Source organism: Centruroides vittatus, unplaced genomic scaffold, assembly GCF_030686945.1.
Source record: "Centruroides vittatus isolate TY-2023 unplaced genomic scaffold, ASM3068694v2 contig_452, whole genome shotgun sequence".
Taxonomy (NCBI): domain Eukaryota; kingdom Metazoa; phylum Arthropoda; class Arachnida; order Scorpiones; family Buthidae; genus Centruroides; species Centruroides vittatus.
The window spans coordinates 1,078,939-1,346,266 of record NW_027122248.1 but is presented as its reverse complement, the minus strand read 5'-3'; the positions used below and the strand labels follow the sequence as shown (position 1 = coordinate 1,346,266).

The following is a 267,328-nucleotide window of genomic DNA, read 5'->3' as shown; positions in this document are numbered from 1 at the left end:
GACTTCCACTAAGTATGAGTTTATTAAACGTTAACGAAATAGCTGGTCAAAAATATGCTTTTTCTGAAATTCGTTAAAATGTTATTTAAAAAATTAGTTTATGTTTACTTAAATAATAAAAGCAAGAATTAAGTAAAAAAGAAATTACAGTAAAACCTCTATTATCCAGACTAATTGGGGATGAAAGTAGTCCGGATAAGGAAAAATCCGGATAATCGAAAAAGTAATAATTGACAGTGCATATAGCAGACATGGGCAAATGCGGCTCTTTTTGAGTTACATGCGGCTCTTGCTGAGCGTTAATTTCTGTTTTTTATTATTGTTTTTACAATTTTATTTTTATAATTTTATGAAAAGATGTTTGTTAAAAAATTAAATATTATTTTGTTTTATATTATATTTATATTATATAATAAAATCGCGCGCCTTACCATACTATCCGCCACGACAGTACAGAACTGCGGCTCCCATGCATTTTGCAAAACCTACATTTCGGCTCCCACTGAACCCTTGCTTGCCCACCCCTGGCATATGGTATGAATAATTTTTATTTGTCTGGATTTACATATAGCTTCAATATTAAATTATTTTTTATTAAGAAATTCAACGATTTTTGTTTAAAGCTAGCTGTTCTTTTTGAAGCTGCTAAATCGCGAATACTTTTAAGACATATAAGTTGTCCTGAGTTACTCTTCTTAGCTCTCAAACCACTTCATGGCGACATCTAAGCACCGAAAAGCTTCAGAAGATGTGTAGGACCAATATCTCTTACTTCGCAAATCTCTTCGTCTTCTCGATCTTGTTTATCTGAGGCAGATATTTCTTTAATTTGCAACTTGAACACAAACTATATGGTGTATTTTCTCGGACACATGGCAAAATTTCATCACTAATTTTTCTTCAGTTGATTAGTGATTGAATTAGTGATGAAATTTGCCATGTGTCCGATAAAATACACCATATAGTTTGTGTTCAAGTTGCAGAATAAGCACCGGCACGGTTTCATAAATACTACAATTTCTTTAATTATTTTTTCATCACTCAAAATTTGGAATCCAGGATCGTTCGCATCGCAATTTAACCACTCGGTTACATCTTCTTCGTCACATTCGGCACATATTAAAATTTGTGCTATTGCTTCCGCAATGTCTCCTATACCACTTTCTACTGTTACTGGAATTTACTAATGGTCTTTTCAAAATTTTGTTTCATGCATTCCATCACGTACGTACATAAAGTGTCGCAATTTGCCAAGTGCAAATCAGCAAATTCGTACAATTTTTGTTTATGTTGAACAATCCGGATAATCGAAAATCCGGATAATAGAGGTTCGGATAATCGATGTTCTACTGTATTTTTACTTAATTTTTGCTGTATTTATTAATGTGAGATCGCAACCGAGGTAGGAAGTTTGGAAAGTACATATTAATAAATAATTATTGCAAAATTATAAATGATAGATTAAAAGAAAGGAATCCAGTTAGAAAGTTAATGACATTTAAAAAGTAACATTAATACTGATTATAAACAGCTTTGTAAATAATAAACACGTTAAATATTCTTTAGTAAAAATTGTTTTGTTTATATAATTTAAATTTTTTAATAAAACTTAACATTAAAAAATTAGAAGCACAAATTCATAATTTTTATAACACTTATTTAAATAATTATGATTGATAAAATGTTAAATTATTAAATTGAACAATATATATATATATACAATTACAGTAAAATATGATGTATTATTTAATTTAACATTACCCGTCGATAATTAACTAAATATGAAGTCATCCAAAATTGAGAATTTTTAACTTACAGCATTTCTTCAATCTAGTGATAATAGTGCAAATTTGATTTCGATGTTGAAGAAGCATTTGAAGGTATAATAGAAAAATCTGACGACATTATTATTACAGAACGGAACATGTCAATTCTGATCTACACTTTTTTTGCAGGATATGTTTTTATGCATTGATTATGAATATTCTTCAATAGAACGTTGTATAAACACACACAACACTTTTGAAAATTTTTTAAAGCGGAGGAATATTGTTTATGAAAAAAAAATGCTTACGCAACCACATAAAAAACTGGTGACCTCGGTTGAGGATATTCAATTCTATATTTAGGGGATCGTTGCTCTAAATTATACTGTGTTTGTAAATGATTCAAAAGTATAAAAACGGATACGAAAATAATCTTATATCATATTTAACAATTTTTTACCATTTCTGTACACCTTACACTAGAGCAGCGTTTCTCAAACCTGGGGGTCGCGGTGGTGATATTAAAGGGAGGTCGCGACCTCCAGCACGTACGCATCAAGTTGGAAGAAACTTGTAAATTGCTCACATATGTACAGTACACGTCATACACGCGTGTGTTTCGTACCCGTCGCTATAAAACGCAGCGACATAAAATAATAGGAATAGTTGTATTACATTTTTTATACTGTCGTTACTTTCTTAATGTATAAAATTAGTGCAATGCGATTATATAATATTTTTTAAAAATTTACATTTATAATTACAGTCAAACTTCAATTAGTAATAGGAAGGCTTACTCCTTTATTATTCCTTTGGGTGGGGGCCGCAAAATATTAATTTTATTTCATATTTACTATTTGGGGAGTCGCGGAGCTAAGAAGGTTGAGAATCGCTGCACTAGATAATTCCATCAAATTGCAAAATCACTACATTTCAATTAAAATTTTGGCTATCGTCTTTTTTGGGGGCTATTTTGGCTACGATATCAGCTCTTCGAAATTACAGATTGAGAGCTCTATATTACTCTAGAATAAATTTATAATAAAAACTTTTAAAAATCTTTTTCGTGGTACACTCGGAACATTGAGAACCATTGCTTAACATGGAGATTTTTGCAAAAGATGGCAAAATATTTTGAGTGTTGGGTTACTTACACACCTTCAATTTTTTTAAAAAACGAAATTTATCTAAATCTTAGAATTTCAAAAAATCGGTACATAAAAAATTGAAATAAATTTATATTGCTTGGGATCAAAAGAATACATTTAAAGAGAGAGAGAACTGTTTAAAAACCAAATTTTTATATACTGAAATTTAAGTGATCGTCGTATACCGTTCGGTTGCTTCCGATTATGCTTCTTTTAATTTTCTCATTATTCAAATATAAAACAAGAAAATATAATAATTATGAGTAGTCCCTGCTTTTATGCAAGACTGCATTTCTAAAAACTGCGACGAAAAGTAAACTGATTAAAAACGAGCCACTACTATTTATGAAAACGTATCATAGAACGTTTCAGTTCTATGATAAGTGTTTCAACTCTTGGAGTAATACTGAGAAATATTTCTATTTTAAAAAAAAATATACTATAACATTATAATCATAACTAGGAAGCTTCTCCTTTCCCCTCACTTCGCCCATTAATTCAAAAATTTGGTGACAATTCATTGATTTCCAGTGCCACTATTTCTATATTCTTTTTTGACGGAAAGACGTTCATAATGATTTTAAGCTAAGTATCTTATATATAGAGTGAATTTATATTATTTCATTGCAAATATGATTGTGAAAGCCTATTTTTATTTAATTTATACATCTAGATTATCTTTTTTATATGTTCGTTAAAAAAGTCACTGTATCTATTTTTTTAAGTGATCAAACTTCTGAATTTCTTGTAGGATGCACAATGGACCTTTGCTTAGGTTGAGGTGTTCGAGGCTTTTTTTCCTTCACTTATGTATATAATCCTACAGTCTACAGTTTACAATCAAGAATGGAAGACAGTAAGGCATTAGTCTACCGCTCTGGGGACCCGAACTCGAAATCGGACGTGTAGAAAACCTCTAAGAATTTTTCGAAGAATGGTCTTTCCCGAATATGTCGATCACCGCGCTTCATTACCCGTCTCATTGCGGGCCTGGCAGAACCAGTAATGGACCTGAAAAGGTCCTCTTAGTACCCAGAGAGTGAAATGAGTAAAAAAATATACAATGGAATTTTTTCTTCTTGAAAAAGTGCCTATCTTCTAAATATAATCTCAATCTGTTTACCTTTCTTTTCAACGACCGATTTACAATATGGTATCAAATAGTAGCCGAGTGAATAAAATCTCTAAACACTGGTAGTTAGTCGCGTGGAGTTTTTCGTGTTTTCTTCGGGTGTTTAACGTAGACTGGCCATAATTTATTTATACCAAAACGAGACAGAAGAACTGCAGCTGATAAATACAGGCGCTCACTTATTAAAATTTCGTCAATAAATATTATCATTAACATTTTGTTAGTATGTTACATTATTACTGATATTGATTAGTGACGTAAATAAAAAAATATTTAAATTTCTTTAAAAGATTTCATTTTCGAAAATCTAATAACAAAAAAATAAATTTTTATAAACGGTACGAAGTTCTTTTATGTATTTTCATAAAGAAAGAATTAATTGTAAATAAAACTACTGTGTAAGTAATTATTGTGACATCGTCGCAATGCCAGGCTGCAATTTTTATCAAATTTTAATAATTTTTTAATTTAAAAGATATGCTCTTCACTCAAATTTGCAGTGTCTTGCCCCTGTACATCATACTTTTCCGTTAGCAATAGAGTCATGCCGGTCATCTATCTAACTTCTCTCAGGGGAATATTTTTAATTGATATAACGTGACTTTCGGTTTGTACCAGAAGTTCGTATAAAATTAATCGGGGCCCTCCTGTCCCTAAGTTTTCTATATCTGGTCTTGATTTTTATGTATCTGACTCGTTCTCGAGATTGAGGAAGAACAGACGGACGACGGGAATTTATACATCTACAATTTTTTCAAATTGCAGCTCAATTACAATATGATAACAGATTTAATAGTTTGATTGATGTAGGCTTCCTAGAATCAAACTATCTTATAAGCATAATTTTAAGATGAATTTATTTTGTCTACGTTGCTTTGTTTAGGTGCTGATCACTCGCAGGTTTTATTATAAAACTTATCGTACTGTAAGTCGAAATTTTGCTTTATAATTAGCATTGCTTTTACGGCTTCAATATTTAATTTTAACTTTTCTTTTGACCCAGGGAATTTACGAGTGAAAATATTCTTCCTACGGAAACTGTAGTTTCCTGAAAACAAAGGACTAATTTTACCAAATTATTAAAACCTTGTAATTCAATATCCTTTTCGTACATTTCATTAAATATTTTGACCCATCTGTCAGCTACGCTGACTTTTTTTCTTCTATCAATTTCATCGAGTGTTTGGTCATAAACATATTTGAATATTGTATTCGGAATACGGGTACAGTATTCAAATATGTTTAATATACGTCTAGAGAGCTAGGATTTTTTATTGTTATTATTATTTTCGAAAAACAGGACAAAAAGTGAAAACTTTTATTAGAACGATGGGACTATCGGACAGAGTAAGGGAAAAAGTCAGCCTAGTATAACAGCTCTACAGATGACAGTTTTCTATAGAAAATCCTCCCGGAAGGTACCCTCTTGGCAGATCCCTCAAGTGTTGCTTAATCTGAAAATGTAGTTAGATAGATGAAAGTCGAGACTGAAATCCAGTTTAATCCAGATATGGAAACCTTGGGGGCAGGAGGTCCCGATTAACAATATACGGACTTCCGATTCAAACTGGAAGTTACGTTATTTCAATTCAAAAATTTTTCCCGAAAGGTGTTAGATAGATGACTGGCACGGACTCTATTGTTAAAAGAAAAGTATGATGTACAGGGGCAAGTCACTACTAATTTGAGGTGGAGAGCATATCCTAAAAAGTATTAAAAATATGATTAAAAACTGCAGCAGGGCATTGTGACGATGTCGCAATGAATAATTGCTCGTTTAAAGTTTATATTTATTTAGTCAGCCAATATTTTCGAATACTGGTGAAAGAAATATTCCTTTATTTCCTGTATAGCATGGCAGTGTTGACTTAATTTATTTTTATAGACGAATTATTTAATTTTTCGAACGAACTGATTCTTTTTGAGCCATATATGCATGATTTCTTAGAATCTGTGCTGGTATGTGTACAGTATATTCAGCAAACTTAGAGTCTTTACATTGAATTTGAATTCAGATCTCGAGATAATTAAGGTTAAAGGTTAAATTCAAATGACACCATACCTTGCGCCAGCACAAACGATTGGCATAAAATTAGATTTATTGTTTTTACATTTATCAATAATACCAACAAAAATACGATCTTTAGACCAATGTTTCGTTTCAAATATCACCAACAAATGTTTCCAAATTAAATGTTTTTAATATTATATATATTAATTATTATTAATATATTTTTAAAAATAAAAAGTTTAAAGTGTTGTTTTGTTTGTTACTTACTTATTAAAGGCAACCCAACAGTTAAGCGATCTGCTTTTTTAAGAATAACTAGCCTCTATTTAGGCGTTAAAGACGTGAAGAAAACCCGAAAAATTCCACGTGACCGGCCCGTCCCGGAGAGGCGCGAACCCATAATCCAACTACCAGTGTTCGGGGAACGGAACCGCTTGGCCGCTAGTGGGCGCATTTCTTTTTTTTAAAGTGAATTCAATTTTAAATTTCTATTCAAGTGATTTTACTGAGCTAAAAATAGTTATAATTTTTTTTTCACTTGTTGTCATTTTTTTAATAATAATAACAATAGTAATAATAAAACTGTTAAATAATATATCAAAGTACCGAAATAATTATCTTTTTTTTAAATATTAAATTCGATGTCTATGTTAAGCGAAGGTTACGTCACTAGCATTACGTCATGATCGTTATGGCGATCGGGAACAAGATAAAGAGTAACATTTCATTGTATTATTACCCGAATCCATATTTAGAATCGTTCAATCAGATTTCGGTAAGTAACAATATAGCAAAATATGACAGTATAAGGACTCCGTTGTTAATCCAACAAGCACTTTTGTTAATTTTTAATGTTATTATTTCATAAAATTCTCAAAATTAGACAAGTAATCGATTAAAGGAAAAAAGAATAAAAACTTTTTTTTTTCCTCTCTTCTTTTTGTTTACGACGTTGGGTGTTGTCTTTGTTATCTAAAGAGAAACACGTGCGCCGTAAGAGTAAACATAACATCATGGATAGGTGAGGGAATTATCATAAACATTCTCTCTGTTGGGAAAATAAACAAACATGCCAGCTATATTACGAAATTTGTTTACAATCGAACTGGTATTAGGAGAAACAATAAAACACATTAACAATAAATAGTAGCAGAGATAAGTAAATCAACACTCTTTTCAAAAATACAGTAGATTACCAAGTGTTCAATCATTAATCTTTTATGTTAAAAATGAATTAAATAGTTAGTGTAGGAGTGATCGTTTAGTACGACGTCGACCGATGCAAAATATTTGCTTCTTGTACGCACGGGTGTTTAAATCGTTGATAATTATTAATACGCTACTTTGTTAAAATCATACATCAAAGTTTTCGTCTATTTGATATAATTATTTTGCCTTTGGGGATATTTTTCGTGTAATGACTAACTTACTGCCAATCTACAATAGGGATGAATGAATTGTTTGTAAGTCTAAATCTGTTAGGTGAGTATACGTTGGTTTGCGAACGAAAATCCAAAGTATATATCTACAATAACACGTTTTAGTTTGATTTTTGTATGTTTTCGATAATGTCTGCAATTTACGGAGATTGTGTGTCGTATATTTCCAAAAGGTATTTGAATAATAATTTCTGGAAAAGTATGGAGTCAAAAGAGACGCCTGTACGTCAATTAATTCGAGAATGACTGGATGACCTTGTTATCGTGCGTAAGATCGAGTAATCGTTATTTTTCTTTTTAATATGAAGAAAAATTAAAATTGCAAGATTACGGAGTAATGTGAGAAATGTATGCATGAAATAACTCTTGTGTGACTTTAAAATATTTGAGAAATAACTTGTCTTTTATTTTTTATGACGAGCGTAATGTTGATATAGCCGACGATTTACGGTGCGTTTTCCATTATTGTCAAGAATTAAAAAATTTAATTATTACCGTATTTGACCCAAAAATTAGGTCAAGGTCAATATACTCCTAAAATTAAGTTTATTCAATGTTAAGAATTTAAAAGTGATCTGTATGCTTTTAAAAATGTAAAATAATGATAATTTATTTTTATTATCTTACACAATTATATTATTATCTTATACAGTTTATTATTTTAGATATGGATAATTTTTTATATTATTAAGTATTAATTTCTCGTAAGAATTTTAATTCATTACATTAAAGATATTTTTATATGATTTTAAAAAACACGAATAAATATAAACTATAAAGAAATTAAATATTTGTATTTGTACATTTATTAGACTGGATATATCAATTTAAGAATTTAAACTGATATATATATATATATGCATATCATTTTAAATTCTTATTTATCTATCTATATAGATATATAATTCTTACATATATACCATGGTACATTACATTTCCAATAGTATAGAATATTTTTTATTTTCTTTTCTTTGGTTAATAGAGTAAAATTTAGGATTTGATAATAATAGAGTAAAATTTTTGTATTTATCTACTGTAAATTTAATTATGGTCACAAACAAAAGATAAACTAAAATAATTTTCTTCAAATATCAAAATATTTTGTCATAGGATTTCTGTAGATTAATTGTTTAATTGCAAAGAGTAATATTTGGAATAAATGTGAATAAAATTAGTTGTAGATAAGCATTTTTATTGATATCAGATATCAGAGTATGTTTGTTAGTTGATTTTTATTGGCAGAAGAGCCATTTTGGCCAAGCTGTGCCAATATCAGACTTGTTGAAATTTTATAAATGACTTTTGTTCATAAACATGTTCATTAAGCAATTTAGAAGTATGAAAATTCTGGTGGTTAAATTTAACAGTTATGGAAAATTCATTTAAATGTGCATATATATGTATAGATATAATTTATTTGAATTTAATTCAAAATCTTCAAAACTTTTTAAATTTTATTTATAAAGGTCATAAATTGTTAATTTAGTCATCACAAATTCTAATTTAGTATATAATTTTAAATTACACAGGCACAGCAGTTCTTGTTTTTCCACTTTAGTAATTTATAATGATAAATATTTCTGATATGTTCAGTTAATATCAGTCTGAATCATCTAACAAAGTACAGTACATGAAATTTTTTAATCTGGTGATAGTTTATTAGACACTTCATTACAATGTTGGATTTTTCTTGTAATAATTACACCATTTCATCAAAAACTTTAACATTTTTATTTCATTTTACTAATTAATTATATTAGGAATAATATTACATAATTAGCAATAGCAAAGTTAAAGACAATATAGAAAGTTTTAAAAATATCATATTTTTATATTTTATCTGTGAGCATATAAAATTATATGACTATATGTGATATTTTGTGTTGAATATGTTAATTATATTTGAATTATAACATATATATATATTTGGAAAAATTATATTTTTTATTAAATTATATTTATTATTTGGAAAAAATTATTATATATATATAATTATATTATTATTATATACATAATTATTACATATACATGTATATGTAAATGTAATGTAATCATGTAATAAACATTATTATATACATATAATAATATATTATTATATATATATATATATATATATATTTGGAAAAATTACAAAATTTTCTATGTACAAACTCTAAAAATGTTCTCCTTCCTTTTTGTCCCTTAGAAGACCAGCATGAAATAACCATTCTCGAGGCAGAGTTGCCTTGGCATGTAACATTTTGCATGCTGAGGTAGGGCATAATTTAAAGGTGTATATGTATATATATATATATACACCTTTAAATTGAAATTCATAATTTCACGGATAAATTTAATTTTCTAGTAATTTCAATTTTTTTTTTTATTAAATTTTTTAAAAACATTTCTACAGATAAATAATAGCACTGTTTTAAATTATTTTCATGTTTTCTGATAAAATAAAATAATTAAATATGTCAAAATTTCTTACAGGTATTTGTGTTACCAAATTTGGTACATGTAAACAAAAGTTTAAAATTTTAAGTTTATAAACCAGACAGATAATTTTTGGTGTCTGGATGATCTTGAAAATCGGCAGTTTTGGGATGCAGAACAAAATAAAATTTTTTAAAATTATAAGTGGTTTTGAGCCATTATATGGATAGAATGTGACAAATAAACACCTTTTTGAATAGGTCACATTTTCTTAAACCTAATAGTTTTCAAGATATTGATATCAGCCAGTTTTTCTAAAATTCTGGTTTCTCTTTTTTTATGAAAGTTTCTATGTTGTGAACTAAGTTTATCAGTTTATTTATCAAAAGGCCTTAATTGGCAGAAACATGATAGTAATAATGAATGTACATTTCAAAATTTACTTAAATTAGATGCTGAAAGTGTCTATCTTCTTGGCATTTACAGGAATCTATTCTTTTAAGAAAGATATTTAATATATTTTGTAATTCACATCTAATCTTACAAAAACTTTCTGAAATTCTGATTTTCATGTTTTTAGTAGAAGGATGCTGAAAGTAAATCACTTCCTATATTTGTCCTCATAAAGATTTGCAGCCTGTGAATAAATTTAGTGATAGGCATCTAAAGCCATCAGCATATCAAAAGCTTTATTTGAATAACTCATTTTCATGAAAACAGAGGAAACAAGTAAATACACAAAAACAAAAAAGATCACTCCAAAAAAAAAAAAAAGACAATGTTTCTTTGGTAAAATATTAACAATAAAGCGCTTCCAAAATATTAAATAAACTTATATCTTGTCTGATTAGTCCATAACAGATAAATCACAAATTGCAAATATAGTTTTTATTAAATAAAATAAAATAACACCTTTATCAAACTAGCACACCAATTTAATCACTTAAAAAACGTTTATTTATTTATTTATAGTTTTTATTCTCAACAGTATAAGGTAGATGATCTAGCTTATTAAGCAAAGGATAAACTTTACACAGAACATTCAAAATTTTGTTGAACAAAGTAAAAAAGCTGCTGTTGGCTGTACAAGCAGGCAATAGTTGACCAGAAATTGAAAATTCAGGAAGAAAAAAGATCTCAAAACTAAGCATAATTTAATTAAGTTGCAGTGATACCAGAAGATTCCTCTTCTGATAGCTAAACTTTTTACTAGTTTAGTAGTGGTTCTCTTGTGTGCTAGACTGATTTGCATTCCGTAGTCTTGTATAGTTCCAAAGTTATTAGTTATCAAAATGTGTGGCTTTTGTTTTATACAATCAAGTTTTTATTCAGGCTACACTATGTCTAATGTCACATTTTTGCCCTTATCAGAGTCAGGAAGAAAATTAAAATCATATATTTCAATAAAAGGAAAGATGTTCTCTGTAATGTAGGAAAAAAGAAAAAAAAAATTAAGATACCTCCACATTTGTCTCTGAATGTTGATAAAAATTGAGTCTGAAAATTTCTTTGCATTTTTCAGTGGGCATATTTTTAAAGCTATAACAGCTATACATTTGAAATTTTACATGAGTAATTACCCTCATATACAATTTTAAAATCCAAAGTTTGGCTGTAAAAGAATGTTTTCTTCTTGAGTTACAGGCAATTGAAATATGGTTTCAGTTCCACAAGAATAAATTTTTAAAAAACTCAAACTTTGGTGAAGATTTGTAATTAGAATACATTTTGTTAGAAGCTTCTATTAGCATATCTGAATTGTCCACTTGAAACTGTCTTATCCTACCAAGTTTCATGCTGTAATTACTCTTAATCAAAGAACCATTGGACAACAAATTTGGTTGTTTAATCACTAATAGAGGTAGCATGAGATGCCTTCAGATCCACAGTAGCAGAAGCAAAAGCATGAATTTAAATAAAATGTTTTCATGGGCCATAGATTGCATAAGTGTAAGATGAAGAAATCCACCTTCAGCTGAGTTGAGCTGAGCTGAGCTGACTGTCAAAATTCTGAGTAGTTCAGATCAGTTTAGCTCATTTGGTAGATCTTTAGTCTGTATGATGATGAGTTCCTTTAGGGATTGCAACAAAAGAGGTATACCGGTGTTCTGGAATAAATCCTTCCTGAAGTATTGCAGTAAATATATGAAGATAGAAGATGCAATAGGTAAAATATCAATGCAAAATATAGCTGGAATAAAATCAGGACTATTATACACATGGGAAAGTTTTAAAATAGCTTGGTAAATATTGGAAAAATAAAATAAATGCTCATAATGGTATTATTACTAAAAAGTAAAGGATGAAAATGAATACATGATAAGATGTTAAAAAATCTATTTTTAAAATTGTTGTAAAAGTTAAAAAAGCACTCATCAGGGACAACATGGTGATGTCTATTAGATTTGGAAAAGGATGAATCCCCAGAAAATCTTAGGATCTGATGTAAACCAATTTACAATGAAAATAAAATAATTTTTATAAAATATTTTGTATTCTGCATAAAACTTTTTGCAAATTACATGTTATAAATGTAAGTATCAGAGTATAATTTGAGGACTTACAAATATATAACTTCTTTGATTTTATCATCAGTTTTTTGTAAATGATTTTTGAGTACATAAATACAACACTAGTTTGGTATGTTGCCTTGACTTACTTGATCAGCTACACTCACAAGGAAAATGTCACTATGTGCGTGTCATGTAATACTTAGCACTAACATTTATTTGATAATTAAACACAAGTTATTTACCTTCATCTTTACACCTTCACTCTGCTCATAAAATAGTTTGTGTTTTACTTTCTTACAAAAAAATAGATTTATTGACCATAGAGATGTATCCTCTTTGGTAGATAAATAACATATGCAAAATTTATTACATTGCACTGTTACAAAAAATATTTTGAAATGCCACAACTGTCATACGAAAACTAAAGATGAAAGAAATTCTGATTGTATTATTGAAATTCAGTATAAAAATTTACAAATGACAAAAAGTTGTGTTTATCAGTTTAGTGATTTAAACATCAAAATATATTTCAAACAATAAAATTTGATAATTATCTATAAAAATGAAATTAAAAGTAGATAATTATAGGAATAATCTTAACAGCTTAAATACAAAATCATAATTTTATAAAATTTATACAATTAAAAATTGATTGGTTTCTAAATTATCTTTTATATCAAAACTGAAAATTTCCATTATTTAAATTTTTTCCTCCTGCTTGTGACTGTAGTTAGATTTTCACAGATTAGATTTTACAGTTAGATTTATCTTTTCGTAATTTTTGAAGTTTTACTATCAAACACGTTTCTCATATTCAAAGCTATTGAGCATATATTAGAGGAACAGAGAGACCTTTTACAGTGGATAAAATTTTTCTTAAAAAATGTCTCTATTCTTCAAATCAGTTTTTAATTCTTAACTTCATGTTTCTTTGCTGTCTGTTCTATGAATTCCAATACCTTTTCTTATTCCAGTCTAAGGAAATTTCTGTTGTTCTAACTAATGAGTGGAATATTTCCACTTTTTATGTTTGAAAAAACCTTGAAAACAAAAAAAATTGTGATATTGCATTTATATTGATTTGAGGAAAAGTGTATAATGTTTCTTTTGAACTTTACTTGTACATAACTGTAATTGGGCTGCAATTTGAAAAAACTGAAGACCTATAAATTCCCACTGTTGTCTGTTGTCTATCCTTCCTTAATCTTGATAATGGAGTTATATAGATGAAAGTCGAGACCAGATATGGAAAGCTTAGGGTAGGAGGCCCCGATTAACTATATACGAACTTCCAATTTGGACCAGATATCGTGTTATTTCAATTAAAAAATTTTTTCCTGAAAGGAGTTAGATAGACGACTAGCACAACTCTATTGCTAGCAGGAAAGTATGATGTACAGAGGCAAGACACTACTAATTTGAGGTGGAGAGCATATTTAAATTAAATAAATTAAAAATATGATTAAAAATTGTAGCCTGGCATTGTGATGATGTCACAATAAATAATTTCTTGTTAAATATTGCAAATACTTATATTTAACTAAAGTTAGGGAAATTTAAAAACTCACGCCAAATGTTGTATAATCTCTCGATAACCAACACTGAGTTCAGCGTTAATAGAATGTATTAATGCTGAACTCAGTGCTCGTCATCAAGAGTGAAAAAGTGTGATTAGTTTGATGAAAGTATTTATAATTTTTAATTAAAGTACAGTACAGTTGTTTTAATGTTGTTTGATGCAAATTTTTGTTGAACTATTCCACAACAATTAATTTCATTTTGATATTTTAAAATGAGTAGAATTAAGGATTAATTTAGAGTATATTAGTTTGTATTAGAATAATATTTATTTCTGTTAAAAACAAGATTTTTATTATTTGAAATATCATTTAATAAATTATTGATTAATTTAGTTACTACTACAAAATTTCAAACAAATATTTGAATAAAATCAGACATATAAAACTTTGATACAAAATTACAACTTAAAGAAAATTAAGTTTAGAAACAAAAATTTCTTTTTATTAAGAAATATTTTCAGCCTTAGGTGATCAAAGATTTAGTTAATAAAGACTAAATTTTGATTTCCTGAACTTAGCAATTCATCTTTTAAGTTTCAAAATATAAATATAAATTTTTAAAATTTTATTCTTAATACTTATGTAAAATATATATATTCTTAATTATTTCTTAGTGTTATGAAAATATTTCCTCATATAAAGAATAAATTTTTTCAAGGACAAACTAACTGTAACTTGTGTCAACTGCTTATCTATAAGCACAAGGCCATAAACTCCTTAGTATGCACAGCATATTTTTAACTTCTACATCACATCTAATACAAAAAGAGTTAAACATCATCCGATTAACAGTGATAGCATCAGAGTATTGGGTCTAAATTTAAGTACGGGCGGCCCTTGATTTTCGCACATTCTACTTTTGCACAATTCGCTATTTTGCACATTTTTTAAAAGTTCAACTTTTTAAATATTTTTGTTGATAATGAAAAAATTTGCTTCCGTGCAGAACACTCATACACTACAAAGTGCGGTAGCTTGCTCTACATTTTCGGACACATTACTTTTTACAATAGTGGAATCACTGCTGTGTTGTTCCGAGCAAGAGGTCAAAACAGTTTTAGTCCTTGCATTAGGGCGTGCGTCAACATTTTGTGTGTTTTGCCAATTTATTTGTTTATGTTTAAATATGTCATCCTTATAAATTGATAAGCATGAGTGAGAAATGGAGAAACTGCAGTGTTGTTACAAACAAAAAAGAAATTAAGGACTCATAAACTTCATACGATCGAGACAAAGATAGATATAATTAAACATTCTGAAAACGATGAATCTTTTGCTTCAATTGGACGTTTGTATGATGTAAACAGATCTACGATATGGTCAATTTTGAAAAATAAGAGTAAAATTAAGGAATACGTTCAAAATTGTGGAAACATCTTCAAAGATTGTTTTCAAAAGACAGCATGTTATAGAAATCTATCAAGAAAGAAAAGAAAGAGTGGTATTCAACTAACTCTCAACAAGTTTATAAAGAAAACACTCAAAAGCACTTAAACACGCCTTGTTAACTTCATTATATATACATATTGATAAATAAATACTTTAAAACACAGTTTTTGGTGCGTATTTTTTTTAGATCCCTCTACTTTCGAACATTCAACATTCACACACACTTTCAGGAACCAATTATGTGCGAAAGTCGAGGGCCGCCTGTACATACATAGTAAGGTCTACAGATCCTTGTTTCCTTCTACTACTAGATATGAGAGACCATCCTATAGTTTTTGTCCTTTCTCCATCTCATATTGTGAGTTACTTTAAAAATCATTGCACTCTTTATGAAGCATGGATACTTTAAGATTAGTAGTTGCAAATAGTACACCCCATGAACTTTTAGAACATTTAAAATTTATGGTATTCCAATTTCCTATCCTATCTGAAGTTCTATTTGTCATTGGGGCAACTTTAAGACAAATAAAAAAGCAGTTATGTGAACACCAAGAGTCCATCAACGAAGGCCACATCAGCACTAAACTTTTCAAATATGTCAAACACATTCAAATCTTATTTATTAAAGTGGATGATTTTAATACTAAATATTGAGATTAACTTATGTTTATAATTCTAAATTTGTGTGTATATAAATATATATAATAAAACTTATTAATCAATTATATTATAAAATAAATTTACAAATAAATGTTCATTTATTTTATTTTTCAGATTGTACTTCTCTCACTTGAAAAAAATAAAATGGATTTTCTGAAGACATAAGAAAAAAGAAGTTATTTGATACATCTATAATAAAAAAGAAGAAACAGATAGGCAGCTTTCTTGTATAAAAATGGAACATTTAAATGAGAAAAAGTTCTCAAAGTAATGAAGGGTTTTAAATTAGGAACTAAGTTGATGTGCTAACGTAAATAATGGCATACTATATTCAATCATCAGATCATCCTGTTCATCTTTCAGGAATATCTGAGAATGTTAAATCACAAAATATACTGCCTTCATTTACTACATATTCTTATTCTCCCATTCAATCAACACTGCCACAGTATGGATATAAACATCCATCAACAAGCACAATTGATTCACTGCCACATAGGGAGATTACAGATCCTAATTTATCATTTTCATCAGGTTGTAGAAACAAACAGTCTGTTTTGAGAAATAATTTCTATGCAAATTCAGATTTTGTATTTTCCGTCCCTCAATCTATAAACTATAATTCAGAGAGTAACAACATTCAAACATTTCAGAATTCATCGTTGACACCATTAGCATTACATCAGGGGCAGTCTCAGCATAATGAAAATTTCCATATAAAAAATCCTTCATATCTTGATCATAACTATTGGAAAATACCGTCTAAACAAAATTATGATATGGGTCAATTAGAGCAGATTGAATATAATAAAAATAAAAGAAATTTTATTCAAGAAGAAAGTATTAATCCTACATTACATACAGTTAATACCAGTACTAATTTTATGCATCCAAATAATATGTCTTATAACAGCATTTCTCCTTATTCTACAGAAAAATGGCAAGACCATTCAAAACTAATGTATGATTATTATTCTTTTCCACATAGTTATTATGATCCTTTTAAACCAGAACAAAAAGTATCTGAATCATCTCATTTAAGTAATCAAAATTTAACTTCATTTTCTCCTCAACATTTATTGTATTCAGAATCACATAAAATGAAATTACAGCAAAGAATTCCTTTGTCCACTTCATCTGATTTTTCTTCTTCCAAGAATTTATTCCAATCTACTCAAAGTTTATTGGATCATTCAAAAAATACAGTGAAATGTATTTCTACAAATTCAAATCAAACAACTAATTCAAATTCATTATTTATGTCAAAATCAAATCAAATTCCAAATTATTCTGTTCAGTTCTCAGATACATTTAAAAAATTTTCAAATTCAGAACCAATGTGTCTAGTTTCATCATCATTAAAAAATTCAGAAACTAATACAGTTTCAGATCATTACACAAAATCTGTTACAGATGTTAAAAATGAATCGCATCTCAATCAAGATATAAAAGACAAATGTTCATCAAATGAAAATATAAATCTTCTTAAAGATACTGTGCTGAAAACTCCTCTTGAAAGTTCCTTTGAGCCCTTATCAGATTCCAAAAATGAAGCTGCAGAAAACAATACAATTGTTTCTAATTCTGGTAATTCTTTTACACCGATTGAACAAAGTTTGACATGTGAAAACGAGTCAGAACGACAAGAACGTCTAAAAAATAATATTAAGGTTGAGGTGCCTCAGTGTGGTTGTTTTGGAAATGAAGAAAGTAAGTAATTATGCAAAGAATTGATCTGTAGTAGTTTTAATTTAAATATTAAATTTTCTGTAATTATAATAATTTACATTAATATAAATATCTAAACTAATGATTATAATTTATAGGTAAAACATTTTTTGATCTACAAGTATCAAATAGCTGTAAACATTTTCATATTGTATCCAATCTATTCTATTTTATTAAAGAAATTTTAAATAAATAATAGAATTCCAAAATGTTTGAATGTAAAATGATATAGAGAAATGATTAATAAAAATTAACTTTTTATTAATCATAAATTTAAAAAGTATTGTGTGCTAATTATTACTGAAAATGTTTTCAATCAAGCATTACCTCATTATTATTCTACTTTGATCTAATCTTGGATATATTAATAATTGGAATACTGAAGATTGTCAGAATCCAGTAAAAATTACTAGTATTTTTGATTAGAATTTTTGACTAATATAAGATGGTCCAAAACCTATTTATCAAATTAATGCTTTATTACAGCTGAACAGTAAAGTATAAAAATCTACTGAAATAGCATTGAAATCAGCATTTCAAGCAATTTATATTATACATTGGTTTTATATTATTTCGTTATTAACATAAATAAAAACAGTTATTTTAACAAACACAGTAATATAATTATACAATAATGGTGAAGTTATATAATGTTGATATATTTTGACATACTGGCATAGATTTACAACATTTTTGTAATCTTAATGAAATAATTATACAGAGAATAGAGATCATTTTTATTTAGGTTATTGAGAGAATTTCTATAATCTTGGGATGAATCACTTTGGAGTATTCGAGGAATGTTGAAAGAATCACGTACATTAGAGAGATTTTGACATTTCTGAAGTAAGTGTTCAATTGAGAAGTTATCGAATTTGCACCATGGGCAATGATTGTTTGACAGGTCAATATAGAAATTATTGATATAAAGGGAATATTTATTTAGACGTAATTGTGAAATTAGCCTTTTCACGTTGAAGTTAATTGATTTTATCATATAAGGTTGTACAGAAGGTATTTGTAAAATTTTTAAGTACCAGGGATGATAGGTATTGTGATTTAGGCTATTTTGATCCATATTTATAGATTGAGCGATAGCTGATTCCATTAACATAGTATATCCAAATTTCCAGTCCTGAATATTATCTTTGAATAGAAGATCTGATACTCCAAAAGAATTTAGTATTTTATTTAGTTTAGTTTGCCAGAGTTGTATTGTAGTTGATTTTTTACTGCCTTTGATTATTTCGTGGTGCAGAAAGGTAATATTACTGTCAGATTTGAATTTTAAACGATAGTAGAATTTAATGATACGTTTTAAGAACAATGGATAAGAGCAGATACGGTTAGTTTCGTGGCGAATTGCGTAGCCTGGGACAGTTCTTTCTAAGTGAAAAAGTTTGCGGAGAAAGTAGATGTGAAATTTTTCTAATTTATATATATAATCGAGACCCCATATTGGGGATGCGTAATATATGATTGGGTTAATGATTGCGTTATACAGTTTCATATGAATAGATAAATCGGAGGTTTTTAAGTTAGAATATAAGTTTAGCAGATTATCTATAGCAAGTTTTACTTTATTGTTCAAATACGAAATATGTGCTTTGAAAGTATGATTCCAATCGAATATAACACCTAGGAAATTGACTTCATTTACCATTTGCAGAGGTTGCTTGTCTAGATATATCGTTGTTTCTTTTTTGGAGATTTTACTATTCTTACGGAATATAACGACTTTCGTTTTGGTAGGATTGATTGTTAGTTGGATTGAGTTGAGGTAAGAATTTAGTTGATTAATTTTTCTTTGTAGTGATATTTTTGTCGGAGCGAAGATTGCAAGGTCATCAGCAAATAACACATAATGAAAGGTCCTGTCACCAAGTTCTATTCCATCTGAGCAATTCTGAAATATGTGATCAATTTCGAGTAGATAAAAATTGAATAGGTATGGCGAAAGAGGGTCACCTTGGAGTATTCCACGTGTTAATGTTAGCGATGGTGAGACGGCTTTGCCCTGTTTAATTTTTGCGTTATAGGTTGAGAATAGCTTAGATATTGTGTTTGCAAATTGATTACCTGCTCCGTTAATTTTTAATTTATATACCAGTAGCGGAACAAAAACAGAGTCGAATGCTTTTTGGATATCAATGAATGCAACATATATTTTTCTTTGCTTTTTTCTCAGATGAAGTTGTATTATGGATGATAGTAGGAAAATAGCAGATTCTGTTCCTTTATTTTTGAAGAAGGCGTATTGAAATTTTGCTTCGAGGTCAGTTATTTTAGTCCAGTATTGGAATTTTGTAGCTAATAAAGATGTAAAACATTTTCTTAATGTTGACAGTAATGCTATTGGTCTATAATTAGTTGGAGAAATTTTATCACCTTTTTTATGTATCATTGATAAAATTACTGAATTCCAGGAGTCCGGGTAATTAGTTGTTTTGTACATAGAATTGAAGAGTTGTAGCAGTTTCATTCTTGCTTGATTTGACAATGTTTTTAGGAACTTAGTTGGAATGTGATCATTTCCTGGTGATGTATTAATGCGAGTTTTATTTATGGTATCATCGAGTTCCTTGATTGTAAATTTAGAATTAAGACATTCGTTGTTGGAGTTGTAGTTAGACATTAAATTAGGTATAGTTTGGGTAACAGGAAAGCGTTGATAAAATTTTTTCCAGGCTTCAAAACTTATCATTGAGTTATTGTCACATAAGTCAAATTTAAATCGAAATTTTTGTATTAGAGTCCAGAAAGTTTTGCTATCATTGCTGTTTTTTAGTAGTGTTGTTTCAAGTTTAGAAAAATAATTTTTCTTTTTTGCTTTAATTAGATTATTGTAAGTTTGCTTGAGCTTTCTGTAGTTATTGAAATTTAAATTATTTGAGTTTTCACGGAATGTTTTTAAACTTGTTTGCTTCATCTTTTTCATCTTGTAGCAATCTTTGTCAAACCATGGTTTTTTAAATTTGTTTTGAATGGTTCTTTTATCGTTTTTAATTTGGATATAATCGTTCATTATCTGAATTATTTGGTTATATATTATATCAGAATTCAAATTGGTTATTTCTGGAATATTGTTGAATCTATTTTCTATTTCATTGGAATATTTCGACATTTTATAGTAGATTCTCGTTTGTTTATTGCACTCCTTAGTTGATGAATTTTCTGAGGACAATAGGAATTTTGATATGGTTGGAAAGTGGTCCGATGTGTCTTGCGTAGTTATGGCGAAATCTAGACAACAATCTAACATGTATTCAGAACATATTGTTAAGTCTATGGTGGATTTGCCATTATGTTCAATACAAGTAAATTCGGCTGGATAATCAGGTTTGAGACGTCCGTTTAAAATGTACAGTTTATGGTCTTTTATTATTTTTATTAAGTTTATTCCTAGTTTATTAGTAGTATTATCTTTGGATCGTCTGATATTTTGTATTTGGTAATTAGGACCATTATAATATGAATCTGTCATTTCAGCGATTCTTGCATTAAAATCTCCCAGTAAAAGGATATATGGAGTTAAATGTTGCCACTGTTCGATTATTTTAAATATTTCATTGAGTTTTGTCAGACAGTTGGGTGGAATATAGGTGATCATTACTATTATTTGTCGATAATCTTTGTTGCCTAATATTGGTTTATTCATTGAAAGTAGGAGTAATATATAGTTGTCAGATTTTTTGGTTTGTTGTATTTTACAGCAATGTTTTTTTAATAAGATACACAATCCACCACTTGGGCGACCAGGTCCAGAAGGTTTATATGCTGGGACTGTAATTGTTGTATAGTTATTGAAGAAAGTAGAATTATAAAACAGATCCAGTGTAATCCATGTTTCAGTTATTCCAATTATATCAGGGTCATATTTTAATTGGAGAAGATTTAGTGATGTTATTTTATTCTTTAAGCCTTGACTATTCCAATTGATGACAGTAGTTGGGTGTATATTTTTGTTAACTTTTTCCTGATGAGATTTATTTTGTAATGTATATCAACTTGCTGATTCTGGTAAGGTAGAAAAAGGTAGAAAAGTATCCACATAAACCAGTTTTCCCGTATCGATATTAAAAGTTATTCTATCTCGGTCTATTTGTAGAATATCGTTACGTAGTTTGACTGAATGATTTTGTTTTCTTAATTCGAAATAAATCGGTAATAAGTTTTTTCTTCTTTTACGTGAGTCCTTAGTAAGGTCTGGTGCGATTTGGATGTTTCCCCAGTTTTCCAATAATTTTTGTTGTTTCTTTGATATGAAGGAATTAAAAATCTGATCACGGGTCTGTTTATTACTGAGTGATAATCTGATAACAGGATTCGTTGATTTGGTTAATTGAGTTATATCAAGAATATCTTCCTGGAGTACTTTGTGCAGGTTTAATGAAGAGTTAATAAATTTAAGAATTTCTGATTTGGAGATACTATTTGACGTGGGATAATTATATATTATTATATTATTATAGTGATGGTCGTTGATCAGGGTGTCCATTTTATACTGTATCAGTTCCTTTCCTGATTTTAAATTGTCGATTTGTAGTTTTAGATTTTCAATTTGACTGTCCATTCTTTGAAATTGTATTTTATTCTCACGTATAGTTTCATGGATTAAATTCAAATCTTCTTTTATAGATTCCATTTGGGTAGATAGTTTATTATTAGAAGTATTAATAAGTTCCGAAATTTTGTACCATAGATCTGTTGTTAGAGTGTCATTCGAATTTGTCGAAGATGATGGATGGATTATATTGGACTCACCTGGTGAATTCTGTAGTCTTTGTGGAGTTGTATCCATATGCTGGTTGTTGATTTCTAAGGCTGGTTCTTGTGATTCTTTGTCCATTAATAGATTAAAATCCATTATAAGTTTGGAGTTGGATGCACCTGGTTGAGACTTTTTACTTTCCGGTTTGGTTCTGTTAAGCGGAGGTCTACCTCGTTTAACTGGTGAACGCTGCATATTTATTAATTGTTAATATTTCTTCGAGAACGATGATTTCTATACAGTTTTAGTAATTTTGGGTTAATAAGATTAGAGAAATACAGTAGTTTCTTAACACTTGTTGAACCACAACGCAAAAGTCACCAACACCTCCCACTGTCGAGCCATGCCCCCTTTCGCAATTTATATTATTGTATGTTCAATACATTTACTCTCAGTTCAATGATTTTTGCATCATCATAAAGTACTATTGGAAAGGAATTGATTGGACTGAATATTCTTTAGATCTATATTTTTAATATTCTTTTCATAGAGATATCTCAAGGATAGAATGTACCAAATAGGACTTTCCTGTTTTTTAAAATTTTTTATTTCTGGAAAATCAGAATTCAAATTGATTCCTGCAGTGATGCACTCAGGATTTAGGGTCAATTTACACACAACAGTGACATGCCGGCACAGTGCAGTAAGCATCAATAAATATCACACATAACCAATCAGAGTTTCATGTACGACACTTGTATGATTGACAGAATACAGATCATGTGTCGTAGATGAAACTCTGATTGGCTATGTGTGATATTTATGGATGTTTATGCACCAAACGGTCACTGTGCTGGCACATCACTGTTGTGTGTAAATCGACCCTTACTCTTCGGGGGCCAAGTTGAATGAATAAGAGTTTTTAATGCATTCAATAAAATTCCCACCTTATATGATCGCTAATTCATAAGTAGTATAGAAACAGAAGACACCACAGAACATAAATAAAAAAATGAATTTTAATTAGGAAAAGATTTTTGGAAAATTTTCTACTGTTTGTTTCCCCTTTTTCTTTGAAGGGGTCAGAGGCCCTTGGCCATCCCTGGATTTGCCGCTGGGTTTCTGAGAAATTCCTGGAAACAAAGGTAAATAAGGTGACCCTGCCACAGTCTTTGTTACAAGAAGGAATTTTTAAGTTTTATCTTGAGCACAGAATGTATAGAAGTCTTGCTGTATTACATTTTGCAAGTTGTACAAATATATTATTTTCAGATTGGAAATTTAAAGTGCTGTTATTTATTAATTGTTTTTATTAAAAATTACAAAAGCTATGTAGAAAATGAATTATGCAGAATGTTAGTGTCATATGTAAATTTCAAAGTTAGTACTTTTCTCTTTGATGATCCTAGTACTATTTATTGATGTGAAAAATATAATCCTAGAGTTCTGTGTTACCTGTATACGGACACTTAACCTATACAAATACAGTAGAGCATCGATTATCCGATCCCTGATTAACCGACCGCGTTCTAGTTGGCAAATTCAAATGTCCGTTAGTGATGTGGCGCTACAATATTTGGTTATGTCTTAGCTACTTTAATATTATTTTTGTTAAATTTTTGCATGTTTTAGCTGGCAGCAGTGGCTCGACCATGAAAAGGAAGCTAGTATTTAAACCAGGCCTAATACACTATACTAATAATGTATTTTTTCATACTTTTCGGTTATCCGACTTTTCAGTTATCCGACCAACCCCAGTCCCCAATTAAGTCGGATAATCGATACTCTACTGTATTCCAAAAACTTGTTTGCATGGAGCCATGAGGAAGAAAAGAACAGAATTGTTCAAGAGCCAGTGATTTTTGCTCCAGGACAATGCCCAATTACATATTGCAACTGCACTGACTAAAATTCATGGGACTTCATTGGGACACTCTCTTTATAGCCTGGACTTAGTGCCATGTGATTTCTAATCATTCCTAATGCTGAAAAAACAACTGTGAGGAAAGTTCTTCTCAGATGATGAAGGTAAAAATATTCACGGCTGCAATGTTAAAAGATGATAATACATTCTGTTACATGTCTGAATTGTTTTTGAAATTTTGTAAAAAAAAATGTATTGAATATGAAGGATGCTATTTTGAAAAATAAAAATGTTTAGAGCCTGTGGAGTCATCCAGTTCTGAATAAAAAAGTCAGTCTCGTTATTTTTTAATCAACCCTTGTATAATACTGTCTTTAATGAAAATGTTCCAAATGAACTCAAATGTAAAAGTCCCATTGTAGAGCATTCTATACACTTAAGATTAGCATAGCTTGGTTTGCATTTTACTGTCTCATTTCCTACTAAAATTTCAATGTTTTTCTACACAATAGATTCATTAAGTCTTTTAGTTCTTGACATTGTAAAAAAGAATTAAAATTATAAAAGAATTTAATTTAGTATTGTGACCAAAGGGTCGGTACCATGTTGGAAATGCCTACGTCAGGACTGACACCACTGTGTCTTTTGGGAAGACACAGAAACCCCTACAATCCCATTACATTGTTTCTTCACGTGAGCAGTTGAGTACATAGGTGGTTGGGTTCGGGGTGAAGAGGTCTAGAGATGTGATGGAAAGAAGTTGCTCTACTATAGGTCAAATAAAACTAATACTCATTTATTTACACAAAAGATTATACATTTCTGACAAGAGTCGCGAGAAAATTTAGGACTTTAGGATGATAATAGCGAGTCATTAAGCATGACAGTTTAGAATTGATTGTGAGTTGCTAAATATCTAGGGTGGATGGTGCTCAAAAGTGGTCTGTTGTTTGTTGACTGGAGGAGGTTGACTCATTCAGGATCTTGTAGGAAAATTTCTTAATCACAGGAGGTAGTTCGAAATGCATAATGGTAGGTGAGGATGTACTCATTAGGTGAAGTATCCATTGGAGCTGGATAAAGCACATTATTAAATGGTTGGAGAAATGGGCAGTGACTGCTGGAATCTGCCATTCCTTGGTATATTAAAACAGCAAAATAAATTAGACTTACTTCTATCCCGAACCGAACAGTGCTAATATTTCTTCTCTATCTTTCTTTCCTCACTAACGTTTTCAAACCTCTGGTCTATGATACGGGATAACGTAAAGCTATACTTCCATCAACTGTACATGCGCAGAATGACGAATATGGCGCGTGTTTACGTAGAACTTTCGGAATTCGTTTTTTGAAAAATTCTTGCCATCGAATAACTTGTCTGTTCACCTGAAGAAGAACCAGAGGTTCGAAAACATTAGTGAGGAAAGAAAGATAGAGAAGAAATATTAGCACAGCAAAATACCTCAGATATGTTAAAAAGTTACAGAAAGGTGTCACTACCGACACTGAGAAAGTGTAAGTTGAAATTCTCTCAGGTCAGAAAGTCAACATACACTAGCTACTGATGAAGTCCTCCTGGAGTTGATTCCCTTTTTTATTTGGAGGTCCTCCTCCTTTATTCATATTTCCATTTTTGGTCAGTGAGTGTTGGAAAAAATATAATTGCAACATCCATGTGTGAATTTCAGAAGTTATTCTTTTATAACTTTCTTTTTGAACAAACTTTCTAAACTGACAAAATTCACACCTAAATGCTAATTCCAGCAGTAAATGAACAAGTAACTTTAATGCTCGAACTCCACCCAGTTCAGGTTCTCACAGTATAATTGCACACAAAAAGAATCCAAACCTGCTTTAATGGTTCACTGACTTACAAGTTATAACTTGTAAAGTGAACTTGGCAATTATAACTTTTCATGATGCAACTGTATTTAGAATTGATGATATAGGCATATAATGTGATTCAGTTAAACAGTAGGTGTTTAAAGCTTTATGTGTGAACTATCAAATGAAACTCAATCAAATTTGGAATACATATCTTCCTAAATATGCATTTTTGATTTTTGAAATAAAAAATTGTGGTTCAAAATGCTGTTGCCAGCAGTGTGAATTTTCTTTTTAAATTGGCATCACTGTCTCTTTAATTAGCATATGACATGTTTTCCAACAAAAGTTGGATTTATAAAGGAGTTGAGACATGTTTCTCATCAGTTTTGTAAAGCTTAAGAGTTATGATACTTTATCTGATTGCTCATTATTCATTAAACTCTATTATCAATGAAGCAGAAATGCCAATGTTGCACTTAAAGAATTTTAGCAGTTTCAAAGTTTGTAAAGAGTTCTTTTAATTATTACTAATCTTGGGAAAATGATTTTACATTTTGAGGAAACTAGAACTTTTACCATGAAAGCAGGATGGGTTGCAAATCAATTGAACATATGAAAATGAAGAAAAATGTTACTTCTATTGTGAAGCAGAATATGGAAAATTCTTAAGACAGCAATAGCACACATGCAAGATCATAGCTTTTGTTTGGCACTACACAACAATAGAGAAAGATTTGTGAAAAGGGTTGCAGTTTTTCCTAATAAGATGAACCACACATAAGAATTGGTTTCTGGTAATAATGATAAGCAGGAAACATTTGCTATGACACTCATAGCTCTGATGATAGTTGATAATGCATGGCCCTGGCAAATTCTATGCAGTGATGAAGCTCATTTTTGTAAGGTCTTGATTGAAGGCTAAAACCTCAACCCAAAAATTGTTTTAAATGGAAAAATCATCTTATATATAAAATTCTCGTGTCACAATTTTTGTTACCGTACTCCTCCGAAACGGCTTTACCGATTTTTACCAAATTTTATATGCATATTCAGTAGGTCTGAGAATCGGCTACTATCTATTTTTCATACCCCTACACCATTTCCCCCTTTCAAAAATATATTTATATATGGATTAAGGCTTTTATGTCCAACAGATGGCGCTAACTTCCGACGACCTAAGTTTGCTTTTCTGTGAGGCATTCTGCTTTTCTGTGAGAATGGACTGAAGCAGATCATTTTCTATCTATCTATATAAATAAAATATAGCATTCGTTTGTTCCTACCGATTCCTTTGAAATTTTGACACAACGTTGCATTCGAATACGCACGTGTTTTTATATAATATACATGTCGAAATTCCTCCCAGTGGGGGGAGATGGACGGGATTAAGGCTTACCATGAATAACTCGGCTTCTATTATACTATTTTACATGCGGTTTTTTGCGTTTTTAATTGCGTCAACAGAATATACACTAAAAAGGGATTTTTCGATATTCCCCAGCAGGGAAAAGTGACGGGATTAAGGCTTACTGTGAAGAACTCGGCTTTTATTATACTATTTTAGATGCGTTTTTGATTGCGTTTTAATAGGGTACGTCAAGAGAATGTACACTAAGAAGGGATTTTTTGAAATTCCTCCCACGGGGGAAGTGTTATACATTTATAATAGATACATTTTGAGCCACAACAACGTGTGGCCGGGTCAGCTAGTTTTATATAAAAGTGTCCTTAGTCAAAAAACATCATAAGAAAGGTCATTTTGTGTGAGAGAATCAAACAGGAATTTGACCTTTTCTCCTACAATTACGAAAACAGAGAAACAAAATGTTTAACACTTACCGCACTAGAAACGTAATATTACATTTAACGCATTCCTTCGCAAAATGCAAAAAGCGTAATATTACATTTGTCGATATATCCTGTAGTTTCTAGCTTCAAAATGTAGCAATACGTTTTCAGCAATGAAAATAAGATTTCTTTGTATATTTTAGTGTGTCTGTTAATAAATAGTGGGCAATAATTCAGAAATTTGAAATATCAGCGATTTTATCCAATTTCAATTATCGTCTGATTCAGAGTTTGGTGCCATATTTTGCAAGTAAATATCAAGTCGTTTTATTTTTTATATATAAGTTAAGTTTAGATATGGTGCATTAACATACTAACTAATAATTGTTTGAATTCATTAATAAAAAATCAACAAATATACTAAAGACTAGTATGTTGCTCACGCCAAGTTTACTATACATACGAAATATAACTCACTGTGTACGGCGTTATCAAATATTTTTCTTTTGTTTCGAGCGCTTTCGATGAATGTATTTCCATCGTCCTCAAGCAAATTAACAATTTTTTTATAGATATAGAATATGAACGTTCGAAACAATGGAGAACACATACAAAAATTTAAATTTAACGTTTTTTGGCGACATTCAATACAAATCTACGAATTTTGAAAAGGTACGATGATGCGAACGTGCTGTAATACGGCGCATTCATGGTGCTGTTTCTCATTAATAGTGCAAGATGTGACGTAACTCGCCGTTTAATCGCTTGTATAGGGCGATCCATACGTTGGGCAGTTCCAGCATAGGTGCATTGCACGTTTCCAATGTTGTTATGTATATTTTATTTTATTTTTTACAGCGATTAGGAGGCTGTCCATTAATGAAGTGGACTTAGCCTCATAGAAGGAAGTAGTGAAGTAAGGGATTAGTTAAGTTGTTAAGATGAAAATGCTGAGAGAAAAATAGAAAAGAGTAGTTAAAAGAGGAGGAATAAAAGAGTTAGATGAGTTGGAAAAGAAGGTGGGTGGGCCTTAGAGCGACCACATCACAATTATCAGCAAAATTCGAATTAAATTACAATCAGAACAACACAGTGTTGGAAACAGTAAAATCCCGACAATTTGTTTAATGAGGAATGAGGCCGCAAAAGACCGCTATATACAGAAATAAAGAAAAGCTTTATAAGCTTGGTAACAACATGAGTTAGCGGTGACAACGATATGGCGGACTTAAAAAGTGAATATAGGCCGACTATAACCTAGTCCGGTGCAGAATAGGGAAGAAAGTGGATACACGTGAACATAAACAAATGCCAGTCCGCGGTACAAAACTGGACAGAAATTTTAAAACCGAAATAAAGCATCGCGTGTAGAAACTGAACTGGTGCAATATTAATTAAAATGATCGCGGTAACAAAATGCAATAAGCAATGAGAGGGATCCAGGGAACAGAAGCCTGGGGAGGAACCGTACATAGAGTCGCATGTTGCAATAAAATCGGAACCGTAACCAAAAAAAAAAAAAAACTGTACATGATAGGAATTACGGATAGTAACTAGTCGTAAGTCCCTTGCAAAGGGAAAACCACAGTTGTCAATAGGAAACCAAGAGTGACAGCAAGGGGGGGATGATGTCCAGTCGCAAAGTAGTCTAATCACTTGCTGAGGTGTTCTTCTTCGGGTAGGCTGGTGTTTTGTTGTCGGTAGGAGATGAGGGCTCTGGTCCTGTTGAGGAACTTGATAAAATCCTTCCAGAGTTCTTTGTTTTGGAATAAGTTCGCTGGTCCGGGTGGCCAAGTTAGTCCTTTCTTTAGGCAGTTGGTAATTAGTCCTAGTTGTAGGTGGTCGAAGTTAGGGCAATGGAATGCTAGGTGTAACGCATCTCCGATAGATTGGGTTGAGCACGTACAGCTGCTGTTGTTAGATTTCCCGAACCGGTGAAGGTAGACGGGAAAGTTACCATGTCCTGTGAGGATTTGTGATGTGTCTGCATCTGGAGTGTAATGCTTGGCGATCTTTCTGGTGTGGATATTCGGGATGAACTTAAAACAGTTTCTTCCCGTGTTAGCAGAAGACCACTCCTGCTGCCAAAGGGCCTCGGCAAAGGCTCGAAGGCGATTCTTCAAAGTGGATTGAGGAATCTTGTTGAAAGAGTGGTGGCATGAAGATCTGCTGCCTATTTTCGCCAACTTGTCCGCTGTTTCGTTTCCCTTGATGCCACTGTGTGAAGGGATCCAACTAAATTGTAGAGTGCGAATTGTTCCAAGATCTTGTGCTGCTGACAACATTCTGGCAGCAAGCCTAGTAAGGCGGTTGTTCCTGTTGAGGGTATGAAGCACCATTCTGCTGTCCGTCAAAATAAGGATTTTCCCTTTGAATTGACGAATGTTATTGGTGATATGAGTGATGGCTTTCAGGATGGCCCACATCTCTGCTTGGGAGATGGAGCAGTGGGAGGCCAGCTTATGATAAGCCTGATAGCAAGTTCTCCCTTTAGAATTGATAATGACGAAGCCAGAACCATTGCCAGTGTCGTTGCTGGAACCATCGGTGTAGACGGTCCAATTTGCTTTAAGGTTTTGTACATTGTGGAAGTCCTAGTTGATGGTGTAGCCGAGGTCGTCAGCTGGATGGTGGCTGTGTTCGTCTCTCTTCAGAGTCCTGTCTACACCATATTTATGTATGCTGCGGACCAACGATGTATTGTCTTTAATGAGGTCAGCAAAGATGAAGTTATGGGTAGCAGTGTTATCTTGCCAGGGATAGGTACCGGGGCTAGTCAAGTGCCAGTACCAATTTAAAAGCTTTGCCTGGATGTGAATAGGGGGAAGATCTGCCATGACAAGGAGAGCATTGGAAGGAGCCGTTCTGTAGGCTTTACAGATCCTAATGGTGAATTTTCTCTGGGTGGAGGCAAGCTTGCGGTGAATATGTTGTTTGTTAAGTGCCTCTTGCCAAACCGGGACAGCGTAGAGAATGGCGGGCTCGATTGCAGTTTTGTAAATTAATCTACTATTTTTGTAGTTTAGGCCCCAACGTTTTGCCGACAGCCAGTTTAAAAGATTGGCCTTTTGTTCCGTATTCCGACAGATGTTATGGACATGGGAGTGCCAGTTGAGTTTTTCATCAAAGTAAATTCCGAGGTACTTGAGTTCTCGAGCAATCTTTATTTTTTTGCCGTTGATGTAAATCCCTGGTGGACGTTGTAACCTATTTCTCTTATTTCTTCTGGTACAAACCATAGCGATGCACTTGTCGTAGTTTAACGGTAGCTTGTTGTTATCACTCCAGTTGTAGATGTCTTTGAGGCAAGTGTTGGTAATATCGGCCAGGCGACCAGAGTTCTGGTGTGAAACCATAAGAAGGAGATCGTCAGCAAAAGCTTGGATTTTAATATCTTTGTTGGTATTGGTGGAGAACAAGAGATCGTCGAAAGTCATGTTCCAGAGTCCAGGTCCACTTCTGGATCCCTGGGGACATCCTTTGTTGATGTTTTTAGTAATAGAGAGGTTATTTCATTTAAATATAATTTTCCTGTTGCTTAGATAGTCTTTTGTCAGATGGCATATGTTTCTCGGGCAACCAGCCTCTTTGAGACGGTGTAAGATGCTCGGCCACCAAAGGTGATCGAAAGCCTTGTGGTAATCGATGCTGACGACGATGGTGTGTTTGTTCTTGGTCCAAGCCTTGTGGATCGTGTCCCTAACACAAAGTGCAGCATCAGTGGTGGATCTTCCAGGTCGGAATCCGAACTGGTATGGATGTAGTGTCCCTTTGCTGTATAAGTGCTATTGAATGCGATTTATCAGTAACCCATCAAGAAGCTTTCCCATCACAGGGAGGAGACTTATGGGTCTATAATGTTCTGGTCTGTCTGGGTTCGTCTTCTTCGGAATCAGCTTTATGTTCCCAATCTTCCAGTCATTCGGGAAGTAGCTGGAAGTGAGGCATCCATTGAAGATGTGAACAAACGCCAGGGGATTTCTTTGAAGCCCTCTTTAATCATTTCAGCAGTAATCCCATCAACTCCAGCCGATTTTTTATTTGCGAGAGACCTGATCGCTTTTCCCACCTTCCTAAAAGTGAATGGTTTGTCATTGTCTGTTTGGATATCAGAGTAGGTAGTCGAGCGGGTCTTATTGTGAGTTTCAGTGTCACCAACCTTGGTGTCTTGAGGGAAATGGTAATTTAGAATATTTTCGATATTAGTTTTTATGTCGAGTTCGGTAGTATCATTAGTGTTGTCATTCATTTTCATGAGATCAGGGAGTATTGTCCTTTTCCATTTGCTGAAAAGGAGGTGGTAAGGGAGGTCCCAAGGTCCGTTTTTGTTTGACTGTGTGCAAAAGTTTCTCCAAGAATTAGTGCGGGCCTTATTAATTTGTTTTTTGTAGATCTTCAGACAGTTCTTGTATTGGGATTTAAGGAGGACTCTCTCCTCTCCGATTATTGTTTTCATAAATTTTTTTCTAAGTCTGTTCACTTTCCTTTTACGCTTGGAAAGTTCCTCTGTCCACCAGTGGGTATTTCTCGTTTTTGTCTTCTTTATACGCAGGGCTTTCTCGCCTGCAGTCTTAAGGGCATAGGTTAGGAAATTAGCATAGTTATCCAGATCTTCGTGGGAGTTGATGGGGGGAAAGTTGTACATATGCCATATCTTACTGAATTCTTCCCTAAAGATGTCCCAGTTACGTTGTTATGTATAGCAATTCCCATATGAAGAGGAACTTCCGGTCATTGTAAGTCCTGAGTATAGCGGCTTGTGCCCATAAGGGGTTATAATTCATGTTGCGCACCCTTTTTGCGAGTTTGGTGTTGTATCTTCCTTTTGCCACATCATCCTGGTGTTCGGTCAAGCGGGTAGCCAGCATTCTTGCTGTGGCCGCGATATATCTTGTACTACTCCCCGTAACAGGATTTTCTGATGGAATCGCATAAACTCCTGACTTCTCAAAGATGGAGAACTTGTCTCGGTCATTGCAGAGGAGTCTGCGTAAGCTAGGTAACGGAGAAAGCGGCAGGAGCATACCATGCTGCCAAAACATGTGGCAGATGCGTAGCGAAAGTGGTAATGCTGGTTGTACAAATGTAACTTCCCTCCTGTTAGTTAACGCGGTGCATGGAAACAGCGCTTTCTTGACTCTGCAGAGTAGATGCATATAGTTAGCATGTGAAAAATTCGCTGCACGTATGGCTAAGTTAATGATGTTTAATTCACTGTTTATCAGCTCTTGGATTGATGGTAGCAAGAGTGCTCTTCTCAGTAGGGCGGCAATGGCAGCATCAATGTAATGTGCAGGCTGGAATGCATTTGCAGGGATGATGTACGGTAGCATGTTAAACTTGTGATGAACTGAGAAACGTTGTGCTTCCGAGGACCTTTGTATGCACAGATCTAAGAAAGTTATAGCCGCATTAGTTTCTTTTTCCCACGTAAACTTGATAGAGGGATATATATTAGATACTTGCTGCATGAAGGTACAAAAGGTTTCATCGGTGCCCTCCCAGGCTATGAGGATATCATCCACGTAACGTAAATAGAGTAGTGGGTACAGGATGGTGCTGGGGAAATCAAAAGTTCTATGTTCGATTTCTCTCATGACGAGCTCTGCTAGGATGGCAGAGAGGGGAGAGCCCATGGAAACTCCTTGTTTTTGTAAATAGATCTTTTGATTGAAACGAAAATAATTATGTTCAGTGATGAAAAGTAGCGCATCGCGTATATCCAAAATCTGCTGGGCACTAAAGCCCTTTCTAAGGAGTAGTGAGTTGACCAGCATTATAGCTTCAAACGTTGGCACCAAAGGATACTTGGCTATCACATCTAGTTTATAGAAGGTGTAGGTGCTTGTTTGCACCGTGCCAATGCTTGCTGTGATGGTAGATTTAGCAGCCAAGGATGAGGGGGTGACATACGTTGAGTCTGGAATCACCGCACGTAGAAACTTAGCGAGTGCTTTTTCTAAAAAGTACGTGGGGTGTGACTTCTTGTTGACTAGTGGACATAATGGCCAGTCTACCTTGTGTGTTTTTGGCTCAAAAGAACAAATTTCAAAAAACCGGTTATACATCTAACCGTTAGATGTATAACTGCGTTTTTGAAATTCGTTCTTTTTAAATTTGAATTTTTCGTTTGTTTCTTTGTAGAGAATAACTGAAAATCTTTTAAAGGGATCGAAAACATTTTTATAGAATTAAACGTTATGCTGGACCTGTGAAAGGTGTAGATTTATTTAAGTATATATTATACAGTTCCAGTAAGCATTTCTTTATGTATTATTTAATTCTACAGTACATAGCATTGATATCTTTAATAATGAGCTAATGACAAACATTTAAATAAAATGCATTAATATTACTTCTTTTATAGTTCAGTTTCTTAGGAACCTGTTTCAGTTAAATACAATTACTTATTCCTTAATTTGCAACTCTTCATCTAATGACCCTGAAATGGGAGAATGTAACCATGATGAAAATTGGGCTTAACTAGGTATATTTGATAAGTTTTCATATATTTTAACATAATAATTTTGGCTTAAAATAGCTGGAAGCATTAGAAATCTAAAACCTTGTGGAGGGCTAAATCTACAGAAATGTATTTTTCTTGAAATATCTTACCCTGTTTTATCTTTAATTTATGTTTTTTGGTATTTTTTATTTTGACTGTTATGTTTAAATTTTATAAATATATATTCTAATGGTTTTGAATTCTACTAATATTCTATGATTTGAAAATATTATTCCTTTTTAAATTCTGTTATGTATCATGTTTCCTCGAAAATAAGACCTAGTGCATCTTTGGGAGCAAAAATTAATATAAGACATTGTCTTATTTTCGGGGAAACAGGGTAGTTGCAGGGATGCAGAATAAATCTGATTGCATTAACAAAGTTTGGAGAAATTAAAACAATTCTGAGAAAATTTACAGTAGAAAACATAACATTACAGTAATAGCCTAAAAAATGAAGTAGTGTCTTGACTGACGTTAATTGGGGATATTTGCCAAAATGCAGTGATTTTGTGTTTTAAAAGTGAAAATGGAACATTTTTTGTTTTTACTTTGTTTCTTACCAGTTCAGTCACTTGCTACATCACTGCCTTCTTACATGGTTATCTGCTTGCAAGTAAGGATAAATCAGTCTCAGTTACAGAACAGCTTTTTGATTTTTACAAAAACTAAAAACCAAAAATTTTTATGAAAAACCTAAACGGTGTTTTAGAAATCTAAACAATGTTGTAAAAAGACACTTTATGCCAACAATCATAAAATAATTAACACAACTTAATTATGCTAATAAATTGTAATTGTAAGCCACTACACTGTTGTTAATTATTTTATTGAAAATCTGTTTTTATTTTAAATCTTTTTTCAGTATTTAATGGGTGAAATTTTGTGTTTGCTTGATTTAAGATAAAATATTCACAAGTTTCCAACACAAAAAATTTGCAAATTAATAAACTGTGTTTAAAAAGTTTTCTGAATTTTCTTGAGTAAATACCTAAATAGAAGTTTTATCATCATTTTATAAACATTGTTTTGCTTTATTTTTTATATATATTTTTTTTAGATTTGTTGTAAAATAAAAAAATATTAATGTTGAAATATATTTTAAAATATTATAAAAATATGGCTGTTTTCAAAAACATAATAATAATAATAATGAGTTGACAAAACTGTGTGAGTTGACAAAACTGCGTCAAACAGCTGGTTAGCTCAGGGATGCCTCTTTGGGGAGACGGAAGGATTCATGATTGCCATACAGAATCAGGTCATAAATACTAAAAACTACAGAAAACACATACTCAAAGATGCAACACTCACAAATGACACATGCAGAAAATGTCACATCATGCCAGAAACTATACAACACATCACCTCTGGTTGCAAGCTCTTGGCACAGACAGATTATTTACACAGACATAACCAAGTAGCAAATATAATACACCAAGAGCTTGCAAAGAAACACAAATTAGTAGACATCCACGAACCATACTACAAATACATTCCACAGACAGTATTGGAAAACAACACGCACAAAATGTACTACGACAGAGCCATAATCACAGATAAAACAATTTACCACAACAGACCAGACATCACACTCATTGACAAACACAATAAAATTACATACATTATAGACATATCCATTCCAAACACTCACAATATACAAAACGCATGCACTGAAAAAATTAGCAAGTACACAGAACTCGCCCAGGAAATAAGGCATCTGTGGAGGATGGATAGGGTGCTTATTGTACCTGTTGTCCTCTCCTCTACAGGTGTCATACCACACACACTACACAAAAGCCTGGGCACATTACAATTGAATAGAAACACATATATCACACTACAGAGGTCCGCTATATTGAATACATGTCATATTGTGAGAAAATTCCTGAATACAGACACACACACTGACACACTTCTTTAATTTCTGTTTTGGTTACTATGCCTTGACTTTGGTCCGGCATAGTACTTAGCCACCGGTGTTAACCGAGTATATCTAACTTAACCCAACATAATAATGAAAATGTCAGTTGAAAACTCCAAAAATGTTTATTGAAAGTCTGTTAATTGATGCCCTGTACTAAAAATAGGTTGTTCATGGTATTGACTTCAATTTTATTTCTATAAATCAATATATTACATCAAGTTTATATGAGGAGCATCCAGAAAATAATGTTTGGCTATAAAAAAAGGAAAAAAAAAACAGTAATGATAGAAAAAAGTTTTATTAAGTAATTAGTACAACACCAATTATTTTTCTACATAGTCACCATTATGATTTAAGCTCTTGTAGCACGGCACTAGTTTTTGGATTCCTTCTTCATAAACTTCCACCACCAGTTTTTTCACCCACTTAGTGACAGTTTTTTCACCTTATCATCCACCATCATTGTTCTAAAATGTTCCAAATCCACCCAAAAACTCTTTCATCTTGGGAAAGAGATGAAAGTTACTGGGTGTGCCAGGTTAGGGTTGTAAGTGGGTGGTAAAAAACATTATTGCACCAAATGTTTGAAGCACAGCTTGAGTATGTTTGCATGTTACCTTCCTTCGTTAAACATTAAACACCATTTTCTCACACTTGCTTTGTTTATAATATGACCACCATATAATTTTGTGACTTTTTTTTTTATGAATTTCTACAGGACAAATGTTCTTTGTGTTTAGAAAATGAATAACACTTTGCATTTGGCAGGATTTTCAATTTTTGTACACATTTTAACCCTTGACAAAACAGTAACAATTAGCCTGCCATTATCAAAACTTTACAAATGCTAAGATTACATAGCAGAGAACAAATTGACCTTGAATCAATGGTGGTCATTTTCCTGCACAGAGTGCCATTCACAAACGTTTTATATTTTCTGGATGCCCGTCGTAATTGTATGTTCTCTCTTATGATGATGGAATGTGCTTAAAGCATCCTTTTAATTTAAAAAATGTTTAAGTTAATTTATTGGTTTAATGTTGCATTGCAAATTATATGATAGGCCCATTTAATTAGTTGTATGACTTAATTTGAATTTTCCAAATTACATAGTAATAATAATTAATTGGTTTGTAAATTGTTTTATTTTGTGTGCAATAATTTTCAGGAAAATTTTGGGTTCTGAAAATATTCTGCACCTCTGTGTATTTGATGTTTGATTAAGAACAACCTGAGGAAGGCCTTTAAACATGGCTGTTTGTTCCAAATAAATTGAATTGCTGGATTTAAGGTGTAATCTTTACTGCTATTGAGATAGTATCTTCTAAATTGGATATTGATAAGTGTTATGCTTTCAGTGATCACTGTAAAGATGCAATATATATAGTGCTTTGAATATTTTTGTTCTAGCAGTTTCTGTGGGGCATACACTGCTTCAGGGTATCCATACAAAATTACAGTACATGGCAATAGTTACATAAGATCTTCAATTATTGACGTAGCTGACTTAACATTCCAGCAATGTGGAATGTTAAGTCAGCTATTGAAAATAATCAGGGATATAGTTCCTAGTATACAGTATTATAAAACTTAAATAGTCTGGCATCTGATGATACATCATTTTTGATACTCTATATAAAAATTGGCAAGTGTAATTAATAGCTTTCCTAAGAAATATATATGTTATGGACAAAGTGATAAATCGGGCATTATGAATAATGACCAAAAAGAGCACGCAGTGTGATAAATATTGATTAATTTATCAAATTGACTGGTCATTATGAATACCGCTATCTCCTAGTCGGGCAAAGTGATAACAATGGGGAGTGATCATCCAACATACACTAGCCAATTGGCACTCTGAGTTACAGATTATATCGCGTTGAGTATGTGTAGTGTTTAGTACTGAATTTTAAATTGTGCAACATTAATTAATTTGATTAAAAAAACTCCACTTATTTCATTTAGAAATATTTATTTTTTGTGAATTATTTCAAAGTATTTTAAAAAGAACATGTAATCTTTTAAAAAGGAGTACTATTAACTATATTAATTAAATGGTAAAATTTTACCTATGTGCACCATCATGGCAGTGGTGGCAACTGTTTGTGCTCCTGACAGATTCCTCCCGGAGGGGAGCCACCAGCAGGCTGCTGATTGTTTAACATCACTAGATATTGATACATACTAGTTTATTGATACGTGTGATCAAGAATTACTGTGAATAAATAACTAGTGATGTTAAACAATCAGCGGCCTGCCAGCGGTTCCCCTTTGAGAAGAATCCATTGAGAGCACAAACAGTTGCAACCGCTGCCAAATTTGGTACTAAACGCAATACACACGCGCAAGTCAGATATGAGTGCTGATTGGCTAGCGTATTTTGCAGTGGCGTGCCGTGACATTTGATGATAGGGAAGCTGTATTTCTGTAAGAAGCCGACTTACAGGGGCAATCAATTAATTGCGCGTCAGGGCCCGTTCGTATTCGTTTGTTCGATAAGCCAGTAAAAACCGTATACTTCTTTAAATGTATTTTTAATAGATTATCTGACGTACTTAATAAATAAGAAAGTTCAATATAATTACCTCCATTATTAAATTCAGTAAATTCCTTATCCCCTCTAAATGCCAATTCTCGCTTTGAGAAAAAACATCTATTAATCGTAATTATCTTGTTATAATTTTCAATATTTATTTTATATTGTCTACCAATGTTAAATTCTATTCTGCTTTGAATTCCAGATTGCTTCAATTTTACGAAAGATTCGTCATTCGTCATAAATTTTATCATCAAAATGTCGAAATTTTTTTGTCGATGTATTTATATTTAATTTAGGCATCGGTCTTTCTCTTTTAATGTTTTCTTTTTCATTATATCGTCTTGAGCCAAAACTTTTTTAAAATAAATTTTTGAATCACTAGCCACGATATAAGGGCTAAAATTAAAATCATCAGAAAAACTTACTTGGTAAAACAAAATGTGTGACGAATATACATACCTAGTACAAAAAATTCTTCAATTGTATGAATATACTTTTAAAGAAACTTATAATTAAATATAACTTTGTGAAGAAACGTACATAAAAATAACAAAATATTCTTTACTTTTTAAATCTTAAAACAATCCACTTAGTGAAATAGCTCCCTATGAGTGGCTAATGAATGGAATCAGAGACGGTCCAGGTAGGTGTGTACGTGCCAAATCCCGAGGGTGCCGATACCGGTCGATGTCAAATGCCTCTTTTTGTGGCATCACTAGTATATATCAAAGGACGCGACAGGGTTGTTGTAGATTTTAAACGTTTCTCACCATAGCTGTAAAAATCTAAATATGTTAAACTCAACAGATTGTCCGTCGTTCGTTTTCTAACTAATTCGTTTTAGGACCAAGTGTTCACGGAAATTTCCAAAATTTACAACTTTTCGGTCACTCTCATTGAACTGGAAAAATTTCTGTCTTTATAACATCTAATATTATGAAGAGATCAGACCCCACTGTACTCGGCAAGAGATTGGTTTGGTTAAGCTTCTGTTTAAGTAAAATTTCGACTCTTTCATCAGGGTTTTATTTATGTTTCTAATTCCCTAATTGCTTAACTATTTAACTACTTCTTAAATAGAAATAAGTCGAAACCTGTTACTTTGTACTTGAATATCTGTGGTCTTGGGAAAGAAGTGGAAAGAAATTTTTATGACAACCGATATATAAATCGTAAATTTAAGGAAAATAAATTCTAGAGCTTTTTTTGTACCACTGTACATCTCATTCATTAAATTTGGTTGTAAATGATGCTGCCAAAGTAACAGTTAATTTTTTAACACTGTACTAGAATTGTACAGGTTTTTTCTGCATCCTCTTACAGATGGGACATACTAAATCGTAATATCACCGGTTTAACATTGAAATCCGTAAGTAATATAAGATGGGAGAGCGGAATAAAAGCAGAATAAATATATCAAATATTTTAATGGATTTTTTTAAAACTCCTGTCAACTATACAGAACTATCATAAAAACATGCCAGTAAATTCCTATCGGTTGGGTTAAGTTATAAATCTAGTCTAGGGAGGGCAACCTTTTTTATAACATGGGCCAGAATAAATTTTACGTTTTTTCTGCGGGCCGTAGTAGTTAATTGACGCCTTCTTGTGACTCGTAATTTTTTTAGTCTGCAAATATGAAATAAATAAATAAAAAGTTAATTACTACATTTATTTCTCTTATCGTTTTTGAAAATTACGAAGAATTGGAAAAATAACTATTAATTAGTTATTTTTCCAATTTAATAATCTATTAAAGATCTTGCGGGCTGGATAGAAACTTTTCGCAAGCCATAGCTGGCCCGCCATTGATCTAGTCTGCTTGTGATTCGCATAATCGGGCGAGGGCGGCCGAATATCTAGCAGGCAGGCAGCTAACAGCCCACAACCGGTCCGGGATATAAAATTAGAAGCTTTATGTGTGAAGCATCCACGAGCTAAACCGGGTGATGTTGGTGCTTTGTAAAGCGCATGCACCAATGCCTATAATCTGGCTGCTTGGAAGTTGACGGGCAGGTGGCTAACAGCTCAGAACCAGTCCGGGATATAAAATTAGATGCTTTGTGCGTGTGTCGCTTCTACCAACTAAACCAGGTGAGGTTGGTGCTCTGTAAACCGCATGTGCCAATGCCTATATAATCTGGCTGATTGGAAGCTGACTTGGTTTTGACACGCCTTCCACCACTGAATTATTCGAATATACAATAGCAATCTTATTGTTTTTTTCACACGTAGTATAGAAATGTGTAAAAGATACATAATGCAGTTATAATAAAATATTAATTTTAATTAATGCAAAGTACGTTAAAATATGAAAATTTATATTTTATAAAATACAAGGGAAGGTCATTGGAAGGTGGAATCGGCACTTCCATCGCTTCCAATGACGGCACGCCACTGGTATTTTGGATGATCACTCGAACGTATTATTATCACTTTGCTCGACTAGATGATAGCAGTATTCATAATGTCCAGTCAATTTGATAAATTATTGAAATTTATTACAATGCCCGATTTTGTTGGTCATTATTCATAATGTTTGTATTAATCACTTTGTCCATAACATATACATACAAGAAAGATGTCGGCCGTACACAAAGTATTTAGTCGGCAGAAAAGAGGGTAAGGGAAAGGGGAGGGAAGAAGGAGGAGAGGAGATAGACAGTAGAGAAAGGTAGGATCCCTCTGAATGGCATACATGGCTACAGCACCCTCTATGTTTGATGTTGGCATGCAGTTTTTTATGCTGCAAGGCTGTTTTCAATCTTACACAAGATTTGCTTCAGGTCAACAACTGTTGACCTGAAGCAAATCTTGATTAGTGCATGTAGTTATAAAGACTAGTAACTTCTGTTGTCAAGGGTCTAAAGGGTTTAAGAAATATATAATAGTTATATTGACTGAATGAATGATACTTATACAGAATTAATCATTTTGTCATCATTATATATTTCAAGCTTTGGGTTAGATAAACACAAGTGACTGAACTTTCCAAAAGAGACAACTAATTTTTAAATATAAGAACATGAGAGGGCCTGTAATAATAGAAGTTTTAATTTTGTCAAAGTCATTTCTATTTTTAACAACTATGCAATGACCAGTAAGCAAAATTAATTTATTCAGGTTAACTATAGTTATTGAACTGTAACTAAGTACACCAATTAAAACCTTGACAATCCAGTAAATAATTTGATGTAAATTCAATAAATGTTTTCAATCTTACACAAGATCTGCTTCAGGTCACCAGTTGTTGACCTAAAGATCTTGATTAGTGTGTGTAGTTATAAAGACTAGTAACTTCTGTTGTCAATTAATGACATATTTATTTCTCATTTGCCTACAAGCTTGTATCTGCATAGATTTAGTGTTATTCTGCCACATTCTATCATTACAAAGAGAAGTGCTTTTATCACCTATATTGTTATTATGTATCTTTGTTTGAATTTGAAATATTTAATAGCTATAACTTTAAGTACTTAATCTAAATACCTAATATACTTAAAATTATGATTTTGTATATCTATAAATATATTCTATTATTTTAATATTTTAAGTAACTAGATTTTTTAAATTTTCATTTTCAGTTCCCCCTGAAAAAGCTCCTTATTATACACATCTAGGTACTGGTCCATCTGTAAGTGCTATTCGCAAGTTAATGGAAGAAAGGTTAGAAATGTTTTATATTATAAAACAGATTTGAAATACTGTATCAATCTTTAATTAATAAAAATACTTTTCACAGTTTTATGATATTCAAGTTTCAATTATACACATACAAAATTTATATATTTTACATAATCTAAAAATTTATGGAACATAAATTATAAATAATGATATGCTAAATATTAAAGGAGTCAGCAAGTTACATAAAATAAAAGGTTTTTCAAGTCTCTGTTCATCTCATCATCAGTTCTCTAATGTAAACTTTAAAACTTTAACATTAAGAAACAAAAGACAAAAATATTTCAAGTGTTATAAATTAACAAATTTAAGTATGAACTTTTAAAATATAGTAGGCATGTGAAAATTAAAATATATTGTCAGAGATCTTTTATGTTATTTAAATGTAAAACTTTTAAATTTGACAAAATTTCTAAATTACTAAAATTTATCTATGGTAAAATCAAACTATAGTGTAATATAAATGCATTATACATACAAATTCAAATCTGATATTTAAGATGTTTAACTGTATGTGTTGCCAATTCCAAGGATATAAATCAGAAGCCTTGTGCTTTTTATTCAAGGCTAAGTTACCATTAGTAACAATAAGTTTTTCAAAAGAAAATTTCTATAATCTAGCATCATTATCTGAACTTTCTCCCATTTGGCTTTTGCTTCATTTTTTTCTTTGAAGAATTTATTGATATTTTTGCTACTGTCAGTAACTTAGTCCTGAATAAAAAAACACAATGCTTCTGATTTAGATCCTTGGGTTTGGGTGCTTTTATCAGTATTACAAACAGACGAACATCTTAAGTTAAACTTGAATTTGTGTTTTACATAGTTTTTATTCTACTGAGTTAATTTTAGTTAGATGGAAATTTTGTTAAATGCATTATATTTGAAAAATTTTACACTTTTAAGTATCTTCTGTGTTAAAGTTTTTTTGCCATAAGTATTACATTTTTAAAGTTCATATTCAAATCCATTATTTGCTAACATTTAAATTAATAAATACAGTCGACTCCGCATAAGTTGACACCCCAAGGGGAAGTGGAAATGTGTCGAGTTATCCGATGTGACAACTAAAGCGAAGTTGGAAAAAAACCACAATTAGGAAAATACAGTAGTGCATTATACAGTAGTATAGGCTTACAATACATTGTGTCCTCCATTTACAGTTACTCTGTAGATGAAAAACTGAAAAATTTGTTTAGTGTTGTTTGTTTTGAGCACTTAACTGTCTCGACTTTCTTTTTCAACCATCACGAATGCCTTGAAAACATCATCTTCGCAATTGTCAATTCTTGGCAAATAACGTCTAAGGATTCTTAATGCCTCTAGTGTGAGAAAATGCAAAATTGGATTCTGGTGTGACGTTGATGTAGATTGTATATTTTCTTTTTGTTTATCTGTTATTATTTTATACATAAAAATACATAAAAAGTTAAGGCATTTTTATTAATATGTATATGTATATATTAATTATATATTAATAAATAAATCGACTCCCCCTCCTGAAAAAAATGAGTTTGCACCACATGTGCGGAGTGAATTCATTTTTTCAAGAGGGGGTGATGACTTATTGGAGTGTGGGACGGTAAAAGTATGTCGACTTATCCAGTGGTGACGAGTTAAACGGTGTCGAGTAAACCAGAGTTTTTTAACATTAATGTCTATGTAAGTCGGCCGGGACCGCAAAAAAGTGACTACTTAACCGATGGTGTCGAGTTATCCAGGTGTCGACTTATGCGGACTCGACTGTATTTGTTTGTTAATTTAAAGCTTATATGTTGGCTATCTGATGATAAACTTAGTCTTGAAAAATGTTTTATCTCATACAAGAAACTTCTAGACACACTGTAAATTAAACTTACTTCTATCCCAAACCGGACAGTGCTAATATCCTTCTCTATCTTTTTTCACTAACGTTTTCGAACCTCTGGTTCTTCTTCAGGTGAACAGACAAGTTTTCTTTTTGAAAGATTCTTAACTTGTCGGTTCACCTGAAGAAGAACCAGAGGTTCGAAAACGTTAGTGAAAAAAGATAGAGAAGGATATTAGCACTGTCCGGTTTGAGATAGAAGTATGTTTTATCTCATCTTATAAAACTTACTAATTCTTTTATTGTTTAACATATTACTTGTTTATTGTTGTTGTTGATGTAGGAGTTGTATTGTGACAAGAGTTGTATTTTATATAATTGAAATGATATTACATAATTCAATATTATATCCTAACATAGTCATAAATTCAAAATATAATTGTAATATCTAATAAATGTACTTGCCAATTTTCAATTAAAGCATGTAATTATTATTACCATCTAACGATGATTTTAATGATTAAATATTGTAATTTCCTGCAAATAAAACTTGAGTTATCTGTATTTTAAAGTCAGTTTGAAAGACAGTGAGGGTTATGCAGCACTGAAAGATTATCAATCAATTTTAAATAGTAATTATGATTTTATTCAACAGCTTTTTCTTTGTTTAAATTTAATAAGAGCATTTTAAAAAATTGCAAAAAACCCTTTACTTGCTACACATATTCATCTGCAATCTCAGTTTGCTGGAAACCATCAAAGATGCATCGCCTTTAGTTCTGTGAAATCTTACAAGTGTTCCCTATCAGCTTTTGTCACCACTGTGTTTTTTCTCTTGGAACACAAATATGTGTGAGCGGTTCATGTAGGGATGAATGTGGACAGACAGAGGAGGGAAGATAAAAGAGACAGGCAGGTCTGGAATAAAATGCACTCAATGACAAAAATTATACTAAATAAACATTAAATTTTATTTTTATGAAACTGTTGGGTTAAGTATGCCAAAGTGTTTTACGGACTTCGACTACAAGGAAACCACTTCACAACTTCGCCAACTTTGTAGCAAGAAACATTCGATCTTTGCGGACCGCTATGACTGTCTGCACATTACAATTGACGATGATGAAGACTTCCGCCATTTCATAGAGTGGCCTGATGATGATATAACTTTCATGCTCAGACGGAAGAACAGTTCTTTTGTCTCGTTGTTCTCACCAGACTTAACGAAAGCCCATGAGTCATTACGCACTTGAATTCTCCAGAAGCTTAACTCGGATGGACAAAACATTACATTCGACAACGTGATGAACGACTGTGAAGAGTTTATAGCAATGCATTCCAAAAATAAGTTGTATGAAGAAACAGAACATCTTGTTAATAACATCCGTGCCAAGACCCTGTCTAAAGAAGAAAAGACCAAGAAGGCAAATCATCCACCAAGTACTTGCAAGCGATGTGGTGAGTGGCATTGGTACAAAGACTGTGTGGACAGTCTTTGTACCAATAAGGTATGCCTAAGTAAGGCACAAATGCCAAAAGTGCAATCACATAGAACACGGGTGGGCAAGCAAGAGTTCAGTGGGAGCCGAAATGTAGGTTTTGCAAAATACATGGGAGCCGCAGTTCTTTACTTTTTTATTCTGTACCGCAGTTCTGTACTGCCATTTTATTATATAATATAAAACAAATATTGAATTTTTTAAATAAACATATTTTCACAAAATTGTGGAAATAAAATAGTAAAAATAATAATAAAAAGCAGAAATTAACACTTTTAGCAAGAGCCACATGTAATTCAAAAAGCCGCATTTGCCCATGTCTGACATAGGACATTTAGAAAAATTATGTTGACAACCACAAAAGAAAAAGCATGTGTGCTCCAATAGGGTAGGAATTATCCAAAATTTTGTGAACACCTGCCGACTGCTAAAAACGAGGATTGAGGTTAATGGACACCCATTTGACTTCTACCTTGACAATGGATCTGAAATTAACATTATTGACGAAACAGCATATGATGCCATTGAATGACCCACACTCCAGCCTTGTACGGAATGAGCCAGATGTTATGATGGAAGTACTCTTTTGCCACCATTCTTAAGGAAGGGACATACCACCTTCTGTCACAATGATGTTTGCAAAGAACCATTCTACGTAGACAAGAAAGGAGCTCTCAGAAAGGAGCTCTCCTTAGGATCAGCACTATGCACCCCTTCCAATTTTTTGCTGCTAAGGTCTATGATGTCAGCACCTGCCAGAAGTCAAACAATGAGCTTCGAGTCATTGAATCATTGCAGTGCAACTTTCCAGAAGTTTTCAAAGAAGGACTGGGACTCTGCAAGGTAACAAAAGCTTTGTTAATGTTGAAGCCAGACATCATACCTGTCAAATGCAAGTCCAGATCAGTTCTGTATGCCTTACAACCAAAAGTGGAAGAGAAACTCGATCACATGCTGAACATAGGAGTCATCAAACCCATCAACTATGTCGAATGGGCTGCTCCCATCATAGTAATTATGAAACCTAACAGTTCATCACAACTGTGCGTGGACTACTCAACAGGTCTCAACAACGCTCTCCAGCTCAATCGGCACCACTTACCACTTCTAGAAGACATCTTCTCCACGCTCAATGGTGGTCGAATATTCTCACAAATAGTCTTTTCTGATTCCTATTTGCAAATGGAACTCAAGGACACTTCCAAGAAACTCTGCAATATTGCAACACACCACAGATTCTACAAATTCCAACGTCTTCCATTTGGAGTGAAGTTGGCTCCAGGCATTTTCCAATTGATCATGGACTCCATGATCTTGGGACTGTTGTTCACTTTTGGGACTTCGATATAGTCACTGTTAGTGACAATGTGGACAATCATCACAGACATCTCCACGAAGTGTTCCGTTGCATCCACAACTATGGGTTCCGAATCCAACCGGAGAAGTACACATTCTTCAAGGATTCCATTAAGTACTTAGACTACATCGTCGATAAGGACGGATGCCGCCCAAACCCTTCTAAGGTTGACACTATCATCGATATGCTGCCGCTGACAGACCTATCCACATTTTGCTCATTTCTCAGTATGGTAAACTATTACCAAATCTTTGTCCACAACATGCGTCAAATTCACCAACCACTAGATGAATTACTCCAGAAAGACCAAAAGTGGCAGTGGTCAAACAAATGCCAATGAGCCGTTCAGTGCATCAAGGACATTCTCAAGTTGGATATACTTCTCATGCACTATGATCCCACGCTCGATATCATTGTTCCAGCTGACATGTCAAGCATAGGGCTTGACATGTCAAATGCGAGGCCATCATCCCACACCGCCTGCTCGATGGATCAATCAAGGTTATTTCTCACTCTTCTCACGTGCTCACTCCAGCCAAGAAGAACTCTAGTCAAATCGAAAAAGAAGGTCTTGCACTCAACTTCGCCATTCACAAGTTCCACAAGATGATTTACGGATGACCTTTCATGCTGCTCACGAATCACAAACCTCTCCTTGCCATTTTCGGCAACAAGAAAGATATTCCGACGCACACTGCCAACCATATGCAACCTTGGGCAACGATTCTTCTTGGATATAACTTCAATATCGAATATCGGAAAATCACCAAATTCGGACAAGCTGATGCTTTGTCACATCTCCTTTCCACTCAACCATTAAGGGAAGAAGAAATGGTCGTGGCAATCATTCAAGCCGAGGTGGACCTTACAGCCATGTCATCCCAACTTCCAGTAACCTTGGACAAACTGTACAAGCAAACAAAGAAGGATCAACTCCTTTAAACCTTCAGGCAGTATCACTTCAAGTGACTGAATGTCGACAGGCTTTGAGAGTCCTCTGACTGGGCTCAAATCCATCAATTCTATCGTTGATGCGACGGACTCAGCATTGAAAAGGGATGTCTCCTCTATAATGAATGCATTATCATCCCCACAGTACTGCAATGTAGGGGTACTCAAACTTCTACATCATAGACACCCTGGCATCTGGCACATGAAATCTCTAGCTTATAACTATGTTTATTGGCCAAATATAGACCTTGACATTGAGTCAACCGTGTGACGATGCTTTCCGTGTATCGCAGCAGCCAAACAACTGGTAACTTCCAAACTATTCTCTTGGTCGAAACCTGCGATCTCTGGGCAGCGTATCCACATCGACTATGCAGGACCTTACCAGGGCCAAAGTTTTCTTGTCATAGCAGATGCCTACTCAAAGTATCCGGAAATTATCTGCATGGACAAAGCATGTCCCTTGCATCAATCAGCATGCTGCAGAAACTCCTCATTCGTCATGGACTGCCAAAAGTTTTCGTCGGTGATAACAGAACGCAGTTCAGCTCATATAAATTTAAAAGATTATGTGACCAACATGGAATCAAACACATCTTTTTGCTGCCCTATCATCTGTCATCCAACAGACAGGTGAAACACTTTGTAGACATGCTGAAGCGAGCTCTCCTTAAGTTAAAAAGGGGAGGGAAATACACAATGTGTTTTGGACATATTTCTTGAGACTTATCGAATAACTCTGAACTCGGCTCTGACAGTAAATCTCCAGCCGAACTCTTCTTCAGACACAAGATTCAAACATCTCTCAATCTATTGTTGCCACCAAAATAACCAACAGAGTGTGAAATCAAAATGGAGAGGCAATTTAACTGCAAACAGGAAGCCCAAGAGTGAAATTTTGCAACTAAAGAGCTCATCTTTGCACAGCATCAACGCTCTCAAAATTGGCAATCAAACTCAAAACCAGAAACACTGTATACAAAGTGGAAATGACTAATGGATCGACTTGGCGATTTCACACAAATCATCTCATATGGAGACAATCTTCTCGACCGCAGTCCAAGAGTGACCCCTCACCATCATCATTGAAGCCTTCTCCATCCCACTATGTCCCACTCTGACTCCAGACTTAACCCTTTCCCGGCCAGGGTACCGATCTATCGTTACCTAATTGTTTCGCAAAACGGCCAGGGTACCGATTCATCGTTACCCTGTTAAAAATCGATTTTTATAAAATTTATCGACAACAGATGTCAGCACTTGACGGTATCGTCTTGTTTATCGTCTGTTTCACATATTTTTGTCCAGGTGGTGTTTTGTCGATGTAAAAAATTTTAATTATCGATGTTTTTTCCTTAATTTTTCATTTTCTGATAATTTTTTATTTCATTTTTAGCATATTCATGCAATAATATTACTATAATAAGTTCATTAATGCTATAATAAGTTTATTCAGCTATAATATGTTAATGCATCATAAATATTCAAGTTATGACCTTCAGTTCTGATATTTTATATATTTTTTTAATTTTTAATTATTTTTTAAATCTAAAATATCAGCAAATGTTACATCTATTGCTACTGGTAATCATATGTTTATTACGAAAATAAATAATCTTGTTTGATATAAAATGAATAAAGTATATTAGTTCATTATATTAGTTGAAAGCAGAATAAAGTTCAGATTTCAAACAAATGTTTGATATAATGTGCGATTATTTCACAACGAATAAACGTACATGCATAAATGTTATATCAAATTGTACAGAACAATATTGTACGTCGTATTGGCTCAGTGACAATAAGAATGAAGTAACCAGACAATGTTAATTTTGACAAATAGTAACAAATTTTCAAGTCTGAATGTCAGTTATCATATATATATATTTTTTTCTCATAAATTTTTCAAACAAACTTTATCGAAATATGTCGTATTTAAAACTAACTATATTGATAAATATATGTGATTTTTTTCATATGAATAAAATAATAATTTAATTTTTAGTGAATTTTTAAAATAATATTGCCTGATTCACCTATTTTGACCTTGGCCGTTTTACAAAATAAGGGGGCGTGGCAAACGGCAGGCTAAGGGTTAACACATCCAGTTGAGAGATCAGCCCAGCAGGACAATGAGTTCCCACTGTTTGAGAGACCATGTGCCGTTGAAGAAATGCCACCTGAGAAATTAGCACCACAGCCTCCGCATCGATCAGTCCTCACTCGAATCCCAACTGGTCAGCTTCAAATCAACCCTTCTTGAAAGAACTATTATGCATATAAACTGCCAATTTGTCCAATTTTTTCTTTCTTAAAAGGGGAGGTGTTGGGTCGGTTGATTTTGCACGTGTGAAAACCTAACAACCGGGGTCCAATCTGGAACCGATCAGGTTACACCTACATGTGTGGGTGCGCGATTCAGGGATGTCTTTTGTTCGGGTCAGTTACATGAGCAGGATGTGACTGGTGTCCAGTCTGATCGTTATAACCAATTCTTTGTTAGATATTAAACAGCGATTTTACGATTAGAGATCTTTACACCCTAACAGAAACATATATATAGTTGTAATTAATGTATATTAAGAACAATAATTAAATTCAAACAAAGACAAACCATTTCAAGACATAACAGACACATAACAATATAAGTGCATCCTAGATGGACCTTCAGTATTATTGAATTAGATCACTGACAGATCAGATCTGTTTCTAACCTTAAAACTCTTAAAATTTAGATGTCCTGACCTCGAGAGAAAGAGAGTTGCACTTTATCACGAGCAGATAATTACCTCATTGACTTTGTATGAAATCTTCTGAGGTCCTTTGTCAGACTCTAGAGAATTAAATGGATAACAGTCACAATTCTACAGATGGGAAATTTGATGAGGAGCTTAACAGATGACAATCAGTAACTTGAAAGATGAATGGGACAATTGACTTGTATGAGGCTCTAATTTCAAATGGGATGACTGAACTGAATGGCATACTGGAACTGGACATCTGGAGGATTGGACTATTCTTGCAAATTAGACATCTTAAATGACCTTTTGGAAATCCTTTTATAATTTTTAGTTTGTTCCTTGAGTCAGAACACTTCCAACAGTGGTAATATCAGATGAAGAGATTGTTAACGACCAATCCAAAATTTCTTTCTCTTGCTTCTTGGGAGTGAGTAACTACCTCAGGAAAGTTTTGTTAGAGAGGAAGTGTTATCTTTATCAACATCTTGTTATTTCCTTGTTTCTTTTCTAAACTTTTTCTCCTTTGTTATAATTTATTTTGAATAAATTATAAAGCTACAATTATTATTGCCTTACTGTCGTTTAGTTTCTTATTACAGTAGAGACTCGTAAATCGGAACCCCGGTAATCGGAATCGCCAGTAATCGGCACGATTTTCAGTCGGACTGTGTCGTGCTGAATCGAACGTTTTTGATACTAAATTAACTTCTAAAGTATAATTTTCATGTTTTATATTCTTCAATATATTTATTTTGTTTGTACAAAATGCAGAAATAATTTTTAACGATACGATAGCCTTGATTATTATTATAAAAATTTTCATTAGGCTTAAAATCAACGAAAATTCAACACGAAGCGACATGCAAGGGAGAAAAATTTGAACATCGGACAGGTTAATATATTTTTTTCATACATAATCCGTAATCGGAACAAATCCCTAATCTGAACAACCCCAGTCCCCAATTGATTCCGATTTTCGGTTCACTACTGTATATATTTTTCTCCTCAATTCTTGTGTAAAATCTTAAAACCAGTATAATTGTCCTATTAATAATTAATGTCCACATTGAGAAAATATATAATATAAAACTACAGCTCGGGATCTCGCAGTTATCTCCTATTTTTACTTTCCCAGCTGTTATATATAACAGAGGGAAAGTCTGGTGATCAGTCAAAAAATGACCCCTCCCAGATTTTTACATGTTTAGACTTGGAACCTTGAAACATTAAAAAATGCAAAAAATTTGGGGGTTTTTTCCCCATGTGTCGGCATGATCTTGATTCTGTCTGGCATGATTTTGTTCACCCTATTTGAAGCTTAATAACTTTTGTGCTTTTTGTCATAAATTTCTGAAATTTTGCAGTGAGGTTTGTTTATTAGGGGATTGATGCTATTATATTCTGGTGGTTAAAGGTCGATGGGATGGGGAGATAAAAGGAGTGTGTGTATTTCCGGTAGGATCAGACTTAATGATGATTTTACTTAGAGTATAATTTTTTTTATAAAATCCATTCCTACACTCAAAATTGAGAGCTTTTGCCATTTTATAATATTTTTTATTTAAGAAAACTGTTTATATTTTTAACTAACAGATGGTACCACCAAATATTGCCAGGAAAGTTAAGTACTTGTTGCTGGATTTTTTGTATCTGTCCATGTTTAAATTCATATTAGACACTGTCTTATATACCTTGTGTCTTTGTAAAGTACTATTTTAGTTTACAACGATTATCGACTCTACCGTGTCGGAAACAACCGTTAACCTACCGGGTACTTTACTCGGATTCGCGTTAGCGTGCCAGGCCTGGACTTTAAGCGTGCACCGAATTAAATAAAGACAATATTTGTCAATAGAAAAAAACCAAAGATTTAATTAGTCGTTTAGCAATAACTATGTACAATATTTAGTAAAAATCAAACAATAATTTATTCTAAGAAATTCAACAAAGTCAACCCGACAATTCTCGATTCAAATCTATGTCTAACTTAACTCTATTCCCCTTGGGAATCCGACAAAACCAAAAAGCTTAACTTATAACAATAATTCTTATAAACTAGAGATCCTAATCGTCACCTCAATATACTCGGAACCTATTTCCTCAAACTCTCAAGACTTTCTCAGACTGTCGATCCAAATTCGAATCACTTCAAATCACCTTGGAACTATTCGAGATCCTATCGGACACCTCTCTATTACTGCTGCGAAGCTCACCAAGCTCGTTGCTATCAGAATTCACCTCTCCGTCTTCACTTGAGACTCGGGATTTATAGTGTGAGGTGACGTCACAATTCTGAATGCGGTCACTCCCCTCATTTACATACTTAAATGCTAACAATAACGTTTTTCATCGTCTGGCAGCCCTTTTTCCGACAGTTTACTCACTAACCTTTTACATTATTTGTTTTTACAATTCTTTCCGGGACGTTTTTATTACTTAAGGTTTAGCGAGTTTATTTCGTGCTTGTGGGTTCTCCCCCCCCTCTTCTCGGTGCGGACCTATTCTTTGCCGCTCGGGGAGCGCAAATGTGCGTGAGTCCTATGGCGCTTTTCTTTCGTCGGTGAGTTGGGTTTTATTTCTTCTCTTTTTAAATACTTAAGGTGAATGGTGAGGAAACCTTCGTCCTAACAAAACATAAGCCCCAAACAAAAATAGAATAATAAGCAAAATAAAAGTAAAATAAAAATAACGCTCGGACTTGGTTCCTTACACCCCTTCCCCTTTAGAGTAAAGAGAAAGTTATTTCTCTTTTTACTTACTGCCAAACCTCCAACTCTTTTTTTTTTCTTTTAAGTAGTGCGCCTTATTTACAATTGCTGCCAGGTTACAAAGGAATCCGTCCCTTACAATGATTTATCATAAGCGAGAGTGACTCGTTGCTTAGTAACTTTATTCTAACGTAATGATACAATAGAGGGGAAACTGTTGACATGTGCTCATTTCGTGTTCCAAGGTTTGTTGCCATTTTCACGCTCTAATTTGGCGTGAGCAGGGTGAAACGTTAACCCAAAATTTTGTTCTAACGATTATTATCATCTTTCTTACGCTACGGACTGATTGTCGGGTTATAATTTAGCATTGTTAATGGTTTTAGTGTGTGGTTACTCCAGTCCGTCATCGTGAGAAAAACAAACAAAAAAATTTTGTTTTTTATTTTTTTTTTCTTCCCCCCCGTAGCCAAAATCCTTTCCCTTCTAGGGACCCTTGGATTACATTAATTTGGTCAAGGACCATCTGTAAAGAAAATATATATACCTCTGGTTTCCTTCTCTATCTTTGGGCTCTCGGCTTCCTGGTGAGACCGGCGAGTTGTCTGTAATCCACTCGTTGCATCGGTCGTAATCGTCGTTGGATGACTCCAGACGGTCTAGCTCTGGCGATGGACGGCGCTCGGGTTCCGTGATCCATCGACGATCCCGTAACGGAGTGTGATCCTCTAACGTTGCCCCTATTGGTTGCGAGTAGGGGTGTAGTAGTTTTCCTCTTTGGAAAAAGGGTGTATCGCTTCAGATTAGCGATATGTTGACTTCCGTGGCTGGCCCCAGTGTGGGGATCTTTTATCTCGTAGACTACTGGTGAGATAATCTTAGCGATCTCGTAAGGTCCTGACCACTTAGGTGCCAATTTAGCGCTGAAGTGTCGGCTAGAAGAAGAAATAGGGTGAGCTTTTAAAACAACTAATGAACCCACCTTGAATGTATCTGGCCGTCTTCGTGAATTGTAAGCCCTTCTCTGTTTCTGTTGTGCAGTTCGCACGTTGTCTCGGGCTTGTTTTCTTATCTGTTGTAATTCTGCCCATTTTTCTCTAATAGTCGTAGGGCGACTTGGATAAGCCGTTAGACGGTCCCACGGGAGTGCAATCTCTCTCCCGAGATGTAGTTTAGCTGGCGTATATTTCGTCGAATCCTGTTCTGAAGTTCGTAAGGCCAGCGCAAATTCCGATATGTGGGTGTCCCATTCTTTGTGGTTCCTTTCGATGTATGCCGCAATCATCCTACCCAAGGTGCGGTTCGTTCTTTCCGTAAAATTCGACTGAGGGTGATATGGCGTCGTCAGGATATGCTTAATTCCGGTGCGGTTACAAACTTCCGCTAGGAGGTGAGATATGAATTGGGGTCCGTTATCGGATACTAAGATTTTTGGCATGCCATACCTGCAAAAGTATTCTTTATACATACAATTTACCACATTTTCCGCGGTAATCTTCCGCAGGGGAAAAATCTCCACCCACTTACTGAAGTAATCCACCATAACAAGAAGATACTGATTACCTTTGTTGGACTTGGGATAGGGTCCCATAATGTCTACGCCTACCTTTTCCCCTGGTTCCGTTATCTCGGGGACTTGCATTAGTCCGGCCGTTTTCTTCTGGTCGAACTTCGTTATCTGGCATGTATGGCATCCTAGTACATATTCTTTTATGTCCTTTCTCATTCCAGGCCAATAGCAACGTTGTTGTATTTTTTTCGTAGTCTTTCGTACACCTAAGTGGCCAGCAGTGGGATGATTGTGTAGTTCTTGTAATACATCCTCCCGTAAGTTGTACGGAATTACTGGTCTGTAACCTCCAGTGTCATCTGTTTTCCGGCTATAATATAAAACATCATTTACTAGCCGGTAATGGGATGACTTACCTACTATTTCTGCTGACATGGCTGGGTCATTTGGTAAGTTCCCAGTCGCTAAGTAATCGTACAGTCCGCTCCACTGTGAATCAGTTCGTTGAGCGTCTATAAGGTCTTTCTCTCGTTCAAATGTTGTTACCGCTAACAATTTTGCGGTTATGTCTGAGTCGTTACTTAGTTGTGGATCTTCCAATGGACGTCTAGATAAAGCGTCTGGCAATTGATTGTCCTTTCCACTTCTATGTTGGATTTGGAAACTAAATTCCTGCAATCTTAATGCCCATCTCATTAACCTACCTGAGAGGGATGTAGAACTATTAAGCCATCGTAATGCAGAATGGTCCGTTACGACGGTGAATTTGGTTCCGTCTAGGTAGATTTTGAACTTCTCTGTAGCCCATACAATGGCTAGACATTCAAGCTCCGTGGCCGTATAGTTCCTTTCGGCTGCGTTTAAAGTACGGCTAGCGTATGCAATGACTTTCTCCTGGCAAAGCACTGCTCCCAGTCCTACCGTGCTAGCGTCTGTATATAACGTATAGGGCACACCTGGCCTAGGAAGCTGCAAAATAGGTGCAGTTATCAACTTACTTTTTAGCTTTTCAAAAGCTTGCCGGCATTCTTCCGTCCACTCCCATCGTTTCCTTTTCCGCCGTAATTGATACAATGGTTCGGCAATAGTTGCGTAGTTAGGTATGAATCTACAGTACCAGCTGCACATTCCTAAAAAGGTGCTAAGATCCTTCGTATTTCTGGGCGTCGGAAACTCTCGAACGGCCCTTACTTTTTCATCTTCCGTCGCAATGCCTTTATTGCTGACTTTAAATCCCAGGTACTGAACGTCTGGGCGGCAAAAGTTACTCTTAGCCAACTTAATGGTTAGTCCTGCAGCTGCCAATCGTTTGAGCACATTGGTCAAATGTTCGATGTGTTCTGTAAAAGTAGATGAGTATATAATAATGTCGTCTAAGTAAACTTGGCAATACTTCCCTTTTTCTTCCTTTAGGACTTTGTCCATTAGTCTTTGGAATGTTGCCGGGGCGTTTTTGAGCCCAAACGGCATGACCAGGAATTCATACAAGCCACTATTCGTAATAAAGCTTGTCTTCGGTCTGTCTTGTTCCTTTAATGGCACTTGCCAGTAACCAGACGATAAGTCCAAGGTAGTTATAAAGTTCGCTTCCTTAAGCGAAGTCAGTAATTCTGAAATAATCGGTAAAGGATATTTATCAGTCACTGTTACCTGATTTAGCTTTCTATAGTCGATACATAATCTCCAATCGCCCGTTTTTTTCTTGACCATGACGACCGGGGATGCCCACGGAGAATTTGATGGTTGGATGATACCATCTCTTAACATTTCCGCTATCTGGCGGTTCATTTCCTTTAACTTTACGTCAGAGTATTTATACGGACGTCCACATACTGGTGTCGCTTTGTCAGTGACGATTTCATGTTCTATCATATTAGTTAGTCCCGGCTTATCTGTAAACAGTTGCGAGTATTGCAATAATACATTTTTCAAAGTTACTAACCTTTCACCACTTAAAGTGGTTTGGAGTTCGTCCCACTTAGGTGAAATTCTCTCTTTGGGATGACTTACGTCCAAAGAAATTGTCAAATTTTTAAAGTCCATTGTTATTCTATGATTCTTGGCGAAATCACGCCCTAGTAAGCATGGCATTATAAGTCCTTTTACTACTACGCACGCCTGTCGAAGGGTAACACTTCCAATCTGGATTTTTGCCAGGAATTTTCCAATGGAGGTTCCTTTTCCTCCTTCAATGGCTAACTTAAAATTCGGCCCTGCTTGTAACCGAATATTTCTATTCTGAAAAGAAATTCTCCTCCACACTAACTCATTGATTAAAGTAAAGTCAGAACCCGTATCAATCCGGGCTGAGGTTAGTACTCCATTAATAAAAATATTTACCTCAGGCAACTTGGAGGCTTCACTCACGATTAGTCCTACGGTGGAGGTATTTGGATCCATATCGGAGACAGGATCCTCCCCTCGCTGTCTCCGGTTTAGTTTAAAGGTTTTCTTTTTCCATTACCCTTCCTTTTCCAGGTTACTTTTCGTTCGGGACTATTGGGCGTCTTGACATTTGTTTGATCATTTTGTCCTTTCCCTTTTGGACAATTCCTCGAAAAATGTCCCACCTCACCACATGAATAACAGGTCATGGGTGACTTTGCCGGTGCAAAATTTTTCGGCTCTAGCTGCTTACTTACTTTTCGACAGTCCTTAATCTGCTTTGCACTGTCAGGAGAACCTTGGTCGTTTCGTCTAAATTCGTACTCTTTCGCAGTACGTACTAACTCGTTTAATGAATAAGAACGGCGATTTTCCAGATACTCACGTAACGGAAGAGGCATCTGGGCAACTACACATTGTATAATTTCCTCATCCCGAGCTAAAGGTCTCCACGTGCGGTATAGCTGAACTGTGGTCCATATAAACTGCTCGACTCCATTGGTTCCTGTGTATTGTCGACTAAATAGTTCTTTAGCGACAGCTACTTCGTCAGCTAAAGGAGCGTAAAGATCCAGAAAAGATCGCTTAAACAACGGCCAACTGTTGCCGATTCGGTGGCGTCCTTCATTCTTCCACCACATTGCTGGGCTACCGCGAAGACAACTAGCGGCAGTATCAACCCATCTAGTGTTCGGTATTTGGTTTACCAGGAAATGCTGTTCGAGGTCCTGCAAGAAATCATTAGCAGTTAATGCTGACCTACCGTTAAATTGGATGGCTGGCGGCGGCGGTGCAGTCTGAAGCCAGACCATCGATGCATTAGATGTAGGCACTTCCTGTCTCGGAGTAGAAGTTTCGGGCCGTACAGCACTTGTAACGTTCGGTGTTGTTGGCTCTACAATTCCAGACGTGACACATGAAGTCAGATGAGTCACGGCGTTTGACAAGGATGACACTTGTTGCAACAGTACTGACAATTGTTGTTGCAACTGGTTATATTCGGCTCGGGTGACTGGTGCACTATCTTCCATTTTTTTTTCTGAGATTACGAGGTGTTATTCCTCTAAGCTAAAGTCAAGATCAACAAAGAAAGCAACAAAGTCTAATATTAACCTTTAGAGTCCCTGTTCGGGCGCCAGTTGTAAAGTACTATTTTAGTTTACAACGATTATCGACTCTACCGTGTCGGAAACAACCGTTAACCTACCGGGTACTTTACTCGGATTCGCGTTAGCGTGCCAGGCCTGGACTTTAAGCGTGCACCGAATTAAATAAAGACAATATTTGTCAATAGAAAAAAACCAAAGATTTAATTAGTCGTTTAGCAATAACTATGTACAATATTTAGTAAAAATCAAACAATAATTTATTCAAAGAAATTCAACAAAGTCAACCCGACAATTCTCAATTCAAATCTATGTCTAACTTAACTCTATTCCCCTTGGGAATCCGACAAAACCAAAAGTTTAACTTATAACAATAATTCTTATAAACTAGAGATCCTAATCGTCACCTCAATATACTCGGAACCTATTTCCTCAAACTCTCAAGACTTTCTCAGACTGTCGATCCAAATTTCGAATCACTTCAAAATCACCTTGGAACTATTCGAGATCCTATCGGACACCTCTCTATTACTGCTGCGAAGCTCACCAAGCTCGTTGCTATCCAGAATTCACCTCTCCGTCTTCACTTGAGACTCGGGATTTATAGTGTGAGGTGACGTCACAATTCTGAATGCGGTCACTCCCCTCATTTACATACTTAAATGCTAACAATAACGTGTTTCATCGTCTGGCAGCCCTTTTTCCGACAGTTTACTCACTAACCTTTTACATTATTTGTTTTTACAATTTTTTCCGGGACGTTTTTATTACTTAAGGTCTAGCGAGTTTATTTCGTGCTTGTGGGTTCTCCCCCCCCCTCTTTCTTGGTGCGGACCTATTCTTTGCCGCTCGGGGAGCGCAAATGTGCGTGAGTCCTATGGCGCTTTTCTTTCGTCGGTGAGTTGGGTTTTATTTCTTCTCTTTTTAAATACTTAAGGTGAATGGTGAGGAAACCTTCGTCCTAACAAAACATAAGCCCCAAACAAAAATAGAATAATAAGCAAAATAAAAGTAAAATAAAAATAACGCTCGGACTTGGTTCCTTACATCTTGAAAGCTGATAAATTTCAGTAATCCTTTCTTTTTTCAAAAAAAAGATTTTCAGAGAACTATTTAAAAGCCAACTGTCTATTTTTCCATACTTTCTGTGATGTATAACTTAACCAATTGACTTTAAAACTTTACCAGTGGACATTGTAGAGTTTATGTCAACTTTCTTAGTAAAATTAACAACAGTGACATCAACAGCAATTACTTTATTTAATGCTTATTTATTCTACAACTTGTCTGGAAATTATTCCCACTTGCCAAGTTGTCATTCCAGACTTGTCTCAACTGCATATCTTAATTCACTCAGTAACTTAACTCAGCAGAGTGAAGGCCAACTTTCTTTGTCAGTTTGACAATGTTCTTTTATACATTGCTAATTTGCATACTGCACATGCTTATAAGAAATAAGATGTTTCACTTAACTAATATCTGTTTAAAAAACCCTAAATAATTTTCTACTTATATTTATAAATGACCCCTCCCAGATTTTTACAGGTTTCCAGTAAGCATTTCTTATTATACATCTAGCACAAAATAAGAATAGAGTGTTCTTGTTTCAAGCCAACCAAGGATAAGAATAACCTGGAAAAATTGAAATAGCATGCTAAACAATAATAAAAGCAGATTTGTACAGTTTTACATGTGAAGATATGTATGAGGGGTGTCCAATATTAACTCCTTCAGCTTGCAAAAGTATTAAAAAACAGTATTAAAAAACAAAAACCTTAAATTTCCAGCAATAAAAAACATTTAATAATAACGTTTTCGACTGTTTTAAACAGCCATCATCAGTTAAAACGAACTTAAACAAAAGAATGCAGAAAAAAGAACTCAAGCAATACAAATATTTAAAAATTCAAAAAATTCTAAAGCAAAAACGCCGTCGTATATTAGAAACTAACAAACAGCGCATGCACTAAATATCGTAGTAAGAATAAAAATAAAAATAAAAATAAAATAACAAAAAATACTGCCGCAAAAATATTTCTATTACAAGAAAGAACGTTATGCATTTCGGTAAAACGACTTCCATGCCGTGGATAAACCGTCTGCGTCTCCGAAGGTTTTACCGAAATGCATAACGTTCTTTCTTGTAATAGAAATATTTTTGCGGCAGTATTTTTTGTTATTTTATTTTTATTTTTATTTTTATTCTTACTACGATATTTAGCGCATGCGCTGTTTGTTAGTTTCTAATATACGACGGCGTTTTTGCTTTGGAATTTTTTGAATTTTTAAATATTTGTATTGCTTGAGTTCTTTTTTCTGCATTCTTTTGTTTAAGTTCGTTTTAACTGATGATGGCTGTTTAAAACAGTCGAAAATGTTATTATTAAATGTTTTTTATTGCTGGAAATTTAAGGTTTTTGTTTTTTAATAGTTTATTTTCCAGTAGCTAGTTTACTTATTGTAACTACAGTATTAAATTAGTGAAATGCATTCAAATCTTATTAAGAAATTATGTAAATGAGACTCTAGTTGGGAAGTGTTGAGATAGCAGTTGAGATTTAACAACCGCAAACTCAAAATTACTGAAAAAATAAATAAAATAGAAAGTAATGGAAAGAACAGTGAAATTTTGTTAACCCAGCATCCAGTATACTGGCAAATTTGATAAGTTGGCATGTCTGACTCATCATTGGGGGTTATTACACTCAATGATGCGTTGGACATGCCAGCTCATCAAATGATATTGATGCACTGGGTAGGTCCAGAATTAAGATTTTCATATAAAAGTGCCCAAAAAGTGCATTTCTTGAAAAGGATTGTGGATTGTCCTTTTAGAGATAACAAATACCAAGAGGATATGATTCTGTTACCTCATGAATGATTTTTGTAAAGACTGTTCCAAAGACATTAGTGCACAGGTATGATATGAGAATTAGAAATATTTAGCATACTTGGAATCAATAATTATCATGGAAACAGCTACAGTACATTACTGTTTATGTACTTTAATAATTAGAGTACATCTGTATTAATATGCAATAAAAGTGTATCTAGCACAAATAAACTCTATTTCACGCCTTAATTTGTCCAGCATACTGTTAAAATTTTCATAAAAACGTTTTCGATCACTTTTAGCGATCTTCATCAGTTACAGATTACAAAGAACGAACAAAAATTCGAATTTAAAAAAGATCGAATGTTTCGGTGAAAAACGCAATGCGATATATGGACATGGAGAACACCCCATTCAAACGACATTGTAACAGAAATTTGAATCTGTAACTGATGAAGATTGCTAAAAGTGATCGAAAACGTTTTTATGAAAATTTTAACAGTATGCTGGACAAATTAAGGCATGAAATAGAGTTTATTCGGATATAGTTCCAGTAAGCATTTCTTATTATACATCTAGCACAAAGTAAGAATAGAGTGTTCTTGTTTCAAGCCAACCAAGGATAAGAATAACGTGGAAAAATTGAAATAGCATGCTAAACAATAATAAAAGCAGATTTGTACAGTTTTACATGTGAAGATATGTATGAGGGGTGTCCAATATTAACTCCTTCAGCTTGCAAAAATCTGATAACTCCACATACTTCACACTTCAAATACGCGATTATGCATGCCATGTTTGTTTGCTTCCCAACTCTACAACTACACACATGAACGTGGCTAGTCATGCTTATGGTGGCAATATTGCACATGGGCAATTTGTATAACTGCCACCTGAACCTTTATTATCAGATACCCCTTGTAAAATTGTCCAGGGAAACAAAAAAACTGGAAAAACTTCCACTGTCTGATAAGACAGCATATTGATAACCCAACATCATGTTGGTTTGTTCTTATGATGCCAGGCCACTGTATTATAAATCAAAAATTTTCTCATGCTATTTCACACATTCTTCAAACATTAAATATGTTAGATATTATTCATGTTAAAATTCTTTTACATTTAAATTTTTTGAGTTTATTTTAACATTTATTATTATAATTATATACAGTCTATCTAACAAAAAATGAGCTTTGCAAAATCATTTTTGATGAGTGTTAGTCTCTGACAATTAAGACACATGACTTGATAATTGTAATGTTAGAAGGCTGTAAATTTTTGCACTTTTCATTGCTGTAAAGTGACTTTCGATGGCTAAAATAATTATATATGGTTTTTAGAAAGCAGGGGTTGAAGAGAGAAGATCACGTGATTATCTGATGCGCCTTGCAAAAATTAAATGACCAACAAAAGATACGAAAGTTTCATCAAAATTTTATAATTTATATAAAGTTAAACATGTATAAAAAGTGACATAATTAAATATGTATGCTACAAAAATTTCAATTGTATGCAATCAACATGAATACAGTTGTAAAGACAATTATCTATTAATTATTATGCCTTTGTGTCCTTTTTAACTCTATTTAAAATTTATTTTGTATACTAGTACTTTCTATATATTAACAGGACTTATTATACTGGAAATTATGGATGCAGATATTTAGTCTTACAGATCAAAAATAATGTTTTTTATTTAGTTCACCTGAACACATACACTTTAAACATGTGTTTCGGACTTGTTCGTCCCTCCTCGGCAGGCCTTTAAACAACACTTTCTACAATTAACAATAAAAACATTTCTTGGTACAATTATAACTAAAATTAGTTAAAAACACTAGTTAGTTATAATTGTACCAAGAAATGTTTTTATTGTTAATTGTAGGAAGTGTCGTTTAAAGGCCTGCCGAGAAGGGACGAACAAGTCCGAAACACATGTTTAAAGTGTATGTGTTCAGGTGAACTAAATAAAGAACATTATTTTTGATCTGTAAGACTAAATATCTGCATCCATAATTTCCAGTATAATAAGTCCTGTTAATATATAGAAAGTACTAGTATACAAAATAAATTTTAAATACAATTATCTATTATTGTATATTAAATTTCACATGGTGGTTAAGCATAAGGTCAAAACTAACAAAATATGCTTACAGTTAATTTGAATCTGTATCAACCAGGACATCTTTTAATCCAGCTCCTTGGTGTAGATGGATTTCTGTCTTTGCTATTTTGGATTGTTCTTAGAAAAAAGAAAGATGTTTCTGGAAAGTGGTAAAAGTCCCCTTTTTGTCTACAAGAAACAGAGCAAGGGGGTTTTGTTGTATCTTCCCAAATCTTTTCTCATTATTTTTTGTAACATGGATACTTTCTCTCATGGTTCACAACATATGAAAAGAAAAATAACACACACACCTCTCTCTCTCTCTCAAAGTTCCACTCCTTCTCATTCAAAAATACAACTTTTTTTCTACCACAGGCCATGTGTTGCCAATCTCCTTTAGCCAAAATATATAGAAATAATTCAAATAAATGAAACATTATTGTGTCAAGAACAGATTATAAGAAGTATTCCACAGTTTAAAATTATATTCCTAGATTGACCTTGTAATATTTTATTTTATTTACACAACAGCATTGCTTTCTGCCATTTTGCTAATGTAACTGAAAGTAAAGATGACTTTATATTTATTTGTTACCTTGTTTTAAACTGTAAGTGTAGAAATCCATTTTGTATTAATTACAATAATATTTTTATGTTGTTTAAATTATTATTAAATAACTTGAATTAGAATAAAATAAAGTAAATTAAAAATAATTCTTGGTCAACAGTATTTACATATATTGTACTTTCCGGCGTATAAGACAACCATCGATTTTTACAGTTAACATACAGAGTTTGGGATATACTCGCCATATAACACTACTGTTCTTTCCGGCATATAAGACGACTGGGCGTATAAGACAACCCCCGACTTTTGAGAAAATTTTCCTGGGTTAAAAAGTCATCTTATACGCCGGAAAATACAAAATTGTCTTTGTGATCCGTTGTTACAAACACAAGAGACTTTCAAAAACAATTTTCAGTTATGGAGACAACCATAGAATACAATAATTAAATAAATGTTCATATAATGTTTTCTAAAAAGCAATTGAATGAATGAAACATAATTTTGACATTCTATTGGATGACTTGACAATTACACCTTATCAGGTCCAAATCTATCAATTTTGATATTTGGAATTGACAGATTTGATGGCCTGACAATTGCAATACATCAGGTTGAATAAAGAGTTTCATTTTTGGTTGAACAGTTATAATTAATATTTTTGACTCAATGCAGTTTAGGAGATTCTATCTGAGTTCTTTTTTTATTTTTATTTTACTGATTTTATAATTACACCTGCAATGAGTTACAGAAACAAAAACAAAAAAAAAAAGAAGAAATTGGAAGATAGAATGTTTGAGCTGCTATTTTACTAATGGAATATAAACTTTGTATAGATTAACTGATATGTTTTTAATGGCAACTTCCAAGGTGTAGGTTATGCTACATTTTTATTTTTACTGTAGCAATTTTCTACAGCTAATATACTTCTGTGGGTTATATGCAGGAAATTACAGTAATTAATTTTAGGAATATCTAGTAAAAGAATAATCATAGCTGGGTTTAAATTCACAAATTTTATTAGCATCAAGTTAATACATTTCAGTTAAAGAGAGTCACCTGTATAATTTGAGAGGACCTTTTCTGGAATGTTATTTACTAATTAAATAGGTACCATATTTCTGTGCATATAGGAGCATGCTCTTATAGATGGGGCAAAATTGGCACAATATTGTACAAAGTGCTGATAAAACTCATTACAGGAAATCCTTGTTAGTTTGAAATTCGAGGTAAAATATTCCATTATTATTAATTAATTAATAATAATAATATAAATAAACTGCAGGTAAACAGTGGCCCAAAAAGTAGTAAGTTTCTGAAATTTAGTAGCCTAGAGCTCTACAAATATTTCAATCTGCTACTTGTAGCCAAATCTTGCAATCCTAAAACCCAGCTGTATTTTATGAAATGAGAGAAAAACAGGGTCCATGTGTAAGGTGACATCCGAAAATGTATTACAGTAGAGCATCAAAAAGTGGAACCAATTGGGGACTGGGGTCCTTCCAGTTAATGATTTGTTCCAGTTTCCGACTTTGTACGAAAAAATACATTAACCTGTCAGATGTTCAAATTTTTCTCCGTTGCGTATCGCCTCCTGTTGAATTTTTCTCCGTTGCGTGTCGCTTTGTGTTGAATTTTCGTCGATTTTAAGCCTAACGAAAATTTTTATAATAATCATCGAGGCTATCGTATTGTTAAAAATTATTTCTGCATTTTGTACAAACAAAATAAATATATTAAAGAATATAAAAAACATGAAAATTATACTTTAGAAGTAAATTTAGTATCAAAAACATTCGATTCAGCACGACACAGTCCGACTGAAAATTGTTCCACTTTCCGGCCATTCCACTTATCGACGTTCCACTTATCGACGCTCTACTGTATTGTAAAAGCAAAGTCATATTGACCAGATTAGAGTAGTTTTTGGTCTATCGTTCTCTTACAGTATGTAGGCACTTTGATTTAAATGATTGAGTTAACATAAGCATTTTGCAGTTTGGGCAGAATTTTCACTTTGAATTACAAAGTAGCTGTATTTTAAACTAACCAAATTCCTTAATATGTAAGTCTATATCCCTGGCCAGGACAAAAGTACAGTTATGAATTAATGGGATTTCGAATTATTCAGATTTGAATTAATGAGGAATTCCTGTATTTTTAAAACAACTATTATAATATTAGAAGCATTTTTTTAAAATTTTTACTAATAGTTACCACAGAGACATTATTTAGTAGTTACTGTACATTTATATTTAATTTACATTGACATGGAAGCATAACCCAAAACAAGCTGACACACATAAGAATGCACTCTTATATGTGAGGTATGCTCTTATAAGCAAAGCAGGACGTGTGTTTCAAAAATGTGAGAGCAAGTGATTTTCATTTAAGAGCATGCTCTTACAGGGTGACAATAATTAACCCGTACAAGTTTTTTGTATCGTAAATTTATTAAAGAAATGAAAATTAGCAAAACAACAGCATATAACAGTGACAATACTTTACGTATTAATCAGATATTCAGCCAGTTTCAAAGTGGCCTCCTGTTGCTTTGATGCAGAGCCCCAAACACGTTTTGAAATTCTCAGCGATGGGCCGCACTCTTCTGGAGACAGTTTGTCTCACTCCCAGCGCAAGGATTGCTTCAGCGACTCCAAACTTTCATGGCACTTAGAACAGGCCCTGGCCTCCAAAATGGACCACACACTGTAGTCCATTGGGTTCAGATTCGGCGAGTACGGTGGCCATTCCGCAGACGAGATGAAATCGGGAAAATGAGCCTTGCACACTCCTGAGTCTTCTTCGCCCTGTGTGTCGGTGCCGAGTCCTGCTGAAACGTCCATTTCGCACTGCCAAAATGCTGCTGAGCCCACAAGTACCACAGCCTCGAGAATGTCACGGTGGTACACATCTTGATTGATTTTGGCCCCTTGATCGATGAAAACAAGGGGTGTCTTGCCGCTCGCACAAATTCCGCCCCAAATCATGACTGACATTGGATTTTGTGATGTTCGATGACGGCTGAGCGTCCAGGAGTCCCCGCAGACCAGTTTCTGTCGTTTTGATGGTTGTACGGAGAAAAGCTTCTCGTCTGTGAAGAGAATGCACTCCCACTGTCGACCTGCGGTCCGACGCTTGAGTTAACAGGATCTTTGGAGTCTCATGCACTTGTTTTCATCGGTGAGGAGCTGAACCTTTTGGAACTTGTAGGGTTTGAGTACGAGTTCCTTTTTCGCATTAAACGCACTGATTTGCGATTGATTCTGATCTCACGAGCAATTTTTCTCATGGAGACCTTCGCATGTCAGTCAACTCGCTTTGTGATGATCTTGCGGTTCCTAGACGTGTTGACAGTGCACTTTCTTCCATGTTCGGGACGGTCACCATTGTGGCCAAGCTCCTTGAATCACCGAACTGCATCTGAGACTGTCATTTTTGGAACACCGAGCAGACGAACAATTTCACATTGATGCTTTCCTTGCCGGAATAGCTCCAAAATTGCACAACATTTGTTCGACACCATTAAAAAAATAAAGAACTAACCCTTATTACATCAAAAGTACATCTACACGGGCAGGAAATCATGGAGAATTAAACAATAATATGTAAATTGGTGACAGTAAAAATGTTCAGGTGCAGCATTGCTACAAACTTTGTACGGGTTAATTATTGTCACCCTGTATATGTCTGGTAATACTATAAAATTAATTTATTTGGATCTCACGTTGAGCTAGAGATGAAGAATGTCATTTTAAATATATATATATATATAAGCTGTCTTTGATAACTTTTGGTTAAATAAGAAATGAAAAGGTATAGGTTTTTGAAGAATTATTTACATTTATTAGTTTGTATTGGTTCAATTTTAAAAACATAATGTAGTTATATTTATAACTTTTTTGAATAATTTATTTACAGGTCAGGAGAACATGGAAATGCTATAAGAATTGAAAAATTAAGATATACTGGCAAGGAAGGAAAAACTTCTCAAGGATGCCCTATGGCAAAGTGGATAATAAGGCGATCAGGAGTGGAAGAGAAGATTTTGACTATAATTCGGCATCGACCTGGACATAAATGTGCCACAGCATATATTATAATTGCAATTGTGGTTTGGGAAGGTGTGCCATTAAAAATGGCTAATGAGTTATATAAAACTGTTGTTTATAAAACTGTTAATTTTGGAATTCCTACACAAAGACGATGCGCTATGAATGAACAGTAAGTGTGTTTTTATTTTATTTTATCTATTTCGGTATTTAAATAAATTTAAATTATACTGTGATTTAATTATACAAGTCTTGCAACGAAATTGTCCCGCTACATGTTTACTTTTAATTGTTTTATATGTAACATTGGTTTTGGTTTCCTTTATAATATTGTATTGTTGTTGCTGTATACATTTCAATGAAGTGATATACTGTGTCTGAATGAATTTAAATAAGTATACTCAAACAGTTTTGTCTGTAGACATTGCTACACTGTATTACATAAGGGGTTTTGTTAATTCATACTCTGGGGTAGGCCTTCCTTGCCAAACAACATTGCCTTTTGTTTTGATCAAATAAATAAGTAATATTTCATTTCCCCTTGGCTATGAATCCAAATAGTTTAACTACTGATTTATGATTGGCAGAAACATGCAAATCATTGCTACTTTACAACTGTTTGTAGCCAGCTGTTCATTTTGCAAAGTGAAATCAAAAACATGGCATCTGGAAAACCCTATCAAAAGTTTGAGGAACACAATTATAACATTACATAAATGTGGCAAATCAATATACGGTCAAACCTGTTTTTTGCAGTGGATAGGGACTGCATAAAAAAAAATCGCAGGAAACTTCACGAGTGGCTATAAAAACTAGTTTTCACAACACAATATAAAAAATAGTTTTTTATGCAGTGAATAGGGACCGCATAAACAAAAGTCTCACATAGAAAATATCTCAAAACCATACGAAATAACTAGGAATTGCTTTTTTAACTCCTTGGGCCTTTTTCTGCAATCCTTAATGGGAAAAAAAATCCTCTAAGAATTTTATTTTTTATATTAATTAATTATTTCCACTTAAATATGAATCTAGCATTAAAAAGTTAAAAATAATTGTTAAAAAATGATTTTATTTGATAAATATAGCTGCAGGAAGTGTTATTTCATTTAACAAGGTGTGAAATTTCACACCTGCAGTTTAAAGCTGGATGGAGCTAACTTACTGCATATGTTCAAATATAACATAATATTTATGATTTTTATGCTATTAGAATAAGAGGGGACCAAAAAAAGTATGAGAAAAAAATTTTACTGAATAAAAAATGAAAAAACCTGCTGATGTCATAGAAAACATCCAATAGAGCTTTAAAAAATTTTACAGGAGTCAATTATGTTCCAATTTGATTGAAATTTTCATATACTGCACAAAAAAATCGCACAAATAAAAATCACACAGAAAAAAGACTGCACAAAAACAGGTTTGACTGTATTTCGTTTCCAAGAAATTGAATATACAGGCAGTTTTTGAGTTACAACAGAGATCCATTCCTATGGCTTGATGTAAGTCAGATTTCATCATAAATCAGTTCACTATGTCTAATTTCATTTCCACTTCCTTTTGTACTTTATCCTTTTCCTTCCTTATCTCACTCTTTTTGCTGACTATTTCCTCCAGATTTAACATTCTCCTCTGGTGTGGCTCTCTACTGTTGTGTTGGCCCTCTTTTCTCAAGTTGACTCTCTTTCTGGATGTTGTGTTCACTCTCTACTTTTCTCTCTCTCTTTCTGATTTCTCCCTGCTCCTCTGACTTTCTGTTTCTCTTCTTCCCTCTTTCACTACGTTTTTCGTCATTCCTTTTTGTTTTATTCTTTTGTCTCATCAATCATGATTTTATGCTGGAGAAAATTGGGGGTAATGAAGGATAAGTATGATTACTTATTCTTTAGTCCTCCTTCTCTATTATGAATTATATATGTCCATGTAATATGGATAAAGTAACATCTGTCATCTAACACTGTTGAAAAAGGGGGAAATGACAGTTATCCTCTTTGTCTTTTTTTCTGAATGTTGTGAGATTTATAACAATTAATTGATAACATTAAAGGATTTACAGATTGTAATTTAAGGAATTAAAAATTATACATTCTTACTATATTCTAAATTGATATACCAAAGGGTTATTAAATTTTATTTAATCTGAAAGTTTTGTTCAAATATTTTATATGTAACTTTGGATCTGGTTTGTAGTTGGTAATAAAAATATGTTTTATGTATGCTAATTTATTTAAAAGTGATGAAACAGTTCAACTAGATAAATTCAAATTATTTTCACAACAGTAAACCTTTTAAATCTATCAATAACTTTTTAATGAACATATATTTTCAACCTTAAATTGGTTGAACACCTTCAGATTGTATTGTTCTAGGAACTCCAATTTACAAATAACTTCAGCTATCTTTGGAATAAACATTCTGTGACATCTGGCCAGTGTTACCATATTTAACTAAAGAACCAGTTCAATTAAATAAATTTTTCGGATTTAGAAAATGAACATTTAAAATAGTCAAAAATGTTTGTTTATTAAAACATTATTGTTGGATTTAAAGGTTTTTTTTCTTTCTTTTGAATTGATTTCAATCAAGATTAATAGATAGTTAATATGACAAATATTATTTGATATATCCAATGCCAAATGAAAATCTTAATTTTTTTAATAGGAGGACATGTGCTTGTCAGGGATTAGATCCTGATGGTTGTGGTGCTTCATTTTCATTTGGTTGCTCTTGGAGTATGTATTATAATGGCTGTAAATTTGCCAGAAGCAAAATTGCAAGAAAATTTAAACTTTCTGAGCCACAAGAGGTACAATTTTTTTTAATTGAATTTTTAATAAAATAATTATTTTTTATGGTTTAAAATATAATTTTTATTAAAATAAAAATTTTATAATTCTTTTATTAAAACAATTTAATCATTAATTGTATTAAAAAAAGATAAAAGCAATTACTATTAACTCTTTTTATATATTTTTATCAAAGTTGGGTATTTAATTATTAGAATTATAATAAAAATATATAAAATTTCATAAAACTTAAACAAAATCTTAGTTATCTCTTTTGCTTTTCAACTTTTCATATGAAGTGAAATGTTAAAAAACAATAAACTGGTATTAAAAGACTTTAAAACTATTACTGTTTGTTACTTTCTTTATTTTTCTTGTATATGCATTTCGATCTTTCGATCCTCATCAGTACATTCACAGGACTAAGTTTATCCTATAAATAAATAAATATCTGAAAAAAGAAGAGCAAAAAATTACAAAAGAGAATACAATATTTTTTAAAAACTTACAATTGCCATTTTATAACATATTCTTTCAATGTCAATCAATTTCTTGTTTCTGCGACATCTACAACTGTACACCACTCTAGTGATACATTTACACCCGTATTTAAATTTAGTAAATAAACACTCTTAAAAACCTTTATACCACAGTTATTTTTTACTATTCTTCTAACTTTTTGGTTATTTTTAATAACCTTTTTCAACATTCGATTATAGTTGTTCTTGGAAAAGGTTATTGAAAATAACTGAAAACCTTAGAAGAATAGTAAAAAACGGCTGTGGTATAAAGGTTTTTAAGAGTGTTTATTTATATTTGTACATAATGCAGTCATAGAAGAATTTAAATTTAGTAAATTTACATTTTTGTTTTTTAATTTTTTTACAATATTGAAATGTTCCCTTATATTTCTCTTTTTTACTAATATTTTTAAATGATATTATTTTAATATTATTGTGGTCTATTATACATTTACATTTTTGTTGATGTTTTATCCAAGCCAACCAATGGTGTTGTAGTCTTAGCACTATTAAATGTTCTTTCACTCTAATTTTAAGTTGTCTACATGTTTCTCCTATATATTTATTATTATTATTATTACAATTACACTTTAATTCATACATTATACCCACTGAATTAATTTTGTCTTCTTTATTTTGTTTATTCTGTTTTTTTACCTGGTTACCTTGGATAGAACATCGACAAAAATGTAAATGTATAATAGACCACAATAATATTAAAATAATATCATTTGAAAAAACTAGTAAAAAAGAGAAAAATAAGGGAACATTTCAATATTGTAAAAAAATTAAAAAACAAAAATGTAAATTTACTAAATTTAAATACGGGTGTAAATGTATCACTAGAGTGGTGTACAGTTGTAGATGTCGCAGAAACAAGAAATTGATTGACATTGAAAGAATATGTTATAAAATGGCAATTGTAAGTTTTTAAAAAATATTGTATTCTCTTTTGTAATTTTTTGCTCTTCTTTTTTCGGATATTTATTTATTTATAGGATAAGCTTAGTCCTGTGAATGTACTGATGAGGATCGAAAGATCGAAATGCATATACAAGAAAAATAAAGAAAGTAACAAACAGTAATAGTTTTAAAGTCTTTTAATACCAGTTTATTGTTTTTTAACATTTCACTTAATATGAAAAGTTGAAAAGCAAAAGAGATAACTAAGATTTTGTTTAAGTTTTATGAAATTTTATATATTTTTATTATAATTCTAATAATTTAATCATTATTTATAAGTAATTGATTAATTAGATTTCCACAAACTGTATCAATTAAATAACTTTGGTAATTAAATCATGATGCAGGAAAACATTATGATAAACTTTTTCTTTATAATTTAAAATACGGACTAATTGAGTAATTTTCAATATCTGTTATTTTGATTAAAATTTTAATTACTGTTATCAGCCTTAAAAATGAATGTGTACAGACATTCTGTTTTAACATTGATAATACCAGGTAATTAAATATACAGGGTGAGTTTTTTATCTTGAGACAATGAAATAACTTAATTGGATCTCGTTATTTTGGGAAAAAAATATAGACAAAAGTTGTAGGGTTTCAAAGGGCCAATCAATTCGTGACCTTGGATGTGACCTTGACCTTCAAGGTCATTTGAGGGTCAAGTCCGTTTTTCAATGGGAACACACATTTTTGACCACAGCAATGAAAAGAGCAGGAAATTTCACAACCAGATATACTTTTGACCTTATGAGTCTAGGTCAAAGGTCAAGATTATTTTAAGGTTTAAATTATAAGCTATTTCTAATGGGAAACCATACTTTTTATTACTGGAATAGGCAGGGAGGTAAAAGTTACATTTACATGGAAACAGCGGAAAATTTCACAATCAGTCGTGACCTTGAATACCACAAATTTGACCTCTGAAGGTCATCTCAAGCATGATAATTTTAAGTGTGGCTATACAAATGCATCGAAGTGGAAGGGCATCATTTTGAACATTTGTTATAAAATTTCCCCCAAAACCAACATCTCAAGCAATGGCAAGAAGTAAAGTGATTTGCCAAAAACAAGCACCGCAATAGTGAGAGGCAAGGAGACTCACTGAAAATAAGCACCTCAAAGGGAGTAGAAAACTACTACATCCACGTCATTACTCCTGAGTAGTGCTAAAAGTAGTGAATGCATTTAAAGGTCAAAGTAATAAGGTCATGAAAAAATGTAACTTTTACCTCCCTGCCTATTCCAGTAATAAAAAGTATGGTTTCCCATTAGAAACAGCTTATAATTTCAAACCTTAAAATAATCTTGACCTTTGACCTAGACCACAAAATCAAAGGTATATCCGGTTGTGAAATTTCCCGCTCTTTCCATTGCCAGGGTCAAAAATATGTGTTCCTATTGAAAAAACAGACTTGACCCTCAAATAACCTTGAAGGTCAAGGTCAAGGCCACCAATTGATTGGCCCTTCACAACTACAACTTTTGTCTATACCTTTTTTCCCAAAATAATGAAATCCAATTAAGTTATTTCATTGTCTCAAGATAAAAAACTCACCCTGTATAAATGTAATGTACAGTACATTTATATTTATTGCGATATTTTTTTGTACATATTTAATTAGTAATTTTAAGTGGTCAGATGGCCAAGCAGTCAAGGTGCCAGCCTACCATTCTGGGCCTGTCCAAACCTGTAACGGGCTTGCTAAAAGAGGCCATCTTAGTTCCCATAGGGTAAAAAAAGTTAAAAAAAAATTAGTAATTTTAATGATATTTAGTTCAGTTATTAAAACTAGGTACAGTACCTAGATCAGCAATAATGAAAAATATTATACTAATTTAATACATTTGGATTATATTTGTGAACTATTAAAAATTTAGAATAAGGCCTGCAGCTCATCATATGTGTGATGCTAGCATTATTGAATACATAAAGAATTCAAGTATAGTACAATCTTACTACTCTGAACTAATTATTACACAAAGTTCTTCACATTAATGAAAAGTTTGGATTAGTAAAAATGCACCTAAAGAAAAGAAAGCCAAAAAGGACTACAGACAATTACATACATTTTAAAAAATTATACTACATTCATTTGGTACACATTTATGTTAAAATTTTTATTGAAAAGAAATCAAAAGAGTCTATAGCTAATTAAAAGATGATTGGTAAATTTTACAAATTTCACATGGCTCTGTATATGCCATCCTTTACAATGATTTGAAAGTGCATTACAGATGTTCGTAAGTACAGGTATTTACGAACATTCAACATATAAACTTTTATACTTGCAACAATTTGACTGTACATCTAAAATTTAAATTTTGTGTGGATTCTGAAGTTCTCTTGAAGTCTGTCTTTGGCCAGTAATAAATGTATTTAAAAGTTTCAATAAAAGTTTAGTTTACTTTTGCTTTTACCATATAGAGTCCAGTTATCTTTAATTTTCCAACTGAAACTAATACCAGTAATAAATTTTTGAGTTATTAATAAACAATTACGTTTTTGCTGAATATAAAATTTTTTCTTACAAATATTCTTATTTAAATGAGAGAATAATAATTAAATAGTGGATTGTGACTGAATTTCTATTACTGTAATTTTCTACCTATAATCTACAGGTGCAATTATTTGTTGGCAGTAAAGTTTGTCACATTATTTGTGCACATTCGTATATTGTTTATTTACTTTCTTAGTGCATCACCAATGAAATGACAGTTTGTATGTTTAATAATAAAAAATAAGTATTTGCAAATCTAAGAAAGAAATTACACAATTCATTTTAAAGTGATACAATGAAAATTTAAAATCTAGAATTATAAAAGGCAGTTAGTCCCCACTTTATGACAGCTGAAACTGGTCAAGAAAATTATTTCAAGTTCAAAGAATTGGTCACATCCACCTCCAAGAACAGAACCTATGGGATTCTTGGAGAAGCTACAAAACAGTCATCCATTTTACCAACACCTCACTAGAATTCAAGTTATATAATTTTCATATGTATGTTTGACTGCTTTTTAACATGTGTAACAAGGAGCACTGTTATTCTATTCAAAAGGGCCTGCCCACCATAGCATTAGAAACATCTGCAACCAAAAATGACATGCACAAAGAGCATACGTGAATATGTCAATGAAACAGAACTGCACTCATTGGATTCTTGAAGAAGTTAGTTAATGATTATCTAAGCTAAAACATATTTTAAACAAAGGTTAACTTTAAAATGTTTGCTGTTGGGCTGGCAGACTTAAATAATACTATAGTCAATTACAAGTAGAAATGAATGGGTTTGTTGTTTTTGCCTTTTGTAAAAGTCTGCCAAACATGTAAATTCTCCATCATATTTTATCAGGTTAAGACAACTTGTTAACAAACAATAAAATAATTTGAGAGCTATTTTTTAATGTTATGGAGAATTATTGGAATAAGCAATTATTTATTGTGACATTGTTACAATGCCTGGCTGCAATTTTTATTTTAAAACACATGCTCTCCACCTCAAATTAGTAGTATCTTGCCCCTGTACATCAGGTCTCCAGAGGTCATGCATAGGACCCCTCCTTTGGAACGTTCTTGCAGACGGCACTGAGACTTGTCATGCCAGACAATGTCCAGTTGCAGGCCTATGCAGACGACCTGTTGCTAGTAGTTGCAGGCATGAGCAGACATGATATGGAAGCCATAGAACAACTCGTTTGCTGGGTTGCATAAACTATCTTTCAGCCCTGAGAAATCAGAGGACTTAATAGTGGCCCGGGTGGGAGTATTGGCATGATGGCCAATATACAGAATCAGGGATACCCCCATCCGCAGGGTAAGTGAATACCTCAGTGTTATCATTGATTTCACACTATGCTGGACACCTCATTTAAGGTATGTTAAAGCCAGAACAAACTTTGCGATAGTGGCACTATCGAGACTTGCCAGACAGCACTATGGCTTAAGCGGTAGTGCAATTTGGTCCATCTACCAGATGGCTTTAAAGCATGTGATATGTTATGCCTGTGGTATCTAGTGGAAAGAGTCCGCCAACGTTAACCAGAGCAGGGCCCTGCTTACTATTCAAAGACCCGCTGTCCTGTGGGTAGCCCGTGCATACAGAACTGTGTCCACGGAGGTGGCCCTGGTGCTCGCCGGGTTGCTTCCTCTGGCCCTGGTAGTCAGCCAGGAGGCGGCCTTCTACAGAGCCACCGTGGAGGGTATAGAGGCAAGACACTGTAATCAGAGGTGCCTGATCACAAAACTCACATGTCAGGCAGACATATTGAGGGTCCATCCCGCACACAGGATTGGACTTGATTGGGATGTTGGTGAACCAACTAACAGCGGTGTTGAGATATATACCAATGGCTTGAAGGACAGCAGCCTAGTAGTTGCTGTGTTCTAAGTCTTTTCTGATGGAGTTCAAATGTATGAACAGTCAGTCAGACTGAACGAAGAGGCTTCCGTGTGCCTGAGGTTGGCCGATCTCCAGTAAGTTGTGATTGGTTAGTGACTCAACTGTTAACCGGTCATGGGAGGTTTCCCCACTTCAGGTCCAAGTTTGGACAAGGAGATGGTTGCTGCTTCAGTGGGTGTTCTCACGGAGACGCGAGGCACTATGTACTTGACTGCCCTCTTACGGAGGACTTCTGCAGGACAGTTGACAACGTTGACTGGTCCCAGCCACCCAAGCAAGTACTTCGAACGCTAGTAGCAAGTAAAGAAAACCTATTGAGACTAAAGGAATTGATGGTAACTGTAATAGGTTCTTTTGACCTATGAGTCCAAGTTTTCACTGGGATGGACTCCCTTCCTGGAGATGGGAGTCCCACTGATCGTTTTTTAGGCGAAGTCCCAAGTGGATGTTCAGCTGTTTGGACGTGTTGAGGTTTGCAACCCCCATCGTCCTAAATGATAACGCATAAGGTAACTTATTGTCAGTAAGAGACCTATGTGCAGGACAAACTGCATCAAAACGTATATGTCCCAAGCTAGTGGCTTGAGTCTGGCTTCCCCCAGGTTTGACATAAGAGTCCAAGACACCTAGTTGTAGCGGAGTGTCCGACCACTTCCTATGATTCAGACATAGTCTCTTTCGTATCCTGTAGTGCCACTTGGCGGAGCAGGGGCAACCTAGAGTTGTGTGTATGAGGGAGCCCTGTACATCATACCTTCCTGCTAGCAATAGAGTTGTGCTGGTCATCTATTTAACTCCTTTCAGGGGTAAATTTTTGAATTGAAATAACATGATTTCCAGTGCAAATTGGAAGTTCATATATAGTTAATCAGGGTCTCTTGCCCTTAAGCTTTCCATATCTGGTCTTGACTTTCATCTATCCAACTCTGTTCTCAAGATTAAGAAAAAACAGACAGATGGAAAACAGTGGGCATTTATAGGTTTATGGTTTTTTCCAAAATGCAGCCCAAAAACTGGTATGGATGTATGGAATGTATAGAAAATTTACTATATATATATAATCTGCACTGTGCACACATGGAACAGTTTCCCCTAATCTGTAGATTGCATGTTAAAAAACTTCCAAAGTTGTATCCACTAACATACAATTTAAGTTTTGCAATGTGTATCTTGTAAGAGATTTTTCAAGTTTAATGCTATATGGCATTCATGCATGAATATGTGGTATGAACTCCATAAAGATGAGGGAAATCATGTGAACATAAGAAGTGCTAAACCAATTTCTGGGATCTTATTTACCTTTTCTGGGCAGTAAGTTTATCAGTCAGCAGATTCCAGTTGAGACTAAGCATGAAGAAATATATCTATTGGGGTACATATAGGTTCCTGTTACATTGTCAAATTGCAAGTTTTTTACTATCACTCACACAACAAAAAATGCACTCTATTTTCACAACTGGACATTCCACTACCAGATGCATCTGGTATTGAATGTACCCATTGGTGGAATGGCTTTTGTTTATGTTGCAACAGATTTGCATTAGCATTGTACCTTTAGAAAATTAGCCATTATTAAGGGCTATATTTACATCATTAATAAATTTTCTAGATGGGTTGTGATCTTTAAAATGACATTGCCAAAGTATTATCTGAGTAAAAATACAGGGTGAGTCTCAGTCTGATGTTGAACTTGTCATGAATTTCACAAGAAAAAATCATTCATAGGTATTTACATAGATTAAAAGAAATATTTAGTTGATATAAATGACATGTTTGCCAAACTGCCACCACCAGTATCTGTAGTTCCTTCATCCTTTATGCAGTGCCAGCAACCTTTTTATTTAATATCCCTTCTGATGGTTATGCCAATGTTGGCTAATATTAAAATATTTTATTATTAGCATTTATAGCTTATGTTTTTAAGTACAAAGTGGATATTATGAATTCAAAATTTATATATTGTCAAATGACTGTAATTCTTTTGATTCTCAAGTCATTTTGTAATTATTTAAATATAACAATGATAGCTTAAACTTTTTACAAAACATGCATACTATTTGAATTTTCTTGCATGTGAAATCTTTACATCTGAAGATGGAACACCACTGTCTGATCATTTATCAGCCTGTTTCATGATTGAAAATGCCATTTTTAAAAAGTTTTTTTTTGGGAAACCCACTGTCAATACTGAAAAAAATGGTAGCTTTGAAAGTTGGGCAATGGACAGTGCTACTGCAGTGCATAATTAAATTAGTGTTCTATAATCTCAGTTCATAAATGATTGTATACCAAAAAGTGTCTGGATATGGAACAGTCTTCCTTATAGGCTGGAAATTTTGGTACTTAAATTTGTAATTTTTAATATTGTTTTCTTAAATTTTTTTACTTGATTGATATACATGTTTTAAAATAAAGAGTGAAAATAGCTAATATATTATATCTAATTTATCAAAATGAGAAAATAATTTTATTTTTAATCATTATGAAATTTGACATATTTTATTACAGGAACAGGAACTTGAAGATAAACTTCAAACTTTAGCTACTCATGTCAGTCCATTATATAAGAAAGTTGCACCAGATTCATATAATAATCAGGTATTGTATAAATTTATTAATGTCTAAACATAAATATTGTTTGAAGGAATTAAATACAAGATATCTGTAACTAAAAGACACAGATTTTAATTTTTCTTTAATCTGAACTTTGATTCTATCTTCTATGCAGATTAACTAGCTTAATCAGACCATTTACAAAAGTGAGATTTTATGAATAAAAATTATTTACAAATGTAATTTTAATTTAATTATTAATACTAATACAACTTATGATTATAGAAGTTTAAGAAATTCCTGGCAGAAACTTTTTATATAATTAAATAAACTTAAGAAAAATCAATATATATATATATATATATTGTATATTAGCAAAAATCAAATATCAATATATATATTGATATTTGATTTTTACTAAACTTCAAAATTCGATAGTCATTTTTATTTAAAGATTATTGACTTGCAAAAATACTTAATATAAATTATTATAAACTACACTACACTGGAGAACACCGGGATGTGTAAAATACTGCACTCTTAGAACCTATAACCGGTGTGATATAAAAACAAAGGATGCTTATCACCACAAACGTTTTCGAACTGCTGGGAGTTCTTCTTCAGGTGTGAGACTGAATTACTGGACAGAGCGAACTGTTAAAGGAAATTCGAGAAACAATAATAAGGTGTTACATGAGATGCATGTGTTCGTCTAGTGGATCCAACATGACCTTAAAGATCGGAGTCTATTATTGTTTCTCAAATTTCCTTTAACGGTTTGCTCTGTTCCATCAGTAATTCAGTCTCACACCTGAAGAACTCCCAGCAGTTCGAAAACGTTTGTGGTGATAAGCATCCTTTGTTTTTATATCACACCGGTTATAGGTTCTAAGAGTGCAGTATAAATTATTATCTTTTGTAAAAACTTTTATTGATACATATTTACTAATTATTGTATATTCTTATGTTAAAAGTAAGTCATAGTTTAACACGTTGACTGCCACGTGACTTTTTAGGATTCTGTTGTAAAACGCCAACTTAATTTAATTATATTATATTATTAAAAACTCTAATCAGAGTATATAGTAATAATCAAATAGCATATAGAATGTGTTTTTCTTAAAATAAAGGTATTACGAATTATCTCGTAGTTGGCTTATGTAACAGAAAGCTCTTCGCTAAAGCCAAACTACGAGTTAATTCGTGCACAGACACGATTCGTCCTGTCACTTCGCTACAGCCAATCGGAGATGTGCGTCTAAATTCATTAGTAATAAATCGGATATAGAGGCGAGCACATCACATTTACGTCTTTTTTGAGAGTGTTATTTTTTATTTATTTTTATAATCAAATTATAAATATCCCAAAATGGATAAGAAAAGACCACTGACTAAAAAACAACTTGATTACTACACTAATCTAAGTGATTCAGAATCTGACAAAATTTTTGGTGAGGATGGGGGAGTTTATTTGGCAGCGAAATGGTCCTGTTACTGTATGTAAATGGAAAGACAAACGAGAAGTCCTTACCATTTCAAACATGCACGTTGTTGAAATGGTAGAGGTGTTCAATCGCAATGGAAAATGTTCGATGAAACCGAATATAATTCGAGATTATAATCATGGAATGTCTGGCATTGACGATCAGATCAAATGCTATCGTACTACACAGCTCTAAGAAAGACTATTAGATGGCCCAAAAAGGTTGCATTACATATTATAGAAATATATATACATAATGCGCACAAACTCTTTCAAAAAGCAACTTCTTCTAAAATAAAACTTATGCTTCTCATTATGACGAATGCTTCTCTAAACTAAAAGTGTAGAGAAGCATTCGTCAAAGCGTTGATTGGAGAAGAGATTCAACCAGTTTCAAAAAAAATTAAATTGCAGAAGCTTCACTATTTACAGAGTATCCCATCTACTCAGAAAAAACAACATCCGACAAAGCCATGTCGAATTTGTACCAAAGCTAAAAAACGCCGAGAAACGCGTTATTTCTGTCCAATCTGTCTTGAGAAGCCAGCCCTTTGCGTAGAAGATTGTTTTAAAAATTATCACAAACAATAAAAATATCGTTTTGCTTTTGATTTTGAATAAACATTTTATAATATTTTCTGTTCGTTTAAATTTATATTTCTGTTTTATAAATTATCACAAACAATAAAAATATTGTTTTGCTTTCGATTTTGAATAAACTTTTTATGATTATATTTTCTGTTCATTAATTAATAAATGTTCTGTTCATGTAAGCCAAACTTGATTTTTTGTTCTTGCCCCTGAAGCTATCTATTCATATTTACACTGATATACTACGAATTACATCGTAGCTGCACAAATATGGCAAGGAAACAAACTACGATATAACTCGTAGGTGGCGTCCTAGGCAGAAACGGTAACTACGAGTCATCTCGTAGATGGCAGTCAACGTGTTAAATATAAGTTTTTATGAAAGCTTTATCTTATAAAGTACAGTGGAACCTCGGTATATGTCTGCTTTAGAATACGTCCAATTTGGAATACGTCCTGTTTGGACGAAACAAATTTTGCCCGATATATGACTTTTGTTTGGTATACAACTTAATTCAATTATATGTGCCATCTTTGAACAAGTAGCACTATCGGTGTACTAGACCAGACTAGATGTTCGCAGTGCCACGGTTTATAACTTTGTTAAATTTCTTCTAATTTTAATTTGTAAGTAAAATTTTATTGTTTTTATTAATCATGAATTGCAAAAAGGCAAATGAAAAGCAACAGAAAACTAAAAAAATGACTAGAATCACAATGGAACTGAAAAAAGAGATTGTTGAGAAATACGAAGGTGGCATGCATATCGAGATTTAACTGTTGCATACTGTATTCCGAGAACGACGATATCGACAATCGTGAAAAATAAAGATTATATTAAATCTGCTAACGTTGCGAAAGGGGTTAAATCAATTTCTAAACAGATTATTAGTATTAAGGAGAGTTTGATTTGATTTGATTTTGATTTAATGATTTAAATAATATAAGTCAATATACTGTAATAACTTTAAAAATCTATGATAAAATTTATTTTTTTATTAATGTGCTCAAACAGTGTTTAAATTATTAAATGAATACTAACAACGAATGAAATTCAAAATTACAAAAAAAGGCATTCGAATTTACAAAAACCCGCGACTGCGCATAGACGGGTCTAAGCTACAAACAGAATAAAAGAAGAAATTAATAAACGGTTTAAATTATTTTACAACCCCATTAATATACCATATCAAGAGAAGTTTTTTTTTACATGAGAACAGATTAATCATTTTTACATTACTTCTTATGGGAACGGTTGGTTTGGTATACGTCCTATTCGGTATAAGTCCAAACATTAGGAACGGATTAAGGTCGTATACCGAGGTTCCACTGTATTTCTGAAATAATATTGTATCAAGATTTCATTAGAAATTATAAGAAAAATTAGAAGTATAGTAGACTCACTCATATCTGAACTAATATGGGCAGGAGTGATCCAGATATTAAAAAAAAAAAAATACAGATAATGGAGTGTGATAATTTTTAAATAAGACTGTAATATATATATGGCTACTGTATATGTAAAAACATGTTTATTTTGACTTTGACACTTATTTTTTGACAATTACAATTAATTTTGAAAGTGTTATGTTAAAGTTGTTTGTTTTATTCATTTCGATTTGCTGACAAGTTGCTACATCATAACAATACCAATACTTTATCATTATCACATCAGTGGTGGTCAGCAGAAGTTCATAGAAGGTCACATTATGCCTTCTACAAACTTCAATGCAACCTTAATAGAAAAAAGTTACTTATTGCAATATACACACTGCAGTATGGAAAGGTAAGTATCAGCAGTAGCAGATTTAGCACTTGAGAGGCTTCAGGCACAGTTCAATTTTGAAGTCCCCTTCTAAATATTTTCACTACTCCTACACCCTACACAGTGTGCATTCTATGTGCACTTACTCTGGTAGGCACTATTTTGTTGTTGCATTCCGTTGAAAATTTTGTCTGTGCATTGGAAAACAGTCTATACACATAACAATAAATGCATTTACTTGTTTTTGAATATATCTACAACTGACAGAATTCTTTAGTGCCATTTGCTTTCACACATTAAAAATTTGATTCACAAACATTTCTATAATAGGATGTTTCCATCTTCATATTTTACTTTAAGGGTTATAATATCTCCAATATTGCAAGATTTATTTATCAAATAGTATTGAATCATTTTATCAGACAAGTTCAGTGGCCACAGTGCAATGTCATTTGTCTTTATGTTTACCATAGTCTGCTGATAATTTATTTTGTTGTTCCAATTCCACTTTGCTATTTGGTTCTTTATTGATAACATTTATATCACAAGTTGTTGATTTTTTGGTTTCAATCTGAGCTTGCTTGCCAGTTCCTTTGGCTTCACATCACATTCTGCTTCAGTTTGCTCACCTGTTCTTTCAGGTCCATTTTCTTTTTTAGCTCATTTTTCTGAAGAAATTATAAATTTATCCAGCAAATTTCTTTGCTGTTCTGCATATTCTTCTTTTTCTCTTTGACTTTTGCATTTCCAAGTTCCTGATTCAAATTTTCTTTTCACAGGCGTGGTTAAAACATTAAATAAATAAATTAGTATTGAATAAAGAATAATTTATGAGCAGTTCCAATGTTACAAAACAACAATTCCTAAAAATATTCATAATTAGAAGAAATTTATTGATTTTATAGACCTTGTATATAACTCTGACATCACCTTATGGAATAAATCAAATTTGTAACCTAATTAATATTGGTAACTATTATGTCTTGTATTTTCTGTTTATATATTTCATGTTAGGACAAAAAATTTGTTCCTTGATCTATGGTACTGGTACCCACGTATTTATACATGGAATCTAATTAATATTACTGTTGGGGGACTTGCAGATTGACTACATAAATGTTAATAATATTAGAATAATGTTTGAATAAGTTATTACATATACTTACTTGATAACAAAACAAATGTGCTATACTTCTACACTAATTAAAACACCAACATGAAATTGAATTACACCATTATTTTCTGCCAAACAGTATCAGTATGTATACTAAGATGCTTTATTCTGTTAAAAGTTTTATTCTATCAAACATGTTTGTACTGGTTTTTGAATGTGTTCGTGAGTGTGAATGTGCATGTGTTTATTCATGTAGTAGTTTGTGATCTGTACAGCATTGTCTGGGGAACAGTTAGTGCATATGGTTTAAAATATGACTGCTAGGATTGCCACCTGCAAAACATGTCATAGCTGGCATTATTCCTTTCTCAATTTAATTTGGGGAATACTGCTAAATTATTACTTATTTTTATTATGAAAAAAATGATAAATAAATACCATATTTACTCGCATATAAGACAATCTCGCATATAAGACAAGATGTGACTTTAAAGATCAAAATAAAGAAAATTAAATTTATTAATACAATTCTTACTTTATTTTGTTTAATCACAAATAAAGTATTTAATGCACATAAATGCACACATTATCCCATAAAAATTACTAGCATTTTAAACTTTAAGAAAAAATCTTGTAAAATCGACAACATAATTTGTTTGTGTAAAGTTGAACAATCGGGAAGCTTTTTTTTGCCAATTCTTAACAGTCAAATCCACTCTCTGTAGATTATTACACTTGTGAGTTTATCTGAATTCTGATTTCAGAATAATCATCTGTTTTCACATGTTAATAAATTAAAACTTTTATCAGGATCCCATGTGATTTTGGAATTCAATTCAAAAGCTTTGCTTTTCCTATTGCTATTCATCTTTACTCCTAACAATACACAAGAAGGATTCAAACAACCCAGATAAAATACTTTTGTTTTTAATTAAACACAAGAGGGTGAGCATTCGCTAAAAAAATGCGAATACACAGTTCACAAAAATTATTGCAAAAACACAAAGAATCCTTTGCTCGTGCATATAGGACGACCTAGGTTTTTGAAGCAGTGAAAATTGAATAAAAATCTCGTCTTATATGTGAGTAAATATGGTAATTGTTTTTTATTTTGAGAGCTGAATTTTGAGGCCTCAGGCATGCACCTGGTGTACCTTTGCAGAAATCCACCACCTCTCTCAGAGTAGTGTACATATTTTTAAAAATTTTTGGTTGCCTTTGATCAGTCCAGATACAGAAGAGTCAGATATGGGAGAATCTACTGTAGTAAATATTAAAAAAATCTGTCTTTGCTGAACTTACTGATGAGTATTGTATTATTGCAGTTTTAAATCAAGTAGATAATGAGTTAGTTGTCATTTTTCTATGGGACTGTCCATTAATTACATTCACTTTCTCTTGAAATTTTTACTCCCTCTCCCCCATTGTCCCAGTTTGTCCAAGTTTCCATAACTCCCTCCCTCTCCTCAGATGTCCAACAAAACTCAACTCCCCTCAAAACCTTTCTCACTTTATGAATAATAAAATCATAAACTATATAAAATTTAATGAAATAAAATGGACATCCATTGAAGTTTAACCCCTCCCCATTCCTTTCTCAACTTTGTCTGACTTGTCATAACGTTCTCCCTCCCTTCCAGTGTGGACATCATTTATTGACAGCTCCTTAAGCTGTAGCATTGATTTCTGTAAAAACTATTGAAATTTTACATTTTTATTGTGAAAACAAAAGTGATTTTTATTAATTAATAGTCATTCATTTAATTTCAGAAACCAGAATATTTTAAACATGCTAGTTTATAAAATTAAATAAATATTTCTAATTCAAAATAATAATTATAATAAAAAAATTCCACTCATTGTAATCTTATTTACTTCTCTCAATGTTACCTCTCTCAACATTATCTGTATATGCATGTCCCAAAGTGGTTATAAGTAGATTATTGTAATTAGAAATATTAAAAATGTCATAATGTAAATTATAATTTTCAGGAATGAAAACTTGAGTAGAGAAATAAAGAAATTTTCTAATTATATTTTCTATCGTTTTATTAAAAATTAAGTATGTGGAGCATTCAGAAAATAAAGAATGTTTGGCTATAAAAAAAAAAAAAGAAAAAAACAGTGGTGTTAGGAAATAAGTTTTTATTAAGTAATTAGTACAAGATCAGTTATTTTTATACATAGTTGTCATTATGATTTGAGTACTTAAAGTGTGACACTAGTTTTTGGATTCCTTTGTCATAGACTTTCACCACCAGTTTTTTTCAGCCAGTTACTAACCACTTTCACTCATAATCCATTCTAAAACATTTGCCATCCAAAAACTCTTCCAGCTTGGGAAAGAGGTGAAAGTCACTGGGAGCCTTACGAATTTCATCATAAATTTTTCATTTCAGTTCTTTAGTCTGAAGACAGTCATCCAGAATGATGTTCATTATGAACTTCTAATCTTATTTGATTAAACATTAAATCCCATTTTCTCACACTTCCTTCATTTATATGTGATTGCCGTACACTTCCGTGATTTACTTATGAATTTCTATAGGACAAACTTTCTTTGCGTTTAGAAAGCAAATAGCACTTTGCATTTGATAGGACTTTTGACTTTTGTACACATTTTAACCAAGACAAAACAGTAATAATATGCCTGCTGTTATTGAAACTCTACATGCACTAAGCTAACATATCAGAGAACAAATTGATTTTGAAAACAGAAATCATTCATCTACACAGAGTGCTAAGGTCAAATGTTCTTTATTTTCTGGACATCCGTCATAGTAATATGATTTATTGATATTGAATTCTATAAAATTTAGAAAGAGTTTTATAAAATTCTTTCTAAAAATTTTCTTTATTTTTTCTTCTTTATGAATTTCAAAATCAAAAGAGAAAAGATAGAATTTTTAAGCATATAATTTTTTTATATAAGTAGCATCATAACTATTACAGTCATCTTACTCTTGTCATTGTATTTATCTGTAAGTCTATAACTTTTAAGTGATAATTAGGATCTGCATTACCAATAAATTAGTTTACTGATTTACCAGTAATCAGTTAAAAATGCATTAGTAAATGTACCGGTGTGGCAGTACACCATATTGTCTGTTTTTGTCCTTTTGTTCTTCATACACTTTTTCCCTGCTATTTGTTTTTTCCACTTCTAGAACTGTATAATTTTATTAATTATTCTTTCTTGGAGGTGAAGGCCACTCCTAGAATTCACCAACATTGTATGCAAGGTTACCTAAGGGCATACGAAGCAAAGGAAAGTCACTGTTGGGTTTTGCTTGAAGAGAGAAGACCATGAAAGGAGAGCGATGTTACAGTGTCCAGTGGCCAAGAGATGGGTGAGGCTAGAACTTCACGCGAGAACTTTGAAATTTCCAGGTCAAAGTTATTGTGTTAGAGCCAGCATTTCAACTTGAAGAGTCTGAACATGAAACAGACTTTTAGGATAAAAAATACAAGAAAATTTTCAAGAACTGACTAAAAGGAAGATAGAAGCAAACATTTTGCATTTAAGAAACTCACACATGGTCTTCACAGTAACCAAAAGACCTGGGTGTTCTTTCCTATCCTGTCTGCCATCTTTCTACTTCTCGCCCCTATTTCAAATTTTTTTTTATTAGAGTAAGTGTAATATTAAGAGTTAGTTTTAAGAAAATTATTCTGATAATTATTCTTGTTTATAGTATTGAATTATTGTGATTACAATTTGGTGTTATGCGGCTATTTTATTTTTGTAATTGTTCCGCCGATGACCAGGTTTAGGATTGCTGCCCGAGTAACCGTTCTAGAGTTGGCATCCTTTACTGAACCTGTACATAGTTATATCATGCAAAAATAAATTGAGTTTTTAACATCTACTGCACGTGTTTCTTTTTCTTGGGTGTTTGCCTTAGTTGACTGACAAAAACCCTTTCATATCTCACACTGGTAATTTGACATTTTTTTACTGGTAGACATGTAATAATTTTTTTGAAACCAAATATTTATTTGTCCACACTTTCATGTACATTTACATTTTTATATATTAAAGACATATAAGCATCAAATATTGTTCTTTAAACCATAAAAGTAGTTTACATTATTTATTTTTTAAATTATTACTTTAAAAACTGAAATTAAAAATTATAATGCATCTTATTACTATACTGTACTGGACAGTTCACAATTTGTTTCTGTACTTGTAATGTCTATAGCATGCTAGCAATTTTATTTGAGCAACTTTTTAGTTGATAAAATGGAACACATTTATTTGAATGTGAGCCATTGCATTGGCAAATTTTAATTACGTCAACTAAAAAATTTCAGGCAAAACTGTTGCTTTTCGAAATAGAACAAATGAAATTCAATTGGACTAGTGATTGTTTAGTTGCCAAATCATCAATAAGTCAGTAATTAAACAATCATTAGTCTGCTATTTTTGGAGTCAAAATTTAAAAATTGTAGTTAATTTTCTAATATCCTGGTAATATTTTGAAAATTCACTGTATTACCAGTAATAAAAAAGTTGGTAAATTTGTAATCCCTAGTGATAATATATTAAAAATTATTTTCTAAATCTAAAATTATATAAGAAAAATACTTACAAGTTAGTATATTATCACATTATTAATTATAATATAATATAATGTATATTATTAATTTATATTTTATTTTTTATGCTATTAACTGTATGAATTTTTAATATTTTTATTTTTAGGTAGAGTTTGAATCACAAGCATATTGTTGTCGTCTTGGAAGAGAAGCTGGACGTCCGTTTTCAGGTGTAACTGCATGTGTAGATTTTTGTGCTCATGCTCATAAAGATTTGCATAATATGAATAATGGATGTACTGTGGTAAGTTGTATTTGATCATATTATTTTAATTTCTTACTCAAATTCTCATTTAAAATTTTGAACAGAACTTAGTTTTTCTGATGTCAATACAATAGTGTAAAGCACTCTGTAATACAGTGTTCCTCAACCTTTTTTGACCTTTGGCTCCTTTTGAGCTTAATGTTTTTCTGTGGCCCACATAATAGTAGCTTGTTTTGATAAATTTTCCATTACAGATAACATGGTTAACATTACATCACATAACTTTTAATCTTGAAACTCAAAACATGTTATTACCGATCAGTGATTCTTAACAGGGGGACCGCGGCCCCCTGGGGGTCCGTAAGAAGTTTGCCGGGGTCGCCAAATTATGCAAAATTTCCTTCAGAGTATAATAAAAAGAAAATTGTTGTTTAACCAAATATCGTATTGAAAAGTGAAATAAGAAAGATAAAGTTTACCTATTTAGTTTTTTTTATTTCTTCTTACATACAACTTTGTTAGTACAGAAAAAATAAATGCCAATATGCTACTTACACTGCAATATTTACTTCTTTTATTCCAAAGCAATTCTAAGAAACTATTAATGCTTGGAATTTTAAAAATAATTAGGAAAAATAGTAGGCTTAGTAGTAGGCTTTGAAACTTTTAATATTTTTGAAAAAGATATGCAAAATCTTTACGACAAGTTATGGGTGTTTTAGTTTTAGCATCAACTTTGGATCGATTTATCAACATGTTTCTTATTTTATTTTTTGTTAAAAATGAATGAGTTTTTGTGTTTAATTGTGAAGTTTGAATGTTATTTAAATAGATAATGAAATAATAAAGTTATGATTTACATTTATTATATAAAAAATAAAGCAATAATAAAAAAATCAATTTATTATAGATAATTTAACAAATATAAATTATTATTAAAAAAATCGGAGCCACAAAAAAATTATGAAATATTTGGTGGGCTGCAAGTATAAGAAGGTTAAGAACCACTGCTATATACTGTATAACACATGTTTTGAGTTTGAATATACAGGGTGAGTTTTTTTATCTTGAGACAATGAAATAACTTAATTGGATCTCATTATTTTGGGAAAAAAGGTATAGACAAAAGTTGTAGGGTTTCAACAGGTCAATCAATTGGTGACCATGGGTAGGACCTTGACCTTCAAGGTCATTTGAGGGTCAAGTCCTTTTTTCAATGGGAACACACATTTTTGATTCTGGCAATGGAAAGAGTAGGAAATTTCACAACCAGATATACCTTTGACCTTGTGGTCTAGGTCAAAGGTCAAGATTATTTTAAGGTTTAAATTATAAGCTGTTTCTAATGGGAAACCATACTTTTTATTACTGGAATAGGCAGGGAGGTAAAAGTTACATTTTTTCCTGACCTTATTACTTTGACCTTTAAAAGCATTCACTGCTTTTAGCACTACTCAGGAGTAATGATGTGGATGTAGTAGTTTTCTGCTCCCTTTGATGTGCTTATTTTCAGTGAGTCCCCTTGCCTCTCACTATTGCGGTGCTTGTTTTTGGTGAATCACTTTACTTCTTGCCATTGCTTGAGATGTTGGTTTTGGGGGAAATTTTATAACAAATGTTCAAAATGATGCCCTTCCACTTCAATGCATTTGTATAGCCACACTTAAAATTATCATGCTTGAGATGACCTTCAGAGGTCAAATTTGTGGTATTCAAGGTCACGACTGCAGTGGCGTGCCGTGACATTTAATGACAGGGAAGCTCTGTTTCTGTAAGAAGCCGACTTCCGGGGGCAATCAGTTAATTGTGCGTCAGTGATGGTCTAGGGCAGTGGTTCTTAACCTTTTTATACTCGCCGCCCACCAAATATTTCATAATTTTTTTGTGACCCCCATTTTTTAATAATAATTTATATTTGATAATTTATCTATAATAAATTGATTTTTTTATTATTGCTTTATTTTTTATAAAATAAATGTAAATCATAACTTTATTATTTCATTATCTATTTAAATAACATTCAAACTTCACAATTAAACATGAAAACTCATTAATTTTTAACAGAAAATAAAATAAGAAATATGTCGATAAATCGATCCAATGTCGATGCTAAAACTAAACTAAAACTAAAACGCCCACTTGTCGTAAGGATTTTGCATAACTTTTGCAAAAATATTTAAATTTTCAAAGCCTACTATTTTTCCTAATTATTTTTAAAATTCCAAGCATTAATAGTTTCTTAAAATTGCTTTGGAATAAAAGAAGTAAATACTGCGGTGTAAGTAGCATATTTGCATTTATTTCTTCTGTACTAACAAAGTTGTATGTAGGAAGAAATACAAAATAAATAAATAAAAACTAAATAGGAAAACTTTATCTTTCTTATTTCACTTTTCAATACGATATTCGGATTATACGTCAATTTTCTTTTTATTATATTCTGAAGGAAATTTTGCATAATTTGGCGGCCCCCGGCAAACTTCTTATGGACCCCCAGGGGCCGCGGCCCCCTGTTAAGAATCACTGGTCTAGGGTCCATTCGTATTCATTTGTTCGATAAGCCAGTAAAAACTGTAGACTTCTCTAAATGTATTTTTAATATCACAATTACATTCTGAATCGCTAGCCACGATATAAGGGCTAAAATTAAAAATAAATTATAAAAACTTACTCGGTGAAATAAAATGTGCGATGGATATACATACCTGGTACAATGTATTGTTCGATTGTATTAATATACTTTTAAAGAAAATTATAATTAAAATATAGCTTTGTAAAGAAACGTACATAAAAATAACATAAAATATTCTTTACTTTTTAAATCTTAAAGCAATCCACTTAGTCAAATATCTTGATACGAGTAGCTAATGGATGGAACTAGTGCCGGTCCAGGTAGGTGTGTAGTGAGTGTGTGCGTGCCAAATCCCGAGGGTGCCGATACCGGTCAATGTCAAATGCCTCTTTTGTCGCATCACTAGTATATCTCAAAGGACGCCACAGGGCTGTTGTAAATTTTAAACGTTTCTCACCGTAAGCTGTAAAAATCTAACTATGTTAAACTTAATAGTCATTCGTTTTAATACCAGGTGTACACAGAAATCAGTTTCCTACTGTACTGAGCGAGTGATTGGTTTTGTTAAGCTTTTGTTGAAGTAAAATTCTGGCTCTTTCAACAGGGTTTTATTTATGTCCCCATTCTCTAATCTCTTAATTATTTAGTCACTTCTTAAGTAGAAATAAGTCGAAACCAGTTATCTGTAGTCTTGGGAAAACAGTGGAAAGAGAAATTTTTATGGCAATGGATATATAAATCGTAAATTTAAAGAAAATAAATTCTAGAGCTTTTTTTTTGTACCATTGTATGTACTGTACGTCTCATTCATTAAATTTGGTTGTAAATGATGCTGCCAAAGTAACTTAATTTTTAACACTGTACTAGAATTGTACACGTTTTTTCTGCATCCCCTTACAGATGGGACATACTAAATCGTAATATCACCGGTTTAACATTGAAATCCGTAAGTAATATAAGATGGGAGAGCGGAATAAACGCAGAATAAATATATCAAATATTTTAATGGATTTTTTTAAACTCCTGTCAACTATACAGAACTATCATAAAAACATGCCAGTAAACTCCTATCGGTTGGGTTGTTATAAATCTAGTCTAGGGTGGGCAACCCTTTTTATAACATGGGCCAGAATAAATTTTACGTTTTTTTCCGCGCCGTAGTAGTTAATTGACGCCTTCTTGTGACTCTTAATTTTTTTAGTCTGCAAATATGAAATAAATAAATAAAAAGTTAATTACTACATTTATTTCTCTTATCGTTTTCGAAAATTACAAAGAATTGGAAAAATAACTATTAATTAGTTATTTTTCCAATTTAATAATCTATTAAAGATCTCGTGGGCCGGATAGAAACTTTTCGCCAGCCGTAGCTGGCCCGCGGGCCGGGGGTTGCCCGCCGTTGATCTAGTCTGCTCGTGATTCACATAATCAGGCGAGGGCGGCCAACATCTAGTAGGCAGGTGGCTAACAGCCCACAACCGCTCCGGGATATAAAGTCGCGGACTCTTTACGCGTGTGTCGCTTCTACCAGCTAAACCATGACATTGGTGCTCTGTAAAGCGCATGCGCCAATGCCTATAATCTGGCTGCTTGGAAGTTGACAGGCAGGTGGCTAACAGCCCACAACCGCTCCGGGATATAAAGCTGTACTCTTTACGAGTGTGTCGCTTCTACCAGCTAAACCGGGTGAGGTCGGTGCACTGAAAACTGCATGTGCTAATGCCTATATAATCTGGCTGATTGGAGACTGATCCGGTTTCGACATTCCTTTCGCCACCGAATTATTCGAATATACAATAGCAATCTTATTGTTTTTTTTACATGTAGTATAGAAATTTGTAAAAGATACATAATGCAGTTATAATAAAATATTAATTTTAATTAATTCAAAGTACTTTAAAATATGAAAATTTATATTTTATAAAATTCAAGGGACGGTCATTGGAAGGTGGAATCGGCGCTTCCATCGCTTCCAATGACGGCACGCCACTGCACGACTGATTGTGAAATTTCCCGCTGTTTCCATGTAAATGTAACTTTTACCTCCCTGCCTATTCCAGTAATAAAAAGTATGGTTTCCCATTAGAAACAGCTTATAATTTAAACCTTAAAATAATCTTGACCTTTGACCTAGACAAGGCCTGGCCAACCCAAATTGTTTCACAGGCCACTTTGATCACGCGTAACATTACGGTGGGCCACAATTTAGGCAAACATGTTTTTAAAAAAGTAAAACAAATACAAAATGAATAAGATTGTATTGTTATAGCAAGAGTTTGTACTTGCACTTGCACATTGTAACAATGACACATGCAAATTTTTATTTATTTAATTGTTTTGGTATACACATAACAGGAAACAAAAGTTTTAATAGATATATAATATCGCTTAGCAGGCCACACAATTTAACATGATGGGCTGCGTGTTGGCCAGGCCTGACCTAGACCATAAGGTCAAAAGTATAGCTGGTTGTGAAATTTTCCACTCTTTCCATTGCTGGGGTCGAAAATATGTGTTCCCATTGAAAAATATGTTGCCCATTGACCCTCAAATGACCTTTAAGGTCAAGGTCACCAATTGATTGGCCCTTCGAAACCCTACAACTTTTGTCTATACCTTTTTCCCAAAATAATGAGATCCAATTAAGTTATTTCATTGTCTTAAGATAAAAAACTCGCCCTGTATATAGTATATACAATATACTATATATGTGGTATTACTATATATAATTGTTATTTTTTGAAATTTTAAGTTTAGCTGCATGCTTGATTTTATGCCAATATTAGAAGCAAACAAATGGTTTCACTAAATTGAAGTTTCATGGTATTTGCACTCTATACATCTATATGCAATAGACCTATATTTTAATATTAAATATCCTTCAAGAACAAATACAACCTCTTCAACCTTCAGATTTTCGGTACAAAACGACGAAAGTTAACGAACTATTGTATTTGATCTTATATGTACCGGTAGTCATTAGTGAAGATTGTTATCCTTCAAGAAAAAAAAAATGAAAATGACATGCTTTGAGTACATGTGCAAGATTTAATGTCTGTTTACGATAAACAAATGTATATATATTGCCTGATAACAAATAAAACATTTAGGTTCAAAATTTACATACATTTCTCTAATAATTTCTTATTGAAGTTTAACCCTTTTCATATAATTTTAATATTTTGACTGTGGTCCCTAGAATTTGCTCTGGCTCCACAAAAGTTGATTTTTTAGCCTGTAACTTCCTTGAAATGTTCTGTGGCCTCCAGTTGAAAAATGCTGCTCTAATACACGATGTTGTTCTCACAGTAGTTACATTTCTGATAGAACCATCCATGTGTAAGAAGATAGAACACTGGACAATTTATTTGGGAGCAGAACTATGTGGGTATAATAATGAGACTGCTTCTAAATACAATTTTTTGAAATATGATAAAATAGCACTAATATGATATGAAAAAACTTTGTAACCACTCTAGTGGCCTTTTTCTCCCAACAAGACAGTGCAGCTTTATATGATGAGGCTCTTCTCATCAAAAAAGTCACTGACCCTACACTTACCAAATACATAGAGATCATAAGTAGATATAAACCTGGACTCCAAGGGTACATGCATAAACACTAAGGATATGGACACTTAAATAATTATCAAGTTACTGTTAATTGTGGATGTCATTGTTAATGTTTATACTTATTAAGTTTATTGTATTTTGTTATTTTTATTATTTTTTTTATTCATTACTTACATTATATTTTGGATTTTATGTATTCTTGTTCTTTAAGTTTATTTCATAACTTTCAATGTTTTCTTGTTCAAACATCTATATTCAAACATAATGATTATTAATGTATCTAAAAACATTCATTCATTAAAAAACTAGTAGGTCTGTACCACAATCACATTACTAATATAAATGTGACATATGTTATAATCTGTATTAAATTCTTTTTAAGTTGCAATATGGATCCTATTGTTTTCATTACAGTTACATACTTATGAAGATATTTAGGAATCAGTATGTGTTAATAAAACAAAGAATTATTTTAAATTGAAATTGAAAAATATGGAAAATTGATTGTAGATCTTCTAAACTGAAAATTTCACCTGGGTAATAACAAAAATTTTTCAGATTAATAAATAATATTTTTCAAATCAAATTATTTAAGAAAGTAATTGTTAAGAGCCAAAATACAGTACGATCAAAAAGTTACTTGCCAAATGGGGGTAATCACTTGCATACTGCAAGTAGGTCAATAGACATGTACGTGTGGATTGTGACTTTCTTCAGAAAGTAATGTTTGATGATGAGTCCATTTTCTTGTATGGCCACGTTTATATGCAAAATGCATGATACTAATCTCAAGAAAACCATCACTGGATTCACCAGTCTAACAATTGTGGTGTTCCAAGGGTTATGGTATGGACAGGTATTATGGGGAACACTATTGTCGGTCCATATCTATGAAAGTAATGTGAACCAACACACTTATGGGAACATGCTGAATAATACTGTGTTGGAATTCCTAGATGATCTTGCTGGATGGATCTCCTGGACAAACACAAGATGTTATTAACATTCCATACTCACACTAATCTCAACTTGACTATCACACAGACTGCATTAAATGCCATTAAAGTTGTTTACAGTGTCTTTTGTTTATAATTTGCAATATAATTTCTTTTCCAATTTGGTAAGCAACTTTTTGGCCACACTGTATAACCACATTGTAGCAGAACTGGATGAGCCACCATTATTATCACCAAGAGTAGAAATTCTTTTATCTCAAACAACTGTAAACATATTTATTAAATACTTTTCTAATTACTTTCATAACTGCTATCAAATTATGTAGAAAATATGATAAACTTTTGGAACAAAATGTGCTGTAAATATTTGAAATCTTCGATTAAATCTTTAGAGTAGCAGAATATAGATGATTATAGTTAAAATAACCTCTGAATATTTAAAATATTTCATTCCATTGCCTTATTTGGAGGACATTAAAAGGTAAAACATTCTCAAAATCCCAAAAACTTTTAAATCTTTTGATTCATCATCAGCGGAATCTTAAAAGAAATGTTAACAAGACATAATATTCAAACAAGTTTTCATAAAATTGGCATTCTAAAATTTCCTTTGGTGACAAACCAAAAGGTTTGCAAGAACTCATGATTTTGTGACTGCTTATATTTTATTGTCTTTCAATAAAGTAATGTATTAAATTGTTAAAACAAAAATTAGGCCTACTTTAATTTTGCAAACTAAAATAACATGTATGGAACTTATTTACCAAATGAAAATTTAACTATACCTTGCGATTTAATTCTGAATTTAATATAGGAAATAGTGTTTCAAAATATAATATTTTGAATAAAAAGTGTTTATGTTTACATACTGTTTAACGAACTATATAATATAAATTCACCATAACTTTTTCTCTCAAAAAGATAACCTGGTGCATTATTTGATGTGGCTGGAAAAGTACTGTATGTAACACTCTGTAACACTAAAATGTGTGTAAATATTTTCCATACAAACAATTTGAAAAATTAACAGTCATATGGTATTTATAAATGTAACTTTATCTTTTATATAAATTATAATCTCACAAAAATGTTTTAACCAACAGCCCACTTTATATTTTAAAATTGTACAAACTGACAACATTGAAGACTTCAAAAGTTTTGCTTCTTTTTTTAAGTCTTCTAAACATCCAATCAAAACATCCTTTCACAGTTTCTGGAACACAATCAACATTGGTGAAGTTGACTCTCCTTTATAGGTTCTTCCCCTCCTATATTTGTGTAAATTGTTTAAAAGTTCCATGACGTTGGATATTTTCAAAATTTTCATTGTAAAAAAAGATTTTAAACAACAAATCCAGGATGAAATATATATGTTAAAATTGTACAAATGAACAAATTTTAAACTAGAATTTTATTTACTTTTATTGGATATATAGTTTTAGCATATTTGTAATTTCTTCAGTTGACATTTGTACTAATTGTAATGTCTCTTAAAGATGCAATTTTATTATTATAATTTAGTTTATTGTTAAGCATATCAAATAGATATAAAATATCATATTCATATTAATATGAAATTATATAATAAACGTAATATATTTTAACTGTATTAAATAATAATTTATATTTGGTGCAAATGATTTGTTTTAGGTTGTTACATTGACAAAACATCAAGGCTGGCACAAACCTGACAATGAACAATTGCATGTACTTCCACTTTACATTTTAGATGAGACAGATGAATTTGGAAGTAGAGAAGGTCAGAAATTAAAAGTAAGTGCTTAATAATTCTTATAAATTTATTACAATTATTAAAAAACATTGATTTTAAATTGTAATATACTGAGCTATACACATTTTAGTATAAACTTATTTGAGATATTGTAAAAACATAGATGCCAATCACCACGGAAAATCCATTCTGCCGTGTGTAAATTACGGACTTATAGGTAGCCCTCTAAAAACTGTGGAATAATCTTTTATATTCTCAAATAAGCATGTCAATCCAACAAGAGGCAACAAGAAGTATAGGTGTTGGTTAACATTTTGTCTGCATACAATTGTTACTATGCTGAGTCTCAAAACAATCAATGCATTCATTCTATGTTATTGGTGTGTACAGGTAGTAGGCACTCCAGTTTGCAGGCTGCTAAGTAATAGTATAAAAAATTGTTCCTGTGCACAAATGAGTTGCACAGCTTGCACTACAACCTGCCCAAACATGACTTGTACTCATGTATAAAAGTGATGCTTGTTCTGACATCATGATTGAATGTGTTGGAAAGAACTATGTAATTTATGCATGGCATAGACAAAATGGCAAATTCTATCAGTTTTACAATACAAAATTTTAGAATTTTATTCTACAAATGAGAAATGTCAGTTTAAACTTATTTTAAAACTCTATTGCTTCCGATGATAATTTGAAAACAGAACTTATTTTAGAATAAAATTAAGATAGTTTATGAATATCTGTAAATTGGAGTAATGATGTCATATTGGAAGTGGGATAGATGGGAACATTTCTCCCCATTCATTCTGCTCTTCAGCTGTGACATATGATTTTGCACCACTAGTGGTCCTTTTTTCAGGTTGGCATTTCTTATAAAAAGGTTTTTAATAAAGATTAAATGTAGATCTAAAAGTCAAATTATTTTTGGATTATGATTAAGTGAATTTAAAGTTGGCTAAGTACCATGGAGAAATAGAAATATAGATATAGATATTCTCAGTTAACACCTCAACAATCATTGGTATTATTATATGATCCAAATTAATATATATCTGGAAACAAATTAAGATTGGTTGGGAAAGGATCTGAATAATATCGAGTAATGTGTGTAATGGTAATTAAGTAAGATGATGCACTATTTGTTTCTTGACACAAAAAACACATTTAACATATGAGAACAACACCGACGCAACCATCAACCACAGGGTCTACCATTTCTACCAGTCCATGGGATAGCTTCTTCTCTTCTCCTTCTCCAAAAACATCATCTTTCAGCATCTCCTGTACCGACCCAATTCCTCTTGTTCCAGGAACCATTTTGTTTTTATAAGGGGTGAAGGTGTTGGAACTTGACAATATCTGCACAGATTTGAATCATACTCAGGATCAATTTTTTTCTTCCAGAATATTGTAAACTATTTACTAATTAAAAATTAATTTTAAATTTAAGTAGTCTTAGCACAAGATGGTTGCATAATTGCTTAGCATTAAGTCAAATTCCATATATTAATTAATTTAAATTGGCTTGATTCTAGCTTGAAAATAATCCAGCTTTTAGATATATGTATGGTTGTTAAAACTGGCTTTGATTTACTCTATATTGATGATGATTTTCGGTCTGCAGCATAAAACTTGAGTTGTTGTTTTTTTTAAATTTACAATTAAAAAAGTTATTCCCAATCAAGTTTTTATTAAAAAAATCAAGTAATTATAATAACTATTCCTTTATTGAAGAAAAGTTGTAACAAGTATATTAATAATGATAAATTATGTAGCTTTAAATACTCATTTTTGTATTGTCATAATTGGATGATTTAGATATTAATGTATTTGGATACATACTACATTTAAATTTAATTTAAACATTGTTTTCTTTTTTTATTTGAATACTTATTTCTTATATTTCTCATTATAGATAAAAAATGGTGCCATAGAAGTTCTTCATAAATATCCATTGGAATTACGAATTAGAACTACACCTCTAGGACCATGCAGAAAACGCATCAGAAAATCAAAAGCTGGAGCTAATACTGCATTATATATTAGAAAAGAAATCAAACAAAAACAATATTATAGAAATTTGCAAAAAAAGAATTCTGTTTCGTTTAGATCTGGATTAACAAATAGAAAAAAATGGATCTCATTTAAAACGAGTAAGAGTTATAACAAAGTTTTTTCTTCTGGAGTAAAAACTCTTAATCAGTTTAATATACAAGCTAATAATAATTATTTGTTTGAAAATATTAAACCTGATTATGAAAATTTTAGTGATAAAATTAAAAAGGAAGATGAACAATCTTACCAAAATTGTATTGATGCATTTCCTAATACTTCTAAATTACATATAAAAAATAATATTAAAATTGAAATGGAAAATAATTTCAAACAAGAGCAGGAAGGTTCTAGTAAAATATATAGAATTAAAAATTCAGAAATTCGACCTGTAAATATATCTGACTTTAATATAGTTAGAGAGTCTTTGTCAGGTAGAAAACAGTTAGATAATAAAACTGATAGTAAGGAAGTATCATCTACACAACCATTTAATATTAGTAGTCCACATTATTTGCAGAAAACTGCCATTAATTCATCAAAATGTGATTTTAATAATTTATATTTAAATAAAAGTTTGAATCAAGATGAAATTATTCATTCTTCATCATACTTAAATTCCTCATCACTGCCATCCCATGACAGCCATTACCAAAATGGAATTCATTTGCCATTACAATCATCACAGCCAATATCATCATCATTGTCATCCTCATCAAATTGTACAGATAATTTTACAAATTATGTAACTAAAAAAGAATTACAGGAAAAAGTCTTAAAAGAATCCTCAGCATACACAGAAAAATTATTTGGCTTGCACTCAAATTATCCATTTGAATCCATTTTATCCTCCAGTCCTTCTGTTTCGTCTCAGAAAGAAATTAATTCAGTAAGACTTCAGAAAAGTTCTACAAGTAATGATGATGCTTGTAATTCAGATGTACAGAGTTATTCAAGATCAGTTATTCAAGATAATAAATCATCAACACTTCACAGTTTCAAAAAACAATCATTTGAAAATGTATCTGAATATAAAGCAGATCATAATAATATAAATCAAAATAATTCATCTTCTGTAAATATAAATAGTAATAATGAATTTATAAATAAACCAAAATATTCTGCATCAGAAAACAATACAGTATGTTTTCAAAATAATCTAAATTATTTTAATAGTAAAACCTTAGGAAATGAGAATTTTAAAGAACTGTATAACAAAAATTTATCGTGGAATAACCCATCACAATCTTTTAATGGTGATAACTGCCAGACTGGTGAAAATATGTCATCAGAAAAGCAGTTATATAACAGAAAATCTCAGTATATATCATCTTCAGTTAATGTTGCTCAATCCATAATGACACATGATAACATGACTTCTGCATCACTGCCATATAACTGTACAATTTCATCTAAGTCTGATGATAACAAGTCATATGATCTAGTCTCAAACTCTCCAGTAAATGCTAAAAGATCAGCAACACCATATTTAAAAAATCATTATGTAAATAATTGTACAGAATCATTGTCATTAGCTAATAAATGTCCATCATATGCCATATCTAATTCTGGCTTCCACTTACCATCAGATTATCCAAATCAGATAAGTCAAGGTAAAGAATATCCAGAAAATTCGCAGTGGAATGTAAAATCAATTTGTTTATCAAATGAAAAATCAGATAAAATAATTAAAATGCAGTTAGCAAAAAATGCATTGAAAGAAAAAGTGTGTAAATCACTTAAACTTTCTCAGTCATTAAAAATTGATCCTCAACAAAATAATAATTCTGATAATAATGTTCCATTAAATTTTTCTACTAAGACAAATCTCTGCCAGCAATCAACAGTTGAATATTCTAACAAAAATAAAAATATTTTTCCAGTTTGTAAATATCCTAAAAAGTCTTATTTAAGTAGTTTCTATTCAGAAATTGAACCAATAAATATGACAAAGTCAAAAACTTCTTCAGATTCACAAAGTGGTAACCATAATTCAAGTTTATCTACTAATCAGCATTGCCAAAATGCATATTTTCAATCTCAGAATTCAGATATTGATAAATCTACAGCTTTGCACTTAAAAGTTAAACAATATGATCAAAAAGCTTATTCTCCATCAAAAAATTCTGATTTTTCTGATAAATTTTCACCTTCAGTTTTAAATTACAAACATTGTCTCCAAAGTGATCATTCATCATTGAAAAACTTAAATTTTGTTGATAAACCTGTAACTTCCACTTTAAATATTAAACAACATAATCAGACAGACAGAATTTATTCTACGTCAGAAAATGTTAAATTTGATGATAAATGTGCGTCTTCAGCTTTAAATGTAAAACAGTTTTGCCAAAATGCATATTCTCCAAAAAATTTTGATTGTTTTAATAGGCCTGCATCTTCAGTTTTAAATTCCGAACTGCCACCCAGCCAAAATATATATTCTCTGTCAAAAAGTAATAATTTTATTGATAAATTTACATCTTCAGATATAAATTCTAAACAGCAATATCAAAATGTTTTTCCTTCTTCATCAAATAATACCAGTATTGTTAATGATCCTTCAGTTTATAATGTTAAACAATCAGTCAACCATAATCCCCATTCTCTCTCAGAATATGTTGATTATAATAAATCTTCAACTTCCTCTTCAAATTATGAACAATCTAATCATACTGTTTTCTCCACTTCAAGTAATCTTGATTTACCTACAACTTCAGTTTTAAGCTCTAAACAGCATTATCAGACTGCTTTTTCTTCATCAAATAATTTTAATTTATTCACATCTTCAGTTTTAAATTTAAAACAAGACAGTCAATCTATGTTCTTTCCATCAAATAATTTAGATCCATCTACTTCTTCAACTATAAATATGAAACAGCACAACCAAAGTATCCGTTCATCAAAAAATACCGAATATTCTGATAAATCTACCTCTTCTGTTCCTAATTACAAAGAACAAAGTCAAACTGTTTATTCTCCAGTTAAAAGTAATAACTTTAGAAATAAGTCCGTAATTTTAAATACTAAGTTTTGCAGTGAAAATGTTAATATTCCATCAAAAAATTCTGCCGACGAATCTGTTTTTTCGGTTTTAAGTTTAAAACAACATAATCAAAATGTTTATTCTCTAACAAAAAATATCCCTGGGGAACTGACAACTTCAGTTTCAAATTCAAACCAATTGAACCAAAGTATTTATGCTTCATCAAAACCTATTAATGATGACAGTAAATCTACATCTTGTAATTCATCTCAGGTATCACAATCACAGCATTATTCAGAAACAGTTGTTCATAATTCTGTCAATACAAGTTGCTCAAACTCAAAAAGTGAGATAAACAGTGGTCCAAATTATTTGAATGTTAACAACGTAAATTCTTATCCTATTTGTTCTTATTTACCTTCTTTTCAAAATACATTTTTGAATAACCCTGCATTATCAGAATCTAATTTAAATAAAAATAATCAAAGTGAAATAATTAATAAAGACACATATAATAATAATAATAACAATAGTATTAGTAAAGAGTTACCAATCAACTGTACTTTAAGTAGTCAACAAAATTCATCTTCAGAATCTTCCATATCTAGATGTGTGCTACCAAATATCCAAAATTCTGTACATGCAATCAATCAAGAAAAAGCTGGACCTAAGTCTTACATAAACCAGAATCAAGACTTTGAAAAAGAAAAAATTGCATCTGTTTTAAACGAGAAGACTGAAACTACTAATGTTTATCATGTTTCACAAAATTCATTTCAAGCTAACAATGAATATCAAATTTTGAAAAATGAAACACCTTCAGATTGTAAAGCAGCTCCAGAAGATACAATTTATGAAGTTCATTCAGACAGCGAATGCAATTTTCAAGACGGCGAGATTGGCGGCGTTGCCATAGCATTAACCCACGGATCAATATTGTTCGAGTGTGCTAAGCACGAACTACACGCAACAACGGCACTAAAAAATCCTAATCGTAAAAATCCAACTAGGATTAGTTTAGTATTTTATCAGCATAAAAACTTAAATTATCGCAATCACGGAGAAGCCGAATGGGAGAAAAAAATAGAAGCTAAACGATTGGAAGAAGTCGTAAACAGTTCCACAAGAGACCTATCATTACCAAATAAAAGAAGATGTGACGAAGAAGAAAAACAATTAGAAATTCCTCCAACTAAACAGTGTTTTTCTCATACAACTATGAGTTGGGCAACTGTATTTCCAATACCACCATTAATTGTTACAGGACCCTACCAGAAGTGGCTTTAGATTGTTAAATATATTGTACTATATTTGGTTTGAATTTTTACTAAGACAACAAATCTTTTAAATGTTTGTAAAAAAAAAAAAGAAAATACATTTAAACTGTATTCATAAAAATGTATATGAAATAATCTAATATACATTAAAAATACTATAAATGTTCAAAGCTGCCACAATTTTGCAAGTATAATTGCTACTGTTTTTTATGACAGTGATGTTAAATTTATATTATTAAAAAAAAAAAAAACAATAATTTAGGCTCTTTTATAAGTATATAATTTTTTACATTTTCTATTGTTTATATGATTTTTAACTATTGGAAATTTAAAATTGGTTCAATATTTGTTTGTTTAAATGACTGATTTATTATTGAAAATAATGTTTAAAATTTTAAATATTTTAAAAAAAAAGAAAAAATATATATATACATTAACTTTTTCTTATTATATTTATTGGATTATCGTTTAGATTTTATTTATTTATCAACATAAAAAATAAGATGTATATTTTGAGATTATAAATGAACATACCTTTTATACTTTGTAATTTTTAGAAGACGACTTGTCTCTAATAGTTGTGTGTAAAATATTTATGATGGAGCTGCAATGCACATTCAAGAATGTCAGCATTTTAAAACTTGATCTTATAAAGTTTATAAAAAAAAAATCTCATACATTTTACATAAAATTAATGTTAAAGTATAGGAATTAAGAGTTTTAAAAATTTTACAAAATTTCAGTTAAAAAATCACATTTTATTATTATATAACTCCAAGAAATATAATAAATGTTTTTTTTGAATTTAATTTATATTTTTCTGAATTTTAGTTAGTAATTATTCAAATAGAAATATTTTTTAAAATCTCATATTATCAGATTTTAATTTTATGTATATGAAAAACATCATGTCAAAAATTTGTTATATCACCAATTCTTATAAAAATTAAATTATGGATTGTAAAAGAATGCCACATATAATTTGACAAAAATACAAAGAGAAAAATAAGCATTAAGAAATAAACTTTTATTCCTTTTTCATTAAAATACACTGGAGATAATAATATGGATTCAAATGGATCTTTGTGCTAAAATTTAATAGTATCCATTTTGTAAAATACGTTGTGTCGATATTTGAATTTATCCATCAATTTCTTAGATAATTTGAAGTGATATTGCTCATATATTCTTTAATATTGAAGATATTTACAAATACATGGAAAAAGATAATTTGATTTTTCGTTCGGTTATACAGAACAAAATACACAAACCAAAAATGTGATCTGTGTATGTTCTACAGTATTGTTGTTGAAAATATTTGATTATAATTTACATAATTTGAATATACACATCTACAAAGTACTTTGTGTATTTTTTGAAATGTGATAAGTTAATAGTTTTGTAAACTTAATTTAATTGTTTTATAGTATTAGGTAAAAATAGATTTTAGTATTTTGTAATAATGTTTGTTGTGTTATGTTTGAAATTCTTTTTTTATATTAAAATAATATTATATATATATATATATATGTGTATGTATACTGCATGACATCTGTATATGATTTCATTAATGCATTATATTTTAATATGTTTTGTAATTTGTTTTGTTTTATGTATGACATTCTTTGATCACTGCCATTTTTCACTGTTAAAAATTTTTATGTTGTTTAATCAGTTTTAAGCCACTACAAGATTTTAAGCCACCTAATCATGTTTTACAAACAATTTATTTGAATTTTAATGCTATATTGTTGGCACGCAAAAACCTCGTAAGCGTCTACGGATTTACGTCGTAGTCGTAGAGGCCCGCGGAGCACGCATGTTAGGCAAAAATCTCGGAAATGTTTGACCGGTAGAATTGGCCATACCGTTACTCGTAATAAGCTCGTACATAATTGGGCAGTCTGCATCGTCGAGGAAATCTCGTAAACGATTAAATTTTTTTTTTCCATTGTCGAGTTTAGACAATTACGCGATTACAAGTTATAAGGAACCTTCACGCAGGAAAATCTTAAGTTATTACATGCAATATTAATACTGCCTTTTGTTACTCCCATAAAATTTAATTTTTGGCATTTACGGGGTATTTGCGTGTCGACGACGTTATATTCTTTGTAAGTTTTGTTTTCTACATCATGGTTTAAAATTTAACATGCAATAATGATGTGCATTATATTATATCAAAAAATAAATATATTTAATTTTGAATATCTTGAAATTATTTTTAACATTTTAATATTTGCATAAAAGTATGAATCTGTATTTTAAAGCATATCAAAAAAAATAAGTTTTAAGAATATTTTAGATTTTAATCGAGTCAAATATTTCTATAGTTTAGTCGAGACAGTTATTGCTCAGTAACCCTGTGGGTTGTGAAATAGTATAGTAAAAGTTTATATTTTCTATGTTTATCAGTTATATGTATATGTTATACAAGATAAATCAAAAAGTATTCATCACAATATTCTTCAAAATTAAATAATATATTAAATACAGTATATATATATATATATATATATATATGTATTCATATCTAGATGTTCATATGTATTTTATATAAGAGTTGCAATTACAGTAAAATATTTTAATTAATTATTTATTGAAGAATGTAACGAAGCTTCATATTTTTTTAACATAGCTTTAAACTTTATATTCATTTTACAAATATCAAAAACTAAAATGTAACGAAAAAAGCATAATCGAGTGTTAAAATATACAAGACGGTATCGCATAAAATTCTTTAATAATTCAAATAACCAAAGTTGGCTTAAAAGAATTAATAATGTATATTTTCATTATATGTTTATATATATTTTTGGTTGTAATTCTTAAAAATATTGTATATATGTATATTTATATAATGATATACATATATAATGTAGTATATATGTTTTGTAAATTTATTTTAAAATTCAATTAAATTTAACAAGAATGTTGTTTTAATATTTTATGAAAAATTTTGCTTTGTAAATAGTCATTTGTATTTACTGCAAGGAAAAACAAATACATATATATCTATATATAAATCTTGGGTTTGTCTTTTGGCATTCTACTTACATTATCATATTTGATTCTATTTAATAAAAATTGTAATCTTTCAATTAAAAAAAAAAAATATTAGTTTTAAATTTCATAAATATATTTATTTACCAGAATTAAATTTGATTGTAAGAAAAAAAATGCAATAATGTCAAATTAAAATCTTTAATTATTCTTTTTAATATCTTTAAATAACTTGCTGGGTATGGATTGGTTTGAATTTTTGTTTCATTTATAATGTGATGTCTTATTTGGGTTTATGTAAGAATAGCAGAGGCTTTATTGATTAAAAAGTAACCCACAGTGATTATACGTTGTACAATATTGGAAAATTAAACACCAAAAAAAATGTTATTAATTTGCTAATATTGTTTGAATACATTTTTACCGTTGACACGAAATAAAAACCATGTAAATCTTTTGTTTTTAAATACGTTTCTTTAATTTTGTATAATTGCACAACATATAACGGGTGGCCAAACCTACTGGTGTAAAATATTTGCTGTGTAGTTAGTATGTACCAAGTTTATAAAAAGGGAATTAAATAGTACAGTGTACAAAATTATAGAGCTGCATTAAAGATCTAGAAGAGAGTCATGCCAGGGTTTGGCCACCGCAGACATATAATTTAATACATATATACGATAATAGTTATTAATTTCAATAAGTAAATGAACAGTTTAAAAATTGAACTCATTTCAATATATTTTTGATTGAAAAATCAGAGATTATATTAAATAGAACAAGCAAAATCATTTACTGTAATATTAATTTGGTGCTTCATTCATTATTTGATAGTTAATAATTTGAAGATTTATTTTTTATATAAAGATTATTAAACTGCAAAATTTTTGTGTTAGAGATTTAGATCTGATTGATCTATTAAAATATAAGCAATTCAAAAGCATAAACGACCAAATTTTATTGAAAAGGTAAAAACAAGATTCTTTTTCTATTTGGAATTATTTTCCTTGAAAGATAAATCAAAAAATGTAATAACTTTGCATATCCAAATGAAATAATATACTATATTTTTGCTCACTCTTGCATAAGTACAAAAAGTGCAATGATTAGTTGGTAATTAACATAGTAAAAATGCAATTCTTATATCTAATAATAATAACAGTAATGTAAAATAGTTTAACTGTGTTATAACACTAACTAGTGTAAGCTCGCCGGCTTTTAGGGGGATCGATTAATCTCTTGTCGGGATGAACCTAAGGGATGTTCGTGCGTGGGTTGTGGCGGAGGAGACGAATGACGACGAGTGTCTTACAAAGTTAAAAAGCCGTTTATTTTGTAGTATTTATGCTTACATCAATGTTAGACAGTTCTCAAATCTCGGTGTTCCTTCGGAGTAGCGGAGAGTTTCGGACTATCGGTCGTAACCCCGGGGTGGACGAGAAGGGTTCGTCGGCGGAGTCCTATACTGTCAATGGCAACACAACACAATTTAATGAGCACGACTTTGGGCTTAATCCAGAGGAAGACGGTCCTTCGACCTTCAATTACCGATTTTTATAGTTTTTCTCCCATTATCCGTATTTGTGATTGGACCCACGTCCCATTCCTCGCTTCCCGATTCGAGGCGTCTATTCGACACCGTCCAGAGATTGTTGATAGAACGCCTTGCGCTCGTAATTTAGCCCGTTGTTTGTGATTTCTGTCGTCTTGGAACTTTAACGATCATAAGCCATTAAATCTTTCCTCTTGTCCGAAATTGTTTTCCTAGGAGCGCTCGAGTCAGAGTTCTACCTTTCTCGACCAACATTCCATCTGATCCGTTATGTCATTTGTTTCCCTCTCCTCTCTCTTACATGACTAACATAACCATTGATCCGACTCGACAATAGCGCTTTCGCTTTTAATTAATTTGAAATGAAATTTTTGTTTCAACCCTTTCCGGAACCTCACACTAGCCTATGAAAATCAGCAGCATATTGTAAATGTCTTTCTAGAAAACAGTGAGCACATTTCAAATTGTTTTATTGAAAAAAAAATCGACAATATCCTCTACTTTAGCATTTTAATACATTTTAGCTTGTGTTTCTCCCACATTTTTCATTTTATATTCGAATTTCTAGTTGTGGAATGATTTATTCCAGATATTATTTCTAATCTTATACAAAAGTGATTGGGGAACAATATATTATTTTTGTGCCCTTGAGAAAACAAAATTATTAGAACCGAATTCTGCACCATGTGGTCAATTTTCAAGCAGAATTGGAGAAGAGTTGCGTTACTGTTTTATGTAGTAAAACTACACTCGTGCACTTTGTTACAGTGGCGAATATTGCATTATTTGAATTAATATAAAATTTTATATGTTGACTTATTTTCCAATTCTGGTTTTTGAAATACGGTCGTAATTAAACTTTCCTTTGTAAGAACGTAAGCAGTTTACATTCTTACGAAGGAAAAAAATATATAAATCGGTACGTACAGAATCAAAAATGAGCATAACTTTTAATATAATTTTTATTACATTAATAGTGTAAGTATTTACAGAATAACACCTTGACGGAAAGCTCTTTCTGCAGCTAACACTCCTGCCAATGTTCGTAAATCACTTATTAAAACAGTCTTACAGCCCATTCTGCGTTACCTTCTTGAATGCAGTCATTGCAGTTTTATTACGACTCTTCAGTAGAATTTTCATTTTGGTCAAGAGATAAAACTTTGCAAAAGGAGGCTCTGGAAGTACATACAGGTATCTGGTATCTTGCCAGATAATCACTAGCTAAATGAGTGCTGGGGCATTGTTGTCATGGTGAGTCAGAGATAAGATGGTTTTCGTTTTACCGTGTCACATAGGCGACCGAAAATGTAAATGTAAGACTCCTTGTTTCTAGGTCTTCGGCTGGAAACAGACTAGTAATGAACCAATCCTTTCGCATTAAAAAAGTACAGCGATGATTTCACTCGAGGTAACGCAGAATAGCTTTAACACATTTTTACTTTTCCAGCTGTGTTATATGTAACAGAGGGTAAGTATGGCAATCGATCAAAAAATGACCCTCGAGATTGTACTCGGGGAACCTCGAAACGTCAAGAAATGCAAAAAAATTCGCGGGTGTTTTCTGTATATATGGCTGTTTGCGCGTGTATAAGGGGCACGATTTAGTTCACCCCTCTTTGAAACTTAATAACGCCCGTGCTTTTTGACAAAACTATCCGAAATTTTGCCGGGAGGTGTATGCATTAAAGGGATTGATGCTATTAAATTTTGGTGGTTAAAGGTCGAAGGGTGGGAAGATAAAGGGGGGTCGGTCTTAATGAAGATTTTACTCGTATTAGCCTTTACAATTTTTATAAAAACCCAACCCTACTCTCAAAATTAAGCTTTTAATGTTGCCGGAAAAGTCAAGCAACTCATTGCTGGATTTTTAATGAATAGTACGAACGTTGTAGCTGCAGAAGATACTTACTTCGAAGGTTGTCTTCTTTAAATAATTGTATTGGCCGAATAAAAGTTATAATAAAAGTTGGATTTATTTTTGACTCATCCACGTATTATACAATATAAAAATAAACCTTAGTTCAGAATGAAAATAAGAAATAAAGATAAGTGATGATAAAATTAGATTTTCAAGTTTTTCACCAGTTTTGTTTATTGTTAATTAATAATGGATTTTATCTTTAATTTCAATGCGTTACCAAAATATTAAGTTTTTCGTTTATAGTATGAAACAGGAATAATTTAGTAGTCGATTGCTCGCCGTTCTCTCAATTAGTTGTATGTTCTTTGGAAATTAGCATAAAGTTGCAAAGTTCTCAATATCAAACTTTATGCTAAGTTCCAAAGAACATTCACTTAATTACATTGCAGCGAGAATTTTAATATCTTCAAAATATTTACGATCGAGTGTGTGCATTATAAATAAAAATAAGATTAGATTGTGTATTTTGAATTAGACACACCTTTTTTTCCTTCGATAAATGCCTGCTGTGCAAAACAAAAAAGTGAAACTCAAATGTATCTGTTTTTAAATGCACGTCTCTGCTAATTAATTTTTAAATTTAATTATTTTGTAAAATGTACTGTACGTAAATAGAAAACTCAAAAGATTAGAGAAAGTGCATTTTGCACGCATTTTCTCTAAACTTTGAAGCTAACAATAAGGTAGTTATTTAGAAAATTTAATGCAGATAAGAATTATAAAAAAAAATATCTCCGTGGAAGAAAATAGTATAATTAAACATTATCCACTCGGACAACTTATCTTTTTCGTTATAAACACGTCACTCCGTTCACGTGATCCTAGTTCCTCCGACAGAAGGAAGTAGATCACGTGAAACACTACTATGTTTATAATAGCCAGTCGGATTTTTTTTACTCGGAGACGTGGCGGTTAGTAGCATTCGTTTTGATAAAACGATAAGTACCGCGATAGGATAAAGTAATGGATGCACCTATCTTCCGATAAGTTTTTATCTATTCGATGGCCTTATAAAGGTCCTTAAGCGAAAACACGTCGCGTTGGACCGCAACAAACGCTCGCATCTTATCGATGACTCTCCACGTCTGCAGATTGTGGCCGCGTGTTCGGCCCGCATCACTGGTAACGTCCTCGAATTTTCCCAAGAATCGTCTTATTAAAAATATTCCAATTTCTGCCGTTTGGAAAATTCCCAATCGTAATTCTTTTAGAAATTATAATTACGTTTCTGCTACGGGTTTCGTCGATTACGAACAAGAACGAAGAAAAAGAGAAATCGCTCCGGAAGACGTACCGGAGTATCTCAATTATTTTACAGACGTTATCGAATATTGGGCCAGTAAAGAAACGGTAAGTCGAATTTCTTAATTCTGCCACGGTATTCTTTTTATTGCTCGCGTATAGATAGGCCCGTTTTTCCAATATTTAGTTCCCGTCCAGTGGGTGATAACGCGCTATTAATCAAATATGTCTTAAACGTCACGTGATTAATGTCCGGTTATCTATTTTTATACTAAAATAAAATTTGATAGTTTTTTATTATATATATATATTGTTATTGTAGTTGTATTAATCGGCTCGGATTTCTTTTTAACCTCGACGTTAATTACGTAATTTAAATTTCGAAACTATTTACTTGTGTTTTTGAATAGGGGAACGAAAGGAAATCTAATCCGGCATTTTGGTACGTCGGTAAAAATGGAAGAGAAATCAAGTGGAATTTTCAAGAATTAGCCGATCGGGCCAGGAAGTGAGTTATCTCTAATTGTAGCATCATTTTATTCTTTTAAATATCGTAATTATAATCATTGTTACGCATTTGTGGTCTGTAATAAATTCTTTTATTTTTTCACAATATTTACAGCTCGAGCCAGTTTTATATATAATTTATATATATATTATCATTGAAAAGTTATTTAAAAAATGCTGCATTGACTTTTCAAAAATCCTGCGTTAATGTACAGTTGTTTTTTTTTGTTACGAAAATGTTTTTAAATGACTTAATTAACCTGTTTCGCTTCGTCGTCTATTATTCCTTTGTTGGTGAATATACGCATTATTGTATTTCCCAGTTCGTTGAAGCTAACATTTTCATATTTTATAGCATTACTAATAAGTGTCGTTCGTTAATTACGTATACAATTTGCGAAAAGGTCCCGAAGAGTACTGTACGTTGTTGCACGCGATAGAGGAACTGTTTTCAGCGATATTAATTTGTTGTTATTATGAAAATAAACAGAAGATATTTGTAGAACTTTTTAGTCATTTCTTCAATGTCGAGTTCCACCAACTATTGTACAGTACAGTACACGTAATTAATGAACACTAACTTTTGTACACGTAATTTAGATATATTAAAATATGACTCAAACTGTACACGTAAGTAATGGACGGCCCCTTAATCGAGAATAAACATTCATTTCGACAAAAACTTTTATCTTTGGTTTATTATTATAACCCTTATCTCTGTTTTCAATTATTATAAATTAGTAATACACTGATATAGATTTAGATTAAGTAAAATCTACTTTGATTTATATATTAAAATAAATTACAGACAACATTTAAGTATTTCCTGTAACGCGATGTAATAATTATATAAGAATGACGAACGTATAATTGAAAAATTTATTATGAAATAATTGAATTTGATAATATTATCTCTTAATGTGTAGATTAACAGTTATATCAAGAAACGAGAAATTTAAAAAGTTGATTAATGGCTACGATAAAAGATAATATATCTTCGCCATTAAAAACCTTTGTGAAGTTTTTTTCGTTTTTTTCCCTCACTCCATATTGTATTTCATTTACAGTTTATATTATTGCGTATGAACAAACTGATAAAAACTGTAAATACACCAGAGACATCCGGAGCTTGTATGGGAGCCGGGAGAGAGTGGGTCCTTTTTTTGAACAAATGAAAGACGTAGAACGTTTCTGTATTAATAAAAAGCAGTTTGAAGAATTTTTTATTCTTTAAAATGAATATTTTTCACTAATAGGAACAATTACGGACACCTAATTTTTCCGGGCCGGGAGAAAAAAAATCCCCTCCCTCTTTTCCAATGCCGTAGTTTCGATAGCATTGGATTTTTTTCTTGTTTTAACTAACAAGTAAGTATCTTCTGATACGGTGGTCCTACATATTTACGTAAACTGATAGCACTGAGAATAACGATAATACGGAAGTATTGATTACGGAATGAACGGAAATACATTTCAGATAGTCGATAATATTCTTTCCAACAAAACATATATTTACGCTTATCGATATGTTCGTTAATTTTACGCATCATATAGTGAATTAGTTATTAAAGCTATTTCAATTTCAACAAATAACATTGGGTGTATTGATATTTAAGCAAAAAAAAAAAGAAAACGATTTGGTTTTTCATTTGATACAGTCGTGCGGATGAAATAGTAGAACCCGGTGTGCGTGTTAGCCTACAAGTTGTAGGCTACGACCGAATGTTATAAAAATTCAGTACATTGACTAGAAAGCTGACTTTGATATAGACGACTTAATACGTAAAATGTATGGCATTTAAATGTAGCGGTTTATATTTAAATATGTGGTGTAATCCACGCTATGTTGTACCGGCCAGAAAACGGGGTTTGAGCTCAATTTAAAAAAAGTTACTTCTAAACAAAGTAATTTTTAAAAATAAAGCTCAAGCCCCTATCTGTCGAGGAAAATGAGTTGATTAAAATATCTAACAAGTTTTTGATATCCTCATAAAAATATATAATACAGTTCACGAACGTGATTTTATAAAAGGATGTAAGGTACAGTACATTCTTCAAATAAGGCCTGGTTGTAAATAGAGCCCATCTTTCTTTTTATTAAAAAAAACGCTGACATTTCCACAAGATTTTTTTATGTTTTTGAAAGAACTTGCTTTTTGGCAGCTAGATCAAAAACTACATCGCGATTCCTTCCGTGTTCGATACAATTGAAGTACAATATGATTATACAATAGAAGGGAAAAGATTGAATTCTGAATGGAAGGATAGGCCTAAGGTTTCACCTGGAACAAAGGTTAAGATGGTAGGAAGGATCAATAACCGCAGCAACTTTCATCAAATGGGTTTTTCGTTTCGAAAAATGATGTGTTTTTGTGCAAAATTTGTGTCGAATACATTTATTGTAATTTAATCAGCTCTTCTTACCTTAATTAATAAATTATTTCTTTACGTATGGGACTTATTTGGAATGGGGTTCCAAATACGGTCCATTTCATAACTTTTGGAAGACGTATTATTATAGAAAATCTTTCGAATGATGCTAATTTTTCTTTCGCATTTCCGCAAGAATATATCTTTTACAGTATGTTGCAGTACAACTTTCAGACTTTTTCCTCTAATGATGAAAATACAGAACGTCTTAAAACATTAGGTGGGCCTTATTTGGCCAATGTACACTGTAATTTTATTTTATCGTTTAATTTCATAAAATGTTTCAAATTATCACGAGGACTACTGACGGAGTCCGTGCCGAGGCTCGTTCATTGCTGCGATCCGAGTGAAAGGAGATCCAACACGATATTAGTTGGCTATCATTAACGCAGTGTTCCTTCGATATAATTACTACATTTCTCACTCCATCTACGATGTTTATAATTCGTTTATTTATATTTGACTCGATAAAGGCTACAGTAGCCTACACGTGAAGACGAAATAACTATTTTTGTTATCATTTCAATTTTTCACCAATATATTTTAACTTTTGTAGTTCAAAACTTTATACTTACGTTAAAAATTATTTTTAACCCGCGATGAATCTGGTTAAACATTTAACGAAGACACAGGGCCGTCGAGAGGAGAACAACTGGAGATTTTTCCCCAGGTCCCATAGTGATTCCTGCCCCTGTAAAATTAACGTTAAATTTTACTAACAGAAAATAAAATCTGTAGATTCGTCAATAAAGAAACATTCTGCGTATTTCATTTGTTCAAAGGAAAAGGAAGCCGTCCTGCCGACTGGATGGAAGCTCTGGTCGTCCTGCATGTACAAAATGAAAGAATACATTATCGCTTACCACACATGGTACACTTCCGATTAATAAAAGTTGATGACAATAATTGCTATTATTGTAATCTTTAATGACAAGTATATTATTTCTTATTACTAATTTGATGTATAAAAATTTCTATCGAGGTTCTTGCCATTTTTTCTCAGAATCTTATCAATGTCAATAGCAGATATGACATTTAGTTATTTACAAAGAGATAAGTTCGAAAAATTGACTTATCACAAGAAAGTTATCTTTTTCTTTTTTCCTTTTCTTTTTTACGATACTTTTTTCGTGACTTATAAAAATTTCTTAACTTTTTGATACATTCAAAACTAACTTTAAACTAACTCCGATGGTGTTTCCACCTCCTTAATACTACAGTACAGCAGTATTATCAGATTTAGGGAGTCCTATCCCTAGTTTTAGGTGGGGATACTTAAAGTAGAATCCTGGCAGTGAGGTTTTCTTTATCTTTCTGCTCTGTGGACATTAAGAGGATCTTTTACATCAAATGACTAATAGTTATTTCGGGATGTCGACGTATGTCCTTTTTACAGCCTTCCGTGATAGGTGCATCACACTCATCTATGAGAATGATAACTTTTTTCTTGAAATGAGTGCGCGAGATTTCAAACAATTTCAATCCCTTTTATACATGTCCCTTGCTCCCTATCTTGGCTATAATATTTCACAAGTGTGTCCTGACCAATTCATCCCTTATTTTTCAAACGCTTAGAAACTGCTGCTGTATTGAATTCTCTGACGACGACGAAGTGTACGGTGTTGCTCGTACCGAATTCGGCAAGATGCCGAGGCCGTCGGAAATAGCCGATACGCGGTATCTACCGAGGATTTTAAGGCAGTCTCGAGAAAATGTACCTTTCGAGACGAGAACGAGCTCGTAAAAGATTTCTTTGGATGTAAAGGGTCTGTCGTCCAGGAGTGGGTTGTATTAACGTGCAACCTATTTTAACATTAATAATATTAAACAAAAATAATGCTCTTTTTAAGTACATTCGGCTTTCGAGTTTTATATATAGGATTATCATATCCTTTTGGACGTGGTAATCTTATTTATGGTATCAAAAAGGTAGATGTGGCCTCGAAATGTTTTCATTTCCAGGCCGTGTCTCTCTATGTTCATTAAGATGCCTTTATTCGTATCCATAAGTTCGGTAGCCTGACAATAATAGTGTGTTATATAGGCCAGACAGGCGTGGCAATTACAGAAGAGCTAGTCTGGATCCAAATCATTATTCAGTGCAGCGTGTGTATACTTATCTACATCAGCTATCTGGCTCTATCAGAAGTTTGTATTTGAAATATTCATACAAAATTTTTGCTTTTAATGAGAATTACATATACAGAAACACTAAGTTACTATTTTATATGCATACATAATTTCTTGACTTTGTGTTAAAATTATTTTGTACTATACTTCCAATTTTAATTTTTCAGAGCAGCTAATGTCTTGCATTCGGTATGTGGCATAAAGAAAGGAGATAATGTTATGATTCTGTTGCCAAAAATTCCAGAATTATGGGTTGTAATTCTCTCTCTTTGTCAAATTGGTAAGTTTATACTTTAATGTATGGATACGGTAGAAGAAATTTGACGTGTCGATTCCAAAATTTTTAATATAATTCATATCATTCTATAATTTATTTAAGGTGGCATATGCAAACAAATTGCAGTATAGATTAATAAAATTATTCTAACTATAGCTATACTATAAAACGAGAGTTGCCTAATAAATAATGCAACACGTGTTTTTTCATTCAAAGTTCGTTATCTTACAATTTTAAATATATGATAGTGTCCCTAATTCATTGGATACAATAATCTATTTTTCCACATAGTATTCTTTCAAATCTGTCCCCTTACACGTCTAAGATGTGAGAGCCTGTATTCCTTTGTGTTACCACTCGGCGGGTCTATCTTTTGGTCATTTGTCTACTTCGGTTACAACTTCGTCATTCTCAAATTTCTTGCTACAGGTTTGAATCAAGTAGGACGGGTGAGGAAGGATACTTCCTCACCCGTCCTACAGCCTGGATGGAAAATCATGAAATGTTTGATTTTCCATCATAGTGCATACACACTTGCCTTGTGTATATGACTATGCCTTGCATTGGCATGTTAGCAAAGTTTACTCCTATCTTTGTGACAACAAATGCACCAGAATAATTTCTTAAACTTCTCAAATATTTTCACACAAGCTTCTAAGTTGATTGATATATTGCCTCGTGACAAACAATCGAATTAATAGAAGATTTTTTTTAGGTTTAAAAATGATGAATTGTCATTACCTATGCCAATATTGGATAAGTAAGCATTATTGGCCTCATATTGAGCAAGCAAGTCTGAACAGATGATTCTTCTTTGTTCTTTATTGTAATCAGTAAAGATTTGAAGGATCCATCTGGCACATACCTTTTGAATATTCTTAACTTTAAAAATATAAAATACATAAAAGATACAAAATGTCTTCACAAATCGGTCTTCTCGGTCATTGGTGACGCACAATCCTTTCCTACGGAAACAATCTTCTGTAATTAATATCCTTAACTGTTGGATAATGTGTCGATGCTATCCTTAGTGATATAAAGTTGAGCTGCAAGTTTTCTGGTTGTGACTTGCCAATCATTCTGAATAAAGATATTTGCATGTTCCATTATTGCAGGTGTCATAGCTATTGGTATCAGACAGATTATTTTAACCTTGTGTCCAACGATTAAATGGTTCGCTTAATGGCTTAAAGTGCTTTTACCCACTTCCGTGTCTCCATAGACATTTCTTAAGCGCGTATGAATATTCGAGTGTCTCATTTTCTCTCAAAAGAAATTTAATCGTGACTCTTCTTTGAATGATTTGACTAATATTTATAAATAAAAAATAATTTTGATAATTGTGTCAATTGATTATTTGTTCAACTATAAATGATTCTTTATTTTTGTTAATAAATATACAATAAACAAAAACTGATTTTGATAGCCAAATATTTATCCAAAATCCGGTTTATTTTCAAGCTAGAATTAAGTAAATTTTAATTAATGAAATTGTTGTAAAATTAAGCCTTAATATAAATAAAGCTACCATACACGATGCAAATGACACAAGTCAGAAAGAGAACATAGAACAAAAGTTTTCGTAGTATAACTGGTAAACGGTTACTACGATGGTGATTTATTATAAAAAGTTACTGCCGAAAGGTGTGAATTTTCTATGGAATACATTTGTATAGTAAGCAGAAGTTTTACATGTTAGTTCTATTCTACTTTGATCTTTTCTTTTAGAATATTCTAAATTATTTAATTAAATTCAAAATTAATACCAATTTTTTAATCTTAGCACGCGACGACTCCTTTAGATTAAGGTGACCGGACCCGATTTTTAACAATTTGTCCCGCATCCGGCAGCGTTTTAAAAAAGTCTCGATTTTTTGTCAATTATATGTCATAAACTTATGTCTTTATGTTTAAGATTCATAAAGATCACTTTGTATCACACATATCGGTACCAAGGTGTACACGAGCATCAGAAATAAAAAATGCTGTGCCGACAAAACCCTTTGTGTTCGTGGCAAAAACTGACAGAAAACAGTTTGGAGCACGCGGCTGCAGCAACGGAACGGTGCGTGTTCAGACGGTCCAAACGAACGAACGTTTTGTTCGTTGCACGTTACGCGGTGTAGAATATGGTGCAGAATAGTACGGAATTAAAGGCAAACGTTTTAAAAGATTAAAATTATTCCTTTCCTTCCTTTAACACAAAGAAAAAAACTCCAGTATCTGTTCATTTCTTAAACTGCTGCTTTTTCAGAGTTTTTCTCACTTTTTACTCCTAGTAATTTTACATTCCTGTGGCTCGTTATTCGGGCCATTCATAATAAATATCAAAAAATGTATTTAATAACATTAAAAATTACATTTTCAATAAACTAGTTTACATGAAAAACAGTCAAAAATGGTGCATTTGTTTAGCGTAAACTCAAAATAATTTAATAGATATAATAAATTATCTACCTTTTTATCTACTATTGAAAGTGATAAAAAAAAATACACTTAATGGTGATTAATAATCATTATGTTATTCTCTTATTTAAAAAAATTATTAAACAATTTTACTCTGATTTTGTAATGTTCTAGTTAATTTTTCATAACAGCTATTTTTATAAATAATTTTAATATTGAAATTTTTTAAGTGAGATGTAAAAAAATTATCTCCAGCATTAAACTCAAAAAATATAAATATTTAATATATGTGCATAGGTGCAGTAGCAGCTGTAGGGTCGTTTCAATTGCAACCAAGGGATATTCACTATAGGATAAATTCTTTCAAAGCAAAGTATGTCATCGCCGATGAGGAAACGGCTGAAAAAGTCGATCAGGTAATATTTTAAAAATAACAGTGAAACAAATTAATTTTGTCCATTGTAATTTATAAGTTAGAACCATAGTTAGATAAGCCATAAAAAAAGGTAGTCTAGTGAAATTTCAAGAATTTATAGAATCAAACTAACATAGTACAGTACATTATATTTATTGAAATATCCAAAATTAAGCATATATATATATTTTTCTCCTTTACTTTTTATTAGTTACTTGAGAATAAATTCTAAAATTAGGTAATTATATGTAAATAAAATAGAATAATCTCGAAATTTAAATAATTTATAAATTTTTTAATATGAAATTCAGAAACTAAATAAAGAATTAAGAGTGCCGGAAACATGTAAATAAGAAAAAAATTTAAAAAGCTGTTTTGCTATAAAGGATAATTTAAATGAACCATACCTTGCATTACATTCAATTTTTTTTTTTTCAAATGTAATTCATTAAAAAAATCTACCCAGTGGTGTCAATTTATGGGTGCTTTAGATCTTTAACATCCATAAATGCGCTGTTGGCTACGATGTATTGTCAGTGGTGATATTCGGCGGGTTCGCACAGGTTCGGCCGAACCCGTTGTTAAAATTTTCAGTTTCCCGAACCTTGTTAAACACACGGAACATTTCTCAGTGGTTTTGTTTTTTTTAAAATATATTAAAATATACGTATTATACTCTGTAACACTACTAAACTAGAGCCTTATACCCCGTTCGCACCGAGCATTTCAATGTAGATTGCGAGCAAGGTCGGGGACTACGTCTTGGTGCGATCTCTCTCGACCGTTTCGATCTCGACCAAAACGAGGTTTAATCGCGATCGATTGAAGAGAGTTGTCGAAACTAGACCCAGTCACAAGAGAGATCCCACAATCTCGCGCGCGAGATAATACAAGATGGCTGTGGAACACGTGTCGGGCTATGGACAGCGAAATAAAAAAGATTTTGTATTTCAAGTGATGATGAGATCTGTCTACCATTCGGGGTGAAAAATTTCTCAGCCTAAAAAAAAAAAGAAAACAAGGTCGAGAGCACTAATATACTATTGTTACCTGGTCTTCGCCCAGGGCCCCTTACGTTCCAAATACGCCACTGATTATTAGATATATCGCAAGAAAAGGTATTGTATTTATTTCTAGCCAAAACTTCCATTTCGTTTGTCGGTGATTGTCGGAGAAAAATTTTCTGCTAGCGAACCCTTTGTTAACTATTTCAAATATCACCACTGTGTATTGTTACAATAAGTCTGGATGTAGCAGAACAAACTGTTATATTGGTCACACTTAATGTATTACATATGATTCCAGTAGTGAATTTTCCAAAATTGCAAAGACTTAATGTGCTTAAAACTAAGATTGAAGAGACAGTCTGTCGAAAAAGGTGTCACCATTTATTCATTTTCACCGTTCTGGAATACAATTTTTGACAACCAACATTTCTTTGTAGGCTACTTGACCGTCGAATTTTTAATTGGATAATTTTTTCGTTATTTTAAAGTTTTTAAAATTTTGATGACCGAGTCAAACGACAAAGAAAGGTCGGTTGTCAAAAACTCTATTTTGGAACAGTGACGGCGAATAAATTTCGATTCCGTTTTCGACAGACCGTCTTCCATTTTAATTTTAAACTTAATTACCATCTGTTAATATTCTACAATTGAACTTAGCATGCCGTTCAAGTTATACATTTATTCTTTCTCTTGACATTTTGTATACGTGAAGTGTGATTTAGGATTAGTGATTTTTAGCAACTTTCAAAGTTTTGAAGGATGAACCGTCTTCAAACTGTCGTTATTTCGAAATACTTCTAAAACTGTTATTGGGCAGCATCAGAATTTTTAAACACATAATACTGTATAAAATGTTGCTTGATGATATATTTAAGGTTTATTATTAATACGCAGTCTTCTATCAAACCAGCATACAAAGTAATCATTCGTAAGAATTATGAAAAACTGTAACTGCTAATTTTTATTCCTTCCGTAATAATAGACAATGATGCAAAGACTTTCTTATTTTAAATGTTATTCAGATAAAAAATTAGTTTACTTTGATATTACTAACTACTGAAAAATATATTCCTTGAAGAAGAAAGCAAATACAGTAGAAGTTTCACTAATCCAGCTCTCAGAACCTCTGAAAAGTAGCCCATAATCCAGATTTCTTTCGTGATAATCTAGCATGCTAGTATTCCACGAATTGAAATATATTTGGATACTTTGTATGCTAAAGATCACAGAAAATAACATATTTTCTGAAAAACCCGCAAAAATACTAATCTTAACACATATTAGAAAGCGTGTGTACTGGTAATCAAATCAAGATACAGAAATCTGTGTTGGTACAAAATGTACAGCAATGTCTGCAATGTTCAGATTGCATATAACTTACTGAGAATTTTTGTATTTTCATAAAATTCAATAATCTAGTCCCATAGGGGTCAGATTAATGAACTTCTACTAAATTATATATTTTACTTATATTTATATTTAAATTGTGTATTTTTACTTTCTTGAATTGGATATAAAAAAGAAAAAATGCAATATGTGTTACGATTTTCTGTCTTTTAAATCAAAATCTGAATCTAATATATATTTTCTAATAGTTTTTAATATCTACTCGGTTATAGAATAATTTATATATGGCTAAAATTGGCCGAATTTAGATAAATCTATTTGAAATCGGTCGTTGCTTTAAAAAAGACGATATATAACCAAAAGATTTTTTTATTATTATTTAATTATTACTGTAAAACTGGATTAATATTACATAATTATAATATAATTGTTAAAATCTTTTTGGACTGCAATTTGAAAAACTCGTAACTTATAAATTCCCACCGTCGTTCGTACGCTTTTCCTTAATCTTAAGGAACGGAATTAGATAGACGAAATCCGAGACCAAATGTGGAAAGCTTAGGGCGGGAGGCCTCGATTAACCGTGCACGAACTTCCTACGCAAACTAGAAGTGGTGTTATTTCGATTCAAAAATTCTCCCTCAAATGGTGTTAGATGTACAGTACAGGGGCAATACACTACTAATCTGAGGTTGATAGCATATATTTTAAATAAAATAAAGAAAATATGATTAAAAATTGCAGCCTGGCATTGTGACGACGTCACAAATAAATAATTGCTCGTTAAAATTATTTTTTATTTTAATTCCGAACAGTTTATTTTTAATTTACTGTGAATAAAATTAATAACATTAATAGTTATTAATGAAAGTAGCATTTATAAATAGCAGTATATTTTATACGATATATTTTTTAAATTCTAGATTAGTGATTCTTGTCCGTCTTTAAGGAGAAAAATCATATGTTCTCAAGATCCTAAGTGAGTATTTTTGGAGTTTAAAAAATAATAATAATGTTACTAATAAAACTTAGTTCAATTTATTAGTGATTTGAATTTAGATTCACAAAATGCAATGCCATTAAAAATATATAAAATAAAACAGTACATTAATATCAAAATATAAATATAAAATGTACTGTTTAACTTAATAAATTATTAAACACATAATATAGAGAGTTGTATTAAACACTTCATAATGTATGTAAATCATTGAAAAAATTCAAAAGAATAATAATATTCCTCTATAGCATTATTATTAACATTTTAAAATATTAATATTCAATAGGCCTGGCCTGGCCAACTTACATTTGGATGTAATTAACTTTCATGAGTCAAAAGTACAGATAATCTACCATCGCATTTTTATTCTTTGATCATTTTTAATGATCTTCATCGGGTAGATGTTCCAAAAATCAAACATTTATAAATACTAATAGATGTATAGTATTTGTAAGTGTTCAGTTTTTGTACGTTTATCCCATTATCCATGTAATGCAATAAAAACATGTACATTTTACACTAAATATCTGGAATGACCAAGTTCTTGGTCTTGTATTCATCAATGACACCGTAACTAGCAACACTATCTTAATTTTCTACGTGACAGTGAATGAATGACTTTGTGATTTGTCATTGGCGCAACTACGACAGCTTTGGTACTAGCACGACGGTCATCGGTTTATCCCAGTTCTACGTTTGTTGGACTCGACCCCGCCGAATCTTTTTTTTTACGGAGGTCACTAAAAGGTATTGGTCGGTATACAATGCATACCTAGCAACGATGCAGATGTTGGTCAACCGAAGAAATGAATAAGAGAAGCTTTTAAGCTGTAACACAGGCATATTACATGCCACCTATTATGCACTTTCGACAGTCTGCACCTTTTATATTGATGCCGAAGGCAATCGCTTTGAACGTGTATTACAGCAACATAAAGCTAATCATTTTTGTATTAATTTATGAAATGTTAGTTTTTATCCTTTCATACTAAATCTTAAAATTTCTCTCTCTTGTTATCCTGTGCCTGGGAGAGAAGGAAAATTTATCTATTGCCTTGGAATTACTACTTGATTTACGTGTGTTTGTTCCTTTTTTAATGAATTTATTTACTGTAAACTTTCTAGTGGAACTAATGAATTATATGAATTAGTTCCATTAGTTGAATACTGCTAGAAAGATCTCTTTTGCATCTAGATAAGTGTTAAAGGCTGTATCTTTTATATTTTTCTGTGGAAGCTGAAAATAAATTTTGTGTTAATATACTTCAAATTTATTTTTATTAAAAAGCTCTAAAGTTTACATAAGTTTTAAGAGTTTTTCGTGTTAAAAAAAAAATCGTCTTATATCGAGATTATTTAAATTAAAGAATTCTTTTGCATTTTAAGCATATTCATCTATAATTTAAAATGTTTATATATTTAATTTGATTGTTATTATTTTTAGAAATAAAGGATGGATAGATTTTCTTACATTTTATAAAGAAGCTCAGCCTCTTAATTATGTGAGTAGAAAATTTTATAATTTCCATAAACATTTCCAAAGCTTTACTAATTGACAGATTTAAATCTATACATCTAATCTGTAGATTATCATTTACTTTATTTTATATTGCTCAGTCATAACTCAGAATTAATTGTTGCATAAGGAATGATATATTTTGTGAAAATGTTGCATTTATCTCTAGCAAAACTGATTTATATTATTATAAATGAAAATAATTATTCATAAATTTGAGATGATAATGTAAAATAATTCAAGTTATACAAATTTTGAAAAATTTTAACATTGTTTAACCACTTTTATAAAATTAGAAGCATATTCATATGCAATTTTGTGAAAGTAACTTAAATTCATTTGTATTTGTTTTCTTGACATGAAGATATTGTTACTCTTTATATTGACTAATCAAATTTAATTTTGAATTTTTGAAATATATAGAAAAATAAGTTTACTTCTAATCGAATACTTATGTATATATGCAAATACAGTAGAGCGTCGCTTATCCGAATCGATTGGGGACTGGGGTCGTTCGGATAACCGATTATGTACGAAAAAATATATTAACCTATCCCGTGTTGCGATTTTTCTCCGTTGCGTGTCGCTTCGCGTCGAATTTTCGTCGATTTTAAGCCTAACGAAAATTTTTATAATAATAATCGAGGCCGTTGCATCGTTAAAAATTATTTCTTTATTTTGTACAAACAAAATAAATTATATTGAAAAATATAAAAACAAAAAAAATTATACTTTAGAAGTTAATCTAGTATCGAAAACGTTCGATTCGGCACGACGGAAAGCTTTCGGTTGACCGGTTTTCGGATAAACGACGCTCTACTGTACTAACTTATTAAAATAAAAATACAGTAAGTTTTCATTTTATACATTTATTCTTAACAGACTGCAAAAACAAGGTACAATGATCCACTGATATTATTTTTTACAAGTGGAACTACGGGTAAACCAAAAATGGTTCGGCACAATCTCGAATGTATTAAATCGTTTCGTTCGATAGGAAAGTAAGCGATATTGGAAATTCTTATTAACGTCTCGCAATAAACGATAATAATTAAAATAATTATTGCAGTTATTGGATGGATCTAACGTCGAACGATTTAGTATTAAATATGTCGGATCCGGGATGGTCGAAAGGAATTTGGGGAGGACTTTTTGTGCCGTGGACTATGGGAGCAGGAATTTTTGCTCATCATTCCAAGCTGTTTAATACAGAAACAACATTAAAGGTAAAATTTGTTTTTTATGACTTTTTTTTTAATAAAATTGCAGAAAACCTTAAAATTTTATAGATGATACTTTTTCATATTCCTATGATATCATATTCTTTGTATGAAAACATTAGGAATTGTTTATTTGGTAAAAAGTACATTCTCAGATATTCTACAGTATATACAATGTAGATAGCCGTAAGAAGGTCGGCAAGAGTCGACTCGATCACTAAATAGTTGTACGGGTTGATCTCGGAGTAGATCACTTCTGTGTTCTGCTTTGATTAACCAAGAGAACCTCTCTAGAAGGTGTGCCATATCCTCTTTGCCCTGTTAACTCTGTTGCAATTAGTGGAAGATATGGTGAATGGAAAACTTTGTTTCTGCGGCTATCGTTCCTGCATCCCTTTGTTTGTACACAATAGGCATGGTTCTCTTAGAAAATTATAAAACTGAGAATTGAGAGAAATAGCTTATGCTACAAATACAATATATTTTCACATTGTCGCTATTAATTTCATCCAATAATAATCATATTTTACATTATAAAATTGTGTGAAATATTAAAAATCACTTTGATGAACCAAATCAGAATATAACGAATTTAATTGAAATCTGTTATCATTGGGATGCTTTTTAAGAAAAAGTAGTTTTATTTACTTACAAGTAATTTTCAGATTTTTATAAATTGCATTACATTTAAATTCTTATATAAGATGGAACTCCATTATCAAGTTTGGACTGTTATTTTGACCAACTCTTATTTCCCCCAAGAAAGGACCAAGCTTTCACACACATTTGAGGCAACGGCTAGGTGAATAGACCAAACTTGACGAGCCATAATGGAGCTCCTACCTTATAATGTAGAGAATTAAAAACTTCATATATTGAAATGCAATTTTTATTAATATTAGACTCTACAAGATTATCCAATAACTACATTTTGTGCACCACCAACTATTTTTAGAAAACTTATCAAATCAGATCTACATAAGTATAAGTTTTCTCGTTTAAGACACTGCTTAAGTGCTGGAGAACCTCTTGTAAGTATATAAATTTTCTGTAAAATATTAAAAAAATAGGAATTTAAACTAAAATAATAAATTTTTATTTATTTAAGCATGCGGCGGCAAACGAACAGTGGAGGAAAAATACGGGTATCTATATCCACGAAGGATTTGGTCAAGCAGAAACGGTATTTATCAAAAATGTTTCATTACATCAAATCTTTAGTTAAGAAAATCATCATAAGCGTTATTTAAAAAAAAAAAAAAACAATTTATTTGAGAAATCTTAAATTTGTATCGATTGCCATATTAATATTAAATTTTCAATTTATGAATATCAAATTAAAATCTTTGATAAAGTAGTAGATTATATATAGTTTCAATTGTTATTTATACCACTGATGGTATCTAGAACTTTTCCTGTAGGGTAAATTCATTAAATATATCAAAGATATTTGTAAAAATAGCAACATAAATCCTTGCAACATAAGAAAATGTTAAAATTTAGATAAACTAAACTTTAGTGTGATTTTCTTGTGAGCATCAAGGCTTTTTCTCTTAACTAAACTTTACATCTGACTGTGCTATAGAAAAAAACTCATGCTACAAAGAAAATGCAGTTAATAATAACTAAAGGTAATAAACAAATTATATTACAAACTTCAAAATTTAATGGTATGAATAATTAATAACAACGTTTGCTTGAAAAGTTTATCATTATCAATAAACAATTAATTAACAAAAATTTCTATCATATAAGATTCAAATGCTAACTCAAGTCAATTGTCTAGTTGTGCTAGGAAACTCCTCTTTAATCTGCCACTGAGCTCTCACCAAGTTATATCTGTTTGATACATTGACATTACAACTGCTGCTCACCTCATTTACATATTCATTGTGCATATATACTTTCCATTTCCCTGCTGGTAGTTACGTATCTTGTTAAGACTAGAATCAAGTTTATTTACTGACAAATAAGCTAGTTTTATAGTAATTTTGTCTTTTTGACATTATTTGACTATTCTGACGTTACTGGTCATGCAGTTTATGGTGTTTCCCTAGGAAGACAGATTAATGGTAAGATGCTTTTTGAGGTCAGGAGTCTGAAGTAGTCACCCTAAACAAAATAAATATATCTAAATAAAAATAATTAATTGATCAAGCTGATTGATGCAGCTGAGAAAACAATTGGATATAAAAAAATTGAAAAGAATAAGCCATGGATGACAAATGAAATCTTACAACTTATGGACAAAAGAAAGAAGTATAAAAATAAAAATCAGCAAATGTATATGAATATACACAGACAAATACAGAAAGAGATTGTAAGAGCAAAAGAAAACTGGCTAAAAATTAAATGCGAGGAAATGGAGTTACCGGAGAGAGACCATAACTCCAAAGACCTACATAAAAAGATTAAGGGAACTAACAGGAAAATTTCCACTAAGAACAGGATGTGTAGAAAAAAAGATGGCAAAATAACAACAGATTTAGTAGAAATGAAAAAATTATGGGAGGAATATATTCAAGCACTTTATGAAGACCAAAGGTATTTCGAAGAACCCGAGATAGATGAAGAAGGCCCAGACATTATGGTAGAAGTGAGATATGCAATTAAAAACATGAACGAAGGTAAGGCAACCGGACCAGATGGAATTCCCATTGAACTTATCAAAAATATAGGTGACGAAAGAATAGATGCATTAGCAGACATCTTGAATAACATATACAAAAAAGGGAAGGCACGAGATGAAAGGAACTATAAAACATTGTGAACACAGAACAATCAGCTTGCTAAACCATATAAGCAAAATATTACTAAAAATCATTCCAATAGAATATATGGCAAAATTGAAAGTAATTATCAATAATACTCAATTTGGATTTCGAACGGGAGTTGGCATAAGAGAAGCAATCTTTGCACTCTCTCAAATTGCTGAAAAAACAATCGATATGAATGTCCCCATTTTTGTGTGCTTCCTGGACTATGGAAAAGCATTTGATAAGATATGGCATGATAAACTACTTGAAATACTTTGTAACCTAGGACTAGACAAAAGAAACATTAAGATCATTAAAGATGCATATTGGAATCAGAAAACAAAAGTTAGATTGGGAAATGAAGAATGTGAATGGATTAAAGTGAAAAGAGGGGTTAGACAGGGCTGTGCACTTTCACCAATCCTATATAATTTGTATGCCGAGTACATAATGCAGGAGGCCCTGGAAGATAGAACAGAAGGTGTAAAGATTAACGGGATAAGCATTAACAATCTCAGATATGCAGATGACACAGTCATTCTCACTACATCAGAAAAAGAACTACAAATACTGTTAAATGAACTAGTATCAAAAAGTGAAGAAATGGGACTCTCAGTAAATACAAAGTGCATAAGTAAAGTTAAGTACACAATAAAGATGAAATACAGAGAGGAGAATCTTGAACAAGTAGATAGTTTCTGTTATTTGGGGAAAAGATTTTATTCAGACAATAATGTATCAAAGAAAATCTGAAACAGAATTGGACAAGCTAAAGACAAGTTTAACCAGATGAAAAACATTCTGTGTGAAAAGAAACTAAATCTACAATTAAGACTAAAAACGCTAAAATTCTACATTTGGTCCATTTTTCTTTATGGATGTGAGGCATGGACAGTACGAAAGATATGGAGAGGAAAATTGAGGCCTTTGAAATGTGGGCAATCAGAAGAATGTTGAAGATCAAGTGGACTAGCAGAACCACTAATGACAGGGTGTTACAGATGGCAGATACTAAAAGAGAATTAATAAAAATAATAAAGAGGAGAAAACTAGCATACTGTGGACACATACTGAGGGGAAAAAAATATGAAATCCCCAAACTCACATTAGAAGGAAAGATTGAGGGAAGAAGATGAGGCTGGATGGATGACCTTAAGGACTGGACAGGACTAGATACTGAAGAAATTATTCATAAGACTCACAATAGAGATTTGTGGTATTTGCTGGCAGCCAACCTCCCCTAGGAGAAGGCACAGGCAGAAGAGAATTGATCAAGAACACAGTGAATTCTGGTTCCTCTCACAACACAACCTATTCTTTACACTGATTTATGAAAAGATTTTGTTTTTGTGCACAAGGTATATGTTATTATTTGGGATTGCAATCCTGGAATCTCATCCAAAACATTCTAAAATCCCACGATTTTGACATTATACCATATACACTCAATTAGACCCAGAGATTTCAATTACCCCACAAGTTAAATAAAGCCACATCCTAATTGGACTGCAATTTGAAAAAATTGTAGACCTATAAATCCCTACTGTCGTCATTCTGTCTGTCTTTCCTTAATCTCATGAATGGAATTAGATAGATGAAAGACAAGACCGGATAAGGAAACCTTGGGCAGGAGGCCCCTCCTGCCGAAGGTTTCCTTATCCGATCTTGTCTTTCAGGTCAGTTAATTGTATATGAACTTACAATATAAACTTGAAGTCATGTTATTTCAATTCAAAAATTTCCTCCCAAAAGGTATTAGATAGATGACCAACACAACTCTATTGTTAAAGGAAAAGTATGATGTACAGGGGTAAGCCACTACTAATTTGAGATGGAGGGCATATATTTTAAATAAATTAAAAATATGATTAAAAATTGCAGCCTGGCTTTGTGACAATGTCACAATAAATAATTGCTTGTTGCATTTAAAAAATAAATCCACTGTGCTTGATTAAACCCGTATGTGGAGTTATTTAAATCACATTTTCTAAGTTACGGATTACTGTACACAAAATTTAATTGTGTAAATTGTCATATTTCTTGTCTTTGTTTTTTTTAACAATCTTTTTTCACTTAACACATGTTGGCATGAGTGCAGGGGTTATGTTTATTGTTTCGTAGTTACATCCAAAGTGAGCATGCGGGTACCACTTCCATGATGCATCAGCACCGATCGCCACCTGATGAACTCATTAATAATAATTTGCATTTCAAATAGAATACATACTACATTTAAAATCCAATACATATTACATCTCCCCTCTCTACACAAAGTCTTTGAAATGCGATGGCTTACGGACCATCTGACCCGATCGAGTCGTCAAGCCTGCAGATTCTTTGCCGTTTGCCTCCCGATTTTCCAAATGCTCACTCTCTGTCCCCCTTTCCTCTCTACTACTAGAGCTATTTATGTTTTCCTTTTGTTCATCTTCCATTGGTTTATCTTATAACTAGCAAGTAGGCCCGGCGTTGCTTGGGCAAAAGTAACGATAGCGAAGATTAAGATTATTACATTATAGTCACAAAAAAAGAGTAATTTCATCAACAAACTAAGTATTTCTAAAGAAAGATTGAATTTGAAAATCGAATGTTCTAATATTGTTTGATTTTCACAACGTGTTCTGATTATATCCTTCGATTTTCATTGAATGTTCTAAAGAAGAAAGGTCGAGAAAAACCGAACTAATCTGTTTAAATTTGAAAATCGAATATGTTCCAACATATTACTCTTTTTTTTCTTTCCTTTTTTTTCCAGTGCCCGTAAATCTTGCATGTCACTTTCTCTTGTTCTCCATTGTTACTCCACTTTGGAACTTATATCTGGTACCCTAACCAAATTTCAACTTTCAACTCCTAACCATTTTAGCGAATATTAAAATTATTATGTTATAGTCAACCTTACCCATTTTCACAGAATGCAAGAATTGGGTCCTCCCTTTTCCAGACTAATTACAGAATTTTTAGATAGGTCTAAAAATATGTTCAATTTCGAAAAAAACTGCATCTGCGTCTTGCACTTCGCTTTCTCTTAACACTTCCATCAACGATGGAAGTGTTAAGACTTAATCCTGTCCCTCTTCCCTGTGGGGAGGAATTTCGAAAAATTCCTTCTTAGCATGCGTTCTCGTGACATACCCTAACTGTGTACCAAATTTCAACTTTCAACTCCTAACCGTTTGGACACATCTCGATAATGTATATAGAAGCTTTAATCCCGTCCCCCCATGGGGAGGAATTTTGAAAAATCCCTTCTTAGTGTGCGTTTTTGAGACGTACCCTAACTGTGTACCAAATTTCAACTTTCAACTCCTAACTGTTTGGGCTCTGCCCTGATTATTATTATTATCATCATCATTACCATCATCATCATCAACTCATCTCGATTATATATATAGATTAATTTGAATAATTCTGTATGTTTTTAAATCTATTCACATCGAACTTCCTTAAAAATCTTCGATTACAAATGAAGTTTACAAACTGGGTATCATTACCTGAGTATACAATTTCTGGCTTGCCATATCTGAAAAATATTGATTTCATAGCTTCAACTATTCCGGAATGAGTGATGTTCTGATTCATACAATAAACTTCTGGGAATTGTGAAAATGTGTCTACTACTAGTAGTATAGTCTTTACCAAATAAATGACAGATATCAGTGGTGACAATATTCCATGGTCTTGTGGCAAGTTTTCTGTTAATAAGTGTTTCTTTCGGATTTGAATTTTGATACTTTAGGCATGCTGGACAACATCCTTACAACATCCTTACAACTCTGCATATGCCAATCGCCTTTGTTAATGATAGCTTCATATCTCGTAGTAGACATTCCTTTACCTTCAGATCACGAATACCACTCACAATTCTAGCTCTTAATAGTCAATCCTGTAAATTCCCAAACTCACAATTTATCGATAGCTTACGTAGGTCTGCTACAAAATAGTCAAAGGCTTCACTCAGTCCTTGCACACGAGTATTGAACTTGGAACTCTCAACACTTTAGTCGTATTTTATTCCGAAAAGCAACCAGAGTTTTTCTAGAATTACATTCAGTTGTTTCGCTTCTTCATTAAGTTCTAACGTCTCAAAAATTTCTAGAGCTTCTTCCCCCAAACAGTGGAACAAGGTGGCGGCTCGAGTTTCATTGTTCTTTGTCGTGAGTTTGGTCACCATCAAATAAAGTAGATAACTTTTCTTGAATTTCTTCCAATTCACTCCCAAGTCACCTTCTACCGACATCGGTTTGGGAGGAGGAAGATTTTGAAATGTAAATGGAGCAGACATGTCGAATCCAGTACGGGAGCATCTTTTGTCTTTCTCTAAACATTTGTCGAATGCACCATGTTACGTTTATTGTATCGTAGTTACATCCAAAACGAGCGCTCAGGTACTGCTCCCATGATGCATCAGCACCGATCACCACCTGGCAGACTCACTAATAATAATTTGCAGTTCAAATAGAATACATACTACATTTAAAATCCAATACACATTACAACACGTACAAAAACTAATTTCGAAAAAATAGCCACAGCCTTGAATAAAGCCACACTATAAATGGGTTTTAAAAAATAGACACACAGTGTATCTATTAAAGTTCCTACAGTAGATTGAAATAATGATATAAAAGACACTGTTTCTGTTTGAGTTGAGTCATTCTAGGCTCAAGTTTAGTTAATTCTGTGTAATCGAAGGATCTCTGGAGATGGGGCAAATGCCTTACATCCTCCCTCGGCACGTGAATTGTCATGACATCAAGAATTGTCTAAGAATTTCTAGTTTTGAGATAAGTAATGGTTTATTATGGTTTCAATAGAAAAAATAAAAACACAAGAAGCATTTGCTAATATTCAATAAAAATAAAAAAATAATAATACAATAAGTATTATATCTATTTTCTTTAATAACTCAAAACTAATAGTGGGTTTTAAGGCCTTAAAAAAGTAAATAATAATTCACTATAAATGCTAAAAAATATTTCTTGAACTTTTCCTTCACTAATTAAATATGTATTTCTTAAATATCTAAGTGTTTTGCATTCCTAGAAAGGGTGTCTCATCCTTGGGAGTGCATGCATCACAAAATTATATCACATTAGGGCATAGTTTGTGCAATTTCTCTTCTTCCAACTTGGAAATTTTCAGGATTCACCCCATGTATATATGAATTACGTAAGTGGTTTATTTATTCAGTGTAGATTAAATCCAGTAACTGAGCTGTCTAAAGTCACATTGGGATATTCTTGTTTTTTCTAACAAATAGTGCTAATGTGTTTTGATGTGAAATGAGATGATTATTTCATTAAAATGAAAAAAACACCTTTCACAAATTTCCAGCAACAAATTTAATCATATAAAAGCGTTTTCAACTGATTTGATCAGCCTTCTTCAGTTAATCGAACAAAAAATAAAAAGAATGAACTAATAAATTCAAATTTACAAAAGCAAGAGCCTGTTTACATCTAGTGGCTTTTATGTGCTGCCATCATAAAAGCCACTAGATGTAAACAGGCTATTAGACACATGGAGAAATTAGATATATATAGGGCACAATTAACATCTCAATGCATCAACCACAGACGCGCGGACGGGCTGTCGTCTGCCTGAAAGTCGTTTATTGGATAGCGTAAGAATTGAATAATGCATATTTGGGCAAGAACCTGCATTTTTATTACCATTCATCATTATATAGTTATTAGATTGTCTGCGCAACCGCAAAAATCTTTCCTTTCTCTTGCTTTTGTAAATTTGAATTTATTAGTTCGTTCTTTTTATTTTTTGTTCGATTAACTGAGGAAGGCTGATCAAATCAGTTGAAAACGTTTTTATACGATTAAATTTGTTGCTGGAAATTTGTGAAAGGTGTTGTTTTCATTTTATTTTACCAATTCCAGTAAGTTCTTTATTTTATTATTTCATTAGAATTGATTTATACTTTCTATATTTGTTTATATTCATATGAAATAATAAATTCCAGGATTGCTTTTCCTAGTTACGTCTATGTAAATTGCTGATTCAGGATTGATTTGTGATTAAGAACTTGGTTATTTCTTTTCAACATTAAAATTATTATATGACAGTTCTGAGAAATTGATTACTACTGAAAACTCAAAACTTTGCCTAAAATATTTATTAATTGGGTTGCAACTTTCAAATTGCAGATCTATAAATTCCCACTGGTGTGTCTGTCTGTCCTTCCTTAATCTCAAAAACAGAGTTAGATAAAAGTTCAGGCCAGACATGGAAAGCTTAGGGACAGGAGATCCGAATTAACTATATACAAACTTCTAGTCTAAATCGGAAGTCGTGTTATTTCAGTTCAAAATTTTTCTCCAGAACAGAGTTAGATCAATGATTGGCATGACCAGGAAAAGTATGATGTAAAGGGGGCAAGATGCTACTAAAATCAAGAGCATATATTTTAAATAAAATAAATTAAAATTATTATTAAAAATTGCAGCCCTGTATTGTGACAATGTCACAATAATTTTGTCAATTTCCTCCCTTATTAGAACGAAAACTTTATGGTAAAAACCATCTATTAAAAAATTTGAATATAAAATCATATTAGAAAGTATGTTTTCAGTTAGTTTATGTTTATAATCATTTAATTGTTAAAATATGGTTCAAAAATGCTATTTTTGACTCTATTTATTAGCTTTTAAGCTTGGAGAAATGAATTAGTTTATTAATGCAGTAATTATGTGTAATTATAAAATTATGCAAATTACTAATTTTAAAAATAAGCTTTTACCTGTTAATTTTTCTAAAGGTTCAAAAATAAAGTGCAAAGTATTTATTTCATGATATCTTAAGTTTTAACACACATTTTGGAATTTTTTTAATAGTCATTGATTTGTGGAATGTATCGCTGTATAAAAAGAAAGCCTGGATCAATAGGGAAACCTCTTCCCGGTGTACAGCTCGCTGTAAGTATTACGTAAGAAGTTTTATTTTAAAAAACTTTTTCATAAATAAAAATGATTGTAATTTTATATTTCTTGAATTTATTTTATCGTTACTATTAAAAAATATATCTGTATTTTAAATCCAGGATAAGTAATCAGAGACAGAAGTTAAATGATAAGTATTTATTTTATCATATTTCTGTGTAGATTACCTGTAGGTTGCATGTGTTTAAAAGATAATTTGAAAGGGATAAAGGTTGTGCAATGGGAAGGTTATATACCATTTTTAAATTCAACCTATGGCACAACATTAACTTCCATATGACTGGTGTTATACAATGAAGTACACAAAGGTTTTATTTTCATTCTAACACTTTTATACAGGATATTTGCCATTGTGGGTTATATATGCGCGCGCACACACACACACACACACACACACACAGTTCCATATTTTTTTTTTATTAATATGTACCAACTATTTATATACTTAAACTTCTGATTCTGGCCATTGATTAGAAATTGTGAATATAGATGTAAATGTGACTAAAAAATAATTTTGTTGTAACACTATACTAGATACTTGATCCTTACTACAATGAATTGGGACCTGGTAAAGAAGGAATACTATCTGTCAAACTGAAGCCTCGTGCACCACTTTCATTATTCAAGGAGTATTTAGTAAGCTAATTCATAAAGATGAATTCTAATAATTAGTTTATCGTGAGAAAAATTGACAAAATCTTTTTCGTAACAGAATAATCAAAAAGAAACCGATGCGGCATTTCGTGGCGATTACTATCTTACGGGCGATAGAGCTTACAAAGACGAGGAAGAGTATTATTGGTTTGTTGGACGAAATGACGATATCATTTTATCTTCTGGGTATAGACTTAATTATTTAAAAAACTTATTATATAGCATATTTAAAATTTAGTATTATTATAAAATTTTCTTTTCAGTTATGCAATTGGACCATGTGAAGTGGAAAGTGCATTACAGGAACATCCAGCAGTATTGGAATCTGCTGTTGTTAGTAGTCCTGATCCACAAGGAATAGAAGTTTGTTTTATTTTCTTCTTGTTTTTATTAAAATATTTCTAGTTTACTTAATTAATTTGTTTTCTCTGTTTCCTTTAGACTGTAAAGGCTTTTGTTGTTTTGAATAAAGAATATTTGCATTTGGATAAAAATCAAATGACAACAGATCTTCAAGATCATGTTAAAAATATAGCATCAGCTTATAAATACCCAAGAAAGGTTTTAATAAAATTTAATAAGAAGTCTTTATTATTAAAATTTTTTAATTTTTAATAATAATTTAATAAGATAACTGAGAGAAATTTTATAGATAATAGTCAGGACCCAATTGGTTGCTTAGAACACTTGAGAGATCATTAAAATTAGTTTAATATTTTATTATTATTAGTAAGTAGTTGTAATAGTAAATTAGTATGTAAAACTTAATTATTTAGCTGTTTTAGTATTTCAGTAGCTCTAAAATAGTTCACAAAATATTTTAATTTCATAAATATGATAACTATTAAAATGAAATGTTCATTTTCAATAACATGGGAAAATGCTTACAGAATTATGAAAGTAATTACATTCATACATTACAGACCTCTTAGACTTCTAGATTTATCATCGTCGATCGGTCTTTCCAAATTGATTATCATGCAGATCGATAGCTTTACAATATGATATAATATTACTAAATTTTTTAATATATTATTAATGTTTTTCAAAATTTATATTAATTCAATCAATAGCTTAGTAATCAAAATTTTTAGATTGAATTTGTAGATAAACTACCTAAAACAGTCACCGGAAAAGTTCAAAGAAAAGCTCTGCGCAAAAGAGAATGGTAACATATATAAAATTTTCTATTTATATACTGATAGCATATTTTTATCAGCATATTTGAAATTATTGCATACAATATAAAATTTATTCATTGTAGATTATAGTTGTATTTGCCTTAAAAATCCTACTAATGTAATAATTTAGTACAAATGCATTTGATTATCATTCAAACAGGTCTGAAGTGAAAAAGGAACAAAACATTTCTGTTGCATCTTAAATTAAGATTACCTGTTGCAGGTAAGATTTTATAATATAAAGTTGAATTTTCATTATTGTAAATTTGTGAGAGAGATACACCAAAACATTACATTCATTATAACAATGGCAACCATATTAGTAATTGCTGTATAATTCAAATTTGCTCATTTATTCATTCTTGCTTATGCAGTTAGAGGACATTTTTATCAAAAACAATAACATTTATATTTTAAACATTTGAAATTTAGTGCTCTGAATACGAGTATTACTTTCAATGCACAGCTTTTGGAGCCGAATATTTTTGAAGTACAATAATATGATTTATTATAAAAATGTTAAATACTATGACGAAATCTAGAGATGAAGGATACTTAGAGGAAAGTAATCAGTTTGTATATATTTTTAAAACAATGCTTAAATCAAACAGCGTGCCTGCAGTAAGGTTTCAGCCTACTGTTGTAAAGTATTTGGATTTGAATCCAATCCAGACTTATTTCTAGAATAAAATTATATAATTATGTTTGATAAAATAACAGAGAATATTAATATAATCAAGGATGATTTTGATTTTTGGACTAATATGAAAATTCAGTAATAAATTATATTTAAATTAGCTTGATTATTAATACTATTAAATTATTATATATACAAGCTTTCTTGTGAATTTTAAAAATTCAGTTAATTAGAATATTAATCATTCTAGCATTTCCTATAGATAGATTAAAGCCTAAATCTAAATTTTTATAAAATTATCTTTAAATCCACAATAAAATTTGATTTTTTAAATGTAAGGCTACATACTAATATGTAAAAAGTATATGTGCTTTTCTTATACATACATCTCATCACATTTTTATAATAATGGAAACTGAGATTATGAAATAAGTTATGTTTCTAAAGAAAGCTGATACATACTTCCCCATTACAGATCTTAAAAGTTCCATCATGCATGTATTTTACATCATAAAAATGTTTTTCATTCAAATTTTTAAAATGCAAGATCATTGTAATTCAAGATTTGTACACAGAATTTTTGTATAAATACGATTTAAAATAAACTTCGGTATTTTTAAAAAATAATTTCTCGTCGTCAATTATTTTACATTTTTATCATTATTGGCATGTCTAGCATCTGCAATTCATCATAAATTTTCTCATTGGATATGCAGTCATTGCCGACAAGGAAAGGATTCTAACTCGTTAGTGAGAGAGCCACATATATAAAATATTCAATATCTGGCCAAAACTACGATGGATAGGAAACAAAGACCTTAATTCCCACAGGATGGAAAAGAGGAAAATATTTATTATACAAAAAAAAAATTAATTATTGCAGTTATTTATTATGCTTATAGCTATTTAATGTTACTATTTTTAAATTTATTTCCAAACTTAAAGATGACTTAAGCCTTTAAACTACTAAATTTATTTAAAATTGTGATTTTAAGAAATTATTAAATTAAAAAAATTACACTTGCAATCAAAAATCGAACCTGTTACCGGCGTGTATCCTATAAAAGATCGTCCCACAAACGTTTTCGAACTTTATGAAGTTCTTCTTCGGGTGGAAAATAAAGAACTTTTCCACCCGAAGAAGAACTTCATAAAGTTCAAATTTAATTTATATTTTTCTCCTTTGTTATTTCATAAACATTTGAAACTTTTCAAAAACACAATCTTACTGTTGTATTATTTATAACAAATTCTGCATATAGCAACTGTTAATAAACCATGAAATACTTTAATGAAACTACAACTCTAGAGAAATAATTGCATCTTTTTAATATCAAAAAATTTTATTTTTAATTATAACTTTATTTACAACAAATAAAATCAAGAGACTTTATTTGCCATAAATATATCTAATTAATTTAATATATATAATTCACAAATTCTATTTACATTTTTTTTCAAGGCAACATTCTGTACATTAAAATATCTGTTTATAAAACAATCCTTCCGGGAATTTGAAAATAACCCATTTTAACAAATTTTAATATTTTTAAACACTCAACATACATTATTTTAATAAAATAATGTGTGCTTTTCTTTCATCTTAATTGTAAATGCCAGCTGTCAACATTATTTCAATCATCAATACTTAAACATCTATGATTCTTCTATTAACAGTATTGAATAAGAAAAATTAAATTTCCTATAATAAATAACATTCCCTAAAGAATAATTACAAAAATAGATTAAATTTGGAATTGAATGATAAATATTTAGCCTAAAGTTATTGATCTGTATTTATTAAATTTATTCATTTTGTTTAACAGTTTCTATGCCTATTTATAACCTAAACATATATCTTATCAAAAATTTATGACTATAATAATTTGCTTTTATCATCAATTAATTTCTTTTTGATGAATAATTTTCATATACTTTTGAATGTAATTAAAGTGTTTATACTATAAATAGTACAAATACTTTAATTACATGAAAAGTATTCTTGTAAAAATAAATAAATACAGCATTAACAATTAATTGAAAAGTGCACCATTCCATTTCTCTATCACAGAAAATTTTTTTATATAAATTTCATAACACTGCAAATTTTCTTCCAAATGATTTCTAATATACTTAAAAAATTAAGTTAATATCCTATGATTGATTTCTCTCTTCATTTTTCTGAAACAAATAAGAATATTAACATAAGTTTTGATGTAAATTTTTTTATGTGAATGTTATACTTACATTCTCTAATGTTGTATCGTCAGAACCATTCTCTTGCTGTAAAATGTTCATACTCGGCTCATCTCTGTCGGTTTGTAAACATTTATAATTTTCGATCAGACTCTGGTGATCCGAATCACTGCTTCCTTCACTATCAATGATAGTTAATTTTAAAAAGTCCTTTACTTTTTCAGACTGTTCAGATGATTCTAAGCTCTTCCACAATGTTAAACTATTGTCCAAAGAATCTTCTTTATCTAAAGTGCATTTAGAATCTAAATCAATATCAACTTTTAAAGTGGCTGGTTCATTAGAATTCGATGCAAGTGTCTGAATTTCCAAAACTTTTTCTGGTGTCGTTCTTTTTGAATTTTCGGACGACGAAACGGCTTCCGCTGCAAGAATATTATCGAGATCTTGTATGGCTTCCGAAATCTGTTGAGCGGTCACGACGGTGTCGGCATCCGTTTTTAAATCTATGGATTTTAAACAATTTTCTTCTTGCTTATTTTTATCTAAGGAAGATTCTTTATTTAAATCTTCAATGCTGCCAGTCAGATTTTGTAAACTTGGGGATATATTTGTTGTAAACACTTCTATACCAGCAGAAACTGATCCACCAGATGGTGAAGCTTCTCTAGAATAAAATTTTGATTGTGATTTATTGTTGTTAGTTTCTATATTTCTTTCTACAAAATTATTTTCAAAATATAAAGGCACTGAAGTTAAATCAGAAGTTTTTATTTGAAAATTATGTTCTTGTGGTGTAGGTTGAAGTGCATTCCACCTTTTCTCAAATTCTGACGAATCGGATGGTGTATCCTGATTATTAAATAAATGATTTAAGAGAGCTAATATTTTCTTAATAGAAGGTCTTTCACTTTGAGAATACCAACACAGCTGCATGATACTGAATCTGTAACAGAAATCATTATATATTAATAAGGAGATGAAATAAATTCATTCTGGCATATTTATTTAATAAAATTATAAAAGATGCTTAGGCTAGTTATTTATAAAATCAATCTGAGAAAATGTATTGATGTGGTTAAGGCTAAATAATATTAGAATATATCTATATTGATTATACAACACAGGTAATCTTGTTAGATAGTCACAACTAATGCCAAAGCCAGTAAAAAAAACTTGGCTCCACAGCTCCAACTAACTTGATTAATCATGTGCTTGCTTCAGCAAAAAAATTCAAAACTAAATTGATATTTTGAATTAAAGAAACCAGAATCACAAAATTTTCAGCTTAAGCCTAATTACAACAGCATACTGTTTGTCTTTTTACATAAATGGTCTTCTATAAAATTTAAACTCATTCAAATGGATGGCCTCTTTCACCCTGAGGCAGAACTGAAAGATGTGAGATTGATTGACAGTATAGCAAGAAATATTTTTTTCAAAAACTAAGCAAAAATATAGACAAGTATGACTTTATTTTTAAAAATTTTATCTTTAGAAGGCAAAAAAATCATCCTTTCATTTCTCTACTAAAGCTTTAATCAACTGTGTAATGATGACAACAATTACTATAAATTTCAAGATTTATCAAGTATTTAATAAGTTCAAATTAATAACTCTAAAGAGAACTTTTCAAAAACAAAAAAAATTTAAGTCTTTTTTTTAAACTTCATAAATTTTATAATTGATTCAGTTGTTCCATGCTGATTGCAAGATCAAATCTGTAGACAGAACTAATAATATACTCATGCTTTATTTTTGGTGTGATGGCAAACAGGGTGATTTTGTTGAACAGTCAACTCTAACTCCTTCATTAAAGCTCAATATGTACCATTAACAGTAAACCTTCTGATACCATTTAATGTTATCATCATGTGAATCATAAGGTTATAAGTTTATATCAGAGTTGCAAATGGTAGTCAATAAAATATATAGACTGTAAATCACAGCTGAAACTGGTTGGAGTTCGATTTTTTTTTTTTTTCTAATTATTGTGAAAATAAAATGACTCCTTGATTTTCTAACTTTCTTGAATTGATTAGATTGATGGTAACTAATAAGAATCACTCTTGTTCCTTTAGTTTTTTGGAAAATTTGACCCCAATCAAAAATATTTTTTGACGTCATACAAAGATAATATAAATTAGATTAAATATAAATTTATAATTTTCAACTAAATTAAATTATGACATTTACTTGCAAAATTTTAATTCACTTAAGTAGATTTTAATAATTTTTCTTATCAATATTTACTTATAAATTTAGCTTGCTGCTATTGACTTAGGTTTTAATCAACAGAGACTACAGACTACAGACTTATGTACCACTCTGTCAACTAGCTTGTGCAGTCACAGTTGTCCATACTTTATTTCCTGATCTTTTTTCCATGTGCTAAACAAGTAGTTGTTTTTGCCATGCCCTTCTAAGTTTAACTTAGATGATTGAGTGAAACAGCTTTCTGAACCTGGTATGAAAGTCTCGAGAATTCATGCTGTATGCTTACAGTAACAAACAAATCATTTGAGAGATTTCAGATGTAGTGAAAAAACAAAAAAACACACAAAAATTGGACTGTAGGCCTTTGCTGGCTATCCCAACAAGATGAAACTCTTGGTTGCAAGCAGTATACTGATTGGCAAACAACTGTTTGAGTTTTTGGATTCAGATGATTGCTTCTTCTCACATAAGCAGTCTCAGAAATGACTGCCAATATTAATTCTAACCTGCAACATTAATTGATATCTGAATGTCTCTCCAGCAAGCACTTGTAATGATAATGTAAAACTGCAGCTGGATTTACTCGAGTACAATAAAAGTCAAATGCAATTGAAGAAATTTGTAGCTCTTCTACCACTAAGTTCAGTAAGTTGGAGAAATTCATGAACAATGACCCAGCACAGAATTTTCTAACCCTATTTCAGAGCTCTTCTACAAACAGAACATTCTTACAACACTAGTGATAGAAGAAAGGCTAAAACTGCTCTTCCAGAAAATAACAACATTGAAGACGCTATGCATGTATATCATCAACTAAAGGAAATCCTCCAGAAAAATCCAGATCTCAATGCCGAGAACACCCTAGATCAGTGGTTCTTAACCTGGGTTCGGCGAGTCAGTCTCAGGGGTCAACCACCTGACGTCATCGTAATGTAGAAACCGTATTGGTTTCGAAAACTAATGCTACATAACATGTGTTCTATTGGGAAATATGCCTATATTTCCCAATAGAACACCTATTATACCTATGTTTTGAATTTGAAAAATTATATTTTATTTTTCCAATTAAAAGGGGTTCGGTGAATGCTTATATGAAACTGATGGGGTTCGGTACCTCCAGCAAGGTTAAGAACCACTGCCCTAGATGGTATGTGGGATGGCCACAACTCTTTTGTTGATGGCACACTTTGATCACTCTGACTTCCTGTTTCAAACATGGACTGCAAACTGCTGACTTGAAGGGCCAATATTGCCCATAACAAATATGCAACTAATGTTAGCATACCACTTTCAATCAATGTTAAGTTTCAATGATGATGATAATTGCTTCACTACACACCAAAAAAAACTGACTGGCTGGTTTTTCTTGTTTTGTTTTTGACATGTGAATTGCAACTAATATTTCCAAATATTGTGCAAAAAAAATCTAATAACAGCTCATGCAAGCTTTAATGTACTTTCTGTATTCAATAATTTTTAAACTGTACTCTAAAAATTCTTCTCAAGATAATAGAAAAATTTCAGGTCATCCTATTCAATAAAATTAATTTTGTATATTATATAATTCTTATAAAACAAGTGAATTCTGAAATGAAAGTTAAATAATCCTAAAAATTGTTTATTTTTCTTCAATTTTGGAATCTGTTTCTAACTCAATACAGTGGGTGATCGGTTAACAAATGTAATCCATTCCAAGACTTTGTTCATTATCCGAATTGTTCGTTAATTGGTTAATGATTTACCATAGGTTTTTATGGAAATTTGATTAATTCATTCTGGAGACCCCAAAAAATAAAAAGTATAAATAAACCTAGTAAAAAAGTATATATGTAATAATAAAAATACATATATACACAGTCTTGCATTTTTATTAGTCATGTTTTTTTCCGTTTGTAGGGGTTAAAGAATCTGTCTAATGTCGATTGCTTTTCTCTCTTCTTCAGGATTTTTCAGAAGTAATTAATAGCATTGTAATTGTAGAGATCCCTAAGCCTATTAACCTCAACCTAGTTTGGATGCCATTCTACAACCATCATTCTGACATCCTCCCACTTCTTCAAAAAAATGTTTAATAGCAGATATCGACATGAATTCTCTTTTTCAGAAGAAAACACATCTCGCCGAGTTTCTTGGTGTTCTTCATTCAAGAGTTCTTGGCATTTTTCTGTTGTCAGATCCATTTCAGGTTCCAGCTCTTCAATGTTCTTTATTTCTCAGATGTGATTTTTGTTACTCCTTAAGCTGCTTGAGTCTTCTTGACAATACAGTATCTTTCTTAGATAAGATTGAACTGTGACCTACTGTAAAGCTGTTCAAGCCATACTGCCCAGCAACATCAGACATCTGCTCACTCTCTATCTTTGCTATTATACTCTCACCTTTCGAAAACAAAAACCCACGCAAAACTTAACAAGTGCCCGCCTGACAGTCTTGTGAATACTATAAAAAAAATTCTTTCTGTCAGAAAAATAAAAGGCTGGAATTACAAGGGAGAATTTCAAAGTTCGGAGGAATACTATCTGACAGGGTTGAACGTCGATATCTGCCACACTCCAAAAAGTTTTGAATTGTTGCCCGAAGACAAGGGAAGACTAATCGGTATTCATTATTTTATGTCGCTTCTTCTTGTGTTTGTTCTGTGGGGTGTTCGTTATCCAATCATGTGTTCTTTGTTCGAACATATAAATCTTTTGTGAAAGTGTTCGTTATCTGATTTGTTCGTTAACCAATCACTCACTGTATAGTGAAATTAAAAATTCTGGAAAATTACATGATCAATTGTTTTAAATATTTAAGCATCTAATATTGACAATACATATTTCTTCATAAATTAACTTAACTGGAATAATAATATCAGACAATTTGTTCTTGTAGTTATTGAATAGTAAGTTACAACATAAGTGATGATGGAAACTTGTATAAATTCCATATAATAAATTATTTTTATATATTTATTTATATATTAAATTATGCAATATTTAATGTTCTCAAATAATATGTAATGGAGACTTTTGTTCATAAACTCAATTGGAAAATTACCGGATTAAAATTCATAGGTATTCAATTTGCAAATGAATTTTATTCAAAAATAAAATTCATCTGTGCATTAAGGAATCAATCATTGTACTTAAATACATTAAAAATTTTCAGTTTAAAACATTTGAATGGATAATTAAATGTTGATATAAAATTTATGACTAAAAATATTTATATGTAAATATAATATAAAACAATATTTACATTAAATTCTTGTGGATGCAAGGAGTTTTGGGCTGTTCAAGATATATACATTTTTCCACAATTACTTTTTGTAGTACTTCTTCGTTTGTTAAATCTCCATAAGGCAATTTTCCAAATTCTAGAATCTCCCACATTAAAACTCCAAATGACCTGAAAAATTACAGCACATAAATTTCAAATAAAATAAATCGTAAAGTTTTTATGATATATTAATATTCTTGAAATGCATTATACATTGTTAATTAAAAAATATTATTTCAATGAATGAAAGTTGAAATAAGATTGTATTCTTGCAAATGTAAAAATTACAAATTTTTGTTATCTCACATTAATCCAAAATGAAACTGTATTATTGAGTAACCCTAATTTATGAGTATATCTCATGCCTTAAAATCTCTGCTAAATAGATGTGAGCTTTTTTCATCATTTCTTATGATCAAAATTTGAACTTCATTCCAGCATAACCTAGTCACCATAGCCACGTTCCCAAATAGCATTAAAGCACTACAAAATTAGATAAATATTATCTATCATTTTATTAGATAGATAATCTTTCTCTAATTAACAAATGAAATAAAATAAATGAAATTGTTGAGTAGGTTATTCAATAATATATAATAATATATTATTATTGAATATATTAATTATTATTTTCTTACCATCGAATAAACAACTCACATATTTGCTTTTCTTATGTTATCAGACAATCGTTTATTTGATGGTAAGAAAACAATAGTTATTTTCTAAGCATTAAAACTACATTCACTTATAGAAAGGTTTTTAACATAGAGGCAAAACTTACTAAACTGCACAATCATGTTAGAATGAATGACACTATCCTACCAAGTGAATATATAATGAGAAAATAACAAAGTAGAGCCTAGAACCTATGAACCATCTGACTGGAGCATGCAGGAACTTCAATTTTGTCACACTTGTGATTAGAATATTTTGTTCTTGAAAATATTGTTCAGTACTTATTGTATCAATTTTGAAGGGAAATAAAATAAAATAGCTCATGTATAGAATTCTTATATATTGAAAACTTGTAAATCTTAAATGATAAATCTTAATTAATAAAATTTTAAAAAATTCTATCTGTAATTTCTAATATAATATATATCAAAATTTATAAATAGGGTTTTAATAGTTTCAGTAACAGGTCAAGTCATGTCATCCTTGTCATCATTTTACATAAAATTTTTAAAATTAAAATTGAAACATACCACACATTTGCTTCTTTGCTAACTTCTTTAGTTTCTATTATAGTATCTGTGCAATGAAGAGATTCTGGAGCTGACCATCGAATTGGTAATGCCATATCTCCTAAGCAATAATAATCATTCTAACCATAAAAAAAAGAAATGTTTTTATAAATTTTAGTTATAAAACTTTTAAGGATATATCTATATCTTAGCATAATTACAACCTAAATAATCATAAATATTTGATAAAAGCTATAAATTTTTTTTGCATGTAATTAGTACATAAATCATAATTATAAAAAAAATGTTAAATTATTGACTCAGTTCTATCAGTTGTGTATATTTATGCAAAATAATTAATCTGCGTTAATATTAAATACAGCATAAATACTAAAATAAGTATATATAATGATACAGTAGAATTGTAAGTAATATTGCTTCTTTAATCTTCTTAAAAAATAAATAAAAATTTACAATTGCAAATACATATACCAAAACTATTTTGATAAATCAATAGATTAGTATTCAGAAATTATTATATAGCTAAATTATAGGATTATGCAATTCAATAAAATCTAATAATTGCATAACTGTTAGTTATCAATTGTTTGTATACTCTAAGAAAACAGTGTTTCTCAAACTATGGTTTGTGACCCATAGTTCAATACTACCTTCCACAGAAATACTAACAACTAGGAACAATACATACATCTGTTAAGTACTAAAAATTTTTTAACAACTTTTTTTCTCATAATTATTATTGTCATTACAAGTATCTACATTTATGTTATTTCTGATATTTTAAAATTGTTAACATCCTGTTAATATTATAGCAATCATCTGGAAATCAATGAGTTGTCCTCAGTATTTTGTCAAACATTGTGATTTTATTGTACATTTCATAAATGTGTAGTATCAATTCCATAAATATATAAGTTGAATTACAACCTTAGACTATGTTAACAGTAAAAATTTAACTTGTATGTTTTATTTCCTAAATATAGTTACATTATAAAAAGTTGATGAGGGACTTAAAAGTCCAAAATGCATTCTTTTTAGAAATAAAGTGATTTTCTAAGGCTGGTCTTGTGTTGGATGACAGCGTAATAAGTCTAGTAATAAAGAAAGGCCGGCATAGTGCTTACAAGTTTATACTATGACACTATGATGAAAAGGTGATTAGAGGGCTATCCGTATTTAGCGACGGACTTAGGCCCTATTAGAAACTGAAAGAAGAGTTAAGTAAGATAAGAAGCTAGAGGGAAGAGGAAATAAAGAGAAATAGGAAAGTGGGAAAAGGAGTAACCAGGGGGCCCCACGGAACCCCATGGGCGTCTGCATCGCCATTCATTTAAAATAAAAACATATTTACATTGGAATACATAACATTAAAATGGTTACATAAAAGATACAGCCTGACTTGGCTGCGTAGTAAAAATAACAGTAAACAATTAATTAATCGATATCATACATTATATACAACGCCAGACTTATGGCTATATAGACAATAATTGTTAGTTTACAATATTAACAAATGTTTCAGGTACATTAACACTATATGTATACAATAATTGAAGTACGCCGGACATAATTTCCCCAGGTGTGAGGTAAATGTGCGTTTCTTGGTTGAATTACATTATTACCCGACAATGGTCCTAGAATTGGTTTAAAAAGGCAAATAATTACAATACAAAATTAAATATTTCGATGATACAATAAACACGGATATATCTATAATCCGTTTACAAAGTGTAAACATGACAATTTATGTTATTTCAATAATGACAAAATTTGTATCGAATTTAAGATAAAATGAAAGCATAAAGATTCATAGCCAGGTAGTGATGGCTGTAACAAAATAACAATATTATATTATTCAATTCGTTTACAAGATGACATCGATGTAATACTTATTACAACTATCAAAATTAACAATGTTGTCAAAAACGTATTTACAGTGTACTTCAAATGAGTTGCTTACAGTTTACATCAACATAGAGATTAATAAATAAGCGATGTCAACTGCAAAAACCGATAACATATTTACAAATTTACATCGTTACGTGTCTCTTTGAAGCACGAGACAATTTTTCCTGGTCTCTTCAGTCTTCTTCACTCGAGGAAGTAGTCCAGTCACTGTCACTTTCAATTTCACTAATGTCTATCGCTTGACTGTTGCAAGTATTTATTGTGTTACTGTTCTGTATGGTTAGAACACCACTGTCTTGAAGAAACTTCTCCAATGCTTTTAGAAGTTTTATGTTTGTGATGAAGTCTTTTTCATTTGGTGGCCAAGTCTTCCCCTCCTGGACGCAAGTTCTTTGGAGTGGTTTCCTGATGTCTCGGTGTTTGGTGCATTCATATAATAGATGGTAGGCAGTATCCTCACAGTCCATATCTGTATCACATCTATCACTATCTCTCTTTCCGAATCTAAATAGGTAAGACTTGAAGTTTCCATGTCCAGTTATCAGTTGTGTTAGCTGAAAGGTTGGGCGAAAGAATTTGTTGTTTTTTCTGTCTTCTATTGATGGCAAGTATTGATAGCAATGTCTACCAGTAGTAGATCTACTCCACTCCGTTTGCCAGATTGCAGTGATTTGTTGTCTGACATATTTGTTGACACTACTGATGGGAAGTCGGGAGTATGTAATTTTTGAGTTTACTGTTGTGGCTCTTTTTGCCAATTTGTCGGCTAGTTCATTACCAGGCTGTCCTGTGTGTCCTTGAACCCAGTTGAAGGAAATCTTTAGTTGTTGTTGTTGTGTTAACTCATTTATAAGATTCTTAATCTCTGAGGCTAGAGCCGAACTAGTCTTCTCTCCCTTGAGGATGTGTAGGGCCGCTCTGCTGTCGGTGAATAATATTAAGTTTTTGTGCGTGATGTACGAAAGGCGTTTGATGTAGGAGAGAGCTTTAAAAATTGCCCAAAGTTCCGCCTGCATTATCGTACAATGACTAGCAAGCTTAAATGCTGCTTGGTATTGTGTTCTGCCGTTGTTCCTGATAAGTACTCCTGATCCAACTCCATGTTCGCTCTTCGATCCGTCTGTGAATGCTATGATTTGATGTTTTCTATCGATGGTGGACATATCAATGGGGTCCAGCGATATTTCGTAATGACAGTTCTTTTTTGGGTCAGTTGTTTGGTTGACGTTTTTGGGAATGTGATCAATGTTGTCATGAATAAGGTGTTTTTTAAAATCCATGTTATCTGGTGGGAGAACTCCCATGTTCTGGAGTGCCTTTATTTCAGTTTCCGAACAGCTGGTCAGGTCTTTGTTCAAAAGGAACCAATGCCAAATTTGTCTTTTCGCCTCTAAGTGAATTGGTGTTAAATTGGCAATCACCAATAATGCGTCTGTTGGGGCTGTGCAATAAGCCTTGCATATGCGAATTGCTGATCTTCTTTGTACCGCCAATAATTTCCTCTTCATATGCGTGTTATTTAACGCTTCTCTCCAGATTTGAACACCATATAGGAGTGCTGGTTCCAAGGCTTGTTTATAAATTAATTTTGTGTTTTTGGATTCTAGGCCCCACGTGTTTCTTGTGATGTAAATAAGTTGGTTTGATTTTCTAGTAATTTTTTTGCAGATGTGATCAACATGAAATTGCCAGTTAAGTGCCCTGTCAAGGTAGATGCCTAGGTATTTAATTTGAGGTACATTTTTTATATTATGGCCATTTATTTTAACGCTTATCGATCTTTTAAGCTGTCCCCTTTTATTTTTTCGTGTATTAACAAGAGCCTCACATTTGTCACAGTTGATCAGTAATTTTTATTTATTGCACCAGTCTCCTATTTTTTTTAGAGTGTCGTTTGCTATATCGGCAACTCTGTCGCAGTTTCTGTGAGAGATCATTAACAAGGTATCGTCAGCATAAGCTTGCAGGTTTAATTCTTCTGTTTTATTGAATTGGTCCAACAGATCGTCAAGTACTAAATTCCATATTCCGGGCCCACATCTAGATCCCTGTGGGCAGCCCTTTGAAATTTCGATCTCCACATTGATGTTATTTGTATAAAAACCTGCAGTTCTGTTTAGTAAGTAGCTCCTCATAAGTTTCGTAAGATTGTTTGGGCATTTTGTGTCAATTAACCGTTGGATGACGCTAGGCCACCACAGATTGTCGAAGGCCTTCTTGAAATCGATGCTTATAAGCATCGCATGTTGCCCTCGTTCCCATGCTCCGTGAACAAAATCTTTAACATTGAGTATCGCATGTATTGAGGATGTCCCTTGCTTGAACCCGAACTGATTGTTATTACTGTTGTTGGTTTTTCGAAGGTGCCAATTTATTCTGTTTATTAACATACCATCAAGTATCTTCCCCAATACCGGTAAAAGACTAATAGGTCGGAACTCGTCACGTTCAGTAGCGTTCTCTTTTTTGGGAATCAGCTTCACATTTGCACGTTTCCATGAAGATGGAAAATATCCAAGTTTAAGACAACTATTAAATAAAAGAACCAGAGCTATGGGTATTTCATCGAAAGCGGCCCTAGTCATTTCCGCCGTAATCCAATCTAAGCCAGGCGTTTTTTTCTTTGCCAACGTGTATATAGCTTTTCTAACCTTCAGAAAATGTGAACATATCATCTTCTTCCTGTGAGGATGGGTGGTGGATAGAATTTCTAATCTCTTCATGAATCTCTAGATCAGTAGTCACGTCATCTGTGGGGAAATGATGATGTAATATATTTTTTATGTTATTAGTTATATCCAGATCAGGTGTGTTCCCATTTTGTCCTACAATGTTTGGCATGTGACATTTCCTTTTCTTACCGCAGACAACTCTATATGGGACATCCCATGGATTTTTTGAAGTTTGCGGCTACAAAAATCCCGCCAAGCCTTTTTTTCGAGCATAGTTGATACTCTTCTTGTAAGTTTTTAGGGCTTTATTGTATTTCTCTTTTAGGCTATGCTTCCTATCTTCATCTGTTGCTTTTGTTACCTTCTTTCGTAGTTTTCTAACATTTCTTTGTTGGGTGGTTAGGTTTTCATTCCACCATACCGTCTCTCTATGTTTTGATCTAGTAATTCTGGTTGATATTCTTTTAGCTTGTAGCATCGCATCTGTTATGTATTCGACATATTGGTTAACAGTGTCTTCAGTTTCGATACTACTGAAATTGTAATTTCTCCATATTGTGGCAAATATCTGCTTGAATTGTTCCCAATTTGTTTTTTGGATGAAGTTATTGTTATTTCTATTTTTTTAAATGAGCCTGATAACTCAGCCAAAATGTATCTGTGGTCACTTACTGATTCCCGGAGGAGTGTCTCACAGCTTGTGACCATGTCGCACATGCTAACTGGGGCAATAAAAACATCGCTCCAACCTTCCGCATATGCCGTATAGAAGGTGGGGTAAACAGTGGTATTAGCTGAATAAAAGTTATAACTGTCCATTATATTAGTTAAAAGGCGTCCTCTACGGTCTTCTTTTGGGTGAAACCAAATTGGCGATTTCGCATTAACGTCTCCAACAATAAAGATTTTGTCACTTTGAATTTTCTGAATGGTCTCATCAAGCTCCTTGATGCAGTCGTTATCATCATCCTTTGGGGGAAAGTATATGCTAAGTATATACAGCTGTGTTGTCTGATGAATAGTTATAGTTGTTATTCTTTGGGTGGATAGCTGCAGAATAAGTGCTACATCGAGGTGGCTGTCCCTTACTATTACTCCACATTTCGGTTTATCATCACTTCTTGCTGTGAGTATTCTCCAACTTCCGAATCCGATTATTTTATTTTGGAGGGTATACGGCTCTTGGATGATTATGATATTTACATTTAAGTCATTGGCGGTTTTTAGAGTCAGTGAGCTAGCTGCTTTACTGTGTTGAGTATTTATCTGTAGAATGCACAGATCCGAAGTATTCTTTCCATTATTTTTATTGTTTGTCTGGGTTGGGAACTGGATACGATTAAATTTCATAATTGGTCTGATTGATGACTTGCTGTCTGAGTCTTTGTGCTGTTGGGCATTGTAAGCTATAGGTGTTGTGATCGGTTCTTATCTTTTTGTCTTTTGACAGGTGCTTGTTTTCTTTATCACAATTTACGCATATTGGTTTTGTTGTTTTTTCACATTCTTGATATTTGTGTCCTTGTCCGCAGTGACTACAAGTTTGATTTTGTTGACAATCTTTGGCGAAATGTTGAAAGCCACAACATCTGTAACATCTAATGATTGGCAGGAAGTCATCAACTTTGATCTGTGCCCACGATATTGCAATTGTTTTTAAAGCTAGAAGTTCTTTTCTTATCTCTGGGGAAACTGTTATTACGATGTGGCGGCAATTCTCCCTTGCCCTTCCTCTGACATTAAATTGAGTAATTTTGCAGCCCATCTCAAATTCTTCTTTTCTTATGTTTTCCAATGTTGGATTCTGTTCATACAGTATATTAAGTAATTGTTCTGTCTCGACTGTGTTGGGAACGTTGATGAGTATCATTTTTGGGTTTCTTCCTTCTGATTTTTTGTATCTAATTTTAGATTGTATTTCTTTAACTTCTTTGATGGCTTTTTCCAACATTTCTCCTTCGCCTCTGCTTTTTACTCGGAAGCATACCCCATCACCCTTGATCTGGCGGACAGCTTTTATGTTAACTTTTATTTTATGTGGTTCCACTTTATCCATTATTGTCTTGATTATAGATTTCATGTCAGTTTTTTCTCCATCGTTTATGTTTGGGTACAGGATAAGGGCATGGCCACCTCCAGACCCTTCATTATTAACTATGATTTTATTAATAGATTTAGTTGTTTGACTTGTATTATGGTTTGATTTCACCATGTCTGCATATGTGGGTTGTTTTTTGTTTTGACTATTAGTCCACTGTGCAATATGTGGTAATATGTTGCCTGGTTCCTTTGTCCTTATTTCTGTCAGTATTCCATACATTTGGTGTACGGAAGCGAATAGTTGTGCCACTCTTTCTTTTATTTCTTTTCTTTCTTCAGTTTTGATATGACTTTTATGAGGTTCGGGCAAAAGGTCCATAATGCGCTTTAGTTGAGTGCTTGCGTTCTTTAAAATTTCCTTTTCCCTATGGTGTGACACCTCATTATCCATTATTCTATCTGAAGGTTTATCCAACCTTGCTTGAGGTGGTTCCTCATGTATTGTATTATTAAATATGGCAGAGTCCTCCATCATGCCGAGTACGAAAAATTATGCAAATAATATGGATCTAATACTAAACTTATAATAAAAGTATCCAAAACTCCCAAAAATATACCAAATACCAATTAAGAATTATAATTTAAGAAATAAAATTTAAATATTATTCTAAGCCTTAATTAACACTACAATTAATTTAAACCCTTAACCTATGCTATTAAATCTGACATCCCATAATACTATAATAATTCCCAAAAGAAAATTCAAGATTAAACTGAAAATATTTAATATTAAAGGAATTTACATGTAAAATAATTATTTAATAATTTAATAATAAATAAGTTAAAACAACCGTTACAACAATGAAAACACAACAATTAAATTCCAATAATCAAAAGGAAGAAATCGATGTCGAAAATTGCACACCTGCAGGTAAATTTTAAAAAGAACAGCCGTTACAAATACCATTGCGTCGGTTAGAAAGACTGTTACTGGCCGTTAGTAAAGGCGGGAATGGCCGTTATAAAAACCGTTTGAATTTGAAAATTCTCCATAGAGATTAATGCTAAGAATTTAAACCCGATATAAAACCGAAAGTATTTATCCCAACCTAACCAAAATCACACCCCTTGTTAACGAACACCCCCTCTATCGTTCCCTCAGTTCCTGCCCCCCTAGCCTTAAATCCCCATCCGTTATTGCCCTCCAAAAAACCGAAATTTCAAACCCCTCTAACTTTCCCCTAATTGTCCTACAAGAATATTTTAGATGTCATACGAATCCCCTGAAGAAATGCTTTCCAACGATGTATATCACTAATAAGATATTCCAAAAACACCGCCAAAACACAGTTTAAAACTGGAGCTCAGAATTTCTTTGCACGAAACTCTTTTAAATGCCTTACAAGTTTATACTAAGACTAGACAAGAAGCGTATCTGACGTAAACCGGAAATAATGTAATTTCCAGTTTACATCAGAAGTTCATATATAGTTAGTTGGGGGCTCCTATCTCTAAGCTTTCCATATCTGATCTTCAATTTCATTTACCTAATACCATTCTCAAGATTAAGGAAAGACAGACAGACGACAGTGGGACATTTATAAGTCTACAATTTTTTTAAAATTGCAGCTCATCAAGGACCTAACAATTAGATCAGTAATAATATCAGTTTTAGAAATATTTCAAATTTGTCAATAAAATTCCTAGAATAAAACTTTGTAATATAATATGTAACTTTTTTAATATTGTCTGAAAGAAAGAAAAATGCAGATCCTAAAATGTAAACAGCATAAATTTAAAAAAAAAAAAAAGGAAAAAAAAATAAAATACAGCCTAAATACTAAACTAAGTTTATTGTATGATGTCTATCTGAACAAAACAGTAAAATTAAGTTTAAAATTTCTGCTGAAATAAACATAAAATCATATATATGTAGAAATCTTACATTTCAAGATATATCTCCACTTCATTTAGTATTTTAAAAGGCAAAAATATGATAAAATATTAACTAGAGCAGTAAACTGATGGGTATTAAAAAATTTTAGTTTATAGTTAATATTTTTTTAATTATAGAAAAATCTCTCACTGTAAAGATTTATTAATTATTTTATAACTTAATGCATAATAATGTGTATTAATATGCTTACATAATGAAAAAAAACTTTAAGTAAATATAAAATTATAAAATAAAAACATTATTGACTTACAAATTAACTGAAATTCTAACTAGAAATTTACAACTGTTAGGATTCCATGATAATTAATCATTTTACAAATTAAACTTGTTTGATTTGCATGTTACGTTTTGAAACAAACTACATAAAACATAATTCTAGAACAGAGTCATTTTACAGTCTGAGTATCAGATTAAACAGTTCAAATTGAGAATGTAAAGGAAGCCTGAGCTTAGGAAAGAAATAATGTGGTTATTCCTTCCCAAAGCTAAGCTAAGGAATAAAACTGTTGTAAATGGTTATTCATATATATTTTGACTAAAATCAGAAAACTCTCAAAATAAAATTTTCATAGAATAAAGGAAAAACTTAAAAAAAAAAAAAAAATGCTGACAGAAGTTATAAGCACCTGAGAATTTTGTAATAGTAGAAATTCAAACTAGGCTTAGGGCAAAGTGACTAAATTTGCTTTGTTTATTTACCTATGTACTGTAGAATTGATGAGATGGCTAATAAGTTAATCTTTTGAGGAGGAAATACTGTATTTACTCACATATAAGATGAGGTTTGTATTTGTGAGATCTGGAAATCCCCCTGAACGTAAAATTATAATAATTGTTCCCTATATTGAATTGAGAATTTTCCTATTATAAACATCCTCGCTAGAAAAGGTCCTGGCTGAGAAAATATGCATCCCCGGCCGTATAACTGACAACTATCCATTGTTCTTACGCTGAGTACAGATCATCTTGCAACTTAAGTTTATAGTTAGCACCCAGATTTGCCGTATTGTTTTCAATCCCGGGAACACCTGTGACCTAGTCACATTCACGTGATCAACTTTTCCAGCAAAAAGTTATATAAGAGGCTTCCTTCCCCCCAAAAGGGGAGTCGATCGTCAACCGGTAGATAGAGTGTGTGCCAAAGATAATTAACGTCTCTTGCTTAAAAATAAGTCACGTCTCTGAATTCGAAGGAATTTACGTCTCTTGTGCGAAACTGTGGATATCCTACCGATTTGGTATACGGGTACGACGCTATAGAACATTGGATTGCCTAAGAGGTATGGAATCCATCTATGTGAGCTCTCTCTCTCCTCGAGTGGTAGGGATATATAGCTTTTTATATATGTCACCCCTTTAATGTCAGATTTTTATAACGTATTTTTTTTTATTAAATCGTTGTTATCATGTTACATGGTGTCTTGTTTACTCGAATATTCGCTTATCACCTTACCACAACTCCACCTTCCCTCCTACACTCAACCGGATGAAAAGTAGTCTCATCCCTACGGGATCCCTACCGACAAATAAGCCATCTCTGACTTGTGGGCAAGTCCCTCCGACTTGTTAGCCGAAATTAGACAGAGGTCTGACCTCATCATTCCTCCTCGGTACCCACATATTCATTTATCACAGCTTCAAATTCCTAGGTCATCCTATACGTGCAAACAAAAGATTCTTTGCATTTTTTGCAAATAATTTTTGTAAACAGTGTATTCGCATTTTTTACCAGATGCTTACCCTCTTGTATTTAAAAACAAGTATTTTATCTGAGTTGTTTGAATTGTTCTTGTGTATTGTCAGGAGTAAAGATGAATAGCAATAGCTTTTGAATTGAATTCCAGATTGAAATTTCAAAATGATATAGGAGCATGATATAAGTTTTGATCCATTCCCATGTGAAAATAGATGATTATTCGGAAATCAGAATTTGCAGAAACTCTTTAAGTGTAATCAACGGAGAGTGGATTTGACTGTTATGAATTGGCCACAAGAAAAAAAGTGTTCCCCATTGTCCAGCTTTACGTGAACAAATTGTTGTCAATTTTACAAGATTTTTCCTTAAAGTTTAAAATGCTAGTAATTTTTGCAGAATAATGTATGCATTTATGTTCATTTGATATTTTAATTGAGATTAAATGAAATAAAATTAGAATTGTATTAATAAATCTAATTTTCTTTATTTTGATCTTTAAAGTCACACCTCGTCCCAGATGCGAGGTCGTCTTATATTCGAGTAAATATGGTACTGTACATTGAAAGAAATAAAGTTCCAAGACAAAAGTATGTTGAATTTCTTTAGTTCCCTTCCAGGAATAGTGTTTATAAACTTTTAAACCATATGTAACCATTCATTTTGGTAAAATTGTGCATGAAATACAAATAAATTTGTTTATTGTTTTTATACAAATGTTTGTATAAAACATGTAATGTTCTTCAGAACCAAAAATAAAGAAGGTTAACCAGAAAAACATTAAATTTAATAATAATCGATCTTTCAGTTCGGCTGCAGTTAACTTTTTATAGAAAAACCCTGGTATATTTGGTTTATCAACTTAAAGAAAAATTATAATTTAATTAATCTAACTATATATCATCATTTTTTTTCAATAAATAAAATTTTTAATGATATAAAAATATCAGAAAAAAGTAAAATTTCCTATAAAATATATTATACATACTTTATAAGCTTGAATTGAAGTACCATAATCACCAATTTTTACTTTGAAAGGATTTTCAGTTACTAAACAGTTTCGAGCTGCCAGATCACTATTATTAAAGTATAATGAATAATAAATAAATAATTTATATGAATTATATATTAAAAAAGCATTTACAATAATTATATGGGTATTCTTCATTATGTAATAAAATATAAACATTCCAATTACATTTCAAATACTTCAAATTTAATATTTTTAGTTTATTTATTCATATTTCACATGATACATAATTCATTCCAATAACATGCTATTTTAGTTAAAGTATATAACTTGTGATATACTTTTTGATAATGTTTAGTTTTATTATAATTAATTTAACATCACTAAAATGATATTCCAATTTGCTAAAGGTTGAAGATTCTTAATATACTAATGATTTTACTAATTATATTAATTACTGAAGAAATAATTTTAAAATACATTTATTAAAAAACTTTACTAAAAAGTATCTAAAACAATATTTACAATATCAATATAATTTTTACTTTTTTAGATAAAATAATCAATTTCTTTCAGGAAAAGTTTTGTTTAAAATAGAAATACACTAATCATTTTTTTCAATTTATTAAAGCAAAACTTACGTATGAATAAAGTTTTTCTCATGCATGTATTCAAGTGCCGATGCTATGTTACAGCAGACATGAAGGATAAGTCCTTCTTTAAGAAGTGATGGATTGTTCTTTTGTTGAAGTAAATAACTTTTCAAATCCTACAAATTTTTAAACAATATATGAAACAAATAACTCATAGCTTTTCAATTAATTAAAATAATTAAATTCACTTATATTTTGAAATTAACTTCGTGATTCAGTATAAAGAAGTCTCACACACGATATAGAATTATAAATTAATGCAATTTTTAAGACTCCTGGATAAATTTTATTTTTAAAAATAAATTTGAAAAACAAAACTTATGTCTTCAGATAACTTTTGCTTTAGATATTTCTTCAGTTTTATTTGTCAGAAAAGAAATGTTATTGTGTAAAAGTTTAATGATTATTTAAGTATGACTAGTATAGTAACACTATAACGTGTTCTAATTTTATGGTTTTTATGAATATAGTATGGAAAATGAATATTTGATTTGGAAAATGTTGAAAGTTCTTGTTATTACTAAATATAACTTAGATTTGGTGTCAAGCTTGCTATTATTAACAAAATTATTACAAAATAAATTTGCTTGTAAAACTTAATAAATAAATAAAACTTGCTATTATTATAAAATAAATTTATTTGAATTTCTAATATAAAAATATATTGCATTAAATAATATGATTTTATCAAAATACCAATTTTATATAAAACATGAAAGCAAATAAATTTAATTACAAAAATTATCATCTAAATATTTAATCAATGTAAAAAATCTAACATACAAATAAAAATATGAAATATTAATTGCAAAAAATATAACACTTACTATTGTACAATATTCTAAAATAATTAAAAATGGATCACATTCCAAACACTGTCCTAACAACTGTAGAATATTTGGATGGCATGAATCTCTGAAGAGTTCAATGAAAGTAAATAAATTATCAAACTAAAAATATAAAAAAATTAAGAAAACTGCAAATAATTGACTATCCTCTAAGTATTATTTCAAATTTGAAATAAATTGAAACCTTTTAATATATTTCTGTGTTCATGAACAAAATGAACAATTGTTATAGTCTTTGAATCTTAGCACCATTATCAATGTATGTTTCTGTTACTGCTTGCTATGGAAGCCAAATCCTGTTAATCTTTTTAGTTGGAAATGTTTTCAATCCTTTTTTAGGTCAGTTTCAGCCAATAACAGTTGTAAACTTCTAGAACAACTGATATTCAAAGAGAACACTCATTCTTTTTAAAATGCATATTTTTAAATCTAAAAGCACAAACATATTTTGAAATAAAAACTAAAGATTGAAGGAAATTTTATTGCTAAAACATGCAAAGATGAAAATAAAATAAAAGGAAGATATAATGACATATCTAATGTTATCCCTCTAATAGCCTTTTGGCTAAATGAGTAGTCTGTCATATCCGGGGCAGGTTTCCAATTATCATTGAGTGACATGGCATTCATTCCATCTAACAATAATTAATGCTAAAGACATTAAATATATACCTACTCAAGTACCCTGGTACAGGATTGCCTTTGCAACACATCTATACAAACAGGTTTATCCCAATAAATTGTTACTTCACAATGGCAAGCCCATTTTGCAAGTAAGGAACAGACCACAAATTGCATAAGCTAACTGAGGGGTAATATTCTAAAATAATTACTTTTAGAAACTGATCTTGTTATGGAGCCTTTGCTTTTGTAAATGTGTTCCCTTGTAAGAGAAATGGCTGCATCATTGCATATGGAAGGATATAGTCCTTCTTAATCTAAAACCACTAGATAATCCTCACCTATTTGTAATGAAGAAATTGCTTTGATAACTTCAAGAAAACTACTGATTATATATTCTGCTTTATATGCCTTAGTAGTGAGAAAGTTAGGCAAAGTTTTTATCAAACAATACAGTGGGGCAAATGTCTTATAGCAATGACCCTAAAGGTCAGCCCTCTTTATGGACCTTCACCATATCAAAGAGTCTAAGTGCAATAATGTTCCTGTTCTAGAAGTTTACAACTATTATTGGTTGAAGTTTTAGATAAAATTATTAGATAAGACATTAGATAATATAATTTGGAATATTATTGACCCCAAAGAGGGTCAATAATGTTCCAAATTAAGATTAACAGAATTTGGCTTCCATAACAAGCAGTAACAGAAACGTATAAAAATTAGTAATATTCAGTTCATGTACATATTAATTTAGCTACTTAATTAAACAATATATTAATTAAAAAGATTTCTACTAAAAGTTCATTCATTAAGGAAAAGTTTTAAAATTTGTTATTTTTAACATTATAATTACATTGATTTCACTATTATTATTATTATTAATTTTTGAATTAAACAAACAAACCTAAAAAGACAAACTTCATGTAAAAAATATATATGTTCTGAAGGTGTTGCATCCTCTCTTAATATTTTCACTATCACTTGTGATTTTCTTTCATCTGCAATAATATTTTGTGCTTCTCCTCTTACAACTTGTCCAAACCATCCCGTTCCTACTTCTTGAAGATATTGTAATTTACTACGTGGAAAATTACAGTGTGGTTCCTCTAAAAATATATATAAAAATATATGTATTTTAATTATTTCACAAATAAATTGTAATTAAATAACAAAAATTAATAAAACTTATCCAAAATTATTAAATCAATCATTATAATACTTTACTGTATTATGATGATTAACTCTGTCTAAATCATCTAAACGGAAAACTTCAGAACAATGGAATTTTCTGTATTATATCCTGTCTAATTCAGAAACAGAAGAGATTTTTGGGCAAAAAGAATATAATTTAACACAAGTGAAGTGAAAAATTAAAATTTTACTTGTCTTCAACAAGTAAATAAAATTGCCTCCAGGTATAACAATTACTGTAGAGTATGACAAACCATATTCCAAGAACTATTCAAAACTTCTTCAGAGAAATAAAAATCATCTGATAAAGGGTATATAATTACTCTTTGTTGGAATTAACCGAGAGTAGAATCAATTAGTTTTTAAGAATTGAGAACTTTCAAGATTCAAATAAGACTACGGAATAGTTAATAACTAACTAGTACTGGATAGTCAAGAACAAGACAATTAACATTGTTAGTAATTGCAGAGATTAAAGTTAACAATTAATTAGAGTATTAAAATTCTTCAATAAGTCAGATTACAATAACTTGATGTCTGTAATACAGTAATGTGATTAGAATTTTCAACAGCAGAGCAAGATACTAGTTCTTGATACTCAAACTGATTTGTTCACTGTTGTGTAAGCTCAAAGACTGAATACTTCTCAGATATGCAGTCTTTATTCTTTATACAAAAGATATACATTATTTGCAATGTGCAATGAGCATAAGCCACCCCCCACATAAACAATGAAAAACATGCAATTAAACAAGCAAGCCTAGTACAAGTTCTCAGAAACAACAGGAACTTTTAGAATAGTTATCAATTCTTGCATTGGAATACTCTCATCTTTAGTTGAAATCATTTTGGATTAAACCTAGTAAAAGAATTTTTACATACGTAAAAGTAATTTTACTATAAAAATGAATATAGCTGTGTGACATTATCTGGTTTAGTTTAAAGATTAAAAATAAATAAATACTAAAACCTGTTCAAAATGAGAAAAAACTTTCGTATGGTGCAATTTCAGTTTACACATTTTATGGTATAAGGAAAATTGCTTTTTCTTATATTATTTAAATCAATTATTAATTTATATAATTATTATAAGTATGTCAATTAACTAATGTTTAATAAAAAACCAATAGAATAAAATTAATAATCTGTCAGTAATGAATCTGCTAGTATTTGCATAAGGTAAGTTTACACGAGCAAAAGCTGTTGAATTAACTCTATAATTGCACGATAAACCCTAGACATGCAGAATATGTCTGATCATATGAATAAGACTTGGGGAAATTTGCAATATAAAAAATAATAATATAGCATTAACCATAAAAAAATTACAATAAAATGACATAACTTCTTGACTAAGCCTATAGCTATTAATTGGGAAAATTTACCAAAAAATCAAAAAAACCATGTATTTTAAAAGTGAAATTGAAATGTTGTTTACTTTGTTTCTGATCAGGTCAGTCACTCATGACACTGCTGCCTGTTTACATGGTTATGTGCTTGCGAGTTGAACTGGCTTACCAAACCATGGTTTAATTTTTACAAAGTCAAAACTGAAGAAAAAAATCTGGTTTTATTTCAAAACTACTTTTCAAACACTATTTAATGGGTAATATTTGTGTTTTCTTTAATTAAAACAAAATATTCACTCATTCTCCACACATCAAATTTGCAAATTAATGTGTTTATAAACTTTTTCTGAATTGTCTTGATTAAATAGAAGTTTTATCACCATTTTATAAACATTATTTTCCTTTATTTTTCATAGATTTATTATAAACTAAAAAATATTAACATCAAAATATATTTTAAAGCATCATAAAAATATAGTTGTTTTTTCAAATAATAAGAATAATAAAAATAATATTGAAAAATTCAGTCAAAACTCTAAAAAAGTTTATCTTTTCTGCAAAACATTGATGCATTTCTTAAATAACTTTTCAGAAAAAATTGTATGACAGTCATTATTGTAAATAAATTTTGTTTTTGAACATAAAAAGTCCATTAATTAGTGTTCCATGCTAAAAATAAGTCATTCGTGGCATCAGTGACAACTTCAATTTCTATTAATCAATATATTACATCAAGTTTATAATTGTATATGCTATCCTATGATGATAACATATGCTTAAATTAAAGAATTCTTTTACAGTAGAACCCCTCTAGTCCGCCCTCGGCTAGACCGTCGCTCCGGTTAATCTGACCGTGGTCAGAGTTGAGAAACTTGTCCCGACTCGTCGGTGACTCACCGCCCGTTGTGTTCTTCTGTGTTCATTACAGTGTACTGTACAGTATGTAGTAAATACATACAATATTGCTCTTTTTCATTAATAATAACAGCTTTTGTGCAATTCATTGCAATGTTTTTACTGTAGAGAACAATACAGTCATTCTTGAGTTGAAAGATTGTTTATATTACTTTTTTCTGGTAATCTGACCTTTTTTGCATTCCGACCATAGCCGCAGTCCCAAAGGTGACAGATTAGAGGGGTTCTACTGTAATTAAAAAATTTTTACACTAATTTATTAGTTCAGTGTTGCACAGTAAATTATTAAAAAAAAGCCCATTTAATTATATGTATGATTTAATTTGAATTTTCCAAACTACATAGTATTAATTATTACTTGCTTCATAAATTATTTTATTGTGTGTGCTAACGTGCATACTTTTGGGAAAGTTTTGTATATGTTCTGGGAAAATTTTTGGTCCTGAAATTATTCTGAACTCCTAAATAACCCACACCTATTTTAAAACTGTCTTTTAAACACAAGCTAACTGCCAAATTATTATTGGACTGTTATAAGACTAATAAATAATTAGATATAAATCAATTTGGTGAGAGGTGCCAAAAGATTATGACATAACTGTCTACCTCTAGCCAAATTTAATAATTAAGAATAAATTAATTTTAATTTTTAATTTAGAATATTCTAGAAAAAAAAAATTGGCCAAAGTAGAACACAACTCCTGCTTCCATGCAGTTGTGTTGCCAATTATGCTACTCAGACCTCTGTCCAATCTTCACTTCCAAAGATATTAATTAATTAATTTAGATATAACCATGCAAATTACTTAAATTAAAATTAAGTAACCTATATGGCAACACAATGTGCATAATTGTGGCAAAGCAGGAGTTGAGAGTTTGAGTCCTGTTTTGAAACATTTTTTTCTTCTAGAATATTCTAAATTAAAAATTAATTTATTTCTAATTATTAAATTCACCATGAGATGGTGGCATAACTGACTACCTTTAACCAAATTGATTTATATTTAATTATTTACTAGCCTCATAATAGCCCAATAATAAATTGACAGTTTATTTGGAAACTAATGTATCAGATTAGTTGCTGTTTATATAGTGTTGAACAAACAAACTGCAGATAAACTTGCATGAAACTATGGCAATCAAGAATTTGAACATTATTCTAAACTTAAGCATAACAGATGATAAAAAAAATATTGCCATTTTTTACATTTTCTTTCCTCCTAATAAGAAAAAGCATAATTTATAGCATGTCTTTTTTTCTATCCTTAAGTTACTTAAGTTTTTTCTGAATGTATCAGACTTGAAAAATATCAAGTCAATAAGTTAAATATGTCACTCAAGGATTTGGCAGTAATATTGTATCAAGTTTTTTCTAGAATGACACAAAAATTCCTCTTTTTTTTTCTATTTACAAATATCTTTTTGCTATCTATTTCTCAGATGAAAATATAAAAAAATAAAGTAAAACTTTTTTGTAATTTTTTCATCCGATGGTTCCTTTTTATTTTTAATATTTGAGGACAAAATTTGCCCATATAGGAATCACCATTTATTAGTTCTGCATCTAGACAATACATTTTTGGCAACCAACCTTCCTTTCTAGGCTACTAGCCACCAAAAAGCTAAAAAAGTCCTTTTAAAAACACAAAAGGTCCAATTAAAAATACAAAGATTTTCTAAAATCGAAACTGGTGATATAAGAATGTCCTTGTTACCATCTGTACCTTCTCGGGGTTGTTTTGACTTTTTATCCACAGAGAGGAGCGTGCTGGAAAATGTAGATTAAAAAGATTCCCCTGGTGACGATACTTCACAGTCATAATTTGTAATTTTTTCGTCCGATGGTTCCTTTTTATTTTTAATATTTGAGGACAAAATTTTTTAGCTTTTTGGTGGCTAGTAGCCTAGAAAGGAAGGTTGGTCACCGAAAATGTATTGTCTAGACGCAGAACTAATAAATGGTGATCCCTATATGGGCGAATTTTGTTTTCAAATATTAAAAGTAAAACTTTTTATTGTGCAATTATTATTATACTTCTCCTCCATCTTATCTTTTCTTCTATTATTTTTCAAATTAAAAAATAATAATAATAATTCTAGTTGATTATTCTATCAGAATCTTCTGAAATGTTCAAAACTCACATTTTCATTTCAACAAAACAAATCACTGGTTTTTTTTTACATTACATTCAGCATACTTTATGTATGTATCATCAAATAATTGACAATTAAATTTAAATTTTATTTGGAAAGACATATGGAATAGTACATTTCTTTTTATGGGTTTCTTTATAACAAAATATAAAATAAAATTATTCAAACCAAAAGCAATTAGTTAGTTGAAAGAATTATTATGGTATAAATTGTAAATTGGTGTTTAAATTAGAGATCATATTGTATTCATTTTATTGTAGTGTAAATGTATGTTATAGTTCAGGCATGGGCAAATGCGGATCTTTTTGAGTTACATGCGGCTCTTGCTGAAAGTGTTAATTTCTGTTTTTTATTATTATTTTTACAATTTTATTTTTATAATTTTGTGAAAATATGTTTATTGAAAAAATTCAATATTTGTTTTATATTATATTTATATTATATAATAAAATCGCGCGCCTTACCATACTATCCGCCACGACAGTACAGAACTGCGGCTCCCATGCATTTTGCAAAACCTACATTTCGGCTCCCACTGAACTCTTGCTTGCCCACCCCTGTTATAGTTTATATCATTTTTACTTTTGAACTAATTTATTAGTTCAAAAGTAATGAACTAATTTAAACAGTTAACTAATTCAAAAGTTTGAACTAATTTAATAGTTAAAATTATTAAATTACAAATTTATGAATGAAAATGATTTCAATTGAAATGATAATGAATAAATACAGTAAGTCCTCTATTTACAAACTTAATTCGTTCATAGCGGTCATTCGCGAGTCGAAAAGTTCGTAACTCGAAAAGACTATGTTTGGCACCAAAACACAAATACAATGTTGTTTTTACAATTATGTAATGTTTAGGCTACTTGAACAATGTCGAATTAAGATTGTTAAAGGGAAGTATAAATTCATATCAATCACGTGTACAGTACATTATTTATTAAAATTACTCATTTAAAACAACTACAAATGTACATATATGTGTACTGTAAATGTTTTAATGTAAAACTTCAAAATAAACTTGACTATACATAAAAAATAACCAACTGCACTTTAACCTGCCATCTGTCGGCTTTGTTCGTAACTTCGAAAGTTCATAAGTCAAATGTTCGTAAATAGAGGACTGCCTGTATATTAATATGTATATAATTTTCAGTCATCTAATATTAATATTGATAACAAATAAAATTACCTTATATAAAAAGTCATAAATGAATAAAAGTTATAGTTACCAAACCAATCTTGAAGCGATAGTCCTCTATTTAACACATTACTAAAATGAGCTGGACGCAATGGCCGATTTTGTGTAGGCGGATCTGATTTTCTTGGACGGATTTCAGGTAAAGGTTCAAATGTAACTTCATCATCATGTAAGGAATTTGTCTGATTATAAAAACCAGTAACTGGCGGAAAAATTGTAAATTCTGACATTTGTGATTGGTTACTATTATGGGTTGATAGAGAGCATTCTTTCTCAAGATTTATGATCTATAAATAAGTTAAACAATATGATTAAAAAAATGTTAAAATCTAAAAAATGATAATATATAGAATGTTATATATATATATATATATATATATATATATATATATACACTCGTGTAATAAAATTTACTAGAATTATATACTAAAAAGTTATTGAGATTTACACAGGATATTAACATATAAATTATATAAAATATAATAATTTTGAATTTCCTTCTTAAGTTAAATAATATATATAAAAAATCATATTGAATGCAACATTGAATCTAATCCTTTAATGTTTTTAGACTTCTAGTCAATTTTTACCATTTATTCTTAACTAACTTTAAAGTGAAAAAATTTAATTAAAATAAATTGTTAAATTATAAACTTCCAGCAACATAACCAATAATGACTAAAAATAATTTTTTAGTTTCTTTCAACTTATAAAATGACAAAGTTTATTAATTAAAGTCAATAAATTACATACTGTATTTGTATTTAAAGTGAAAAATCAATAATGATTTCTCTAAATTTAGCCTAATAAAATTTTTTAAAATACCAAATGATTGCCAGATTATACTAGTAATACTTATTACCAAGTATTACTAATCATATGTCAAGTAATTTGGCCTAAAGGTTTGATTATCGAGAAATGGGTGTCTAATTTGGCATCAGCTGCTATCTCTTGATAAATTTATTATTATTATAATTAAATTATTTTAATTAATTTAGAAGGTTCTGGTAGAAAAGAATCAGCCCAAAGCAGGACTGAAACCCACAACTCCTGTTGCCATACAGACACATTGCCAGTTATGCTACCCGGCCTCTATTTGATCTTCACTTCCACCATGCACTCAGCCAGATATTGCTTTACCCCAGTATGGTGTATATATACAAATATAGACATGCATAAACCTGATTCTTAGATTAATGTCAGATAGTTGTCATTTCTAGTTGATACTGTGAGTAACCAGTATGGTTATATTTAAATTAATAATTCCAGAAGTGAAGATCAGACAGGTCTGGGTAGCATAACTAGAAATGTATCTACATGGCATGCGGAAGTTACAAGTTCAAGTCCTGCTTTGGGCCAATTCTTTTCTTCCAAAGCCTTCTAAATTAATTATTAAAACATTAATTTAATTATAACTATTAAATTTATCAAGAGATGATGTCTAACACCTATCTCTACACTAAATGACTTTACGTTTAACTAGAAATTTGTAGCATTAATATAGCTTGATGTACTCACTTGGCATTAAATCTTTAAGCTCTGAAAAATTCTTTTTATGTACCTGGAGACAAAATTGTTTTTACCCTCAAGCTACAAGAGGAATATGTATAGCAAAACCAGTTAAACAACTTTCCCTTCAGCCAATTTTGTCTCAAATGGATAAAGGTGATTTTAGCTGATCTTGTGTTTAATGAGTTAATCTAAGAATCTACAGGTTTATGGATGTTTATATTTTTAAAAATATCTCAAATTAATCCACAACATGACATTTTGACTATTATATTTATACAGATGCTTTGTATTTTTAAATTATTATTAGACACTAAAGCAAGCATTTCATAAAATAGTTCAACCAATTAAGCAGCCTAATATAAATATAACATATAAAAATACTCATATAATGACCATACATGAAAAATCTTCTATAAATTGTTCTCAAATTCATTCTTATAGCTTCAACGTGTCATAATAAATTGTGAATTATAATTCATTAGATCAAATATATAATTATTTAAGATCAACATGTTTTTAATTACATTTTTTAGAGGATACTTGTTATTTATTAACAGGTATTTATTAGTTAATTATGATAACCTTTTAATTTAATATTAGCTGCATAAGAATACATCTATTTGTAATTTCAATGTATATTTTAAATTTTTATTAGAATTTTTATATTCATTATTATATATGTAAAATAAATAATATACTATGTAACTTATATATATATATAAAACAATTTTTGATTTTTTTAGAATATTTTTAATAAACTACATTTTTAGTTTTAATAACTATTTTATAAAAATTATACTAAAAAGCAACTACATAAAAAGGTATAATTTCAGTTAAATTGCTAAGAAAACTTGAATTCCATTCCTTTTTTAAACAGAAAAGCTTTCGATTCTGTCTGCTTAATTGGTGGTAACAAAAACCAATTAAAACATTTACTTATTATAATTTCCATCTTTTGAATATTTCATTATATAAATTATTAATTTTCATTCATTTGGAAAACAATTTAATTATTTTTATAATTAGGACAGCAAAGAAACACAATACTTTCCAAAAGATTATGTTCTCTTTATCTTAAGTTTTATTTTCTTTTTATAATTTTGAAATTAAAACAAGAGTTGTGCCAGTATAAATATTAATATGACACAGATATAATGACAATAAAGATTTATTACATATTTTTATCTTGAAAATATCAGAAATAATGTTTGCAAGCATTTATTTCTGATATATTAGAGATAAGTAAGAAATTATGGTATTGCATTATTAAAACTGATTAATTAAAAACAAAACAAGAGAGAGAGAGAGAGATTTCAGCAATAATCATCTGAGATTTCTTATTTTGTTATAATACACCTTAGTGAATCTTATATAACAATAATAATTTAACAAAGAAATGTTTAAGAAAAATAACAGCATTTTCCAGGAACTGAAACATGAAATTCTAACAGGTCCGATCCAACACACACTTTTCAGGCAAGAAACATTCTAGCTAAGATCTGAATTGTGCATTAGGTCTAGCTTATTAGGTTTGTTGAAAGTTACTGTATACTTTTAGGAATGAGTTTGATTTGTAATTAGAACAATTATATAACTAGTAAATGATTTATTTTATTAGGTAACAAACCACTTATATTACAAGTATTGTATATCCTAATACTATGATAAATCCAAAATATTTTAATCAACTTAATAATGACCACTTCATATTATCATCATCTAACAAATTTTTAACCTTAAAAATATTGATAATATTGAATGTTATTTTAAAAATTTTGTAAATTTCTTTTTAACTCTTTCAAATTAGAAATTTTTCCCGGAATAAGAAAATGACAGAATTTATACTTAAATTAATGAAATGAAATTTTCAATTGGAAATATCATTAAATATTTATTTATTATTGTAAAGTTAATCTTTAAACAAACTATAGAAAGTGTGTATTTTCTCCTATGCATAAAGGTGCATATAATAAAAGTTTGTATTAGAATTTTGTAAAATATTTTTGAAATGAAAAACTAAAAGCTTAAAACAATAAATACATTAACAAAAAAAATACTGTTTTTTGAAAGAGGGAGAGAGAGAAAAATAAAAACATTACTATTTTTTACATTTTAAATAAAATATACTTACTTTAGACCCATGACGAGGACAACAAGAACAAACAATGATAATAAATATTATAAGAAATAAAAATGCTGCTGCAACTAAAATTTCTTGGCTTTTCAATAGTGAATTTGTATTTAATTCATGATCTGTTAATTAAATAAAAATAATAAAAATGAGTTCTAAATCAAATAATAAAAATAAATATTAAAAACATAATTTGAAGAAATTAACACAAAATTAACATTTAAAAAAAATTAAAACTTCACTTCCATTCTATACATGCTTCTAAATATGCATTTAAATGTCATTAAAAGCTCTTGCTAATTATTATACAGGACATTACTCTGGATATTTTAGTTAGACATTGTCAACTGTTTGATATTCTTTGTATTTATTGTTAACTCCTAAAACTTCTACATATTGATGGAAAATATAAACATATTTAAATATTATGCAAAATTCAAACTTTATATAATTGAATATAATTTAAAGTTTTTTTTAGTAACTAATCTTGTTTATAAAACATATTATGAAATAATAATTTTATCTAACTGAACTTTATAAAATCTATTTATAAATTTTTCTACTTTCTGATATCTGTAAAATTACTAAAAATTTAAAAACATTTTAGAATATCTTTTGTGTGTGTATATTACAGTGGGTGATTGGTGATCGATTAACAAACAATCCATTCTAAGAGTTTGTTTGCTATCTGAATTGTTCATTAACCGATTATTGATTTACCATAGGTTTTTATGGGAATTTGATTAATTCATTCTGGAGACTCCAAAAAATATCTATTCTTTTTATTTTCTTACTACATTTATTTATATGTAATAATAAAAATATATACATACATACACAGTCTTGCATTTTTATTAGTCGTGTTTTTTCTGTTTGTGGGGGTTAAAGAATATGTCTAATGTCGATTGCTTTTCTCTCTTCTTCGGGATTTTTCAGAATTAGTTAACAGCATTGTAATTGTAGAAATCCCCAAGCCTATTAACCTCATTCTGGTTTGGATGCCATTTGGATGACTGTTGTTCTCACATCCTCCCACTTCTTCAAAAGATCTTTAATAGCAGATGTCAGCATTAGTCCTCTTTTGTCTTTCTCTTTTTCAAAAGAAAACACATCTCACGGAGTTTCTTGGTGTTCTTCATTTAAGAGTTTTTCTGTTGTCACATCGGTTTCAGGATTCCATTATGAGCTCTTCAATGCTCTTTATTTCTCAGATGTGATTTTCATTAGAGCTTTAGCTGCTTGAGACTTCTTGATATATCTTTCATAGATAAGATTGTGCCTGTAGACCTGTTCAAGCCATACTGCCTAGCAACATCAGACATCCTGTGCCCACTCTCTACCTTGGCTATTATCTCTTGCTTGATTTCTACAGTGAGCACAGTTCTTGACACTCCACTCTTTTTATGCTCCATAATATTATCAGTTTCTTTTTTTAAATAATAAGTTCAGAAAAGCACTTACAAAAATTCAGAGAACAGAAATCAAGTAGTGCACAAAAAATTATTTAAATGCAAGGCTCAGATGAAATTTGAAATTTGGCATTAAAACGTTAACGAACATCCAATGGGACAGTTAAACTCTAGCCTTTCATTAATAAAAACCAACGCAAAAATCAATGGCCCGACAGTCTCGTGAAGACTATAAAAACTTATTTGTCAAAAAGATAAACAGAAGGCTGGAATTACAAGGGAGAGTTTCAAAATTCGGAGGAATACTATCTGATCAGTATCGGGTTGAGTGTCAATGTCAACATCTTCAGAGCTCCAAAAGGTTTTGAATTGTCACCTGGAGTCAATGGAAGACCAATCAGTATTCACTATTTTATGTCGCTTCTTTTTCTGTTTGTTCTGTGAAGTGTTTGTTGTCCAAACATAAAAATCTTTTGCAAAAGTGTTCGTTATCCAATTTTTTCGCAGTCCGAACTGTTCATTAACCAATCACTCACTGTATTTATTTATTTATCTATTCATACATTGTTATGAAACTGATATAATAAAAAAAATTCCAATTTTTAAAAGTGTTTTAAATTGTTTAGGATATTAACGTATCAAATTATATTTTATTGCACTGCTAATCACTAACAGAAAATTATTTAAATTTATTAATAACATTTATGAATTTGTTTTTGGTCTTATAAGTTATGTTGTCATATATTCATTATCTTAAATAATGCAGCATATTTTTCCACTGTGAAAAGTATAGTTGTGAGAATATAACAATATAGTTGTAATATACTTTCATGTTCTCACAAAATGCTGTACAGCACTTCAAATTTCGAACTTTATCTAATCTTAGCATGCTAACACTATGTTTACACAACACTATTTTTTCAATTGTATTAAGTAATTCATTCAGCAATACTTTAAATCTTTTTTAGTTAAATTCCAATTAAACAAAAAATTAGATTTAATCTTTTATCTTTTTATAGTTATTCAATTGGTTGAGATTACTGAAGTTTTACAATTAACTAAACAATAAAAGTAACAATAAAAAGAGTTATTTTTCTTAGAATAATGATTTTGTTTTCTGTTTATTTATATGGTAACAATTAGATATTGTACACAGATGAAATAAATGACTTAATATCAATTTTTTTTTTTTTTTAATTTTGTAAACACACAAACAAGAAATTACATTAAAAAATTTAAATTGAATTTACTATATTTTATGAAAAAATATTCTGCTTAGAATATTTTTTCATATTTTAATACTTGAAATCACGATTCATCGTACAATTGATGCCAGAAGAATCTTGCTTGTTTGACAATTGTAGAAGAGCATGACATGGATTGTCATTATTAAGTGCACATAAACAAACTTCATCCTATAATAATTTCATTTCTGTATGATGATAATAAACTGAATTCAATTCTACAGTTGTAACATTAAACCCAACTTGCTGAAATCTGGATTTTATTCTTTAGTTTAAGAAAATATTTTGATTATGAGAGGTTTTCAAGAACAATATATGCTCATAAATCTGGATTACACCACATTTGTTTAATAGGCATTATTATATTTGTAGATTTTCGTGATGGCAATTATATTATAAATAAATATCTGAAGACAAAGTCTGCCCAAACTTGGAACCCAAACTTTTTGGGCAGACTTTGTCTTCAGATATTTATTTAGGCATTATTATACTTAAACTTATAACTATATTTTCTATTACTTTTGAATAATTATAATATTCATTCATTATATTTATTCAACTATAAAATACATAACATTATTTTTGCTTTTTTTTTTGACTAAAATAAAATACTACTATGTTAAGTAAGAAACTAGAAAAATTGGCTTAATTATAAAATAATATTTTATAATTAAGTCAATTTTTTTTTAATTAAAGAAACTTCGACATCAGAATATTGAATTCGTTCTTTTTGATAAAGAAATGACGATTTAAATTTTCAATTTAGATAAAATAAAAATACATTTTTATTTTATCTAAATTTTATTATCTAAATTGTCAAATTTTTAATGAGGAGAATTATAAATAACTTAAAACAGTTAACTAACAGAGAAACAGAATTTTAAATATCGTAATAAAATAGTTATTAATAAATTTTTAATATTTAATTTTTTTTAATTATTCTATATTCTTATATTATTTTACTTTAATGAAACATATACCGCAAATATATTGCATTTATCATGTTAAAATTTTAATACAAAATTTGATCATGTATAGATTTAAATTTATATTGTAATATCATAAAAAATATAACTGTATGAAGTTACTAGTATGCATTTCAATTCTGTATTACGTCATTAAAAACATTTGCATTTTTCCAAAGAACTATGTTGTTTGTCATTATTAATACAAACTGTTGGTTTTCAAAGGTGATGTTGATAATATCTATCTATATAATTGTATAGTATTAATCAGTCTAGTAAAAAAAACCTGTTGCAATTTTTTTTTTTAATTTTTTGAATTATTCTTAGTTTATCTAAAAAATTTCAGTTAATAATCAAAAACTTAAAACATCCACTTTTTTAAATTCATTCATTACTAATAAAATATAAAAATAAAAATTAATTAGCAAACTATAAGTTTTAACTTGGATTTAATATAAAAGTAATAAATTATAAAAATTAAATTCTATTCAAGTGGGAGTACTAAATGAATCAAAGTTATTCATCTTATTATTATTGGAAGGCTTCCAATATTCAAAATGTTGAATTTTTCTTATTCAAATAACTTCCTCCCACATTAAAGACTGCCAAATACAATAATATCTTTAGTGCTAAATGATCTCTACAAACACTGTATTATAGATCAGTGCAAACTTCCAGATTAAAAACCAGAAATATAATTTCAAATGTATAAAAAAAATTAGCATTTATTTATTTTTAGAAAGATATGAATTTAATAAATTTCTTTAGTCTGCTTTCAGTCTAATCCATATTATTATGCATTATAAGCATTACCCATATATGTCTGTAAGTAAATAAAGAATTTCAAAATGTATAGCTTTGTCCAAAGTAATTCTATATTCATTGCAGTCAGTTTTTTAATTATAAGTTTATAAGTTAATTGTTGATTTTTTTTGCTTTGATAATAGATTATTTCAGTTATTTGCAATCAAATTTATTCCAGCATTATCATAAAGAGAATATTTAATTAAATTTTTTTATACGTCGTATGCATTTTTGGCACTTATTTTACTCCTTAATTGTTCAATAAGAGCTTAAAATGCATATTGCAAATAAAAAACAAATTTAAATATCTATTTCCTAATAATAATGGAAGAAACCTGATAGCAGACTATTCTAGTTATTTACTATCAAACATATACAAAACAATATAAAAGAACTAAATCCAAGAGCGAATAGTAAGATCTTAATAGTTTTGAAAATTTTTTCTAGTTTTCTTATAATTGTATATAATTTTTTTCTGTCATATATTGAATAAATTTCCTTCACATAAATGATTTATTTAAATTACAAAATTTTGGAAAGTTTGGAAAGTCGAGCATGTTTCCACTGACTTTCCAAACAACCACTAGGCACTGTAAACTTCTAGGCTTACAGGAAAGCAGCGCCGAACATCCGACGTACACATTTTTGCATTTAAAACTTCGGCCTCAACCTTGCTAATGATTACTTAGCTTTTGTATTGATAATTTTCTAAAAAATAATTCTGATAAAAAAAATGTCAATAAAGATAGAAATAGAAAATTAAAAAGTATAAAATATACTAATATACTTCTTAAAAGTCACAAACGTGTTAATATTTAACAAAATAATATAACAGATAAACACATAATGGATTTTATTGTATTATGCTTCACTGTCATCACTTTGGGACTTACCTATGCTGATAATGATAGCAATAACTGACTGGTAAAGTGGGCTAAATAAATAAGACTATAATAATAAAATCCATAATTTTCATTTAACTCTGAAATTAAAAGGGCATGCTAACACAATTAAAAAAGGTATAGTTTGAAGACTTAATTCTAATTATTATTAATTAATATTTAATTCATTCAGAATTGTTTGCTTGCTATCATCTTTAACAATAGTAAGCATATAGTTAAAGTAAGAAATGCTAGTAATTTAAAACAATCTATTGTGAGCAAATAACAATAAAATGATTAAAGTTCAACATTTAAAGTACTGATAACTGAAGATAATGATAACTATCAATTATTTTAATGTAAGCAAAGTTTTCATATCAAGTTGGTCAACAGTATTTACTTTTTCGATAAAATAGAAAAATATAGAAAATACAACAGGTCTTTGGATACCCATCTTTGCAACCACTAGCCAAAATACAATCTTCTACAGAGATGACCTTTTATGTCACCAGAAGTCATTTTAACTAATTTGCATTATTGCAGAAGCGTAGTCTCCAATAAAAAACTGTCTCTGTAAATGAAGATTGTACATTGCTAGCGGTTGCAAAAATGAATATCCGATGACATTTCGTATCTTCTATATTTTTATATTTTATTTAAAAAGTTTTCATAGTTTATTTTAAGTTACATGTTTGAGAGTTGCTAATTCTTATAATATTAAATGACTGATATCTGTGAATACAGATGATTAAGATAAATAAACATCACAGAATCACAGCTCCATGCCAAATAAGAACACTCCATTATAAGCTTGCATCAACATCCTTTTATTGATACAATATATTATCAGTATTCAAATTGAGACACGGGGCATCTTGACAATGCACTCAAAAGCATCATAAACTCCATATAATTTTGTAATCATTCTGTGAACCAATTCATCAGAAACAGCTTGATAATGAAAAATTTACAGCAACAAAAAAATTTGAGAAAATCAAGTATTAAGCTCATTACCTGAAGTCCTAAGCTTTGACTTCACAGGTTTTACTGTATTGCTTTTAATTGATTTAGATATTAGAAAAATCTTCATTATCCCTATTGTTAATTACCACAAAAAAGCCAAAACTTTTATATTCCAGCATTTAATTCTTTGAAAAAACAAATATTTTTGGCTAATTTAACTAGCCATTTTCAGATTGAACTACATGTGATTCCAGAACATTGGTTCAAAATAATTTAAAGGTAGTATACATTGCATTAAAACATTATTTAGACCTTAATATAATCATATTTAGAGTTGAGAAATTTGCCATAAATACTTTATGGCAATTTCTCATCTCTAATAATATGATTACATTTAGAATAAAGAAGATAAAATTAGTAACAAACAAATAAAACCTATCTAAATTACCTTTAGAGAAACTTTCAATTTTTGTCATACAAAAATAATAATGAAATACAAAACATTTTTAAAATTAATAATTATACAGCCTATATTGAGAAATAAAAATTAATATTTATATACACAATAATAAACTTTATTATAAAATATATTATAAGGAAATTACTAAATATTTTATAAAATATTTAGTAATTTCCTAAATACAATTATTAATAAAATACCTTCTTTACTAATAAATAATGAAATAATGTCCTTATTAAATCAAATTAATTTTAGACAACACAGCATAGTTTTGTTTTATGTAGAAGTTGCATGTCAGCAGGTACTGTGTGAAATAAAATTAGATGTAAATTTTTATTTCAACCCAAGTAAGCTCAGATGATTCCTCAGACATTTAAGTAATCATATATAATTAGTAGAAAAACATTAAAAAATGTATTTAAAACATTTTACTTATGTTTTAACAGCATGTACTGAATTTCATAATAATAATAGTGTGTATATTAATAAGTTAGTCAGAATTATCCCCGTACATCTAAGGTTAACCTAACCATTTGTCATCCACATATATCAATCCCATATAAAAAAAGACCCTACTATTCAGGGATTAAAAAAATAATTAATTAAATTATTAACATTTTAAAACTTTGTAATTTATCTTCACCTATGTCCAATATTTATCATTAAATCTAAAATAGTTTACTATTCTGTTAACTTCTAACTAATATAATTATACTTAATAACCTTTCTTATAGTATATAAATTATAAATAAATAAATTTTATAAATCAAATATATAAAATAATTAAATGATATTTTAATAGAAATTAATATTTTATTTAAAAAATAAAATCCAATGTTATTTTCTTGATCGCTCAAAATAGAACATTCATGAAATCTAAAATCTGATTTATCACCACATTAAAACTGATATCATTATATTAAATATCATTATTCTATAACTAAAAACAATTGCTTTTCATTTTGCAAATTCTTCTATTCAGATAAATAAAAATATATTTATTTCAAATATTAAATATTATATATTTGTTTCAAATTATATAAACTTAATTGTTAACAACACACTGTCAATACTGTAATATAAAACTATATTGTCTAGTATATAAAAAAAAATCATCAGTTAAAATTATCAATAACCCTTTTTAATTTTATTTACTACTTATTAATTATTACATACCAGAAATTGGTGAAGATGTAATTAAACCAAAAAATAGAAATAAATAAAGTGATAACTGAACAGTCATGATGCAGAATTAACCTTGTAGACTATATCATTTTAATGTATATCTCAGATATTCCTGTAAGAAATAAATATAAATGTAAGAAATAATATTTAAATTCTAAATTCTTATTTATCAACGTTATAAATTCAACAACAATTATGTTATATTTAATACATTTATTATTACATGAAAATTAATTAAAATTAAAATAAAAACATTAAAAATTCAACATAACTCATATCATAATATTAAACTGATCACATTATATATATTATCTATTAGTCACCTCTAGATTAAAAAATGTTCTTAAATATTGAAAAGTTAAATTAAATTATTGTATTTCTAAATTCCAAACTTTCACATGAAATTATTAAAAACTGTTTAATTTTCTTTAATAAAATTTTGATTGTAATCTTTAAATGATTACTTAAAATAATTTTTTTATAACGTGTATTATAGATATAATTTTAAATATAACCTAAAACTTTTATATATTTTTAAAAAATTATTACTAGCTTAACTGTGAATACGATTAGATTAAATTACAATATAAAGAAACATCATTGGAAAAATGCTTATCGCACATTATTAATATCTAGGTACAATTCTCATCACATCTTACATACCAGATAAGGATGCATTTCAAGAATTTAATAATATAATTCCATTAAGTCACTATAAAAACAAATGGCAAAGTCAATCGAAAGTTATATTTTATGTAACGTGAACACATTTTCTTCCGATTCAAAGTGATAAAAACTTATTACATTTTAAACTATATACTCTTCAAAGACTGCGTAGATTTGCACTATAGACTCTAGTATACCTTTTAAACACAGCCGTTTATTGCTAATATTCGAACGTTTTCGGTTATTTTTAATAACCTTTCTCAAGAACAGTTACATTCGAATGCGGTCGTAAAAATTTGAACACGTCGCCAATCGAAAACGAGCTTTTGAAATGTTCAAAAGCTCGTTTTCGATTGGCGACGTGTTCAAATTTTTACGACCGCATTCGAATGTAACTGTTCTTGAGAAAGGTTATTAAAAATAACCGAAAACGTTCGAATATTAGCAATAAACGGCTGTGTTTAAAAAGTTATTACATTTTAAACTAAGATGTATTTTATCAATTTTTTTATTTTTAATTTATTTCCTTTTATAATTTAAATGTGAATATTAATATTAAAAATGCCTTTCTCACTTTTTCTAGCAAATTTTAATTAAAATATAAATAATTCAATATATTCAAATACATAAATGATATTTTTACAACTTCTATGATAGTAAATATTAAAATAATTCTTATAAATTATTATAATCCTTTTAAAAGATCATTAAAAAAGTTAATTAATTAATTAATAATGTATTTTAAAAAGTCTGATTTATTATTTATAATTTAATTACAGAAGTGATACTATTGAAAATGATATAATATTAAGAGAAAGACTTTTTAAAATTGAAGATTAAATTTAAAATTGCAAAAAGCTATTAATATTTTAATTCTGAAATTAGATCTTATAAACAACTCTTATAGATATTGCATATTGTATTATTATGCTATATATTGTGAATACTTTTATTAAAAATAATTGTAAAATGAATCGTATTTTGGATACATCGTTCTTTTCATTCTGTTCTTGACAAAGAATTTTTTTTATTTAAAAATAAACATTTCTTTATAAATGTTTAATTCGTCAACAATAGAGCAGTTAATATATTAATATTTTTTCTAAGAAAACCAATATCTTTTGTCATAAATATCTTTAAATCTTTAACTGGATCATTCTTATCTGATAAAAAATTAGAAAAAATACCTTTGAAAACAGGAATTTCAATGATTCATTACTAATGATGAATTTCATGATATAAAAATGCTTCTGATTTAAAAAAAAAATAAAATAAAACCAATTTTTATAATTAATTTTTCTTTAAATATTTAAACTTTCTTCAACAATAAAACTATTAATGTAAGTGAAGTTTCTTTTAATATTGGACAAACTTCTATGAAAGTTTTTCCAAATTAATACATAATTTTTTCCTAAAAGGATATCATTTTTTAATGAGACTTTAATAATTCTATTCTCCCCCGAGTTAACGAAAATTCCTTAACCGTTTCGAAAAGACAAAAATCTAAAACAAGAAATTAGGTTACTTTCTCCAGATCAGATATAATTACCATTACAACTTACCTATTAAGAAATATATAATTTTAAAACGATAGCACAGAGTTGTTTTCGAAAACACCCAGTCACATAGATTAACAATATCTTTCAAATCAAGTATATTGAAGATAAGTTGTTACATATAAATAATTTCAGCCAGAAAAATAAATAAAACACATGAAAACTGTAATAGCCTTGGCCTCATCTATGTTATTTTAAAAGATGCACATGTACAATCACAAGCAATTTTACATTATTATAAATGAGCGAATTAGATTCACGTCTTAACTTTTTATTTTTATTTTACATCAATTTATTATATAAAATCTTTCCAACAGGATACAAATGTTAAGGAAATAACTATTTATATTGATAAATGCAAGTGCGTGTGACATTCTGTGTTACACTAACAATGTATATGTAATTTCAATGTATAACTGTTATTTGCACATCCGGATAAGTGAAATTCCAATTAAAAGGATCGTTGATAGCGCTTAATATACGCGAAAATTCCACATAATTTTTCCATATTAAATCCCATTAATACAGATTGGCAAATAAGGAGACCGTATTATAAACATTAATCTATTGATTCGAACGCGTTAAGACGAAGTTAATAAGTCTTAATCTCGTTTAAAAACGAGTCGAATTACCTTTTATAGGAAATCCGACAGTCAGAGGAGGCGGAACGTACCTCGAGTCGACGATTGAAGTTCATCCGGCGCCATCACTTCTAAGGCCACCACACAGATTATAGTGCGCATGCGTGTATTTACTTCGTTTACGACCTTCCGCGTGTTTTTTTTTTTTTTTTTTTAATATTAAAATATTCTTACTGTAAAAATATTTTAATTTGTATAGAAAATTTATTTAAATTATAAAACGTTGTATTAAGTACGTTAAAAGAATAATATAAAACACTAGTACATGAATAAGACGAGTTAGAGATTCACCTTGTTGAACTTATATCCTGTGATTATCGATAATAAATCATTCAAATAAAGCAATTTAGTTAATATCCTCTTTATTCCGTATTTATTATATGAAAGCAATTAATGTGCATTAAAATAAATGAAAACTGTTAATTTTTTAAATCGATTTATAAATAATTGCATAAATTATAGATTGCGGCAGACGTTTTCATCGCGGAAACGTGTACGTCGGACGTTCAGAGCCGCCTTCCTGTAAGCCTATGAGTTTGACAACGGCGTTTGGAAAGTCAGTGGAAACATGCTCGACGTTCCAAACGCCATTGTCAAACTTATAGGCTTACAGGAAGGCGGCGCTGAACGTCCGACGTTTACGTTTTCACGATGAAAACGTCGGCCGCAACCTTTCTAATATATTTGTACACGTATAAAATAAATGTTCTTTCATACAGTTGTAAAAATATTTATAATTAATTTTTTTATTTAAATTTAGCTATAATTAAATTTATATTAAAATATAAAATAATTAAATCGTTGTTTCTAATTTGTAAAATTAATTATATTGTCTAAATAGCTTGCAGACGCATGTATTCTCCATGTGCAGACCTTTGTAACATGCTGTGGCATTTTCGTATCTAAATAATTTTTTATCAACGTTTTAAAATTCATTCAGTTAAGAGAGTGATATATAATTTTCTACTTCCTCTTTAAATGTGGAGGAGTTATCGCAATAAAAATGCGTTTTTTTCTTTCTTTCTTTTTCTTCTCTAATAGCGGCATCGCACATAGACATACAGTACATAATTACGGTAGTTTTTACATTCTACAGGCATAGTTAATACATTTTAATTTTAGTTCATTACAAAACGTTTGTCTCTATGCAGCTGTGTATAAAATAAGATATACACAATAAGTTTTTTCTTAATTTAAAAAAATAATAAATTTAAAATAGAATTTATGTTCAAAAACTTTTTCATTTTTATAGTAGGCCTATTTATTATGAGTGACCCGAACGTATCGGGACACCGTAACCGAGATGCAGCGGAATTTATTTTTCCGAAATTTTGCCTTAAAAAATCCCACAATGGAGCTGCCGGGTAGAGAGGGACGGGACCCGATACAATCTTACGAACCACCCCGAAAAATTACTGGAATTTTTGATTCGATCCCGGAGTTTCCAGAAAGGTAGGCTGTAACCTTAACAGCTCGACCATCCTACCATCAAAATGAATATATTAATTTAAGCACTCCCTAGTTGTTGTTATTATTATTATTACTACTATTGTATTTTTGCGGATTGGTCGACATATAGGAACCGGAGGTTACCGGCTTGCCGTTTAAACTGTCACTAAAACATAAAATTAATCAGATCTGACAAAGTTAGTTGTTAAATGTTAAAGAAAACATTCTTTCGAGTAGAATACAGTAAAACAATAACATTGTAATTTAACAGACTTACAACGGACAAAAAAGTTTTTGTTTACAGGGTAATAAAACAATTAGCGGCTTATTGACATTAGCAGTAGGGGTGGGGCGGAGATGCACTAACAATCTGCCGTGAAAGTAATAGTTTTAATAGTCTAATCTTGAAAACAACTTATCAATCTTTATTTATAAATAAATCTGATGTAAATCCGTAAAACTTGAGATAATTTATAGCGAGTTTCTGAAATTTGATATGTTTATTTTTGCAATTTTTGGGCCAAATTACAATAAAATAACACACACACACACACCACACACACACACACACACACACAAAACACTTCGGCATTGTACGGGTATTTTGTTAGAAAGAAGACAAAATGTATAAATTAAACATATAATTATAGTTTTAGATATGATGCCTATAAAAGCAGCCTAGTAAACCGGTATACCGGTTTTTGCTATACGGAAATATCTGATTTCATGTTTTCCGCCGGATGAACTGACATGCCGTTAATTCGAAAATATGATATTATTATTGTTGTTAATACTGCTGTATCAGTGGAAAAGTATTAAGAATTAACAATAATAAATATAGAGCTGCATTATAATATCGATAAAAGAATCGATATTTCAAAAGAATGTCTTTAACTTATGTAAAGTCTATGGTTTTAACATCATATTCATGATGTTAAAATAATTACACAATTGTATGAATGGCTCAAGCGTTTTAAAGAAAGCCTTAAATCAACAGAGGACGTTCCTCGTTCAAGTAGACCAGCTTCAGCAAGAAACAAAAAAATAATTTTTCGAATTTGCAAAGAGACCAAGAGAAACAAGCCTAAGTCAATAAATAGACGATCTGCGAGTCTTTCAACATGACGTACTTCACAAAGACTAGGAAATGCATCAACGGAGGTTTTTAATTACCAGATATCCTTCACAGAATGATTACTGGCGATCAAACCCGCTATAGTAGGTATAGTAAGCGTATCTCATGGACATGGAAATCAGCCTCTTTACCATAGACCTATTATCAAAGAATCTTACGTTGACATTCTCAGTTGTCTCCGTAACAATGTAAGACGAAAACGGCCTCATTTCTAGCAAACAAAAATTGGGTTCTCCATCCCGACATAGCTTCGGTGCCCTACTTAATGAATATCAGGAAAAATACCAGATATCTGTGTTTTCACGGCCTCCTTATCCACCGAACGCCCATCTTCCAGACTTCGTCAAAATAAACGCTTTTAGTCAGCGGTTCCCAACCAGTGGTTCGCAAGAGCTAAAATATGGTCGCGAAAGATTTAAAACTTTTATTCATTTAAATTATTATTCCCACATTGATACAAACTGAATTTAATTTTTACTAAAAATGTTATGTTTTCTATTATAATAGTACTTTTTTAACTCTTCCGCCCTGAGGGCACTAAGAGGGCATCTTTTAGTAGGCCCATTATGGGTTCGGCCAGGCCCACAATGGGGCGACCGGGTGGTGAGGGACGAGGCCCGACATATCCGAACGGACCACCCCCCGAAAATTTCCTGGGAATTATTCGACCCGTTCGGATTCGATCCCCAGGTTCGGATTCGATTTTTCTTAAACCTTGTGGTCCCTGCTAACAACAATGAAACCAAAGTAGTCCCTGGTCAAAAAAAAAGGTTGGGAACCGCTGCTTTTAGTGAACGGTAAATTCGATAAAATCGACGCAAACGAAACAAAACTGAGAAAAACACTTGAAACGAGAAAATCTTGATCGCACGAACTGAAAATCCAACCGTTCGCAATAACAATAACCGACCGCTCTCAACAATAAAACTCTGACAATTTGTTATTAAAAGTTGCCACGAAATTTAATATTGAAAGTTTGGCCGAATTGCGTGATTCGTGCGGATCTTTTGTTGCATATACTGGCACCGGTACAGTACGTGTCAATAAATTATGGAAATTAATCTTTAAAACTTTTCAACACAATCGTTTCGCATTGTCATTGCTCTTCAATGATAATTTGATAAGACACAGAACGTTTAGAAAGAAGACTAGGGTTTACACAAGGGGTACTCGGATTCGTATTGGGTACACGACTATAAGTTTCAGGACCACATTACTAGAAAAGTCATGAAATACTGAATTAATTTTAACCCATAAATAGATATATACTGTATTTTTATGTATTTTATAATGCAATTTTTATTCAGTTACGCGTTGCGTATCATTCCCAGTTAAAAGTTTTATTTAAAAAATAACTTTTATATTATTAATCATAATAAATTAATAAAATTGTGTTATGAGATTTTATTAGAAATTTTTTTGTATATATTTTTATTTATTATTCAATGGTAGAAAGTCTAATTACGAGGGTAGGAATGAGTTTTTAAATGCTAATAACGAAGAAAATTTTCATTAAATTTGATCCCTCTCGATATAGTAAAACTTCGTTATTTTGAATCTCAAGGAAGCAAAAAAACACGACTTTGAATTGTCCGAACTTTTTTGTAATTCTCGAATAAAATTCAGATAATGTCATAATTTTATTCGATAATTACAGAAAACTTCGATTCGAAAAATGGAAGGTAAGACAGATCACGCACATTTTAACAGTGTGTTAGCATATGATTATGGCAATTGCAAATCGAATATCGTCAGATGTTACTGTTTATTAGAAACATTTAGGTTTTACATGTATTTATATGTATTTTCTGTCCGATTATTTATCCGAGTATTTTCTTAATTTGTATTTACATATTAAAACACATATCATTACATACACACATTTTCAGGTAATTTCGTCAACTCCAAGCTGATCAAAATTGGTGGGTAGCGGGAGCATCCGTACAGTACATTAAGGCCGTCTCACTCTGTTGAGGTGCTCCGTGAAGCCACCTCAAGTGTTCCGTGAAAATATCAAATATACAATTAAAAATTGTTGCCCATGAAAAATCAATACAATGTCACATAATTTTTTTTATGGGAATGTAATCAGCAAATGCTAATAACGTCATATACTAGACCGAGTGCGCTCTTAATTTCAAAAAGGGTTGCCACTCCTGCTTTAAAGCTGATGTATTTTAAGTGTTTGGCGGAAAAAATGTCAAAGTTTAGTGTTCCCCGACTTTAAAAAAATTGAGAACCACGGCATTAGGATACTTGGGGCATGCGCTACCCTTTGTCGTCGGGATGCCCTTTTAATTCTCAAGGGAGCTCTAAAGTTTTATTTTATTTTTAAATTAGTTACTCATTTTTATTACAGAAAACTTTTTACAGGTGACAAAATAAAAATAAAAATATTTCTATTAACAGAAAATTATTCTAGCGGATGGTGATTGGTCGAGTACCGAGTTACCATTGTAATTGATTAACGCGATTTTGATATATGCGGTAGCATCGAGAAATTAATTAACTGCGGTATGGAAGGACAGAGACGGACGGACAGACACACAAAAGATGACAGTCGAAATTTGTAGGTCTACAATTCTTTTCAAATAGCAGCCCAATAACTTTTCTATAAACGCAATATTTATGAGAACATACTTCCCACCTAGTTTATACAATCTGTTGTCAAAATTTAAACACTTTATTATCACGTAACTAGAATTATTCTAGCATTTTTACAAGACTTCATATGAAACTTATTTTTTAATAAGTTTCATATGAAGTCTTTCCAGGACGTTAAGGTTAGCAACTTCGATCACGTGCGGGATCATCACAACTTGTCTTAACACAGATCACTTTTCAAATATTATTGAATCAATTTCCGTAATATACGAACTCTTCCTGCAAAATTCCTAAAATTTTCGACAATAAGCACAAGACTTATTAGGCTTCAAACAGGATGAACAAAATCGTCCAACACACACACTAACATCCATACATGCAGAATCCCCCGAACTTCTTCGCATTTCTCGTAATTTCAAGGTCCCCGAGTCCAAAAATGTAAAAATCTTGAAGGGTTATTCTTTGACCAATCGCCATACTTTCTCGCTGCTATACGTAACAGCCGAGAAAGTAAAAATACTTTCCCCCTCTCTCGAATGATATATATTTTATTAAAATGTAAGACTCGCACGAGAAAATCCTCCCTTGTTCGTTCCAGGTGCAAAACAACGTGTTTCAAAATGACAAAAACGAAGATTTCTCTGTAAACCATTAAGACAATGACAAGAAATATGTTTAGAAAAAGTGAATGTTTATCTTTAACTTATGAATTTATGTAAATTTAAAACAGAATAAGTAAAAAGTCGCAATGGAGAATGTTGTTGCTAGAACGAATTTACAAATTGTCTGCAATAATTTAATTCATTAATTATACATTAATATAATTGTGAAGAATTTGATTTATAAATTGCAAAAATATCAATTTCAATACCGATTGACGAAAAAATAAACAAACGACAATACAAATAATAAGAATGAAATATAACAATCGGGCGTCTTATTTGTTTCGCTTTATTTAATGCGGAAAGACGAAATACGCGTCTTTCCGGACTAAATGGGGGCGGAAACGAAAATCCTCCGAGCCTTACGTCCTCGTGGTGCCCACGGGGTACTTCCTTTCTGCCGCACTGTGCAGTCGGGTTTGACCAGGCGATTTTTGTCCCGGTCGGTTTACGGGATTCTTCTTTTTCTTCGGGAAGATTTACAAGATTCTTCTTTTTTTCCTGGTCAGCAACAGACAGTGAGCAGTTGGAAATACGCAAACAAGGCAGGAGGTAGATTTTTTCCTCCCCGTCGTGTCTCCACCTTGTCGTGGTGGGGAGGCTTGGTGATCTGTGCTGCAGTCTCGATGGGGTTTCTCGCTAGAGTGTTGCGGCCGGATCAAACTAAGAGAAACACACGCTAATGCAGATTGAAATCTCAATATTATTAACTTTAATAAATTGTTTTTAAAAAGTTATTAAATTGCAACTATATATAATAGTTGCTATAATGATAATTTCTGCTTTTGTTTTTTTAAAACCAGAAAAGGAAAAAAGTGTATGATACTGTACTCAAATAATATAACCTAATTATTTTAATAATAAATACACAAGGAAATTGTAAAATAATAACAAATAAAATTTTAATTAAAATTATATTTCTAAACAGAAATTGTTATTACCGATATAAGCGAATACCATTTTACTTAAATCGATACAGTATTGTGATATAAATTTAATTATCAGATTAATAAATTCACATAAAACAATTCTAATTTGAAATTCACATAAAGAGGTATATATTTTTGTGTAATGATCAGCAAATGTTTAAAAATCAATATAATAATAATATCAAATGTAAATCATTTATAATTTGATACGCACGATTAATGTAAATACGATATTAAATGGAATTGTAAGTTGCTGACATATGGGGGCAATTAGTTAATTGCGCGTCAGGAAAAACCCAGGAACCGATCGTATGTGGGTGGTGGCGGCAGAGGCAAAGATGACAAGTGTCTTACAATTACCGTTTATTTTAACACCAAAACAAACTTACAAAGTACAATACGAGTTGCGATCTAGATCGTCTGCGGCAGAAGGAGCTCCGGATGACGGCGATCGGGGAGTGCTGTCGGAGTCGTCGTTGAAGCCCCGAGGCAGTCGGGCAGAAGAGTCCCAGGTGTCGGTGACGGACGTCGGTGAAGGAGTAGGTGGCTGTTTGGAGTCCCGTCGTTCACTTCCTGGTAGAAAGCTCCGTCGTCTCCCCTCCGACCTTGATTCGGGGGTTTTTATACGATTTTCCCTCGAATCTTCCCCTCTTGATTGGTCTTGAGTCCCTTTTTCCTTTTCTCGATTGGTCAGTCTACTGTTTCTAAGCAAGACGAAAACCAAGTTTGGCCGGGGACGGCGCCCGGGCATTGACAGCTACTCACATAATTTACACTGTTTGCCCCCCTCTCGCGGACATCTGGCTGAACCGATCAGCCAAACGTTCTGTGGTTGCCCCCCCTTTCGAGACGATCCCCGGCTCATATGGTCTAACAGGTGTCTTTGACCATCTGTCTCTCTTCTTTCTCCCCTTTTTGTTAATTGTTTACATCTCGACTCTTGTATACGAGCACCGCGACATCCCCTTCGTCGTTTATTACGGCGTTGTGTTTGTTTTAGAAGAAATGCTTTACATCGGTCCGGTTTATAGCCCGATGCGCGTTCTCGCTCCGATTGACTTTCCGAAATTTCCCGATGTAGCAATCTTGTAAACAATCGAATTCCCGGCGCGATTTTAGGATCTTCACAGGGCTCCCGACCTTTTAAAAATGTTGCTTACATCTTGGCAACATTTTACCTGGCAGCTCGGCTGTCAGTTCAATCTCCACTTTGCCGGAAGTAGTGATCCTATTTTACTTCTCCCCGACGAGTTCCGTTTACTCTTGTCGACCACCGTCTCCGTTCTTGTTCGCGACAGATCAGTTTTTGTGTTAGTTGTTAGACGGACCATATAGCAAAAAAAAGATTTAATATAAAAATATATATATGGACAAACAGATTTACAAATTACAATACAAAGAATACAATATGATAAACAAACAATAATGAGAGAGGAAAATACAGACTGCAACACCCAGGAGTCGGGGCCTTCGGGTTTCTTCGTTTTCTCCTGTCTCTGGGGTGTCCCCGCCCCGGCAAGCATTTCACCGCGGGTTCGGAGACCAGCCCCTGGCTCTTCCCGCTACTGGGCGCCTCTGGTCCCGTTCTCGCAGAATTTACTGGGTCTGCTCCCGCTCCCGCAGAAACCGTTGGGAGAGCTCCCGCATCCCGTGGCCTTTTCCCACGCCTCGCGGAGTCCGAAGGGAAAAGGCTCCCCGGTCCTCTGTTTTTGGAGGTTCCTGCCCTTTTTCTTTCCCATGATGTTGGCTGCTCTGGGCCAGGTGTCTCCTTTCTTGGAAGTATTCTGCCCTTTGTGTCGCGTATCTCGCCGCTTCCTCCACCTCTCGCCTTAACTCGGGGTCCACCTCTCCCTGCAGGGGTAGGACCAGCATCTCTGGGATTGCCTCGTTGGGGGCACTTCTAATTCGTGCGATGGCGTGCCGCACAGCAGTCGGGTTTATCCGAAACTTTTCTTCCCCTTCTTCATCACGCCACCCGAAAAGTTCGTATGCTGTATCCAGATCCAGCTCCTCTATAGTCGTGGCTCTAACACCGATTAGAAAAACAATGAACTATCCAAAACAAAACAAACGCAAAGCTCCTCTAAATTCCAGGTTTCCGATGCTTCCGCCATGGGGTCTCTTGGTGTTTGTTTTTGCTTTTGTTTCGTTGTCTGCCAAATATAAAGAAAAAGGTTTTATTGGTTAATGACGTAGACGTCTATTATTGGCGGGTTCTCTCCCGTTTCTTTTTGGAGAGTCGGTTTCTATTCGCGATTGATGTTGCCTTCTCATAAAGAGGAGGTCCGTATTTCCTGGTGTTAGGGTCCTTTAGGCCGTATTGTTTGGTTCGGGCCTTTCGCCGCCCCTTTGGGTTCCCATTGGGTGAATGGTCACTATTACCGTCAAGATGTGATCCTCGAGCATTCTCTCCAACATTTTTATGCTGAGGGTTAAGCAGTCCCTCATTCGCAGGGTGGCCTTTAGATCGTCGGTTACGCTCTGAGGATTGGACTCCCATAACATTGTCTTACCGCACCCGCGAATCTCGATTCTTCCCAAGAAGCGGCCCGACTCTTGTCAGCTTCCTACATTCTGTACGATGATATAAACGGGAGAGTTTTCATCGCTGGTTTCCGTTTTAAAACCCTGGACAATAAAGTCTCGTTGATAACAGTGGAGATGAGTTATCCATACGAGGGGTTGGGTTGCTCCCAACCCTATGAGGACTAACTTGACAGCGTTGTGATTTATGTGACCTATGTGAGGGTGTCGTTTCGTCAGGTGAGGGATCACCTGTTGATACACGCCTTCCCATGTGCAGACTTCGTCCATCGATGGACATGAGCACGTTCGATACGGGCAATACTGTTCGTGGACCTTTCTCTCTGGGACAAGTCCTGTTTTCGGACAGCCGTTACCTCTGTAGACACACGGCAAGGCCACAATTTCGGCTAGTCTCTCCAGCGTCAGGTTACGGTAATTCCTGAGTTCTCCCCAGCAAAGCGGGCATTGACGGACACACAGCGAACATCGGGAGCATATTGTATGTCCAGCCGGGCATTGAAAGGTAGGGGGCTCCATGTAGTCGTAACAGACAGGGCATTCAAATAAGGAGACCAGGGCAGGATCAGGAGGTGACTCCTGGAGCGGATCTTGTTCCGGGTTTGATGTTTCCATAGGGAGCGTCACAACTTGATCTTCCTCCATATCTTCGTCTCTACACAAAAGGAAAAAAAAGTTTGGTTGAGTCGAAATTTTCTAAGCCACGGACAACATAAAATACTATTATTTAAGATGATTTAATTCTCTCGCGCCGTTCTATAGTCGTCTCATCTGGGTAGGAATGGTCTCAATTCTGACGGGAGGCGTAACTACCTCTTCCCGTTTGGCTACGGTTAACTTCTCCCTTTCGTCTTTTCTTGCCCCCAGGATACCCGACGATGATCCGGCTTTCGCAGTTACGGGTACCAGTTCGATCATTTCCACTGCGTCCGGTTCTATTCGCTCTTCCCGTCGGAAAGAGGGGTAAGGACTCGCAGATCTTCGGGTTCCCATGCGGCGTAACAGTTTGCGGCATCCCCAAACGATTAAAAGTGTCGCCAGAACAGTAACGCAAGAGGCTATGAGGATCGGGTTCCATGCCGACACGGGATAATTTGACACACTCGGTGTCGTTGAAAGAATATCCGTGTTAATTGATTTTATTTCTCGGCTTATATCTCGTAATTTCCATCCCGGAAATTCCAATGACCAATCGTGTTCGTTGGTTCGAAGGATGTTTAAGGTGACGTTTTCTTGGATATAGTCCCGTAGTATCCTCGCTTCCGTAAGATTGAGAACGTCCGGTATTGCTGGTATCACATAGTGGTTTCGGAGTGTAACTTTAAAGGAAGTCCGTGATTGGAAGTGTGACGTGAGTCGCACGCCGGGTACGTGGCCGGAACAAGTCATGGGCAATTTAAAGATTCCGTGTTATTTAGCTTAACCATCGTAACTGGTGAACGTCGTGGGTTTCTCAGTTGACTACATTCGATGACTAAATTTAAAGGTGACGGGGTGGAGTATATCCAAGTTCCTTCCTCGTCGATGCGGCGGAACACTGGTTTTGGATAAACTGACACCTTTCTTTTACACAATCGGTTTATAGTTGGCTCGTCTGCCATTAATAAGGCGTATTCACACGATTGATACGGAAGCTTCCAGACTGCAACTTCCGGTGCGCAGATAGTGGTCAAGCCGGTTGTGCATTTCTGTAAGTTGTGGGCCTCCAATAGCATGTAAAGCTGCCGATTCCTGGACAAAGCGATGTACGGATATTCGGTTTGATAATGAGCAAATGTCTTCGAAATAGGGAAATAAGCGGGGAATTTCACTACTTCGTATAGATCAAAATATCCTTCCGGAGTAATTAGTGGGAATTTTGCGAAAATTCTTAGTGTTGACGGAAGTGCTACAGCGGTAGTGGTTATCCATTGATAGTATTTAAAGACATTGTCTTCATTTAAAGTCTCGATCAGCGAAATCCCGCTGGGCAAGTGTTTGTTTACTTCCGTTAACGCCTCTACCAATTGTGACCTTGGCAGGAAATAGGAACTAAGTTGGTCGTTTTCTAGCATTTCTATCGCTTGTCTTAGGTTCGTGATGCCGATTCGGAATTCCATGACAGCATTTTCGGCGTATCGAAGTGCAGTACACACGACGAATGTGTAACTGAATACCTGAAGTTCCTTATCTAAATAGTCCTGTCGTCGGATCATCATATCGATGTATTTCCGGTTGTCCTTGACCGCTTGAAGGGTTTGGTTCATGACAGTTGTTTGGGCGTCTAATATGTGTACAAACTTTTGTTGGTTGCGGGATAGTTTGTCTATCCTGCTATTCATTATTTCAACCTCCTCCGAGGTAGCGGTTCCGAAAAGGAATTTTAAGATTTTCCCTCCGACGTCGATTAATCCTCGTTTTGCTCGAGAGGGATTTCCTAGGATTACGGTGGATTTTAATTCATTGTATTCCGCCTCGAAGTCGGCGAGGGATTGTTGTAAGTTTGTCAACTCCGCGTCGGCTAGAGTCCATAAGGGCTTCATGGGATCATCTTGCTTCTGTTTCCCTCTTTTGACGACCGGAGTTAAAGAGGTCAGGTGATGGTGTAATCCACGAAGGTAATTGTCATATTCTTTGAACGATATTTCTATAACCATGGTCCACTGGCTCGTGGTCATGAGGAAGTTTTCTTGATAAAAAAATACGACACTTTTGGTCAAGGCAGGCACAATTGTTGATACTTCATACACAATGTAAGTTATCAGCATGAACAAATAGATTGTATTTGTTACGGATTTTTCCATCGTCATCTATCAAAAAGGGAGTCTTACATTACTACTAGTCCCGCTTCGCGACAATTCGTTTAAATGAACACGCGTATTTACAATGGACCTCTCTCCGCTTAGGAGATGATAGCCTCTCTTTCACGATAAAGAGGAGCTACCATTTACAATTGTCAAATAATCCAGTCGGAGTGGGAGGTAGCAGCCGCGGGTGGCCCTCACTTTGCTGAGCCATTTCGGCAGTCTCCGCTTCCCGCAACACCCCCACTTTCGGCGGTATAATTCCCGACGATCTGGGAAGGACCCAGGGATATTCGCTTACTGGTCCTTGGCTTCCGAGAGCGTAGTTGTGTGTAGGTTGCGACGGAGTTGCGGGTTGATCAACTCCTGTGCCTTCGGCAACGTTCGTGGTATCTAACTGGCTTTGATGCAGCGACTCTAAAATAATTTCATCCCAAGGGTCAACTGGTTCCGTCTGCGGTTGCGCTTCGGTTGGGATTGATGATTTTGCGTTTTGCGCGTCGGGGGGTTTTTCTCCTGCATCGGAGGGTACGAACTCCATCCTAGCGATTGCAGGCTTCAATCTATTAGCATGAGTATGCAATTTCTTCCCGGATTGGATGTGTTGGACTATGAAGTCTACGGGGCTCGTTTTCCGCTATTATCCTATAGGGACCGTGCCATCGAGGCGCCAATTTTCGTTTCACTCCCGCGGGTGTAGCTACCTCATTAACGAAGACTCTGTCTCCGATTGAAAATTTGTATGGCTTGTGCTTACGTTGATGATAGGTATTTCTATCGTTCGCGGCCTTTTCCGCGTGTTCCTGAGCTAATTTATGAGCTGAGGTCATCCTCACTCTCAATTCGCTCGCGTAATTTTCGTTTATGTCATATCGGGGTCGATTCGGTTCAATGACGATGTCAAAGGGGTAGGTCGGATCACGTCAGTACAGGAGGAAGAAAGGTGTTTCGTTGGTACTTCAGTGTACTGTAGTGTTGTACGCAAAGAGCGCATACGGGGTCATCTCGTCCCAGTTCCTCTGATCCGCATCGACGTAGTGCGTTAAAATGTCAATTAGCGTTTTGTTTAATCGCTCAACCATTCCGTTGCACTGGGGGTGATAAGCTGTGGTAAGGAGTCTTTTCACTTTCAATAACTCGCAGACCTCCTTCATGACTTTGGAGACAAAATTGGGTCCTCTGTCAGTGAGTGATTGTTTTGGGACCGAATGTCTAAGAATAATTTGCGTGACGAACGCTTTCGCCACTGTTTTCGCGGTAATATCGGGCAACGGAATCGCTTCTGCCCATCTAGAAAAGTGATCGATAAAGACCAATAGATATTTGTTGCCGCTACTAGTGATAGGAAGGGGACCCTGGATATCTAGTGCAGTGCGTTCGAAGAGTCTCGACACTCGAGGGAACGTCTGCAATGGGGCTTATTGTCCGTGTTGGGGCCTTTTCCTCATCCCACACTCTTGACAACTATCACAATAATGGGTGATGTTCTTATTCATCTCTGGCCAAAAGAACTGTGTCTGTAGTTTCTTTCGCATCTTTTTCTTACCTACATGTCCCGAACTAGGGATATCGTGAAACATTCTTAAAACGTAACCCGTTTGACGTCACCTGGCAGAATTTTCTGCCGGGTCGTTTCCAAGTTCGTACACTCAACCGGCAGATTTTTCTGCCGGGCTGACAACGAAGGCAATAATAACAATTTTTATTTGAACTATGCATCTTAGAAGTATGCAGTTTTCGCGATTATATTCTTCTGATTTTATTTTACATAGTAATATTTTTTTTGAATTTTATTTTTAAATAAATTTGTCATTTTTGATTTTTTAAATAAACTTACCACTTAGACTATTCAAGGTCATGATAGTACTGAGGTAAATGATCTTTTTTCTCTCTGTTTCTTTAACTTTTTTTGCTAGTTTTTGTGATATCACAAATTTATTTAGTTCATTACATATTTCTGTTATAGTTTTCATGATTTCTGATTCAAGTTTTTTTTAATCGTATATACGCGATGTATAGAAGTCACTTTTGTAAATTTTATTATTATTTTCTTAGTTATTGTGCTAATTTATGCTCTTATATATTTGTTATACATCGCTTCTTGTAATTTTACACATTTTTATTCAATTCTGTTAATTAATTTACAAAATATAATATTGTAAACAAAAACACGTGTTTCTGAGGTCACGTCACAGGTCACGTGACCGTAGACACACCTGCAACAGATAAGGTGACGCCATTCTATTTCCTGTGACAATCCTATGACGTAGAAGCTATCTAAGAAATTGAAATAATTTAAATGTTTTCCATTATTTAAAAGCATTATTTCAGTAAATAAATTCATTTCTCATTGTTTAGTTATTTACCATTAATTAAATTTAAATTTATTAAAATAATGAAATTATATTTACTATTATTATTATTATTATAAAATTTATTAAAGTTATCGTAATAAAAAAATATAGATAATACTTTCTAATTATTATTGTGTTATATTTAATAAGTTAAATGTTTTATTTTTGTAATACTGTATATTAAACATAAAATATTACTTTTGTATGTAGATAGTTAGTATTGTGAAATCCAGATGGCGCCAATGTAAAAGTTTGAAAACTCTCCTAGGCCTATTTTTTACACCGGGGTTTTTAATTGATGTAATTTCCAATTTTAATATAAAATAATTAACACTTTAAAAAAGTTTATAATTTATAGTGATCATATCTACAATTCAGATTAATTTAAATATTTTATTTATGAAAAATAAGCAATATACATATATTTATCTATATTTTAATGGGTATTTGGAAGACATTTTGTTACACAGTAACAACTTCAGTTTTTTTTATCAATTTCATGTCTTTTTTTACTAAAAGAAGGTCCCAAGACGAGAGGTTATTTTCCCTCTTCAATTTGATGCTCTCATCAATATTTAGATTTAAAACATCAATTAAACTAATAATTAAATTTCTATAATAAATATTAATGAATAGAAAAAATGAAATCAATATGACAAATTTCTATGAGTAAAAAGTAGAATAATTGTAGTATTATCCAAGTGTGTGAAACTTGGGAACATATATTCTTTCATTGTATAAAATTTCAAGCAAGTAGGAAAAAGTATTTGATAAGATTGATTATGTTTCCAGGATTTAAATGTGTCCTGTTTTTCTGAAAACAATTATTATTGTATATTTTATTTTATATTATCTTGTACTAGGGCTATTACATTAATTTGTTAAACTGTACTAACTTCAGTTTCGTGTATATCACTTTGTGTTTCATTTTGTAATATCTTGTATTAATTTATTATATTAACTTATTTTGTCGCACTAACCTCACTCTATGTAACCCCCTTGTAAAGAACTAAAGTACAAACAATTAAGAATTATATATATATATATATATAATATATATTGTTAATAAAATAAATTTTTTTCATATATATTTTGTGTTTTTTGTACAATTTAAAGTTATAGATACTATTCATCGCTGTAATTTTCTGAATTGTTATACAATTTTGTTGATTTATCTACAAAGTATGAAAGAAAATATAATTTAGAAATGATAAACATAAATGTAATTGTTATTCAAATTTACTTTATTTAAAATGAATCAGTAAAAAAAGGTGGCATATCTCTGGTTAACATTTCTAACCATGCCATATACAAAGGTGCTGAACAGGTACTCTTACGAGGCATTGGAAGCGTCATCACAATGAGAGATGCTTCGTTTGAATGCTGCAGAAGTAATTCTTTTAATCGCAATTCAAAAGAAAAAATTCATTTCTCTATCAAGTGAGCGATTGTATGCCGTCTGATACTTCAACTCATTCTCTAACTGGGTCTTCTCTTCTTGAACAATACTAAGACGACTTTTTAACAATTCAAAGTTTTCCATTAATCTGAAATGTTTAAATTATATTCATGTTTTACTTAAAATATTAAATGAATCATTTTTACATAAATATTTGCATATACAAGCACCATAATGTGTTTACGACGAAAATGCACTGTATACGAAATCACAATAATTGCTCAATAAAACGATCTTTATTACTCACAACAATCCAAAACACTGCGATAATACTGCCCGGACTCCTCTCGAATCCGTTCCACAGCCAAGATGGCGTCCACGCTCTCAGGAACAACCAAAAAACGCGCGAAACGAAAGCGCCCTCTCACAACATTAAAGTTTTCCAACAAAAAATAAAAAATAATTTAAACATTACTTTAAACATAATGCAAGTCCATTTCGAAAACTGCACAGATAAATTTTTCTTGTACTGTGTAGACTCAGGAAATAACAAAAATGACACATTTTCACGAATTGCTCGTAAGCAAAAAATAGAGAATACATTAACAGAAAAATAGTTTTTTTTTAATGATGTTAGTAAACTTGTAAGCCTTATACTAAATGAATAAGGAGCAATATCGTCTGCTTGGATTAATTAAAGTATTTTCTTCAACTATCACTATTCTAGCTGTACATATGGCACACACGACAGTAATTCTCTCTTTAGGTACGAGTAGCTGACCATTTACAGTCCAGCAGGGGATCCATTTCAGAATGAGTGTAAATGGAGTATAAAGTAATTAAATTTAAGTTCTATTTTCTTTAAGGTGACCAGATTTTAACATTTGTGAAGCGGGACAAAATTGACGAGGGAGTAGGAAGTTGTTGTCTTCTTGAAAAAAATTTTTCTAGATCAACAAAATTTTATTATCAAAGAACGCAAAAATTGTATTGTTATATTTTTTTAAAATTTGAACGAATGTAAAATTTACAAATATAATAAATTTATATACTATTATAAATCTTTAAAAACTCTTCTTTTTTCGCATATTTCTCATCGAGTGAATTTTTTAGTAGATTGCTGTCGTTGTTTAAAATGTCGCTAAATTTTTCGCAAGAGTTTAAATTATATTTCACACATAATATGGCTTTCAAAGTCTCCACAGTTAATTGTGATTAATCAGATATCCACGAAAGCGCCCTTATTAAACTTGTAAATAAAACAGTGTTAATCTAAAATTTTACATAGTTGTATCGAAGAATATTTACAGTATTATATTATGAAATGAAATTTTACTAGTAACGTCTAAAACTGTTTTAAAATGTATTTATTTGATGTTTCAATAAATTTTCTTAACTATTTTCTATCTGAAATAAGATTTCTCCTTCTGCAGTAAATGTAATATTTTCTAAATGAATGAAATAAAATAAAACTAAGTTCGTACTTTAATACGTTGATACGCGCTACTTATACTTAATCATTTAGTATAATCAGGGGATGGGCAACCTTTTTCTATGTAATGGCCGTATTTAAAAACTTTTGAACTAACGTGGGCCCCAAACAAGAGAAAAGAGAAAAAAGAAATGCCAGTAAATCACAATTATTTATTAAAATGTAATTATAAATTAGCATAGCCACTTTTTAATATTTATATAAACGATATTATAGAAACCATTCCCGAAAATAATAATATATTGTTGGCAGAAGATATTGTTTTTTTTTTTTTTTTTGTTTTGTTGATTGTTTATTTTCTGTATATGTATTTTTGTCGACACTTGGAAAAGGCCAATGGCCATAGTGTCGTTTAGTTAAATAAACAAATAAATAAACATATACTGTACTTAATTTAGCTTCTAGAAATGATGTAAACGTAATATATCAGAAATATTTGCGTTAAATATTAGTCACTGCTAGTTTTAAATTATTTTCGATGTGTCTGTTAGCCGGTTTCTTGTTTTAATTCTTACTACATTCATTACGAAAAACTATTAACATACAAAAGTTGTAGAAAATAACTTTGGAATTTTTGCTGCATACTTCCTTAAGCTGGCAAATTGATGTATTTATTCAAATATTTTACACATTTTAGGCGTCTAATTAGTCAACTTCAAATTCCCAGAACTTGTAAAACTGTCAGTGGACCTTCAAAGGAATCCACTCATACGTTATAAAGGGTCTGTAATGAAGATTGACAAGTAGCTATGGGGTGTAAGAAAACAAATTTATTTTTCCAAATAATTTCAAAAGAAAATATTTTAATTAATCCAAGCAGACGATATTATTATTACGAGTTACATCCGCAATATTCTGATACCAATTTCATCAAAGAATTAACTGACAACAAATACTGTATACGTAACGATCGAAGATAAATTACAATATAATGTTCACATTAAACACTTCCCATATGGTCAAATTTTATTTACAAACTTAGGAATGCGTTTAAGCAAGACCTCGAATGGGATTTTAGTTAACCTCTGAATAACAGAAAAACGTAATTCTCGTGCGCATGTTTGTTCTTGTGAATCATTAACATTTTAACTATTGCGATAGCAAATACCTATAAATTAATAATTATCATCTGTATTTTATCAATCGTTACCATTTCTGTGCTTCTCATAACCATGTAAGTTAAAAAATTTTACAAATTTTGTAACAGTGCAACTAAACAGTTACATGACAAAGAGTTGATAAGGGACTCGAAGTTCGAAAAATGCATACTCTAGGGAAAAAATATGATTTTCTAAAGCTTGTCCCGTTTCTAATTGATGGTATAATAAGTCTAGCGGAAAAGATCTATATTGCGCATTTTAAATAACTAAACTTTATAAAATAACGCGTTTTTAAAAAGACGCTCTTTTAAAAATAATTCTGTGTTGACGAGTCATTTCTCTTCGTCATTGTCATCCTTTGAAATAAAAAAAGTATCATATACGTATTTTGATTTTGAACTAATAGGAAAGGCATCTTGATTTGGCTTTCTTGGTTTGACGGCACGATTATAACAAACAGTATCGTGTAACATCTTACGTTCGAGTCGTGTATTGTCTGCCACCTAATACATGTTTGAAATAGTTTTTAATTACTTTGCTTATTTACGATATTTAAATAAAAAGTGAGTTTTACTCCTTCCACCTTTTCCTAGCCAAAATTGTAATTTTTTCGATCACCGACATGAAATTTCGTTACGCATTGTTCCCGTGAGTGAAGCTGTATCTTACCAAACTAAGATATTAATTACAATATTCATTGGGCTAGTCCATGGTTAGATTTTTTATTCCTATTACTTTCATCTTTTTTAGGTGAAATGTAAAGGTGTACTGTTTAGTAACGAAATAGTTTTATTGTCGACATATTCTTATCCACGTTCTAAACTAGACTTATTATATTAGTCGAATAGGAATTACATGATATTCAGGAAGTCGTCATTTTTTATTTCATTTATACATCTTTCATTTTAACATTATCAATCGTAAATTGATTTGTTTATGATAACTATAACTTATTTTATAAGATTTTACTGTTTTTTAGGATTGATTGTCGCTTAACGCGTTCAGAAGTCTTTCATTTATCCGACTTTATTCGACTCGAAGCAGTAGGAAAAATTTCCAAGTTTAAAGATTTGTTTTTAAGCCGGCGTTACTAAAAAATGAATAACTAAACCTTTTTAGATATCGAGCACAAAACTTTTACCAGGCAAACGTTTTCGTTACATTAGGCATTAAGAATCCAGCCAAATATCTAGAAAGGTTACGTTATTCGTTCTTTAAATACATCCGGGTTGGCAATTTTCTGTCGACTACGTTACTTCCGATTTTTTTCAATATGGAATCATTTTTATATATCTAAAAAACGACCCCGAAAATCCGGAATATAATAAAACTCCATATTTTTAATGAAGAAATATTTATCCAATTGTAGTTATAATGTAAACGATCAGTTTTTAATGAAAAGCTTATACATAAAAACAACATATACATTAACAGATGCATAGTCTGATTAAATTCTTTTCTTCTTATGATTGACTTCTAAAATTGTGAAACTATAATTGTAAAACTTCTAAAATTGGCATTTGAAACTTTAAGAAAATATCTTTTAAACTTTTATTACTTTGTTTTTATGACCCTTTGTGTACTCCTTAATTCCGTTTTACAACTTTTACAACGTTTCGGGCAATACCCCCCAACGGAGGACTTGCCAGACCTCCACTGTGAAAAACAGCAAACTGCTAATCGTTTTATTACTTTGTTATAAAAATTGCATTAATTTGCTTTATAAATCGCGCGTGACGACGGGTTTTAACTTAATTGTCTTTGTCCAAATATTAATTTCTTTTAAAAAAATTGTAACTTGTAATAATCTTTTATAATAATTCTAATTTATGATAAATTAATCTAAATAATTGTAATAATTTCTTGTGACATGTACACAAAACTGTAATAACTTTATATAAATTGTATAAAAATATAAACTACAATAATCAATGTAATAAATGTGTTCTCTACCACTTGTAGAAATGTAACACCTGATGAGGGGCGCAAAATAGACGAAAAAGATTGCACCCGAAATGCATAGTGGAATAAAGATTGATGAGAATAAAACCCAATAGTCTGTCTCTGTACAGACAAAATAACAACGGTTAAATTAACTGTGAAGTTAAATCAATTAATTTCTAAGAAAAGAAGACATTTTTTTTTAAAAGAAATTAATATTTAAACAATATAAAAAAAACCGCACCATTAATATCTAATACTTATTGAAGTTAATTGTCTTTGTTTTCTGAAATGTTTATTTTAAAAATTCACTTCCTTATATGGTAATGTAGTGAAACAAAGTAGGTTAGCCACTCCTTAACCCCTTATAGTCAAATAGTCAAGACACGATTCGGAGCGGAAGTCAGCAATTGGTGACACAAGCCTTCGGTCTTACAGTAGCATACAGAAGTAAAAAGAGCTTCAGAGAAGAACGATGATAGATTCAAGATAATTAATTGTGAACTATTGAATTCGAACCGAAGAAATCGAGGTCTTGCAATCAAATTCGAATACCTCACAGGTCAGTACTGGGTACCTCTTTTTATTTTCCTATCATTACGATGACGGGTATAAGCGTCTTTTCAGAGAAGATTAAATCTATGCAACTATCTATTCATTGTTAAAATATTTTTTTGAAATGATTTGCTGTTCATCAATAAAGTGCTGCTATTAAATGCTATTTATTTAATGTATTAGATAGCTTTTTCATTTTGCTGTTAGAAAAATCTAAGTAAATTCATATTATATCCATTAAAAAGATTATTTCTAATATTCATAAAATTTTGTTATGTATATTTAATGATATATCAAATATAATAACAAAAAGTTGAGATTTTATTTATTGAAAGAACTTGTAATTTTTTTATTAATTATTATACTAATACTAATTTACGGAATACTAATTTACATAATAAGAAAAATAATTGTATTTTGAAAAATTTATTTAAATACTACAATTTTATTTAGTTTAATCTATTTCAGTATAAATAATTAATTATAAAACATTTAGACAATTTTCACTTATTTTAAGACTTAAATTTTTATTAATAGTGATTAATCTGAAATAAATTTCTACTAAATGGGTGTTTCTACACTAATTTTCATGTAACATCTTGTAACAGTGTAACAGTTAGGCAAAGTTTAATATATTCTTTCTAATTATTAAATTTATTATTATAAAATTAATTTGCATTTAATAATTTTTACAATTTGTAATAATATAAAGAGTAAATTATAACACGACAACTTTAAATAACATTTTAACAATAAGACAAAGTAAAATACAGAAATAGTTCAATATAATAATTATCTAAATTATATTTCTTGTTTAAGAATTGTTCGTAAAATAGAATATCGCAAAAAGAACATTTTTTCTTTTTAAAATATTTGTGGTAATAACAATTTTTTTAATATTGTCCAATCTTAGAATCTAGTAAAAAGTTCTTAGATCACTAGTAAAAAGTTCGACACGTAAGAAGTTCGATGTCTAAATAATTGTAGTTCCACTAAAAAAATGAAAATTTTTATCTGTCCAATTTTTGAGGATTTAGGTACCCCAACTTTTCAATGTCAAATGATGGAATTTTTTGTTATATGTTGCTTCGGTTAAGTTTAAACAATTAAATTCAATTTGTTCTCCCTTGTAATAAATTATATCGTACTTTTTTATATAAATTAAATAATTTTTTAAATAATATTTTCTCATATGATACATATAAACTGTGCAAATAATCTAGTTTCATTTCAATTCAATTACAATATAAGTTTTTTAAAATTATATTTTTATAGATTTCACACTAACAATTTGATAAAATGGATGAAATAATTGAATATAATCGTGATATAATATCAAAAATAGGAAGACGAGACAACATCAAAAAAAGATAGTTACTAATAATTAAAATCGAGAAAAAAATAACTTTCAAGGTAAGGTAATTTCTGTGGTAAAATGTGAGGTAAGCGATTACGTGACGCCCGTCTCCCCATCTTCTGTAACTAAAACGGACGAGGTTGAAATAAAAGCCAGTAGAACTAATCACCAGTAAAAGTAAAAACTAGTGATGTAACGAATATTCGGTTACTACCCAGTATTCGGCCTATTTTTCGCTATTCGGCCGAATACCGAATATTTAAATCACTATTCGGCCGAATACCGAATACCTAAAAACAGGAGTAAGAAATAACAAAAACACAGTAAATTAATCATTTTGGCAACTTTTATTAATGCTAAACATTAAATTATAATTATTAACGTTAATAAGAAATAGCGTCTAACTCTAGTAAATTATTTCCTAATTAAATAATAATATAGCCTTTATCTAGCCCGATATCTTATGGCAGGGGTGGCCAACAAGTCGATCGCCAAGCCAATTTTGGTCGATCGCTAGCGATGTCTTGACTTAATGCATTATATTTGTAACCGAACGCAACTGTGTGCATGCAGTTATGACTCGACTCACAAGCAGTGAGTGCACTTCGTACTGAAACAGTGTATAAACATAGTATGTATTTCACACTTCCCCCTCTCCACTTAGACTATGCCTATGACAACAAGTCGATCGCGACACATTTTTACGATAAAAAGTAGATCTTATGTGCACAAAAGTTGGCTACCCCTGTCTTATGGCATTGATGGCATGTAGGTTAGAACGTATCGGGCATTAGTGTTATTGTTTAGTTAATTATGTTATATTCGTATTCTTGTATATTTTAATTTTTTTTACGATATTTTAAAATGATTTACGAAACGTTTTATTGAAACTTATCGTATTTAATGAAATAATTATTTATTTCTAGAAGATGAGTAACTACTATATAATTTATTTTATATATAAAGCAAAGAATGGGCATTTCTCATTATATGCAAAAGATAACAACATTTGAAATCATGTTAATTTTAAAAATATTGACAAAAACAATAGCAACAAAATATCACAAAACTTCACAAATAGAAACCCCCCAATAATATACTTGAACTGTTTCACACTGGGAGAAACTAGACCATATGTCTCCCACTAAAGTATATATCTTTAGGGTACTATTCAGTCTACAAATACGTAGTAAAAATAAAATTTTACTGCTTAATTAAAGAGTTAAAAAGATCGATTGCAAATAAAATAACTTATAAGTTATAACTTACATCTAAATACCAACAACTGCCGAATCATATCGGGCTATTTACAGCTATTACATAAATTATAAACCAATTTGGCACTAGAGGTAGACGTTAGGCTCAATCTCATATTAACTTTAATAATTATAATTTAATTAATACATTTAAATAATTTAGACCTACTGGAAGAAAAAATCGGTGACATCGGGCCAATAGAGAGCAGGGTGCGCGATCCTTGCATAATGAGGTTTGCGCGCTAATTTTTATATGTGCGTTAATCAAGCCGAATAGTTTGGCCGAATATTCGGCCATTCGGCCACGCTTCTGGCCGAATATTCGGTATTCGGTCACGCTCCTGGACGAATATTCGGTATTCGGCTGAGGCCGAATATACTATTCGTTACATCACTAGTAAAAACAAACATCGGCGCGTGTCTAGAGCAATAAACTTGAACGGGAGCTAAGATGAAACACGACACTTCGTAATTTATGCTAATTACCTTCTAATATTAAAAAATTAAAATCATCAATAAATTATGATGAAATTAAAACTTTTTTGACTGAATTCGATTACAAACATATTAATAAACTTAATTAAAGTAAAAATACCCGTTTTTCGACGCTGAATTTTTATTAATTTTTTAAATTGCTTACTTAATCTCTAAATATACAATCTTAAGCTATTAAGAACTAATAATTATTTGATTTGTTAATCATTATTTGATTAGTTATTTAGATAACTAATGTCTGACCCTGACATCTTGACCAAGAAAACTGCATCTTTTCCACATGACATGGCAAGACTCAGCTTCTTCACTCTTGATATGGAAGGATATTTTTAGACTGATAACCTAAAGGTATAGCTACCATTTAATTGGTATCTATCAATTATTTCCTATATTTAATTTAATGATATTAAAAAGTACAATAACAAAAACTCAACATTAGTTATAATAGTAATATTAAAAACAGGTAATATTATTTCATTATTAAATTTCAGTAGAACATAAAATAAAATGCTTATACTTTTATAATTTTTATCACATTTAATATAATTCTTTAAAATACCATAATTATTCAATTGTCTAGTTCAGTGTAGAGGATGTATTATTTACTACAGCAGTGGTTCTCAACCTTTTTTGTTGGTGTAGCCCATTAGTTGTTTCTCAAGTACCCGTTATATTTTTGTATGTAAATTTTATAATTATTGCATGAGATGTATACAGCCCTTATAATTGAGCACCATAAAAAAAACTCTAACTATGACTAAAAGTGGATTACTTATTTTACATAAAATTATAATAAATTTAAAATAATTTACAGCAAATTGATTAACATACACCATTTTATAATGAAAGTTAGATGTACCCCTTCGATTTACACTCGTACCCTCAGAGGTACTGTACATGTACCCCCTGGTTGAGAACCACTGTACTAAAATATCTTTTTATAAAACTTTTATAAAAAGATACATAGAAGATAAATTATTTTTAGAATTATTTAATTACAAAAACTATTCAAAAATGTATTTTATAAGATATTAAAGAGCAAACACAATATAAATAAGTTTATTTTTAATTCAGTCTGAATTTGCATTATAAACTTAAAAACACACTTTTAAGTTTATACATAATTACATATTTTTAAGATTTATATCATTCAGACTATTACAATTTTTACATTTGTAATAGTCAAATGAGTATGTATTTCATACTGAATTTAAAGTTTTATGTATTTTTTCAGATTGGCCTGCATTCTCCTTTTTGGCTAACATCACTGAGGAAATGGTCAATACTGCTGATATCAATGATGCAGTTGAAGTTGTCACTTGCAGTATTATTCAGGCAGCTGAAAAAACAAAGGAGGAAAACATCAACCAGAAAACCAAAACATCCAAAACCATGGCGGAATCAGAATTGCGAGGCAACATTGATGAGGAGTGTAATGGTGTTTCTCGTAGTCTTGCAGCTCCTCTATCTCCTAATTGCAACTATCAACAAAGTCTGGAAACTTCCCAATGATTGTCGCTACACACATTCTACATTTAAAATAACGTAAATGCTTCTCTTTTCCTAAACTTGCGAAATTTGTTTCCGCAAGTTTCCTCTAACGACCTAAAGAGGCTGGAATTTGGCACGGGAATCATAATCCGATTTTCTATGGCCAGGCAACGTGGGTTGCTCCATAATTAAATGGATCAAAACTTGCTTGGCCATATATATATATATATGGGCTATAACTTAACAGTTGTCCCTGAATTAGGGCGACTTTTTTGTTTCCTAGACCTGAACTTTGACTTCAATTGTTGAACCATCAAGAATATAACTGTAATATCTGTAATAATTAATAAATATTTGTTTTAAACAATTGCTGTTGGTTTTTTTGTGGAGACCCATATTCAAAATACACGCCAAAAAGCAATTTTCGCTATATATGTAACTTTTTTTCGTAGACGCGATTTCCTTGAAAATTAAAAAAAAAATATTTTCCGATTTTTTTCAGATGTTTGTGGTAATATCTCGAAAACTTACTGAAAGAAATTCAAAATTTTGGTGTTGCCGGATTCGGTACAATAATTCGCATGCAATAGTATTAATTGAATCAATTTCCGTAATATACGAACTCTTCCTGCAAAATTCCTAAAATTTTTCGACAATAAGCATATTAGGCTTTAAACAGGCTGAACAAAATCGTGCAACACACACACACACACTAACATCCATACATGCAGAACCCCCCCAAACTTCTTCGCATTTCTCGTAATTTCAAGGTCCCCGAGTCCAAAAATGTAAAAATCTTGAAGGGTCATTCTTTGACCGATCGCCATACTTTCTCGCTGCTATACGTAACAGCCGAGAAAGTAAAAATACTTTCCCCTCTCTCGAATGATATATATTTTATTAAAATGTAAGACTCGCACGAGAAAATCCTCCCTTGTTCGTTCCAGGTGCAAAACAACGTGTTTCAAAATGACAAAAACGAAGATTTCTCTGTAAACCATTAAGACAATGACAAGAAATATGTTTAGAAAAAGTGAATGTTTATCTTTAACTTATGAATTTATGTAAATTTAAAACAGAATAAGTAAAAAGTTGCAATGGAGAATGTTGTTGCTAGAACGAATTTACAAATTGTCTGCAATAATTTAATTCATTAATTATACATTAATATAATTGTGAAGAATTTGATTTATAAATTGCAAAAATATCAATTTCAATACCGATTGACGAAAAAATAAACAAACGACAATACAAATAATAAGAATGAAATATAACAATCGGGCGTCTTATTTGTTTCGCTTTATTTAATGCGGAAAGACGAAATACGCGTCTTTCCGGACTAAATGGGGGCGGAAACGAAAATCCTCCGAGCCTTACGTCCTCGTGGTGCCCACGGGGTACTTCCTTTCTGCCGCACTGTGCAGTCGGTTTGACCAGGCGATTTTTTGTCCCGGTCGGTTTACGGGATTCTTCTTTTTCTTCGGAAATATTTACAAGATTCTTGTTTTTCTTCAGGAAGACTTACAGGATTCTTCTTTTTCTTCGGGAATACAGTAGAGACTCGTAAATCGGCACCCCGGTAATCAGAATCGCCGGTAATCGGCACGATTTTCAGTCGGACTGTGTCGTGCTGAATCGAACGTTTTTGATACTAAATTTACTTCTAAAGTATAATTTTCATGTTTTTATATTTTTCAATAGATTTATTTTATTTAAACATTATGTTTTTGCAAAATGCAGAAATAATTTTTAACGATACGATAGCCTCGCTTATTATAAAAATTTTCGTTAGGCTTAAAATCGACGAAAATTCAACACGAAGCGACACGCAACGGAGAAAAATTTGAACATCGGACAGGTTAATATATTTTTTCGTACATAAACTGTAATCGGAACAAATCACTAATCTGAACAACCCCAGTCCCCAATTGATTCCGATTTTCGGTTCACTACTGTATTTACAAGATTCTTTTTTTTTTCTTCGGGAAGATTTACAAAATTCTTCTTTTTCTCCTGGTCAGCAACAGACAGTGGGCAGTTGGAAATATGCAAACAAGGCAGGGGGTAGATTTTCCTCCCCGTCGTGTCTCCACCTTGTCGTGGTGGGGAGGCTTGGTGATCTGTGCTGCAGTGTCTCCATGGGATTTCTCGTCAGAGTGTTGCGGCCGGATCAAACAAAGAGAGAGATACGCCAATGCAGCTTAAAATCTCAATATTATTAACTTTAATAAATTGTTTTAAAAAAGTTATTAAATTGCAACTATATATAATAGTTGCTATAATGATAATTTCTGCTTTTGTTTTTTTAAAACCAGAAAAGGAAAAAAAAGTGTATGATACTCTACTCAAATAATATAACCTAATTATTTTAATAATAAATACACAAGGAAATTGTAAAATAATAACAAATAAAATTTTAATTAAAATTATATTTCTAAATAGAAATTGTTATTACCGCAATAAGCGAATACACATTTTACTTAAATCGATACAGTATTGTGATATAAATTTAATTATCAAATTAATAAATTCACATAAAACAATTTTAATTTGAAAATTTCGTATAAAAAGATGTATATTTTTGTGTAATGATCAGCAAATTTTAAAAAATCAATATAATAATAATATCAAATGTAAATCATTTATAATTTGATACGCACGATTAATGTAAATACGATATTAAATGGAGTGACGTCAAATTATTTTATTTAATTGCTTTAGTGTACATTGCAAAGATTAGTTTTACGTACGTTTATCAGTATATTTTTCTGTTTAATACTTTAAAAGGCTCTCCATAAACAAAACAAGACAAAAAATCACCGGCTGCCATATTGCAAGTGTGATGAAATATACGATGAGCACGAAGATCTTTAATTGATGATCTTAGGTAAGAGTTAGCAATACTGAAATACGAGCGAGATTTGTGCGCAAATAATTTCTTACCATAATAAATTTACAGAGATTTAATAACAGAAAAATTCATCACAAAGCGATTATTGATTCGAATGTGTGAAATTCCATTTAATCCATGCAAGATGTGTGATTACCAGAGCCCCTTCGGCCGCCAATTTAAAGTGTTTTAATCTTTAAAATTGGCGTTTCCACTTTCCGGGACGAGAACCCAAGGGTTGGATTTGTGGGAAGCGAGTGTTCAGGTTGTTTCATCGTGTGAAATTACAGAGAACGAGGCGCTTGACGTATAAGTGCGTAAATTCGAGAATTCGAGCAAAGGTTAAACGGTGTATATCTTCGTGAATAGTGATGTTATGTCCGTGCATGTGTGTGTGATCGAAGAACATCTTCGGCATGTCTAAAAACAGAAAAACAGTAAATTACGATACGAGAATAAGATGTGCTAAAAGTGAAACGAAAGAGTTCTTACCATCGAAGATTTCGGAAAATATTCACTTGTACGATAAATGGCCACTTGGTCCTCTTGGTGGTAAAGTTGGGGAAGGAGAAGTATCTCTTTCTCAAATGTTCCTACAAAACACAAGGACAGTGAGAAAAGGAGAAGTTGATTCATTTATTATCTAAGGTCGACTTTATTACCTTTATCAGATAATCTTTCTTCCCGAACAGTGTCATGAGGAGAGCGAAGGACCTGACCTAGCCTATCCTAACCTAACCTTAACCGGAGGCTCAATCCTCGTAACAGCTGTTTGGGAAGAAAGGTCGGCCGAATGTCGCGTCCTGTGAAGAAACGTGTCATGTCCGGGTGGTCAAATCCGTTGTCGTCGATCGAGTGTCACGTTCGGGAGACAAGTCCGTGAGAACATCCGGGTAAGAGAAGGCCACGTCCGAGTAAAGAGGTCATGTCCGGTGAAAAGTGTCGAATCCGGGTGCAAAGGACGAGTTGGGGAAAATCGAAGAGGATCACCGCCTAGGCCAAGGGAACCGCAGCCACCCACAGAAACAAAATCGGCGGCGCTCTCCTCCGATTTTTTCCCGTTCCGACTTCCGAAAGACGATGGCGACGTACTCGCGAGCGAGGACGAAGAGGCAGACCTCGCGAGGAAAATAGAAAGTGACGTCGAACTCCAAGAGGGCTCGTCACTCGCTATGCGTTCCTTACGAACGATTGAAAATTGCAGTCGCCATTGTGACGATGTCATTGTAAATAATTGCTCGTTTATACTGATTTGTAATGTTATTAGCAATATCATTAAATTTCATTACATTGTAATAGAAACTGATTATTTTGGGTACTAAGTTAATCAGTTACGTTTTGATGTTGAAAGGAAGAGTTAGGCTCCTTATTTTTTTTTCTTAACATATTACTATGGCATTGGATAAATATACAGTCAAACCTGTTTTTATGCGCTCTTTTTATGTGCGATTTTTATTTGTGCGATTTTTTTAATGCGAATTTTTAATTTGTGCGGTATAGTTGGCGACTAGTCTCGTGCGATTCGTCATGTCTTACGTTGACTTATTATAGCTAAATAAACTTATTATAGCATAAATGCACTTATTATAGTAATATTATTGCACGAATATGCGAAAAATAAAATAATTTACTTTTTAAGTCAACAAAACACCACCTGGACAAAAATATGTAAAACAGACGATAGACCAGACGATGCAGTCAAGTGCTGACATCTGTTGTCAATAAATTCTATTTCGTACGGTTTTGAGTTATTTTCTATGTGAGACTTTTTTTATGCGGTCCCTGTTGACCGCATAAAAAAAATATTTTTTAATTGTGTTGCGAAAACTATTATTTACAGCCATTCGTGAAGTTTCGTGAGATTTTTTTTAATGCGTTTTTTTTAATGCGGTCCCTATCCCCCGCATAAAAACAGGTTTGACTGTATATATATACACTAAATGTTTAATTTACTTTTATAAAAAATATTAACATTTGTATAAAATTTGGTGAAATTTTAATTAAATATTTATTATACATAATTAAAGTACATGTGCAATAGCAAAACACCTTGAAAACAAATATTGAATATGTAATTAACAGAATACAAGAGAAAGTTTAAATGATTTCTGATTTTATTAAAATTTTTAACAAATATTTTTTCAAAGTGAAATCTGATTTTAATAGTAGGCCTACACCGGTATTAATTAGTAGTCGTTGACTAATTCGACCAAAAGTAGAGGCCATCTACTACTCTTGATCGAATTTACTTCAAACCCCTTCCGCAACACGCCCTTCTTCCTATCGGACCCACTGGTATGGTGGCATCCGAATAGGAAAACTACATAATACGAGGTCACCAGCCGGCACAAAATATGACTTACGCAGTTTTCGAGAGTGCTGAGTTGAAATATTTGGTCTGTTTTTCGCCAAATTTGATTCGACGGTGGATATTCGGTTGTGAATGAAATAGTTTGTTAAAGCTAACATTAGAATAAAATATGATATTTTAAAAAACTTAAGATATATTTTCAATTGCTATCTACTTGACCAATGAAACTGTGCCATTTCGTACTATCGAAGTATCGCGATAAACATTACGACGATAGGCTAAAATAACCAAACTCTTTATATGGTTTGTTATATTGTAGTATTTAATTTATATAACTACAAAGGTTATCTTACGTAAAGATTATCAACCGAGCGACCAATCTAACACATTTTAAAAATTCTTTATTCCTTTACTGTAATACAATTTTAAAAAAATTTTAAATGTGTTAGGTTGGTCGCTCGGTTGATAATCTATACGTAAGATAACCTTTGTAGTTATATAAATTAAATGCTATAATATAATATAATAGAAAGGTTAGAAGTACGAAATAATGTTAATCTTTGTTGTTATCTTTTGCCGGGCTCATTTGCTAGTTTCTAATATTTGGCTTCGAAAATTGATGAGTACAAAGATACGTACTATTTACATTACGATAATGAAAGAATCAAATTATTGACATTGCGATAATGAACACAATATTACTGATATCATTGATTTTCATACTAAAACTATTATTAAATACATTGTTTGTGATCAAATTATCTAAATATTAAAAACCATATGATTTTAAATTCTTGATACGTATGCAGATCTATATCTCAGGACTTAAACGTACTTAACTGTAATTTATGTAAAATAGCTACAAATAGCTTATTTATTTGTTATAATTTTTAAACTACCTTTTAATTTGTGTATTATATTGCAATTATTAAATTTGTAGATTTAATAAAATTAAGAATTATAAATATTTCTGGATGTTTGAGATAGCTTTTTTTAAAAAAATCTTTTCGCCCTGTGGACACTAAGAGCGCCTCTATAGCAAGCCCATTATGGGTTCGGACTGGCCCACAGTGGGACGGGCGGATGGTGAAGGAAGTGGGGCCGACATATGTGGAAGTTTATTAATTTAATTAGGATTTTAGCTTTCGGTTATTTAAAAAAATTACGTCATTTTATGCTTTAAATTACTTGTTTGTTTTTAGTTTTTTTATTTTTTATTTTTGGCTATGCACGCCATCTTACTAACTATTTTATAATTAAAAAAAAAAAACATGTAAAAAGTTATTTAAATAAATAAAATATATAATAACAAAATATTTACAAGTAAAATAAATAAATGATTATTAATTAATCGAATTTTTCTATTTTATAATTTTTGTTTTGAGACTTTTTTTTTCTTTGGCGCCCCAATCGCAGTATCAATTAACCGAGAGAGTCGGGACTTGGGATAGGGAGATACACGTGATGCATATTAGATGAAAGTTAAAATGTATTTTATGGCTTTTTCATACTAAAAGCATGTTTAAGTATTTAATGATGCTATAATTCGTAATTTAAACGATAATACTAAGTTGATAAGGAAACCCCACCCCAACTTTACTCTTAATATATGAAATTTTTCTTTTAGTTAGGAAGCCGGAGTTGCCGCCATCTTGCCACACACTTGTCACTAGAAGTGTATAAGTCAACATGAATATATTTCGTTTAGCTGGTGATTTATCACATCTTTTAGCTATTATTATTCTCCTTAATAAGATTTGGAAAACTAGATCATGTGCAGGTCAGTTTCAAAATACACGTGTAAATACAGTAGTGTGAGAATAGTCGTTGAATGAGTATTCTTACACTTGCTTTCAATAATGATATAATTGGGTAGAAATTACGTTTAAGTGACTTGTATATGTGTGTGGACATGTATAAATGACCTAAAAGTAAGCTTGTTTAGAGAACAATTGGATTTTTTTAAAATATATATAATTTCACTTAAAACTTTAATCAAATTAAATGTACAAGTGTTTTAAGTAGTTATAATTAATGATGGAAATAATGATATATTAATTTTAATATATGATATATGTAGGTGGCTATTTTTTTAAATCTCCAATGGACCATAAAACAAAGACAAGTGTAAATAACAAAATGAATTCATTACCAAAAGTTAGGTACAAACACTTTTACTTTTTGACATGATCACCGTGAAGATCAAGGCATTTGTTGTATCTGTGGACGAGCTTTGAAGCAAACCCCTCTTTGTAGAATGTTGTCGCCAGTGACTCGAGATGGGCCTTAATGTTGTTTTGAAGATCGTCATTAGTCTCGAACCTCTGTCCTAGTCACGTTTTCAGTTCAGGACAGAGGTGGAAGTGGGTATACTATAGATTACAACCTATGGAATTTTGGGACTTTGAGTATATATTTGAACTCAGAGGACCGAGACGAGTTCAACGGTACCCTACTTTTGGGCCGGAGGCAAAAAATAAGAAAGTTATCATACTTTTTTTGGCAATCGCGCGATGATCAGGAGTTGCGTCACTCTTTCCGCTAAGCCTATCGCGTGTTTAACAGGCATTCTGGCAAGTCAACCATATATATCTTCAACGGAGGCAGATGTTGATCCACAAGCACACTGATCGTCTATAGTTTGAGTTAAGTCTTTTTGCACCCCCTCACCTCGAGGGCTTTGGCTCCTCAGTCTCGCTATTGCTCACGGTCGGCTAGTACTACGAGCTGGCCATGCTATCGCAATTGGGAGTCGCAATGCTTGAACAAAAGGAACTGGTGTTTGACTGTTCGTGCTTCCGATGGACTCCCCCAGGAGGGGAGTCATCGATTGTTTAACATCACTAGTTATTGATTCATGGTAGTTCTTGAACAAAAGAAAAAAAAGGAAGTGGCATTCGACTGTTCGTGCAATTTCTTGCTTTTCAGAGTGCTCTTTTTAATTTGTTTGTAGACTTTACTGCGAGATGGCAGCACTAGCAACTATGGTGTCGTCTGCATGAAAGCATTAAAAAAGTTTGATAACTTAAAAACTATGATAACTTTCTTATTTTTCGTCTCCGGTCCAAAAGTAGGGTATCGTTGAACTCGTCTCGGTCCCCTCAGTTCAGATATATACTCAGTCTCGAAATTCCATAGGTGGTAATCTATAGTATCCCCGTGGAAGTTGCTCAATGCTAAATCGGGGCTATATGCTGGGTGTTTAAAAAGTTCCAAACTGAATGGAAGTCTGGAAGGTGGAAATCTTCACACATTAAGGGTCGATTTACACACAACAGTGACGTGCCGACACAGTGCAGTAAGCATCGATAAATATAACACATAGCCAATCAGAGTTTTACGTACTATACTTGTATGATTGACAGAATACAGATCATGTGTTGTAGATGAAACTCTGATTAGCTATGTATGATATTTATCGATGTTTATGCACCAAACGGTCACTGTGTCGGTACGTCACTGTTGTGTGTAAATCGACCCTAAAGGTGTGAAGACTTTTACCTCTTTCCTGAACTGAAAATGTGGCTAAGAGGACGGAGGTTCGAGATTAACGACGATCTTCAAAACAACAATAAGGCCCATCTCGAGTCATTGGCGGCAACATTCTACGAAGAGGGGTTTGCTTCAAAGCTCATCCACAGATATGACAAATGCCTCTATCTTCACGGTGATCATGTCAAAAAGTAACAATGTTTGTACCTAACTTTTGGTAATGAATTCATTTTGTTACACTTGATGAATTCAATTTACACTTGTCTTTGTTTTATGGACCGTCGGAGGTTGACAAAAACCACCCTCATATATGCAATCTAGCAATTAAATTTTAAGAATTTTGTATTTAATAATTCTCCAAGAACTTAATTCTTATTAAATATTGATGAATTCTTTATTGATTTGACAAGTATAAACATATGATGTACTTTACTAGTACAATGTATGTTGTATATAATTTTATTAATAAAAATGAAATGCAGGTAAGTTTGATTTGGCAGTTATTAACAAGAAGAGTTAATGTTACCCTAGGTATACAAAATGGTGGCTCGTCTCTGATCCCAGCAATCAGAAGACAGGGAACTGGGGACGCATGTTCTAACCTAACTTAACCTGTTCTAATAATTTGGTTGCTAATAATTATTAGTGATGTAACGAATAGTATATTCGTCCTCAACCGAATACCGAATATTCGGCTAGGAGCGTTGCCGAATGGCCGAATATTCGGCCAAACTATTTGGCTTGATTAACGCACGTACGAAAATTGGCGCGCAAACCGCATTATGGCAAGGATCGCGCACCGTGCTCTCTATTGGCCCGCTGTCACTACGATTTTTTCTTCCATTAGGTCTAAATTATTTAAATTAGTTAATTAAATTATAATTATTAAAGTTAATATGAGATGGAGCCTAACGTCTACTTCTAGTACCAAATTGGTTTATAATTTATGTAATAGCCGTAAATAGCCCGATATGATTCGGCAGTTGTTGGTATTTAGATGTAAGTTATAAGTTATTTTATTTGCAATCGATCTTTTTAACTCTTTAATTAAGCACTAAAATTTTGTTTTTACTACGTATTTGTAGACTGAATAGTGCCCTAAGGATATACTTTAGTGGGGACGTATGGTCTAGTTTCTGCCCAGTTGTGGAACAGTTCAAATATATTATTGGGGGTTTTCTATTTGTGAAGTTTTGTGATATTTTGTTGCTATTGTTTTTGTCAATATTTTAAAAATTAACATGATTTCAAATGTTATCTTTTGCATATAATGAAAAATGCTAGTTCTTTGTTTTATATATAAAATAAATTATATATTAGTTACTCATCTTCTAGAAATAGATAAATAATTCTTTCTTTAAATACGATAAGTTTCAATAAACGTTTCGTAAATCATTTTAAAACATCGTAAAAAATATTAAAATATACGCGAATACGAATATAACATAATTAACTAAACAATAACATTAATGCCCGATACATTCTAACCTACACGCCATCAATGCCATAAGATATCGGGCTAGATAAACGCTATAATATTATTTAATTACAAAATAATTTAATACTAGAGTTAGATGCTATTTCTTATTAACTTTAATAATTATAATTTAATTTTTGGCATTAATAAAAGTTGCCAAAATGATTAATTTACTGTGTTTTTGTTATTTCTTACTCCTGTTTTGAGGTATTCGGTATTCAGCCGAATAGTGACTAAATATTTGGTATTCGGCTGAATAGTGATTTAAATATTCGGTATTCGGCCGAATAGTGAAAAATAGGCCGAATACTGGGTAGTACGGGCCAAATATTCGTTACATCACTAATAATTATGGTAATTTATTAGAATAGATTAGATTAGGTTAGAACGTGTGTCCCCACTGTTTCCTTTCTTCCATTTGCTGGAATCAGAGACAAGCCACCATTTTGGAACCATAGGTAACATTAACCACAAGAAAAATGTAAATATCATCATTCTGTTCTGATGTTTCTTTTACTCCATTTATTAGTGGCTATACTTTCATAATTTTAAACAAAGCATTTCAATTATTAATTAATAATTAAATAGTATTAAGATTAAACAAATACCCTATTTTAATATTAATTTTATTCTTAATTGACCATTATACAGTCTTTCCGTTTCTTTACCTGTCACAAGTGTTGTGTGTCAGTATTTAACAATATAAAATATTTTTAAATTTCAATTTAATCAAGAGTAAATGTAACATATGTTATTAAAAGAAGGAATATATAAATTTTACCCAATACAATACTTTTATTAAAGTACAGTTGTGTCAGTTAACAATTAAGAAATAAATAATAATCAGATAAGTAATTATTATCTATTTCTTATGATTTAAACATAATATATGATCATAAAAAGTTTATAATAGTAAGAAAGATGAAAAAAAGGATCAGTGTAAAAATCATCTTCAATAGGTATCCATTCTGTATTGGATCAATCATGCTTGACATATTATTACAAGCTAATTCAAATTTGTATTGTTTAAAGATATAGCAGCAAAAATGCTCTGAAATTTTTCTTATTTCATTTTTATATATTCATACAATGAAATTCACCTGAAGCATGACTCGGGAGCAGTTCAAAGACAGCAGTTTTTGCAATGTACACCAGACAATAGGTTTATGGTGTGATTTATTTTTATACGTTTTCTGATATTATGGATTTGAATTACAAGTTCACTTTTTTGATGTTTAAATATCAAGAATTTAATAGTCTTTAATTATAAATTTCTGAGTAAAAATTATTTTAGATTTTATGGAAGGAAAATAAAACTGTAGTTGATAAAATTCATTATTCAATAAATTTTGCTTAACTGTATATAAAATTTCTAAATTTTTAATTATTTTAATTACCTGAAAGTGTATTGCACACAAAACCAAATTGACATTCAATATAATAATAAACATATCAATATATAGCCAGTGTGTTGATCTGAAAATAATTGAAAATTGATTCCTGTAAATACAATCTTTCAAGAATAGCAAACAAGGAAATTTGTCTGGTATATTTTTACACCCTATATAAATACTGTTGGATTAAAGAAATTCATCTGGAATGTTATTTTTAACGAAACATTACAGTTAACAGAAAATGTCACATTCTTTAAGATATAATATTAAAAACCACAAGTGTAAAATTTAAAGTTTGTGACAGACTGAAAAGAGAATAAACATCTTAAAATGTGCATGTTAATTACTTCTACAAAAAGGTGTTTTTGATTATTAATTTATAAATTCAATCATTGAATTAGAAATGTCTATTCAAAAAAATTAATATAAATAATTAATAATTAAACATTAAAATGATAATTACAAGAATTACTGTTGTAGTGTAATTGCACTCTGTCTCATAGAATAAAAAACAAAAATCTTAAATTTCTTTGAAGAAAACTCAAAATTTAATTTTACAAGAAGTTTGAAATTCTAGTTGTTCCATTGAATTGACTTCTATCTTCATTATTAAAGTATTGTACTAGAAATTATCATCAATTGTGTTCATAATTATAAAGAATTAAGTTAATTATATAGGTTTATAAAGTATCACTCTGAATTTTAATTCTGTACAGTCTATTAATTTAAATCCAAACGAACACCAATATATTAAGCCAGTAAAAGCTAGTTCTGTTACCCATTTTTCCAATTTTTAACTACAGCAATTATGAAACCACCACTACCGCCATCATTTACCAAAAGATAGAGAAATGTGTGATGAATCATATTTATATTATTGGAAACAAGGTTGACAATTTTTTTCCTCCCAAAGAGGTCTATTATTTGACAGATAATGCTTAAATAAAAACTAAAATTCCATTTAAGTATACATTTTTACTTAAAATTTAAAAATGATATACTGAAACGGTAACAGCCTATACCTGTTAGGCTTTTCAATCATTTCAATAGATGTGACTAGGACTTTCCAAACACTACGACAGCAAACAACTGAGAAACTTGAAAAATAGGTAAAGTCATGTTATTTCAATATCGGATAATTTAAAGTCATGTCTAGTCCCCTGCCAAAAGAACAGGATTTTGCATATATTTTACTTTGGATAATTCGAAATATGCATACAATGAAATTTGAAATCATTATCTGGTCAAGTGACCCACAAAAATATTGTTTAATTTGAAATATTCCATCATATTATGTGTTTATAAAAAGGATTCCATGCCTAAGTGGCAGTTTTGGTTTACCAATTATACATTGTTGATTTATTGGACATCCATTCAAGGTCATTTGGATATATTTCATCGAAAGAGAGGATTTTTTTCTATTTTTATAGAAGAAATCTGTTTGGCATTTAATTATTTCACACACTTTTGCAAAAATCTGTTGTTTCAATAATTCTAAAATCCATTAAATTTATGCGCATATTTGCATATTTACGATAGAATGTGTTCCTATAGCTTTAGCTGTTAATAGGGCTTTTTCGTCACATCACGTGATTTTTTCAAACTCGACAAAGTTTGCAGTAATTCTTATTGAAGCACTTAAGCTTCTTTCATATGTTATTTTCAGGTCTTTGAATGAAATTTGGGTATGTTTTCATTAAGTACATGTCAACTGACTGTTTTTTCTAAATAACTCAAATTACTAAGTAATAACTCACAATATTAACACATTTGTAAATGAACAGGTGAAATTATACAAGAGAATGTTATAATTCTATTTGAGAATTACAAAAATTTTGATTCTGAAAAAGTTCAGATAATTTGAAGTCTTATTTTTTTGGTTCCTTGGGTTTTGAAATTACGACATTTTACTGTATAGTGTTAGTGTTTAGCATGTTCTAGTTTTCTCGACAATTTTTATGGCTTCTTTTTAAATTTAAGAAGAATTTATGCCTAAATTTGTTATTTTTATTTAAAATTAAGAAAATAATAATTATTCCAACTCTTGGAAATGGAAGGTACAATTTTCAGAGTGAGTAAAAGCAAAAAATATGTTTGATTTGTGATGCATGGAATGTGTTCCAGTTTATGAAGGGAAGAAAGAGGATGTATTTAGTTGTGTTCAGGTCCTTCCTGAAACAGTTGGAAGCCTAAAACAGTTGACACTATTAATATTTTTAGTCTATTGTTGTTTTATAAAAAGTTTTACAAATTACTTTTATTTTAAATTTATATTTTAAATATAGACAATTATGTTTAGAATCGTAATTTTTTTCAAATGAATATATAACTGATATCAATTAAACACTTAGTTTGAAAATTTTATTTATATTGGTTATACTATGTATTTTTCAATTTACTACTAAAATTATGTATAAAATGGATAGATAAATTTAATTTAGCAAACGACAAGAATTCTTAAATATTGACTAAGCTATTTTGTTATTGTTGAAAATAAATGTTTATTTTACTGTGAATAAATAAAAGTTATTCAAATTTTTCTTTAAGTTTGCATTTTAGTTAAGAAATATGGCAACTATCAGAATCACTTGAAAGTAAAAGAAACAGTTACACTTAAATTTCATAATGTGTATTCAGTTGTGAAAAATGTGTATCAGATAACCTCAGCATTATAAATTTATATTGTGACATAAAGGTTTCAAGAAAATTTTCTGTAAGAATGACATGGAAAATTTTAAATTACTATTAAATAACTCATTTAATGTACATATTTAATGTAATGAATCATATACAATTGTTTCTCTAAATGTCTGTGATTAAATGAGGGTTCATTTGGAAGGATGCAGCAAATTATATTCCAAAGATAACACTTAAAAAGTATAAACACTTAATTTCATGATTTTTAATTTAATTAAAAAAACATTCACCTTTCCAAGGTGCACAAATATTCTTGGGAATTAATTTATACAGCAGAAAATCCTCATTCACATAGATAACAAAAAAAAATTAAAAGAACATTTTTTATATGTTGAGAGGACATACAAAACCTCCACAGTTTGCCAAACCATGGGTTTTTGAACTGTTGCCGTGCAATGGAGAAAGTAAGTAAAGTTTTATGTATGATATTGCAGTTTCTCATGTGGAAAATGCTGGAAATTCCCCCAGAAGCCCCAAAATTTGGAGGGTGAGGTCCAGAGACCTAGCTGGACAACTTCCACAGGAGATTATGCAGTCAGCAAAGAAGTTTTTCAAAAACCGTAATCCAACAGCCAGAACATTTGTGAACAAGCAGTAGTACCATCTGTTGCAAAGTAGAAATGTGAGACATACAACTTATACATCTTGTATGCAATCCATACATATAACTTTAATGTCAGTACAAACTTCTCACTGCACAGTACATATTATGCTATTCAAAAATAATAATTACTAAACTGCACACATGTTAAATGTATAAGAATGAATCTTATATAATAGATTAATGAAAGTGGCTTATGTAAAAAAGAATAATGGCATAAATATAACACTCAGATCCATTAGAAAATTGTGACTGAACAACATAAAATTGCTGCATGCATAGATTATAATAAGACTATCTTTATAAAATTAGATTATTTATGCAAACAATTCAAAACAGTATCTTTATGATAAATCCTTGTACTATGGTCCCTAAATGTTTTACAGTGTTTTGTAATTGATGGTTGAAAGATTAATAAAAGATCTAATAGTTAAGATGCTAATTGTTTTATTAAGATAAAAAAATGAATTTATATATGACGATTTTTAAAAATTCTTTTAATATATATACTTTTCATTTCATTTTTCTTTAAAATATGACAGATAATATTTTATGTTAAAATTTAATTAAAATAATGATTTACTAGCTCTCCCAGAATTCTGGTATATGTGAAAGTGAATAGAATAACTTTATCATATATATTTTATTACTTATATTTTTTAACATTATCAAAATTTATGAAATTAAAATCTAAACTCTAATATACTGTATATATTTCAGGTATTTCAGGAAAGAGTCAATTGCTGTTTGCTATGGTTTACACATCAAGATATTTAGATTTATTTACCAACTTCGTTTCCCTATATAATTCAACAATGAAAATTGTTTTCCTAGTTACTTCATACGCTACTCTCTATTTGATGTATGGAAAATTTAAAGCCACATATGATCACAATCACGATACGTTCCGTATAGAATTCTTGGTCATTCCAGTAATTGTTTTGTCTTTACTTGTAAATCATGAATTTGCTATTTTGGAGGTAAGTGTTGATAGTATTTTATTAATGTATGTACAGAAAAATAGTAGTAATCTATAAACAGTTATTTTGTAAGTTTTAGAAGTCCAAGCATTAAATTTGTAAAATTTTCTTAGGACTGTGATATTTAATCTGTAGAAAATTTATATAGAAAACACTATTAATAATCAGAGTTAAAGAAAAGAGGCAAATCACAGAAAAAATAAGTTTGAAGATCTAAAAAATGATATAGCAACATTGTATTGAAGAGCAGTTTAAATTTTATAACATTTTCTAATAAGTAGGGTAGAATCCACTGATTTCAATCACTTTGGGACTTGCCTGTACCAATAACATTAATTTATTTATCATTCATAATATCACACAAACATTTCTGGAAGTTCTGATGCTATTGACTGTTACATTAAAAGAATGTGTTAAAACAATTATAAAAAATGAAATTTTTTAAATTGATATTTATTATTAATTACCACAGTTTTCTGTGAATAACTGCAATTTGTGTTTAAATTAATATGAAAGTGCATAGGAGTTATCTATCAATTTTAAATTACAATTACAAACTCATCTAATAGCTTTCCCTTTGTCTAAACTTACCAAGAAAGTTTTAAAAATCATGAAAATTCTTTGTGCTGCACATATTCATTTGCTATTGCATTTTTTTTTTTTGAAACTAGAAATTTTCTGAAGAAATGGTGAGGAAAACAGAATATTGGATGATACCTTCTAAACTGAGTATTGGTTAAATGTTATATTTTCAATGGAAAATTTACAGGTGCAAGATATATGGCAGTGCAGGTTATTTGAAACTCTTATATCTGTTTTAGTAATTTTCTATGGGATATATGATAGTGTAAATTATATGCAGGAAATTAAAATATTAATAATTCATCCAATGTTTTCCAGCTATTTTTTGCAGTACTGTTTTTAACAATTAGAGTGTAACAATATCTATGATTACAATGAGAAATTTTATTGTGTGTGAATTTTGAATTTCTGATCATGGCTTATATTGATCTAGTTGATAATATTTTGGACTATGGTATCATAGACATGGATTGGGTTACAATGGGATTTTTAAAATTTTCTCTTCTAACTTAAAATGAAAACTTTAGCTTTAACATTTTTGTTTTTTTTCTCTTTTTTTTATAACAAGGTAACATTAATCTAAACCAGTGGTTCCCAACCGGTGTTCCGTAAGCATCTCCCAACTGTTCCGCAGATTTAGTCGCAAATCGGAAGTGTTCAGTCGTATTCGAGCCGCCGAATATCAAAAAATTAAAATCATAAAATTTTCATAAACTTAAATATATATGTACAACTCGTACTTATGGAGTGTACTACTGTTTCGAATAAGATAAAGGCAATAATAAAAACTGAATAAAATATGTAAAAAACATCAGGCACAAGTTTCCCATTAAAGTTATTTAGGTATATTTTTTCCTGTCTTAGAATTGGCATTAATAATATGAGTAGAGATTTTGAATTATAACTGCTCAATTCTAATAAAATAACTGATGACAAGCGTATTTATTTCATATTAACTTAAGTAAGTGTTCCGCTAAAGAAAATTGCTCACAAAAGTGTTCCGCATCGTAGAAAAGGTTGGGAACCACTGATCTAAACCATCTATTAAAAGCTAATGCTTTTATGAATGGTTTAGATCAGATCTCTCAAAAATATTTTCTACAGAAAAATGTAAAAGTTTGACAGTTTTATGTTCTTCAAGAAAATTTACATTATGTTAATGTTGTAAATTTTTCTTTTATTAATATTTAAAGATTTTCTGAAAACTTAACTCAATATATTGGTGCTAAGTGAATAATATAAAATTATCAAACTTTCCATGTTTACATTTTTCTGTAAAAAATATAGTAAAAACAGTTAAAATATTGATTCACTGTTAATGATGTGACTCCTTGTCACATTTACATTGAGTGATTTTTGTATATTATAAAAAATTGTAAGAGTTGCTGATGAACCTTAATAATTAATTGAAATAAATTGATTATACATTAGTTATTTCAATACCAGTTATATATATATATGTATATATAAACAATGAAAAATATTAAATAACAGGAAAACTTTCATTTTTATTGAAATAATGTCATTGCTTTATTTTGTTGTTAGAAATGTTGTCAGTTTGAAAAATGGTAATGATTACCTCGCTATTTCAATGTAAAATTAATGGATGTAAATTAATTTATCAAATATACAAGAATTACAAAATAAGCTTTAAAATTTTGCAATTTATTTTGTCTTATCAGGATTCATAATTTCAGGATATTATAGTTAAAATGTATTTGTAGACTAACATTCTAAAATACATTCATAAATGTATTTTAGCTGTAATTTATAAATGCATGTAAATCCAACAATGTAAAACTAGGTTGAGCTCAAATACATATATGGATTTAAAATTTTAAAAATAATGCTACTGCATTTAAAAATATTTGAGTAGAGCTGCTAACATGTTTTCCAAAAGCAGATGGCAGATATGGCTTGTTAAATGTTTTAATGAGAAAAATAAATGTATGTAGTTGACTACTATAATTAAATCACTTATATGCATTATTAAATTTTTTCTTATTTATATATTGGAATTGTATCCATTAAATAAATAAAGCAATTATTCCTGTTAAACTTTTAATAACTTATTATTACCATTATTTGTTATTTCTTAGAATTTGTCAAATGTTATATACACTAATGTTTTCCATTTTTATAATTGAAAATTTCTTCATAAATAAAAAAAAATTTAATGTTTTGTGATCATAAAAATTATGAACTTATTATTATTTCTTTGTTTTTTTTTTTTTAGGTCTTATGGACCTTTTCTATTTATTTGGAATCAGTAGCCATTCTCCCTCAACTTTTCCTTGTTTCCAAAACTGGAGAAGCGGAAACCATAACTTCTCATTACTTGTTCTCTCTTGGTTGTTATCGAGCTTTATATATCCTCAACTGGATTTACCGATACTATGCTGAAGGATTTTATGATCTCATCGCTATTATAGCTGGAATTGTGCAAACAATACTTTATTGTGATTTCTTTTATTTATACATAACTAAAGGTAAAATTTAAAATTTACTTTAAATTATTATTATTATTGAATATATATATATAAATTTAAAAATAGATTATGTATGCAGTTAAGCCAGATTTAATCCATATTTAAATATAAAATAATTGTAAAAACATGAAATTTTCATGGATTTGTAAAATAAATAAATAAATAATTTTTTTTCTAATGCAGTTAAATTTCAGTAGATTTTGAGAATAATGTCCAAATAGCAAAATTTTAATTATTTTTTTGAAGTTATAAGTTAATAGTATGGAGAGCATTTTGAACACAGATAGAATGTCAATTATTTTAAATAATCAGGGTGGGACACTTTCAAATAACTGATCAACTTGGTAAAGAAAGAATAAAAATATTTTTACTATAAGATATTTATTTTCATTCTAGTACAAAAAGGATAAAATAATTAAGGCATAAAAATTTATGAATGATTTGAAATAATGAAAAAATTATCTAATTTATTAAAAACAAGCACTTTCATTACAATCTACAATGCACTGATAAAACTTTGAATTCAAATTAAAAAATACATAATAATAAAATTGATAATGAGATTGCTCAATAATGGGCTTGTAGAAAATTGTTTGCAATTCATATGTAAAAACTTTGTAATTTCTGAAATCATTACTCTCTGAAGTCAATTTCAGTTAATTGATTTTTCAGTTAATCAATGCTCTGCTGTATTTGCTAAAGCAGAAAACATAAGATCAGAAATTTTCTGCTATACTCTGATTTATTTAAGGCCTTCTCAGATGTGTTAAATCAGATTTAAGTTCTTACATGTAGTACTATCACTTATTTCAGGCAGCAAAATGATGTTACTTTGAGGCATCCCCACTTCTTGAACAGAAGCTATTAATACATTAGACTTTATGATACAATATTAAGTTTAGTAAATATAAAATATAATTACGACATACAAAGATAAAAAAAACTTTGCTTTTGTCTTTCCTTATCGCCGTTCACTCCATCGGCAGTCCTTAGACGATTCACATAATCTCGGAGACGACCTTTCCTTTGAGGCTACAGCCTCCGCAGAACAAATGTAAAATCAGGTAACAGCGTCATCTGGTGTTATCGCCACATTCATAATATTACACTTTTAAAGTAAAGAATTAATAAAAAGTGCGTGGCCGGCGTTAATTACATTTAGTAAATATAAAATATAATTACGACATACAAAGATAAAAAAACTTTGCTTTTGTCTTTCCTTATCGCCGTTCACTCCATCGGCAGTCCTTAGACGATTCACATAATCTCGGAGACGACCTTTCCTTTGAGGCTACAGCCTCCGCAGAACAAATGTTAAAATCAGGTAACAGCGTCATTTGGTGTTATCGCCACATTCTTTACTTTAAAAGTGCAATATTAAGTTTATTGTTAAATTCTCTTGAGTTACATTGGTAGATGCAGCAAGCACTAAACTTTTTTTTATTCAAACAGTTACCACTTACCTGGTACTATTTGGTCTGTCTAGGCCAGAGGTGGGTAAACGGTCAATCGCGAACAGTTCAGCAGTTGATCGCAGACATTTGAAATAATTTACTAGGTTAATTTCAAACTTTTTAATTTAAAATATGTACTAAAAATTTAGCAGACAATGAAACATTAATTTAAAATTAAACATGTATCTATACTACAACTGACGTGACTAATTCCCTGAATACACCTTGTCTTAATACCAGTGGCGTGCTGTGACATTTGATGATAGGGAAGTTGTGTTTCTGTGAGAAGCCGACTTACAGGGGCAATCAATTAATTGCGCGTCGGGGCCCATTCGTATTCGTTTGTTTGATAAGCCAGTAAGAACCGTACACTTCTTTAAATGTATTTTTAATAGATTATCTGACATACTTAATAAATAAGAAAGTTCAATATAATTACCTCCATTATTAGATTCAATAAATTGCCTATGCTCTCTAAATGCCAATTCTTGCTTTGAAAAAAAATATATAACATCTATTAATTTAGATATATCTATTAATTGTAATTATCTTGTTATAATTTTCAATATTTATCTTATATTGTCTATCAATGTTAAATTCTATTCCGCTTTGATTTCCAAATTGCTTCAATTTTATGAAAGAATCGTCATTCATCATAAATTTTATCGTGTATGTATTTAATATATTAAACACAACGTATGTAAACAAATTAGTAAACACAATGTATGTATTTAATATATTATTATTAATAAAGACGTTAATTAAATTTTTATTTGTTTTTAATTTAACCCATTTTTGGAGTCGATTGCACATAAAATTAAAGTCGATCATACCAGTAATCAGTTTGCCCACCTCTGGTCTAGGCCATTGTGCCACAAAATCTCAAATCCAACCAATAACCAACAGTTACCACTTCACTGCTTCAGTGTTGTAAAATAACATAATTTACACTTAGTGATGAGAGGTCAATGTCCAACTTATGGAAAAGGAAGGAGTTGGTCATTGAAACACTGCCTACCAGTAGGCAGTTCAATCAACACTTTGAATGCCTACTTATCAGTAAATGGCAAATGCCCATTTACTGATAAGTAGACATTCAAATGTCAATTGTTCCCAGAAAAGTCACTTCAATCCCGATGAAGGACCATGGGTGGACCTTTTATGATTTGATGAATGCACAGTTAATTTTGTTACTGAAATGAACTTTATTCACAAAAATGATTGACTAGCAGTGAATGGGAGCCCTGTATTAGTTATCTTAGAGTGCAGCACTTATTGAGCACTCATGTACACTTATTAAAAAAATAATTCTTGATTTATGGAGGTTACATACCAAATATTTTTGTGTGTACTGTTGTAAATGACTAAATAGTAAAGACCTAAAGTAAGCAAACATTTAAGAGATTTTAGGAGTTTGAAATTTATTTGGATAAAACAAGCTATGCAAAAAAGACTACTAATTAATACAAGTAATACAAAACTTATTTTAAATGTAACATTTCACTGTTGAAGTTTTTTGATGTCCAAATTGTTTTTATAAGTTAATTCGAAGGTCACTTTTAGAGGCCATTTTTTGTATGTCTCAAAGATGATCTTTCAGAGCAGTTTCCAGTGTACTTGTAGAAGCCACATTGTCTGAGATGTTTTCAAAGAAACCTGTAAGTGAATGCACTATTAGGTTTTTATAATTTATAAAAGTTTTCCTATGAATACACCAAGTGCATAAATACCATAATATTTTTAACCTTATCTATACTGAGCAAGTGGATGCTGAAGTGACTTTTCTTAAACTCTTTCCTCTCTGTGGGCACTGAGATGACCCTTTTTTCCCCTCAAGGGTTTAGCTAGGCCTTATAATAAGGAAGTTAAGTGGTGAAGGCAGAGTCTAACATATCTGGGACTGACCAACCATGAAAAATGATGCTGATATGAACTGGAAAACATTACTGCAATGAAGGTAGGAACTACTATAAACAAAACACACTTACTAGAACATATAACAGAAAACTTAACAAAATTGGTTTGGATTAGTAAGAGTGCACTATATTATTTTATTGAGTAATGCAATTATTATAATTCATTTATAAAAATTATTTTTTGTAATAAATATTTGTAATTTTTTAGATTTTATTATTTATTTGTCAGGAAAATTAATCAAATTTTTTTCTTCTCTTTTCAGTTATTAAAGGAAAAACATTAAAATTGCCAGCTTAAAAATGATATTTAGAAGGGGATAAAAGGATCAATTGTTTGTAAGATTTTACCATCAACTAGAAAAAAAATGGTATTTAGGACAAATTTCATCTTGAATCAAAAATAAAGTTTTTTATTTGTTCAAATACATACATTTCAGCTCTAAAAAATATGTAGTTCTGTTTAACTAATTGAAAATGCACAGTGATAACAGTTAACTATGCATGTGCATTTAAATACCAAGAAATATATTTGCATTTATTATTATTTTTTTATTTTTGAACTTTATTTTGTGAATATGTTTGCTTTCATTCTAATCTTAATTTAATAAAGATTTTACATTTTTTCATCATAAAGTGCTGAAAGCATTTTTGGTAATATTTAAACAATTTAACCAATATTTGTAGCCAATACTATACAAAGTTTATAAGCTTTAATTTAAAGCGCTTATAATTTCATGAACTGTAAAATATGCAAATTAATCATTATATAATTTGCAAATTTTATTTAATTTTATTACTAACTTCTGATATACATCTTTTGCACAAATTATTGTATATAAGTTGCAATTTTCATTCATAATAATCACATTTTTCTCCTAGTCATTTATATAGTTTGTCTACTTGGTAAAAAATTTAGTATTTCTGTACTAAATCAAGTATTTTTTTGTGTTGTACTCTGTTTTAATACCTCTTACAATAAAATGATCAATAAACAGAATATATACATAATATTGTCATTAGAATTATTTTTACTTTAGTTTATGATAAATTTTTTAATGATAAAATAAAATTTTCACAAATTTTCAACTCTGTTATTGTCATTTCATACAAATAAAAATTTAAATATTTCTATAATATTATTACATTAACTAATTATGTTCATTTGCTTTTAAATGTATAAATTTTAGTTTTAAAATTTTCTTATTTAAAAAAATTAATATTTTAACATTAAAATAAAATTTTTTTTTAATTTTTCTGAGTTGAAATAATGTCTCATTTAATATTTGTGTATTAGCCAAAACTCAGAAAATGTCAAGTTCAGTAATTTACAAATAATAATTAGGATTATAAAGACAATAAATTTAGAAATCATTATATAATTTTTGTTGAGTATAATGACTGTAATCAGTTAAATAGTAATAATTAAATAATTTTAAGAACTAATTACTTTTATATTTTTATTAAGAACAGAACTAAATTAAAAAACACTATTAACAGATAATTTGAAGTTTAGTTTTCAGGTAAATGTCAAATAAGTAAAATTGGCAATTCTGTAAAAATATCAAGTAATTTTTCCATTTTATTGCAGTACTAAAGAGAGAGATTCAGCAATGAATTGCTTAACTATCCTAACAACATTAAAACTGTGTGTATTGCCATTTGTTATGATATTTTATTGAAATTCTTTTTATATAATTACTAGCAGGTAGGCCTGGCGTTGCTCGGGCAAAAGTAACGATAGCGAAGATTATTATTATTACGTTATAGTCACAAAAGAAAAAGAGTAGTTTCATCAACAAACTAAGTATTTCTAAAGAAGGGTCGAATTTGAAAATCGAATATGTTCTAACATATTATTCTTTTTCTGTTTTTCTCCAGTGCCCGTAAATCTTGCACGTCGCTTTCTCTTGTTCTCCATTGTTACTTAACACTTTCATACTTAAATTTGGTACCCTGTGTACCAAATTTCAATTTTCAACTCCTAACCATTTTAGCGAAAATTAAGATTATTACGTTATAGTCAACTTTACCTGTTTTCACAAAATGCAAGAATTGGGTCCCCCTGTTTCCAGACTAATTAGAGAATTTTTAGATGGGTCTACAAATATGTTCGATTTCCCGCAAAAATGAAAAAGACTGCATCTGTGTCTTGCACGTCACTTTCTCTTAACACTTCCATTTTGTTACGTAACACTTCCATTGTTGATGGAAGTGTTAAGCTTTAATCCTGTTCCTCTCCCCCGTGGAGAGGAATTTCGAAAAATCCCTTCTTAGTGTGCGTTCTCGTGACGTACCTAGCTGTGTACCAAATTTCAACTTTCAACTCCTAACTGTTTGGGGTCTGCACTGATTATTATTATTATTATTATTATTATCATCATCATCATCAACTCGTTTCGATTATATATATAGATTATAAAAAGCAAAATGCTTAATTTTGAGGGTAGTGATGAGTTTTATGAGAAGCTGTAAATGCTAATAACAAGTAAAATCTTCATTAAGTCCAACTCTATTAAAGTATGACACACAACTCTCCTCTATCTTCCTATTCCCTTGACCTGTACAAAAATTTAATAGCATCAATGCCTGTGATACACAAACCTTGCAACATTTCAGAAATTTTCAACAAAAGGCATGAGTGTTAATAAGCTTCAAGGTGTGTGAACAAAATCTTGCCACGTGTGCACACTAACATTCATTCATACATATGTACATACATACATACAGGAAAAAACCCTCTAATTCTTTTGCATTTCTCAATGTTTCAAGGTCCCGAGTCCAAAAATTAAAAATTAAATCTCGGGGATCATGTTTTGACTGACTGCTCCTGGTCCTATTTTAATTATACTGTATAACAGAGATGGAAAAGTAAAAATAAATTGGTAATCCTCACACATTTTAGTATTAAAGGATGAATCAAAATTTTATTATTAAATTTGTTTAGCCTTATCAATTTTTAAACTTAAACTTTCTGAAATATTTTTTTTAAACTAAATCCACTTAACGGAGTTTTCATTGTTTTTATAAATTAACTAAGGTTTATAATAAATTGATTAATTTAAAACTTATTACCAGTAAAGCCATTTTATTTATATTTTAGATGACTGCTGATTATTCAAAATCAATTTTTCATAAAAACATTAACTATCAAAATTAGGTTATTGATATAAGCATTATTGCTAATACTTTTAACTAGTGATGAATTCATTGAATGATTTTCATAATAATGAATAATCAAATGAATCATTAAATTTGTAAGGTTTCTTATTCCAGCTAATTTCTTTGTTTCTGAAATTTTTAATGTTAAAATGATGATTCACTTTAAGCATTAAAAAAATGTGAAATGTAATTTGAAAAAGTCATCAGTTTTTAAAATTCTATTATTGATATTGTGTTGAATAATAAGTTTTTGCATTTTTTATGTTCATTTTAAACATTTTATTTAACTTACAAATCCAAACAATTACTCAATTATATGCGATCCATTTTGTTGTATTACTAGTTGCCATCTTTCTACCAATTTCTCAATTCCTCTTCTGAAAAAGTCAGATTTGGGGCAATATATTCCATAATAGCATTTTTGACTTCATCAATTCCGTCAAACTTTTTTCTATCTAAATAATTCTGTAAAGATCTAAACAAATAATAATCTGAGGGTGCTAAATCCGGAGAATATGGCGTATGAGACAAAACATCCTGCTGCCATTCTTGTATTTTTTCTAGGGTTACTCTGGCAACACGTCTTGCATTGTCATGGTGCAGTATAATGCCCTTGCGGTTTACTAGCACCAGCTTTTTGTCCTTTAATGCTTTGCTTAAACAGTCTAGTAGTTCATAATACACTATTCCATTCACATCCCACCATATGCACATTACTTTTTTGGGTGCAGTCCACTTTTTGTGTGGATGTTGAGAGCTCTTGGATTTAGCCATGAACGTTATAATAATCATTTTTCATCTCCAGTAATTACTCAATCTAAGAATGGATCTTTCTTTCGACGATAGAATACTTAATCGTGGTGAGAGATCAGTTTCTGTTAACTCTTGGAATCCACGCATCTAACCTTTCCAAGACTTTTAAAATTGTTGCATACATTCACTTACATTTTAAAGCTAATTCTCTTGTAGTTCTTGGTTGCCTTCAACCAGAGCTTTTAGATCATCACTATTGACCGTGGTCGATTGACCGGAGTGCACATCTTTGCATTTAAACATTTTCGGAAACAAAAATACAATACGTGCCTCAGAAGGATGTCATCTGCTTCCATTTTGACAAACTAAAATGTTCAAAAAGTACACCAGACTTGGTAACATATCCCCCATACTTAAACTCCAAGAGTCTAACTTCTCTGTGAAAATTGACTGCTATTGTAAAAGCGTTTGCATTTTTTTTATTGCCCAATTAGATTTAAACCCCCAATATATAGTATTTTACAAGTTATTTTTAATTATATTTAAATTAAAGCCATATATCAAATTAAAATTGTTAGTGTGTGTTTAGTTTAAATAAATATGCTTAAATGCTGAAACTGATATCAGTTGTCCACCTTAGGAACAACTTAAGACATTGTCAAAATTGGGTTTTCAGTAGTGATGTAACGAATATTCGGTTACTACCCGGTATTCGGCCTATTTTTCACTATTCGGCCGAATACCGAATATTTAAATCACTATTCGGCCGAATACCGAATACCTAAAAACAGGAGTAAGAAATAACAAAAACACAGTAAATTAATCATTTTTGTTACTTTTATTAATGCTAAACATTAAACTATAATTATTGAAGTTAATAAGAAATAGCATCTAACTCTAGTATTAAATTATTTCGTAATTAAATAATAATATAGCCTTTATCTAGTTCGATATCTTATGGCATTGATGGCGTGTAGGTTAGAATGTATCGGGCATTAACGTTATTGTTTAGTTAATTATGTTATATTCGTATTCGCGTATATTTTAATATTTATACGATATATTTGAACTTTTCCACAACTGGGGAGAAACTAGACCATATTATGTCCCCACTAAAGTATATCCTTAGGGTACCATTCAGTCTACAAATATGTAGTAAAAACAAAATTTTAGTGTTTAATTAGAGTTAAAATAATCGATTGCAAATAAAATAACTTATAACTTACATCTAAATACCAACACCTGCCGAATCATAGCAGGCTATTTACGGCTATTACATAAATTATAAACCAATTTGGCACTAGAAGTAGACGTTAGGCTCCATCTCATATTAACTTTTTAATAATTATAATTTAATTAATTAATTTAATTAACTTAGACCTAATGGAAGAAAAAATCATAGTGACAGCGGGCTAATAGAGAGCATGGTGCGCGATCTTTGCCATAATGCGGTTTGCGCGCCAATTTTCGTACGTGCGTTAATCAAGCCGAATAGTTTGGCCGAATATTCGGCCATTCGACAACGCTCCTGGCCGAATATTCGGTATTCGGCCACGCTCCTAGCCGAATATTCGGTATTCGTTACATCACTAGTTTTCAGCTATTTTTGTTCTTTGATCTCTTCCAAACTTAGAATGTAACTTTTGAATCTCTTTTATACTGATACAAAATAAACAGCAAAGGAATTAATTTTTCAGTTAACCCTTACTGTCATTGTGATAGTTCTGTTATGTTTAAGCTGTTGTGCTGTCTTTGCAGACCTGTGTTTCTCGAACTTTTCGCTAGCACAACCCAATGTATTTGTAACGGTTTCGCGACACAAATATTTATATAAAATTTTTAAAAACTAGGTAAACCGAAGTCACTGTACATTTCCATTAAAAGCGAATCAGGCCAATTTTGATTTTGTAACAAATAACTTCAATAATAATAACTGAAATTTAACTATTAAAAACTGTAAGACTGACGATTATAAATAAAACAGGCTGTTTCAAAATTATTCAGGACTCTTATACTTTGAAAAATATTACAAGATTTTTTTTTATAAACCTGATGAACCCTTTTTTAAATGCACTTTTTAGATTGTAGGATTTTGTCAATTTCATTTTGTATATAAGCAAAAAATAATAATTTATTGACCTACTTATGCCAAAATTCATCCGTTATTTCATAAAGTATTATGATGTATGACAAAAGTTTGAATAAACAAGGTAGTTTTCAAAACCGTTGCAACTTAAATGGCTTTTTGCCTATGATCTTCAAGAAAAAAAATAATATTTTGATAAAATTAATAAAACAAGCCTATACAATAACGAGTATTTCGATGTCCTTTCTCCGCATCTCACGAAAATAAGTCTTACTGCGGATTCGACCGTTTATTAGAGGCTGCTCATCCACTTCACTATGCAAAACGTTACAGGACTTTTCAGGTGATGGCACAAATAAAAACAATATACATTTGATAAAATTACCAGGCAGATTCAATAGCATTTTTCCTTATAAATTTTGCCAGATTTGTTTTTTATGTTGTTTAAAATTTTGCTGTGTTAATATTACATATTCTAAAATAACTGTTTTTTAAATATGGTATGTTATGAGAAAAAATAATCTTATTAACTTCTCAGCCCACCAATATCCAGTGAATAACACCACTGAACAATGGATTTGCACCTCCCAACGAGCAGGCTACATGGAATTTTTCAGGTTTCCTTCACCTAAACAGGAAACCAATATCCCATAGAAAGTCCTCCCGGGAGGCATTCCCCCTTGGCAGATCGCTCGTGTTGTGTTGTCTAATCCCATTAATCAATCCTACAATTCTTATTAATTCCACATTAGATTCTACGCAAAAAGTTGAGTTAAATTTTCTCATAGTAGTACAAAATTTATCTTAATTGTTCTAACTCAATGTTAAAAGAATTTAAAATCAAGGGAATAAAAATTCAAAATGCAATAGTGGAAAGTGTGTGTTATAAAAATGAAAAAAACCCTTTAATTCAGAGGTTATGCATTAAAAAAAATCAACAATAATTTTGCTAAATTATACAGTGTCAATGTATCCTACTTCAATAATTGATTTGTACAATGCAAGAAATACACTGTCTAGGATTATTCAATTTCTATTTCACGAGTGACCATTTACGGGACCATAGCTTAGTACAAGAAGTAGGCACAATCAAAAACTTTAGGAATGACCAAGAACTGTCAACACGCCTAGAATGCGCAATATCATCAGAAATCGCGTAAAGCAAAATCCAAAACAGTGATGATACGAAAATTTGCGTGAAACAAATTGTGAATTAATGCGGAATATATCTACGTAAGAGCTTGCTCCTTGACCGTACAGAGTCTAAACTTCTTCCTGAAAAGAACAAAGCTGTAAGATCCCAAACATTTGTACCCCGAAGAAACTAGCAGTATGACACGTTTTTAACAATTAAAAATTGGCTCACAATTGAACAATCACACGATCATCAAAATTACAGAATTTAGAGTAAAATTCCTCCAGATGTTTCGAAAGTGGTCACACACAACACCCTCAACAAATCATGGTGTGGAGTAGAATCTGCGACAGACAAACTCCGCTAGTTTTCGTTGACGTTGGTGCGAAAATCAACCATGAAATTTACATAAAGAAAATTAATAATGATAAATGCTATTGAATAGCTTCAAGGACAGAGATGTTCTTGAAACTACAGTCCAAGTCCCATTTTGGGAACCGGAAATTAACCTTACAGCAAGACTGCACAGGCCCATAGGAAGGCAGAAGCAGGGCTGTTAGCCGCCTGCGTGCCAGAGATATTTGGCCGTCCCTACCAATGCTTTTTTTTTTTTTTTAACTCTTTCCGCCCTGTGGGCACTAAGAGGGCCTCTTTTAGTAGGCCCATTATGGGTTCGGCCAGGCCCACAATGGGGCGACCGGGTGGTGAGGGACGGGGCCCGACATATCCGAACGGACCACCCCCCGAAAAATTCCTGGGGATTATTCGACCCGTTCGGATTCGATCCCGGGTCCCCCAGAGCGGTAGGCTGCCACCTTTACCGCTCGGCCATCCGGCCCCCCTACCAATGCTGATCGCGAGTAAATTCAAAATCTAAGCCAACGCACGAGAGCCTACTAATATGTTGAGGGGGGTAAAAAATATTTGATATATATATTTATTTTAATTTTATTCAAATCAAGCCGATAATACCAGCTTTTTGTTCAAAAGTTATATTTCCATAAGATACAAGTTGCAAATTAAAATTTAATGAAATTTTTATTTAGTATATAAATATCTATATATAATTCAAAAAGTTCTTTTCCAAAAGGGGTTAGATAATGACCGGCAGGAGTCTGTTGTTTATTTTATTTACGGTATGAAAAATATTTTTCAGTGCACTATCGGCCGCCCGCGTGCATGCACGCACTGCATACCTACCAAAACCTGCCCTGTTCAGAAGTCCTGGCCTTGTTTGGTAATCATGGAATTAATTTTATCCGATGGACACAATGACCACCGTATAGCCCGGACCTTAATCTCTTTCATGGACTGCAGTGTGCGTTGAGTATTGGAGAGTAGTCTGTTCTACCTCAAACCAAAACTTGGATTCTCTGCGAGCTGCTTTGATTCGTGAATGAAACAAAATATTTGTGTAGGAGGTGAGTAATTAACAACTTTACGAAACGGCTGTTTTTGTGTCAAGGCACGCGGAGATTATTTTGATTTGATTAACAATTGTCAACACATCCTTAAAAAAAACTCTTCTCCCTGGGGGCACTTAAGAGGGCCTCTTACAGCAAGCCCTATTATGGGTTCGGCCAGGCCCGGTGGTGAGGGACGGGACCCAACATATCCATCGGACAGACTATTCCCGAAAAATTCCTGGGGATTTTTCGACCCGTCCGGATTCGTTTCCGGTTCCCCCGGCGGCAGGCTGCCAATCTTGACCTCTGCAATCAACACATCCTTGTATCGTGTGTTATAAGAAGTTTTTTTTTAACTCTCCGCCCTGTGGGCACTAAGAGGGCCTTTTTTAGAAGGCCCATTATGGGTTCGGCCAGGCCCACAATGGGGCGACCGGGTGGTCAGGGGCGGGGCCCGACATATCCGAACGGACCACCCCCGAAAAATTTCTGGGAATTATTCGACCCGTTCGGATTCGATCCCGGGTCCCCCAGAGCGGTAGGCTGCCACCTTGACCGCTCGGCCATCCGGTGACTGTTATAAGAAGTTGATGTACTTTATGTATGCAGTACCGTATTTTCGGAAAAAATATTTCACATTGTCTCTGAACATTGTTGTCATCGTGTAAATACAGGGTGACAATAATTAACCCGTACAAAGTTTGTAGCAATGCTGCACCTGAACTTTTTTACTGTCACCAATTTACATACTATTGTTTAATTCTCCATGATTTCTTGCCCGTGTAGATGTACTTTCGATGTAATAAGGGTTAGTTCTTTATTTTTTTTAATGGTGTCGAACAAATGTTGTGCAATTTTGGAGCTATTCCGGCAAGGAAAGCATCAATGTGAAATTGTTCGTCTGCTCGGTGTTCCAAAAATGACAGTCTCAGATGCAGTTCGGCGATTCAAGGAGCTTGGCCACAATGGTGACCGTCCCGGACGTGGAAGAAAGCGCACTGTCAACACGTCTAGGAACCGCAAGATCATCACAAAGCGAGTTGACTGACATGCGAAGGTCTCCATGAGAAAAATTGCTCGTGAGATCAGAATCAATCGCGAATCGGTGCGTTTAATGCGAAAAAGGAACTCGTACTCAAACCCTACAAGTTCCAAAAGGTTCAGCTCCTCACCGATGAAAACAAGTGCATGAGACTCCAAAGATCCTGTTAACTCAAGCGTCGGACCGCAGGTCGACAGTGGGAGTGCATTCTCTTCACAGACGAGAAGCTTTTCTCTGTACAACCATCAAAACGACAGAAACTGGTCTGCGGGGACTCCTGGACGCTCAGCCGTCATCGAACATCACAAAATCCAATGTCAGTCATGATTTGGGGCGGAATTTGTGCGAGCGGCAAGACACCCCTTGTTTTCATCGATCAAGGGGCCAAAATCAATCAAGATGTGTACCACCGTGACATTCTCGAGGCTGTGGTACTTGTGGGCTCAGCAGCATTTTGGCAGTGCGAAATGGACGTTTCAGCAGGACTCGGCACCGACACACAGGGCGAAGAAGACTCAGGAGTGTGCAAGGCTCATTTTCCCGATTTCATCTCGTCTGCGGAATGGCCACCGTACTCGCCGAATCTGAACCCAATGGACTACAGTGTGTGGTCCATTTTGGAGGCCAGGGCCTGTTCTAAGTGCCATGAAAGTTTGGAGTCGCTGAAGCAATCCTTGCGCTGGGAGTGAGACAAACTGTCTCCAGAAGAGTGCGGCCCATCGCTGAGAATTTCAAAACGTGTTTGGGGCTCTGCATCAAAGCAACAGGAGGCCACTTTGAAACTGGCTGAATATCTGATTAATACGTAAAGTATTGTCACTGTTATATGCTGTTGTTTTGCTAATTTTCATTTCTTTAATAAATTTACGATACAAAAAACTTGTACGGGTTAATTATTGTCACCCTGTAATTATAGAAAAATATACAAAATAAGAAATATATATAAATTTTCAATTAAAATGGCAGATATCCATTTTAATTGAAAATTTCAATTAAAATGGCACTTATGTTTATGTACTTTTAAGGGCATAATACTATCTGCTGTTTTTTTATTTTGTAATTTATTATAATATAAAGTTTGTTTGAAATGAATATACATTAACCGCTGGGCCATTCCTGCCATCAATGAGATCGAGTAATAGGGACGAGGAATGGAAAAGAATTTTCAATCTTATCATAATAAAGCAAAATTATTTCTGTCACTTTTTAATTCATTTAGGATAAAAATTCATCATCATAACTTTTATCTAAATTTGAAACAAATGTATAAAAATAACACGCGCGTATTTCACTTTTTTTTTTTTTTTTTTTTTTGAAATACGCGCGAGAGGGCGCTTTCTATAAAAATAGGTCAAACAAAAACACTCGAGTGTTTGCGGAAAAAAAAATATACTAGCGAAGTACAACCAGATGGAAATTACGATGCCGATTCGATTCCATTGTTTATCTCGATCGTAATTACCTTTAAACACTTTAATTTATCCGTTTACATGACGGAAAGGTGATGTCTGAAGTTAAAATTAGTTTGGACAATTGTGCCGAAGATGACAGAGAATGGTATGAAAATGGTAAGAGAAAGTAGCGGTACTTATCTCAGTTTTTAAGTGAGAGTAATTATAAAACGGATCAAAAGTGTATAGACGTCGTCGTTTGTTAAATTCCGCATACATACCAATTAAGTGTAGGCGTTTTACTGCTGCGACATTTTAAACAGTGCACAAGTATATTTAAATGTCATCACGACGTTTAATTGATACTCTCTATTCCTTAGCTTTTATACTTAAAAATCAAATAAGATCCTTTAAATTTTAACAAAAAGAACTTGTATTTATGTAATTGTACAAATTCTTCTGTGACCTTGTAATAATTTTCCTTTCTGCCATTTATAAGGAAAATATGAATGAGGCATAATAATTCTCAGATTGAAAATTAAAGTTGAGTATTTTACCATGATTTTTGTCGTTTTCGTTTGTTTTCCTTTAAATTATCATGCTCTATAAAGCAGTAATAAAATAAACGTGTCTGTATTTGAAGCATTTTATATCAAAACTCCGGCCGTTCGGGAAATTAAATTTCTCGGGAGAGCTAAAGAGTTGTCTCTCGCCGCCGACCGACTTGTTGTGTAGGTTTTGCGTTCGGAAAGAAGAAAGGTTACCGTAATGTTAATTAATGGTGATTATGACCGAAAAAATATGTTCGCCAAATTACAAAATGTTTTTTGTGGTAAAATTTCCGATTTCTCTCGAAATTTGGTTGGTCTAGGGATTGTTTTAAAGATGTAATTCTACTGCAGTAAAATGAGGTGATCGAGGCTAGTTAAATATATCGTTTGTTAACCAAACTTCTACATTAAATTTAACTTCTCTTTATTTGTATGATTCGTCAGATATGAATGTTAGAAATGTGCTTAAGAGATGAAGTGTAAAAATAAACACTTTATATTACTACATAAATTTCTACACAACTATTAATCCCAGACAAGTGAAAACAGTTTGTGCTTTGCAAGCAGCCAGAGTTCTTGGATGGGGCAAATTGTTTTTGCTTCGGTCTGATTTGGTTCCTCTTAGAGCAGATCTTTCTGCATCGGTTGCCATTGAAGTTAGAAAAGTTATCACCGTGCAGGTATTGTATCCATGCTTGATATGAATCTTGTTCTTCTGCTGAATAAGATGTGCCCTAGACTGTTTCTTGAGGTGTAAACTCACAAGTGCAACTAGCTATTACGTTCCTTGGTCAATAAAAGGTTGTAGCTAGCATTTTTCTTCTAGACAAAGATGCTAGCATTCCTATTGTTTGCCCATCTCCCACATTCTAGTTTGGTAGTTTCCTCGTCTTTGCAAGTCGAGGTACGTACAAGAAATACTCGGCAATTATAATCCTTTCGCGTATACTTTCTACAAAACCGATCTTGTCTTTTGTATCCATCCGTGCTGGTTTTCAAGTCTGTCCTGTTGACCAATGTGCTCTTAAATTGAATGAGGTTTTACATCCCAACAAGTAATACATTTATGGAAGTCTCTGCTTATAGTTACTAGGAATAATCATTTCTACTTTGATAACAAATATTACCTTCAAAAGCAGGGTAAATGAATTGTTTCTCCCTTGTCACTGATCCCAGATGATTGATGCATGATTGTCTTTTTTGATTTTGATGTATTTAGCATGGAACCAGTTCTTTGCTTTGGAGTGTTTCATAAATTTGATAGACATCCTATTAATTATCCAGCTATTCCTTTTAGCCTGTCTTATACAAAACTGTAGCAGTTTAGAGACATACCGTATTTTACGGACTATAAGACGCACTTTTTTCTTCGAAAAATTGCTTCCAAAATTCAGGTGTGTCTTATACTCCGTAGCGTCTTATAGGTATTTAAAAAAAAAAAATTGCTTAAAAATTAAGGTGCGTCTTATAGTCTGTAGCGTCTTATAGTCCATAAAATACGGTACTATTTGCTTATTTCAGATAGAAGATTAATATAGAATTTCTTTGAAGAATAAAGTGCAACAAAAGAGATCTAAATTAGAATGTTCTAATTTAGCACTTTAACCTAAAGATAGCCTGTTAACTAGACTGAAAATATTAGTTAAAACGAAAAGTTTAACTAGATATGTTAAGTATGTGATCTTAATCAGTAGTTTCAGTTAGACATTTAGACTCAATGATTTTTTATTTCAATCTCTCTACCTGATCTTTCACTTTGTAGTAATATAATACAAAATATGATTGTCTAATAAAACAGCTTTGAATATACAATTTTAATCAATGTGGCAGTTCAATTGATAAAAAGAAATGGGTACAATTCTAGATCTGTGTGAGGGAGTTGGGACCTTAACAGGGCTGTAGAGCATATTAATAGGAACAAAAAAAGTCTAATAAACCTTGAAGTTGAAGTAGAGAAAGCAGTAAAGATATGAACATTTTAAAATACTAATGGAACTTCAATTGCAGTTTTGAAATATAAAATTACAGATCATTATTTGTAATATTAGGATTTTCCTAACTATTTACAAGGAAATTTCTAGATTACAAACTTAAAAAAAAAATTGGAAAATTGTAGCATAATAATGGGCTTTGTATCAGTTTGAGTTTTGTATTATTTAAGGTAACATTTGTTCTAGAAAGTAGGTCATAAATTAAGGGAACTTTTGATCTTAACAAAAAAAATTGTTATGTAGTAAGTTGTAATATCAATTAAATTATCAGTTAAGAAATCTGTATCAATTATTTCTGACATATTTAATACAGTTTGTTACTTTGTTATAGTTTACTGAATTAATAGGGAGCTAACTTCTTTGTTGATTTGAAAAACAAAATCTGTATATTACATAATAATGAGATTCTTTATTAAACATAACTAGATCACAATTAAATAGTTTATAAACTAGATTAGTGTTAGCAGAAAGATTTTATCTAATTTAAATTTTGATTTTTATAAATACTCATCACATACATTTGATAGGTGACTTAGAGTTGTATAATGAAAATAAGAATAAGATAATCCTTCCTTGTTTTAAGTGTTGTTTGAATGTGAGAATCATCTCTAAAGTCAGAACAAGCTGAGAGTTTTTCCTCGTATTTTTATATATATATTTTTAAATTAAAATTTTCAACTCCATTGAATAGTTTTCTAAACTTTTATTGTTTTTGTTATAAAATTAAAGTTGATGATTAGAATGTCAGTCGATGTTATGGTACCATCTACGTGATTTGCAAATCATTTGACAAAAGCTGTCATAACCCTTTGTCAAAAAGCTATTTATTCCATAAATTCCAATAAAATGTAATGGTTGTGAGCAACTTGCATACTGCTCATGACTGACATTTGCAAGGTCTTAATTTGTAACCCTGAGGTTTTAACAATAATTTTATTTTCCTATTTTCTCCTCAAGCCATCAAGTAACACTAATTAAGCTTGTATTCATAACAAAGAATATTCAAACTAAACTTGACCAGTGAAAAGATGAAAATAAATATTTATTAGAATACTGTTTTTCATATCAGCATATATTATTTTAGTATCTATTATACTGGCAGTTAACTGTGTATGTTGATACTCAAAAGTGCTGCAACTCCTTAAGAAAAAGCTTGTGGCCTGCTGTAAACCTATAAAGGTCACTTGCAACCTGCATCCACAAAAAGTTGCTCATCACTAAAATACATTACCAGTAAACAATGATTATTTTTCTTTATTTGTCAAATCATTGTAATTAACTATATTACAATGATTTGTTCTTTAATTACTTTATTATTTATGATTTTATTTTATTGAAGACATTGTTTAAACTTAACTAAATTAACAAATAAAATATATTTGTATTGTATTTATAACATTAAAATTTTAGAATTAAATTTTTTAATCTTTCTTAAATAGGGACTTCTTAATTGTTATTGTAGCTAAAAGTAACTATAGTTATTTTGACTATTGAACTGATGCAACTAGTTGCATTAATTCTATTCTTAAAATAACTTTTCTATACATGTTCCTTATCATCTTAAAGCAAACATGATTTTACATCATACTATTAAATTTCTCTTATATATCTGCACTGTAATCAATCAGTATTGGAAATGTCAATTCTGTAAAGAATATTTGTAATTTTTGAAATAAACTGTCCATAAAATATAATAACCAGTTGCTCTCGTCATCATTTTACGAACTCTAACCAATGTGAAAAAGGAGGTATTGACTCTTTCTTCAAGCGACCATATCTCAATAAAGTGTATATTTGGAGCAACACAATTTTATTTATTTATTTTTAAACATACCCAAATAAATAAAAGCGAAATAACTGAAAAAATTTAGCTTTTGCTATTTGATGATATGATTGATTTTTTTTTTTTTTTTTTTTTTGTAAAAGTTTGCTTAATACAAAGTAACAATTTTTAAGTTCCTTCAACTTTGTATTAATGGGGTTTGACTATATCTTTTTATTTTGAAGCTTACACTGAAAGGTACTGTATTTCTCTAAATAAAAACAGTTTGCCTAATAAAATATATATTCAAAAAATGTATATTTGTATATATTCTTATTAAAAAAAAATTAATTATAGATTGCTTTTTTAGAATTAAGTTTTGTAATTAAAACTATAGTAAATATTAATTATTATAGAGTAAAGAAATCATAGGTATTATAAATTATTTCATAATATAGGTCTAGTTAACCTGTTTTTATTATTTTGTTTTTAAAGACATGAAAGATTGAAATTTTTATTTATAATATTTATCTTGATTATAAATTCATAAGTGTTCTATAAATTAGTTATTAATTTTATTTATTCAAATTTAATAATAAATTTATAGATAAAATATTTTCTTGCTATTTGAATGTATATAAATTGACTATAAATTTCATATATTTTATTTGATTACCTTATTTTAAATTAATTTTATAGCCGAATTTTTATTTTTAGATTTGCAGTTGGCTGCAGAGCTTGGTATGGCACTTTTAAAAAGAAATCAAGAGCTTGAAAATATAGTTTATCAAAAGCAATTAATTATTGATGAGCAATTACAAGAAATTGAGGTATATACTCTAGATTTTCTTGACAATGATATTAAAAGTATTTACTGTTATGAATTCTTTCATTTTCATTTAGTAATTCATATTAGTTTAGATCAGTAGTTTTCAAATTTTTCCTGCTATGCCCATTACTCTACAATAGTTTTTTAGAATATTGATTGTATGACTCACTAAAGAAAACATTTCTATTTAACTAAATTAATTGCCAATACAGGTACTCCTCTCTTTACAACCTATCTGTTTAACGACCAATCGAGTTTCGACCTACAATTTGGGGAATCCCGTTTCTCGGCTTGAGTGTCGATCGGCGGCGAATGGTGACATGCGCACTAAGCATACTATAATAGGCTTGCACGTACTATAATAGTCTTATAGTATAGGCTAATAGCTTAATAGGCTAATAGCGTACTATAATAGTTTTTTATGAATAAATTTGAAGTTTGTTGCATAATTTGTATAATTTTACAACAATCCTATATTCCCGGCACAAGCTCCTCGCTTATCAACCAATTCGCGTAACGACGTAGTCGTCGGAACAGAACTCGGTCGTAAAGTGAGGAGTACCTGTATGTTCATATCTGATTAAAACTTCGTTGATTTTGTTGAACAAATAATAATTGTTAATTCAGTGATTTTAGTTTGTAATGACTTAACCATTCAGCAAGAATCTTAAATAAAGTTAATATTTACATCACTATTAGTAAATTATTAATGTGAGGAATAGACTTTGTTTTCTAATGACCAGTTCTAATTATTTAAAACATTTAAATTGTCATATTGAATAATCTAGAAAAGATTTCTTTGTATGGAGTAATTTCATATTCTATCATATATAATGCAAGAAATGCAACCTCTTTATTTGTAAATTATTTAAGTTATAGTTAATGTTTATGAAATGTAAGAGCATTGGTAACTAGTTGTATATCTAGTAGATAACTAATCATCAATTATAAATCATAAATAAGTGAAAAACATACTTGGAAGGACCCACTTAGAAAACTTTTTTTATATGCCCACTTGTCAATGTTCACATATAATTTCAGACAACTGGTGATTTATTTTATATGACTATTTTTAATTATCATATTCTTATTCAAAATAAATTATTAAAAGAATTTTCATAAAAATCATTAAAAAAATTACAGCACTTTTTCAAAAAATAGATCTAAAACAGTTTAACATTTATAAAATGTATACAAATATTTTAAGAATGTAATTATGGTATTTTAATTTTGTTCTCATTTATAATATATGCCAGTATACATATATTATATGGTTTAAAGCCAAGTATTAAGCATAGAAGAGCAATTTTGAATGTTGAATTTCAACACTTAATAAATGCAAATGTTAAAATATTTTTTATGTTTATTGATAATTTCACTCATCATCATTAACCGTGGGCTCATTGCCCATTGGTGTCTGATGCTTTTTCCACTATTTTCTTCCATTTCTCTCTATCCATTGCCAATTTTCTCAATTCCTGTACCACGCCACTTCTACACATCAGCAATCCATTCTCTATATGGTCTGCCTCTTTTGTTAGATTCATCCATAATACCATAGACTAGAGTCTTAATTTTCTTGTTTTCATTCATTCTTGTGATGTGTCCAAACAGTTGAAGTTTTCGTTGTATAATTTTTTGTAAGAGATTCTTTTTCATGTGTATCCTATTATAAAGTTCTTCGTTTGTGACTTTCTGCATCCATCCTATTTGTAAGATCTTTCTGTAACAGTTTCTTTCAAATGCTAATATCTTTCTTTCCATATCTTTTGTTATTACCCATTCTCTCAGGCATACAGCATGCAGGAGAAGATGCAGGTGTTTTAATTTTGTCTATAAAACTAATTGCTTTACTTTTCCAGATTTTGTCCATTGCTTTCAAATTTGTTTTTGCCTTGGCTGTTCTAATCATTATTTCTTTTTTGCAATCCAGATTATAGGTTAGTTTGCTTTCTAAATATGTAAAGCTCTCATCATGGAATAAAAATTAAAAAAAAACCTTAAATATAAAATATAAAATCTTAAATATTAAATAAAAATTTATTTAATATTTTAAAAATAATTAATTATATCCCAGGATTCCAGGAAATCCTGGGACAAGCAAAAAACTGGGAAATGAGAAACCCTAGCTTGTTCATCTGCAAAATGTTCTTCCATCAAACTACTTAGTCTCTCTTTTAAGATCATCACCAGGATTTTCCTATGTGGCTTGTTAGGGCAATTGTTCTAAAATTTTTGCACTCTAACATGCTGCCTATCTTATGTATTGCCACCAATACTGATTTTGCTCATTCTTTAGCTATCTTTCCTTCTTTCCATACCTCATTGCACACTTGGTGCATCTTGTCAATTAAGCTTTCTCCTCCATGCTTAATCATTTCTCCTGTGATGTTTTTTCATGTCCAGGACTCTTATAGGCTGTTAACCATTTCACTGCCCTTTCGACTTCCTCCCTCATAATATCATTTTCATTTTCAACACTTGGTGGCAATATATTCCTTAATTCATCTACTAGATTCTTTAATACATCGGTATCTTTTGTATAATTTTGATCCTTTTAAATTCTGATGCAACTCTTGGGGCTCCCTTCCCCTTCTTCATTTCCACTTTCCAATCAATCTTTCTCCATCTTAAGTTCTTCCCAGCCTTCTTTCTTTTCAACTCTTAGGGCAAAGTCAGTTTACATAACAGACAGCCCTCTAATCCTTTATAATAACAACAATAATACATCTGTATCTAGCGTTTCCTTGTGTAGTTCAGAGCAATAACTTGTCCACCTCTGTAGGACTTCCACCCTGTCCACTAAAATCTCTCCCTTTTCATCTTTGATTGCCATTTGCTTTGGTTTCCATTTCTGGTTGACATTTCTGATTATCTGATATACTTCTCTGGTCTTACATTTTCCATAATATTTTTCTATGTTTCTACACTGATCTTCTAGTCATTTCACTTTATCCATCCTAACTGCTTTTTTCACTTCATTGCACTTTGCCTTATACTGTTTTTCCAACTCTTCGGAAATGTCTTTTCTGAGTCTAAGTGCCCATTTCTCTTGGACAAGCTTTAGGGTCTGTTGTGTGATCCGTTTCTTGTTCATTTTTTCCTCTTCTGTAGGCTCAATTGCTTCTCCTATTGCCTTTGTTATTTCTTCCACTCTTCCATCTTCCATCTTGTCTAGGGTTTTTATCTTCTTCTCAAGTGTATTTCTATATATGCTTCCTATTTTCTCATCTTTTAGCTTTGAAACATCTTTTTCTTTTGGAAATATACATTAACTTTCCTCTTCAGTTTTATCTTTGTTTGCAATGACTAAGCTGTGATCAGAGTTTATATCAGATCCCTGAAAGGTTCAACACTGTTGAACTGATGTTGATCATCTCCTTTGGATCAAAATCATATCGATCGTGTTTCTTGTTGTTCCATCGATCCATGTTCATTTTCTATAGTTCTTTTGCTGGAATTATTTGGTGTTGCATATCATTAAATCTAGGGCAAATTCAAGCAGTATTTCCCCTCGTTCATTCCTTACTCCATATCCATACTTACCCATTACTCTTTCCCAACCTTCATTATTATTTCCAATCTTAGCATTCCAGTCACCTCCAATAATGATCACATCTCTCTGTGGTGTTTTCTCTATTATCATGCTTGGATCTTTATAGAAGAGTTCAATCTCATCTTCACTGCTATCTGAAGTGAGTGCATATATATGTGAAAATTTGGATTTTAATATATTCACTTTATCAAATTATTTTAAATCAAATATTTTATCTTTAAATTATATATTTTCTCCACTTTCGAAAGTCAACTTCCTTTCCCAGGAAGTTACTTCCTTGTTGTTAGGTAATATCATCCTCTGAGTAAGCCTTTGGTCTGACTTCATCCAAGTCAGATGATCAGATTCTAGATTTGTTATTGGCAGAGATTTAGGATAAAAAAGGCATTTTCTGGGCACTATGTCCTCCTCCTGATAATTAACCTAGTGCCACCCATATTTGGGGAAGAACTTTCGCCCACCGGTCGCCCATACTAATATTATAGAACTTTGACATGAGGAAGAAAACAGACCAACTCCCAGAGGTATTATGTGGAATGAGTGACTGTGTAACTCTCTCTCTCGTTTGATAATCTGTATAATGTTTAGTTAGATTATCTATATATGTAGACGTAGACTAATACACCATAGCTACTAGAATAAGCTTTTATCAGCAGAATATATCTTGTCATCTATATTTCTGTTATTTTATTAAATTAGTTTGTTTGTTAACCCACCTGTCTCGTAAGTTGATTAACGGATGCGCATCGCGCGACTCCCCACTCGCTTTGCCCTCCTATCCATCCAACGACTCCGAGATCGGGCTTTACCAGACCATGCAGATTAAGTGGTCAGAAAGGGACCCCTGACCCCCTGCTTATCTTACATACACCTGGATTACTGATATATTGAATGGCTTTGCTTCAAACCTTGCCATCATCAATCTTGCATTAACTGGATTGTATCCTAATAATGCTGCTCGTGCTCTTTTGCTAAGCAGAAATCCAACACCAGCTTCATGCCTTGTATCATTTCCCAACCAGATGACTTCCCCACCATTCAGTTCTCTTAATTCTGTCCAACACAATTCTGCTAAGCCTAATATGTCACATTGATATCTCTTCATTTGGGGAGACTGTCCATTGTTTGACGTGATAACTTAATCCTTTTTTTGTCTTATAGGTGGATGTAATTAATCTTTATATGATGATGATTTTTTATTGTTTGGATAGTTCTCCCCACAATTTTTTATTTTTTGTTTTATATATGGATATTTCATTTAAATATTTCTTAGTATCGCTTTGTATAATTTGTTTGTTTTATTTATGTATATTTTATTTTTTTCTCTGTAATAACTTATACATTGCAAACTAATGTAATATTACAATACAATTCATATGTAATGATTTTGTTGTATGTATTTCCTGCATCATGGGTTCTTCCCAGTATGTCTAAATAAATAAATAAAAATCTCTCTCCATTTCCTTCTGAAGAAGCTCTAGTTTTTCAGGTGACCATAACGTTCTGACATTCCAAGTTCCTACTGAGAGGACTCGTGTTGCTGGGTGAAATTTTCTTTCGGTGACCAATTTTTCAACCCAACCCCGATTGCTTGGTTGGTGTCACAGAATTTGTTTATCCGGGCAATGTCCAAGCTGGCACCTTTTATCTTTTGCTTGTATTGATATCAGATTTCATTCGTGTTGTTGTTTTATGGTTAGCGCATCGACACTAATCTAACCAATCCTCTTCCTTTTCCAGGCTTGGGACTGGCATGTTTTCTCTAGAGATTGCATGGCAGAGTTATAATTTCACTGGAAAAATTTAAAACATTTTAAATTTAAATAGAAAGATTTATTGAAAATTTCAAAATAAATTAATTGAAAATAATCAAATAGATGCCATTTAAGTATTATGGCAGCAGTTAATGGGGGATTTGTTTGTATCTGACGATGGAAGAGGGGAGGTGAGACATAAGATTGCACCTGTTGCTTTTCTCTCATTCATTACAAAGTTGTCTGAGAATCCTGTGTATTTGCAAATGGTTTTAGCTTCTAGCCTGATGACATAATTATGGGAAGATGGGTTTCTTGATTTTTGATGACTGGTGGTGATGGGTATATTTTTGCTGATGTATTACTTGAATGGTTCCATAGTCATATAATTTTTTTATAGTTACCATTTCTAAAATAAAATTATTAGTCAAAGTACAGTATGTCTTAAGTCTATGTACTGTACATAGTCTATGGTAGTACATTTAAAAGATACTTATTTTACATATATAAGCAACTTTCAATGAAATTTTGACACTTTTTAAAAACAACTTTAAACGTCAGATTTATTGACTTTCTTTTGAAATTAATCAAAATTTATTAAAGTATTTTCTTACAACATTTACATTAAGATGTATCAGGTTGTAAAGATGAAATTTAGACATCTTGAAAAAGTGGTTTATTGACAGTTAACCAACAATGATTACAGTTCAGTCTGGTAGATAATCACCATCAATCACACCTTGCTACCTTTTTTTGTAAACTTTTAATCCCATGAGCATAGAATGACTAGTGTTTACTTTGAAGAAAGTCTTGAGCCTCAGATATTGTCATTGCACTGTATGTTGGCAATATAGTTCTATGTATAGTAACACTGTATAGTAACTATCATATAACTATGTATAGTAACTATCTATAGTAACACTATGTTGGCAATATAGGCAGAGTGTGAAAAGATGGTATTCAGTTGTGCTTATAACACAGGCTTGTCACCAACTGAATATCATTTTTTGGATGAGGCAGAACCTCCCAGCCCAACGTCTGCAGCTTCTCCAAAGTCATCTTTGCTGTATGTACTGGTACATTGTTGTGACAGTACCAGACTTTGTCAATTTTTAGATGAAGTTCTTTGAACTTGGTATTCAAATGATCCAGCTATTCATAGTAGAGGTCTTATGTGACAATGATATTTGTTGGAAGCAGCTCCATCATAATTTTGCCAAACAAAATTTTTAGTAAAATATATATTAAATTGTTTTGATTTGTATTGTTTCGTTTGCATGTGTTTTTAAATTTTAAAGTTGATTATAAACTTTTTTCAGTTGTTGACGAGGCAAGCAGCTACATTACGAGAACTGAATGACTCAAGATTAAAGATTTATGAACAGTTAGAACAAAGTATTTCTGAAGTGGAAAAAATTAATAAGAAACTGCATTGTGAATCATCTGCAGATAAGAAAAGAATTCAAAAGTAAATTTCTATAAAAAATAAAATTTTCTTTATATATTATACATATATAATTTTATTTTATTGTATTTTTATATATTACCAATAGTTTTCTTACAAAATAATGAAATTATATATAGTATATAAAAATTTTATTATTGTTAGGAAGTTTTATGTTGAATAGTACTAGTGTAATATTCAGTGAACCTTTCACTGAACTTGTCGAGTTGATATTTTTATAATATTCTTTAATTTTTTCTTATCAATAAGCACCAGTAATTAGCTAATTTAAGCAGAAATGCTTAAATTTGATTGTTTATTATTGATACTTTGTTTTAAAAGTAATTATTATAGCTTTTCTTATATAAAATCAGCTGATGTATTGTCAATAAAACTCGGTTTTACCTAATAATATAAGCCATTGATCGCACCATTTGTATATCTCTAATCTGTAATCTAATGCCTGGAACGGCCACTAGGAGCACTGCGAGCTGTTATTTAAATTAACAATAAATTCAGTATATTATTATTTTTATTTGTAATAGGAATTTATTATTAAACAAATATTGTAACGAATAACGTAATGAAATACAGTAGAGCGTCGTTTATCCGAATCAATTGGGGACTGGGGTTGTTCGGATAACTTATTTTTCGAATAACCGATTATGTACGAAAAAATATGTTAACCTATCCCACGTTGAAAGTTTTCTTTGTTGCGTGTTGCTTCGTGTTGAATTTTTGTCAATATTAAGCCTAACGGAAATTTTTATAATAATAACCATGGCTATTGTATCGTTAAAAATTATTTTTAAAAAAACAAACAAAATAAACTTGTACAAACAAAATAAATATATTGAAAAATATAAAAACAAAAATCTATATACTTTAGAAGTTAATCTAGTATCAAAAATGTTCGATTCAGCACGACACAGTATGACTGGAAAGCTTTCGGTTAACCGACATTTCAGTTGATCAGCTTTCAGATAAACGATGCTCTACTGTATTAAGAAACCAAATAAAAATGGGTAAGATTAAGACAGTTCTTGATAAACAAAACAAAACAAAAAAACCGCCAGCTGCCATGTTGCAAGTATCTATACATATCAAGTATTATTATAGTATTTATAAATATCTATATATATTTTTATTTGTAATAGGATTTTATTGCTGATATGAATTTATTATTTATACCACAGAATGATGCCACTGCTGCTAGAACGCCCACTAGGGGGCATCCCGGGCTACTAGTTATTTAATAAATCAAAAGAAAAATATTTCAGAGCATCAAATATATTTGGATGAAGATAAATGTTTCGTCCATTTCTTGACACAGTTATCCAAAGTACATAAATATTTATCCTGAATGTATGATTTTTTTAATTCAATCACCCTATTCAAAAGCCTAAACTCCAACAAAAATCCTCTATTTACGTGAATATTTCGTTCGTTTCTTTGGACATCATCATGCTGTCCACATTTAAACATTGCGACTCCATTTTCCAATTCTACAGCATGATGACATCCAATAGAATGTGAACAAAAACATTTGCATAAGTAAAGGATTTTTTGCTGGAGTTTAGGCTTTTGAATAGAGTGATTGAATACAATATATCTAGCATTTAGCTATCATCTATTATGATTTTTTTAGTTTACAAGAGAATTTAAAACTGATTATAAAAATCAGTTCAAAATTCTTTGCAATTTCCTGAAAAATGTTTCCAAGTCAAGATCACTTTTTTTGTTATTTTTGTTAAAAACCATTATTCCTTTTCAAACTGCTTAACAAATGATAGTCATATGGTGATAAGTCAAATTGCTGTATGAAGAGTTGACACATTTTTCATTTGAACTTCAGCAATTTTTTTATTGAAATGCTTTCTGGAATGAAGTTAGGCAGGAGAATGATTGATTATTCAACTTTATCTGCATCTTTAATGGACCTTTTTAGTTTTATAAGCAGTTGACAATATATCACATTTATTGCAGATTATGTTGATATGAGTTAAGTACATATAGTTCTTTGCTGACACCTTTTATTAATAAGCAAATATAACTTTTTCAGTCAAAAAGCTGTTGCTATGGCATTTTCTCTTAAGGAAAAAGCCATTTCAACAGTTAATGTAACATTGCTGCCAATAATGTTACATGCTGTAACTGTAGTGTGAGATCAGGGGTGGTAAGATCCCACTCACGGGTTCAGGATGGATAATATTTTAAGATAAGAAGGCTGAGAGAACAGTAGGATCTCCACCTTTAAACATCAGGGTCCTGATACCAGTTAGGAATATTCAATGATCGCAGCCTAACTCGCAGTATTCCTTAAATTATTCCTAATGGTCTTTGATAGGAAGGGAGTTACAATCCAACAATGGAAGTAGACCTTAAGTAAAATAATCGATCCAGAAAGATATTTATGAACAAAATTAAAATAAATTTTAATATAATCTAAATTAATAATTTAGATTACAATATCAATATAAGAGACCAAAACAAACGAATTCTCAATCTTATAACTAGAGAGAGAAAGTTTATAATATATATGTATGTCTATTACCTCTGTTCTCTTGGGATTTTGTCTTTCTGATGATTTGACATATATGTTAGTTTTAAACAATGATATTTTGGAGGCTTCTGGAAATGTTAGAGAAGGTTGATATAACTTCGGAGAAATGTTGAGAATTTGGGAATGAATTTGAGAAATGCGGTTATAAGTGACTGTGGAGATACTTGGAGAGAGAACAAGAGAACAGGAAAGAATGCTCTTTTTCAGGATGTTTTCTCCTTTTATACCTTGAGTCTTCTCCAATGAGGAGTTGTTTAGACTCATCATGTGATGGGAACCAGAGGTGAATTGCACCACCAGATGTGTCAACATTTCTTTAGATAATTATTGTCATGGAGGGAAATGACAATCTAAAAAAATGGAAGTTTCTCTTCCTTTGCTAACTAAATTCAAAAGTAAAATAAAATTTTTAACGATTATTTCAAATAAAAATTTCTTTAAAATATTAAATTAAATTGACCCTCTTTCAGAAAACAAACATATTAAATGACTTCCAAATTCTCACACTAGCAATTGTTTTTCACTGCCTGGAGTGAAGTAGTATATGCAAGTTTCACCTTCTATGATAAGTCAGTGTGAAAGGTTATGACATAATGTTGAACAAAAGTTAGATGATCCAAATGTTGATTATTGTACTAATCTGTTACAGATTGAAGCTTCTCATGTACAACATGAAGTCCTTGCTATCATGATGATGGAATGTCATTTATGATTAAGAAATTTTCAATGTACACGTTATTTCTTTGGTCTTGTTCTGACAGTTAGACCACATCATCTTATTGATATATGAAATGTTATAAAGCATGCCGGAAATTGCCAGTTTGTGCAGCCATTTTCAAACTGTTAATATTTAAGTCATACAAGTAAAAATTTTAGAACTTAATAAAAACTTTTATTTAGTATTTAATTATTTAAGAATTACTCTAAGAACTTCTAGAATATTAAATGGTTCTATAAATATATTGAAACATTTTAAAAATTTCTGAAATCTTTGTCTTTTTTAATGAAATTGACTCAGAAGCCAATAATCCAATTAAATGTTTTATTTTAGCTTATGTAATAGTATTGAACTGTTAGAAAAAAAATGTGAAGAATTAGAAAGCATGATTGATGAATTGAGGATATCAAATAATAAAAATTACCCAGCATTTTCACAAACTGATATATCTATTTTTGAGGAGAATGTCTTACCTGCTGAAGAAAAATGTAAAGTGAGTAAAATTTAATTAAAATATTTATAATTGATAAAATATGTTTGTAAATAATAATTCTTAATAGTTAGAATAAATATCACTTGAATTATGATAATTTGTATAGGATTTGGTCATAAATTTTTAGGAATGCTGTAAAGCTGCAATCTTTCTAGAAATTGAGGGGAAGAAAACTAAATAAAAAGTTTTTATTAGGAGATATCTATATTATTCAATAACATAAATCATATAATTTTAAATTTAAACATTTGGTAAAATGGCCAAGATGGCAATAATATATGAAAAATATTCACTAAATTTGTGAAGACATTTATCATTTATTCTGTCATCCTTTTTAAATATATCAAGAACACAAGCCGTTATGGCAGAGTTGATCTTTTATTAGAGGCTACTCATCCATCTCAATATGTTAAGTTATACATCAATATCCTTACTGTACAATTAAGCATAGAAATTTACAAGACAATAAAAAGATTATACAAAAGATTATAGAAAAATTAACAATAGGTCACAATGAACTTATGCAAAACATCCAATAGCTGATCTTTCTTACACAATTGACAAATCTCTTTCTATAATTATTCAGAAACTTTAACAAATTACATCTTGCCTATAAATAAAATATGAAAATAGTTTTTTAAAGTTGTCAGATAGTCTATGTGGGATACATATTTTATATAAAAGAATATTTTTAATCTTAAAAATAAATTTTTATTCTATATATTATTTAATAATTGAAATTTTCATTAGTGATTGCCAAAGTCATGGTTTTTCTGAATTTACTCAATAAAATAATTAATGACTTATTTCACACAAACATTTAAGATTAAGAATATTTAATTATTACTGTAATTTAATTTGGATTATTTTATACTTATACTTAAAAAGAAATGTTTAATATTTTGAATAATTGTTAAGTATTTAATTATGGAAAATGTTTCTTTCAAACCATATTTTGTTCAGTTATCAATTTTATCAGTATTTACAATTTAACGTGTAGTATTGATAAATGTTTGTATCACGAAAAACTTCTAAAGCTGGAACTTCCACACATTAACATACAATAACAATGCTCTTTTCCAGCAGAATGATATTTTTAATTTCAATTTAATTTTTTCTAAGCCTGAAGCTGGCCCCTGAAAGAGGCCAAAAAAGTTTGCTGTTGTGTATTTTAAATTAAAAACATTATCCTGCTGGAAATGTGTGTGGTAATTGCATATTATTAAATGTTTGTACTTATTTTTTAAGCTAATGGTACATTAAATCTGTTTTTTGAAGTAATAATTTAATTAAATTTTTTTGTTTAATCTGGTAAATGTAGAAGTTAGGTTAATGTTACCTATGTTTCCAAAATGGCAGCTCGTCTCTGATTCCAGCAAATAGAAGAAAGGAAACAGTGGGGATGCACATTCTAACCTATTCTAATAATTTGTTGGTAATAATTATGGTAATTTATTAGAATAGGTTAGATTAAGTTAGAATGTGCATCCCCACTGTTTCCTTTCTTCTATTTGCTGGAATCAGACGAGCCACCATTTTGGAACCATAGGTAACATTAACCAGATTTTAATATATAGTAAAACCCTATTTAACATTTTCTTATAAGTATAGAATTCAACCATTGTTAAAGGCGATAGGGTAGTACAGCATCACCACACATTTCAGTCTTTGCCATGAATCTTTACATTGCAATCATGTGCCATTTTAATTTTGATCCAATACACATACTTCAGAATACTTCAGAATTTTGATCTAACTTTGTACACACAATTCAGAATACTTCAGCAGGAGCATTGTAGTTCCACTTGCTATGTCTTCATTTTCTTTCTCTTCACATCACTACACAAATGATATCCTATACTAGGAAAAGCTTCTCTTAATCACAGATTGCATTATAACTGTTTTGTTCTTTTAACTCAGCCCACGTATGTAAATTAAATATTTTAAATTCTTGATAGAAATGTTTTTTAAATATAATAATTTTTCATTAATTTATTTCCATGTAGCTAAATGGCTGATGGCGATTTCAATAACAAACTCTTGTAAATTAATGTTTTAATTCATCATAATTATTTACTATATATGGAGTACTGTTTCTCTAACTACATTTAATACTAGATGAAAATTTTTAAAAAGAACAATAATATTTAATGATTTGCTTGAATTTTACAATTAATATTTAACAATGAAATATATTTTTTAATATTTCTGTTTTGTTTAATACATTGTTTATAATTTTCTTTTTTTCCTAAGGAAACGACTGAATGTTTTGAAATAGTAAGACTTCAGAAATGTTTATCACAGTTAAATTTTGAATTGACAAGGGAACAGAAAAAATATTATGATTTAGAATTAGAAAGAGATATTTTAATTCAGGTAATTGTTTTTTTTTTTATTGTAATTGAATTGTATACATAATTTAAATAAGATTGATATTATCTTAATTTTATAAAGTGAATAATTTTTTATTTATTAAGGCTTTAAGTAAATTTATGCAATGTGTTTCAAATAGAAAGATTTTAGTGATCATATTTACATTTGAGTTTCAGTTAAAACTGCTAATATTGTATTTGAAGGAACATTTAGAATATAAAATTAAAATTGTAATTATGTCTACAGTTACTGAAAAATTTTTTTCATTTCTAAGAACTTACCTAGTCAATTACTCTTAATTTTCAGTAAGATGTTATTTCCTATCATTTACTTAATGTAAAAAAGTATTAAAATATTTGCAAAAACTTAGTGATTTTGGTGCCAATAAAAAAAAAAAAGCAATCTTATTTCTATGTAAATATTGTAAACTTTCGTCGTTCTATTTTTAGGATTTTTTAAAATAATATACAATGATTGTTCTGTTTTTAGCAACTTTCTATATTATGCAAATAGATTGGTTTCACTTAAGTATCTGTTTTATTTTTAGAGAGAGAAATTTATAGATAAAAGTGGTTATTTTAGAACCTTTAAAATCAGCATATTTATTTTGAATACTTTTATTAATATTTATTAATCATCCCTTTATCAATAACCATTTTCTGATTGTTTTAAAATAAATTTTGATTAAAAGAAACTTACATAAGAAACAAAAATTATGGATTTAACAAATGTAATTCATAGTGTTTTCAAAACTTTACCAATACAGATTTTATATATTCTACTTAGTATTTTATAGAAGTTTTATGATTGATATAACACATTTTAAAATAATAAAAATAGAAAATTAATGACACACTTAATATAAACGTAATATATCTGTCCTGTGTAGTTGGTTACATTCATCTATACTAGAAATAGTCATCGCTGGCTTCAGATATGCCAAAAAATGTATTCAAATTATAATTCTTTAATATATAATATCCAATAAAAATTTTTTTCCAATATCCTACATAATGTTTCTAACATAAAGTATTTTATTTTAGCTTTTGTTAATTCAGGAACTACTACTGATTTACTGATAAATTTAAATATTTATACATTTAATTATAATTCTTTTTTTAAATAAGTTACTTTTTGTCTGTAAGAAATTTCAAAGTTAGAACTGATTGAATTTAATTTACTTTGTTTGTAATTTCATGTTTTACTAGATGATTTTGAAATTACTTGATTATAAAATCAAATAATTAAAAGATTTGAGTAAAAATTTTAAATTTTATTGCAATTACATATATACATATATTAAGTTTGTAAACCAAGGTTTGACCATATATATATGGTCAAACCTTGGTTTACAAACTTAATTCATTCCTAGAAGTTGTTTGGAAACTGATTTGTTCTCAAACCAAAACAAATTTTCCATTAAGAAACAATGTAAAGTGGATTAATCCATTTCTGACCCCAAAACAAAAATTTTTTTTTTACTTTTTTAGCTGTATTTCATGCATAAGAATGCCTACAAATACAATATAATATTATCTATATTTATTCTATATGTATATATATAAAAAGCAAAATGTTCCATCACCACCAACTGAAACCAAAACTTACACTTTACAAAGAAGTGCTATAAATAGAGATTCAGCTCTGACTACCTGCATGAAATATAACCAAATGAAACAAGACCAACAAGTACTTTATCCACATTTTCCAAAATATTATGTTTCAATTGATTTTATTTTAATTTAAATTAATTAATTTTGATTTTATTTTTAATTTTGGTTTCAGTTTTGGTTAAAAACTAGTTGTAATAAAATAATCATCAAAAGTCCTAGTTCCCAAGAACATCCAAAGTGGACAAAAGTATATTATTTTTAGTTTTAATTAACTGGCTACCTAGTATTAATAAATATTAAATTAAATATTAATATTGTAATATATAATAATATATTAATAAATTTTTATTATTTAATTTGAGTTAAACGCCTTTATACACAAATTTGTGGATGACATTTATATTATGCAAATGTCAATTAACATGGTTTTTATTAATTAACTTCATTTAAATTCAATTGCAACACATACCAATAAACAAAAGTAGTATCTTATCCACATGCACATTGAAATTTAATATGAATAACAATATCATTGATGGTTTGTGTTGTGACGTCTAATGATGCGAGGCAAATCTCGGCACCACTACCAAATCGGTAGTCCTGTCGTCGATTGGTTGAGCCATCGGCTTTCTTTAACATAAGAAGTATAGGAAGTTGACCATTAGTGACCAGCTCTGCCAAGTAGTTGGTTTAGAAACCGAACTATTGTATGGCAACCAGAGAAAATATGGCATACAAAATTTTGTTCATAAACAGGTTTGACTGTAAAATACAGGATATCTTGCAAGTGGTGATCAAATAGTATTGTCTATTAGAATTTCTTCCTATTTTGGAAATATTATTAATGTTGTTGTTTAACTTCTAGTCCTAGAACACTTTCATATCTTCTTGGTAATTATTACTTATGTTTTTTCATGATTATATTTAGAAAAGTTTTTATTCTATTTTAGGCCCACCAGTGGCCAAGTGGTCTTTGTACCCCGAACACTGGTAGTTCGGTCATGGATTTGTGCCTTGCTCGGATAGGCTGGCCACGTGGAGTTTTCCGGGTTTTCTCCACGTCTGTAACACCTAAATAGGGGCCGGTTTCCCTTAAAATACCTTCCGGAAGGCATCCCCCTAGGCAGATCGCCCAAGTGTTGCATTGCCATAACTTAACAAACATAAAATATATTTAATTTTAGAAATAAAATTGTACCTGATTAAAATAACATTATTTAGAAATTTTCATAATTAAAAAATGTACAGAATTATTGTTTGTTTCATATAATTACTGTTAAATAATTAAATCAAATAGATTTATCTTAATGTGTTGTAACTATTATAGGAAAATGCTGAATTACAAAATGCTTTACAAGCTTTGGAAACTAACAGCAATACTGATTTCCTGTCATCTGAAAATGAAAAGTTAGTTCATTTTTCATTTAAAAAATGTTTAATATTTGTTATTTTAATTTTAAGAAATGTTTTGAATTATGGATAAAATTTTCACATATTACATTTTTGTCTTAAAAATATAATGTACTGTACATACTTATAATTACCATCAATGTTTTTAGATTAAATGAAGATGCTTCTGAAAAAGATGTATTGTCAGCTTTAGAAAATAATACAGAAGTTGAAGAACAAGAACTTTCATCTCAAGATTGCATTCTTGTCCAGTTACAGAATGGAATAGTAGCTTATGGTAGTAGAGAAACATTAGAAACAGAGTGGGATAACGTTGAGGAATATTGTAATAAGAAAAATACTGTAAATGAAATTTCACTGTTAACAGAATTAGATGCTCAGTACAGAGATTTAACAGAGAAGTACGATTCTTTGATTAGTTCAAGGAAACAGGTAAATTCCGATATTACATCATTCTCTGAAATAGAAGGTTTAGATGATTCTCCAAATTCTTTTAGTGTAACATCAATGGAATCAGAAAACATCAAGATTCCTTGTAATTCTTTACCATATCAAACTAATTGTAAATATGTAGATATAGGTGTTCAGACAGAAATAAGTGGTGATATAAATACAAATCATTCACATAAAAAGATTTTAAATTTAAATTCGGTAAATCCATTAAGTGGTCATTTTGATCATAGTTGTCCAACATATAAAAAATTATTTGAAGAAATATTTAGTATATTGAAAAGATCACTACAGGTTGATGAAACAGAAAAATCGGATCTAAAAAGTGCATCAGAAAATGCTAAACAGGTTTTTAATAATGAGGTGCCAAATAAAGTGACAATAAATCCAAATTCTTGCAGAAAATTTACATATGCAGAAGTTTTGTTGAATGGTAAAACTAAACAAAAAGTAATTCCATTATAAAATTTGTTAATCTTGCCGATTTTGCATTAATTTTGAATCTGACTCCTGTCTTAATTTATCTTTCTAATGGTATTTATTTATTTTTTAAATAGTTTAAATGAAATAGACAGCAAAATTAGAGAGATTAATTTATAATGGGGGTTTTAATTTCACACTCCAGCTGTTATATATAACAACTAATTAGACACAGATAATATTTTATCATTAATTTAAACTGGGACCAATTAAATAGTATTGGTATTTAAGATTTTTAGGAGCATATTAGCAGTTTAACACATTGATGTGTAAAATACTAAATACCACAATGCATTTTATTTTTAAAAATTGAATTAAAAATTTTTATTCTTGAATTTTATGTAATTTTTATTTTCAGTTTTCAAATTTTATAATTAACAATTTTTATAATAATATAAATGACCTATTTTATTTAAACTGAAATTTATGGAGATCATCATACGCAGACTTGACATAAGTTAATGCAGATGAACTTGACTTGTAATAATTCAGATATTCATTAAGTATTATATAACTCAATAAAATAGTGATAAGCTCAAAAGAAAAGAACAGAAAAAACATATTTATATTTTATAAATCTATATAAAATATATGTACACAGTGTATATATATATATAAAAATGTCTGTGTATGCATGCATATGTACTATTTTAGATTGTAATAATATCTATAACAAGCTGTTCTGACAATAATTTTAAAATGAAGTATTCATTAATAATTTTTGGTGTATTCAAAACTATTGTTATACTAGATAATAGATACATGAATAATAGCAAGAGAGTTTTATTGAATCTCTTATTTGCTTGATCTTCTTTATTTTATTTTTATTATTATAAATTTTATCTTTTGAATTATATTGACAAATTTTGAAGATATGACAAGTGTTGGCATAACTTTGTTTTATTGCATATATAGTTAGTTCGTTTTATTTTATTCTGTGTTTTATTCTTTTCAGACAGAATAAAATTATTCGATTCATAATAATGCTGATAAAAATTTTTCTTATATTTAGTATTTTTTATTTGATTTTTATGATAATGTATGATCAAGTGTAAATTCAGTTTAATAATAGTTTAATGTTTATTATTGCAAGATGGAAAAACAAGATGTGTTTCTCCATTATATTAACATTATATAACAATATAAACTCCCACTTACATATAGTTTGAAGATCAGAACATTACATTTATTGTATAATTTTTATTCCATAATTTTTTTCTTCTTTTTCTTTCCAACCTCAGATTTGATGCATCCATTCAGAAGGAAACGTAGTGAATAATTAGTAGACAATTTAAGTTAGAGAATACATTTATTATACTTTGTTACATTGTTCCAACATTAAAAATTTTAAAATGTTAAAAGCTTATTTGAAGACGAAATAATAATTTAAAAAATTTTTAATGATTAAAAGCTTGATTAGAAATTAAATTTTCCCGAAGAAATTTGTAACGAATTTAACTGTTAACTTCGTGAAATCTTAATGTTTTATATTTTATAAAATGTGATTTTATATTTATTTGAAGAATTTCAAATCTGATTTCAATGCAATATTTTTTAATCTTTTTCCAATCTAAATTCTCACCTAAATTTCCATTAACCAGCAATGACATGCAGTTTCCATTTGGTACTGCTGTATGCAAAAGGTGATTTTCTGCTGATTTTTCACACATAATTACATTGCATGTAATTGTCATTCCTCCAATTTGACAATTCTAAAAATATCTTCTTTGCACTTGTCAAATTTCAAATTCTTACATTGTTTAGTTCGTGAGATGTTTTGTTTACAGAACAATGTCCTCGACCCTTCTCCCGTAAGATGTCTCCAAGTTGGCAATAGCATGGTCTAATGTGAAACAAGTTCGCTCGGAAATGAGTGTGGGAGGGCAGATGTTTGTTAGGAACCAGAAAATGATTTTTCTGTATTTTCTAGACGAAAAATAGACATGAAAAAATTTAAATTGTTGATGGTAATAGTGCCCAAGCTGTTATTGAGACAAGCATTCAAGATCATGGCAATTTGCAGATCTCCATGTCATGCATAGTTGACAAATCTCCATGACATCACAACTCTCTCATGCAGAAATCTTGAGAAGCCCTCATGACTGATGCATTGAAAAATGGAAAATTGCCACAAGCAAACCAGTAGATGCAGAAAATTGTTGCTACTGCCTGTTTGCAAGATAATATCTGCGTTCATTTATATTCTCAACAAAATGCTTCTGAAAGTCTTTTCAAATCAATTTTTCTCAATTTGTTAGATGATATGCATTTATATGTTGAATCTCTGTTTTAGAAATTTTTTGTAAATAATAGTACCAATTTATTTAATTAATATGCCCTAAAATAATTTCTATAAAGCTATTTCCTTACTCTGAAGACAGTATTTTAGTGTTTTTATATTAAATTTACAGTAGGAAATATGAAAGTAGTATTGGTGAAATTGATTTTCCTAAACTACATTGTTTGAGATAAATTTGAATGAAGTTTTTTATATATAAATAGAGAGAGGGTAATAATAGCTCGGGAGAATTGTTATAACTTTAGTTATTAATTCAATTGTAATTTTACTGCAATACCAAAATTACATTATTATAATTTACACACACACAACCAGATATTTTGATATAAGTTGCTGTCCTTTACAGTATATATATAATGTTTGACAAACGTCATGTTATCTGACAAAGCTTCACTCCTTTTGTAGAGAAATAAAACTATCGCTGAAATTGTCTTCCATATTTTCTCCCTTCTAATTACATTTTAAGTACTGTTTATTTTTTATAGGCTAAACATTTCATTAATTGGTGTGAATTTGCAAATTGGATTGATTCATTTCTCTGCAATACATTGTTCCTGGAAATTTTGAAGTGACAAATCAAATTCTTTTGGATGAAAATTGTGGCATAAAATGTTATGTAACATTTATCAAATGCTTATTTATATCAATATTCAATAAGAATCCTAAACATTCACTATTTAAATACATTTTCCATAAATTGTTGTTGCAAATATAACAGATTTGCAACATTATATATGAATACTTTTTTCGATTTAATATATAGTTTGTCATAATTATGAAATGAATTCTGCTTTTATTTTCTTTAATATAATATTGCAGCTTTTATTTGTATCTCAGGTATGATATTGAATATTGCATTTTTATTTATACAAAATATTTTAATTAATATATTTGATAATTTGTTGAATAAGAATTTTTTTTTCTATAGTAAATCTGTGATATCAATTTTCAAAGATAAGAGATTTTTTTTAATAATTTAAGAAAAGAAACCAAAGAAGAGAAATCAAAATCTAGATTAAATTGCTCTATTCCAAATATATGAATTCTTATTTTCAGTTTAGAATGTAAATAAAATGTGATGATAGATTGCACGGTTTTTTCATAAAATGCAATTCTCGTTCGTGAGATTAGGAAGAAAATTACCGTAATTGATCCCAGTCCGTATTTTTGTACAAATGGAAGTATGTGTCTAATGTATTAGCGGCACGTTTTGCTGTTTATTTCTTTTTATAAATTCCAATACGCATCGTTAGACTACGTTCTTAAATTTCATTTTTAATAGTATTTTTATTTAATATATTCAAGAATTTTATAAGTGGTTAGCTGAATTTATGTATAATATAATTACTGCATTGACAGAATTGAATGAAAGTGTTTTTTTTTATATCAGAAAACACCATTTAGTTAAGATTCATCACTTAACAATATAGTAGTCTCACACAAAATATTATAAAGAAATAATTGTAGCGGTAGTAGTTGGTCTTTTAATCGAAAATTCACCTTCTCTGGACTAGGTAGCAGTCAAATTGCATATTCTTCTATGATAAAAGTAAAACTTGCTAGCCAATTTTGCAATTTAGAATATGTTTATGCTGCTAATAGTATTATAGAAATGAATTTGTTATATAAAATAAACAAGTGCTGTTACTGAAAATGTGGCATTCCTATGTGGAATTATGTCGAAATTTACTTTCTTCTTACATTATCAAAATATAATCTTTAACGGCCTCCGATGTCGGTTATGGTTTTGCGTGAAATCGACTCTCGCAACCGAAAAATTTTATAAATGTAACGTTGTTTGAACGAATTCCATCCAAATGTTGGATACTCCAAAATGCCAAAAGTTTCAGAGAATTGTTACATCCTTTTAAAACCTGTTATGACCATTGACAATTCTTGTACTGTATAATGTTGACCACTTATATGTATACATCCAATGTACTGTTAAAACATGTATCGAAATTATTTTTTAGAATAAAAAAAAAATATTTGTGCTTTTGTTTTATTATTTATAATGGAACTTGTTTTTGTTAATTCAGAATCTTATTATATAAAATACTTTTGAATCTCAAATTTCTTTTCTGACATTTAAGCAAGTGATAATTTTATAATGTGGATTATGCTATATATTAGTAATATTCTAAATTATGTATATACTAATTGTGCTATTTTTGCATATTATGGACAAATGTCTTCTGTCAAATAGAAGCAAAAATCATTGTGACATCATTACAATGTT

General features: G+C 31.0%; 6 protein-coding genes across 10 annotated transcripts; 4 read left to right on the top strand and 2 right to left on the bottom strand.

Moving 5' to 3' along the window:
• Positions 1–6,699: 6,699 nt before the first annotated feature.
• Positions 6,700–104,544, top strand: LOC136977190 (serine-rich adhesin for platelets-like). The gene is made up of 9 exons (XM_067272644.1): positions 6,700–6,832; positions 16,168–17,763; positions 42,530–42,611; positions 68,114–68,416; positions 70,906–71,050; positions 79,426–79,515; positions 89,132–89,269; positions 97,981–98,103; positions 99,978–104,544. The coding sequence occupies exons 2-9, from the start codon at positions 16,371–16,373 to the stop codon at positions 104,382–104,384; spliced, it is 6,681 nt and encodes a 2,226-aa protein (XP_067128745.1). The 5' UTR covers positions 6,700–6,832; positions 16,168–16,370; the 3' UTR covers positions 104,385–104,544.
• Positions 104,545–111,909: 7,365 nt separating this feature from the next.
• Positions 111,910–260,421, top strand: LOC136977194 (acyl-coenzyme A synthetase ACSM3, mitochondrial-like). Of its 2 annotated transcripts, none has more exons than XM_067272653.1 (18): positions 111,910–112,203; positions 112,506–112,603; positions 117,330–117,442; positions 120,143–120,261; positions 123,538–123,593; positions 125,059–125,116; positions 126,013–126,131; positions 126,200–126,356; positions 127,253–127,381; positions 127,459–127,533; positions 135,955–136,035; positions 136,594–136,695; positions 136,772–136,899; positions 136,977–137,076; positions 137,155–137,274; positions 137,808–137,881; positions 138,055–138,110; positions 260,407–260,421. In XM_067272653.1, exons 1-17 carry the CDS (start codon positions 111,925–111,927, stop codon positions 138,095–138,097), a joined length of 1,851 nt encoding a protein of 616 aa, XP_067128754.1. In that variant the 5' UTR covers positions 111,910–111,924; the 3' UTR covers positions 138,098–138,110; positions 260,407–260,421. The 2 variants fall into 2 exon arrangements, with proteins under 2 accessions (XP_067128754.1, XP_067128753.1); XM_067272652.1 differs by lacking the exon at positions 260,407–260,421 and adding an exon at positions 139,007–139,145 and having other exon boundaries at positions 138,055–138,117.
• LOC136977186 (serine/threonine-protein kinase LMTK2-like) lies at positions 139,804–182,113 on the bottom strand. 3 transcript variants are annotated; one of them, XM_067272635.1, is made up of 13 exons: positions 181,994–182,113; positions 179,131–179,251; positions 171,229–171,350; positions 167,617–167,872; positions 161,677–161,878; positions 160,131–160,218; positions 159,292–159,419; positions 158,669–158,756; positions 147,411–147,529; positions 146,185–146,334; positions 140,779–141,673; positions 140,642–140,712; positions 139,804–140,610 (listed from the first exon to the last, which is right to left on the bottom strand). In XM_067272635.1, the coding sequence occupies exons 2-12, from the start codon at positions 179,195–179,197 to the stop codon at positions 140,686–140,688; spliced, it is 2,142 nt and encodes a 713-aa protein (XP_067128736.1). In that variant the 5' UTR covers positions 179,198–179,251; positions 181,994–182,113; the 3' UTR covers positions 139,804–140,610; positions 140,642–140,685. The 3 variants fall into 3 exon arrangements, with proteins under 3 accessions (XP_067128736.1, XP_067128735.1, XP_067128737.1); XM_067272634.1 differs by having other exon boundaries at positions 139,804–140,712; XM_067272636.1 differs by lacking the exons at positions 171,229–171,350; positions 181,994–182,113 and having other exon boundaries at positions 139,804–140,712.
• On the bottom strand, positions 191,341–191,970 carry LOC136977235 (E3 ubiquitin-protein ligase SIAH1A-like). Its single transcript, XM_067272705.1, has one exon. It carries the CDS (start codon positions 191,968–191,970, stop codon positions 191,341–191,343), a length of 630 nt encoding a protein of 209 aa, XP_067128806.1.
• On the top strand, positions 214,184–230,839 carry LOC136977185 (ER lumen protein-retaining receptor-like). 2 transcript variants are annotated; one of them, XM_067272632.1, is made up of 5 exons: positions 214,184–214,238; positions 214,377–214,529; positions 223,131–223,390; positions 226,209–226,461; positions 230,095–230,839. In XM_067272632.1, the coding sequence occupies exons 2-5, from the start codon at positions 214,439–214,441 to the stop codon at positions 230,127–230,129; spliced, it is 639 nt and encodes a 212-aa protein (XP_067128733.1). In that variant the 5' UTR covers positions 214,184–214,238; positions 214,377–214,438; the 3' UTR covers positions 230,130–230,839. The 2 variants fall into 2 exon arrangements, with proteins under 2 accessions (XP_067128733.1, XP_067128734.1); XM_067272633.1 differs by having other exon boundaries at positions 214,184–214,265.
• On the top strand, positions 240,770–263,703 carry LOC136977195 (cerebellar degeneration-related protein 2-like). The gene is made up of 7 exons (XM_067272654.1): positions 240,770–240,980; positions 245,825–245,937; positions 252,566–252,714; positions 256,305–256,464; positions 258,718–258,840; positions 261,778–261,857; positions 262,010–263,703. Exons 1-7 carry the CDS (start codon positions 240,917–240,919, stop codon positions 262,773–262,775), a joined length of 1,455 nt encoding a protein of 484 aa, XP_067128755.1. The 5' UTR covers positions 240,770–240,916; the 3' UTR covers positions 262,776–263,703.
• Positions 263,704–267,328: the final 3,625 nt, after the last annotated feature.

What these genes read in the sequence shown, in the direction of transcription:
- LOC136977190 (XM_067272644.1), top strand. Translation starts at nt 16,371, where the DNA reads ATGGCATACTATATTCAATCATCAGATCATCCTGTTCATCTTTCAGGA. An exon ending in CGCAAGTTAATGGAAGAAAG is followed by an intron (nt 42,612 to 68,113) that starts GTTAGAAATGTT and finishes ATTTATTTACAG; the next exon opens with GTCAGGAGAACATGGAAATG. An exon ending in AACTTTCTGAGCCACAAGAG is followed by an intron (nt 71,051 to 79,425) that starts GTACAATTTTTT and finishes ATTTTATTACAG; the next exon opens with GAACAGGAACTTGAAGATAA.
- LOC136977194 (XM_067272653.1), top strand. Translation starts at nt 111,925, where the DNA reads ATGACTCTCCACGTCTGCAGATTGTGGCCGCGTGTTCGGCCCGCATCA. An exon ending in TCGTTTCGTTCGATAGGAAA is followed by an intron (nt 126,132 to 126,199) that starts GTAAGCGATATT and finishes TAATTATTGCAG; the next exon opens with TTATTGGATGGATCTAACGT. An exon ending in CATTATTCAAGGAGTATTTA is followed by an intron (nt 136,696 to 136,771) that starts GTAAGCTAATTC and finishes TTTTCGTAACAG; the next exon opens with AATAATCAAAAAGAAACCGA.
- LOC136977186 (XM_067272634.1), bottom strand. Translation starts at nt 179,197, where the DNA reads ATGACTGTTCAGTTATCACTTTATTTATTTCTATTTTTTGGTTTAATT. An exon ending in TTTTAGAATATTGTACAATA is followed by an intron (nt 159,420 to 160,130) that starts GTAAGTGTTATA and finishes AAAAATTTGTAG; the next exon opens with GATTTGAAAAGTTATTTACT. An exon ending in TGCATCCACAAGAATTTAAT is followed by an intron (nt 141,674 to 146,184) that starts GTAAATATTGTT and finishes TTTCTGTTACAG; the next exon opens with ATTCAGTATCATGCAGCTGT.
- LOC136977235 (XM_067272705.1), bottom strand. Translation starts at nt 191,970, where the DNA reads ATGGAGGAAGATCAAGTTGTGACGCTCCCTATGGAAACATCAAACCCG.
- LOC136977185 (XM_067272632.1), top strand. Translation starts at nt 214,439, where the DNA reads ATGAATATATTTCGTTTAGCTGGTGATTTATCACATCTTTTAGCTATT. An exon ending in ATGAATTTGCTATTTTGGAG is followed by an intron (nt 223,391 to 226,208) that starts GTAAGTGTTGAT and finishes TTTTTTTTTTAG; the next exon opens with GTCTTATGGACCTTTTCTAT. An exon ending in TTATTTATACATAACTAAAG is followed by an intron (nt 226,462 to 230,094) that starts GTAAAATTTAAA and finishes TTCTCTTTTCAG; the next exon opens with TTATTAAAGGAAAAACATTA.
- LOC136977195 (XM_067272654.1), top strand. Translation starts at nt 240,917, where the DNA reads ATGTCTGAAGTTAAAATTAGTTTGGACAATTGTGCCGAAGATGACAGA. An exon ending in CTGCTGAAGAAAAATGTAAA is followed by an intron (nt 256,465 to 258,717) that starts GTGAGTAAAATT and finishes TTTTTTCCTAAG; the next exon opens with GAAACGACTGAATGTTTTGA. An exon ending in AAAGAGATATTTTAATTCAG is followed by an intron (nt 258,841 to 261,777) that starts GTAATTGTTTTT and finishes TAACTATTATAG; the next exon opens with GAAAATGCTGAATTACAAAA.